Consider the following 246,769-nt stretch of genomic DNA (forward strand, 5'->3'; position numbering starts at 1 on the left):
TATGTACATATATAAAGTGTGATATTTAAAAATTGATTTTACTCAGCATTTACCGTTTTATAGCCTACACTTTCACATAAAATTATATTTAAGTATTTCCCCACATAATTTAATATTGGAAACATTTTTAGAGGTGCATATTTATTTGAATGTCTTTTTTTTTTCTTTCAAATTAGATACAGAAATGGCATTTAACACCCATTTGTGCAAATAATTATAAAGACCGATGTAAGGAATACCCAGGTCAAGAAAAAGAATACAGCCATCTCTAAAGCAGCCTCTGATGTACCCCTCCACGATCACAAACAATTATACTCTTCTGGTGATAACCACTGTGATCATTTCTTTGTCTTTCATTTGAGCTTTGATATGAATTCCAAAACCACATAGATTTAGTTTTTGTCTGTTTTCTATCTTTGTATGAATAGACATTCTTTTGTGTCTTTTCATGAAAAATGTTTGTGAGCTTCATTCATATTTCCTATAACTACAGTTCATTTTTTTCCATTGCCCTCTATATACTATCTTGTATAATAGTATCAGTTTACTCCTTATCTATTCTACTCTTCATGGACATTTGACTTGCTTCTAGTTTTTGGCTGCTATAAGCAATGTGACTACAAATGTTTTGTGCACATATTTTGGTACACATGTGCTTGTATTTCTTTAATATATATACTAAAATTGTAATTAAATTGTTGAGGGATTGGGTTTGCGCATCTTCAATTTTACTAGACAGTGCCGGGACTGTTCTCTAAATATACTATGCAAGTTTTTTACTTGAATCAGCAGTTTAAAAAGGCTCCTTTTGTTTCACAGTCATGCCAGCTCTTGGCATTGTCACACTTTAAAATTTTTGCCAATTTGGTAGATACCTAGTGTTATCACATTTAATTGATATGCCTGTATTATCAATGAAATTGAACACTAATTCTTGCCCGCCTGGATATCCTCTTTTGTGAAATGCTTGTTCAAATACTTTGCCAATTTTTAACTGGGTTGTTTTTCTCTAACTGATTTATAGCAGTTGAATATATATATAAAATATATATACATAATATGTATCTTCTATATTTTAGTTTACTGTCAGTTGCACATGTGACAAATATTATCTTCTACTCTGACTTGGTTTTTCACTCTGGTGTCTTCGGGTGAATAGAGGTTTTGGATTTCAATGTGATGAAATCTTTTTCAATAGTGCTTGTTTAAGAAATTTTCTGCTACCTCAAGGTAGTGAAGATTTTCTTGTGTTCTCTTCTAAAAGCTTCCTCGTTTTTAGCTTTAACATGTATGTTTTTACACTACCTGGAATTGATTTGTGTAGGGTAGGGATTCAATTTCATTTTATCCCCCATGTGAGTATCCAGTTGCTCCAGTATCATTTATTGAAAAGTTCATCTTTTCTACACTGAGCTGCAGTGCCATTGTAGCCAAAAATCAAGTGACCATTATGGCCACATCTGTTTCTGGACTTTATGTTTTGTTCCATTGCTCTGTTTGTCTCCCCTTGCAGCAATACTCTGCTATCTTATTCACTGTGACTTTATAATATTTGGAACAAGTCCTCTTACCTTCTTGAGTAAGAATGTCTTGGCTGTTTGTGTTTCTTTGCATATTCCATATACATTTTTGAAATAGTTTGGTTCCACTCAAACATCTTTTGGGATTTTGATCGAATTGCATTGTGTCTATAATTATGTGAGTAGAAATTTGGGGAATCTTCTAATAACATGAATCTCTCAATTGATATTACATTTTCTGCATGTTTCTCATCAAAGTCTTGATTATCTCCTGTAAATAGTCTTTGGCAGGGACTTCCCTGGCGGTCCAGTGGTTAAGACTCCGAGCTCCTGATGCAGGGGGCACAGGTTCGATCCCTGGTCAGGGAAGTAAGATCCCACATACCGCAAGGCGCTGCCAGAAAAAAAAAAATAGTCCTGGCAAATAGGAATAATTTAATCCATCGTATATAGTATTTCCCTTTTGTGTTGACTGCCAGGAATTTGAGCACTTCAGAAATGATCAGTTGTAGTAATAATCTTAGCCTGGGTTTTTGACATTGAATACCTATGATGTATGACCTTTGTGTATGATTAAAATTTTTTCTTTATTCTTAGCCTCCTCAAATACATTTTTGGAAGCGGGGGATATAAAAATGAGATATAGACTTAGATACAGATGTAGATATTTATTGTCTAACATTTTTATTTTAATAACATTTTTGTCTAATCAAGTCAGATTTGTGTGGTACCTTTTGCTGTTCTCCCTATATTATATTTCTTTTTTAACTACTCTTTCCATTTCTCTTCCCCAGTCCCCTCAACCCCCTCCCCCACACCCCTCCCCCACACTATCCTCCATCAGGCAGTGTCTGCCTCTGCCTCTTTGCCATCTATTCTCACTAACACTTTAGTTTAAATATTGGCTCCCTCAGAAAAAAAAGAAACAAATCATCCCTCAGGTTATTTTACCTACACTACTAGTCTCTGTAACATGGTATAAAAATTAGGGATTCTAGTATGAAATGTGACATCTGATCTCAGCTACACCACCTACAAGCTGTTTAACCTGTAAACAAGAGGTTCTTATTCTCAATGTTGTTGAGAATGAAATAAGATATGTAGAACACTTGGTACACATCAGAAATTCAATAAATGTTAGCTCCCCTCTCCTTTATTTCCCATTCTTGGGACCTCTAAATCAATTATGGTATAAAGTGGTTGCCTAAAAGTTTTTTGGTGGGTCCCAAAGTCTTTTGGTGGGTCCCAAAAGATCTTTTTTTTTAAAAATTGCTGAGGTATAATCGACATATAACATTATATTTGTTTCAGATGTACAACGTAATGATTCAATATTTGTACATACAGTTGACCGTTAATGTGGAGGTTAGGAGCACTGACTCTGCACAATCAAAAATCTTCATATCACTTACAGTCAGTCCTCCATATCCATAGTTCCTCTGTATCTGCATTCTTGGATTTAACCAACCACAGATCCTGTAGTACTATAGTATTTACTACGGAAATAAATCTGCTTATAAGTAAAACTACTCAGTTCAAACCCATGTTGTTCAAGGGTCAACTGTATTGCAAAATGATCACCACAGTAAGTCTAGTTAACATCCATCACCATACATAGTTACAATTTTTTTTCTTATGAATTTTAAGATTTACTCTCTTCATAACTTTCAAATGCAATACAGTACTATTAAGTCTACACCATGCTGTACATTATATCCCCAAGCTTTATTTATTTTATAACCGGAAGTTTGTATCTTTTGACCCCCTTTACCCATTTCACCCAACCCCACCCCCTCACCCCCTGTCTCTGGCAACCAACAATCTGTTCTCTGTATCTATGAGCTTGGTTTTTGTTTGCTTATTTGTTTAAATTCCACATATAAGTGAGATCATAGGGTATTTTTCTTTGTCTGTCTTACTTCACTTAGCATAATACCCTCATGGTCCATCCACATGGTTGCAAATGGCAAGATTTCATTATTTTTCATGGCTGACTAGTATTCCATTGTGCATTGCCTATCTATTGTTATATTATTTGAATAGTTTGTATTATGTATTTGAATTTTTAAATTTTATGTCTCTGTGCTTGTACCTGTGCCATGTTTAGATCATTTCTTTTTTAAAATCTTTGAATACTGGGTCAAATATGTCACTTTTCTGAAGATAGCTGTATACTTTATTTCTTTCATTACAAAAAAATTATTTATTACAACAAATTTGTAAAACACAGAGGAGCACAAATAAGTAACAAAAGTTATCTATAATCCTGTCAGTTAAAGACAACTGCTGTCAATACTGAGAATTCATTTCTAAATGTGATCATACTATGGCTATTGACCTGTAACCTGCCTTTATCATGCCAAAATATCAATACATTGTGAACAACTGTCCATGTCTTTACACATTTATCTTTACCATGAGTTGTAATGGCCTTATCATGTTACCATTTTACCAAGCCCCCTTTTTTGAACATGGTTTGCTTACAAATCATTGCCATTATAAACAATGAGCATCTCCTTAGACCAAATGCTAGTGCTTTCCTTTTTAAATTTTATTTTTAGTTAAATTATATTTAGTTAATAATCATAATTTTGTTATAAAAATAATTTGTATGTTATGAAGGGGTTCAGGTCTGATGTAACTACAATCCCCAATCCAAGGTATCTACTCAAAGTACCCAAAGGTAGCCACTGTTATCAGTTAATTATTTATCCTTTTAAAATATCCTTTTACATGCATACACATGTAAATGTGTATGTGGTACTGTTTTGTCACTAAAAATATTTCTATATAAAAAGGATTATAAGAGTATCCTGCAAAATGTGGAAAGTAAATGAATTATAGAGTGGATCCAAGGATTGAGTTGGTTCACATAAAACACTTAAAAGAGGACCTGCCCATTTACTTAGTGTCAGTTAGTTATTGTTACTGTTTGTGCTTTTTATTCTGTGTGGAGAATTGTTCACTTAAGTATAGAGCTCATTTTAATTGCTTCATGTAAGGCCATATTTTATAATATGAAATCATGGAGATAATAGAGTACACATATTCTAAACTTCAGTAAACACTTCCAGTACACCCAGCTCTCTCTGCTAGAACCTGTGTTTCCACTGCCATTAGGTTACTTTTGGCTGCATAAGGCAGAAAAACACAACTGCAACAAATAGAACAGAGAGTTAATTATTTCATTTAATTTAAGCTGGTTATTCTTAACCTTGGTTACTGATGTCTGGGTCCCACTCCCAGCGATTCTGATTTAATTGGTCTGGGATATAACCTGGACATCATCATTTTTAAAAGATCACCAGGTAATTCTGGTGTGCTGCCACAGTTGAGAATTAATGACTTAAAGTCATACAAGATGACAAGAAAAACATTAAGAGTTAATTGGTCTGGAGTGGGGTTCAAGCTTTAGAATTTTTTAAAAAGCTACCTAATTGATTCTAATAGCAATCAATTCAGAACCACTGGCCTAGGCAAATCATGATTCATTTTCTGGAGCTGATGAAAAAAAGCTATGGAAAAAAATTCTTGTAGCAAGAAAGTAGAGGAGGGATGGTTTTGAGGGGGGCAGTCAGTAGTATCTGTCATACCTGTGCCCTTACCAGCAATTAACAATAGGAAAATATCACCGTTTGGTCATTTTAGTGGTGTTTTGGGATAAAACCTAAAGGAGATGGTATACATACATGTTTAATCAGCAGTCTTCATTTTTTTTCAATAGCAAGGTTTGACTTTTGTGAATCTTACATATTTTAAATCTTCATTCATTTTTTCTGCTTTTTTTTTGAGATTCTTTTGTTGCAGTATTGAATTCAAATCAGTTTTATTTTTTAAAAGCAGTTTAATGTTATTAAATTTTCTTTTTGGGGGGGTAATTTTCTTTCCTATGTCCAGGTTTTTTACATGTATTGATCTCCTTTTCACTTCATTTCTAGGTATTTTATATTTCTATTTAGTTTCATATTTAACATGAGAATTATTTAGGAATATGTCTTGTTTTGGGTAACTTTTAAATTTTGATTAAGTTTCAAACTTGCAGGAAAGTTACAAGAATAGTACCAAGTATTCTTGGGTACTCTTTGCTCAGATTCACCAATTGCTTACATTTTGCCCCATTTGTATTATCATTCCTGTGTGCACTTGCAATTGTTCTGCGTATCTATATATGCATGTGAGGACACACACACATACACAATACACACATTTTATCTGAACCATTTAAGAATAAGTTGCATACATTTGCCTCTTTACCCTTAAACACTTCAGTGTGTTATTTCCTAAGAACAAGAGTATTCTCTTACATAACCACAGTACAGTCACTAAAATAAGAAATTTAAACAACAGTGCAATACTGTTATGTAACAGTCCATATACAAAATTTTTTGCTAGTCTCAATAATATTCTTTGTAGCAATTCATCCTACTTACACCACACCCTCTCTCCCTGACTTGCTATCCAGGATACAGTCTAGGATCACACACTGAATTTAGTTATCATGTCTCTTTTTAGTCTTTTTTTTTTTTAAGATTTAATTTTATTTATTTTTGGCTACCTTTGGTCTTCGTTGCTGCAGGCTCAGTAGTTGTGGCATGTGGGCTTAATTGCACCACAGCATGTGGGATCTTCCCGGACGAGGGCTCAAACCCGTATCCCCTGCATTGACAGGTGGATTCTTAACGACTGCACCACCAGGGAAGCCCCTTGGATTCATTTTTTAATCTGCTCCTTATTGTGGTTACGTTATTCATTTCAAATACTTTTAGGTTCATTTATTCCCTTTGTATTGTTTGATTTTTTAATTAATATTAATCCATTCTTGTTTATTTGATTGTATGAACATGGTTCCAAACATTAAAACTATACAAAAAGATACAGTTAGTGTCACTGTGCTCCCATAACCTTCGTTTTAGTGAATATTGTGCACTGAATTGTGTCCCCCCCCACCAAATTCATATGTTGAAGCTCTAACCCCCCAGTACTTTACAATATGACTATATTTGGAGACAGGGTTTTAAAAGAGATGATTAAAACGAGGCTGTTAGGGTGGATCCTAAACCAATCTGACTGGTATCCTTATATGAGAGGAAATTTAGACACACAAAGAGACACCAGGGATGCTCACACAGAGGAAAGACCATGTGAGAACACAGTGAGAAAGTAACCATCTGCAAGCCAAGGAGAGAGGCCTCAAAAGAAAACAAACCTGCTGAAACCTTGATATTGGACTTCTAATCTCCAGAACTGTAAGCAAATAAGTTTCTGTTGTTTATATCATCCAGTCTGTGGTATTTTGGTTTGGCAGCCCTTGCAAACTAATAGTAAGTTATTTCCTCCTGGCTCATAGTATCTACTTGTTCCTCTGGAACATGCTGAGGTTGGACCCTTGTTACAGGTCTAGTGGCAACAGAATGGTTCTGGTGGGTCATGAGGAGAATTAGCATGCCTTTTCAGGTACTGCTCCAGGTGATGTTATTATAGGGTTTTCAGTCAGAGGAAAGCTAGTCTCCCGGACACTGGATTGCAAGCTTCCTCCACTGGTAAGAGAGGCCCAAAGCAAGTTGGAGGTTCAAGATTGTCAGTTTCATCTGGGTCCCAACCAGATGTCCCAGTTCCATATTTAAGGATATCATTCTTTCCCAATCAAGTCTCTACTTTTCACATGGAAATCATGGCAAGACTATGAATTCCTATTTATTTCCTTCCTGTTTCTTGGTTTACTCCAAGAAAACTCCAGATATCAAAATGGGTTTTCGATGTAGATGGCATGTAAGAAGAGATAAATGTGTTAAATTTGTTGTGAGTTCTAGCATATCTGAAAGGGCTGTTTCAACCAGTGCATTGGTTCTTTGGCAGGGCATGGGATTCTAATTATTATTTTCTCTCAGAAATTTGAACTTAGGACTTCTGGCTTAGAATATTTTTGGGAACTCCAAAGCTAATTTCATTCCTGGTCTTTTATTTATGCACTGTATTTTTACTGTTTGAATTCTTTTAGGATATTTTCTTTGTTCCTACTGTCCTGGAACCTAATGAAATTATATCTTAGTGTGAATAATTTTTATTCTTTATACTAGATACCAAGCGAGCCCATTTAATGTGGAGATTTGTGTCCTTCAGTTCTGGAAAATCTTCTTAAATGCTACTTTTAAAAACAATCTGTTTCTGTTCTCTTTGAAAGTTTTCCAACATACAGAAAATTAGAAATAATATTCAGTTCTTTGCCCCATATAGCCATCAGCTAAAATCACCAATTGTTAACATCTTACCACATCTGCTTTATTTTTCTAAATACACACACACGCGTGCATGTGCATGCGTGTCCATTTTTTTCCCCTGAATCATTTGAAAATAAGTTGGGGACATCCTGACATTTTACCCTTAATACTTTTAGTGTACATCTCCTAAGTATAAGGACATTTTCCAAACAATAACAATGACATATCAAATCTTTGAAAATTAATATAAACTCACTAGTACCACCTCAAACATTTCATGTTCAAATCTCTCCAGTGGTTCCCCCGAATGTCTTTTTTTAGCTGATGTTATGTTTTTGTTTATTTACTTGGTTGTTTGTTTGCTTGATCTCAGATCCAATCAGGATTCATGTATTATTTTGGTTGTTGGGCTTCATTGGTCTCTTTTAATCTAGAACAGCCTCTCATTTTTGTTTGTTTTATATGACACTGAATTCAAGACAGTTGCCTTATAGAATGTCTCACAACCTCCATTTGTCTGATGGTTTTCTTATGGAAATAGGAGGCTTAGATTCAGCTTACCTATTTTGACAAAGGTGGTACGGTGTATTCTATTGCATTACATCAGAAGGCAGAGTGTCAGGTTGTTCCACTGTTGATGATACCAAGTTTCATCATTTAAGGTTAAATGATGGTACTGAGTACCAAACCTTTCCAGTATAAAGGTACATGTTTCCCTCTTTAATTAGTAAATCATATGTGGATTGATGCTAAGAGACTAAGTGAATATCCGTTATCTTGACCATTCACTTTCTGATTTTAGAATCCATTGAGAATCCTTGCCTGAATCAATTATTAGATTGGTGATTTCAAAATGGCAATTTTCAGATTCCTTCATTCCTTCTAACATCCTGCCTGATACTTGGCAGATGCTTAGCACACTTTCAAGAATGATCTCCCATTAGATGTTGACCTGGCTTGCATGACCTTCCAATGTCTTTCCTATTTTCTGTTCTTTTTTTAATTGAAGTATAGTTGATTTACAATATTGTGATAGTTTCAGGTGTACAGCAAAGTGATTCAGTTATATATATATATATGTATATACACATATGTATATATTCCAGATTATTTTCCATTATAGGTTATATAGGAATATAGTTCCCTGTGTTATACATTTCCTATTTTCTACTTCCATATTTTTGTACTTTTTAAAGAGATTTTTCATTTATCCTTTAACTCTTCTAATGATATGTTTTTATTCCCACTTTATATTTTCATTTTCTAAGTATTCTTTTTTGCCTCTTATTCCTTTTATGTTATCCTATGCTTCTATCATGTGAAATGGCTTCTCATATCCCTCTGAAGATATTAGTGGTGGCTTCTGGAATTTTGTTTTCCTATGTGGTTTCTCTTCTAAGTTCCTTTGGGCTTTGTTTAATCTCTTTTATGTTACAGGATTTCCTCAAATGATGATATTTGTATCAGTATTATAGAGTACCAGTATTATAGAGTGGACACTAAGAAGCTGATTTAACTTTTTGTATGCCAGTTAGTAGACCTTCTTAAGTACATAATGCTCCCATTTCTTAAGCCTTTCTGGGGTTTGCAGCATAAATCATCCCCTTCTGGGTTTTCCTTACTTTTGGGTTAGGTTTCATCTTTCTTTGTTAAGTTGTTCGTCATTTCTCTTCATGCTTTCCAGCTTCAAAAGTTTTGTTGCTATTTCCTCTTCAATTTTCTTTGACTTTGTGGGTTCCTTTTGTTAAAAAACCAGTTCATTCCTTTTAGTGAGATTTTTTTAAAGGACAGGAATAACCACATGTGATTCACTTTCACTGTTTGAGAGAAAGTATATCCTTTTCTAGAGAAATATTGTTTTTAGAAGTTTATTTTTAAGAATAATGAATTTTGAGACTAATTTATTATATTAGCCATTCAGTAAATGTATTTTGATCTTTTTGTGTGTGCCAGGGTTCAAGCTGACTAAAGTAACAGACATTACCCTTGCCTTCCTCAATCTTGGCTCTGTGGTAGCAGACAGACATTAAGCAAACATTCAAAAAAATATGAAATTTGCTGGGGACTTCCTGGCAGTCCAGTGGTTAAGACTTCACCTTCCCATACAGGGGTTGCGGTTTGATCCCTGGTCGGGGAGTTAAGATCCCACGTGCCTTGGGGACAAAAAACCAAAACTAAAACAGAAGCAATATTATAACAAATTCAATAAAGGCTTTAAAAAATAGAGGAAATTTTCAATTGTAGGGGATAAATGTGTAATCATTCATTACCAAACACTAAACACAAAGACAGGAAGAAAAAAAGAAAAGTTAAAAAAGTGCTTTGAGAAAAAATGGCAAGATGTGCAAAATTAAGACTGAGTATTCAGAAAAGATATTTATTAGGGTATGCTAGTTAGCAGAGGTCTGAACAATGACCAGGAACTTGCAGGTGAAGAGTGGGGGCAGTGGGAAGGGAGGTATGGAAGAATATTTCAAGCAGATTAAATTGTTGGGAGAGGGGCATGTTACAGTTTAGTGCATTTGAAGAACGAAGTAAGGCCAGTGTAACTATGGCTTATTGCTGATAGGAGAGAGGTATCATCTTGAAGAGGCAGGCAGTAGGCAGGTCTCTGAGGAATTTTAAAGACCAAGTTAAGGAGTGTGGATCTTATCCGAGGGACAGTGGGAAACCACTGAAGCATTCTGAGCAGAACAGTGCCAGACTGAATATCACTCTGGCTGTTAAGGGTGCAAAACTGGAAATGCAAGCAGCTAGATAAAATACTGCTTTCATATCCAAGTAAAAGATAATTTTGACTGGAATTATCTACTGACAGTGGGAATGGAAAGAACAATTTCAAGACATTTTTAGGCCGAGCCTAAACAAGCTTGCTGTTTGAGTATTGTAGGAAGAGAATGGAGCTGAAATGTTTTCACCTTTTGTGGCTTGAGTTATTTATTCAGGGTCTTAATTGATGTCTCTGAATCCTTTTATTTTCCTGGTCACTTTTATGGCATATAAGTCTTCCAAAATAATAGCTACCAAACACTGTGGCGTTACTTTATACAACGGTGTAAATATCAATACATTAATGTGATTTCAGAATTATTTCAATAATCATCAGAGCTGGGGTTCAGAGTACTCATCTATCTGCATCCTCCTTGTAATTTTCCAGAAGTATCACATTACCTCCTATCTTCTTGTCCCTTTTCTCTGATTTTAAAACTACATTCTCAATTACTCTGCTTTTGGCCTTTGCTAAGTCCCCTTTTTTGTTCTCCCAAGGTTAGCCTCAAGACTTTGGATTTTACCAAATGGCATAAACAAACTATATTCTAACTACAACAGAATCTTCACTCTCTATTGCTCATTCCAGACTTACTCAGTTCATTAATATATATAGATAGATAGATATAGATATCTATCTATCTATATTTTTTGTGTGTGTGTGGTACGTGGGCCTCTCACGCTTGTGGCCTCTCCCGTTGTGGAGCACAGGCTCCAGACGCGCAGGCTCAGCGGCCATGGCTTATGGGCCTAGCCGCTCTGCGGCATGTGGGATCTTCCCAGACTGGGGCATGAACCTGTGTCCCCTGCATCGGCAGGTGGACTCTCAACCACTGTGCCACCAGGGAAGCCCCTCATTAATCTTTCATCAAGATACTGCTACATCTGAAGTAACTTTCTCTTCTATCTCCATCAGATTATATGCAATTTATGACCATCTAGCCTAGATTTTTCCTTCCTGGTGTAGTTACTTAAAGCTCCAAACAACCCTAAGAAATGGGTTAAATGATAATTATACTCATTTTTAAATGTATATGACACTAGTTAACAAAATTGAGTTGGGGCCTGGACATCTTTATATTTATTGAGCTTCCCATGTCTTTAGGGTATTTTTATCTAAATCACTATTTAGGAACAATTGACTTAATCTATTTTCCTAAATAACTCCTTCACCTTCTAGTGTTTCTTCTCATTCTGTTTCCTTATCTGTTTGTCAAAATGCCCAATCATATATGAGAACTGTATAAGCCACTCTATATGAAAATGAGTTTCAGTTAAGTCTTTTCCTATCTATTATAAAAGTTTCATTTCTCCCAGAACACAAAAAAAGTGAATGTTTTTATATTTTCTTTCAGACTGTGAATCAATGTTGAGACCAAGAATTATTTCTGAAAAAGGATATTTATGGAATAGAATCATCCTGATGGGAGATAATGGAAAGACTTATAAAAAACAGCATTGAGTGTTCAAGTTTCAGAGGTGATTGGGAATGTAAAAGCCAGTTTGAGAGAAAACAGGAATCTCAGGAAGGACATTTCAGTCAAATGATATTTACTCCTGAAGACATACCCACTTTCAATATCCAGCATCAGAGAATTCATACTGATGAGAAACTCCTTGAATGTAAGGAATGTGGGAAGGATTTTAGTTTTGTATCAGTCCTTATTCGACATCAGCGAATTCATACTGGTGAGAAACCTTATGAATGTAAAGAATGTGGCAAGGCCTTTGGTAGTGGTGCAAACCTTGCTTACCATCAAAGAATTCATACGGGTGAAAAACCTTATGAATGTAATGAATGTGGGAAGGCCTTTGGTAGTGGCTCAAACCTTACTCACCATCAGCGAATTCACACTGGTGAGAAACCATATGAATGTAAGGAATGCGGGAAAGCCTTTAGTTTTGGATCAGGCCTTATTCGACATCAGATAATTCACAGTGGTGAAAAGCCTTATGAGTGTAAGGAATGTGGGAAGTCCTTTAGTTTTGAATCAGCCCTTACTCGGCATCACAGAATTCACACAGGTGAGAAACCTTATGAATGTAAGGATTGTGGGAAAGCCTTTGGCAGTGGTTCAAACCTTACTCAGCATCGAAGAATTCATACTGGTGAGAAACCTTATGAATGTAAAGCATGTGGAATGGCCTTTAGTAGTGGTTCAGCTCTTACGCGGCATCAAAGAATTCATACTGGTGAGAAACCATATATATGTAACAAATGTGGGAAAGCTTTTAGTTTTGGATCAGCCCTTACTCGACATCAAAGAATTCATACCGGTGAGAAACCTTATGTGTGTAAGGAATGTGGGAAGGCTTTCAATAGTGGCTCGGATCTCACTCAACATCAGAGAATTCACACTGGTGAGAAACCCTATGAATGTAAGGAATGTGAGAAAGCCTTTAGAAGTGGTTCAAAACTTATTCAACATCAAAGAATGCACACTGGTGAGAAACCCTATGAGTGTAAGGAATGTGGGAAGGCCTTTAGTAGTGGTTCAGACCTCACTCAACATCAGAGAATTCATACTGGTGAGAAACCCTATGAATGTAAGGAATGTGGGAAGGCTTTTGCTAGTGGCTCAAAACTTATTCAACACCAGCTAATTCACACAGGTGAAAAACCCTATGAATGTAAAGAATGTAGAAAGTCCTTTAGTAGTGGTTCAGCCCTTAATCGGCACCAGAGGATACACACTGGTCAGAAACCCTATGAATGTAAGGAATGTGGGAAGACTTTTGGTACTGGCTTGAGCCGTACTCAACATCAGAGAATACATACTGGTGAGAAACTTCATGAATGTAAGGGCTGTGGGAAGGCTTTGGAGAGGGGTTCAGAAATTCAGCAACATAAGAAAAGTCATGCTGGTAAGAAGCTCTGTGAATGAGAAACTCTATAAATTGGAACTACATAATTAAGGAACCATACAATAAAGAGAATTCATACTAGTGAGAGTCCCTACAAATGTAATTAAGATACATATACTTATACTTTACCAGTTAGTCAGTCTGAGAAAATTCATACAGAAAATAAACACTCTGAATAAAATATTTGAATATTTTTATCTAAATTCATTACTTTCAGAAAATTCATACTTGTGAATATTATAAGTTGAAAAACCTTTTTATTGTATATTGCATTTATTTTAAGCATCAAAATTTATTTGGGGGCTAACCCTGCTACTTTCTTTTTAATGTTCTTAATTTTTTGTGAAGTATACAGAATTACTGATGCATTTTAAAATTATTTTAAATTATTGAGGGTCTAATTTACCCTTTTTCTCCTCCCCCATTTCTCATACTAACACCATTTATTTAATAACCATATCTATTTTTATATATTTTTATTGCATGTTTGATGGTTAAGTTTATTTTTATACATATAAAGCTTCGCTATCAGGTCAGTCTTTGTTTTCAAAATTTGCATATCTGTCTATGTATCTGTGTGTCACCCTGTTTGTGTTAAGTTACTGTTACTTTTACATATCCTTTAGTATCTTATGGATATGTACCTTTTGGAAGATTGTTTTATTTTCCTTTTAGAAACTTATACTATTCTTTTTGCAGAACAATTTTCCTCCATAAAAATGTAGATATGAGTAAAAAAAAAATAGCTACAGTTATCTGTAATCTTACCAGTCATAGACAATCACTGTCAAATTTTTGGAGCAAATCCTGTAAGATTACATTTGGCATTGCTTTTGAGAGAAAGTGTGATTATGCTATAACCAGCCTTTAATATTCTTTGTCTGTGAATATATTGTTACTATTCCATTGGCTTAAAAGTATTTACCTGTTTTTATCAAACCCCCATTTTGTCAAATACTGAAATTTTTGCCATTATAAAGAGTTACCTTGTTGGCCCCTTTTGAATGTGTCTGCTTTATTTATTTGTTGTCCATTTTAGAGATAATATGTGGCTCTCTTCTGCTTTTACTGATTTATACATTATAGGTAAAATTGTACTTCCCTTTGACTAACATCCCGACCTTAGTTACTTCCCCAACATAACCAACTTACTTATTCTTCCAGATCCTTTTGTATGCATATATGATGTGTTTATGGTAATGTGGGCCTAATTAGTGTACTTCAGAGGTTGGTTATGGGGATTCTACAGTTGTGCCCATCACATAATAAATACTTGGTTAGTTTAGCCATCATCATTGTTATCTTCTCAGTCTTTGTTATTTATGGAAAAACTTTTAACTGTGATCTATACCTTATTCAACATCAAAGACATTATCATGGAAAAAAGACATCTATGTAAGTGAATATAGGAAAGGTTTGATTAACATTTATTCCTTATTGAACAAGGAATAATTCATCTTAAAGAAAAATAAAGACTGTAAACTGTAAGAAGGAAAAATACCTCATGAAACTTAATGCTTCTAAAACTGAAAAAATAGAATAGATCCTTCATAAAAATCTGAACACTGAAGAATAACATCAGCCTCATGGTGGCATAAGATGCCCATCAATTTTGCACACACATCCCCTTGTGTGTGCAACAACTAAAACAACTAAAACTTGGCATACATCCACAACTTGCCTCTGTGGGTGTTGTGGGATCCAACACTGTATACCAATGGACCTGGGAGGAGTCTCAACAACCTGTGTATCAAGTAATAGGGGACAGTCCTTGGTATGGGCTGTTGAACAAGCAGGAGTCTGTGAACCAGCCCTAGTCCCTCTTGGCTGCAATTAAGGTAAACCTGGAGACTGCTGATTTGAGAAGACACCCACAGATGAGAGAGCCTTTTAGAAGTCCAGGTTTCCTAAGGAGAGATTCCAGCACTCTGTTGAAGCAGTAAAAAGAAAGTTTGAATGCATTGGAAAGAGCAAGATGAACTTTGCCAGCACTCAGGGCTGCATCTGAACAGAGCAAGGGAAGCAACTGCTGGTGTCTGCCTGGGCAGCACATTGGAGACAGCTCAGACCTTTGTCTATAGCTGACATGGGCTGAGCGCCCATGCAGGCCCCCCCCCGCCTTGCTTCAGCGCCCCCGACCTGGGGCAAGGGGCCTGGTGCTGGGAGAGGGGAAAGCACACACCTAAAGAAAACAGAGCCAGCTTGGGCCTGACCCTCAGGACTTCTGCTCCAACAACTTGGAATCAGACCCTGCCCCCAATAGGGCAGTGACAGCTACTGAGCAGAGAAGTCCCACCTCACTCCTAGCTCCAGCTCTAGCCCCTCCATCTCCAGCCCCACCTCCCACCAAAGTGATAGCTGCCAGCACACCCTGAGGAAAGATGTGATTGTGTCCACAACAAATCCAGCTCTCCCACCAAAGGCACTGGGCACCTGCAGTCTGTATAGGGACACTCCCACATAAGAACATCCCTTTAGGACTGCAATAGGTAACTTTCATCTAAGTTTACAGTGGCAGAGAAAGTTAAGCAAAATGAAAAGTCAGAGGGACTTCCCTGGCAGTCCAGTGGTTAAGACTCCATGCTTCCACCGCAGGGGTCATGGGTTAGATCCCTGGTCAGGGAACTAAGATCCCACGTGCCATGTGGCGCAGCCAAAAAAAAGAAAGAAAGAAAGAAAAAGTCAGAGGGATTGGTCTCAACTGAAAGAGCAAAAGAAAGCTCCTGAAAAAATAATGAAACAGAAATAATTAACCAGATAAAGAATTCAAAGCACTGGAAATAAGAATGTTAACTGAATTAGGGAAAAGAATAGATGAACACAGTGAGAATTTTAACAACGAACTGAAAATATTTTAAAAAAACAGAATTGAAGAATTAAGTAGCTGAAATAAACACACTAGAAGGAAGAAATAGTGACTAAATGACAAAGAAGAATGCATAAAGGATCTGGAAGATAGACTAATGAAAATCACGCAATTGGAACAGCAAAAGTGTCTACAGCCATACCACCCTGAATGTGCCTGATCTCAGAAGCTAAGCAGGGTCAGACCTGGTTAGTACTTGGATGAGAGACTGCCTGGAAATACTGGGTGCTGTAGGCTTAAAAAAACACACACACAGCAAAAGAAAAAGAAAAATTAAAAAAATGATAACCTTTATGTGATCTTTTTTAAAAAAATATTTATTTATTTATTTATGGCTGCGCTGTGTCTTTGTTGCTGCACACAGGCCTTCTCTAGTTGCAGAAAGAGGGGGCTACTCTTCACTATGGTGTGCAGGCTTCTCATCACACTGGCTTCTCTTGTGGAGCACAGGCTCTAGGCACGCAGGCTTCAGTAGTTGTGGTGTGCAGGCTTCAGTAGTTGTGGCACATGGGCTCAGTAGTTGTGGCACGCAGGCTCTAGAGTGCAGGCTCAGTAGTTGTGGTACACGGGCTTAGTTGCTCCGTGGCATGTGGGATCTTCCCGGACCAGGGCTCAAACCCGTGTCCCCTGCATTGGCAGGCGAATTCTTAACCACCGTGCCACCAGGGAAGTCCCCATTTATGTGATTTTTGGGATAACATTAAGCATACCAACATTTGAATTATACAGGTCCCAGAAGAAGGGAGAGAGATGGGGATTGAACATGTATTTGAGGGGCTTCCCTGGTCACGCAGTTGTTAAGAATCCGCCTGCCAATGCAGGGGACATGGGTTTGAGCCCTTGTCCAGGATGAGGCCACATGCCACGGAGCAGCTAGGCCCATGCATCACAACTACTGAGCCTGCGCTCTAGAGCCCGCGAGCCACAACTACTGAGCCCACGTGCCACAAGTACTGAAGCCCGCATGTCTAGAGCCTGTGCTCTGCAGCAAGAGAAGCCACCGCAATGAGAAGCCCGTGCACCACAATGAAGAGTAGCCCCTGCTCGCCGCAACTAGAGAAAGCCCACATGTGGCAACGAAGACCCAACACAGCTGAAAATAAATAAATAAAATAAATAAACTTAAAAAATAAATAAATAAAAATTTTAAAAAAAGAAAGAAAATATATTTGAGGAAATTATGGCTGAAAATTTCCCAAACTTGAAGAAACATATCCAAGTAAAGGAAACACAGAGGGTCTCAAGATGAACCCAAACAGGCCCACATAAAGGCATAAAATTAAAATGATAAAAGTTAAAGACAGAGGGACTTCCCTGGCAATACAGTGGTTAAGACCCTGTGCTTCCACTGCAGGGGGCATGGGTTCGATCACTGATCAGGGAACTAAGATCCCACATGCCTTGGGTCATGGCCAAAAACAAACAAACAAACAAAGGCTAAAGACAGGATTCTGAAGGGAGCAAGAGAAAAACAAGGGTCATGTATAAGGAAATCCACATAAGGCTAGCAGCCAATTTTTCTGCAGAAGCTTTGCAGATCTAAAGGGAGTGGCATAACATATTCAAAGTGCTGAAAGGGAAAAACCTGCAACCTAGTATACTCTACCCAGCAAGATTATCATTTAGAATCGAAGGAGAGATAAAGAACTTCTCAGAAAAGCAAAAAGTAAGAGTTCATCAATACTAAATCTACCATAAAAGAAATGTTAGAAGGTCTTCTCTAAGTGGAAAAGAAGTAAGAATCTATAGGAAAGGGGAAATGCCACTAGGAAAAGCAAATATATAGTAAGGACTGAGGATCAACTACTTAACTAAGCCAAAATGGAGATTAAAAGACATAAAGTTGTTAAAGCAAATATAACTACAATAAACAGTTAAGAGATAAACCTGGAGATGTTAAATATGACATTAAAAATACAAAATGGGGGGCTTTCCTGGTGGCGCAGTGGTTGAGAGTTCACCTGCTGATGCAGGGGACATGGGTTCGTGCCCCGGTCCGGGAAGATCCCACATGCCGTGGAGCGGCTGGGCCTGTGAGCCATGGCCGCTGAGCCTGCGTGTCTGGAGCCTATGCTCTGCAACGGGAGAGGCCACAGCAGTGAGAGGTCCACGTATCTCAAAAAAAAAAAAAAAAAGAATACAAAATGGGGACTTCTCTGGTGGCTCAGTGGATAAGGCTCTGCACTCCCAATGCAGGGGGCCCAGGTTCAATCCCTGGTCGGGGAACAAGGTCCCACATGCATGCTGCAACTAAGAGCTCGCATGCCACAACTAAGGAACTCATGTGCCACAACTAAGGAGCTGGCAAGCTGCCAGTAAGGACCCCCACTTGCCGCAACTAAGGAGCCCACCTGCTTCAACTGAGGAGCTGGTGAGCCACAACTAAGGAACCCGCAAGCCACAACTAAGACCCAATGCAACCAAATATATATATATATATATATATATATATATATATATATATATATAAAAATACAAAATGTGGGTAGGGGAGTAAAAAGTGTAGATCTTTTAGAATGTGTTTGAATTTAAATGACTCAGTTTAAAACAAGCAGATATAGTTATAGGTCAACATATATGAACCCTATGGTAAGCACAAATCAAAAACCTACAACAGATACACAAAAACTAAAAAGAAAGTAACACAAGCATACTACTAAATAAAATCATCAAATCACAAGAGAAGAAACAAAATGAAGAAATGAACAAAGAACTACAAAAACAACCAGAAAACAAGTAATAAAATGGCAGTAAGTACATACCTATCAATAATTACCTTAAATGTCAATGAACTAAATGTTCCAATCAAAAGACAGGGTGGCTGATTGGATAAAAAACAAGACCCATCTATATGCTGCCTACAAGAGACTCATTTCAGAGCTGAACACACACACACAGACTGAAAGTGAGGGGTTGGGAAAAGATATTTCATGCAAACGGAAATGACAAGAAAGTGGGAGCAGCAATTCTCATAACACAAAAAACACTTTAAAACAAAGTCTATACCAAAAGACAAAAAAGAGCATTATATAATGATAAAGGGCTCAATCAGAAGAGCATATTACACTCGTTAACATATATGTCCCCAATACAGGAGCACCAAAATATATAAAGCGAACACTAACAGAAAGGGAGAAACTGGTAATAATATAATAATAGTAGCAGACTTTAACACCCCACTTACATCAATGGGCAGATCATCCAGACAGAAAATCAATAGGGAAGCAGTGGTCTTAAGTGACACAATAGACCAGTTGGACTTAATAGATATCTATAGGACATTACATCCAAAATCCACAGAATACACATTCTTTTCAAGTGCACATGTAACATTCTCCAAGATAGATCTCATGATGAGCCACAAAACAAGTCTCAATAAATTTAAGAGGATAGAAATTATATCAAGCATTTTCTTTGACCACAACAGTATAAAACTAGAAATCAACAGAAAAATGGGAAAAGAACAAATATGTAGAGACTAAACAACATGCTACAATAAAACCAATGGATCAATGAAGAAATCAAAGAGGAAATCAGATAATACCTCAAGACAAATGAAAATGGAAACACAAGTCTCCAAAATCTATGGGATGCAGCAAAAGCAGTTCTAAGAGGGATGTTTATAGTGATACAGGTCTTCCTCAAGAAACAAGAAAAATCTCAAATAATCAACCTAACCAACTATCTAAAGGAATTAGAAAAGGAACAAACAAACCCCAAAGTGAGCAGAAAGAAGGAAATAATAAAGACCAGAGGGGAAATAGATAAAATAGAAACAACACAACAACAACAAAATAATAGAAAAGATCAATGAAACCAAGAGGTGGCTTTTTAACAAGCTAAACAAAATTGATAAACCTTTAGCAAGGCTCACCAAGAAGAGAGAGGACCTAAATAAATAAGACATGAAAGAGGAAAAATAGCAACTGATACCTCACAAAGAAACAAAAAATCATAAGAGAATACTACAAAGAATTATATGCCAACAAATTGGACAACATAGAAGCAACAAATTTCTAGAAACACAAACCTGCCAAGGCTGAATCAAGAAGAAACAGACAATTTGATCAAGTTGATCACTTGTAGTGAAATTGAATTTGTAATAATAAAACTCCCAGTAAATAGAAGTCTAGGACCAGACAATTTCACAGGGGAATTCTACAAAACATGTAAAGAAGAGCTAATATACCTATCCTCCTCAAACTATTCAAAAAAATTGAAGAGGATGGAACACTCAAATTCATTCTATGAGGCCATCATTACCCTGACACTGAAATCAAACAAAGACACTACAGAAAAAGAAAATTACAGGCCAATATCTTTGATGAATATAGATGCAAAAATCCTCAATAAAGTATTAGCAAACTGAATCCAACAGTATATAAAAAGGATCATAACACCATGATCAAGTGGGATTTATTCCAGAAATGCAAGGCTGGTTCAGTATTCACAAATCAGTCAATATGATACACCACATTAACAAAAGGATTGTGTCAGTAGATGCAGAGAAACTGTTAGACAAAATTCACATTCACTCATGATAAAAACACTCATCAAAGTTGGTATAGAGGGAACCTATCTCAATAAAGGCCATTTAGCACAAGCCCACAGCTAACATCATACTCAACAGTGAAAGGCTGGAAGATTTCCCTCTAAATTCAGGAACAAGACAAGGATGCATATTCTCATCACTTCTATTTAACATAGTATTGGATGTCCTAGTCATAGCAGTCAGACAAGGAAAAGAAATAAAAGGCATTCACATTGGAAGGGAAGAGGTAAAACTGTCACTATGCAGATGACATACTTTGGGTATGTAGAAAACTCTAAAGTCTCCACCAAACTTTAAACTTCAAGTATTGTCATGTAGTTTCAGCCCTATTCCCAAAAGGCACTTACCCTCAACTAATGGCATTTGCTCCCATATTTCCAATTATTTTCACATTGTAACTTATGAAGCAATTGAATATATATTTGAATATATATTTTTCTTTCTGCACCATTTTCATCACCAATTTTTCAACCTTATTGGGGCTCCTTGTTATCTTATAAGCTTTAAAATAAATAGCACACATACAAACTGCCTTAAGGCAAAATACAGGGTAAGCATGACAGTGTGTTGAAACAGTACATATGCATAACATTCCAAAGAGTGCTGGACAACACTCTCTCTTCACTCTTCTCACCTGCCAAAGTATGCAACAGAATAGTTGAAGTTCATCCAAATGTCACAACATTGTAAATGTGTTCCATATGATGTTCTCTAACTGAAAATGGTTGTATAGAATAAATTGATGTTTGACTTTGCCTAAAACCATACAATGTTCTCATATCAGTTCTTATAATGTATTTATTTAGTGTGTTTTGGAGTAAAAGTCACTATTTTGAAAGAAGAAAAGCATCATTGTAGAAAAAGTGCTTTAACTTTTGGAAGCTTTTGAAGCAAAAAGTCATTACTAAATAGTCATCTTGTGAGATGTTTGTATAAATTTTCATTTTTTTCTGAAGTTAATTTTCTGGGTGTATTTTTTAATTTTTATTTTTTGCCTAGCTTTCTAGTAATTATTGTTCAAAATGTAACAATGTTCCTAATATAATATATTATTAATATTTATATAGAATATATTAATAGCATTTTATATTTATGTTAATTTATATTATGTGTTATATATTATTATTTTTAAAAAATTTTTAATTGAAGCATAGTTGATTTACAATGTTGTGTTAGTTTCTTTTTCTTTTTTTTTTTTGGTTGCGTTGGGTCTTTGTTGCTGCACACGGGCTTTCTCTAGTTGCAGTGAGCAGGGGCTACTCTTTGTTGCAGTGTGTGGGCTTCTCATTGCAGTGGCTTCTCTTGTCACAGAGCATGGGCTCTAGGCACATGGGCTTCAGTAGTTGTGGCACGCGGGTCAGTAGTTGTGGCTTGCAGGCTCTAGAGTGCAGGCTCAGTAGTTGTGGTGCCCAGGCTTAGTTGCTCCACAGCATGTGAGATCTTCCTGGACCAGGGCTTGAACCCGTGTCCCCTGCATTGGCAGGCAGATTCTTAACCATTGCACCACTAGGGAAGTCCCTATGTTATATATTATTAATATGTAATGTATATTAATAGCAATTTTCACATAGTCAAACATTATTTCCTGGAGAGTCTCTCATGGTCTTCCATGTGCCCACTGCTTCCATCTGGACAGATTTTTCTTTACCTCTGTTTCCTAGCTGTTGTCCTAGTTTTCCTGGTTTATATTTACACTGAGACCTTCTCTTGCCCCTCTGCCGTGTTGCTTTTTTCCCCCTGATTCCTTGTGTAACTCTTTGCTCTTTTAGTACTTGATCTTAATATAACACAACCTCTACTACTGTCTTAGAAAAAAGAAGTCCACAGAAAAGGCTGAAAGAAAGTATTTCCCTCCCAAAGCCATTCAGTAAAGACTGGAGGAAGAGACTACATCAGATGTGAACATGATGTAAGACTTCAAGGAACACACAAAAAAATCAAGGAAACATAATACCACCAAAGGAATACAATAATCTTCCAGTAACCATCCCCAAAGAAATGGAGATCTGCAATTTGCCTGATAAAGAATTCAAAATATTTAGGAAGTTTGGTGAGAAAAAAGAAAACACGGAAACACAATTCAATGAAATAAAAAAACAATGTACAAAAAGTTTAACAAAGAGATAGAAATCATAAAAAAGAACCAAACAAATTTTCGAGCTGAAGCAAGCAATGAATGAAATGAAAAATGCAATAGGGAGCATCAACAGCAGACTTAATCCAGCAGAAGAATGAATCTGTGAGGTCATAGATAGGTCATTTGAAATAACTCAGAGGGGAACAAAGAAAAAAGAATGAAAAAAAGTGAAGAAAATATAAGGTATGAAACCATAAAACTATTAGAAGAAACTATTAGAAAAAATCATAGGGAATAGCTTCTTGACACTGGTCTGGGCAATGATTTTTTTGGATATGACACCAAAAGCACAGACAACAAAAACAAAAATAAACAAGTGGGACTACATTTAACTAAAAAGCTTTTGCACAGCAATGGAAACAGTCATCAAAATGAAAAGGCAACATACAGAATGAGAGAAGATATTTGCAAACCACATGTCTGATAAAGCTATTAATATCCATGATATATAAAGATTTATACAACTCAACAGCAAAAACAAACAAAAAGTGAATAACCTCATTAAAAAATGGGGAAAGGACCTGATTAGACGTTTTTCCAAAGAAGATATATTAATGGCCATCTGGTACATAAAAGGGCTCAACATCACCAATCATTAGGGAAAAGCAAATCAAAACCACATTGAGAAAAAAAAAAATTAAAAAAAAAAACCACATTGAGATATCACCTCATACCTGTTAGGATGGCTTCTATCAAAAAGACAACATAGCACAGGGTACTCTACTCAATACTCTGTAATGACCTATATGGGAAAAGAATCTAAAAAATTGTGGATATATGTATAACTGATTCACGTAGCTGTACAGCAAGAACTAACACAACATTGTAAATCAACTCTACTGCAATAAAAGTTAGTTTAAAAAAATGCAACAGGGACTTACCTTGTGGTCCAGTGGGTAAGACTCTGCACTCCCAATGCAGGGGGCCAGGGTTCGATCCTTGGTTGGGGAGCTAGATCCCGCATGTGTATCACAACTAAGAGTCCACATGCCGCAAATTAAGAAGCCCATGTGCCACAACTAAGACCTAGGGCAGCCTAAAAAAAATAATAAATAAATATTTTTTAAAAAGACAAAAGTTAAGTGTTGGTGAGAATGTGGAGAAAAGGAAATCTTTGTACACTGTTATTTGGAATGAAAATTGGTAAAGCCTTTATGGAATACAGTATGGAGATTCCTCAAAAAATTAAAAATAGAACTATTATATAATCCAACAGTCCCATTTCTGGGTATATATACAAAGGAAACAAAATCAGTATCTTGAAAAGTTATCTGCACTCCCATGTTCATTTTTACTGCAGCATTATTCACAGTAAGATATGGAAACAACCTAAGTGTACATTGATGGATGAACAGATAAAATGGATATGAGATATTCGTCACTCACTGGGACCTTCTCTTGCCACTCTGCTGTGTTGATTTTTTTTCTTTTTCTTTTTCTATTGATAGATAGTTAGATATACATACATATAATGGAATATTATTCAGCTATGAGAAGGAAGGAAATTCTGCCATTTGCAACAACATGGATATATCTAGAGTACATTATGCCAAGTGAAATTGGCCAAAGACAAATACTATATGGTTTAATTTATGTGTATATCTAAAAAAAAAAGAAAAGGTCCAACTCATAGAAGCCGAATAGAATGGTGTGGTTATTAGGGGCTGGAGGGTGGAGGAGATAGGGATATGCTGGTCAAAGGGTACAAGCCTTCATTTATAAGATGCTCTGGGAATCTAATGTACATTGTGGTGACTATACTGTACTTGAAATTTTCTAAGAGAGTAGACCTTAAGTATTCTCACCCCCCCACCCCCAAAAAAAGAGAGGTAAGTATTTGAGGCAATGGATATGTTAAATAACCTTGTTGTGGTAATCATTTCACAAAGTATACGTATGTCAAATCATCACTTTGTATATTTTAAATATGTACAATTTATTTGTCAATTATATCTCATTAAAGCTGAAAAATCTGTTTTAAATAAAAGGAAAAACAATAAAAGAGGAAAAAGAAAGAAAAAGGGTTCATAGGAGATACATATTTGAGTCATTGCTTATCTAGAAATGTCCTATACAACCCTCGCATTAGTGTGAATTTTGGCTGGATAAATAACTCTAGTCAAGAACTCATTTCTCTCTTATTATTGAAAAATTCATCACATTTTTTTGGTCTTTTGTTCACTTGTTTTTTCATTTCAGGGTACTATTGAGCAGGCCATTGTGTTTCTGTTTCCTGGTGCCTTCATGTGACCTGTTTTCTGATTGTTGAAAATGTTTGGGTCTTCTTTATATTCCTATTATTGTAAAATTTTATCCTTTGATACCCTGCCAAAGGGCTACCAGTTATTTATAACTTGAGTTTTCAGGGGAGAGGAGGAAGCAGGAGGGTACTCCTCTTTATTGAGAATATACTATATGCCTGTTGGCTTTTTAATTGCGATATTTGTCTTAAATGAATTTAGTATACTTTTAAATTAGAAAGGATCTTGGAATCCTCACTGTGCACAGGAGCTTTTGTCTGAAAGAACTGGGTTGTGTGAGACCTGCTCACTGATTAACACTAACTCTCTATTCTTCACTCACATCACAGGCATTGACCCCAACCTGTTTGCTCTCCATTTCTCTTTTCCTGTAAAATTCTCCTGTACTTCATCTACTTTTATCTTTTTTTTGTCTTTCCTTCCATCTTGAAATCATTTATTTTCATTACACAAGTTTTCATTTCAGGAATTTGTGATATTCAAGGATGTGTCCATAGACTTCTCTCAGGAGGAGTGAGAATGCCTGGACTCAACTCAAAGGAATTTGTACAGATATGTAATGTTGGAGAATTATAGCAACCTGGTCTCAGTCGGTAAGCACAACTATCTCCAAAAAGTCTTAGTTTGCCCTCTGGATTATGTGCTTCCCCCAAGAGGAATTTTTCAATGCTTTTCATATATCCTATGCATTTCTTCTCCCTATTCCTAAAGAAATGGCTTGAGCTTTGCAGAGTCTGGGAAGCATCGTTGGGCCTAAGGCCAAAGTTCCATCTTCTGTGCTTTTTGTGGCCCTTGCAATAGTGACATCCTCCTTTATTTGCTGATCACAGGACAGGATTTGAGTGCTGGAACATCTACAACATAAAAATCTTTCTTCTCTCATGAGTAGGACTTTCCATTCCCAAGCCAGAAGTGATCTCTTTATTGGAGCAAGGGAAGGAGCCTTGGGGTGTTTTTGACAGTGAGCTGACAAGGGGCCTGTATCTAGGTAAGCGACTGATGGTCATGCAAGAGGAGAGGAGTGCAGGATGTAACTTAGTTGTTCAATGAGGAGACCATGTCTTTGAGATATTTTGGGAAATATCCCCTCAGAGGTCCACAACTATATAGAAAAGTAAACCTCACTATGAGCTTCCATATGCCCACACCTCCACCTCCAAGATAACCCTATCTCTGCTTCTTTTCTCTCATTTTTCCCTCCTATTCATAGCAGGTGATTCTGATGACAAGCTTCTACCTTTATTTGGGATCTTATTCCTTCTTATTGGTTCACTCTCTTTTATCTTTTGGGTTATATATGTGTCACTCCCTTGGAACGTTTTGGTATTTAGTATATTTAGTTTTTGGATTAATTATTTATGTATTCATTCTTTCAGCCAACACTCCCTTATATTCTATGTGTGGAGGATATTTTTCTAGGAGACATAGAGGTTATAAAATAATATGAACTATTAAGAAATGCATAGCCTGAGGATTGGGAAAGTATCTTTTCAAATCATTCAAAAAGTACAATTAATTGTAAGAGGAGTTCACGTATTGCAACCAGAAGAAATGGCTAAGATTGAAATATGGAAAAGCCTCACAGAGCTATAATAGTTGGAGCCTTGGGAGTGATTGCAGTCACCTTGGTAGACAGTTTTGGGTGTAAAGGTTATGTGCTTGTAATGGGAAGGCAAAGACTGCAGACGAGAAAAGACTGAGGTAAAGGTCAATGATCAAGCAATCGCATTAATGCATGCAATCAACATAATAGGGTGGGAGTGAAGGATGACTTAAGGCAGAGGGCACAGTAACTACAGAAGTCCTGAGGCAGGCAGGCTCATTGTGTATGAGAAGCACCAAGGGCTAATCTGTCTAAGACAGAGTAAACAAGGAAAGGAGTATGAAATGTGATCAGAGAGGTGTATGTTGGAAAGAGTCAGTTTATGGTGACCTTGTAAATTGTGGTTGAACTTTTTCTGAGTAAAATGGGACATAAATAGAATATTTTAAGTGGAGGCTGTTCCTTTCTGAAGTCAGCAGCTCTTGGAAGGTTTCTGATTAGGACTATTTGTTGGTCAACAGTTATGTTGACGTGATGGTGACAGTTTGGGATAAACTGGCCAGGTGTTGGACAGGGATAAGAGTTGAGAGAGATTAATGGTCCCTCCCTCTACCCTCACCTCAAAAGGTCTAAGTGTTCTATACCCAATGATCAGGGTTGTTCCTCTTCTACAGCCATATGATTAGTCTCCAACCAGTCCCTGCAGCAATCACTTCATTCTTTTTCCAATATCGCCCATGTCTTATTCATACCATATGGCATAACTCATCCCTAGATGCCTCAGCAGTTTCTTACTATACCTGTGCTATCCTAGAACCTCCTCCACTCCTGTTGTGTGGACCATGCCAGCACCACCTTAAGAGTCATCAGCTCGTGGTGATCATTTTGTAATGTATAGTATATTGAATCACTATGTTGTGCACCAGTAACTAACATAGTGTTGTAGGTCTATTATACTTCAATGACAACAAAAAACAAATAAACAAACTCATAGAAAAAGAGATCAGATTTGTGGTCACCCCAGGCAGTGGGTAGGAGGAGGGGGAATTGGATGAAGGTTGTCAAGAGGTACAATCTTCCAGTTATAAGATAAATAAGTACTAGAGATGTAATATACAACATGATTAATATAATTAATACTGCTGTATGTTACATACAAAAGTTGTTAAGGGAATAGATACTAAGAGTTTTCATCACAAGGAAAAATTCGTTTTTTCTTTTTCTTTTGTATCTATATGAGATGATGGATGTTCACTGAACTTATTGTGGTAATCATTTCATGATGTATGTAAGTCAAATATTATGCTGTATACCTTAAACTTATACAGTACTGTATGTCAATTATAGCTCAATGAAACTGGAAGAAAGAAAAGTTAGATGAGGGAAGGGATGGGACAAGGGGAACCCTGAAGGAGTCTAGCTTGCCCCTGCCCCGATGTGAGGAGCAGAGTTACAACTGGTCTCAGCACACAATTTTGCCCCAGCCAAGGGCCCAAGTCCAAAAAACAGGAAGGGCTGAGAAGCTGTGGGAGACAGTTAGTACTGACTGCTGGACATTTACTTCATGTCAGATTTCACGTTATCCTCACAAGCACTCTTGGAGAAAGGTGCTATTAGTCTATTTAAAAATAAAAACTTAGGGAGGGAGAAATGGGGAGGTAATAGTAAAATGGTTCAAGTTTCAGATATACAAGATGAGTAAGTCCTAGAGTTTACTGTACAGCCTAGGGCCTATAGTTAATAATATTGTATTGTATACTTGAGCATTTGCCAGGAGGGAAGATCTGACAGTCTGTGTTCTTATCACACAAAAAATAATAATAAATAAAGAGGGTGGGAGGAGACTTTTGGAGGTGATGGATATGTTTATGGCATTGATTCTAGTGATCATGATCATGATCATGATATGTACTTATCTCCAAACCCATCAAATTAATGCATTATCAGTTTTTTTGTATTATATCAATCGTACTTAATAAAGTGGGTTTTTTTGGGGGGGTTAAATATTTATTTATTTATTTGGCTGCACTGGGTCTTAGTTGCGGCATGCAGGATCTTCGTTGTGGCACACAGGAACTTCATTGCGGCATGCGGGCTCTTTTAGTTGTAGCATGCAGGCTCTTAGTTGCGGTGTGCAGGATCTAGTTCCCTGACCAGGGATTGAACCTGGGTCCCCTGCATTGGGAGTGTGGAGTCTTAACCACTGGACCACCAGGGAAGTCCCAATAAAGTGGGTTTTTTTGTTTTTTAAAGATATTAATGTAGTAGGCAGAGCACAGGCTCTGAACTCAAGAGAGAACTGGTTTTGAATCTCAGTCCTTGCCTTAGCTAACATGAATAAAATTTAAAATTCCTCCACTTTGAGGATTTTGGGGGGTTACAAAACATAGAATTTGGGCAAGCATATAGGTGATAAAAGGTGATAAACATTATTTTTCCCCTCAAAAATAAAACAAAAATTTAAAACATCACCTCATATTCATGATCATTATCATCAATATCCATAATTGCTAAATTCAGCAAGTACAGCCAGGAGACAAAAGAAGTACTAGGTTAGAGTTTCCCAGCCCCCTTTTCTCCAAGGGTATGTGTGGAAGGCAAAAAGGTAGAGTGAGAAGTTAATTATGTGGATTGGGTTTCTGACAGCAGTCTGGGCCTCTTCTATCCTCTCCAACCTCATAATTAAACATTCTATTTAAATGGAAGGTAACATTTTGGGAGAATTGCCACATTTAGTGCCCAAACTGCGTGTCTTAATTAGGTGCTCCACTGGGAGCTGTCTCAGTTGTCCAATTATCTTTTCAGTTTCTCCATCTTTCCATTTTCCATCTTTCAATAGCACCTGCTGCCTGCATATGATACAGGGCATGAAAGGTCCAGTGAATATCCCACGTAGCCGCCTGTTGCAGCATATGTTTTGGTTATAAGGCGGCACTATTGTCTGATTGGATATGTTCAGGGAATCCAAGTAGATAACAATGTAACACATCTATGGCTTAGATGACCATACTATTCCATCTAAGAGTCTTTGCAAAGTATGGCCCCCATCTGCTGTGTGGACAGGTTGGCAGTGCTATACACTGAAAGGGTGTCTATTGCAGTCAATTCCCACCAGTACCTTTGGGTGGAACAGAGAGAGCCTATATGGTCTATTTTCCAGGACTGGCCAGGTCTGGTACCCCTGGCTGTGTGTCCAAGAGTTCTCTTTGCTACTCAACTGCATAGTTGACAGTCTAGGCATGTTTGCTGGGCTTTCCTGACCTCTTGTGTTGGAATCACTATGTCTCATTTTGGGGCTCAGTCCTGAATTATAGATGGATTATCTATACACATGTGATTGTGAATCCAGGTGGCCATGGCCCTTACCTGGGTCCTTATCTGATGATCTCATAGATTCCATTCCAATAAATTTCTGTTGTTTTAATCCACCTAGTTTGTGGCACTTTGTTGTAGTAGCCCTAGGAAACTAATATACTGGTTGACAGTGTCAGAAATGTGCTGTGTCCAAAACCCAAGGGGATGTCATTGCCTAGTGGACACATTTTTTGCCATAGGCTCCAGGCTGCGTATTGTCAGTTGCTGACACTTGGTCCTCATAAAACCCTTTTCAGTGGGCATCCACATGGTTACAACCAAGGGATGTGGGTCTTGTGCAATCTCTTGCCATAATGCTTCATCCTCACAGAGGCTGAAACTTAATTATCCAGTTGTCCCACCGCCAGGTACAACACCACATCGTCAGTGCATTGGCTCCTGCCCATGAGTCAGTGAAAATGTAACAAGGTACATTTTGAGGGGTATTTTCCAGGGGAAGCATCACAGCCTGCAGTTCCTCCCATTAAGCAGAGTTCTCTTTTCCATGCACAACTTTAAGCATTTTTCTTTGAGGCTGCACAGCAGCAGTGGTCTAGTACATCCCATCTGTTTTTAACTTAGCTGATATGTCCATGAACCAGCCCCAGGAATACTCAGGAATCTTAGTGTATTGAAGCTCCCTAGAAGCTCAAGGTGCTGGAACAGACACTGCATCTGACATAACTGCATCTGGAGAATGACTAGTCACTTATTCATGTAGATGTGAAATGCCATGAATGACCAGTTTGCTTCTTTTCTGGATATTCCACTTCCACTTAATAATGAATGCTGTTGTACAATATTCACTTTGTTGGTATTCACATTTCTAACCCAGGATAGGGATGTTTGTGTAACACAACCTGCTATTGGTTTGTTAGTCTTCAGTATCCAGTGACTAATAATGAGCCAGTAATTGTCTCCGAAACGGGGTATTTTGTTGTACTGGCTTGAATAGTGTCCCCTCCAAATTCATGGCTACCTGGAACCCATAAATGTGACTTAGTTATTTGGGAATACAGTCTTTGCAGATATAATCAAGTTAAGATGAGGTTACACTGGATTAGGGTGGGCCCTAAATGCAATATGACTGGTGTCCTTATTTTTATAAAAGGCAAATTTGGACACAGTGACACGGCCATACAAAGAGAACGCCATGTGATAACAGAGCCAGAGATTGGAGTGATATGTCTACAGGCTAAGGAATGCCAAGAATTGCCAGAAACCACCAGAAATAAGGAAAAAACAAGGAAAGATTCTCCCCTAGAGCCTTCAGAGAGGCCAACACCTTGATTTCAGACTTCTGGCCTTCAGAACTGTGAGACAATAAATTTCTGTTGTTTTAAACCAGCTAGTTTGAGGTACTTTGTTGTGGCAGTCCTAGGAAATTAATAATACTCGTTGATGGTGTCAGACACGTGCATGTCCAAAACCCAAGGGAATGCCATTGCCTAGTGACCACATCTTTTTGCCACAGGCTCCAGTCTGCATAAATGTCAGTTGCTGACACTTGCAGCTCAAAAGGCTTGTTAGGGCTGACTGGCCAGAATGGAAGGGCAGCCTGTACAGCTTGTTGGATAGTTTCTAAGGCCTGTTATTGGACAGTGCCCCTTTTGAGTGATCTTATATAGTGAGTTAGGAGGATCCTCACGTGAGGTATGAAGTGCCTCCAACACCCAAACGTGCCTATCACATGTTGTGCCTCATTTTGTTTGCTGAAGCTTTTAAGGCCAAAAATTTTTCTTTAAAAAGCTCAGGGCTTTTTCTCTGGGCAGCCCAGCTGGTTTCCAAGAATCTTCCTTCAGTGTTTAGTCCCTGTATCTTATTGGGATCTTAATCTTCCAGCCCTGGTTCAGATAATTGACTCATCTTATGAAAGGCAGTCTATATGCTGTGCTTAGCCCTTCCAATCGGAATAATGCCATCAATGTAATGGTAACAGGACATCTCTGGTAATATTTCAGCCTTTCTAGATCTTGGCCTATTCACTAATGATGAATTGTGAAGAGTTTAGGTAGCTGTGGCAACATGATAAAATAAAGGTAATTAGAAACTTGTGAAGGCAAATTGGCACTGATTTGCAGAATGCAACAGGATGCTGAGAAGGTATTAGCAATGTCCACCAACCATGGCAAGACAGACTCCTTCAGTCTGCATTACAGACTCTGTGATTGTTAATACTGGAACTGCACGTGTGAGAGAGACTACTGCCACACTGAGCTTCTGGTAGTTCGCAGTCCAGAGCCAGATAACATTGTATTTTTCACTGGCCACTGAGGGCCATTATGTGACATAGTTTCTTTAAGCACCTCTTCCTCTTCTAGCTCCTTGATCAGTATAGTGACCTCTGACGTCTTCTACTCCCTCTGTCCTCCTTCCCCAGCACCCTATGCTACTTCACAGTAACTACATGACTATACTGAAGAAGTCTAGTAGGCTCCAGGTTGGGTACTTGCGTCACTACCACTGTTCTAATTGTGGCATTTCCCCATTGGGAACATCCCTAATGGTCAAGAGAATTATTACCTATAATTAACACATCTATTACCACAACACATTCAGCAGTATCAGTTACAACCACTTGAATGTGTATTGCTCCAAAAGAGTCCACCTGTAAAGTTATACCAGTCTATTGATCAATCTGGAAATTACTTTCCAAATTATTTCTGGAAGTTATTATTAACTACTTCAAGTAATTTTTTGGACCACCCCCAAGGGTGCTTTCTAGCACCGCAGTAACTTATGTCCCAATGTCCAAAAGGGCTTAAAATGTTTGGCAACCTTGGTCACTGTCAAGTCCCCAACATACCTTGACCAGTGCAGGTGGCCTTGGGTCCCTCTTAGGGAAGGATGGACCTTTGCCTTTACTCCAGTCCTATTTGTTCTTAAAGGCAGTAAGGAAAGAGAGGCACTATTGAAGGCACTGGATCAACACCAATCTAAACAGTACAGAACTCTACAAGAGGATCCAGATTCTCTTGGTCCTCTTCCTGTTTGCCCAAATTAATACTAAAGCTGGCAGGTATCTTCCCCTGTTACAGAAGATATACAAATGGACACATCAGGTAAATTCAAATGAAAACCACCATGCACCCACCAGAAAGGTTAAAAAGGAAACACATAAAGTGTGTGTTAGGTATACAGAGCAACTGGAACTATAATACATACCTGCAATCGGAAAACCACTTTGGAAAACCGTTTGGCAATGTATTACTATAGTTAAACATATGCATAACCTATGACCCAGCAATTCCCCTCCAAGATGCACACATATACACAGCAAAATACACAAATGAGACTGTTCAAAAGCACTATTCCTAGTAGCCCCAAGCTAAAAACAAGCCAAATACCATCAACAATGAGAGTAAGCGAACTTTATCAATTAATCTCACAAAATGAATATTTGGCAAAAGAAGTCAGACCAAAGGGGTTAGAAAGTGTGCATACAATATGATTGCATTTATGTTCAGTTCAAAATCAGGCAAAACTTATCTGTAATATTGTAAGTCATGTGATGGATATCTTTACAGGAGACCAGTAGGGGACTTCTGGGGTGCTAGTTATGAAACTGATCAGAACCCAGTGGGGGCCTCCTGGGCACAAAAACCTTTCTGTGTCCCCAGTTTCTTATTTGCAGGATAAAGGCTTCAGCCTCCTAGACCTTCCTGAATACCAAAGAGCAGATTCAAACAGTTACTAATCAAGGAAGTAAGGGAATGCAGAAACCAAGAATGAGCAGTCAAGAAACTATAGTGCATGGGACTTCCCTGGTGGTCCAGTGGTTAAGGCTCCATGCTCCCAATGCAGGGGGCATGGGTTCAATCCCTGGTCCGGGAACTAAGATCCCACATGCTGAGTGGCATGGCCAAAAAAAAAAAAAAAGAAACCGTAATGTAACCATTAAAGCAGGATCCTGGTTCCTCCTCAAGGGATATACATAATCATATCTTTGCGTTCTTCTGCAGGAACTAAGGCTCCCACCTAGGTGGAGGAAGGTAACTTCAGGCTGAGCACAAGAGTCCTGGAACACTGCCCTATTACCTCACCACCAGTCAGAAGAAAGTCACACACCCTGAAGCCCTCACCCCAAATTTTGCCTGTTAAAACCAGCAGGGAGTTTGGGGTTTTTGAGCACAAGCCACCTGTTCTCCTTACTTGGACCTGCAATAAACCTTTCTCTGCTCCAAACTCCAACACCTCAGTTTGGCCTCACTGTGCTTCAGGCACACGAACTTGTATTCAGTAACAGTTACTCTAAGTTCGAGCAATTTATGAAAAATCACCCATCTTTAACGATTTGGGCACTTTTTGGCATGTTACATTCAGAAAGTGGACTTTAAACTATTTATTTATTTTTAATCATAAAAACTGTATCAGGAACAGCTGCACAACCACACCCCCAAGGTCACAAACTTAAGCAAATGCGCTCACCAGCAGTAAAGGGTCACTCTCCTTACGTCCTCCTCCACAGGCCAGGCTGCAGTAACGGCCTGGAGATTCATCTCCTTTAGCCTCCTCGGAATCCGCTCTATCTTCCCTTCCACCTGCCAGAGCCTTCAGACTCTGTGGCGGTATCCAGCGCCAACCCGTGGTAAGCTGAGGCTGAGAGAACAGGACGACCCCTTTTGGCCCTCTGGGACTCCTAGTCCACACTACATGTCCCCGAAGTCCCCGCGGCCGGAAATAAGCTTCCCGTCAGAGCGCGACCGTTGGTGCCAGAGCGCGACCGGAGGTGCCAGAGCGCGACCGGAGGTGCCAGAGCGCGACCGGAGGTGCCACATCACAGCTGGGACGGCAGACGCGCGGAGTGATTTGCGGAGTCGGCGGAAGACCCGCCGCTCGCGGCTTGTGCTTTTGGGACGAGTACGGTTCTGAGAGGGGCTCGGAAGGTTTGGGTTGCTGGTTCTCTCGGATCTTTTGGGTACTGGACTACATTTTCCAGAAGCCTGCGGGTGTAACGTTACTTCCTACTAGGTTGTCAGCGCTGTTAATGCTGGAACGAGCTGAGCTGCGCAGCGGCTGTGGGAGCGCGGACTGTTGATGTGGACCGGTCCGCTGGGACCCGGCAGGACGCCGGAGAAGCAGAAGGTGAGGCGTTTTCTGAGCCCCGGGACAAAGACCGGCCGTGTCTAGAGCCTCAGGCCTTAGCACGCCACTGTGTGTGTGTGTGTGTGTGTGTGTGTGTGTGTGTGTGTAACGTGATGTGCCTGTGGGACTGCATGATTTTGTGTGACCACTTGAGAGAGTGGTAATTGTGTCTTCAGACGTGAGAGCGGTTGTGTTAAGCTGCGAGAATGACCAGATAAAGAAGCTTGTCTCCAAGTCACAGACCTGATGTCAGAATGAGAATTTTAGAGCCAGAAACAGCCTCACGTTCGGGGGGCTGAGAAGAGAGGAGGCAAAAATCGAGGTGGTAAGATTCCAGTTTCCCCTCAGGAATCCACCTGGGGAGTCCTATGCGGATTCTCGACTTCCACTCTGGTTCCCAAAGAGGGAGGGCATCATTGCTCAGGTCAGTCGCTGAGCTTCGGCTGAGTGTCTACTTTAACTCGTGGGGTGGGGGCCGTGGGGTGGGGCAGGGAGAGTAGAAGATGTTTGGTTCTAACAAATAAGTCTGCGCTCAAAGAAAGGCTTGGTGTCTCAAGATTATTTAACTCTTACCAACTTCTCTGACACAGGTGACCAGAGAACAAGGGAAGAGTAGCTGTTGGACAACTAAGATTTTTATCCAAGGTAAGTTGTTTTTCTCTTTTTTGTCTCTGAATTGCTTTCTGGATTTTCAGGATATATCTTTCTGTCCTCGAAAATCTATAGCAAGAACCCTTTTAGTGATCTGGTTCTTGGGCGTTGCTATTCCAAAGAATAATGGGGATGGGGGGAAGTTAGAGGAATGGACCCAAAGAAGATGTTCCACTCCATTTCTCTCTTTTTAACCTGAGGTACACATATTCGTGTGCCAAATATTTTAATGCTGCCTGTATACTTAGTCCTTTTCTAAGATTTTTGAAGGAATAGAATAAATCCTACAGAGTGAAATTTGAAGCCTTTCTTTTAGTATTTTCTTCTCAATTTTATTGTTTAAGAGATGATATTGTAAGTATTTAAAAGGTTCAAAAGAGCATTCAGCAAATTCTCCCTCCCAGCTCTGCCGTTAGTCACGGAGTTTTCCCACTTCAGAGGGCGACCAGTGTGACTAGTTTCTTGAGTACTTCCAGGGGGATTCTATGCATATATTAGTACATGATGGGCTTATTCATTTTTAATAGCTGAACTGTATTCCATACTTCTTCCATGTTTAAAAACTGACCCTTACTAACTTTCAGATGGCTATCAGTCTTTTACTATTGTAAACGGTGGTGGGATAAATATAGATGCTCATTTGATGAGTTTATTAGTAGGATGAATGCTACTTTCTGGGCCAACTTATGTGTGGACTTTAAATTTTAATACTTCTTGCTATATTTTCCCTCAGAGAGGCTGTATCGTTACTTTACTAATCACTATTTTTTGATTTTATGTTTTATCCAAGATACTTTGCTAGTTGTTGGAAAGCTTAAGAAAATTATTAATATGCTATTGTAGAGTTTTCAAACTATGGTGTTGTTACCTTATTTTTTTTGTGTGTGTGGTAAAATCAATTCACTGAGCCATGATCAGCATTTTTTTTAACTTTTTATTATGAAAAATTCAAACTGTACAAAAATAGACAAAATAGTAATGAGCTTCTATGTACCATCCTTTGTTCAGCTTCAGTAATGATTGACTCATAGCTAGTCTTGTTTGATCTATACCTCTGCCCACCCCAGAATTATTTTGTAGCAAATGCCAGATGTTGTTGTATTACTTCATCCATAAACATTTCAGTGTGTATGTGAATGATGAATCTTTTAAAAAACTTAATCACAATACCATTATTTTCTCTCAAACAATATTTCTTTAATATCAGATATCCAGTTAGAGTTTAGACTGCCTCTCCGGGCATATCTTTTTAAAATTTTAAAATTTCTTTGAATCTGGATCCAAATAAGACCTATGTGTTGCGATTGGTTTATAATGTATTTGTTGAAGAAACTGGGTGATTTGTTCTGTATAGTTTCCCACAGTCTGGTATCATTAACATGTTTTTCTGTATTTCCTATAGATTAAGAGCCTTAGCCTACATGCACCAATTTGAATTTCCTGGATGGGATCAGAAGGAGATCCCAGATTAATTTTCAACACTTTATAATCCAAATATTGGGGAAGGTTTCCTGGGTAGGGAAAGTTCAGGCTCAAATGGACCACATACCAGGTGGACAGTTGCTTCTCCCATTGGACAATCTATGGTTAATGGGTCTGAGGAGAGTATGTGCCTTCAATCTGACCTACAGCCCTTATGAAATGGCAGCAGGATTGAAAATCCATAAAGTTAGAGGGAGACATTATTATTAAAAGACCTCATATGTGATGAGTCTTCATGTGCATGGAGGGTGAGACATGCTCCCTCTAAATATAGGAAATAGTGATAAGGAGGTTTCCTAAAGTTTCTTTGAGATGTGAGTCAGACAGGAGGCCTTAAATTAAGAGAGATTAAGGCTTGAGGCAAGAGAGAGACACATGTAGGTGTCCTTTTGCCACACTGCCATTTATTTTTCACATCTTTATTGGTGTATAAATGCTTTATAATATTGTGTTAGTTTATGGTGTACAACAAAGTGAATCAGCTATATGTATACATATATCCCCATACACACTGCCACTTAAAAAAGGGAGCTGTTTAGGGGCTTCCCTGTTGGCACAGTGGTTGAGAGTCCACCTGCTGATGCAGGGGACACGGGTTCATGCCCCGGTCCGGGAAGATCCCACATGCCATGGAGCGGCTGGGCCCGTGAGCCATGGCCGCTGAGCGTGCGCGTCCGGAGCCTGTGCTCTGCAACGGGAGAGGCCACAACAGTGAGATGCCTGCATACCGCAAAAAAAAAGGGAGCTGTTTAAAGAGGCCATTGTGTCTCTTAATTAAGCCAGCTGCCTGGGACCTATTGGGAGATGAAAGTTCCATTGAATGCCTTTCGCAAGAGCCCAACATTGTGTGTTTTGAGAAGTGAAATGTATGCGTTGGTCACTACTAGTAATGTCTTAAACTCTGAAGGGAATAAGGATTGTCCTGGTGAGTCCTTGTGTATGTAGAGACGAGTGACTTTGATTTATATTTGAGTATCTGTAAGGCAAGAGATTCCCAGATTTCTTTACCCTTAAAGGGACAACTCTTAGGCAATGGCCCAAGAGTTTGTAAAAATGTGCAGATGGGACCATTTGTTTGTCAGGACATTTGTGCAGAGATGACTTCCTAAAGTTTGACCACTTGTTCTGATCCTTGGATCCTGTCCTTTATGGGGGACATCCTAGTTAAGGAATGGAAAGCAGCAACATTCCACTTAGCTTCATCACCTATGATGGTGGCAGTGCTATTCATAAAGTCTGTGGGCTCACATTGCTGTTTACTTAGTTAAATCCCAGGAGGATTCCTAGTCAAGGGCTCTGAGGGAGGGGTGACCTCCTCTAGCACCATGGCATCTGGCAAGGGACTAAGGACAGGGAAGACCACTCCCTCCTGTAGGTGGAACATTCCAGAGGGCTCAGGCTTGGCTGAGCCTATGGGATGTACCTGTGCTGAGTTTGTGGGGGTGCTGCCTCCATGATCCAAGGCATAGTAGGCATCTGGGTTCAGAGAGTCCCAGGCTTAGGGTCTTTGAAAGCCTTTATCTCCAAGAGATCTTAGTATATAGCCAGCAGTTGTCACTCTAGTGGTGTATAGCATAGGGCCAAAAGGGGCACTTTCTTGCATCTTAAGCCTGTAGGCACCTGGTGGCCATCAGAGGGGGTTCAGAGGCATGAGAGGAGGTTGCTGCAGCCTCTGCAGAGGAGTCTCTGAGGGCACTAACAGGAGTGACTGCTGATTTTAATTTGAACAGATTCTGGAGCCTTTTATTGGCAGGGTTCCTTTCCAAGGTGGGATGATTTGTAAGTAACAGCATCAGTGAGATTAACTAAAATTTGTAAGTAAGGAATATGTTGCTTCCAGACCCAAATACGACTGAAAGACATTATGGGTGCTGAGAGATTTTACTGTAGTTTCTTGACAGTGTCAGGCATAGAGTTGCCCTGTTTTACCAATACTTTTCAGGAATTTAATGAAGGTGTCAGGGCTTTGCATTATGTGTGAGGCAGTGGCCTATGTCTTTTTTTGTGAGCTCTTTTGTGAATATTTTTATGTCCTTAATGAGCATGTTAAATGAATCTCCTCAGAGGAGGACGTCGTCCATATAATGTCATACCTGTGCTCCTGGAAAAAGGTGGATGCAGTTAAGACTATGTATAATGGCAAGGCTACTGAGGTATCCGTGGGTAGCCTGGCAAAGGTACATTGTGTTAGACCTTGATAAGAGAGGTATTTAGGGTGTGGGTTTAGCAAACTTCCTGTGAAGAGGAATTGAGAGTTTTTAGCCATGACATCAACATTGGGTCAAGACAGTACTTGTGAAATATTTTATCACAGGCTCGTACCTCATGCCACACACAAAAATTTACTCAAAATGCACCATCGACCTAAATGTAAGAGTATAAGCAGCCAAAGGGGAAAAAAATACATAAATTGGATTTCCTCAAAATTAAAAACTTTCAAGCTTCAAGGGACACCACCAAGAAAGTGAAGATACAGCCCACAAAGTGGGACCCGAAATTTGAAAATCACAAGTTCAGGAAGGGAATTGTATTTTGGAATATATGAGGAATTATTACAACTGAAATAAACAGACAAATAACCAAAATTTTTTTATTCCTTTTTCCTTTTGGCCACGCCACGACACATTCCCCAACCAGGGATCGAACCCATGTCCCCTGCAGTGGAAGCACGGAGTCTGAACCACTTGGACCTCCAGGGAAGTACCACCAAATTTTTTAAATGAACAAAGAATTGGAATATACATTTCTCCAAAGAAAATACACAAATGACAAATAAGCACATAAAGATGTTCAACATCATTGTGGAAATGCAAATCAAAATCATGACATACCACTTCAGACCCACTAGAATGAATTTAATGCAAAAGATGGCGAAGATGTGGAAAAAATGGAACTTTGATATATTGGTGGAACTGTAAGATGATGCAGCTGCTTTGAAAAAGAGTTGGCAGTTCCTCAAAAAGGTAAACATGGAGTTACCATATGATCCAGCAATTCTATTCCTAGGTGTTTATATCTAAGAGAAATGAAACATATGTCCGCACAAAAACATGTACATGAATGTTCTTAGTAGCATTATTCTTAGTAACAATAAGTGAAAACAATGCAAATGTCCATCAACTGATGAATGGGAAAAATGTGGTGTATCCATACAATGGAACATTATTTAGCAATATGTATAAAGGCAAAGGTACTAATCTATGCTGCAGCATATGCTAACCTTGAAACATTATGCTATGTGAGAGAAGCCCATCACAAAGACCACATATTGTATGATTACATTTATATGAAATGACTAGAATAAGCATATGTGTAGATATAAAGAGTGGATTAGCAGTTGCCAGGGTCTGAGGGAACAAGAGTGGGAAGTGACTGCTAAGGGGTATGGGGTTTTGGATAATGAGAATATTCTAAAATTAGATGGTTGTGCATCTCTGTGAGTATACTAAAAACCACTCAGTTGCATTTTTAAAAGGATGAATTTATGGAATGTTGAGTTATATGTCAGTGAAGCTGTTACGAAAAGAAAGAAGTATAAGGAAGATTCTATAGCCAGTGGGGGCAGAGAGTGGTTAAATTCACAGACCTGTTTGCTGATCACGTAAGTGTTAATTGTATAAAGAATCTAGCGCATAGTATGTGCTCTATGGAAATTATTTGTTGTACAGTCACTTTCTCAAGTCATCCCCAGCCTTACATTTAGAGGCAGAATGATGTTCAGCAGGATAACAAGGGAGTGCTGCCTCCAGAATTCCTGAGTTCAGCTGAGGCCATGATTGGATGCAACAGGCAGCCGCCTTCTTATTTTGTTCTTAATTTTTTGGCAATGCCACGTGGCATGCGGGATCTTAGTTCCCCAACCAGGGATTGAACCTGCGCCCCCTGCAGTGGAAGCGAGGAGTCTTAACCACTGGACCGCCAGGGAAGTCCCCAGGCAGTTTTCTGTTAAAGGATGTTTTGGGGAATTCCCTGGCGGTCCAGTGGTTAGGACTCTGTGCTTTCACTGCCGAGGGCCCAGGTTCAGTCCCTGGTTGGGGAACTAAGATACCACAAGCCATGCAGCCAAAAAATAAATTAATTAAATAAAACTTTAAAAAATTAATTAAAAACAAAAAGAATGCTTTGGATTTGTTCCTTGGTTACTTGATGAGTCTAGTGTGACTTCGTGTGGCCTGGATGAAGCCTACAATTTGTTCTCAAAATGCTTCTTGCACCTTGGAATGTGAGAACAAGCCAGGGAGGCACCCTGAGCTATTTATATTTAGTGTGTTGAGTCTGGGGGAAAAAGGCAGATCTTAGTTGTGGGAAGTGTTTGTTCCAAGATTTGGCCTACATGGATACAGAGCACTTCTAGGCCTGAGGGCCCCATCAATGTCCTTGAAGCAGGTATGACTTGGATACATTTTGGATCAGAGGCCCCTAGTCTGAAAATATTAACCACTCAGGACAGGTAAGAGAACCCTACGAACATCATAGGAATTGGGTACTGCTTTAGCATAAATTAATTCTTCTGTATCTATGTTTTTTGGGATTGGGGAAGGGATTTGATTGTTTATATTTCTGCAAATCTCAGTATATATATTGGGGCATGGAAGGGACCAGGTGCCATGAAAAGGGAAGGAAATATTTATCTTAACTTAGTCATTTAGAAGGAAGCCTATTCTCATAGTTTCCTTTTTCTTTCCTGACTCTGTATTCTCAGGACTCAGCACTTCTCCAGAGGAGGACTAATAATTTTCCCTTCTAAGCCATGCCCCATGTGAGTTGGTGTTTTTTCTTCTCCTCATCAAATAGTCATTGTTTTCTAGGATATGAATGCTCAATATTCTTATCTCCAGATTTTCTGCCTCACTAAGCCCCACCCCTCTCTTCTCTAGCCATATTTAGGGATCCATTCTGCAAATCAGGAAATGTATTAAGGAAAGAGTAGAACCTCTTGTGTCAGAATGTGGTTTAATGAGATGGGACTACACATGCAAAATTCATTCTTTCTCATTGACCTCCATTTTCTGGTTGATGAGGATAGAAAATTGCTGTTTATCTCAGAATGTGGTGAAATCTTTGGTCTGTGAGGCTTTTAAGATTGGAAATGTGATCAAATGTAGGATTGAGAACAGAGAGAGAGCATGTCATGTCAGTGAGTACCTCAGAGGCAAATACCAGTGACAAGGTCCATTTCAAATTTGAATAGAATGTGTAAGTCAGGGACCACATCTGTGTGAGTTTAGCTCATCTTTCATTGGTTTTCTGTTGCTCAGAATAAGCAAAGTGTACAGTGAGCAATGATGAGTGGTAAAATGATCATCCAGAGGGTTAGATATTTGCGAATTTTAGAAACAGAGCTGATGTTAGAGAAGTAAAACAGACTAAATACTGTAAAATAAGAAAATGATTACAGGGAATTCCCTGGTGGTCCAGTGGTTAGGACTCTGTGCTTTCACTGCCAAGGGCTGGGGTTCAATCCCTGGTGGGGGCACTAAGATCCCACAAGCTGCACTGTGCAGCAAAAAAAAAAAAAAAGAAAAAAAGAAAAAGATTATAATTATAATATGGAATATTATATACCTTATAAAAATGATGTCTATGAAAGGATTTGCCAGGACAAGGAAGAATATTATTGCTAAGTTATTCTGAGACTTGAGTTGGAAATAAATTCTTAAATTATATAGAAATCTTATTTTCTAAAATAAACTTTTTTTTTTTTTTGTGATACGCGGGCCTCTCACTGCTGTGGCCTCTCCCATTGTGGAGCACAGGCTCTGGACGCGCAGGGTCAGCGGCCATGGCTTACGGGCCCAGCTGCTCCGCGGCATGTGAGATCTTCCCGGACCAGGGCACGAACCCGCGTCCCCTGCATCGGCAGGCAGACTCCCAACCACTGTGCCACCAGGGAAGCCCTAAGATAAACATTTTAAAAGATATTTGGAATGGGCCCATCAGTTTTGTTTTTTTCTCTTTTTTCTCCCTCCCTTCCTCCTCCCATCCTCTCCTTCTTCTCTCCCTTCCTTCCTTCCTTTTTCTTATTTTCAATTCTTTAAAGGGAAGAGGGGAGGAAGGAATTTGCAACTTATTTGAGAATTTGCATATGTTATGTGCTTGCACACAGTATTTCATTTAATCAGAGAACTCCACTTACCTGGGTTTTGTTCATTCTTGTAACTGTTCACAAGAAGCTATGACAGAGTAATAGGAATGTTTAGAAACTATTTAGGTGCTCTGCATTTATCACACTCTCTTCCTTTCTGTTACTTAGCCATATTGCAAGCTTCCAGCTTCAACATATTTCTGTTTTGGCCACTTTATGTAACACTTTTCTTCTCTCATTACTTCTAAAAAATATTTCTTTATTTACCATTAACCGTGGGTTGTCATTTCAGAGTTTGGTGTCATTCAAGGATGTGGCCATAGACTTCTCACAGGAAGAGTGGGAGTGCCTGGACTTGCAACAGAAGGATTTGTACAGAAACGTGATGTTGGAGAACTACAGCAACCTGGTCTCACTGGGTAATTTTGTCAGTTCCTAATAATTCAGCTTCAGTCTTTGTGAAATTTAGAAAAGTTTCCAAGTGCCTAGCTGAATTTCAGACCCCTAGTCCCAAATAAATTTTTTGTGCTTTATAAACTTTGAAATGGACAGCTCCATTGGGCACTTTTATCTGCTCTTTTCTTCAGATATCCTTTCTCTGAATCGTTCTGTAATTGACCTTCTTACTTGATGAACAGTGGACTCAATTTTAATTCTGGACAAACAGAGTGTAACCGTATCTATTTCCATTCTTATAAGCAGGATTTTCCATTTCTAAGCCAGATGTGCTCTCCTTATTGGAGCAAGGGAAGGACCCTTGGAAGGTTGTACGGGATGTGACAAGAGGTCTGAGCCCAGGTGAGTAAGAGATGATCAGGCAAAGGGAGGCTGTTGTTAAATTCCTTCATAAGTTGGCCACACCTTTGAGTTATTAGCTCCAAAGTTCTCCTCACAGACCCAACCAAGGCCTTTTACTCCTAGGCCTGTAGAGTAAAATCCTGAGCCCTGGAGGACAAAACTGTTTTAGCATCAGTTACCTAAGGAATCCCCTTCTTTGCTCCATTTACCACTTCCCTTGTTTTCTTTCATGTTCCCCTGTATTTTCAAACAGGGAATAGCCCTCCTTTTTCGGTGATAACCATTTTAACATTTTATATTTTTGACCCAGTGAAACCTGTATGAGTCTTTATCCAACAAATATTTTTAAATACCCTCTATATTATAAGTATTGAGACTATAACAGTAAACAAGAAAAATTCCGTATCCCCATTGATCTTTCCTAGCAGAAGAAATAGTAACAAATAAAAATATACAAAGAGTTATGAGTGTTATGAAGCAAAACAAAAAGCATAGAGAATCACAAAGTAATGGGGGGAGGTGTTCTTATAGAAAGAGTGGTTAAGGATGGCTCTCTGAGGTGCTCGCATTTGAGGGGAGACATGAATAGAGTAAGCCATGCAAATTCTGGGAGAAGAGCAGGTTTTTGTTTTTTAGGGTTTTTTGTTTGTTTTTTGGCCACCCTGCATGGCTTGTGGGATCTTAGTTCCCCAACCAGAGATCAAACCCAGGCCCTCGGTAGTGAAAGCTCAGAGTCCTAACCACTGGACTGCCAGGGAATTCCCAAGAAGAGCAGTTAAGGCGGAGGGACTAGCAGTTGCAGAGGAACTGAGGTAGCAGTGAGTTTGATCCTTTTGAGGATCAACAGATAAGTGTGGCTAGGGTGAGTCAGGGAGAACAGAAATAGAAGAAAATAATGTATCAATATAGATTCATCAGTTTTAACAAATGTACTGCACCAATGCAAGATATTAAGTTATTACTACTGATCAGGGAACCTGGAGGGGAAGGAAAAGGGAGCATGTGGGAACTCTCTGGACTTAATTCAGTTTTTCTGTAAACCTAAAACTACTCTTAAGAAATAAAGTCTTAATTAAAAAACATAAGATAAACTATAGCATGGGTTCATAGCAATTCAATTCAGATTCTGAATTATAGGCTTTTTATTTAACCCTTTTTAAGATCTTACAGCTGCATCTATTTTCTCCCATGCCAGGAGTCCCAGTTATCAAGGACAATAAGAATGATGCAATTAGAATATCACATAATTACATATTTTATCCCACATTATACAAGAAGCCTCTAAAATAAGAAGATCAACACTACAACTAACAATATGATTACTCAAAACAGTTTGAGATAATTGTTTTCGCAGTTTTTTGTTCCCTTCATAGGGTATATCACAGTCAAATTATTTGAAAGTTATTTGAAGTAGTTTCCTTGTATGGTTATGCCACCAATTGTAAATATTGGTTCTTTTTTTTTTTCCTTTCAATTTTTAAGCTGTGCTTTCTTGTAATTTAATTTTGTTTTATAATTATTTAATATATTTATATACCACCAAAGTCAAATCTACAAAACAAGTTATATTCAAAGAAATCTGACCTCTATTCCTGGCTCCTCCACCTGTTCCTTCCCTACCCTGTAACTATGGGGTTTATTCCTCTCCCTTTTTAAAATAAAAGCAAATGTGTATTATACATTTATACTTCCTCTACCTCCTCTCCTTCCTAAGATAAAAAAGAGCATAACTATACATACTTTTGTTGACATTTCTTTTTTTTTTCTTAATTAATTAATTTATTTTTGGCTGCATTGGGTCTTCGCTGCTGTGTGTGGGCTTTCTCTAGTTGCGGTGAGTGGGGGCTACTCTTCATTGCGGTGTGCGGGCCTCTTATTGCGGTGGCCTCTCTTACTGCTGAGCATGGGCTCTAGGCACACGGGCTTAGTTGCTCCATGGCATGTGGGATCCTCCTGGACCAGGGCTTGAACCCATGTCCCCTGCATTGGCAGGTGGATTCTTAACCACTGCGCCACCAGGGAAGCTCGACATTTCTTTTACAATTAATAGTGTATTTCAATCAGCACTTCATATTAATATAAAGAGATATTCCTTTTTAACTGCTTCATAGTACTCCATGATGTGGATATACCATGATTATTTCAACCAGCCACCTACTGATGGACAATTGGGTTATTAATCTTTTTCTGTAACAAATTATGCTTTATTGAAAACTTTCTGCATCAAAAATTTTGAAATTTGCTGGTACAATTAAAAAATTTTTTTTTATTGCTTTATTTTTTTGTTTGTTTTTTGGCCATGCCACACAGCATGTGGGATCTTGGTTCCCTGACGAGGGATCGAACCTGTGCCCCCTGCAGTGGAAGCGCAGAGTCTTAACCACTGGACCACCAGGGAAGTCCCGCTAGTGCAATTTTGAGATAGAGTTCACATAAGTATAGATATTTATACATATCTATTTTTTCCCAGCTTGTCCTTTTACTTTCCTTAATGTGTTTTTGACATGCTAACCTTTTCTTTTGTTTTTTACTGTAACATGGTCATTTTTTAAAATTTTACTTCTTCTACATAGATAATTAATCCAACATCATTTTTTTTTTGGCCCCACCACACGGCATGTGGGATCTTAGTTCCCCGACCAGGGATTGAACCCTGCAGTGGAAGCATGGAGTCTTAACTACTGGATGTGGGAAGTCCCAATGTCGTCATTTTTATCAAGTTGTGATTTGGAAAAATTTCCCCATTCCTAAGTTATAGAAGAAGTCACCCAAGTTTTATTCTAGTTATTTCTGTGTTTTCATTTCTCTGAGTAAGGGTATCTGATCCATTTGGAATTTATCCTACTGTAAGCTCTAAGGTACTAATGCAATTTCATCTTTTTTTCTCTATGTTTATCCTTATGTCGTGTTTTTTTTTGTTTTTGTTTTTTTAAGGGAGAAGGAAGGTTTCATTATTTGCAGCAAGTAAGGAGAGCACTGGGGATCTTTCCCAAAGCAGTGTCTCCTATGTTTATCCTTATGTTTATCACTTTCATTTATTAAAAAAGAGTCCATCTTTTCCCTACTTGTTTTAGCTGCTACTGTTACTGTATGCTAAATTTGCACTTATAATTGTGTCTATTTATGGATTTTTCTTTTCTGTTCCATTGGTTGCACTGATATCTTATGAGTATGATATTCAGTTTGAGTCCACCATTTCTATCTTAGAAGTTTCATTTTTCCAGGAATATGAAAATAGCATTTGTTTACTTGTTATCTTACAGACTGGGAATCCAGGTGTGAAACCAAGAAGCTATCATCAAAAAGAGAAATTTATGAACTAGAAGCATCTCAATGGGAGATAGTAGAACAACTTACAAGCCGTAAGTGTGAGTGCAAAAGCTTTCAAGATGATAAGGAATGCAGAGACCAGTTTGAAAGCCATTTAGGAAATAAAGAGGGACTTTTTAGGCAACTAGTAGTCTATGAAGAAATGCCTAATTTTAGTCAAACCACATCCCTTACGTTACAACAGAGAATTCATTCTACTGAGAAATTCTATGAATGTAAAGCATGCAGAAAATATTTTATCCTTGGCTTTCAACAGACTGAACATCAGAAAAATCATTCTGATGAAAAATTCTATGAATGTAAAGAATGTGGAAAGGCCTTTATTTGGGACTCACAACTTACTTACCATCAGAGAGTTCATGTTGCTAAGAAACCCTATGAATGTAAGGAATGTAGAAAAGCTTTTATCTGTGCCTCGCAACTTATTTGTCATCAAAGAATTCATACTGGAGAGAAACCTTATGAATGTAAAGAGTGTGGGAAGGCCTTTATTCGTAGCTCTCATCTTACTCAGCATCAAATAATTCATACTGGTGAAAGACCCTATGAATGTAATGCATGTGGGAAGGCCTTTTTTCGTGGCTCACAACTTACTTACCATCAGAGAGTTCATACTGCAGAGAAACCCTATCAATGTAAGGAATGTGGAAAGGCCTTTATTCGTGGCTCTCAACTTACTGAACATCAGAGAATTCATACTGGTGAGAAACCCTATGAATGTAAGAAATGTGGGAAAGCCTTTAGTTATGGTTCACAGCTTACTCTACATTATAGACTCCATACTGGTGAAAAGCCTTATAAATGTAAAGATTGTGAGATGTCCTTTATTCGTGGCTCACAACTTACTGAACATCAGAGGATCCATACAGGTAAGAAACCACACGAATGTAAACAGTGTGGAAAGGCCTTTAACTATGGCTCACAGCTTATTCGACATCAGAGGATTCATACTGGCGAGAAACCATATGAATGTCAAGAATGTGGGAAATCATTTATTCGTGGCTCACAACTTACTGAACATCAAAAAATTCACACTGGTGAAAAACCCTTTGAATGTAAGGAATGTAGGAAAGCCTTTATTCGTGGCTCACATCTTACTCAGCATCAGAGAATTCATACTGGTGAAAAGCCCTATGAATGTAAAGAATGTGGAAAGGCCTTTATTTATGGCTCACAACTGTCTCAACATCAGAAAATTCATACAGGTGAGAATCCCTATGAATGTAAGCAGTGTGGGAAGATCTTCATTTGTGCCTCACAACTTAATCTACATCAGATTTTTCATACTGGTAGGAAACCATATGAATGTAAGGAATGTGGTAAGACTTTTATTCGTAGCTCACAGCTAACTTACCATCAGAGAGTTCATACTGGTGAGAAGCCCTATGAATGTAATGAATGTGGGAAGGCCTTTATTCGCGGTTCACATCTGACTCAGCATCAGAGAATTCATACTGGTGAGAAACCATACAAATGTAACGAATGTGGAAAGGCCTTTAATCGTGGATCACAACTTACTCAACATCAGAGAATTCATTCTGGCGAGAAGCCTTATAAATGTAATGCATGTGGTAAGGACTTTAGACGTCATTCACACCTTACTCAACATCAGAAACTTCATAATGGAGAAAAACTGTATGAAAAAATTAATTTAGTAAATCCTTTACCTGTTTGTCCATGACATTCACCTTTGGGATATCAGAAAATTCAGATTATGAATGTGAGAATCCTTTTTTACTTAAACTCATAAGTAACTCACCTTCAGAGAATTCACATTTAAGAAAGGCTAGATTAATATAAGTGCAGAATTACTTTCCATCATATTTCAATCCTAGTTAGACATTAGTGAATTCATATGAGAGCTCAACCCTAAAACGTAGGGTTCTCTTGTACAGTATCACCTGAGCTCCACCATTTAGTATGTGGGTGTTCCTTTGCAAAAGTTACTTAACCCCTGTTTGTTTTAGTTTCCATTAATATCACATATTTCATCATAGTGTTCTGCGATTTAAAGAAGTAAATACATATACCGTAAAGCCTTAAAGCAATGTGTGCTACATAGTTAATGCTTAATAAATGTTAACTATTATTGTAAACGTTACTTTTATTTAGTGTTTTAATCATTACTTTTAATCTTACTTTACAGAATTCAAATGAGAAGGAAACTTTACAAATACAGTACATACGGTAAATCTTTCATCACTCTTACTAAGCCTCAGGTAAATCATTTTGGAACAAAACATTCTAATATTATTAATGTGAGGTTATACCTGATTCTGAATCAAAATTCTTACTAAAAGGAAACCCTAAGGGGAAAAAAGTGTTTTGCCCTTACAAATAAAGCTGCTTGTGAACATTTTTGTATAAATTTGTGCGTGAACATAAACTTCCATTTCTCTGGTCTAAAGTTTAAGAGAGTAGTTTCTGGGTTATATAGTAAATGAACGTTTCTCTTATAAGAAATGGACAAATCATTTTCCAAAGTGGCTTTTCCATTTTTTATTCACACCAGGAACATGAGTGACAGTTTCTCTGTATCTCTACCAGCATTTGGTTTTTTCACCATTTTTTAATCTTAGCCATTCTGATAGGTATGTAATGATATCTCTTTGTGGTTATAATTTCCATTTCCCTAGGGGCTAATGATGGTGTGCTTATTTGCCATCCCTGTATCCATTGTGGTGAAATGACTGCTTCATTTTTGAATTGTATCTTTTTTTTTAACTGTTGGATTGTGAGAGAGTGCTTTCTTTATTCTAGACAATACTAGTCCTTTGTTTGATATGTAGTTTGCAAAAATTTTCCCCAGTGCGTAGCTTTTCATCCTTTTAGCAGGGTTTTTTGAAAAGCAAAACTTTTTAATTTTGATAAGGTCTAGCTTATTACTTTTTCCTTTTACGGATTTAGCTTTTGGTGTTAAATCTAAGGACTTGGGCTTCCCTGGTGGCGCAGTGGTTGAGAGTCCGCCTGCTGATGCAGGGGACATGGGTTCGTGCCCTGGTCCAGGAAGATCCCACATGCCGCGGAGTGGCTGGGCCCGTGAGCCATGGCCGCTGAGCCTGCACGTCCGGAGCCTGTGCTCCACAGTGGGAGAGGCCACAACAGTGAGAGGCCCGCGTACGGTAGAAAACAGAAAACAAAACAAAACAAAACAAAACAAACAAAATATATATATATATATATATATATATATATATATATATATATATATATATGGACTCCTTTTCTAGCTCCAGATCCCAAAGATATTCTCCTACATTTTTGCCTGAAGTTTTCATGGTTTTATGTTTTGCATTTAAGTCTGTGATCCATTTTGAGTTAATATTTGCATACATTATAAACTTTAGCTTCATGTTATTTCTTTGTTTTTGTTGCCTTATGGGTGTCCAGTTGTTCTAGTACCATTTGTTGAAAAGACTACCTTCAATAAATTGATTTTGTGCCTTTATATTTGTGTATGTCTATTTCTGTATTTTCTCTGCACACGTCTGAGTGTGCCTATCCCTCTGCCAGTACCACCCTGTCTTGGTTACTGTCACTCTATAGGATTTCTTAATATTGGGTAGAGTGATTCCTCCCACTTTACCTTTTTAAAATTGACTTAACTATTCTAGATCTTTTGCCATTTCATATAAATTCTAGAATAAAGTAACCTATATCTACAAAAAAAAGAGTTTGCTGAGTTGTAATAGAATTTCAATTTGGGGATAATTGACATCTTTACTCTCTGAGTCTTCCAATCCATGAACATGATATGTATCTTCATTTTTAGGTCTTTATTATGGGTTTAATTGTGTTCCCCAAAATATTCAAGTCCTAACTCTCAGTACCTGTGAATGTGACCTTATTTGGAAATACAGACTTTGCAGATGTAATCATATTAAGGTGAGGTCATATTGGATTAGAGTAAGCACTACTCTAATGACTAGTATCCTTAAAAGAAGAGGGAAATATGGACACAGACACATAAGGAAAGCCATGTGAAATCAGAGGCAAAGTTGGAATTATGCATCTACAAGCCAAGGAACACTAAGGCTTACTAATAACTACCAGAAACCGGAAAGGGCAAGAAAGAATCATCCCCTAGCACCTTTAGAGAAAGCATGGCCCTGCCAGTACCTTGATTTTGGACTTCTAGCCCCCAGAACTGTAAGAAAATTAAGTTGTTGTTTTAAACTAAGTTTGTGGTAATTTGTTATGGCAGCCCTAGAAAACTAATATAGTCTTTGATTTCTCTTATTAGGATTTGTAATTTTTGGCATACAGATCACATACATGATTTATAAGTGTATATCTAAGTGTTTCATTTTCTTTGGAAAAGTTGTAAATGGTGTGTTTTTCCTTTTAGCTATTAATCACTAGTATACACAAATTATGTACATATACATATATACAAATCAATATACAAATTATATAATTGGTGAGTTCTACAGCAAAGCCATAGACTAATATCAATATAATTTGTATATGGGTTACAAATAACTTGTATATTGATCTTGTAATCTATTATCTTGCTGCAGAACTCACTAATTAGTTCTGGAAGTTTTTGTTTTGTACATTCCTTGGGATTTTCTACATAGATAATCATGTCAGCTATAAACAGGGACAGTTTTTTTCTTCTAGTCTGTCTTTTGTTTTTCTTCCCTTATGGTGACTATTACTTCCAGTGTTATGTTGAGTAAGAGTGGTACAAGCATATATCCTTGCCTTGTTTCTGATCTTAGGGGGAAACTCTCAGTCTTTCACTATTAAGTATTATGTTAGCTATAGGTTTTGTGTAGGTGCTCTTTTTTATTTTTTTATCTTTTTTATTTAACATCTTTATTGGAGTGTAATTGCTTTACAATATTGTGTTAGTTTCTGCTGTATAACATAGTGAATCAGCTATATGCATATGTGTATCCCCACATCCCCTCCCACTTGCGTCTCCCTCCCACCCTCCTTGTCCCACCCCTCTAGGTGGTCACAAAGCACCGAGCAGATTTCCCTGTGCCATGCAGCTACTTCCCACTACCTATTTTATGTTTGGTAGTGTATATATGTCAATGCTATTCTCTCACCTCGTCCCAGCTTACCCTTCCCCCTCCCTGTGTCCTCAAGTCCATTATCTACATCTGTGCCTTTATTCCTGTCCTGCCCCTAGGTTCATGAGAACCTTTTTTTCTTGTTTTTAGATTCCATATATATGTGTCAGCATATAGTATTTTTTTTTCTCTTTCTGACTTACTTCACTCTGTATGACAGTCTCTAGGTCCATCCACCTCACTACAAATAACTCAATTTCGTTTCTTTTTATGGATGACTAATATTCCATTGTATGTATGTGCCACATCTTCTTTATCCATTCATCTGTCGATGGACGCTTAGGTTCCTTCCATGTCCTGGCTATTGTAAATAGTGCTGCAATGAACATTGTGGTACATTGTCTCTTTTTGAATTATGGTTTTCTCAGGGTATATGCCCAGTAGTGGGATTGCTGCGTCATATGGTCATTCTATTTTTAGTTTTTTTTTTTTTTTTTTTGCGGTATGAGGGCCTCTCACCGTTGTGGCCTCTCCCGTTGCAGAGCACAGGCTCCGGACGCGCAGGCTCAGCGGCCATGGCTCACGGGCCCAGCCACTCCGCGGCATGTGGGATCCTCCTGGACCGGGGCACGAACCCACGTTCCCTGCATCGGCAGGTGGACTCTCAACCACTGCGCCACCAGGGAAGCCCTATTTTTAGTTTTTTAAGGAACCTCCATACTGTTCTCCATAGTGGCTGTATCAATTTACTTTCCCACCAACAGTGCAAGAGGGTTCCTTTTCTCCACACTCTCTCCAGCATTTATTATTTGTAGATTTTGTGATGATGGCCATTCTGACCAGTGTGAGGTGACATCTCATGGCAGTTTTGACTTGCTCTTCTCTAATAATGATGTGCATTTTTTCATGTGTTTGTCAGCAATCTATATCTTCTTTGGAGAAATGTCTATTTAGGTCTTCTGCCCATTTTTGGACTGCTTTGGATTGTTTGTTTTTTTATACAAACAAGTAATCCATTTTTGGATTGTTTGTTTTTTTCATACTGAGCTGCATGACCTGCTTCTATAATTTGGAGGTTAATCGTTTGACAGTTGCTTCATTTGCAAATAGTTTTTCCCTTTCTGAGGGTTGTCTTTTCATCTTGTTTATGGTTTCCTTTGCTGTGCAAAATCTTTTGAATTTAATTAGGTCACATTTGTTTATTTTTTGTTTTTATTTTCATTACTCTAGGAGGTGGGTCAAAAAAGATCTTGCTGCGATTTATGTCATAGAGTGTTCTGCCTATATTTTCCTCTAAGAGTTTAATAGTGTCTGGCCTTACATTTAGACCTTTAATCCATTTTGAGTTTATTTTTGTTTATGGTGTTAGAGAGTGTTCTAATTTCATTCTTTTACATGTAGCTGTCCAGTTTTACCAGCACCACTTATTGAAGAGTATGTCTTTGCTCCATTGTATATTCTGGCCTCCTTTGTCATAGATTAGGTGACCGTAGATGCGTGGGTTTATCTCTGGGCTTTCTATCCTGTTCCATTGATCTATATTTCTGTTTTTGTGCCAGTAACATACTGACTTGACTACTGTAGCTATGTAGTATAGTCTGAAGTCTGGGAGCCTGATTCCTCCAGCTCCATTATTTTTCTCAAGATTGTTCTGGCTATTCGGAGTCTCTTGTGTTTTCATACAAATAGAGCAATTTTTTGTTCTAGTTCTTTGAAAAATGCCATTAGTAGTTTGAAAGGGATTACATTGAATCTGTAGATTGCTTTGGGTAGTATAGTCACTTTCACACTGTTGATTCTTCCAATCCAAGAACATAGTATATCTCTCCATATGTTTGTATCATCTTTAATTTCTTTCATCAGTGTCTTATAGTTTTCTGCATATAGGTCTTTTGTCTCCTTAGGTAGGTTTATTCCTAGGTATTTTATTCTTTTTGTTGCAATGGTAAGTGGGACTGTTTCCTTAATTTCTCTTTAAGATATTTCATCATTAGTGTATAGGAATGCAAGACATTTCTGTGCATTAGTTTTTTATCCTGCTACTCTACCAAATTCATTGATTAGCTCTAGTAGTTTTCTAATAGCATCTTTAGGATTCTCTATGTATAGTATCATGTCATCTGCAAACAGTGACAGTTTTACTTCCTTTCCGATTTGCATTCCTTTTATTTCTTTTTCTTCTCTGATTGCTGTGGCTAAAACTTCCAGAGCTATGTTGAATGATAGTGGTGAGAGTGGGCAACCTTGTCTTGTTTCTGATCTTAAAGGAAATGGTTTCAGTTTTTCACCATTGAGAATGATGTTGGCTGTGGGTTTGTCATCTATGGCCTTTATTATGTTGAGGTAGGTTCCTTCTATGCCTACTTTCTGGAGAGTTTTTATCATAAATGGGTGTTGAATTTTGTCGAAAGCTTTTTCTGCATCTATTGAGATGATCATATGGTTTTTCTCCTTCAATTTGTTAATATGTTTTATCACATTGATTGATTTGTGTATATTGAAGAATCCGTGCATTCCTGGAATAAACCCGACTTGATCATGGTGTATGATCCTTTTAATGTGCTGTTGGATTCTGTTTGCTAGTATTTTGTCAAGGATATTTGCATCTATGTTCATCAGAGATATTGGCCTGTAGTTTTCTTTTTTTGTGACATCTTTGTCTGGTTTTGGTATCAGGGTGATGGTGGCCTCGTAGAAGGAGTTTGGGAGTGTTCCTCTCTCTGCTATATTTTGGAAGAGTTTGAGAAGGGAAGGTGTTAGCTCTTCTCTAAATGTTTGATAGAATTCGCCTGTGAAGCCATCTGGTCCTGGGCTTTTGTTTGTTGGAAGATTTTTAACCACAGTTTCAGTTTCAGTGCTTGTGATTGGTCTGTTTATATTTTCTCTTCCTGGTTCAGTCTCAGAAGGTTGTGCTCTTCTAAGATTTTGTCCATTTTTCCAGGTTATCCATTTCATTGTCATATAGTTGCTTGTAGTAATCTCTCATGATCCTTCGTATTTCTGCAGTGTCAGTTGTTACTTCTCCTTTTTCATTTCTAATTCTGTTGATATGAGTCTTCTCCCTTTTTTTCTTGATGAGTCTGGCTAATGGTCTATCAATTTTGTTTATCTTCTCAAAGAACCAGCTTTTAGGTTTATTGACCTTTGCTATTGTTTCCTTCATTTCTTTTTCATTTATTTCTGATCTGATCTTTATGATTTCTTTCCTTCTGCTAACTTTGGGGTTTATTTTTTTTTGTTCTTTCTCTAATTGCTTTAGGTGTAAGGTTAGGTTGTTTATTTGAGATTTTTCTTGTTTCTTTAGGTAGGGTTGTATTGCTATAAACTTCCCTCTTAGAACTGCTTTTGCTGCATCCTATAGGTTTTGGGTCGTTGTGTTTTCATTGTCATTTGTTTCTAGGTATATTTTATTTCCTCTTTGATTTCTTCAGTGATCTCTTGTTTATTTAGTAGCATATTGTTTAGCCTCCATGTGTTTGTATTTTTTACAGTTTTTTCCTATAATTGATACCTAGTCTCATAGCGTTGTGGTCAGAAAAGATACTTGATACGATTTCAGTTTTTTAAAATTTACCAAGGCTTGATTTGTGACCCAGGATATGGTCTATCCTGGAGAACGTTCCATGAGCACTTGAGAAGAAAGTGTATTCTGTTGTTTTTGAATGGAATGTCCTATAAATATCACTTAAGTACATCTTGTTTAATGTGTCATTTAAAGCTTGTGTTTCCTTATTTATTTTCATTTTGGATGATCTGTCCATTGGTGAAAGTGGGGTGTTAAAGTCCCCTACTGTCATTGTGTTACTGTTGATTTCTCCTTTTATGGCTGTTAGCATTTGCCTTATGTATTGAGGTGTTCCTATGTTGGGTGCATAAATATTTACAATTGTTATACCTTCTTCTTGGTTGATCCCTTGATCATTATATAGTGTCCTTCTTTATCTCTTATAATAGTCTTTATTTTGAAGTCTATTTTGTCTGACATGAGAATTGCTACTCCAGCTTTCTTTGATTTCCATTTGTGTGGAATATCCTTTTTCCGTCCCCTCTCTTTCAGTCTGTATGTGTCCCTAGGTCCAAAGTGGGTCTCTTGTAGACAGCATATATACGGGTCTTGTTTTTGTACCCATTCAGCCAGTCTATGTCTTTTGGTTGGCGCATTTAATCCATTTACATTTAAGGTAGTTATCAATATGTATGTTTCTCTTACCATTTTCTTAATTGTTTTGGGTTTGTTATTGTAGGTCTTTTCCTTCTCATGTGTTTCCTGCCTAGAGGAGTTCCTTTAGCATTTGTTGTAAAGCTGGTTGGTGGTGTTGAATTCTCTTAACTTTTGCTTATCTTTAAAGCAAATCCTTGCTGGGTAGAGTAATCTTGGTTATAGGTTTTTCCCTTTCATCACTTTAAATATGTCCTGCCTCTCCCTTCTGGCTTGTAGAGTTTTTGCTGAAAAATCAGCTGTTAACCTTATGGGGATTCCCTTGTATGTTATTTCCCTTGCTGCTTTTAATATTTTTTCTTTGTATTTAATGTTTGATAGTTTGATTAATATGTGTCTTGATGTGTTTCTCTTTGGGTTTATCCTGTATGGTACTCTCTGTGCTTCCTGGACTTCATTGACTATTTCCTGTGTTAGGGAGATTTTATACTATAATCTCTTCAAATATTTTCTCAGACCATTTCTTTTTCTCTTCTTCTTCTGGGACCCCTATACTTTGAAGGTTGGTGCGTTTAATGGGCAGAGTTTAGGAAGGGGTGGAACTTAGGCAAGGGAGGGGTTTAGGGTGGGTGGGGCCTAGGCGGGGGGGGGGAGGGGTGACGTTTGAGTGTGGAGTGGGAAGTGGTGGGGCAAAGTTCAAGTGTGGGGTGGGGCCTCTGCTTAAGACCTGCAAAAAGGGGGAGAGGCAGCATGTCTAATGCAGGGTCTCTGCAGTGTGGGGTTTTGGAGTTTGGAGGTAGAGCCCTGAGTGATGGAGTGTGGGTGGGGTTTAGGCCCAGCTTGTTGCAGGGGGTCTCTGAGTGTAGAGGTAGGGTGCTGGGTGGGGGTGTAAGGGCAGGGCTTTGGTTCTGCATGGCAGGAGAGGCTCCAAGGGCAGAGGATTAGGCCTGGGAGCCCAACAGTCTCCTTGGTGCCTAAGTGGACAGGGAAAGCACTGGCTCTGTTCCCTTCTGTTCCTTTGTGCCCCTCCCCACTGTCTCCCACAGAGTCTCCCTTGTTGCCACTGGACCCCTAACCGTGAGTGGGCCCCACTGGGTGTAGGAACCCCTTGCCTCCCCTAGCCAACCCTCAAGTGTGCTGATCCCAGAGGTCTGGCCTTTACTTTTGCTCCCCCATCCCTCCCTCCCACTCCCTCAGGACGCACGTGGCTGGAGGGGGCCTAGGTGGGCAGAGGATCAGGCCCGGGATCTCAGCAGGTTTCTGGGGGCCCAAGTGGGCAGGGGAAAGCTGGCCATGCTCCCTTTTGATCCTCTGCCTTCCCAGTGGTTCCCCAATTTCCCCCTTCGGGCATGGGTTCCCTTCCCCTCCCCCAGCCGTCCCTCAGGGTCGCCAGTCCCATCCCACCTCCACTTCTCCTTCTGCTTCTCTCCCCTCATGCCCCACGTCCTACCCAGTTGCTGGGGGTTTCTCCCATACCCTTTGGTACCATGGTCCCCCACTGGTGCCTGGTAGGTGCCCTAGTTGTGAAGAGGTGTAAATTCCGTGTACTAGTAGCCATTTTGACTCCACCCTCCCGGTGCTCTTTTTAAAATTGAAGTTGTTCCCCTCTGTTCCTAACCTCTTAAGGTTTTTTTTTTTTTTTTAATCATGAATGGATGTTGGATATTATAGAATGCTCTTTCTGCAGCAATTAAAATTTTTCTGAAACAGTTGATCATAGGATTTTTCTTCTTCAACATGTTGATATGGTGGATTACATTGATTTTTTTTAAATGTCAAATCTGTCTTATATACCTGTAATAAATCCCACTCAGTATGTTGTATAATTTCCTTGTTGGATTTGATTTGCTAACATTTTGTTGAGGATTTTTGTGTCTAAAATTATGATGGTTTTTTTTTCCCCCCAAGTCTTTGTCTCACTTGGGGATCAGTGTAGTACTGGTCTCATAAAATGAGTTGGGAAGTGTTTCTTCTATTTTCTGGAAGAAGTTGTGTAAAATCTGTGTTCATTCTTCAAATGTTTGTAATAAACTGCCAGTGGAGACAGCTGGGCCCCAGGATTTCTTTTTGGGGAGCTTTACAGTATAAATTCAGTTTCTTTATGGTTATCTGGTTATTTGGGATATCTGCTTTATCTCAGTTGAGATTTAGTAGTTTGTAGGGTTTTGTTTTTATTTTTATTTTTAGCCATGCTGCACAGCTTGCGGGATCTCAGTTCCCCAACCAGGAACTGAACCCGGGCCATGGCAGTGAAAGTGCTGAATCCTAACCACTAGACCACCTCCCTAGTAGTTTGTGTTTTATGAGAAATCTAGAACAATTAGTTCTACACTTGAAATTTTTCAAAACCCCTCCCCTAATAAAATTTTTGAAGCTCATTCTGTGAGGCTAGTACCATAGCCCTAGTTTCAAAATCAAACAAGAGCAGATAATAATAGATAAATGCTGTAAATGATAATAGATATAAATACTCTACATAAAACATAAATAACATCTAACATACAATTAAAAGAATGCAAAGGAATACCACTTATCCAGAATGTCTGATTTACCTTTTCTAGGTTAATTATAATTCCAGAGATTAGAAATTATATTTCTAAGACTTGTTTATGATGGAAAGATAACTTGACACAGCCTCAAGTCATTTTCGTTCCCTTAGTATATGGTTTTAGAATATGATGTGTTTCTCAAGCTTCTTTGAGCGTGACCCAAATGAAGAAATACATTTGAAATGTATTTCCAGTATGTAAAGAAATTTAAATTAAAATTTCATATAATACTGTTCCTTGGAGAAGTTCATTGAAACCACATTTTGACTGAATGCTTAATAGCTAAGTTTTTTTTTTTTTTTTTTTTTTAATAGCTAAGTTTTAAAATTAATATTTGGCTTAAGACAAATGCACCAAAATAAAAACAATTCTGGTATACAAAAACTAATCTGAAATTTTTTTTCTTGTTTGATAGATTGTGTTAAATGGTTTCAAGTTTTTATTCCATCATGAAATTTTGAGAGTTTTTTCCTCGAGGTAGGAAATCTTTTTTTTTTTTTCTTTTTAGGTATAGATGACATAAACATTATTTTAGTTTCAGGTGTACATGATTTTTCCATATTTGCATACATTGCAAAATGATCACCACAGTAAGGCTAGTTAACATCTGCCACCAGATGGAGAGGGTGTGGAAAAAAGGGAACTCTCCTACATATAACATAATTTATGACCGTCAGTAATAGGGGAAAAGATAGCCTTTTCATATTTTGGGACATTTGCTGCGCATGCACATATAAATTACACTCCTTTATTTTACAGAAAGAGATTGATTCCAAAAGATTTTTTTTAAGTATTATTTATTTATTTATTTATTTATTTATTTTTGGCTGCATTGGTCTTCATCGCTGCGCATGGGCTTTCTCTAGTTGCGGCCAGCGGGGGCTACTCTTCATTGCAGTGAGTGGGCTTCTCATAGCGGTGGCTTGTCTTTGTTGCGGAGCACAGGCTCTAGGCATGCGGGCTTCAATAGTTGTGGCACGCAGGGCTCAGTAGTTGTGACTCACGAGCTCTAGAGCACAGGGCTTAGTTGCTCCATGGCATGTGGGATCTTCCCGGACCAGGACTTGAACCTGTGTCACCTGCATTGGCAGCCGGATTCTTAACCACTGTGCCATGAGGGAAATCCCCCAAAAGATTTTATAACAACCAAAAATGTGGAAGACAAAACTATAAAACCTTAAGAAGATAATGTAGGAGGCTAAATTTATGACCTTAGTGTAAGATAATGATTTCTTAAAACACAAAAAAAGAACACTCTTTAAAAAATTTTAATAAATCTGACATTGAACTTCTATTTATTAAAAGATTCCCTAGAGAATGAAAAGACAAGCTATAAACTGGGAGAAGATATTTTCAACACATATGACTAACACAAAAACATCCAAAATATTTTTTATAAAGTTCTATAATTAACAATGACAACCCAAGAAAAAAATGAGCACAGAACTTTAAGAGGCATTTCATGTTAGACAATGGCCAATAAACATATGTTTCAAAACAAAAAAACTTAACCTTAATCAGGGAAATGCAAATTAAAACCAAAATGAGATTTCATTTCATATCCATATACCAGATTGGCCTAAACTTAAAATTTTCAGAATTTCAAATGTTAGTAAAGAATAAAAATTGAAAAATCTCCTTTGGAAAATATTGCACATTGTCTAGTAAAGCTGAAGATATTTGCATGCCCCAAATACCCTATGTTTAGTGATACCACATTCATAATATATATCCTAGAATAGAGGCTGGCAAACTATGGCCCACTGGCTAAATCCTGCCACTGCCTGTTTTTGTAAATAAAGTTTTATTGGAACACAGCCACACTCATTCTTTTACATATTGTCCATTGCTGCTGTCATGCTACAATGGCAGAACTGATGAGTTGTAATAGAGGCTATTGGACCTGCAAAGTCTAAAGTATTTCCTGTATGTCTTTATATGGAAAAAGTTTGCACACCTCTGCGCTAGAGCACCCTCTGTATATCCATCACTAAACATGTACAAGAATGTTTATAGCAGCACTGTAATATCAAATTTTGAAACAATCTACATTGCTATTTATAGAAAATGGATTTAAAAACATGATATACTCACGCAATAGAATACCATACAGCAGTGAAAATGAATTATAGCTATATGGCTAAATCTCACACTAATATGTTGACAAAGAAAGCAAGTCATAGGGACTTCCCTGGTGGTCCAGTGGTTAAGACTCCATGCTCCCAAAGCAGGGGGCCCAGTTTCGATCCCTGGTCGGGGAACTAGATCCCACATGCCACAACTAAGAGTTCACATGCTGCAACTAAGAGCCTGCATGCCACAACTAAGAAGTCCCCCTGCAGCAAATAAGAAGCCCGCATGCTGCAACTAAGAGCCTGCATGCCCCAACTAAAGATCCTGCGTGCCGCAATGAAGATCCAGTGTGCTGCAACTAAGACACTTAGCAGCCAAAATAAATAAATATTTTTAAAAAGCAAATCATAGAATGTATATTTATATAAAACTAAAATATATGCATAAATAAACAACATAGTTTTAGAGTACATGGTTCAAACTATAAAGAAAAGCAACAGAATTATGAACACAAAATTCAGGATAACTATTATGGTTGTGGGGAGAGGAAAGGGAGTAGATATGTAGGGGTCTTCAAAGTTAGTAGTAATATCCTCTTTCTTAAAATAGGTAGTTGGTACACAGGTTTTGCTGTATTGTGAGTCATTACACCTTAAATATATTTAATAAATATTCTTTTATATATACCCAAATTTAATAGAAACTATCTTTGAAAGCTACCAGTTAACAGAGGGGATGAAAATTAAATTCTTTTGCTAGGTCATACTGAAGTGGACTTAATTTTAATTTCCCCCATTGTACTGTAGCTTCTAAGGCAACTTTTCAAATAACATTGTAATAATTCCTGTTAACTGAAAAACTGAACTTTATTAGGTAATGGTTTCACCTTGTGTGATTTCTCCTCACTCACCTAGACTCTTGTCGCTTGTCCTTTAACTACGTTTATCTCATGATTCAATAAGGACATTATAATGAGATTAGAACCTAACCATCTTACATATAGCAAAAGATAAGGAACAGGCCAGGCTCTAGCTGTTCAATAACTGAACCCCAATTCCATGGTTATCAGGAAAGCAAGGCCATCCTAGGAAGACCTAGAAAAAAGTGTGAACAATGGGAAAATATAGCTATGGGCAGAGTTGTCTTTGCACAACTCTGCAAAGCTCTATTTTCTGAGAACATGAACCAAAAATTCAGGCAAGCACTTGGAAAAAACACAAAGGGACAAACAAGCTCCAGATGATAGATTTAAAATTTTGGTAAGAAGATGTCCTTCTCTAGCCAGATGAGATCCCTCTAGTTTTCCAGCATAGAGTTCAATGATCTCTACTCCTCTTAGGAGAAGTCTTGAAAGTCACTAGCCCTGCAATGACAAATTCCTAATCACCCAAAGCCAAGATCAAGATCTAGGAGATGGCCATCATGAATGAGGAACTATTCAGATATGTTCCAGCATTCTGACAAGTGTAGAATGATTAAAAGAAATTATGATGCTCAACAGATTCCATGTAATCTTTAATATACATGTCACAATAAAACATATACCATATTAACAACTTTTAATAACTCAGTCATAAATACTCAAAATGTATTCCATCATTACTTCAAAACACTAATGGTCTGTTTTTAAATATTATGAACATTTGAAAGTTATATGAATTTCAATGCAATATTTTATGTTTCAAAACACGGAAAAGGCAGATTATTAAACAGTATATAGTATATGACATCATTTTCTGTGACTATATAAATATATAAATGGCACTTGGTAAGATAAACCTAGAATGTGGTTATCTCTTGGCTATGAGATTATCAGGGATTAAGTTTTTTTTCTTTTTAAGTTTATTTCTAAAGTTTTCAATAATGACCATTTATTATGCTCAAGAACATGTATATTTTTCTAACATTTTTATACTTGGTTAAATAGAAGCTGTTTTCAAATAATAAAAAAAAATAGAGACTCTGGATAATTTTTAAACTATTGCTATGTTTTTCCTAATTGGAGTTTATTGTGAGTTCTTGAAATTTGAATGAGTGTTTTGTTTCTGAAATATACAGTTGTGTGTTCAATTCCTGCCTAAAACATAATTACTGGAAGTTATTTAAACCTTTTGCTAAAGGTTTAAATACCTTTAATAGTGCTAGTACCTAAAATAGTGCTAGTCTATTTAACTTTACTTCTGAACCAGCCCAATTGGGCCAAACTATCCCAAACAGCTATCAAGTTGCCTTATTCAACTATCTTCAGTTTTGATTTAATAAGGTCATCAAAAGAAAAACTGCAAGTAAAGCTGACCTCACAAAATCCATTACTATCAAGAGATTCTGGGCTTCTCTGGTGGCGCAGTGGTTGGGAGTCCGCCTGCCGATGCGGGGGGCGCGGGTTCGTTCCCCGGTCTGGGAGGATCCCACGTGCCGCAGAGCGGCTGGGCCCGTGGGCCATGGCCGCTGGGCCTGCACGTCCGGGGGCTGTGCTCCGCGGCGGGAGAGGCCACAGCAGTGAGAGGCCGGCGTGCCGCAAAAAAAAAAAAAAAAAAAAAAAAAAGTCCTTTATATTTTGTACATGAGATAACAGTAGTCCCTGTGGGAAGAATATATCCCTCACTGAACTTCCAGAACATGTATTTGTAACTTGGAAATGACTTTTATATACTCTTAGAATTACTTCAGTACAGCTTTTATCTTCTTTGCTAGGCTAAAATAACTTTTCATCTTTGTATCTTTCTTAAGTACCTAATACCTTTTATATTATAATGCTTGATAAATATCCTCATCTTTAACCTAACTCTTCATTTTTATTGATTTCTCAGAAGTAACAATCTGACAGGTGCCCATAAGTGAATGCAAAAGAGTGCTGATGGGAGTATCATTTATTATGTTGAAAAAAATGGCAACATAATGTTCATCATAGGGATTTAAATAAATTGTAGTAAATCTAAACAATAGAATAGGACTATCTATCCAGCCATTCACATATATTATATAGCACATTAATAATGAACATGGGTAGATATCACCAATATAATACTGAATTAAATATTTAAGATTCATTCTTGTTAATTTAAAATTTATTCTTTATAAATCCAAGTTTATTGGATGCATAACATTCCATTGCATGTGTACCACAAATAACTATATCTTTGTTAAGGATATATATTTGAAAAGATCATCTCAAAAAATCTCCTCAGAAAGTGGCTAACTCCAGGCCTGGGACAGAGAATGTACAATATAAGTCTTGAATACCTGTGTCAAAAAGTAAGGAATTGCTCAATGACAAATGGGGATTATAGGAGCCAGCTTGAGAGGCCAAATTTGTACAATTTGAGCAAAACAAAGAATGATGGTAATAAATGGACTAAAATACTTTGTTCCTTGTGCTAAAATACTTCAAATGACAAAAAAAATCCATCAGTCAGAGATACTCAAAATAGAAAACCCAGATATAGAGAAGAAAAGGGGGGAAAGGCAAAGCTTTTATATAAGAGAATGATAAAATTAAAAATCACCACTGCAAGCCCTAATTTTATAACTTATTTAGGCAAGAATCATCAATGGATGCTAAAAACATTAGGCAAAATGTTATATGTGAAATGGTCTCAAAATATTCCTGTCAGATTACTTCTTGACTTACAAAGAAAAAAAGCAACGTTTATTATGGAGAAATCAGGTACACACACTACTCAAATCAAAGTGATCAACTTTAGTATTACCAATAATGGATCAAACATAAATTATGTGCTTCTTGATGTGATACAATAGGAAGTATACAGCACCACCCCTAGTATTCTTGTAAAATATATTTAAACTTAACCTAATCATGACAAAACAAACAAATCCAGAATGTTAGGCACTGTACAAGACAAACGTTCTAGATTCTTCGACTCTTTAAAATGTCATTGTGAAACACAAAACAGGTAAGGAGAATACTGCTCTACATTAAAAAGATATGACCTCTCTCCACCATGTGAGAAAATAGTGAGATGGTTACCCAGGAAGGGCTCTCACCAGGAGCCAAATCTGCCTGTAACTTGATCTTGGAGTTCCCAGCCTCCAGAACTGTGAAATATAAATATTGTTTTTTTTAAAAAGGGCCCATCCAATGCAATATGTGACCTTGATTTGGATTGTGTATTAATTTTTAAAATAAATTTATTTATTTTATTTTTGACTGTGCTGGGTCTTTGTTGCCGCACGCGGGCTTTCTCTAGTTGTGGTGAGCGAGGGCTACTCTTTGTTGCGGTGCGCAGGCTTCTCACTGTGGTCGGTTCTTTTGTTGCAGAGCACGGGCTCTAGGCGCACGGGCTTCAGTAGTTGCAGCGAGTGGGCTCGGTAGTTGTGGCTCACGGGATCTAGAGCGCAGGCTCAGTAGTTGTGGCACAGGGGCTTAGTTGCTCCGTGGTATGTGGGATCTTCCTGGACCAGGGCTCGAACCCGCATCCGCTGCATTGGCAAGCAGATTCTTAACTACTGCGCCACCAGGGAAGTCCCTGTATCAATTTTTTTTAAATGCACATATAGGATATCAGGGAAACAACAAAGGCAATTTAAATACAGATTATATATTAGATATTATGAATCAATGTTAAATTTCTTACGTGTTTTCTTGATAATGAATACTCATAATGTTGCACTTACTCATAAATAGAGCAAAAAACAAACAAAAATATGTAAATAGGTGTAGACAGAGATTAAGAAAATGGTGAAAAATGTTAAAAACTGGTGAATGTGTGTAAAGGATATAGAGTGTACATCATTATAATATTCTCTTGCTTTTCCTATAGCTTAAATTTTTTTTAATAAAACCTTAGTGAAAAATAATTATAAAAACACTAGAGTACCTTAAATACTTTCCTGAGATCACTGATTAAATGTCTGACTCATATGTGCTGGTATAAACCCCAATCTATTGGCAGAAGGTCAAAATCATTGGCCAGCATTGATAAAGATTCTCAAAGAAAATGATCCAATGCCAGGAAAAAGAATATACTCACCAGTGCTGTTCATGGGTAACCACTACCACAGGGCTCTAGTTGCTGGGTTGAAGCAGTAACTAATCCTTAAGGGTCTACAAGGTCAAAATAGGCCATAACATAAATCTGAAACTGCCAGCTGATAAACAATAAGGCACCTGGGGCCTATGAAAAATTATTGCCTGAGTTTCCTTCCTCTCTGCAGTCTTTTGCATGTTTTTCTGGATTTTTTCTGCTTCCACAGAGTTTAGGATTCTTGACTCACTTTCTTGTTCCAAAATCTTCAACGTCTCCATTTTTTTTGAATTTTAAAATTAAAATTTAAATACATGAGTAATATGTTTTCCTTGTAAGGAAAAAATAGATTATCAGTAATGCTTAAAGTCCTCTTTGTCACTTCTTCCCCTTTACTGTAAGTCCTTTCTTCTAGCCTCAAAGGTTACCATTGACAGGAGCCATATCCTTCCAAAAAATATATACTATTTTTTATATTAAGTATATTGCATGGTATGCTAAAAAAAAAAGTCCTCCTCAGCTCCTGCAGTCTGTATTTCTAAAGGTCTTCACTTTTTTGGGTCAAAGTACCTCTGTCAATCTGATAAAGCTGCCTATACTTTCTCTGAAAAGAAAAATCACATTTATCTATACATACAAAATGTCACAAGTTTAACATACAATAAGAAGCCCACCCACATGGAACCTATTCATCTCAGGTTAATAATTCCTGTTTTTTACTTTAAACAATAGCCTCCTTTCTCTTGCAAGAAATCATCACAACTACTCAAAAGCCAAATGAGATAACCCAGAATCAAACAGAGATAGCTTGAGATCAATGCATGCTGTCCAATTTGAAACCAGAATGTGTATCTCTTAAAAAAAAAACAAAAAACAAAAAACCAATCTACGTCTCCCATGTATACAATGACAAAATTTTTGCTCCACTTTAACACTTCGACTCCCTCTAAGTCAGTGCAATTTGACCATCTTTATTTCACATAGCTATACTGGATCAAGCACACAGGTTCATTCATTCAACAATCTTGGTCACCAAACTTGCTACTCCATTCACATTATTTGGAAGAGATCAAAGTATTTGGTAAATGGTCCTGAAAATCAGACAAGCTTTATTAGCTTTCCCCTCCGAAGGAGTGGTGAAATGACAGCTCCATCTCCTTTGTGTTGGAAATTCACAAGTTTGTGATTATTTTTTTTTTAAAAGGCCATGAGGTCTTGACGCAAGCGAAGGCAAGTCCAGGCTTGCCAACAGACCTACAGCCCTAAGTTCTTTGCTCTCTGTGAGCCAAGGTATGTTCAAAAGAAAATGAGGACAAGGGCTTGATCTAGAATTCAGGAAATCTGACTAATGCTGGACTCTAATGAAATTCACTCTTCTTATGCATAAAGTTATTTTATTGTTTTATTAGTTGGATGGCCTCTCAAACTTACCCAATAATATCCCCTTAATAGTAGAAAAGAAAGAATGTCTACTTTGAAAGGCTGTGGCAGAGGAAAAAGCGGTTACCCTAGGGCTACCTTTGAAATTATCTTTCTTAAAAAGTAAAACAAAACCCAACTATGTTGATTTTATGCTCTTCCCCATAATATATTTATTTGATCCAATAGAAAAATCATGTCTAAATTATCTGCCAAGTGAATAACCTTTTCCAGATCATCAAGTTAGTGTTCAAGGAAGAAATAATTTGACCATCCATCGTTTTCTCACAGTCACATATATGCTCTTTTGCTAGTCAAACTCCTAACATTCTGAAGATATAGGCACAAGAAAAGTACCTTTATATTGACACAAATCATCACCAGTCACACAACCACACTCAATTACGGCACAAAACAAACTACAAAAGTAAAAGTCCCTTAATATGTCAGACAATCCCACACAGTTATAAAATGCTATTACCGCGCAGCTTCAAGTACGAATAACCTCACACCCGACAGCATGTAGAATCACGCACAGGCAGCAATAACCATACACTCGGCCACTGAGGGACTCCCAGTCCACCCGAAAATATCTCGCGTTGTCTCACAAATATTCACAAGCACCAAAGGGCCTAACAAGGCACACAGAGGGTCTCATGCCAGTCTGACGCTCAGGCTGGTCCCCTGCACCTGCCCCACCGGGGGGTCCCACTTTCTCCTGACGTGTATAAGACCCCGAGCCCACTCAACACTCGCCGCTGTCTCAGGGGCCAACTGCCCGAGGCGAGCGCGCCCCACGCCTGCGCACTGAGCGCAGGCGGGCTCTCCCAGAAATCCCCGGGGCGCGGCAGTTGGGGCGAGTTAGTTCTAGCAGCGGGGGTCCTCGAAACCAGCGGAGAGTTTGTGGGCTGGGTCTCTTAACGTTCTCGCTGGCCAGCCACAGCCTGCCCGGAGTTGGACTACATTTCCCAGAGCCACCGCGTCCCAAACGCGGCTTCATTTCCGTTTGTTCGCGCGACTTGAGGACCTCGCGTGGGGAGAGGGCTGCGTCTGAGGGAGAGTTTGGCCTGGCTCCTGCAGGGCGGGCGAACCCGAAACCGGGCTGGGATCCCGGGCACCAGGTCCTGGACCCTGAACTGCACCGTCTGTCGAGGTGAGTATGTCCGGAATGCCAGGGTGGAAACGCTCGGAGGAAGCGTCACTGGAATTACGTGGGTGGCCGTGTCTCCTGGTGTTTTGTGTGTGTGTGTGTGTGTGTGTGTGTGTGTGTGTGTGTGCGCACGCGCGCTCGCGACAGCCAGCCTGGTATTGGTGACTGTATGGGCGAATGGTCGTGTGCTACTGTGGTTTTGTGTGTAAGCGTTTGTGTGAGTGTGAGTTGTTTTGACTCTGAGGCTGTGATAGTACTGCTATGACTTTGTTTGTGACCGCGTGCTTCCTTGACTGGAAATATGCTTATGTGACAGTGTAATTGCCTGTGGACTGCGTGCTTATGACTCTGAGGTGTGCGACAGTGTTGTTGTGACAGGGTGTTTGGAAGTGCTTGTGTTACTTTGAGGTTTTGTATGTGTGTTACTAGGGTTTGCCTGTGAGTTCGAAGTGCTACGACACTGTTTCTGTGACACGAGGTTTGTGATTGCTTGTTTCCTTGACCTGGTACTTGGTTGTGTTTTTCAGACTATCTGATTGGATGACTGTGTGCCGTTTTCATGACTGTATGAAGAGAGTAAAAGTGCTGTTGTGAAAGGTTATTTTGGGCTGTGTGTGTCCCCAACAGGGTGCTTGTGTATGCTTGAGTGATTGTGTGTATGCCCTGTGTATGATTGGGTTTTAAGACTAGGTGGTCAGACAGTGTAGCATTAACTTGGTGATTGTGACTCTGGCTGTGTAACTGTGGAAATGTGATTGTGTGTCACTTTGTGAGTCATTTGTATATTTTATAGTCTGTGATCTTATGGGAGTTTAGTGGGGTACAGAGGTAAAATTGCATTTTGGTAATTTCTGGGGTTCATTCTGTGGCTGAGCCAGACTATGGATTAAGAATCCCTTGTGGCTTTGTCCTTCTCTGAGGACTTGACTTATTTCTCTTTTGATCACAGTGATTACCACCCCCTACCCCCCACCCCCCATTTCACACATTGCCCGTAGTGCTTCATTTTTCATATCCATCCTTAGTTTGCCCTGGGATTGTAGATGTAGCTTCCCTGCTGCTTGCTGGTGCTCTCTCACCTTATAGCATTAAGGGTTTTGGATGCAGAGAAGTGACAGGGAGGAAGAAGTCAGAAATTTGAACCCCTGAATGAAGAGTATTAGTTATTTCTAAGGCACAGATCTGGACTTGAGATGAGAATTTTAGAGCTGATAGCACCTTCAAGACAGGTCACTTGGAAATGTAATGGGATTCCAGGAGTGGGAATACTTCCAGAGAGTGTGCTAGAGGAGTCAGCCATACACTTGAGAACCTGTAGCACTCCCCTTCAGGACTCCATCTCCAGCAGACAGCCTTGAATTGAGAAGCAAATTCTAGCCCAAGATGACTGTGAACTTGGCCCTTCTTTCTAATACAGAAAGTGCAGAACTGTTCTAGTCTCCTTTTGACTTTCCTCTATGTTAAATGAGGGGTAGATTGGTGGCGTTCTAATTTAGAGTATACCCTAAGAAAGGCCCAGTATCTCATGATTCTTTTTTCTTTCCCTGAGAATAGCGCCCAGAGGAAGAAAGAATGGCTGTTATACAATCAGAAGCAAGCTCCAAGGTGCGTAGATGTTTTCTCTTTGTTTCGTGAAATGCCTTTGTTTTTTCAGGACATAGGAATCTTTGGGTTTTTGGGGGTTTTTTTTGTTTGTTTCTTTCTTTATTTTTGGCAGCGTTGGGTCCTCGTTGCTGTGCGCGGGCTTTCTCTAGTTGCCGTGAATGGGGGCTACTCTTCGTTGCGGTGTACGGGCTTCTCATTGCAGTGGCTTCTCTCATTGCGGAGCAGGGCTCTAGGCGTGCAGGTTTCAGTAGTTGTGGCATGTGGGCTCAGTAGTTGTGGCTCGGCTCTAGAGTACAGGCTCAGTAGCTGTGGCTCACAGGCTTAGTTGCTCTGCGGCATGTGGGATCTTCCCCGACCAGGGCTCGAACCCGTGTCCCCTGCATTGGCAGGCAGATTCTTAACCACTCTGCCGCCAGGGAAGTCCCGAATCATTGCTTCTTTTTGCAATTTCCTAGGTAAGCCTTCTCAAATGATGGAGGGGCAAGGCAATTTTCTGTAGATTGAGAGCAAGGAATATGTGCAGTTAATTGTGATAGATGCTTCCAAATAGCGGTTAAATTAAGGAAGAATGGATTTGAGTTCCATAAATTTAAAAATGAAGAGCTCTTTTGTGTTATTTCTGACATAGCAGCATTCTGTTTTTTTAACTTTTTTAAATGTTTGTTAATTTTCAGAGGTACACAGAAGTGTACCTCTGTACTATCATATGCCCAACTTAAAAGTTATCACTTGCCAATCTTATTTCAGTTATTCTGCCTTCAGTTCAAAATACCTCCTAATTTGCCTTTTTATTTCTTGTTTGTCTTATGAGTTATTTAGTAACATGTTATTTAGTTTTCAAACATTTTAAGGATCTTCCAGAGGTCTTTCTGCTACTGATTTCTATTTTCATTCCATTTTATTCAGAGAATATACTTTGTATGACTTGAATTCTTTTAAATTTATTAAGATTTATTTTATGACCCAGAATGTGTGGTATATCCTAGTACATGTTTGGTGTGCACTTGAAAAGACTGTGTTCTGCCACTGTTGGGTGGAATGTTCTATACATATCTGCTAGGTCAGATGGATTGGTAGTGTTTAAATCTTCTGTACCTGTATTGAATTTGTTGGATTTACCTCTTTCTCTTTGTACAGTAGTTTCTATCAGTTTCTGCTTCATTTATTTTGAAGCTCTGTTATTAGGTACATAAATGTTTCAGATTATATGTCCTAATGTTGAATTGACTCCTTTATCATTATGAAATGGTCTTGTAATATTCTTTGCTCTGAACATTTACTTTATCTGATATTTAATATAGCCACTTCAGCTTTCTTTTCATTAGTGTTAGCATGGTATATCTTTTTCTATACTTTTACTTTTAACCTATTTGTGTTCTGATAAAGTACATTTCTTGTAGGCAGCATTTAGTTGGATCTTGTGTTTTTATCCAGTTTAACAATACCTGTCTTTTAATTGGAGTGTCTTTACCATTTATATTTAGTGTGATTATTGGTATACTTTGGGTCAAATCTGTCATCTTTCCATTTATATTTGTTCCATCTCTTCTTTGTTTCTTTTTCCATATTTTCTGCTTCCTTTTGGATTGAGAGAAAGAGTTTCAAAATAACAATACCAAAGTTTTTACTAATCTTATGAATATAGAAAACAACCAAGACTTCTTGGAGTTCAATGGGATATAACCCACTAAGGATCTATAATCAAATTACTGTGTTTTTAAAGTCACCTATAGTAACATCTTTCATATAGTTAAGTCATCAACTTGAGAGACACAGGCTCATTTGTTTAACCTTGCTTTCTACTTTTAGGGATTGTTTTCCCACCACTTTGATTTAATTTTGTTTTAAAATTAAATAAGATATTTACATATTTCTAAAATAGAAATTGTAGATCAAGGTGAATTTAGAGAAGTCTAGCATCCATTCCTGTCTCTTCCACCTTGTTTTTCTTCCCTCTGTAGATAACTACCTGTGCTTCTCTTTGGTTTATTCTTCTATTTTTCTTTCAAATGAGATATATATATATATATATATATGTGTGTGTGTGTGTGTGTGTGTGTGTGTGTTTGTATATGTATTTTTTATCATCTTCATTCTTAGTCAAAAAGGAGCATTCCTTGTATGCTGTTCTGCACTTTCCTTTTTTTTCCTCACATATTTAATGTATCCCAGAGATCACTGCATAAGCAGCCTATAGAGATCCTCCTCATTCTTTTTAATAGCTTCATTTTATGTTGTGTGGGTATACTGCTTTATTCAGCCAGTCTCCTACAGGTGGGCATTGGTGGTTTTTTCCCCAGTGTTTTGTTGATAATTGTGTATATTGTTTCTATGGTTTATCTTTGGAGCAAATTTCTAGAAGTAGCCTACTTTTAGTTTATTTTAATGCTTTTGACATAAATTCTACCCAAATCACAACCTTGAGTAATAATAAAATTGGCCCATTTCCTCATTTTTCCCCTTTCTTACTTTTTTCTCCATTACCCAAATTTTCAAAAAAAAGTCTTAGAGTCTGTCTTTATACTGTTAAATATTCTTTTTTCTCTGAATTTATTGAGAATTTCTCTTTTTCACCATAACATGCCCTTGTTTTAAATTTCAGGAAGCTATTATTTCCTAGTTTTATGACATCAAAATAGTACATGTTTGTTGGAATGATTTAGAAAATACAAAAGGAAACAAATAAGGAAGAAAATAAAAATTACTCAGAAACCCTCCTTTGGAATGAATCATAGTTCATATTTGGAATCTATCCTTCAAGTCTTTCTTTTTTACTTCTTATTATGGAAAAATTCAAACATATACAAAGCTAAAAGTACAGTGTAAGGCACCCCTGTGTACTCTACCCATCACTCAGCTTCAACAAATATCAGTTTAAGGCTAAACATGTTTCATCTATGGTTCTACTACTCTCTCCCCCAACCCAAAAAAGCATGGATTATTTTGAAGTAAATTCCAGATATATAATTTCATTCACAAGTATTTTAGTGGGTGTTTCTAAAATATAAGGACTTTTTATTTTAAAAACAAAACCACAATGTCATTACTATTAAAAAGAACTCAGTACTCTCTTAATGTCATAAAATAGCCAGTTAGTGTTGTTTTCCCCATTGCCCATAAATATTTTTTTATGGTTTGTTAGAATCAAGATCCAAACAATGAGCTCGGTGCTTGTGATGACCTAGATGGGTGGAATGGGGGGTGGGGGTGGGGGGTGGGAGGGAGGTCCAAGAGGGAGGGAATGTAGGTATACATACAGCTAATTCACTTCATTGTACAGCAGAAACTAACACATTGTACAGCAGAAACTAACACAACACTGTAAAGCAATTATACTTCAATAAAAAAAAACCTGTCCAAAAACAAGATCCAAAGAATGTCCATTTAATGTAATAAGAAGATATATTTCTTAAATCTTTCTTTTTCTCTTTTCTTTCAGTTTTATTTGTTCCAGAAACAGAGTTTCTTACAGAGTTACCCATATTTTGGATTTTGTTGATTGCATATATGTGGTGTTATTTAACATGTTCCTTTAACCCTGTATTTCTTGTAAACTGGCATTTGTAGAGGCTTGATCAGGTTCAGATTTTTTATGTTTTTGCTTGTTTGTTTTACGCTAATCCTTCATACATAATCATATATACATCTATGAAGTAGTGAATATTTGTTTGTTTTCCTTTATGTGATGTTAGCAGTGATTGATAATCTTTATTTGGAATCCATTATTTTATCAGAAGTCACAAAATATTATTTAATTCTATCATTTCTTCTGCATTTATTAGCTGGGATACTTCTGTAAAGGGAGAGCCATCCTCTCATCAATGTCTTGGTTACTCTGAAGTATAGCTTATGCAAAAAAAGTAGAATAAAAGCTTGATTTTACTCTCATTTTTCAGCATCTTCCAAAGTTTATCGTGTGTTTTCCTTTTAAATTATCATTATGAACTTGTAGATTCAAATATATTTGGTATGTTTCAGTCTATAGCAGTTATTCTTATTAATACTCAAACTGTCCATCTGTTGCCAGTGGGATCCTCTTTACTACCTCTGATTTGGCTCCTTTTGAATTCCTTTTGATTACTGTTGGAATTTGTGGTAGATTCCAAACTTTCTGGTGTGACAAGATGTTCTAGGCCCATCTTGTCCATTTTCCTATGTTAAACATGAAATCAACCACTTCTCTGTGGAGCCCTGGTTCCTTTTAGTGAGAAGTGGTTTTAAGAAGCCACAATTAGGATAGTTGGAGTTCTCATTGCTTCTGGTTGTTATTGCTTGTAGGTCTTTACAGAGTTGGTTAAATATGTATTTTTTAGAAGGAGAAAAATACATCCTGAGTTTATAATGATATTTCCAATTGAATTTAAAGGTTATAGAGTTTTTCTTGATTTTTACATTTGTATTTCTTTTTGTACTCTGAAAATCTTTATTCTTAATAACGTTAAGATAATTACATACTTGCTTTATTCTCATTGATGTATGTGTGTGTAATCATTTCAGAATTGTCTGTTTTAGAATAACAATGCCAATATTATTAATAATTTATTTTATAAAACTTTTAACATTTAATAAATTTATTATTAATATTAATAATAGTATAGTTACTGAAAAACAGCTATTTGGTTATCTGTTATTAGTTATTTGGTCTGTAGGTTATATTGCACTAGGAATCTAATGTCAAATGTACGTATTTGAAAATTCCTTGAAATAACCACTTCCTTTCTGTGTTTACCCTGCTAGTATTTTGAACAGGTAAGTTTGTTTCACTTTGCTTTCGGTTCTTAGGGATTTTTTTCCAGTTTGATTTAATTTTGTCTTACAGTTATACAAAACATACTCACAGTTCCAAAGTCAAATGGATTCTATTTGATACCACCTTATAATATTTTGTGTGTGTTCACGAGAGATATTGAGCTAAAATTTTTTTCTTGCAATATTTTTGTCAGGTTCTGATATTATGGGTTTTTTGCCTCAAAATGTAAAAGAGATTGTCTACTCCTTTTCTTATTTTCTGAAAAAGTTTGTGAAGGAATAGTGTTATATCTGCCTGGTAGAACTTACTGGTGAAGCCATCTGGGTCTTCTCTGTAGACAGGGTGTTTTATTTTGTTTTACTAAAAATTCGATTTCTGTAATATCTATGGGGCAGTTTATATTTTCTATTTCTTCTTGTGTGACTTTTGATAATTTGTGTTTTAAGGAATTTGTCCATATCGTTCATATTGTCAAATTTATTGGCATAGGGTTGCATTATCCTTTTAATGCCTGTAAGATCAGTATTCTCTTCTCCATATTGGTAATTTTTTTTCTTCATAGACTTGCTAGGAGCTTATCAACTCTATTAGTCTTTTGAAAGAACAAGTTTTTTGCTTTGTTGATTCTCTGTTAAAATCCATTTTGGATCAATTGTGGATTTTGTGTTTATTTCTATTATTTCTTTTCCTCTTACTTTGGGCTTCATTTGTTCTTTAGCCAACTCCTTAAGGTGGGAACTGATGGTACACATTCCTTTTTTCCTACATTTAAAGCTATAAATTTTCCTTTAAATACTGTTTTTGCTGCAGCCCACAAAATTTGGTAAGTTGTGTTTTTATTGTCATTCAGTTCAGCATATTTTTTAATGTCTTTTGTGATTTCTTCTTATGAGTTATTTAGAAGTGTGTTTAATTTGCAAATATTTGGAGGTACTACTAGACCTCTTACTGTTATTTCTAATTTAATAGTGTGTGGAAAAAGACCAGAAAATATACTCTGAATGATTCAAATTTAAAATATTTTTGGTACTTTGTTTCTTTCCCACACCTGACTTAGTGCCTAGCCATGCATTGCAGTATCCTAAGGAGTTGCAGTCCAAGGACTCAGGCCTCCCAGCCAGCCATGCTCTTATGCACATCTGCCTTCCTACCCCAAGTGCCTCCATTACGATACCTCTTTATCAGGCACCGACTTCCTTATCATGTATATGGAGGCAAACCTTGAAGATACTTTTTCTCCACTGTGACTCAGTACTCAATACTTTTCTACTAGCCCTTCCCCCATCTCTCTCTCCATGAAGTGGGAGGGGTCTTTTGTTTGGTACTCCCTTGGCAGTGAGATGGTTCCATAAACCTGTGTTTATCCAGTAGACCTTCTCTAGGTGCTGTTCCATGGGGGAAAATGGAACAGTGGGGGAGTCAGCACTGTCTCTGGGTTAGCCTCTTGCTTATACTAGCTGATTAGTAAGTAATTAAACATTAAAGGCTTGACTGGTACTGTCATTTGGCTGTTGTCTTGTCTTCGTCAGCTTTTCTGACAACCAGCAGCTCAGCTCTATCTAGCACAGCTCAGCTCTTGACAGTTGAGTGTGGTATTCTTGAGAGTTGGATATGGTATCAGTTATATCATGGTACTTGATAGTGTTGTATAAATCCTCTATATTGTTACTGATTTTTAAGAATCTACTTGTTGTATCAATTACTGAGAGAAAGATGTTAAAACTTCCAAATCTGATTGTGGATTTGTCTCTTTTTTCCTTTAGTTCTTTCAAGTTTTACTTTATATATGTTGATACTCTTTTGTTATATCTTTACACATTTAGGATTGCTGTGTTTTCTTGATGAATTTATCATTTATTGCCAGTGTTACTCTTTGTCTATTTTGCCTTATATTAATACAGGTACACAAGCTTTCTTATGCTTAGTGTTTGTATGGTGTATATTTCTGCATTTAACTTTTTTCTAATCTTTATTGGAGTATAGTTGCTTTACAATGTTGTATTAGTTTCTTGCTTTCTCCATTTAACTTTTAACCCATCTGTTTATGTTTAAAGTGCATTTCTTGTAAAGAGCATACAATTGGAATTTGCTTTTTTATCTTGCCTTGACATTGTCTTTTTATTGGAATAGTTGGACTGTTTACCTTTAAGTTAAGTAAAATTTAGTTTAAGCCCTGCCAGGGATGGGAGCATCCATATACATGTCTTTTATGAAGAACTTGGCACTTTTTGGAGTTTAATTCATTTAAATGTATTTGTGTCTTCAGCTCTGTGATGATTTTTTTTTTAATTCTGAATTTACATCTTATCTGAATTCTTTGTTTATCGTTACGATGGGCACAGTTATCGTAGCTGGAAGAAGTGGAATTTCTAATTAAATATTTATTGATCACCTATATCAGTGATTCTCTGTAGGGGCAGTGACTTTCCCTAGGGATGTTTTCGAAATATAACTGGGTTCTTTTGAATGTTTAAATAACTGGGTTGAGGGTGAAGGCTTCTGGCTTTTGAAGGACTGAAGCAAACCATGGATCTAGATCACAGCTTAGAAAGCTTTTCTGTAAAGGGCTAGACAGTACATATTTTAGGCTTTATGGGCCATATGGTCTCTCTTGCAGCTGTTCAACTCTGCCATTATAGTGTGAAAGTAGCCAAAGACAGTATATAAGTGAATGAATATAGATGTGTTCCAGTAAAGCTTTATTTTTAAAAATAATTGGTGGGCAGTAGTTTGCCAACTTCTAGATGTCCTGAAGTGCACAACAAAGAAATTGTCTGTGACCTGCAAAATGAGGACCATAGCTGGGGGTAAAATGTGTTTATAATTATCTGGGTCTGGCATCTCTCACGTAAAGCATTTTTTGCCTGATTTTTTTTTGAATTGCTGCACTTATCTATTTTACTATTCATGGTTTTACTGTCAGCTAAATCTTCCAGGAATGCTACCATAGTTTGATTGAGAAAAGATTGTACTTTGTTTTATTCAGAAATTTACTGAGTTTTTTTAAACCATTTAAAAAAGTTACAGCACTGATGGCAACACTGCTTGTGATAAGACTTGCTAGTATCACATACTTGTAGAAGTCTTCATTTGTAGTAATGCATTTCATTGATTCTACACACACATACACACACATACATACATATATGGCCTTTTTTTAAAATGTCAACTATAAATAAAAGATGTCAACCATATTAAGTTAAATATTGTAATCTTAAAAATCTAAATGTGTTCATTTTAAGTAGTTGTAAGCCTAAGTATTTAACTATTTGAGCCTTCTATGTAGTTGTATATGGTTATTAACATATTAAAGTTTAACAGTTGGTCATTATCTCTGTTTTTGATATAATGTATATGTGTGTTTTATTACCTATAAGTTTCATTTCAGAAACAGTAAAGACGTTGTAAATGTTTCCTCTTTGTATATAGAGAGAGCATTGAGTTTGACCAGGGTAAGAATCACCACCTGTATCTCCCCTGCTTAGTGTATATTTTGGGGATGGGAGAAAGAGACAGGAAGAGGAGAACAACAAAGATAACTCTAACTTACCCATTTGGAGGTTTGCAAAAAGCATGGTCTCATGGTTCTGTTTCTCCTCCCCAGTACTGCCTTTTCCAGACTCTGTGCTTCTCTAAGATAGGAACCCAGAAGATGATTGATCATTTCTTGCAGCTGTAAAAACCATGGCTCAGGTAAATCAGTGTTTCCTTGTGCCCTCTTTAAATAATCACTTTTTTACAGAATACGTGCATGTTTGCATTCCTTATTCCTAAAAGTTCCTTCCTGACTCACCCCATTCATGAGTGTGCTTTCCAGTTTTTTCCAGTCTTATAAGTGATAGTGTCTTCCCTAAGTATGTCTTTCTAATCTAACCTATATTCACATACTTATGCAAAAGTCCAATGAGCATCTTTGACTGGGAACACTGATATAACAAAAGCAGAGTCCCTGATTTTTTAAGATTTGTACATACCACCCATGAGAAAACTTTGACTTTCTCTTTAGACCTACATTTCCTGGTTAGACAAGATAGGATTTGGTCTTGACTGGGCTTAGTGTCCATACATGGCAAACCTCGTGCTTTGTGAGCTTTTAAGATAAGGAACATATTAGGGATTGAATACAGAGAGATCAGGGATCTTCCCTGGGAATCCGTGATTGACGAATACCAGTAACATGGATCATTTTGAGATTCAACATTTTGTGCTAATCTTGAATGTGTAAGTTTAGATTATCTTTTCTACCTTTATGTTGCTTAGAATAAAGAAAAGGTAAGTTTTTAAGTGATTAATAGTAACAAGAAAGATCATTATTCACGTGATGATGCCGTTGAGAATTATAAACTCCCAAAATTAAAAAATGCTTACAAGGTTTTTATGTAACCTAAAGTGTTCAATGATGCACACTTATTAAGTCAGATATATTCATTATATGGAGCTATTCTACAGTCTGTTAAAAATATTTACTAAATTATTGGTAACCAGGAAAATGCTTATGTAATATTCTGATATAATGGTGAACCTGAGGTTTCAATAAATTCTTTAATTTTATGCAAATCTTATAAGATAGAGATTTTATAAGGTTTTACAGAAAACGATACCAAATTTTTTCTTTCTTAAATAGAGAAGAAGAGAAACTTGCATTTGTTGAGAATGCATGAAATGTAAGACACCTATTGTACAGGGTGCTTGTGTATGCTATTTCTTTCAATTGGGACATTGCATTTACTTTATTAATTCTCAGATTTATGTGTAAAATGAGATATTCTATATGCAGGAAATATCTACAGCAACAGGCATAAAAAGGAACTTCAGAAGCACCAATTTCTTTAGTGTCTTATCCATGTAAGAGGCTTCCCAGCCTATTTGCTCTGTTGCCTTCTTCGTGGAGAGCTCTCTATCATCTCCCCTTCCATTGAAAAAATATTTTCTTTATTTCCACAACTAGTATTATGTTTGTGTTTCAGAGATCAGTGATGTTCAGGGATGTTGCCATTGACTTCTCTCAGGAAGAGTGGGAATGCCTGGACTCTGCTCAAAGGGATTTATATAGAGATGTGATGTTGGAGAACTATAGTAACTTGGTGTCACTAGGTAAGGATATCTACCCCTAGTATTTCAGGATCTACCTTTGGAATGGCTGTTTTCTTTTCTGTTATTTCAATGTTGTTTTTAAGTGATTAACTGAATTTCTTATTATTCTCCAAGGAATAGTTTCAAATTACTGGAAGTAGACATGGATGGTTTCATTGGGCACATTTATCTTCTCCAGCCTTCAAATATAATTGCCTGTCTTCCTTCTGTCTTGATTTTCCCATCTAAATGATGACTTTAGTCTTTGGACTCTTCAAGTCGCTGGAATATAATTGTCTCTTGCCCCTTCACTTCTCTTTCCCCCTGTAACAACCCTTTTATGTAAACTTGGGAGTCATTTCCTTTCCAGATTTTTTTTTATATTTAGATTTATATCATTTGTCTCCATTCTTTAAAATGTACTCATTTATTCAAAATATATTCATTTATTGAGGGGCCTATTCTATGCCAATGACTGTAGTAGGCATTGGAGAAATAATGATCTAAACAAGGTTCCTATTTTGGTGAAATTTACATTCTTGTGGGAGAAATACAAAATAAATAAGGAAACAAAAATATATGTGTATGTGTGTGCATATTTATGTGCATATATTTATTTATTTAATAAATATAAAAATTGCAGGTAGCAATAAACAGTATGAATAAAGGTGAAGTAGAATAGGCAGAGAAAGAACTAAATGGGGAATGGGGGGGTAGGTTATTTTAGATAGGTAGATTTTGTAGAAACCTCTCTAAGAAAGTAATATTTGAACAAAGACTTTACCAAAGTAGGGGCATGAATCAGGCCAGTATTTGGAGGAACAGTATTCCAGGCAGTTGGAATAGTAGGTGTAAAGGACTTGGGCTGGGCATTAACTTTGTAGGAGGAACAGAAAAACATTATATCTAAAGAAAAGTGAATGATAGAGTAATAAGAAATAAGGATAGTTAAAGAATAGAAAAAAAGGAGTTGAAATTTTATTCTCTAAGGTGGTGCCCTCTGAATCCTGGCCGAAGCAAATGCAAATTCTCTCTGGAGGAAAGTAAGAGGGCTTTTAGAATTCTCACAAATTAATCAACAAAAGATGAGCTCACAAAGATCATCAAACCCACGAGGAAACAGGTCACAGGTGAGTTGATAAGTAATCTAAGGAAACAACAGATCGCATGGTAAAAGATTTAACATATTGGAATTTTTAAATGTAAATATAAACTATTGGTGAAATACTTAAAGAAATAAACTAAATTACAAAAATGAAAAGCAATAAAAGATTTTTATAAAGGAACAGATGTGAAAGAGAACTAAATTGAACATTTCTAAAGGTTCTGTTCTTTTTAAAAATAATTATTCTAAGGTTGATAAATTTGCATGAAAATTATTCTCTCTATAAAAAGACGTCATAAAGAAAGTAAATGACAAGCCGTGAATTGGGTGAAGATAATTGCAATGCATATTGACAAGAATTAAGTTAGTATCTAGAATATAAAAAGCTCCTATAGAGGTAAATAACCTTTTTGGAAAATTGGGTAAAAGACATTTATAGGCAGTTCAAGGAAAAGGAAATGCAAATAGCCAATAATCATGAAAAACTGTTCAACCTCACTAGCAATCAGGAAATGCAAATTAAAACCACAGTGAGATAATTATTTCACACGCCCTAGATTGGCAAAAATTGAGAAGTATGACAGTACCAAGTGTTTACAACTTTTAAATGCAGAAGTGCTATATACCTCATTATTCATAAAAGCCAAAAAGTGGAATGACCCAAATGTCTATCAGCTGATGAATAGGTGAGTAAAATTGGTATATCCTTACAATGGAATATTAGTCAGCAATAAAAAAGAATGAAGTTCTGATACATACTACAATACGGATGAACCTTGAAAACATGCTAAATGAACGAAGCCAGACACAAAGACTACATATTGTATAATTCCATTTATATGAAATGTCCACAATAGACAAATCCATAGAGACAGGAAGTAGATTAGTGGTTGCCTAGCACTGAGGTGGGAGCTGGGAGGTGAGGGTGGATTGGAAAATGAAAATGGGGAAATTGAAAATGACTGCCAATAGGTATGGGGTTTCTTTTTGAGGTGATAAAAATGTTATAAAATTTGATTGTGGTGATTATTGTACAATTCTATGAATATACTAAAAACTGTTGAATTGTATGTACTCTAAATGAATGAACTGTAGGTATATGAATTGTATGTGAGTAGATCTGTTTTTTTAAGTGTACTGTACCTTACTGATGTCAGTATCAATTGGCATAATCACTTTGGAAAAATATATAGAAATTATTTCTAAACTTTTAGAAAAGTATTTATATTTATTTGGTTGCACTGGGTCTTAATTGCAGCACACGGGATCTTCATTGTGGCATACAGGATCTTTAGTTGCAGCATGTGGAATCTTCTAGTTGTGGCATGCAGGCTCTTAGTTGCAGCATGCAGGATCTAGTTCCCTGACCAGGGATGGAACCCAGGCCCCTTGCATTGGGAGCATGGAGTCTTAACCACAGGACCACCAGAGAAGTCCCTATTTCTAAATTTATATGCACTTTGGAAACAGCAGGAGTCCTTTTAAAAATTCCAGATCCCAGGCCACATCCCAGACCAATTAAATCACAATCTATGGACACGGGACAGAGATATTATTTTTTGAATTTCCCTAGGTTGTTCAAATAAATGTTCAGCCATGTTTGGTAACTACTGTAATATGATATTATCTGAGAATTTATTTTTAAAATTTAATTGTTATTGCCAGTATGCTTGGATTTATTTCTCTCCTATTTTATGCTTTTGGATTACTCTGTTGATCTTCTTTGCTTCCTTTTAAAATCTTTCCTTAATCAGGATGGGTACAGTTTTTTTGTTTTTTGTTTTTTTTAAACTCCACTTCCTCCCTTGTTTAGTTTGGAAGGTAAACACTATTTGTATGCTTTTACTGGTTATCTTTAATTTTTTATCACATGCATTTTATTCATCTTAATGCAAATGCAGTTTTGTAGTTTCTTAAATTATAATGATGTTAGGAAAAATATACATTTTTAATGGAAATTAAATATTTTACTAGATATTGTTTTTATTAATAATAAAACATAGTTATTCAAGCCACATATAATATTTGGTCTGCATACTACTTTGTAGAGGTCTTGTAATAAACTATATGCCTCACTCTCATCCCTAGGATTTCAAGGCCAACAAGTTAAAAAACACAGATATCAAGGACTGTATCTACCTTGAAATAAATTGGTGGCTGCTGTGGCAGTGAATTGAGGTTTATAGAGAGAGGTGACATTTTCATCTCTATGTCAAATACATGTTTTATTTTCACAAAATTCTTGTCAGGCGTGTACCAGCAGTGTATGACTTACTCTTTTTCTACACTTTGACCAACACTAGATATCATCACTTAAAAATATCTGTAAATTTGTAGATAAAAAATTGAATAACATATTGCTGTGATTACTGGTGAGTTTAAATATTTTGAGAGTATTTCTGCCTGTTTTGGTCATTTAATCATTATCATTATTGTTTGTGTCACTTAACAAGTACATACTTAAGAAAGGCTATAGTTAATGTCTCCCTTCTCCCAGGACAATATAAAGAATCTTAGAATGTTTTAACTTTGGTTAATCTTTCCTATTTAATATGTTATTGTTGACTAATATTTTAATTCTGTTTTCTTTTAACCTCCCAAAATGGGCATTATTTTTGTTTTAAAAAATGGCAATATTCGGTTGTAGATTTATTCACATGAATATCGTTTTATTTGCACACTATTCATCTTCCATCATACCTTCATACTGCGATCATTTTATTTATCATGAAATACATTAAGCAAGACCTATTGTTAGTAAATACTCTTCATTTATATTTCTGTTGTTGCAATATAACCTTGTTTCATCTTCATTCTTGCCTGATGATTTAACTGGGTATGGAATTCTATACTGACAATTATTTTTTTCTCAGCATTCTGTAGATATTATTCCACTGTCTTCTGGCTTCTGTTGTTGCTCTTGAGAAGTCTACCATCTGTCTCATTGTTGTTCCTTTTGTAAGTAATCTGTATTTTCTCTCTGGCTGTTTTAAGATTTTTTTTTAAGATCTTAATATAATTGATTATATTGTTTTATTTCTAGAACTTGTTATTTTCCCTCTCCTCTAGATCTTACTTTTCTTCTATATATTCTCTTCCTCATGGTTTTGATTTTATATTTTCATATATTTTAAGCATTTATATTACATGTGTCATTCAACAATTACAATTTCTGGGGAACCAGTCTAATTCTGCAGTTTCTTGCAAGCATAGGGGCTCTTGTGTAATGATGAATTATCCATAGCATTTTTTCTTCTTTTCATTGAGAGTCTAGGGCAAGACAAAAATGTACCTTGTCATTTTCCTTTGAGATCAGATGGATTTTTCTTTTCCTTTCTCTGAACTGTAGGCCTTGGACAGTTCTGATTTTGTGAAGAGGTTCAGTGCTAGTCCTTGACGTTTAGTGGGCCCAAGGCTTTTTGTCTCTTGGGTTTTTTTCATTCCAGTAAGGTATAAACTTTTGGGCAATTGAAGTCAACAAATGTCCTGAGGGTAGCTGTGACTTCAGAGCATGCTGACCTCTAGTATCTGATGATCTCTTCATTTTGCCCCCTTTGGATCTGCTTTATTTTCCTTTAAGCATGGCATACTTGTAAAAGGGTATTTGATATATATTATCTAGCATTTCATGGTGTTTTGGGGAAATCTGATGCACCATTCTCATACTTTCAATATTGAATCCTTCTTTCTTTGAACATGCTATATCTACTTTTCTTTTTATGTCTTTCTGTAAAGTTTCATTGCCTTTTTAAAAGGTCTTGCACATTTCTTGTTAAGTAATTTCCTCAGTACTTTATAAATTTTGTTGATATTATAAATAGAAATATTTTGTTCTCAGACAAAAATCATATATATACATACATATATAGGTAGAGCAAAATATTGCTTTCTGTAAATTGATAATAACCTTATAGAAATATCTAATAGTTTTGTGATGGATCATGTTGGATTTCTAGGTAGATAATTTTGCTCTCTACATATAATGTGTGATCGCTTTCTTTTCTATTTGTACCATTTTGTGAAAACTAATCAGTAGGAGCTGAATATTTGACTGTATCACAATTTGAAAACAATTATTGTCTTTTTTCAGACTTTATTGGGAGTGCTTCTAATGTTTAAAGTTTTTTTATTAAGTATGTTTCTGTCGGTTTCTGGTAAATACCCTTAATTAGGTTAAGGAAGAGCCATTAGAGTTTTTAATAGACGGTTTTAAAATACATTTTCTGATGTTGAACTATTTCTGCATTTGTGGGGTAAACCTTATTTGATAATGATGTATTAGTCCTTAAATACACAGCTCGATTCTATGTTGCTAATATTTTCTTTTAAAAATTTACCTATGTTTGTGAGATTGGATTAGTTTTCCACAGACTGGACTGTTTGTGAGCTTTCTTTGTCCAGTTTTGTTACCCGAGTTCATTTAACTTTGTAAAATGACTTGGGTGGATTTCCATGTTTTTTTATGTTCAACAACAGTTATATATGATCTTGCCAATAATACCATCAGTCATCAGTATCTGTTGCTTTTTAGGAGAACAGACATTGAACTCAAATTTTAAATTCTTAAACAAGTGGCCCAAATGGTCAATTATTGAAATCAATCAAGATCTCTAAAACAAAGGAGCCTTAGTGTGGGGAGACAGCCTGATTCAGCCTGCCTCTTTATCTAATCATGTGCCTGGCAATGTGTTTATTTGATCCAAACATGGTTGAAGTGAATGCCTTGACAGTCAAAGCTTAAGTCATACTCTTGCATTACAAAAAAGAAAAAAAAGCCAACTGTAAGGCTTAACACTATAGGAAGGCATGGAGAAGAGTTGCAGAACTTCTGTGCCCTCTCCAGGTGCACCACCCTTCTAGCACTTCAAAGTGTTCACTGACCCAGAAGCTCTCTGAACCCCTCCTGTTAGGATTTTTCATGGAGGCTTCATTATGTAGGCATGATTGATTAACTCAGTGGCCATTAGCAATTAATTCAAATTCCAACCTCTCTCCCTTTTTCAGAGGTGGGAAGTGGCTGAAAGTTCCAATGCTTTAATTACATGGTTGGTTCCCCTGGCAACCAGCTCCTGTCCTTGGGGGCTTTCCAAAACTCACCTCATTAACATAAACTCATGTGGTTGAAAGGGACATGTTATGAATAACTAAAAACATTCTTTTTACCTTTATCACTCAGGAAATTCTGAGAGTTTAAGGAGCTTTCTCCCAGAAAACAGGGACAAAGTCCAAATATACTGCTTCTTATTATATCACAATATTATAGTCCTCTACTTTGTGGATTTATCAGTTTCTCTTTGTAAGGCTATCAATTTTTGTTTATTTACTTCAGAGCTAAGTTGTTAGTTGCCTAAGGCCATGACTGTTCTGATTCCTCTTGCCTGACTCTAAGATGATTGCCCTGAGCTGATTTCACTGGAAACTGAAAAAGAACTCCTACAAACTTAAGCTTCATCAATCTACCTCCCTGCACCCATAGTCATTCTGCCTCTTTTCCTATTATCATAGATGAATTTCTGTGCTTTTATCTAAGTCCAGTACCTCCACTTATATACTAAATGCCAGTCCTACTCATCTGTTTGAGGACATTGTTGAAGTGATTGCTCTCTTAGTCTCCTGAAACATCAGCTTGTCTATATCTGTTATAATCGTTTTTATCAGCATGTTACCAAACTCAGGTTCGGCTATTCACCACTTGAAAGCTAATACTTGAAAGACAAGTGTTGGTTAGAAAAGAAAAGGTTGCTTTATTCAGGAGACTTGCAACCTGGAGAGAAGGAGGACTTGTGTCCCAGAACCAACTCCGAAGATTCTGCTTGGCCATGAAAGTTTTTAAAGGGATAAAAGGGGAAACGATCTCAGTTAATCATTAAGGTAGCGGGTCAGATTCCTAGTCATTTTCCATTACGTGCAGACTTACTGACTCTTGTGATCTTCCTTTAGATGCTATCTTGTTCATGTAGTTTGCTCGTGGGATTACTGAAAGGAAGGCTGGGGAAAGGATCTTGTCATCCGTTAATTACTTATTCTTCATTTCTGCTTCTTTAAGGAAAGAATCAACAGATTAGGCAGGGCATTGTGTGATCAGTAGATTTCAAAGGTGTGATTGGGCTGGAGGTTAGTTAAGCATGGGGGCATCTGGTGTAAAAGTTAGTTAAAATATAGCTTCACTGAAGTGACAAGGCAAAAGGCCTTCTGCAAAGTGCTGGTTCCTGCAAAGAGTTGTTTCTTGCAGAGAGCTACTTAAAAGCACACAAACATGTAACTTCGCTCATCTTAAAAGGAAAAACAAAACAGACACAAATCTCTAAACACATATTTTCCTCTTGCTACAGCCCTATTTCTCTGCTACTTTCTGCAACAGAACTTCTCAAAAGAATTATCCATGCTCCCTACCTCCAGCTCTTCTCCCATGCTCTCTTAAATCTGCTTCAATCAAAATTTATCCCCATTTCTCCACCAAAACTATCTAGTGAAGATCACTAGTATCCTCCATATCACTAAAGACTTTGTTAAATGAGAAGTCACCATTTACCTCATCTTTCAGCATGTGACATAATTGATCATTCTTCCTTAAAACACTTGCTTCACTTGGCTTCTGGGATTCCACACTCTCCTAATTTTTCTCCATCTTCCTTGTCATTGGCTGCTCCTTCATTTTTTTTTCTTTTTTTTGGCTGCTCCTTCTTAATCTCCTTTGCTAGTTTCTTCTCATCGACCTGACCTCTAAATGTTGAAGTGCTCGAGGGCTCAATCCTCAAACTTCCCTTATCTTTTCTTCCCTTCTCTTCCCATCTTTTCTGTGTCCAAAGGCTCCCTGGATGATTTCATCAAATCCCATAGTTTTAAATGTCATCTATTTGTCGACGATTCCCAAATTTATAAATCTAATCCATGTATGTCCCCAGAACCCCATATACGCCTGTCTACTCAACATCTTTACCATGTAAAGTCCAAAACCAAATAGTTCAAAACCAAACTCTTGATATTCTCTCCCAAACCTTCTACTATAATGAGAAGTTCACAGTAAACAGCACATTTATTGTTCTGGATGCTCAGGCAAAATACTTAGAGTTTTCTTTGACTTTTCTCTTTCATATTGCATGTCCAATCCATCATCAAATCCTCTTCATTCAGAATATATCCAGAATGCAATGACATCTCACTTTCTCCACCCCTTCCTCCACACTGTAGCCTGAGCCATGTGGATTATTGCTATAGCCTCCTAACTTCTATCCACCTAGCTTCTGTATTTTCCCACTGACTATCTTTTTTTTTTAATTTAAACAAAATAACCAGAAGGATCATTTTTAAGCAAAGTCAGAGTTTGTCATGCTGCTTCTCACAACCTTCCAATGACTCCCCATCTCAGAGTAAAAGATTTCTTAAAATTGCTAAGACTAAGATTTCCTTGTCTTTTTCCTTTGACTCCAGAGGATTTTTTTTCCTCCCTCTGAACTGTAGGCTTTGGATGGTTCCAATTTTGTGAAGAGGTTTATTTCTAATCCCTGACCTATTATTGGTCCAAGGCCTTGTCTCTTGGATTTTTTTTTTTTTAATCATTAAGATTCAAATGTAGGCCATTGAAGACAGCAAATGTCCTGAAGATAGCTGTGGCTTCAAAACATGTTTACCTCTCTAGTTTCTGTTTTTTATTTCATTGTGTCCCCTGTGGATCTTCTTTACTTTCTTTTATGCTTGGCTTACTTTTAGAAAGTGGTTTGTCATGTTTTATCCAACATTTTTTTGTGTGTTCTTCAGGAAATCTGATGCACCATTACATATCAGGTGTATCCACTGTCACAGTCATAATATACAACAGTTGCATTACACCCTTAAAATCCCTCATGCTGTCTCTTTGTTGTCAAATCCTTCCTCCTTCCAACCTATGTAAACTGACCTATTTTCAGTCCTACAGTTTTGCCTTTTCCAGAATATTATACAAATGAGAATCAAAATTTATAGCCTTTGGGGTCTGGCTTTTTTCACTTAGTAAAATATATTTAGGATTTATCTATATTATTGCATAAATCAATAGTTTGTTTCTGTTTATTGCTGAGTATTGTTCCATTGTGTGGAAATACCAGAGTTTGTTGATTCACTCACCTTTTGAGGGACATTTGTGTTTCCATTTTTTTGGCGATTATGTATAAAGCTACTGTGATTTTTGGTGTACAGATGTTTATCTGGATATAAGTGTAAATACCTATGATTGCTGGATCATATGCTGCGTATATGTTTATCTTTATAAGAAACAACCAAATTGTTTTTCATCATGGTTGTACTGTTTTGCATTCCCATTATGTAATGTATGAGAATTTTGTGTGTGTTCTTTTTCTTGATCTATATGTCCATCCAACCTACTCTTTTTAAAATAGAATACCAGGAACTTTATCACTCCAGACTCTTTCCCTTATATTGAATAATTGCTTTTTTTTCTCTCCAACATCCCCAGCATTCCGTAAGATTACAGAAGCCTTTTGTTATGTCTTTGACCTGTAGCAGTGCCTGAGAAATGATAAAAGATATTCTTCTGGGATGAACAAATAGACTTGCCTTGGATAGAAGAGTAAATAAGAAAAAACATGAGAGGGCATAAAGAAACAAAACAGGGTGAACTAAAAATAAGTAAACAAAAGCAACTTGGTATTTTCATTGGTTAGGATAGGGAGAACTAAAGAAGATAACCATGGTTAGTACCTAGGAAGTAGTATGCAAGAGGCTAGGCAATTGGAGAGGTATATGATCACTTTTTGCATTTTTATCTTAAATTTAGTATGGATGTACTTTTGTTTGCATCTGTAGGGAGGTATTGGGGAAGACACAGATCAGTGGTTTCCAGGCATCTTCCCCTAGGGTGAAGAGAGATCTACTGCAAAGGGATGGCACAAGAGTGTCTAGGAATAGTAGAACTGTTGTTTATCATTATTGTGGTGATGGATACATAACTACAGCCCTCATAGGTCCGTTTCTTTTGTCTTTTTTCTCCTGATTTTTAGTTAAGTTGTCTTTTATCCTCATTCACCTGGTCAATTTTTATTGAGAGCTAGACACTGTAAAGAGAAATTATAAAAGCAATTTTAAGCCTTCATCTTCAGTGAAGATTTAGGTTTGCTTATGACAAGTGATCTTGAATTACCTCAGTCCAGATATCTGAGTTTGAGATGATTCAAATATGATTCATACTTCAGACCCTGCCCAGACTGGTCTACTGTTTCTCCCTATTCCTCATTGTAGCCCTCTGGGCTCCCAACCCAAAGTATGGAGAATTTATGTTGAGTCTTGTTCTCCAATTATTGTCACCCAAGACCCATGAAATGGTCCAAAACACTGTTTAGTTTCTCCACATCTCACTTGCCTTTTCTAGAATTGTAAGACCTCCCCAAATGGAAAAGTAGCCCCAAATGTTGGACTTATTTCTCTGAGTTTTCATATCTTTCAACTTTTAGCCCACCAACTCTTTATTCTTATATGAATTCTCTAATGCCTTCAGTCAGGTGCCATTTATATTTTGTCCAATTTGTATCATTGCTCTCGTCATTAGAAAGGTTCATTTAAATTACCTAGTCTTCTGTTACCAGAAATAGATGTTTAAGATTCAGGAACTGGCATTTAAATTGAGACCTTAGGTTGAGAATTGGCTTATATAGAGTATCTCATTCAGAACAGTCCAGAGACCTAGGACAGGCTCTAGGTAGTTGTAAGTTGAAATAGGCTTTGTGATTTTCAGAGCTAAAAGGAAGCTAATATGTTTGGCAAATAGTGAGCAAAGCTGAGAAGGCTCATGGGGAATCAGATACTTAGGCAGGAACCATGGAGAGCTTCCTCAAAGTCATGGAAGGCATTTGGATTTTATTTTAGAAGTTTAATTTGGAAGCTATTTTAAAATTTTAGGCAAAGATAGCTAATCATAATCTGAAGTTGAATCAGAATCTGTTAGTGGAAAGCATTAAAACTAGAGATTTCCAAGCTCTTTTTTCTGATTCACTAGATTCAGATTCAGTTAGTCTTGTGTGGTTATTTGGGAATCTTTAAGGTCCCTAGGTGATTTTGATCCCCACCAAAATTTGAGAACTACGGACCTATAAGGTTTTCTTAATCTCTTCCCTTATCTTCTTTTTTTAAAATTAATTTATTTGTTTATTTGTTTTTGGCTGTGTTGGGTCTTTGTTGCTGCACAAGGGCTTTCTCTAGTTGCAGCGAGTGGGGGCTACTCTTCGTTGTGGTGTGTAGGCTTCTCATTACAGTGGCTTCTCATTGTGGAGCATGGGCTCTAGGCACATGGGCTTTAGTAGTTGTGGCTCGCTGGCTCTAGAGCGCAGGCTGAGTAGTTGTGCATGGGCTTAGTTGCTCCACAGCATGTGGGATCTTCCCAGACCAGGGATCGAACCTGTGTCCCCTGCATTGGCAGGTGGATTCTTAACCACCGTGCCACCAGGGAAGTCCCTTTCCTTATCTTCTAAGTGTAGTTTTCATTATTCTCTGATCACTCATGTGCCCTTTATACATATTAATATATGAAATCATTCTAAACTAATGTTTTTTCAGACTCTGGGTAGCAACACATTACTGCAGCATGAAATCAGTTTAGTGGTTTTTGACTTTTTGTGTGAGATAGAGAAGGTGGGATGGAGAGAAAAAGATGACTAGAATAGTGTAGTGTAGAATAGAATAGAAAACAATAGGTATTGTTTTATGAAACTTTGCATGTATCAGGTTGTGATGTGAAAGGCAAGTAGTACACAATATTTGAAAAACTCTGAGGTAAGCCAGTTATTTTCTATGGATATTATTTCCATATATATTTTTTCACATATAGTTTTTTCTACTGTGGAAGGTCTTTTGAAAGACAAAAGAAATTTTTGATGTTCTCTTATTTTTCAGACTTGCCTTCAAGGGGTGCAAACAAGGATTTAACTCCAAAAGAGGATACTTATGAAACAGAATTATCCCAATGGGAAATGAGTGCCAGGCTTGAAAACTGTGATCTTGAGGAGTCCAATTCCAGAGATTATTTGGAAGTCAAAGGCACATTGGAAAAGCAACAAGAAAATCAGGAGGAATATTTCAGTCAAGGGATGATCATATATGAAAAAATGTCTATTTTCAATCAGCATACTTACTTATCTCAACTTCCCAGGTGTCATTCTACTGAGAAACCCTATAAATGTAAGGAATGTGGGAAGGCTTTTAGACGAGCTTCACACCTAACTCAACATCAGAGTATTCATACTGGTGAAAAACCCTATGAATGTAAGCAATGTGGGAAGGCCTTTAGTCGTGATTCACAACTCAGTCTTCATCAGAGACTTCATACTGGTGAGAAACCCTATGCATGCAAGGAATGTGGGAAAGCCTTTACTCAGAGCTCACAACTTATTTTACATCATAGGATTCATACTGGTGAAAAACCATATAAATGTGAAGAATGTGGGAAAGCCTTTATTCGAAGCTCACAACTCACCCGACATCAAAAAGTCCATACTGGGGAGAAACCTTATGAATGTAAAGAATGTGGGAAGGCCTTTACTCAGAACTCACAACTTACTCTGCACCAGAGACTTCATACTGGTGAGAAACTCTATGAATGTAAAGAATGTAGAAAGGTCTTTACGCAGCTCTCACAACTTATTCTTCATAAGAGAATTCATACCGGTGAAAAACCCTATGAATGTAAGGAATGTGGCAAAGCTTTTATTTGTGGCTCACAGCTTTCTCAACATCAGAAAATTCATAATGGGGAAAAGCCATACGAATGTCAGGAATGTGGAAAAGCTTTTATTCGCGGCTCATTACTTATGCAACATCAGAGGATTCATACTGGTGAAAAACCCTATAAATGTGAAGAATGTGGGAAGGCCTTTATCCGTGGCTCACAACTTACTCAACACCAGAGAATTCATACCAATGAGAAGCCCTATGAATGTAAGGAATGTGGAAAGACCTTTAGTCATGGCTCACAACTTACTCAACATCAGAGGATTCATACTGGTGAGAAACCCTATCAGTGTAAGGAATGTGGAAAGGCCTTTAATCGTGGCTCCCTCCTTACTCGACATCAAAGGATTCATACTGGTGAAAAACCCTATGAGTGTAAAGAATGTGGAAAGACCTTTAGTCGTGGCTCAGAACTTACTCAACATGAGAGAATTCACACTGGTGAGAAACCCTATGAGTGTAAGGAATGTGGGAAGTCTTTTATTCGTGGCTCACAGCTTACTCAACATCAGAGAATTCATACTGGTGAGAAACCCTATGAATGTAAAGAATGTAGAATGGCCTTTACGCAGAGTTCACATCTTTCTCAACATCAGAGACTTCATACTGGTGAGAAACCCTACATATGTAATGAATGTGGGAAGGCCTTTGCTCGTGGCTTACTACTTATACAGCATCAGAGAATTCATACAGGTGAGAAACCATATCAGTGTAAGGAATGTGGGAAGGCCTTTATTCGTGGTTCACAACTTACTCAACATCAGCGAATTCACACTGGAGAAAAACCCTATGAATGCAAGGAATGTGGGAAGGCCTTTAGTCACGGTTCTCAACTTACGCTACATCAGAGAATCCATACTGGTGAGAAACCCTATGAATGCAAAGAGTGTAGAAAAGCCTTTACTCAGAGCTCACATCTTTCTCGACATCAGAGAGTTCATACTGGTGAGAAACCATATCAGTGTAAGGAATGTGGGAAGGCCTTTACTCGTGGTTCACAGCTAACTCAACATCAAAGGGTTCATATCAGTGAGAAATCTTTTGAATATAAGGAATGTGAAATAGACTTCAGTCATGGCTCACAAGTTTATATATGAATTATCTGATGCTTGTGACTAATATAGAGAGCCTTCTCTGGTCATTAATTCATTATCATCAAAGAATTCTTAAAATGTGAATTTGCAAACACATTTGCTTCATAAAGTTCAGCATCAGTGAATTTGTATGGGGGAAAGATAATGATAATGTAATCCATGTAGAAAAACCTACTAAACTTTAGCAAATTATAATAGGGAATAATTCTGTTAATGTAAATATAGGAAGACTTTTAGCTATAGCATGTCTTTTTCAACATTATCTTGACTCAGTTGATTTCCTTTGTGACATTTAACATGATAATTAACCACTGCTTTGGTTTAATCAGTTATCAGATAGACCTAAGACTAATTCCTTATAAGATTCTTGGAAGTATTATGTAAGTAGTTACATAATAAAGTTCTTAGGACAGTGCCTTCAACATAGCATATCACAGATATAAGCTACCATTATGACTCATGTCATTTTAGAGAATTTGCATGAGAGGAGGACATTTATTAGTATAATGAATGTTGAGAATCTTTCATTAACATTTAACCCTGATTTTTTGAGTGGGAGGCACTGTATGCTATAATGAATATGAGAAAGCTTTCATTCACATCTCATCCCATATGCTGTACGAGGAAATTCATAGAGTAAAAAAAAAACCACCTGTACATTTAATCAGTGGATTGCTGAAGAGGTGTGAAGTGAATTGTAACAAAGTCCAAAAGCTCATATTTTCTACCATCTCTGACCACAGTTCAAGAATGTTACTTAGAAATGAAAAAAATTGGATAGCCAAAATAAATATACTAGGAAATTTTTAAAAACTTGAATGCACAGCTTTTGAATTAAACCAAAAAACTGACATTTATAGACTATTTTGCTATGAAAACTGATAAGAATTTGTGTCAGAGACTGCTATTTCCCTACCCAATATTCATTTTCCCTTCTTCAGTAATAGAATTCTTGGCTGAAAAGCTATCTCAGCCTCCCTTGCAGATCCACAAGATGTAAGTGGTATTTGTATGAATAGGACATTTAAGAAATCCTTATTTCCTCCCTGCACTTTTTTTGTTTCCCTGCCTACAATGTGGATATTTAATCTGCACCTCTGGCAATTTTATGGGGACCTTGAGAATGGTATCTGGGTATTAAGGATGTTGGAGCAGAAATACAGAACACGTCTACACCTATGCTGATTTTATGAAACAGTCATACCAATTTGGGTCTGCCTGCCTTCTGTATTTCTTTATATAAAATTAAACTTCTTATTTGTTGATGCTGTTGTCATTTTGTTATTGACATTAATAATAATTATGGATATAAAAGTTTGTACCTGGAAGTGGAGTGCTGTGGGTAAAAGAAATCTCAAATATGGCGTTAACTTAGGGCGATGGAGAATGAGGATCTGCTCATTTCAGGCTAGGAAACTGAAATGAGCAGACTCCTTACCATCTTACAAGGAAGATCTTGTACCAATTAAGGCTGTAATGTTAGGGGAAATGGAAGGAGTGATTCAGAATGTGTGTGTTGGTTGTTTCTTTCTGCTTTCAGTAATGTCCTGTGAAAGAGATGAATTTAGTGTACAGTTAGCTACAGAGAGGCTGCTAGCAGAGATTGAAAGTGACATTGCTTTGTTAAGAGATGCTGTGTCAGGCCTGCAGGTGCTCAATCCAGGTTGATGGTAAATTCACAGTTTTGAAACTTATGGGATTCAAAACACCAAACTGATTCTCTACCCCCAACTGAAGCCATTTATAGTGATTTAAAGTAGCAGTCTGAACAAAAAAGTGAGACCATTGCCCCAACCATGCAAAGGCAGTGAGCCTCCTAGCAAAGATGACTTTAAAATGCTTTCCCCACCCAAGCCTGTCATTCTAAAATTAGTTATATTAAGTATTTACTGTATTCCAGCTACTATCATAGGTGTTTAGGATATACTGTATTAATGAGCAATTCTAGCAGGAGGAGATGGAATAATAATAAATTGTAGAATATGTTAGAACATAAATGATATGGGGGGAGGTCATTCAGAAGGAGTTGAGAGGAATATGATAATATTTTTTGCTGTATGAAATAAAATGATCAGAGTCGACCATGGAGAAGGAAAGATTTGAGTCAAGATTTGAAGGTATGAAGGAGTAAGTCTGCGGTTATCTAAGGGAAGAGCATACCAAACAGAGGAAAAAGCTAGAGCAAAGGCTTCACAATGGGACTATGCTGGTGTATTTGAGGAATATCAGGGAAGCTACTGTAGACGTCTGAGCAAGGAGATGATTGATAGAGGAGGTCAGATAACAGGGCCTTGTAAGTCATTGTGAGCATTTTGGATTTTATTCGGAGGGAAATGGGCAGCCCTTGGAGAGTTTTGAGCAGAGGACATGATCTGACATGTTGCTATTAAAACAAACAAAAAAACTAAGGGGGTAGGAGGCTATGGCATTAATTCAGATGAAAGATGATGGTGGCTTAGACCAGGATGGTAACAGTGGTAAGAAGTGGTTGGATTATAGATATATGGTAAATGTGATGGAGCAGGCAAGATTTGTTTAGGGACTATATGTCAGTTGTGAGAGGAAGATAAAAGTCCAGGGTGACATTAACTCAAAGGTTTTGGTTCCTAGCAACTGGAAAGATGTGTTTCCATCAGCTGAGATATGGAAAGCTACAGTTCCATCAGTTTTGTGGGAGAAGACTGGGAGTTCAGTTTTGAATGTTTGAAATGTCTTTTAGACACAAAATGACAATGTTGAGTGGGCACTTGGTTGTTCTAGCTTGTACTATGGTAGAGATTATATTAATTTGGTAGTTATTGCCTATACTTACTTAAAATAAGGAGGCAGGCTAAGATTTTTAAGGACCTACATGTAAATGAGAGAAGAAGAATAGCAAAGACCGATCCACAGTGTGTTCCAGCATTAAGAGTTCAAGGATAAAAGGACAGACCAGCAAAAGACGCTAAGGAAGACCATGAGATGGAAGGAAAACCAAGAGTCTGACATTACAGAAGCCAAATGAAAGTGAGTCAAAGGAAGGATAATCAATGGTATCCGTTGGCAGGTTACATAATTAATTGTGCAAGGCTTGAGAATTGGCTACTGGATGTAGCAATATTGATGTTACTGTTGACCTTGAAAAGAGCAGAGTTATTTTTGTTGTCTTTGTTTTAGAGTGATTGAAGTGAAAGCCTGATAAGAGAAATTGGATACACTGTTTGGAGATGTTTTGCTGCAAAAAAAGCAAAGAAATATGTTAATAATTAGTGTAGCAGTAGGAATAGGAGTATTTTTGTTTGTTTTCAGGATGGGAGAATTAATAGCAATTCTGTATGCTGGTTGGAATAATCCAGTAAGCCGGGGGCGGGGGCGGCAGCGGCAGCGAGTGGATGATTCAGGACAAAGAAGTGAAAATTACTGGAGCAATGACCTTATATAGGTAGAGGGGATAAGATTAGTGGATGGAAGGATTAGGTTTTTAGGTGATACCATGGGAGGCTTATTCCTGGCAATAAAATGGCAGGATATGGGGTGCAGATGATGGGAAGTGAGTAAATGACATAGAAGAAGTCTTGGGAAGTGTTCCGATTCCTTCAGTGCTTTCATGAAGTGGTAAGCAAGGTTAGCTGAAAGTATGGGAGATGAGAAGTTTGGGGTTTAAAAGAAAAGAGAGAGAAAATAGTCACTAAAATGAGATAGTTAACGTACAGTATAATTAATTGTTGCCTGGGAACTTTAAAAGGCTAGAAAACTGAAAGAGCAAGGGGGCCAGTAAGCAAAAGAAATCATCAGGCTTAAAACTGTATTTACCCGACGATCTTTGGCATTGTAATTAAACAATAGCAAGTAGTTTGAAAGCTTCCTGAGGGAAAGCTTTGAGGTAAGTGTTCTGTTAATGAAACCCTAAACTAGCCTGCAAAAGCCTATGACTCAAATCCCCCAAACAGTCTCCAGGCTATGGTACAAATCCATCAGGAAATGACCTATTTATGTAAATTGTCCATATGACACTACATATGTTATGAAAATATATATACATATATAACTCGAATGTAATCTTTTTCTATTTGTTTTTTTAAATATATAAACTATATATATGTATATTTTTAATGTGCCTTGCTTTTTCACTTAACACGTTTTGGCAATCGTTCAAGTTTCTATTGCTGCGTAATGACTGCCCCAAACTTGGCTTAAAATACAACAATCATTTAGCTCACACATCTACAAAAATTTGCACAGGGCTTGGCAGCAACAGCTCATCTCAAATGGGGTGGCTTGAAAGCTACGAGTCACTTGATGGCTGAAGGCTAGAATCATCAAAAGACTCACTTGCTCATATGCCTGGCAGTTGATTCTGACTGTCAACTGGACTGCAGGATGGTCAGCCACAATACCTACATGTGATATCTCTATGTGGCTGCTTAACATGATGACGGGTTCCAAGAGTGTGTCCCAAAGAAGAAGAAGTGCATGTAACTTTTATGATCTAACCTCAGAAATCACATAACATCATTGTGTCATACTTCTTTGGATGAGGCAGTTACAACTCAATGAAAGAAGTGTCACAAAATAATAAGAGCTAGTAGAATGGGATATGTTGTGGCCATTATTTGGAAAATACAATATGCCATAAAGATGTTTCCAGGGGACTTCCCTGGTGGTGCAGTGATTAAGACTCCGAGCTCCCAATGCAGGGGGCCTGGATTCGATCCCTGGTCAGGGAGCTAGTTGCAACATGCATGCGGCAACCAGTAGTTTGCATGCCACAACAAAGGAGCTGGCAAGCTGCAACTAAGAGCCCACCTGCTGCAACTAAGGAGCCTGCCGGCCGCAGCTAAGGAGCAGGCGAGCTACAACTAAGGAGCCGACCTGCCGCAACTAAGACCCAGTGCAACCAAATAAATAAAAAGATGCTTCCATACCTAGTCTTGGAAGTCACATAATTTCACTTCTGCCATTCTCTATTGCTTTAAGCAGCTACACCTTTTTTAAAATTTCTGAAGCACTTATTTTTTATTATTGAAATATAGTTGACATACAATAAATATGTTGTTTCAGGTGTACTACATAGTGATTTGGAATTTGCATACATTATGAAATGATCACCATGATAAATATAGTAACATCCATCCCCATACAAAGTTATTATTATTGACCATATTCTTTATGTTGTGTATTGCATCTCCATGGCTTATTTATTTTGTAACTGGAGACTTGTACCTCTTTATCCCCTTCACCTATCCCCCTGCCCCAAACACCCGTTCTCCCCTCTGGCAACCACCCATTTGTTCTCTGTATCTATGAGTGTTTTCATTTTGTTTGTTTTTTAGACTCTACATATAAGTAAGATCATATGGTATTTGTCTTCGTCTTATTTCACTGAGCATAATACCCTTTAGATCCATTCATGTTATCAAAAATGGCAAGATTTCATTTTTTATGACTAATATTCCATAGAATATATATACCACATATTCTTTATCCATTCATCTATCGATGGACACTTAGGTTGCTTCCATATCTTAGCTTGTAAGTAATGCTGAGGTGAACAACTGGGAGCATATACCTTTTTGAATTAGCGGTTTTGTTTTCTTTGGGTAAATACCCAGAAGAGAAATTGTTGGATCATATGGCAGTTCTATTTTTAACTTTTGGAGGACTTTCCATACTGTTTTCCATAGTAGCTGCATCAATTTACAGTCCCACCAACAATGCACAAGGGTCCCCTTTTCTCCACATTCTTGCCGACATTTGCTATTTGTTGTCTTTTTGATGATAGCTATTCTGACAGGTGTGGGGTGGTATCTCATTGCAGTTTTGATTTGCATTTCCCTGATGATTCGTGATGTTGAGCGTCTTGTCATATGTCTATTGGCCATCTGTATGTCTTCTTTGGAAAAATGTCTGTTCAGGTCCTCTGCCCATTTTTTAATTAGGTCATTTGTTTTTTTGATGTTGAGTTGTATGTGTTCTTTGTATATTTGGGGTATTTACCCCTTATTGGATATATTATTTGCAAATATTTTCTCACATTCAGTAGGCTTCCCTTTTGTTTTGTTGATAGTTTCCTTCACTGTGCAAAACTTTTTAATTTGATGTAGTCCCATTTGTTTTATTTTGGCTTTTGTTCCCTTGCATGAAGAGACAGATCAGAAAAAATATTACTAAGATCAATGCCAAGGATCATACTAGGCAGGCATATCTTGATGGGAGAGTGTCATGTTTTAAGAAAGCATATAAGATGGGATATATTTCAGTGGGCATTCTCGGAAAATATATTTTGTCCCTGAGAGCTTCTCAGATATGAAGAGTTCTTTGTTCTTATGGTGGCATATAATTCTTATAGCTATATATTATTCTTTTGTTGATGTACCATAATTCTGACAGAATTCCAAAACTCTCATTTTCCTCCTGGGCACCTGGCTACCCAGCTCGATAACAAATTTCCCATTCTCCCCTAACAGTTATGGTCCTGTGACTCGGTGAAACATTTTCAGAAGTGATATGCAATTTCCCTCTCATTTGCTCAAAGATTAATTTCTATAAGAGTGTAGAAATAAATCCTAATGCATCATTAATTCCAGTTAAGGTAAATATTTAATGTGGCTATTAAAGGATATATTTTACTTCCAGTTCTAGATCAAGATGGAGTATAAAGAAATATCAAACTGTGGTAGAAGAGTAACTGCAAGATGTAAAAGAACTCTGAAGAGTACCCAAAGGCTGAGCAAGAATATCAAAGAAAAGATAAATTTTGAAGGTGGGCCCCATCTCTAACTCTGGGGTTCAGTTCAAGTTTCACAGAAGGTGTGGTTTCAGCCCACTGGATGGTGGAGAATTTGGGTGGGTTTCCAGGGCCAGAGCTGATCTATAGTCATCGAACAAACAGGAAACAATCCTTTGGGACACAACTGAATTGCAAATGGTATCGTTGAGGTACTGGTACAAGGTTTGGAGAACACGGTGTCTGCATTGAAAGGGCGATGGGAAACTGCCGAGGCATAAGTGACCCACAGCTTGTGTGTGGGCACCTAGGGAGAGTCAGAAGCTGCTGTGGCCCAAGGACTACAGTTCACATTATCTGCATCAGGAAGTTAGTCTGTTGGCCTTGGCTGGGCTGCAGAGTTCCAAGAGACTATATGCTCTCTAGGTACATGGCTGGGGCAAAACAGCACTGAATGTTCTCACATACCTGCACTACTAAACAGTCATACAGGAGGAGCAAGAAAAAGCAAAACACTGCACACCAGGTCCAGTAAGAGAAGCCTATTGAAAAGCTCAACATCATGCTCACTCTAAAGGAGAAAATGCTTAGAAGCCAGTCCATTATAGTACAGCAGGTACTGAAAGTTAAATTTGGAGCTGTGAGGCAATAAATTGATAACTGGCACAAGGGTGGATGAATATCTTCAAAATGCAAACTCCTTTCAGTCAGAAAAACAAATAAGTGAGTTGAAAATTGTAGAAATCCATACGCATTTTACAGAAAAGAAAACCTAAATTATCAATAAACATAAGAAAAATTGTTCCTCCTCATTAGTAATCAGGGATGTGAACCAGAACTACACAGACACCTGCTCACAAATGTCTATTGGCAAAAATAAAGTTGGCAAGTATCAAGAGTTGGTGAGGATTTGGAGAAATGGTAATTTCATCTGCTGGTGAGAGTGAAAATCATAACTACTTTGGAAACATAGGCAATACCTATTAGCTTTAAAGATGCATATGCCCAATGACTTAGTATATAGACATATTAAGCATATAGATATAGAATAGATATATCCCCTATAGAAAACTTACACAGATATACCAGAATATAAATACAAATATGGTCCTAGTGACATTGTTCGTTTTACTTTTATTCAGTCTTAGAACTATATAATTAAATGTTTATAGAACATTCCACCCACTAACAGCAGAATATACATTCTTTTAAGGACTCATAGAGCATTCACCAAGATAGATTGTATGCTGGGTCATAAAACAAACATCAACAGATTTAAAAGAATTGAAATCATATAGATATGTTCTCTGACCATAATGGAATCAAACTAGAATTAATAAAAAACAATAAGAAAATATCAAACACTTGGAAATTAATCCACACACTTAAATAATTCATGGGTCAAAGAGGAAGTTTCAAGGGAAATAAAAAATGTATTGAACCGTAAAATTGAAAGTCCACAAATATTCGTAACAGCCTTGTTTGAAATAGCCAAAAACTGAAAATAATTCAGATGTCCTTTAGCAAGTGACTGGTTAAAAAAAACATGGTACATCCACACCATGGAATAATAATCAGCAGTTAAAACTTTAAAACAAAAAATGAACTATTGACACACACAGCAACTTGGAAGAATCTCCAGGGAATTATGCTGATTGGAAAGAAAAATACAATCTCAATAGGTAGCATAATATATGATTCCATTTATATAACATACTTGAAATGCTAAAATTATATGATGTAGAAAATATTAGTGGGTGCCAGGGATTAAGGATGGGGGAATGAAAGAATAGGAGGGATGTGGTGGTTATAAAAGGACAATTCAATGGATTCTTGTGATGAACTGTTCTATATTTTGACAAAGTTGGTGGATACACAAACCTACATGTGATAAAATTGTATAGAACTAAACACACAGAGACATGTGGATACACATACAAATGAGTACAAGTAAAACTGGGAAAATCTAAATAAGATAATCAGAGTATATCAATGTCAATATCCTGGTTGTGATATTGCCTTATAATTTTGCAAGATGTTATTTTGAGGAAAACTGGGTAAACCATTGGATATGTATAATATGTAATAATATATAATAAGTATATTAAATGCTGACTTTCAGTCATTTTACTGGTTTTCCCAGTAAACTTTTTTTTAATATAAATTGATTTATTTATTTTTGGCTGCATTGGGTCTTTGCCGCTGTGCGCAGGCTTTCTCTAGTTGTGGCGAGTGGGAGCTACTCTTTGTTGCAGTGCTCAGGCATCTCACTGCAGTGGCTTCTCTTGTTGCAGAGCTCAGGCTCTAGGCGCAGGGGCTTCAGTAGTTGTGGCTCGTGCGCTCTAGAGCACAGGCTCAGTAGTTGTGGCGCACTGGCTTAGTTGCTCCACGGCATGTGGTATCTTCCCTGACCAGGGCTTCAACCCATGTCCTCTGCATTGGCAGGTGGATGCTTAACCACTGTTCCACCAGGGAAGCCCTCCCAGTAAACTCCTGATTGGATGAAGCTTGCCCTCTCATAGATTCCTCCAGAAGGACTATGGGAATGCACACATATTGAAAACTATTTTTCTATGGCCTTGTACTGGAAGGAAAACTTGGCTGGATACAAAATGCTTGGTCCACGCTACCTCTTGAGTTTTTAAAAAATGCTGTCCCTTCTTTGCATTTCTTTTTAGTTTTCGAGAAGTGTAATGTCACTACCCTCTCCTCCCAAATGGCGAAATTAATAAAAACCTATGATTATGCTAGAATTTTGAGAATATTTGCTTTACATTTCTAACTAGTTTCACTATTTTATTTTATGTATCTATTTATTTTTGGCCTCACTGCGAGGCATGCAGGATCTTAGTTCCCTGACCAGGGATCGAACCCAGGCCACCTGCAGTGGAAGCATGGAGTCCTAACCACTGGACCGCCAGGGAATTCCCTAGTTTCACTATTTTATATTTTTACATTTTACACTCTTCTGGCCTCACCAATTAAACTATGATATGTTTTAGAACTAATTCATATCTTTTATCTCTCTTTCCATACTGCTGGTCATAATATCTGGTACCAAAAAAAAAGAATGTAGCCAATATTGTTTTATTCAATCCAAGTAAATACGTTTTTAAAAAAGATACAAGTTGGGACTTCCTCGGTGGTCCAGTGGGTAAGACTCTGTGCTCCCAGTTCAGGGGGCCTGGGTTTGATCCCTGGTCAGGGAACTAGATCCCACATGCCAACCTGCATGCTGCAACTAAGACCCGGCGCAGCCAAAATAAATAAATAAATATATTTTTAAAAAGATCTCCCATTAAAAAAAAAGTGATACATGTTAACGGTGTGTGGAGAGATATTTCTTAAAACTTTGCTAATTCTTTGAAATTTTAAAATATATGTATCTCTAGAATTAAAGATATAAAAAGGCAATTTCCATTGGTAAATAAGAATTTATAATAAAAACATATTTAAGAATGTATTTGATGGGAACTCCCTGGCAGTTCAGTGGTTAGGACTCAGTGCTTTCACTGATGTGAGTCTGGGTTTGATCCCTGGTCGGGGAACTAAAATCCCACCAGCCACGCAGCACAGCCAAAAGAAAAAGAAAAAGAAAAAAAAGAATGTATTTGATGAAATAAAATTTATATTTTAAGGCAGGAGAAGAAATCTTAAACAAAAAATTCTCTCTCTCTCTGTCCATTTGGGCCGCCTTCCCCCCTCTGTAACGTGCAGTGTGCATCTGCTTTGTATTTAGTTAAATTTTTAGTAGTATATGACTGATTCTCTTTTTTCCTTTTCTGTATATTTTTAGTTACTTTCTTAGTGTTGGCCTTGGGGATTACAATTAACATCTTAAATTTTATAACATAGTTTGAATAATACCAACTTAGCCTCACTAGTATATAGTCTGCTCCTATACAGCTCTTTCCCCCCTCTTTATATTATTGTCACAGGTTATACCTTTGTACACTGTGTATCCATTAACATAAATTTATTCTTTTTTATGCTTTGCTTTTAAGTCATAGAGAAAAAAGAGGAGTTCCAACCAAGTACAATAATACTGGTTTTTATATTTTCCTATGTATTTATGGCTTCAAGTTACTATCTACTGTCCTTTCATTTTAGACTAAAGCATTTCTTATAAGGAAGGTCTCGAGAGTTTAGCTAAACTATTTCATAACATTGCTGCCTTGGCATCCTTTTGTGTAGTCAAGTGACCTGCAAGGGCCTTGAATTAACAGTAGCTCCCCCACCAAGCACATGCCATAAGTAGCTACCCAGAGAGTCACAAGTAAATGTAAGTTCCTGATAGGACCCCCCCCCACAATGGTCTTTGTAATAATCAGACTCCCCTGCCTCCTAGGGCCTTACCCTTGTGTTCTCCTTTGATAAGACCTCCACAAAGCTTACTGAAACCCCATTCTTTTTGGTTTGAATCAACCAATCTGGACTTAGCATGGGAACCCCAAAACACTCTACCCACAGACCCTAATAAAGACATGTGCCCTACAGCCTGCTGTGCTCTCTGCCTGCACCCTTGACTTCCCTGCATGCCCCCTTGAGGTGTGCTGTGTACCTCCTCCAGGACCTGTGAGTAATAAACTTCTCTATTTCAATTCCTTTGTGACCCTTTTGTCAACTGCAGTTCACCATCCAACACCCTGGGGCTCTTAAGTAGCCCCAAATGTTAATTTAACGAAGTCACAACAGAAGGTCTACTAGTAAACTCCTTCAGTTTTTATCTGGGAATATCTTAATTTCTTCATTCTTTTTAAAAATATTTATTTATTTCAATGCTCTGGGTCTTAGCTGTGGCACACAGGATCATCATTGCAGCATGTAGCTCTTAGTTGCAGCATGCGGTATGTAGTTCCTTGACCAGAGATCGAACCCAGGCCCCCTGCATTGGGAGCACAGAGTCTTAGCCACTGGACTACCAGGGAAGTCCCCTCTTCTTCATTCTAGAAAGAAATTTTGCTAGCTATAGAACAACTGTCAACATTTTGTTTTTGTTTTTCTCTTTCAGGATGTTAACTATACCATCTCACTGTCTTTCATGGTTTCTGATAAGAAATGAGCTGTTAATCTTATTGAAGCTCCCTGGTATGTGACAAATTGATTACCTCTTGCTGCTTTCAATGTTCTGTCTTTTCTTTGCTTGTCAATAATTTAAATATTACATGTCTCAGTGTGTACCCCTTTGAGCTTATCCTACTTGCAGCTTATTGAGAGTCTTGGATGTATATATTTCATTTCTTCATCATGTTTGGGGAGATTTTGGCAGTCATTTCTTCAAATATTTTTCCTGTTCTTTTCTCTCTCCTCCTTCTGGGCTCCTATTATACATATATTGGTATGCTTGATGTCGTCACACAGGTCTCACAGGTTTTCTTCATTTTTCTTCACTCTTTTTTCTTTGTGCTCTTCACACTAGATCATTTTAATTGCCTTATCTTCAAGTTCACTAAGTTTCCTACCTCCCTCAGATCTGCCATTGAACTCCTCTAGTGAATTTTTCATTTCAGTTATTGTACTTTTCAGTTCCAGAATTTCTTTTTAGTTCCTTTTTATAATTTCTATCTTTTGACTGACATTCATATTTGTTCATATATTTAAAAAATTTCCTTTAGTTTTTTTTGTCCATGGTTTTCTTTAGCTCACTGAGTATATTTGAGATAGTTGGCTTAATGTATTTGACTAGTAAATCCAATGTCTGGGTTTCCTCAGTGATAGTTCCTGTCAAATTCTTTTTTAACATATGAATGGGACATACTTTTCCTTTGTCTTTATATGCCTTGTAATTTTTTGTTGAGATGTGGACGTTTTGACTTTTTTTTCTTTTTTTGTGGTATGCGGGCCTCTCACTGTTGTGGCCTCTCCCGTTGCGGAGCACAGGCTCCGGCCGTGCAGGCTCAGTGGCCATGGCTCACGGGCCCAGCCGCTTTGCGGCATGTGGGATCTTCCTGGACCGGGGCACGAACCCACATCCCCTGCAACGACAGGCAGACTCTCAACAACTGTGCCACCAGGGAAGCCCTGAGATGTGGACATTTTGACTAAAATAACGTTGTAACTGTGGAAATCAGATTCTTCTCCTCCTCAGGGATTGCTGATTTTTTTGTTGAGGACTGCAGCCATCAATTTGTTTAGTGACTTCTCGAAACTCTTTTTGGAAAGTGTGTATTCCATGTTGTGTATGGTCGCTAAAGTTTCTGTACTATTATCTCTGAGGTCAGGCAGAGATATTGATTAAAGATTCAATCTATCAAGTAAATATAACAATTATAAACATATATGCACTGTCTTAGTCAGCCTAGGGTGCCATAACAAAATTCCATAAATTGGGTGACTTAAGAAACAGAAATTAATTTTCTTATAGTTCTGGGGGCAGAAATTTGGAGATCAGGGTGTCAGTATGGTCACTTCTTTGTCCAAGCACAGAGAAATAGAGTGACCAACCTCTCTGATGTCTCTTCTTATAAAAGCACTAATTCCATCATGAGGTATCCAGCATCATGACCTCATCTGACCCTAATTACTTCCCAAAGGCCCCATCTCCAAACACTATCACATTAGAGGTTAGAACTTCAACATATGAATTTAGGGGTCACACAAACATTCTGTTCATAGTATACTCCTACAAACAGAGCTGAAAATTATATGAAGCAAAAAATGACATGATTGAAGGTAGAAATTTTTACACAATAGTAGTTGGAGACTTCAATACTCCACTTTCAGTAATGAACAAAACAGTGAGACAGAAGATCAGTTAGGAAATAGAGAACTTGAACAACACTTTAAACCAACAGACATATACAGTACATACCCAATAACAGCAGAAAACTCATTTTTTCTCAAGTGCACATGGAACATTCTCCAGGATAGATATATAGTAAGCCACAAAACAAGTCTTAGTAAAATTTAAAAGACTGAAAATATACTAGGTATATTTACCAATCACAATAGAATGAAACTAGAAATAACAGTAGCAGTAGGCAAGTGGGAAATCCACAAAAAATGTGGAAATTAAACACACTCTTAACCAACGTATCAGAGAAGAAATCACAAGGGAAATTAGAAAATATCTTGAGACGAATTGAAATAAAAACACAAGATACAAAGACTTACAGGATGCATCCAAATCAGAGGGGAAGTTACAGCTATAAATATTTACATTAAAAAAAGAAGAAAAACTCAAATCAATAACCTAACTTTAGGGACTTCTCTGGCGACACAGTAGTTAGGAATCCACTGGCCAATGCAGGGGACATGGGTTCGAGCCCTGTTCTGGGAAGATCCCACACGCTGCAGAGCAACTAAGCCGATGCGCCACAACTACTGAGCCTGCACTCTAGAGCCTGTGAGCCACAACTAGTGAGTCCATGTGCCACAACTACTGAAGCCCGCATACTGAGAGCCTGTGCTCCACAACAAGAGAATCCACTGCAATGAGAGGCCACCACAATGAGAAGCCCGTGCACTGCAACAGAGTAGCCCCCGCTTGCCGCAGAGAGCCCACGCGCAGCAACAAAGACCCAACTGCAGCCAAAAATAAATAAATTAATTAATTAAATTAAATAATAAGAAACTAACTTTACACCATGTGGAAATAGAAAAAGAACAAGCTAAACCCAAAGCTATCAGAAGAATAGAAATACTAAATATTAGAGCAGAGATAAACTAAATAGAGAATTCTATGTAAAAATAATCAACAAACCCAGAAGTTGGTTCTTTGAAAATAACAGCAAAATTGATAAACCTTTGTCTATGAGTATAAAGAGAGAGACAGAAGAATTAGATCACTAAATCACTTTCTGAAGTGAAAATAGGGATGTTACTATCGATTTTACATAAATGAAATGGATTATAGGGCTTCCCTGGTGGCACAGTGGTTGAGAATCTGCCTGCTGATGCAGGGGACACGGGTTCGTGTCCCAGTCTGGGAAGATCCCACATGCCGTGGAGCGGCTAGGCCCATGAGCCATGGCCGCTGAGCCTGTGCATCTGGAGCCTGTGCTCTGCAATGGGAGAGGCCACAACAGTGAGAGGCCCACATACCGTAAAAAAAAAAAAAAAAAAAAAAAAATTATAAGAGAATAATACAAACAGTTGTTGGCCAAGCAAAGGGATAACCTTGATGAAATGGGCAAACTCCTAGAAATACACAAATACAAAAACCAGCTCAAGAAGAAATAGATCTTAACAGACTTATAACAAAAAAGGCAATTAAATCAATAATCACAAACCTCCCAACAAAGATAAGCTCAGGGTGGCTTCACTAGCGAATTCTAGAATAATGAACACCAACACTTCTTAAAGTCTTCCCAAAAATTGAAAATTGAATTTAAGGGAAATCTTCCAAACTCATCCTATAGGTGGTCAACAATAGCTTGATATCAAAGCCAAAACCAAAACCAAAAAAAAAGTCCTAAAAGCCAGTATCCCTTATGAATATAGATGCAGATATCCTCAACACAATACTAGCGATAATATGCTAGTTATACACAGTGGCCAAGTGGAATTTATCCCAGTCCTGTGAGGGTGTTTCAACATATGAAAACCAATGTAATGTCCTACATTAATAGAATGAAGAGGAAAATCTGAATAATCATATCAATTGATGCAGAAATATGTCTGAGTTAAAACTATAAATCTCTTAGAACAAAACATAGGTGTAAATCTTTGTGACCTTAGATTAATGGTTTCTTTGATATGATACCAAAAGTATAGCAATAGTAGAAAAAATAGACAAATTGGAATTCTTCAAAATTAAAAACTTTTGCTTCAAAGGGCACCATCAAGAAAGTAAAAGGACACCTAGAAAATGGGAGAATATGTTTATAAATAACATATCTGATAAGTAACTTGTCTGAGTCCTTTTGCTATAAGGAATTCCATAGCTGAGTGGCTTTTACACAACAGAAATGTATTTCTCACAGTTCTTGAGGCTGGAAAGTACAAGATCAAGGTGCTGGCAGATTCCATGCCTGGTGAGGGTCCACTTTCTGGTTCTTAGATGGATGTCTTTTCACTGTGTCCTCACATAGCAGAAGGGGCAAGTGAGCTCTCTGGGCTCTTTTATAAGGGCACTAATTCCATCTGTGAGGACTCTGCCCTCATGACATAATCATCTTCCAAAGGCCCCACCTCCAAATACCATTACATTTGTCATTAGTGTTTGACATGTGAATTTTTGTTGGGTGGGGGACACACCAACATTCAGACCATAGCAGAATTTGTATTTAGAATATATGAAGCACTCTTACAGTTCAACAATAAAAAGAACCCCACTGTTATGGACTGAGTGTTTCCCCCACCCCACCAGATGCATATGTTGAAATCCTAACCCACAACTGGAAGGTGCAGCCTTTGGGAGGTAATTAGGTCATGAGGGTGTAGTTCTCATGAATGGCATTAGTGCTGTCAAAAAAACCCAAAGAGATGAGTTTTCTCTTGGCTATGTGAAGGTATAATGAGAGGGTGGCCATCTGCAAACCAGGAAGACTGTCCATCCCAGACATCAGATCTGCCAGTGCCTTAATCTTTGACTTCTAGCTTCCAGAGCTATGAGAAATAAATGTTTGTTGTTTAAGTCACCCAATTTATGGTATTCTGTTATAGCATCCTGAACTAAGACACCAATTTAAAAATTTGAAAAGGATTTGAATAGACATTTCTCCAAAGATATACAAATGGAAAATAAACATGAAAGGATTCTCAACATCATTAAGGAAAGGCAAATCAAAACCATAGGTAATAAGTACCACTCCACACCCACCAGGATGGTTATAATCTAAATGATGAACAATAATAAGCGCTGGTTTAGATGTGGGGAAATTGGAACCCTCATACATTGACACTGAGAATGATGTGGTAACTAGAAAACATTTTGGTAGTTCCTCAAAAAGTCAGATGTAGAATTACCATATGATCTATGGGACTTCCCTGGTGGTCCAGTGGTTAAGACTCCACGCTTCCACTGCAGGGGGCACTGGTTTGATCCCTGGTCGAGGAACTAAGATCCTGCATGCCACTCGGCATGGCCGAAAATGAATGAATGAATTAATTTTAAAAAAAGAATTACCATGTGATCTAGGAATTCCACTCCTAGTTATATATCCAAAAGAAATAAAAATATATTTTTATTTTTTTGTCCACACAAAACTTGTACACAATGTTCAGAGCAGCAATATTCATAATAGTCAAAATGTGGAAACAATCCAAATGTCCACCCACAGATGAATGGATAAATAAAATGTGGCAAAACCATGAAGTGGAATATTTGGGGCAATAAAAGGGAATGAAGTTCTTACCATATGATTCAGTAATTGGGTTCCTTGGTATTTACCCAAAGAATCTGAAAACTTATGTACACACAAAAACCTGCACATAGATGTTTAGAGCAGCTTTATTCATAATTGCCAAAACTTGGAAGCAACAAAGATGTCTTTTGGCGGGTGAATGAATAAACAAACTGTGGTACATCCTGCCAGTGGAATATTATTCAATGCTAAGAAGAAATTAGTTATCAAGTTATGCAAAGACATGAAAGAAATTTAAATTCATATTACTAAGTGAAAGCAGTCAGTCTGAAAAGGCTACATACAGTATGATATCAACTATACAACATTCTGGAAAAGGCAAAACGAAGGACACAACAAAAAACTTATTGTTGCCAGTGGTTAGTGGGCAGGGATAAATAAATGGAACACAGGGAATATCGGGGCAGTGAAACTACTCTGTATATTATAATGGTGGATTTGTGTCATCATAACGTTATCCAAACACATACAATAAAAAATACCAAGAGTAAACTCTAATGTAAACTCTGGACTTTGGGTCATAATATGCCAATGTAGGTTCATCACCTATAACAAATGTACCACTCTAGTGGGGAATGTTGATAATGGGGGAAGCTAAGCGTGTGTGGGGGTGGGGGGTCATATGAAAAAAATCTCTGTACCTTTCACTCAATTTTGATGTGAACCTAAAACTTCTCTAAAACATAAAGTCTATTTTTTTAAAAGGAGAATGAAGTACTGATACATGCTACAACATGGATTTTGAAAACATTATGCTAATGGAAAGAAGTCAGTCATAAAACACAACATATTGTATAATTCCATTTATGTCCAGGATAGTCAAATTCATAGAAGCAAAAAGTAGATTAGCAGTTGCCAGGGCCTGGAGTGGTTGGGGGGAAATAGCGAGTGATTGTTAATCATACTGATGGTAAGATGTAGTACACACAAATGGTAACTATGTGAGGTGATGGATGTGTTAATTAGCTTGATTGTGGTTATCATTTCAGTGTATAAATATATGAAAACATGTTGTACACCTTAAATATATATAATTTTAATTTGTCAATCCTACCTCAATAAAGCTGGGGGAAAAAAGGAATGATGGGGGAAGAAAATGCAGTAAGTAGGATATAAAACTCTCAGCATAAAAATATAGTCATTCTCAAAACTCTGATGCCTGGAAGGATAGTCACCAAATTGTTAACAGTGATTGCATCTGGAAGGCAATTGTATACGAGCTTCTTTCTGAAGAAAATGGTGACTATGGATTGGATGAATGGTGAATATGGCATGCCTGAGGTATAGTGAAGGAATAACTGACAAAAGCAAACATTACTTAAATTTTTTTAATTATGAAATAGTTTAAACATATAGAAAGATACAGAGAATAAAAACCCACAACCATCAATTTAGAACTGGCCAGTTATTTTTTAAAGAAATTAATGATTAAAAGATACCTCCCTTTGCATCCTTTCCTCAATCTCATTTTTCTCCCTCCCCAGAGGTCATCACAATTTGATGATTATTTCCATAAATGTTATTACACTATTTCCATATGGTATTTAGCCATGAAAAATATACATAGTGTTGATTTGCATGTTTTCAAACTTTATATAAATAAGTGGAACCATATCACACAAAATACCCTCTAGTTCGATTTTAATAGTTTCTGAGATGTATCCATATTGATAAAAGTATCTCTAGTTCATTAATTTCAATTCTTATTTAAACCCTAATGATTGTTTTGCTTACCCTAAACTTTTCATTTTCACAAACAACACTGAAGTGGGTCTTCATGTACATCTCCCTGAACACATAAGGAGAGGCTCTGTAGAGGTTTAAGTGTGGAATTGCTGGGTCAAAGAGTATCCACATGTTCAACTTTACTAGATATCGATACATTATTCTTTTTAAAAAACTATTTTCAACTGCACTGTATGAATATTCCTATTGCTCCACATCTTCCCAGTAATAGGTACTGTGATGCTTTTTTTAATGTGATGATTTTGAAATAGTTCATTTTATTTTTTTCCCTTACTGCCATGATATACATTGTCAATTATTTTACTACTCCCAAATCCATCCTTTCTCTACTGGTATAAACCAACTTTATCATATGCAAAATTTCTACAAATAGATTAGATTCGATAATTTTCTTGTTCTTTAGAATTCACACTTCATAGTTGAATTTCAAAACAAAGCTGTGAAATTAAAGGGCAAAAAGGCCCATTGAGGAATTTTGCTTGGAACTGCAGTGAAGTTGTAAATTAGGAGTAACTGATAACTTTGTTATTTTGAGTCTCTTCAGCCTAGGCTATATAATACCCTTCAATTTATTTTATTGTTCTTCAGTTTTCTGGGCCTAGAAAATCTATTGTTTTAACTCCATGAGGACATGGTCTTTGTATTGATCATGTTATCTCCTCATGTCTAAATCAGTGTGTGACAAACAGTACTCAAAATTCACTGAATGAAAGTATATATATGCATGTGTGTATATATATAAATGTAGTCAAACTACATTTGACTGTAGTTTTCTTTCCTCAGTCCCCTTTTGGTTTCAATTTTATAATCACTTGATAAAAATTTATATACTTTTTCTATGGGATGAAACACTTTAAATGCTTTTGAAATCACCTAGATTCACCCATTCAATTACCTGGGATTGATGTCTTTTTATGCTACAGTATAAATTTCTGTTTATTGGGTTTTTGGAGTTAATTGCAATACTCTCTGTTCTTTTCTTGATCTAAATATAAGTACTGCATTTTTCTCAGTGAATCTTCATTTTATTTAATTAGTATATCCAATTGTTTCTTTAGAAATCTCCTAAAACTGGTTGTGTTATAGTTCTACTACTTTTGTCTATATCAATTACTCACCTAGCGTACAAACACTCCCACATATATTCTAGAGTTTTTAGGTTTCCCCAGTTCTGACCTGCTGCTTCCCATGATGTTCTGCTTTATCCACTAAGGAATCTTGTTTTAGCTGTAAGGATTAAATGAGTTAATATATGTTGAGTATGTAGAACAGTGCCTGGTGCAAAGTAGGCACTCAATGCATGTTAGCTATTATTATTAAATTGAATATCTGCTATATTTGATGCACTATGTTAAGTACTCTGCATGCAAATTTTTTACTTAATATGCACCAATCTACAATAGACACTATTTCATTTAATACTCACATTTCTACAATACAGTATCCTTTATTATCCCTATTTTAAGAATTAAAGAAAACCCTGAGGTTTACATAAGTCAAGCAAGTTACTCAAAATCACACAATGCTACAGTAGTGGTAGAGCTATGATTTTCCAGAATCTAAGCTCTTAGACCTGGGAAGTGCCTAGTGCCCAGAGAGACTGGAATAAAATAAGGCTGAAAGGTATCTAAGAACCAGATAATGAAGCTCCTCATAGACAGTTTTAAAGACTGTGGATGCTAGCTTAAGAACAACAGCAAGCCAAAAAAACTTTTAACTGGAGGCAGTGATGTGTGTATTCTTACACTTGAAAAAGATCAGTTTGGGTGCATGGTGGAAAATGAATTTAAGGGGACCAAATGTTGATACAGGAAGACCTGTTAGAAAGCTATAGAGTGATCCAGGTGAGATGAATCTTAGACAAGGATGACAATATTAGAGATGGAGAAAAGAGTATAAATTCCAGAAGTATTTTTGAGATAGTCTACAGGACTTGGTGATTGACTGGATTGGGTGGTGACAGTGACTCCCCAAAATGGATTCTCTGATGATGAGCAAGGTGTGCATGCTGTCTGAAGGTTTTCTTGCATTCCTTACATTCATAGGGTCTCTCTCCAGTATGGATTCTCTGATGTTGGGCAAGGGACCCACAGTAACTAAAAGCCTTTCCACAAACATTACATTCGTAAGGCTTCTCTCCAGTATGAACTCTCTGATGTTGAGTAAGGGATGAATCATTGCTAAAAGCCTTCCCACATTTAATACATTCATAGGGTTTCTCTCCAGTATGAACTCTCTGATGTTGAGCAAGGTAGGCAATCTGGCTGAATGCTTTCCTACATTGCTGACACTTATAAGGTTTTTCTCCAGTATGAATTCTCTGATGTTGAGCAAGGTGTGAATTCTGGCTGAAAGCCTTCCCACATTCCTTACATTCATAGGGTCTCTCTCCAGTATGTATTCTCTGATGTACAGTAAGGTATGCACGAAGGCTAAACGCTTTCCCACAGACATTACATTCATAAGGTTTCTCACCAGTATGAACTCTCTGGTGTTGGGCAATAGATGATCTATTGCTAAATGCTTTCCCACATTCAATACATTCATAGGGTTTCTCTCCAGTATGAACTCTCTGATGTTGAGCAAGGTAAGCAAACTGGCTGAAGGCTTTCCTACACACTTTGCATTCATAAGGTTTTTCTCCAGTATGAACTCTCAGATGTTGAACTAGGTGTGCATTCTGACTGAAGGCTTTCCTACATTCCTTACATTCATAGGGTTTCTCTCCAGTATGAATCCTCTGATGTTGAACAAGATTTGATCTCTGGCTGAAGGCTTTCCCACATTCTATACATTGATAGGGTTTCTCTCCAGTATGAATTCTTTGATGAAGAGTAAGGGATGAACTCTGACTGAAGACTTTTCCACAGTCATTACATTTCAAAAGTTTCTTCTCTGTATAGATACTCTTGGGCTTAATAGCCATTAATCTTTTTTTAAAGCTTTTATGTGTGTTATGTTTATGTACTTTCTCCTCTTTGGGGATTATCTGTTGTGTATGAAGTAGTGTGCTGGGATGGAAACTTCCCCAAGTTTTGTTATATTCTTGTCCTCTTTCATCAACAGGGGCTTCTTCGTGAGTGATTGTCTTTTCCTTGAAACATGCCTTCTGATTCACTGGTTGCCTCTCAAAGTGGCCCTCACATTTCCATTCTTCTTTCAATCTGGAGTACTCAAGGCCACAGCTTGTAAGTGTTTCTATTACTTTCTGAGATGATCGCACTTGATAAATGTCCTGCTTTGGGGTTAACTCTTCAGTCTCACACACAGATTCCCAGTCTGAAAAATAATAAGAAAAAAAATGTCTACTCTATTATGTACCAGAAAGTACATTTATGAAAGTAGTTCTGAAGTGTGTAAGAACAGAAACTGAAAATAGATCATAGAGAAACTTGAGGAGGAATGATTAGAATTATAAGAAAATCAGGTAAATCTCAGGTCAAGAAGGACTTATGTGGGTGACTGGACTCAGTTATAATTTTATGCATGTATGAATAATACAGGAACTGAAATAATCTCCATTTTTATAGTTACTTCTTTCAAGAACATTTATTGAACCTTGTACCAGGTACAAGGTTCTATATGCTTTCATATTGGAGTAAATGAAGATTCTTACCTTCATGGATCTTATGTTCTTGGGGGAGACAGAAAATAAATGCTAAATAAGTAAATTTTATTGTATGTTAGAAGGTACTAAGTGCTATTGAAAAAGAAAAGCAGGGTAAGAGAGATCAGGAGTGTTGGTGAAGTCAAAGTAGGAATCATTAATAAGTTAACCTTAAAGCAGGACTTCCCTGGTGGCACAGTGGTTAAGAATCTGCCTGCCAATGCAGGGGACATGGGTTCGACCCCTGGTCCAGGAAAATCCCACATGCCGCAGAGCAACTAAGCCCATGCATCACAACTACTGAACCCACATGCCACAACTACTGAAGCCTGCATGCCTAGAGCCCGTGCTCCACAACAAGAGAAGCCACTGCAATGAGTAGCCCATGCACTGCAACAAAGAGTAGCCCCAACTTGCCACAACTAGAGAAAGCCCATATGCAGCAACGAAGACCCAACTCAGCCAAAAACAAACAAACAAAAAATTAAAGCAAAGATTTGAAGGAAGTGAAAAAGTTAGTTACTTAGATATTTAAAGAAAGAACATCCTGGGCAGAAGAAACAGCCTAAAAGTAGAAGCATGTTTGGATTGTTTGAGGAATAGCAAGAAGGCCACTGTGGCTGGAGAGGACTGAGTAGTAGGAGATGAAGTCAGGGGGTAAAGGATAATCAGATTATTAAAGCTTTATAGGGCACCTAAGAAATTTGGTTTTACTCTGAGTGAGATAGAGAGCCACTGAAGTGGTGTGAGTACAGAAGTGATATCTAGTTATGATTTAATGAAAATACTGGAAGGTGGAAAGCAAGGGGAGAAGGAAGGGGACCTACTATTGTAGCAATCAGTGTGAGAAATGATAATGATTCAGACCAGAGAGGTATCAGTGGAGGTATACAGAGGTGGTCAGATTCTAGGTATATTTTATAGGAAAAGCCAGGAGGATATACCAACAGATTGGATATAGAATGTAATAGAAAGAGATGAGACAAGCATGTCTTCAAAGTTTATGGTCTGAACAATGGAAGGATGGAATAGCCATCAACATTGATGGGAAAAGCTATGGGTACAGCAAGCTTAGGTAGTGAGGTATAGAAGATCCAGAGTTCAGATTTAAACATCATAAACTTAATATGTCTTTTAGACTTTGAAATGGAAATGTTGAGAAGGCAGATGGACACATGATACTAAGTTTAAGGTAGAGGTCTAGGATAAGGGGTTGTTATCCAAAATATATAAAGAGCTCATACAACTCAATATCAAAATAACAAACAACTTGATTAAAAAACGTGCAGAAGAACTTCTTTTCCAAAGAAGACATACAGATGGCCAACAGGCACATGAAAAGAAGTTCAACATCACTAACCATTAGAGAAATGCAAATCAAAACCACAGTGAGATATCACCTCACACCTGTCAGAATGGCTATCATCAAAAAGACCACAAATAACAAATGTTGGTGAGGATGTGGAAAAAAGTGAACCCTCCTACACTGTTGGTGGGAATGTAAATTGGTGCAGCCACTGTGGAAAACAGTACAGAGGTTCCTCAGAAAACTAAAAACAGAGCTACCATACGATCCAGGAATACCACTCCTGGTTATGCATCCGAAGAAAATGAAAACACTAATAAAAAAGATATATGCACTCCAATGTTCAGAGCAGCATTATTTACAATAGCCAAGATATGGAAGCAACCCAAGTATCCATCAACAGATGAATAGATAAAGATGTGGTATATATATACTGATACAATAGAATATTACTCAGTCATAAAAAATGAAATTTTGCCATTTGCAACAACATGGATGGACCTGGAGGGTATTAGGCTTAGTGATAAGTCAGACAGAGAAAGACAGATACTGTATGTTATCACTTATACGAGGAATCTAAAAAATAAAACAAACAAATGAATATAACAAAACAGACTCACAGATACAGAGAACAAACTAGTAGTTACCAGTGAGGAGAGGGAAGCAGGGAGAGGAAAGATAGGGGTAGAGGATTTAGAGGTACAAACTACTATGTATAAAATAAATAAGCTACAAGGATATATTGTACAGCACAGGGAATAGAGCCAATATTTTATAATTATATAAATGGAGTATAATCTATAAATTTTTTAAAAAGTTTATGTATTTATTTGTTTATTTTTGGCTGTGTTGGGTCTTTGTTGCTGCATGCGGTCTTTCTCTAGTTGTGGTGAGTGGGGGCTACTCTTCATTGCAGCATGTGGGCTTCTCATTGCAGTGGCTTCTCTTGTTGTGGAACACAGGCTCTAGGCATGTGGGCTTCAGTAGTTGTGGCACGCGGCTCAGGAGTTGTGGCTCGCGGGCTCTAGAGTGCAGGCTCAGTAGTAGTGGTGCACAGGTTTAGTTGCTCTGTAGCATGTGGCATCTTCCCGGACCAGGGCTCAAACCCATGTTCCCTGCATTGGCAGGCAGATTCATAACCACTGCGCCATCAGGGAAGCTCCTCTATATAATTTTTAATCACTATGCTGTACATCTGAAACTAATATAATATCGTAAATCAACTATAATTCAGAAAAAAAAAAAGAGAAGTCTGGACTAGAGGTTTTTAAATTGGGAGTTGCCAGCATATAGATGGTATTTAAAGAGACTAAATTACTAAGAGAATGAGTGTAGATAGCAGAGAAAGGAGCAAGGAGTGAATCCTGGAGCACTCCAACATTAAGATATTAAGGAAAAGAGAAGAAACCCAAAGAGATTAAGAAGGACAAATGTAAGCAAGAAAAAAATCAGGGCTGAGAACCACAGCCACATGATATTAAAGATTATAATAAAAATCAACTTGTTCAATGATTTATACTGAAGAAGTATAAAATACACTTTCACAGTAACATACACAGTTTGGAATATATTACTAAGAAATGTCACAAAGGGGATTCCCTGGCAGTCCAGTGGTTAAAGGCTCTACGCTTTAACTGCTGAGGGCACAGGTTCAATCCCTGGTCAGGGAACTAAGATCCCCCAAGCCGCGTGGTGTGCCCCCCCCCCCGCAAAAAAAGACAGCTAGTAATAGTAACCATTAATAAGAATTATCTTTCTTTATATACAAAGTATACATTGGGACTTGCAAAATACCACATATGAATAATTAGATAAATAAAAGAATAGAATATAGAATAGAATATAAAAGCTATGGGGGAAATTACTGTACTATTTATACTTCTTTTTTTCAAATAAGAATATTATTTTGCAATTTTAGAATCAATTTTAAAAAACAATAGAAGAAAGCATAAAGAAAATAATTAGTCTCAGAGGATATCTTTAACATTGACAACAACAACAACAATGAAGAGGGAAAAAACCCTAGAAATAAACTTTATAAGAAAAGAACAAAAGCTTTACAATTCTGATGGACCACCCCAAAAAATTTGAATAAAGGGAGAAGATACACACTTTGCTTTTGTATATGAGGAACCAACAATGTAAAGCCACAAAGTCTGACTAAATTTACCTATCATGTCCGTTCAATTACAGTCAGAGCCTATTGTGATTTCTTAAAAGAACTGTGCAATAAAGAATTTGGCAGACCTTTGTCCCTATTTCCCAGGAGGTAACCTCTAAGCCATCTAAACTCCTGGAAGGAGTGTCTTTGTTATTCATGGTGAGCCCTTTGGACTACACCTGATGGTTAATACTAGTAAGGTGACTCATGATGAGCCCCTAGATAGTTTTTGCTAATGAGATAGATGACTCAGGCTGGAGGCTAACCATGCTGGAAAGACGAACCATATGATTAAAGGGTTGGAGCTTTGAGCCACCATGATATCAGTCTGACTTTTGGGAAAGGAAGGAAGGCTGGAGATTGAGTCATGTTGGGTAATGATTCACTCAATCATGCCTACATAATGAAACAAAACAAACAAACTCTGGACACTGAAGCTTGCGAGAGCTTCCCTGGTTGGTAATATCCTTTTGAATATTGAGATGCCTGGTGGGCCCTCAGGACAACAGAAACTTCACATTTGCAACTCTCCCAGCCCTCACCCTTGGTGTTTCTCCTTTCGGCTAGTTCTGATTTGTAGTCTTTGTTACAGTAAAGCTGTAATGATAATATATAGCTCTTGCTCTGAGTACTGTGAGTCATTCTAGTAAATTATTAAACCTGAGGGTGACTGTAGGCACTCCCAAACATGTAGCCAGTGGGTCACAAATGAGGGTGGCCCTGAGGATCCCCTAACTTGCAGCTGGTGTTTGAAATAAGCACAATCTTGTGGAATGTTGTCCTCTCAGATTTTGCAGTTTGGCAAACTCACTGCAAGAAAAAAAAAAATTTTTGTTTTTAAGGAATTCCCTGGCAGTCCAGTGGTTAGGACTCGGCACTTTCACTGCGTTGGGCCCGGGTTCAATCCCTGGTTGGGGAACTAAGGTCCCACAAGCTGTGTGACATGGCCAAAAAAAACAAAACACCATGAATAAAAAATTTTTTTTTAAATCCTAACATTCATCAAGAAAATAAACATGAATCCAGGATAAACTATATGTTAGCCATAAAACAAGTCTTAATAAATTTCAAAAGATTGAAATCAAATTAACTATCTTTTTTAATCGTAATGGAATGAAACTAGAAATCAATAGCAAAAGAAAAATTGGAAAATCCACACATGTGTGGAAATTAAACAACACACACTTAAACAACCAATGGGTCAAACAAGAAATCACAGAAGAGTTTAAAAATATCTTAAGACAAATGAAAATAAAAATATGACATACCAAAATTTATGGGATGCATCAGAAGCAGTGCTAAGAGGGAAATTTATAGCTGTGAAGGTTTACATCACAAAAGAAGAAAGATCTCAAATCAACAATATTAACAAACTAGAAAAAGAGCAAACTAAGCCAAATCTAGAAGAAAGAAGAAGATAATAAAGATTTAAGCAGAGATAAACCAGATAGAGAATTAAAAAAGCAACAGAATCAACTAAACCAAGAGTTGTTTTTTCAATAAGATCGACAAAACTGCTGAACATTTAATAAGACTAAGAAAAAAGAGCAGTTCAACTAAAGTCAGAAATGATTCTAGCCAGAGCAATCAGGCAAGAAAAACAAATAAAAAACATCCAAATTAGAAAGGAAGAAATAAAATTGTTTCTGTTTGTAGACAACATGATCTTACATGTAGAAGTCCTAAACACTCCACAAAAGAAAAACAAACACCTGTTATAACTAACAAATTCAGCACAGTAGAAGAATACAAAGTCAACACACACAAATCAGTTGCATTTCTATACACTAACAATGAACAATCTGAAAAGAAAATTAAGAAAACAACTCCATTTACAATAGCATCAATAAAGAATAAAGTATTTAGGAATTAATCAAGAATGTGAAAGACTTCTACAATGAACATTACAAAACATTACTGAAAGAAATTAAAGATATAAATAAATGAAGAGGGGCTTCCCTGGTGGCGCAGTGGTTGAGATTCCGCCTGCCGATGCAGGGGATGTGGGTTCGTGGCCCAGTCTGGGAGGATCCCACGTGCTGCGGAGCGGCTGGGCCCATGGGCCATGGCTGCTGGGCCTGCACATCCAGAGCCTGTGCTCCGCAATGGAAGAGGCCACAGCAGTGAGAGGCCCATGTACCGGAAATAAAAAATAATTTAAAAAATAAAATAAATGAAGACATTCTGTGTTCATGGATTAGAAGTTAATTAGAATTTAATTAGAAGGGGTTAAAATCCAGAAGTTAATTAGAAGTTAAGATGTCCAAACTACGCAAAACTATCTAGAGATTCAATGTAATACCTATCAAAATCCCAATGCTTTTTCCAGAAACAGAAAAATTGATCCAAAAATTCATATGTAATCTCAATGGACCCTGAATAGTCAAAAGAATCTTGAAAAGGAAGAAGAAAGTTGGAGGTCTCACACTTCCTGGTTTCAAAACTTATTACAAAGCTACAGTACTCAAAACAGTGTGGTGTGACATAAAGATAGATATATATACTGATGGAATAGAAAACAGAGAGCTCAGAAATAAACCCTCATATATATGGTCAAATGACTTTTCACAAGCATGCCAAGACCATTCCATGGAGAAAGGACAGGTTTTTCAATAAATGGCGCTGGAAAAATTAAATATCCACATGCAAAACAAAGAAGTTGTCACACCATATACAAAAATTAACCCCAAATGGATCAAAGACTTAAACCTAAAACTTAACACTAAAATAATCTTAGAAGGAAACATAGGGAAAAATCTTCATGACATTATAATCGGCAATGATTTCTTGGTTATGATACCAAAAGCACAGGCAAGAAAAAAGTAGACAAATTGGAGTTCATGAAAATTAAAGACTTCTGTGCATCAAAGGACATAATCAACAGAGTGAAAAGGCAACCCACGGATAGAATGGGAGAAAATATTTACAAATCATGTATCTGAAAAGGGGTTAATATCCAGAGTACATAAAGAACTCCTAAAACTCAACAAGAACACAATTAGATTATCAGACTGGACAAAAAAATGTTTAGCTATATACTGTTCACAAAAAGAACACATAGAAAGTAAGAGAGTAAAGGGGTGGGAAAAACTAAACTAAGGAAATATTAACAAAAGAAGGCTAATATAGTTATATTAATATTAAGCTAAATAGTTAAGGGAAGAATCATCACTAGATTTAAAGAGTAACAATAATATAAGAATTCACCAGAAAGATAATCCCCCAAACGTATCACCTCATAAAACACTTTCAAAATACTGCTCAAAGATTTTTTTTTTTAAATCCATAAAGACACAGAAGAGTTGACCAGCACAATTAATGAGCTTAATCCAATGAACATATATAAAGTGCTGTACTCCACAAGCAGCACACAGATATTCTCCAGAACACACAGTATATTTACCAAAATTAACCCCTAAGATGTAAAAGAGGTTTCAAAGTATTTCAAAGAATGCATGTTAACTAGACCGTATCCTCCAATCACAATGTAGTTAAACCAAACAAAAACCTTCAATTTGCAACTTAAAGCTTCCAAATAATTCACAGTCAAGAAAAAAAAATCAATGGAAATTAGAAAATGTTAAGATATACAATGATAACAAAAATGTTACATACCAAAATATGTGAACTATATTCCTAATATAGTCTTAAATGCTTATAATAGAAAAGAGAAAGCCTCAAAAACACTGAATTATCTAAGTTTAAAAGCCAGCAAAAAAGAGAGAGAGAGAAAATAGCATAAAAAATATAGGAGGAATAAAATAGTAGAGGAGAAATACATGAAAAAATTTTAAAGAGAAATTAGAGAGAATCAGTGAAGTAAAAAATGTCTGAAAACATTAATAAGTTGAAAGATTTGTTTCTCCCTTTTTAGAAGGAAAAAGAGGTCATATTTACATATACTACCAACTTCAGATAAGAGAAAATAATGAATAATTTTATCTAATAAATTTTAAAACTTATATGAGAATTATAAATTTTTAGGAAAAAACCGTAACTCCATGACTATAAGAAGAATAAAAAACACAAAATCTTATAACAGAAATTGAATTAATAGTTTAAATTCTTTTCACACACAAAAAATCCCAGGCCAAGATGAACAAAGTTCTACCAAACATTCAAAAGACAAATTTGTAAAATTTTACCCAAATTCTTCTAAGGAAGAAAAAGAGGAATACTCACCAACAGATTTTATGAAACTAGGACAATCCTGATTCCAAAATCTGACAAGAAGAGTACATGAAGGGAAAAACTGAAGGCCAACCTCACTGACAAACATAGATGCAAAATAACTAAACAAAATATTGGCAAATAGCAGCTAGCTATGAATGGAAAAGATGAAGATGGGTTTGTCTCAGGAATACAAGATTGGTTCAACATTAAATATGTAATTCACTACATAAACAGATGAAAAAGTAAAAATCATCTAATCATCTACAGTTACAAAAAAACATTAAAACTCAAAAGCTTTACACAAACAAAACTCTAGCAAACAGTAATGAAAGGGTATCTACCAGAAACATTTAAACATCAGAATTATTAATTACAAAATATTAAAGCACTTTCATTGAGACCAGAAGTTGATAAAAATGCCTGCTATCACTACTTTGGTTCATACCATATTGGTGATCTAAGACAGGGTAACAGAAAAAAGAAATTAAGGGTGTAAGAAATTAAAATAAAGGAACTGCCATTATTCACAGACATGCCTGCCCACAGAAAAATCCAAGGAAATCTAAAAATTACTAGTATTAATGGGAGAGCTTGGCAACGTTGCTGGATATAAGGTCAAAGTACAAAAGTTAACTTTATTTCTATGTATGAGCAACAAATTGAAAACACAGACAACATTTAACACAGGAACAAAACTAAAATGCCTAGGAATTAATCTAACAGAAGATGTGCATGTCCTTTATGGAGAAAATTATAAAACACATTTGAAGGAAATTTAAAGACCTAAGTAAATGGAGAGATAAACTACGTTCACAAATAAAAACAAATTCCAAAATTGATATATAGAATAAAATTTGGACCAAAAGCCAATAGCTTTTTGTTGTTTTCTAGTGGAAATTGACCTAAATTTAGTTAGATGGCCAAAGGGCAAACAAGAAATTCTGAAGAACATAAACAAGGTATAGGGACTTACCCTAACAGATATTGAAGTATTACATGAAAATATTTAAGATAGTGTGGTACTGGCGTAAGAAAACAGAGATCAATGGAATGGAACAGAGCTCAAAATCAGACCCATAAATATACTATAACCTGATATATTAAGAGGTAACATTCAGAACAATAAGCAAAGAGAGCTCATTTCTTCAGTAAATGTCTGAGACATTTGATTTTAGAAATTAAATACTTCAATCTCAAAAATCAATTTCAATTGGATTATGGCCCTAAATGTAAAAGGAAAATCTTTAGAAGACAATTTGAGAACACCCATATGACTTCAGAATATAGAAAGGTTTCTTAAAACAAAATATCAAAATCAAAAACATAAGCTACACAAATCAAAACCACGAGATATCATCTCATACATTTCACAATGGCTATCATTAAAAAGACCACAAATAACAATGTGAAGAAAGGGGAACCCTCTTGCACTGTTGGTGGGAATGTAAATTGGTACAGCCACTATGGAAAACAGTACAGAGGTTCCTCAGAAAACTAAAAATAGAACTACCATATGATCCAGCAATTCCACTCCTGGGTACATATCTGAAGAAAACAAAAACACTAATTCAAAAAGATACATGCACCCCAATGTTCATAGCAGCATTATTTACAACAGCCAAGATATGGAAGCAATCTAAGTGTCCATTAACAGACGAATGGATAAAGATGTGACATATATACCTATATATATATATGTATGTGAATATATATAATGGAATACTACTCAGTCATAAAAAGAGAATGAAATTTTGCCATTTGCGGGTATTAGGCTTAGTGATAAGTCATACAGAGAAAGACAAATACTGTATATTATCACTTATATGTGGAATCTAAAAAATAAAACAAACAAATGAACATAACAAAACAGAAACAGACTCACAGATACAGAGAATGAGCTAGTGGTTACCAGTACAAAGAAGGTATGGGGGAGGGGCAGGATAGTGGTAGGGGGTTAAGAGGTACAAACTACTATGTATAAAATAAATAAGTGGGAATTCCCTGGTGGCCCAGTGGCTAAGACTTGGCGCTTTCACTGCAGTGGGCCTGGGTTCGATCCCTGGTCAGGGAACTAAGATCCCACAAGCCACATGGCACAGCAAAAAATAAATAAATAAATAAGCAACAAGGATATCTTGTATAGCACAGGGAATATAGCCAATATTTTATAACTTTAAATAGAGTATAGTCTATAAAAATATCAAATCACTATGTCGTACACCTGAAACTAATATGATATTGTGAATCAACTATACTTCATAAAAAATATATATATTCCCCAAACTGAACAAAAGACTTGAGCAGGCACTTCACAGAAGAGGAAATCAAAATGGCCATTTATATATATAAAAAGATGCCAAATTTTTTTAGTAATCAAGGAAATTCAGATGACAAGTATAAGGAGATAATATTTCATACCCGTCAAAATTGCAAAAAATTTGTCAATTCTGAATGTGGAGCAATGAGTACTCTTACACACAGCTGTTAGCTGTTAGAAATGTAAATTAGTACAAGTAATCTGGAAAGTAAAATAGCATTATGCAGTAAATTCCTGGCTATATTCTCTACGTGAACTCCAGCATATGTACACCATCAGTCATGTACAATAAGGTTCATAGCAGTAACATTTATAATAACATAAAACTGAAACAACTCAAATGCCCTTCAATGCATAAATTGTGATTTTTCACAGTGGAATACATTATATTTCAACAGGAAAAAAAAATTCAATAAAAAATAGTCACTAAAATCAATATGGATGAATCTCAGGAATATAATTTTGAGTTGAAAAAAGTCAGAATTATCTGTATACTATATTTCTAATATATTTCCATATATAAAAAATTGAAAACATGCAAATGTAAGTATTTTGTTTAGGGCTATATGGCACCAACAATAAAGAAAAGTCAAGAAATGATAAGCAAAATTGCAGGATAATGGTTACCCTAGTGAGTGGTAGAGATGGTCCAAGAGTAGGGAGTGATATATCGCTAGGCAGGGGCCCATGAGGGCCTAAAATGGCACTGACAACCTTCTATATCCTAAGTTAAGAAGCAGGTAAATTTTTTGTTATATTATTACCTAAAGTACATATTTAGTCTAATATATTTGTGTGTGTATGATTTATTTAATAATAATAATTAATAAATAAAATTTAGCCATGTATTCTTTGATACTACAGTTCCATATCAAAATTTTTCCTTAGAAAACTGAACATGAACATAAAAGACTGGGGAGAGGTAGTGGAAGGGGTGGGGATGGGTTGGGGAGTAGTGTTGACAGAGATGTTTACAATGACCCTAATTTTCTTCTGAACTTTAAGTCCTTCATTTCACCTTAATGCTTCCTATGCCTATCTGAAAATCCTTCCTACACCACAAAGCTAACCTCTTAATCTCTTCTCCCTCAAATGTTTTCTAGCTTTTGACCTTTTTTTTTTTTGGCCACACCACACCACATGCAGGATCTTAGTTCCCTGACCAGGGATCAAACCCATGCCCCCTGCAGTGGAAGTGAGGAGTCTTAACTACTGGACCATCAGGGAAGTCCCTGACCTGTGTTTTTGTTAAAGACCATCTTCCCAACTAAGCAGACTCCTCTCTCACCTCTCTCTGAGCTTCCTTCATGTCAGCTTTCTTTTCATGTGTGCCATTTTCAGCCATATTTTATCACTGCTACAAGCCTATCAACTATTTGATTATTTACATAAACGTATAATACCCTAGCATCTTGCAAGTACTCTGTTTAAAATACAAATTCAATAAATGTTGATTAAAGGAATGAATGAACTGACCATTAAGAGAAAAATGAGGCATTTAGAGATAAACTACTACTATTATAATACTAGCAGCTAACAGCTTTTGAGCTCATAATATGAGATAGGAACTGTTGAAAGCACCTTAAAAATATTATCCCATTTTATAGATGACAAAACAAAGGCACAGAGAGGTTAAGTAACTTGCCCAAAGTTCCACTGCATGTAAGTGTCAGGATTTGAACTTGTTACTTCAGTTACAGCTGTTTGTGGTTCATCAAAAGTTCAAAAGTTCATCAGATTAGGAAAAGATTTTTTAAAGACTGGAAGAGGTTTATGAGACTGGGAAGGAAGGGGACTCAGAATAGATAAGAGGGGGCAAAATGTGAAAGGAGAGACAGTTTAGAATATCAACTCTGGGAGAACACACTAAAAGGACTCAAGCTTCTACTAAGACCTAGGACATTTGAGAGGAACATGCCAACAACAAAGAAGAGTGAAGAGGTGTGATACCTTTGAGTCAAGCTGGGCTGTTACCTGCAAAGGTTTTTGCCTGCCTATTCCTCTTCACTCACCTGAGCACAAGTCTTTTGTCAGCTCTCTCTTTACCATCCAGGGCTCCTTCCCTTGTTCCAACAATAATATCACACTTGGTTTAGAAAAGCAAAGTCCTGCATATAAGAAACAGAATTTGGTCATGCTGTAGATATCCCAGAACTCACATCCAATTCTTTGATCATCAGGGAAGAGGGAGCTTGCAGTAAGCCAGAGAAAACTGTGATAAGGACATGTATTCAAAGGACAGGGAAGTTGAAGCTTCCAATACAGATTAATAATAGACCTGTTCACTGCCAACTCCACAAATATTAACCCGTTACTTTGGCACAGGCAGCAGACTTTCAGCCAAGCACTACAGATGCTATCCAAAAATTCACAACAATGGTGGTAGCAAAGTGCCCCTTATGAGTACAAGCTCAATTTTACAAGAAGATATTATTACCCAGTGATACCAAGATCCTGTAGTTCTCCAACATCACATTACTGTACAGATGCCTCTGAGAAGAATTCAGACAATCCCACTCCTCTTGGGAGAAGTCTACAGCCACATCTCTGAAGGTCACCAACTCCTGAAATGAAATAAATAAATGAAGTGAAACAACCTCATCTCTTCCCATACTCACCTCATTCATTCTGCCCCAGGCACACAGGGCTCTCCCATATATTACATTCTCAAATATGTCAAGAATGTTCCCCCTCAGGGCTTTTGTGCTTCTCAGATCATTCTGTATATAACAAAAGCAATGCTCTTACCCAAGTTGCCTATTCCCCTAACCCTCCTTATTTTTCTATATGGTACTTATTTTGTTATTTATTGTCTGCTCCCCACCTCCATTAAGATGTAAAGTCCATGAGGGCAGAGTATGTTTTTGTTTTGGTCACTGCTATATACCAGTTATAGAACAGTATCTGGCACACATGAGGCATTCAAATACTTGCTGAATAAACAAAATTAATGAATGAATGCTTTGCAAAGTTCAAGAAGCTATAAGAGGATCAAAAATGAGACCATAAAGTGCTTGCTGTATCTCTGAAAACTGTTCTAGATCAAGCAAAACAAATGATCAATTCCATTAAAATTCAAATACTTTTATAGAGAGTACTTAAAATTTTGTGTAAAGAAATGAGTGTTCCACTCATAATACTGTTTTTTTTTTTTTTTTTGTGGCACGCGGGCCTCTCACTATTGTGGCCTCTCCCGTGGCGGAGCACAGGCTCCGGATGCGCAGGCTCAGCGGCCATGGCTCATGGGCCTAGCCGCTCCGCGGTATGTGGGATCTTCCCTGACCGGGGCACGAACCCGCGTCCCCTGCATCGGCAGGCAGACTCACAACAACTGCGCCACCAGGGAAGCCCCATAATACTGTTTTTGCTTATAGGGGCTGAGTAAAGTTCTTAAAAACTTGGAGCTATGTTATGATTCAGCTGGATTCCAGGTTTGTATAATGTGACCACCTGATGAAAACTAACATACATTATGTGTTTGTGTGTGGGGATGGATACACACACACACACACACACACACTCGTAAATTGTTTTCTTTTCTTACAAAATTAGAAGAGGTGAATCTGTCAAAGCAAGATTTTTAATTGGGCATTTGATACAATTTTGTCATAGTTTAAAAAACTGTCTCTACAAAATAAAAATTCTTAAAGCGTTTTTTCAACACACAGTAACTTTTCTTCTTATTTAATTATATGAAGTCGTTTGTGAATTTCTCTCTCTGCCCTAGCAATAACATCCTTCATATACTGCAGAAACGCTCCTGTTAAGAGTTAGTTTCATGTGGTATACATGCTTCCAAAAATGTTTTCCTTAGCTTACATAAATATGTATAATAAATGTATAAATTTTTTATATACAACATACACATTTTTTCACTGAGTCTTTAATTTATACAGTCAATGAAAATAATTACAATGTCAACATAAGGAGCTTAAACTCTAACCTTAAAATATTTGACCTCTAACAAAGAACCTCTTAAAATATTTGAACTCTAACCAAATACTTGGTTTCAAAATCCATTCATAATTATAATCAAACCAATCTAAAGAAAGTCAACAGTTCCCTTAGCGTTTTTGCCTTACAGAAACATGATTCCCAACGGAGAAATCAACTTTCCCTGAAGCCCTGTCATGTGGTGACTGTCTTATTTCTCACATCCCTTGTACACAGCACACGGAGGTGAGGTAGGTGACCTCTTTGCTCCTTACACTTGTTTCCATACCATTGCCCCACCTTCTTTCCTAAAATATACCTAGTTTTCAACCTCATGAAATCAGGCTATGTCACTATCACTTCTTGTTTCCATTATCTACCAATTCCTCGTAGATGCAAATTCTCTGTCATTACTTGAACACTTCAGCATCTAACTCACTGTTACTCTCTCCAATGGTACTCCCATTAAACGTACGGGAGTACCCATATGTTTCAATATCCATATAAATAACCCTCCCAACAGCATGGCCTCTCAGTTCTCTGACCCCATCTTCTCCAATAAGCCTGTCTTCCACACTTCTACAGTTGCTCACTTCATGATCATGCCCTAGACCTTGTCGTTACCAATAAGTACAAAACCCTCCATAATCTCAACTCTCCCACTCTCACTTCTACCTCCTATATTCCAGTTTTTTCCCTCTGGTACCCCAATTAGGATAATTCTTCCACCACACTAGAACCTACAAATCATTGATCTCACCACGTTTTCACTGTTCTTCACTCCCACATACCCTCACTTCCTAGAACAACCATTTGTTATAATCACCCCCACGCATATACCCTCAACTGCCCGGCTCCCTCTCACTTAACTATACTCACCTGGTTAAACCACAGCCATCACTCAGCATACTCTGTTTCTGGAAGCTGCACAGCTGAACTTTGCTAGAGAAATCATGCTAATTGGTCTCACTTTAAATTCATGATCACTAACTTCCAGGGGGCCAAAATGATACATTTCTACCTACATACATGATACATCTCTCTAGTCCATTCATTTCCCCCACCCTCCTAAATGACCATTTGATACTTTCTTCTCTCTCCTCAATCTTCAATACCTCACCCCCCATCCTTTCTCTCAGCTAAGGATCTTGCTTTGTCTCACTGAAAAAACAAAAGTCATTTTAAGAGAATTTCCACAAATTCCCACAACATCTACACATCTACTTGCATCTGGCCCATAAACTCTAACTTGATCCTTTTACTATAAATGAACAGCCCACTTTCCTAGCAAAGGCCAAACCCCTCCACTTGTATCCTAGACCTCAGCTGCTCTCAGCTTCGCAAGCAGTGTTCCAGCAATTCCCTCCTCTCTCCTCTTCATCTTCAATTTCCCTTTCTATTGAATCTTTAACATCAGCCCACAGACATATACCCATCTTTAAAAAACCTTGTTGACTACAGTTTCTCCTTCAGTTACCACTCATTTCTCTTCTTCCCTTACAGCTAAACTGTTTTAAAGAGTTGTCTATACTTTCCATTGTTTCTCTCCCTGAAATGAAGAGGAATGACATAATATGACATACGTAACAGGATCACTTTGGCTGCTCTGTTGGGGATAGCAATAATCCAGGTGAGAGATATTGGTTTATACCAGAATAGAAACTGGTGGTAGTAATAAGTGGTCAGATTTTGGATATATTTTGAAGGCAGGACAAACAGAATTTCCTAATGGAAGACTTTTAGCTTGAACATCTTAGATGGGGAAGTATGTAAGAGTTTTCTAATTGATTTTCCTGTTTCTATCCTTGTCCCATTCAGTTTATTTTCAATAGCAGCCAGAGTGATCCTATTAAATGGGAATCAGATCATGCCACTCCTATGCTCCCAAACTTCCAATGGCTCATTTCACTCCGTTTGAGACATCTAAATTTGAGGTATCCATTCCACAACCAAATGAAGATGCTGAGTAGGCAGTTAGATATATGAGTCTGGATTTCTGGGCTGTATACAATTTGGTAGTTGTTGACATATAAATGGTATTTAAAGCCGTGAAACAGAGTGAGATCAACAAAGGAGTGTAGACAGAGCAGAAAAGAAGACTAGGATTAAGCCCTCTTAGTTAATAGGTGCTTAGCAAAAATCTGTTGAATGAATGAACATTTGGACAGAGACCAGAATGAAGAAGTTGGTCTGCATCTGGGGGAACAGCATTCTAGGCAGAGAGAACAGTAAGTGCAAGGCCATGAGTTAAGAATGCACTCAGATCACGACAAGGAAGCTAGTGTGGCTGGAGCCAAGTGAGTGATATACAGAGTGGGAAAAATTAGATGAGGTCAGAGGGTTAGCCAGGGACGAGTTTATGTAGGGCCTTGCAAGCCAAGGCAAGGACTTCAACATTTATCCAGAATCAGGTGGGAATCCATTGGAGGGTTTTAAGAAGTGACATGACTGGTCACCCAGAAAAGTTTCAGCAGAAGGAAAATTAATGTCTGCTTCTTTTGAAAAGCAGGAAAATATTTCAGGAAAGAGAAAACACCAGCTCACCTGGTACATGGCTTTAAGAAGTCCAACAGCCATTCTTTCCTCCCCTTGACTCTTCTCTTGGGAAATGGCAGTGTCCTTAGATGAGTGAGATGGGTAAGAGAACATGAGAAACTAGGCTTTCCTTGCAGCATCCAGAATCACTAGCTTAGAATTTTTCTGCTTCTCTTTCCTCTGTTGCACCCTTCCCTCCAATAGAGAGAAGGCAGAATGGAGACCTAGGAATCTTCTTGTATACAATTTAACCTGTGCCTAAATCACTTCCTAATTTATTATTTTAACAAGAGATTTTCTAGATTTTACAAATAAAAACTCCAAGTAATGTAATCATTTGCATAAAGACACACAGCTAATAAATAACAGCACCGAGATCAGATAAAGGTCTTCCTGATTCCACTTTCCTTCTCCTCTCCAGTAGGTCAGTGGTTCTGAAACTTGGTGGCACACTGGCATCACCTGGTTAGCTTTAATAGATACTGGTGGCACAGAGTCTCACTCAGCGCCCTCCCCCCCCCCCCGCAAAAAAAAAACAACACAACATACACTCACAGATTCTTAAAAACTACAGCGCCAACCACCATCTTACACAGATCACAGCGGCCACGGGTACGGGCAGTTTCACACCGTCACCCTCTCCCATGGCCCCCAGCCTCAAATACTAGGGTATCACAACCGGTGATCTCACACTCCAGTCACAAAGAAGCCGAGGATACAGGAACAACGGGAGACAGAGAGTACCCTCCCGCCCCCGCTCACAGTCTCGCCCTCTGTGGCACCAACCATCGACTCACTCGCACCCACAGTCACACAGATACGACGTGTACAGGCACATCGGGTGGCAGGCTCACGCACCGTAAGGTCTCAACCCCGTCTCACACGAAGAGTCACACAGAAGGCCCGGGGACCGACGTCAGGGTGACCCACAGGCCGCTCCTCAACCCACTTCCTACCTGCAGAACTGAAGTGCCGGAAGACCAGGTTCAAGTCCGGAAAACTCGGGTAACCTCCTCTCGGGCCCACCTCCTGCCCTGAGTCTGAGGGAACCCAGCCTCCGCGGGCCCGGAAAGAAACGACCGGGCCTCCGGAGGACACAAAGGCGCAGCGGGCCCAGTGCTCGCGGGGGCCACTGGGAAATGTAGTCCTGACCAGAAAAAGGCTCGGCACCCGGGAGTTCAACTCCCACAGCTCAGCTCCTCTGGGGGTTCGTAACACCGCCCCCTGTGCCCCGGCTCTTGCCACGCTGACCTCTCACTGGCCTTGCAGAAGGAGCCTGGAAGTCCCGATGATTCCTCTCAGCTCCGAGCCTGGGTCTGCCACAGAGACTGGCCGAGCGTCACACTAGACGGTCTGGGATTGAAGTGCGCAGGCACAGGGTTTCGGTTCACCTCCCTAAGCAACGCAGCAGAGAATTACAAGCCTTGGGCTAGTCGCAGGGGGCCGGGTGGTGTGTGGGCGCGCGCTAGTGCGCTCGCGTCTACACAAAGTGCGTGAAGAGTGAGTCCCTCTCTTTGAGCTGGGGAACCTGAAAAAAGTGTGTGGTGTGTGGTGGGCAGTTGGGAGTGGAGTGCGCAGGTGCATTATGCTTCCACCCAGTCCCGCCTTCCCTAGGGCGTTCTTTCTCAGGGAATGGTTTACCTTGAAGGCAGGAGGGGAGGGGTCAGGGTAGAGTGTCATCCTGTGCATATGGTTCCTGTGTTTGTGATTTAGTGACGGTGGATGTGACTGTGTCCCCTCTTCCTAAAATGGCTCGTATGTCGGGTATCTTCAAAGTTCCCTACGTTCGGATACAAATGTCACATTTCCAAGAGGGCTTCCCTGATTACACTTCTCCCCCGACACTTCACGGCTCCTTAACCTGACTCTATGCCCCCTTAGAACAACAGTGATTATATTTTAAGTTTTTATTTAAGTTTCTGTCACCTGACTGATTTTGTGAGTTAGTGCACCACCCTGTGATTCTGTCATTTTGTGTTTCTGTGAGAGTAACTATGCAAAACTCTGTGTGTTGGAGTGAGCATGGTGCATTTCTGTGACCATGTGTGTGATTGTGTGTGACATTTGTGATGTTAACTGTGAGAATGTGCTATGATAGAAAGTGACTGACTGGTGGAGAATGGAGTAGGACTGTGGTATGATAGTGTGTACGGCAGACCGTGAGGATTATACTAATGGATGTAGGTTTGTGTGAAGAATTCTGCCCTGTGGTATCTGATTAGAAAGCACCAGATGCTATGTGAGGTGCTGGGATAGACACAGAGAAAATAAGCTTTAAAAAATGATGAATAAAATATTAGTGAGTGGAAGGGGAGATTCAAGAGACCTATTATATGTGTATTTGGATAACAAATAGATATCTGGATCTACACAAAGGAGTGAAGAGCACCACAGATGGTAACTACAGGGTTAACACATAATACTATTTTCTTATTATTTAATTATTGCCAAAATACAAATTACTGTTTAAGCAAGAATAAAAACAATGTAGTTAAGGGTATCTATATTATTAATATATATGTTAACAAACATAGAAGCAAATTGTATGACAACAATAGCACAAATGCCAGGAGAAGAGAAATTCATGGAAATGAACTAATGTAAAGGTTCCAATATTCTATGGGAAGTAATATAATATCACTTGAATGGACACTGTGTTAAGTGAAAGATGTACATGCTAAGCCCTAAAGCAACCACTTAATTAACAAAACGAAGAGTTATTGCTAATTATCCAACAAGGGAGATACAATGGAGTCATAAAAATTACTCAGTTAATCCAAAAGAAGTCAGAAAGAGGAGAAGGGAACAAATTACAGGTGGGAAACAAATAGATAGAAGGTTTATATCAATAATCAGATTAAATATAAATGATCTGAACATCCCAATTAAGAGGGACTGAGTATCAGATCGGATAAAAAAAAGCACAACTCAACCATATGGTGCCTATGAGAAATTCACTTTAAATATATACCAATAGGTTAAAAGTACAAGGATGGAAAAAGATATACCATGCTAATGCTGTGTAAAGAAAGCTGGAATGACCTTGGATTTGGCAGTGGGTTCTTAGATATGACACCTAGAGCACAAGAAGCTGAAGAAAAAATAGATAAATTGGACTTCATCAAAATTAAAAACTTTTGTGCATCAAATGACATCATCAAGAAGGTGAAAAGACATCCCACAGAACGGTGAAAATACTTGTAAATCATATATCTGATAAGAGTTTAATACCCAGAATATATAAAGAACTCCTAAAGCTCAACAACAAAAGGACAACCCAATTCAAAAAGTGAGCAAAGACGTGAATATATATTTCTGCAAAGAAGATATATAAATGGCCAATAAACACATAAAAAGACTAAACATCATTAGTAATTAGGGAAATGCAAATAAAGCTATGAGATACCACTTTCTACCTACTAGAATGGGTATTTTCAAAATAACTGAAAATAATACATGTTAGTGAGGATGTGCATAATTTGTAACCCTTGTACAATGATGGTGAAAATATAAAATGGTATAGTTTGGCAATTCCTCAAAAAGTTTAGCATAGAATTACCATGTGACCCAGCAATTATGCTCCTAGGTATATATCCAAAGGAACTGAAAGCAGGGACTTGAACAGATACTTGTATTCCAATGTTTATTGAAGCGTTATTCAAAATAGACAAAAGGTGGAAAAAACATGAATGGATAAACAAAGTGTACTATACACATACAATGGAATATTTTTCAGCCACAAAAAGGAATAAAGTTCTGACACATACAACATGGATGAAGCTTGAAAAATTTATGCAAAGTGAAATAACTCATATGCAAAAGGACAAATATTGTATAATTCTGCTTATATGAAATATTTGGATTAGGCAAATTCATAGAGAAAGAAAATAGATTAGAGGTTACTGCAGGGAGGGAGGAATTAGGAATTATTGCTTAGTGGTTACAAAGTTTCTGTTTGGGTTGATGAAAAGTTTTGGAAATAGATAGTGGCAATGATTGCACAACATTTTGAATCTACTTAATGCCACTGAATTGTACGCTTAAAAATTGTTAAAATGGCAAATTTTATGTTATGTATTTTACAATAATATAAAAATGTAATAATGTAGTATACCAAAAATCATTGAATTACATACACTTTAAATGGGTGAATTATATGGTATGTAAATTACAGCTCAATAAAGCTGTTAAAAAAAGAAAGCTGGATGGGGCTTCCCTGGTGGCGCAGTGGTTGAGAGTCCGCCTGCCGATGCAGGGGACACGGGTTCGTGCCCCGGTCCGGGAAGATCCCACATGCCGCGGAGCAGCTGGGCCCGTGAGCCATGGCCGCTGAGCCTGCACGTCTGGAGCCTGTGCTCCGCAAAGGGAGAGGCCACAACAGTGAGAGGCCCGCGTACCGCAAAAAACAACAACAAAAAAAGAAAGCTGGAGTGGATATAAATATCTACAAAGCAGGTTTCAGAGCAAAAAATATTACAGAGATAAAGAAGATCATTTCATAATAATAAAGTTGTCAGTTCATCATAGAGAATAACAATTGTAAATGTTCATGCACCTAATAATAGCATCAAAATACATGAAACAAAAACTGATAAAACTGGAAGGAGAAAGAGATAAATCCACTATTACAAGTCAGAGTCCAGTAATACTCTCAGTAATTGCTAAAACAAGTAGACAGAAAATCAGTTAAAACATAGAAGATTTGAAAAACACTATCATTTGAACTAATTGATATTTGCAGAGCACTACAACCAACAACAGCAAAAAATACTAATATTTTTCAAGTGCACATGGAACATTTACAAAAATAAAACATATTCTGGGCCACAAAACAAGCCTCTTTCCACAATGGAATTAAATTAGAAATCAGTAACTAAAAGATATCTGGATAATTATTGAATATCGTATTTGGAAATGTACACATGTCTAAATAACACATGGATTAAAAAAGAAATCAAAAAGGAAGTTAGAAAGTATGTTGAACTGAAAGAAAATGAAAACCTATTACATAGCAATTATGAGATGCCACTGAAACTGTGTTCAAGGGGAAATTTCTAGAAACTAGATGTCTATATTAACAAAAAACAAAGGTCTCAAATCAATGACTTCATCTTCCACTTTAAGAAACCAGAAAAAGAAGAGCAAATTAAACACAATGTAAGCAAAACAAAGGAAATAATAAATATCAGAGCAGAAATCAATGAAATAGAAAACAGAAAAATAAAGAAAAATCAATGGAACCAAAAGTTAGTTATTTGAGATTAATAAAAATGATAAAACTGTAGCAAGACTGGTCAGGAAAGAAATGGAGATATATCAGGAATTAGAGAAGTGACATCACTACAGATTCTACAAATGTTAAAAGGACTACAAAGTACAGCATAGAAACTTTAATCCAATATATTAAACAACTTAGGTGAAATAGAAAGATTTCTTGACAGACACAAACTATCAAACCTTACTAAAGAATAAATAATTAACCTGAATAGCCCTATATCTATAATATAAATTGAATTTGGAATTAAAAACCTTCCTACAGGGACTTCCCTGGTGGTCCAGTGGTAAAGAAACTGCCTTACAATGCAGGGGATGCAGGTTCGATCCCTGGTCAGGGAACTAAGATCCCACATGCCACAGGGCAACTAAGCCCGTGTGCCAAAACTACCGAACTCGCGCTTCTCAACTGGAGCCCACAGGCCGCAAACTACAGAGCCCACGTACCCTGGAACCTGCGCACCACAACTAAAGAGAAAACCCCTACGCCACAGCTAGAGAGAAGCCCGTGCACCACAACGAAGAGCCCGCATGCTGCAACTGAGACCCAGCCCAGCCATAAATAAATAAAATAAACAAATAAATAATAAATAAATCTTAAAAAAAAACCCTTCCTACAAAAAAAGCCAAGTCCAGATGGCTTCACTGGTAAATTCTATGAAACATTTCTATTTAATTTTAATTTTTATTAAACATTTAAAATTCTCTTAAGCATTTAAAGAATAAATAATAAAAATTTTATACAAACACTTCCAGAATATTGAAAAGAAGGAAATTCTTCCCAATTCATTCTATGAGTTAACTAGACAAAATCACCCCACCTCCCCTGCCCCCATAAAACCTACAGATTAATATCCCTCATGAACCTATTTGCAAAAAGTTCTTAATAAAATTTTAGCAAATTGAATCCAACAATATAAAAAAATGATAATGCAACAATGGCCAAGTGGTGTTTATCCCAAGAATATAAGATTGGTTTAAGATTTGAAGTCCAGTGTAATTCAACATATTAACAAACTAAAAGAGAAAGAAAATACAGTATTGCCATCTCAGATGCAGAAAGAGCATTTGACAAAATTCAACATCCATTTTTGATAAATACACCTAGCAGAAAAAGAAAAAAAGCTTCAACTCAGTGAAGGCCATCTACGAAAAATCTCCAGCTACCATTTCACTTAATAGTACAAAACTGAATGCTTTCCTTTGAAGTAAGATCTTGGCAAAGATATTTACTGTCTCCACTTCTGTTCAATCTTTTATAGAAAGTTTTAGCCAGAGAAACCAGGAAAGAAAAAGAAATGAACAGCATACAGATTTGATAGTGTGATGAAGAGCCTAATTTCATTTTTTGATGTTTGCCTGCTTATAGCTTTAAAAAAGAAAACCAAACCAAGAAGTTTATTTAAACAACAAGTGCTTGTCTTGAAGGGACAACTATCTAGGATTTCTTTATTTTTTAAAAATTAATTTTTAATTGGAGTATAGTTGAATTATGATGTCGTATTAGTTTCTGCTGTACAGCAAAGTGAATCAGTTATACATATATCCACTCTTTTTTAGACTCTTTCCCCATATAGGTCATTACAGAGTATTGAGTAGAGTTCCTTGTGCTATACAGTAGCTCCTCATTAGTTATCTATTTTATATATAGTAGGTGTTCATGCCAATCCCAATCTCCCAATTTATCCTACCTCCCCCTTCCCCCTCGGTGGTCATAAGTTTGTTTTCTACATCTGTGACTCTATTTCTGTTTTGGAAATAAATGTATTTATACTATTTTAGGATTTAGTTCTTTTAGAGTAATTTATCCCTACTTAAAGACACTACCTTACTTGTGACATCTACATAGAAAAAAGTCATAAAATTGTCCTTGGTCTAACAATGATAAATGAAAAACATTAAAATTCTCCAGCTGAACAAGGTATGCAAGGATTTTTTTTTTTTTTTTTTTTTTTTTTGCGGTACGCGGGCCTCTCACTGTTGTGGCCTCTCCCGTTGCGGAGCACAGGCTCCGGACGTGCAGGCTCAGTGGCCATGGCTCACGGGCCTAGCCGCTCCGTGGCATGTGGGATCTTCCCGGACCGGGGCATGAACCCGCGTCCCCTGCATCAGCAGGCGGACTCTCAACCACTGCGCCACCAGGCAAGCCCTGCAAGGATTTTTTATATTGCTTTTTTTTGTTAAATAGCGAGAGCAAAATAACTTACTGGCATATAAAGATAAGAGGTGACCAAGCATACCACTAATGGAAAGGCAACATTTTCACAGAACTAGTATTTTCCCCCAACCCATTTTCATTTGATGTCAATCAAAACATACCATTGGCCATAATTTATTTTTTAGGAAAGCAATATGCTTCTGTATACACCAGTTACTTTACGTACAATAAAGGAATGGGGAAGAGGAAAATGAAAGACTAGAGAAAACCGTACTGTAGTAGTTAGGATGTGGTGGAACCAAATTGCATTTTTCTAATCCAGAATGTCCTTTTGGTCTGTAGAACAGAGTTCTGGAGTAAAGTAGCAGGTTCCTTTTTTAGTAGACACCTCCTGTCTGTTGCTGGAACACATCATTTGTATCTTCATCTTCCATTTCCAGCTGTGTAGGTGAGTCTGTTTCATTGATTGGCTGCCAGTCAAATCGGAATCTGATCTGCCTCATTGACAAACCTTGTCATTCACAATAGACTTTCATTAGTTTACTAAGTGGTGTATGCCTCTTAATCTTAAAGTGCACCACAGAACCATCCTGCCCTGCCACCTTCAAATTAATATGATCATTGTACTCAGTACTTCCTTGGTCTTTTTGTCAGCCATGGTGATCTCCGGAGTCTCCTCAGCTGCTGTTTCACCAGATCCACACCAAACACGCACACAAGCAGCACCAGGAACAGCAGAAGAAGCTGCTTACAGCTTTGCGCTTCACTCCTTATTTCTCTTGTGCCCCCAATCTGGGCAAGCTCAGCTCCTCTCTTTTTTGACACTAGCGGGAGATTTAAACCACACAAGCCTCTGCCATAAATGCTCCACGCCAATTTCCTTTCCTTGCTTTTGCAAACAACTTGCAGACTTTCTTGGGACACCTGCCTTGCTTTTCCTAGAAAACTTCATTGTGTGAGTAATAAAACTTTTCATACCCTCTTGGTGTGTGTGTGGTGTCATCAGTCTCAACATCCCAACCATATTTTCGGTGGGTGGGCGGGTCCATACTATATCTGCCGATTGCAATAGGAATAGATATCACTGTCTTTTTTCACAGATGACATGATCATCTATGTAGAAAATCCAGTGGAACCTCCAAACTCTAGTAGAAATACTAAGTGACTTAAGCAAGGTATCAGGCTACAAGATACAGAAATCAATTGTATTTCTTATATACCAGCAATGAACAATTGGAAATTGGATTTTTTAAAATACCATTTACAATGCATCAAAAACTCTTTAATACTTAGGGGTAAATCTGACAAAATATTTCATTATCTGTACATTAAAAAATATAAAATATTGCTTAGAGGAATTAAAGAAGATATATATTGTGCTCATATTGTGTCTTATGGTTATGAGAGTCACCATTTTAAAGATGTCAGTTCTCCCCAATTGATCTATATACTCAATACAGTCTCAGTGAAAATTCCAGATAGATTAAAAAAATGGACAAATTCCTTCTAAAACTCTCCTTGGTGTTTGAAATGAAAATTTGTTTTCACACACACGAAAAAATTGTACATGAATGTATATAGCAGCTTTAGTTATAACAGCCAAAAGTTGGAAACAACCCATATGTCCTTCAATGAATGAATGGCTAAACAAACTGTGGCATATCCACATGGACTTCTACTCAGCAATAAAAAGGAATGAATTACTTACACATGTAAAAACACTTATGAATCTCCAGGGAATTATGCTGAGTGAAAAAGTCAATAGTCCAATTACATACTTTATAATTCCATTTACATAACATTCTTGAAGGGATAAAATTATAGAAATGGAGAACAGATTAGGGTTGCCAGGTCTTAAGGAGGGGGTTAAGAGAAGGAGGGAAGTGGGTATGGCTGTAAAAGGACGACATGAAGTATTCTTGTGATGATGGAAATAACTTGAAAGTATCAATGTGAAGGTTGTGATACAGTGTATAGTATTGCAAGATGTTACCACTGGGGGAAAGTGGATACTGGGTATATGGGATTTCCCTGAATTATTTCTTACAACTGCATGAGAATCAAGAATTACTTCAAGATAAAAAGTTAAAATTTTTTAAAAAGCTAGGCTGAAAAGAAAACAAATTCTAAGGTAGTAGACCAAACCCCAACAACATTAAATGTAAATTCACTAAATATGTCAGAGTAAGATTGTCATTATTTTTAAAATAATATTGTTTAATGAGACATACTTTAAAACAGAACGGTTAAAAGCAAAAGGGTAGAAAAAGATAATGCACTAGCCAAAAGAAGGATGGTGAAGCTACAGTAATATCAAAACTAAGACAAAAAGTGATATTATAAAGGGTAGATTCCATAATTTCCTATTGGATCAATCCAACAGGAAGCTATTACAACTCTAAGTATGTATCATCCAACAAGAGAACTTTAAAATATATAAAGCAAAGCTTAACAGAAATAAAAGGAGAAATAGACAAATCTACAAGTATAAAAAATGAAATTAGGAAGCTGAATGGACATAGAACCAACTCTGTTCTCATCTTTTAACAAAATAATTAGCAAAAAATAATTCTTACAGTTGACAGAAAAATATACTGTTGGTAAAGACACATGAGACAAATAAGCAAAACTTATTTAGAGGACATGTTCTCTCTCTGCAGTGTTTGGGAGCCTCTTTTCCCTTCCCAGAAAGAAATTCACACTTTTCGGAAACAGTGTCCATTATCATCTGGTGAAAGGAAGGCTGTGAAAGGAAGACTATCTTATTCTGCTTCCTAGAGATAACATAGTTCCTTAGGCTTTGTGTAGCTTCATGACTACAAGTTCCTGATATTTAGCATGCTGTAGTCTACTGTATTCTGTTCTCTTTGCCAACATACTATTGCACAAAATCATACAATAGTGTTTTCTTGGATATTTTCTCCATTTTGGTCTCTACTGCAAAATTATTGCAGTGAGTCTTGTTTTTGCGGTACGCGGGCCTTTCACTGTTATGGCCTCTCCCGTTGCAGAGCACAGGCTCCGGAAGCGCAGGCTCAGCAGCCATGGCTCACGGGCCCAGCCACTCCACGGCATGTGGGATCTTCCCGGACCGGGGCACGAACCCGTGTCCCCTGCATCGGCAGGCGGACTCTCAACCACTGCGCCACCAGGGAAGCCCTGTCAATTGTTTTTAAGTTCTTAAATCAGAGTGGAACTCATATGAAATGTTGAAAAAAGAAATCGGGTCTTTAGGGCAAGAGTGACATATAGTCCGGGTTGCTGGATTCTTAGGTTTTTGCACCTGGTTACTTGTCTACTTTTCAACTTACACTTTTCACTCTTGATGGCGAGGCTACTTTGAATTATTGACATGACCTTTCATTTGATGGCTCAGTGTCTTTGCCTTCTTCAACAACATCTTTCTAGATTACCTGTATCACTTCTGTCCATATAACACACATGGAATATGGAGTAACACAGTGTAAAAAAAAAAAAAAAAAAAAAAAAGCGTGGGTGTTTCCAGTAATACACAATCACGAATCTCTATAATTTTTTTCCATTTAATATTTTGGTGATTCATGTATTGACTTAACCATGTAAATTTCAATATTGTAACAGGTGCCCGTCAGAAAAGCAGAAACACAAAGAACGGACAGAGCACATTGTCCCTGAAAAACTGCAGAGTCAGAATCAAGAGGTCACTAGAACAGACGACGCGACCATGGTCACACGAATGGTCGCAAACTAGAACGACCCTAAAGTCACTGGACCTCAGAGTCCCTCGACCCCGTAGACTCCCTACCACAAATTCCACCGCTGAAAGCTCCCACACCCGATCACGCAACGGTGCTCCTCCCTTTTCTTTTCTTTTTTTTTACTCCTCCCTTTTCTGACTGCCTCCAGGAGCTTGAGGCTCAGGCTGGCCCATCTCGTCTCTTCAAGGTGCCCAGACCTTGTCCCACTTTCACCCCACTGAAGTCCAGTCCCAGGTGGAGCCGTGACCAGACGGAACGAAACCGACTCAGCGGTGCTTCCCTCACGGACCAGATACCGTAACGCCTAGAACCCAAAGATCCAGACAACTGTAAGGAGGAGGCGACTTTTCGCAGAAAATAGATTTAGGCCGAGACGGCCTCTGGGAAATGTAGTCCGGGGCAGGAAAACTGCGGATCTCTTCACATTCTTCTCAGCACCAAGTGGCACTCCCAGGCTCCGAGGGCCGGACTCACTGGAGGCAGCTGCCGCAAAACTCTCAGTTGAGGCCCCTCGGCAGATCTGAGAGCCCCTCAACGCAGCGGTTGCTTATTCCCGCTACTCGTCAACTGGAGGGCCAGTCCCGCCCCGGCGAGCCGCGAGGGGCTCTGGGAAGAGTTATCCTGCGTCTAACGGACCGAGGCTTGTGCTGCCTTCGGACACAGCCGGCACTGACCTTAATGGATTACCTAACTCGGGCTGCACCGGCTGTGCCACTTGGGCAGCGCTGAGGTGCGGAATTGGGGCCTGTGTCTGCGGGCTCGGTGGTGAGTCCTCGGGAAGTCGCGAGCTCAGAGTCCGGGACTCTTTGTGCTGGGTGGAATAGGGGCCTGCGGACCACCCGGTGCCTGTGTTGTTGGAGGAGGACGCCGGGCAGGGCTTTGCCTGTGCGGGTGGTTCCCTGAGGCCGTGGGAGCGACGTGTGAAGGACTGTGAGCGTGTGGCTTGATAGGACTTTATTTGCCAGGCATTTGTCTGTGACTGATATGGCCGTGGAGTCGTGTGTGCAGGCGGATTTTGTGGATGTGCTTTTCCTTTTCTGTTTCACTATGAACGTGGCTGCAAACCACGATAAAAGGCAGAGTTCGGTTGTGTGTGTAGATTTGTGAGACTGTTTGTACCAGTGCTTCATTTCTTTGAAGATGGTAATCGTAAATATGTTTTTCTATGAGATATCAATAGCCCCAACACGTTGTTTCAGTATTTATTTAAAATTTTATTTCTGTGTAATGGCCACGTTGTTTTGTGTGCTTAGTAACAATACTCCTTGCCCCTCACTCCCCGCCCCAAATCACAAAATAAAGAAAAGCTCCAAGAAAACAAAAATCATTTATACTTCTACCAACCACTATCAAAATTTATTTCCCATCTTTTCACCCCTCCCTCTGTGAATACATACATATGCATTCGTATATTATAAAATTGGAATCACGCTATACATACAGTTCTGTAATCTACCTATGCCATTTAACAATGTGCAGTTAATATTTTTCCATTTAAACAATTACACATCTATGTCATCATTTAAAAGTTTTTTGTATGGTATACATTTTAATGCATTTACACCTGTTGATGGGTAATTTGGTTTTTTTAACTTCTTGCCATTATATAGAATGTGTTTATCAGCAACTATTTGGCATGTTATCATGCACTTTCTTAATTTTTTTTGGTGGGAGGCAGGCTCTTAGAAGTGGAACTGATAGGTTGAGATATATATGCTTATTAAAGACTCCCTAATTCTATCCAGTTATTCTCTTGTAAGGTTCCAATAATCTACAGTATTATTGGCATGGTATAAGATTGCCTATATTCATACACCCTTGATAACAATGGTTATCGTTAGTATTAATAATCTTTGTTAACCTCATAGATGTAAAATAATTTCTTTAATTTGCAGTTATTTAATTACTACTGAAGTCAACCATTTAAAAATCTTTTTTTGTGTGAATTATGTGTTTTCTAAGGTGTTTTTCTAAAGCAGTGTTCTATTTTCAAATTTCTTTTCCAGGTTCTTCAGGTACTGAGGATTCATTCATTCATCCACTCACCATTTATTGAATGCTGCGTGTGACAGGAATAATTATAGATGCTTGGGATATAACATTGAACAAAGGAGACAAATTCTCTGCTATCATGGTACTTACATTGTTGTGGGCCAGATAATAAATGAGGTAAGTAAGTTAAATATAACATACATTAAATAGTGAAACATTCTAAGAGAAAAGTAAAGCAGGAGGATATATAGAATCAGGGATGAGACTTGGAGTTTTAGATGGGGTAGTTAAGAATGCATCCTGAAAATGTAATAATAAAGATATGAAGGAAATACAGGTGCTAGTTATGCACATAATTAAGGGAAGAGGGAACAACAGTTAGAAAAGCCCTGAGATGGGAATATGCCTGTTACGAAGAGGCTGGTGTGGCTGAAATAGAGCAAATGAGAGGGAGAGTAGTGAGAGTTGAGAGAAGAAAGGTAATTGGAGGGAAGGAGGGCAGATCAGATTGGGCCTTATGGGCCCTGTTAAGGATCTTGGCTTTTTACTGTGAATGAGATGGGAAGCTATTGGAGAGTTTTGAACATACAAGTGATAGTATCTGCTTACGATTTAAGAGGATTGCCTTGGTTGCTCTGATGAGAGAATTATGAGAAGAAGAATAGGGGAAGAGGTCAGGGACAAGGGCAGAAGCAGAGAGACCAACTAGGAAGCTATTGCATTAATCTAGGGAAAAGATGTTGGTGACCTGGACCAGAGTAGTAAAAATGATGAGAAGTAGTCGTGTACTGGATATAATTTAAAGGTAAAGCTGACATAATTTGCTGATAGAACTGATGTGGAGTGTAAGTGTGACAAGATGACACAATATTTTTTAATCTGAGCAACTTGAAGAATGGAGTTGTCATTAACTGAGAAGGGAAAGAAGGTAGGAAGAACCTGGGGCATAGAGAGATAGTGAGATTTCAGTTTGGAATATTGTATCTGAAGTATGAGATGCCCATTGGACATTCAGGTGGAAATATTAAGTTGGCAGTGGGATATACAAGTCTGAAGTTCAAAAGAAAGTTCTGAGACCTAGGTTGGAGACATACGTTTGGGGATTATCAGCATATAGGTGATATTTAAGGAGATCACTTAGAGGGCAGATGGAAAATGATAGACGTAAAGGACTTATCTCTGGGTCACTTCAACATGAGAAAGTCAAAGAAAATGAGGAGGAACCAGCAAAAAAGACTGAAAGGGACTACCTAGAATGGTTGGGAGAAAACCCCAGTTATGGTGCTTAGTGCTACTGACATGGTCATTGTTTCTAGGCTTTTTGTTTTGGTGGGCAGAGCAAGGAAATATATTCTTTTAGTTTTTTTTAGTAGCTTGATTCACATACCATACATTTTACCCTTTAAAGTGTACAACGGAATGTTTTTCTAAAAAATCCACAGGGTTGTGCACCCATCACCATCGTGTAATTTTAGATCATTTTTGTCCCCCCTGAATTATTGTACCCATTAGCAGTCAATCTCATATTCTCCTCCTTCCTCCCAGTCTAATGAACCACTAATCTGATTGATGCCTTGATGAATTTGTCTATTCAGCCATTTCATATCAATGAAATCGTACAATATGTGGTCTTTTGTGACTGGCTTCTTTCACGTGATATGTTTTCAATGTTTATTAACGTTGTAGCTGGAAATATACTCTTAACAGAGTAGACCCCATGAGTTCATACTGCTATTTGCAATAAAAAAAATTTAGAATTATAGAGTTTCTACTTTAGTTTCATTTTTGTGTCTTTTATTTATTAATCCATCCATCTGTAGATGTGTATATGTATGTATAAATAAGATAGTTCAGAGCAATATTACTAGTACTTAAAATATTCCTACTGCAAATAATTTAATATTTCTTTATAGATCTATTTGCTTTGGGGTTGTCTCTCTAGGGACATATAACCCAATTATTGTGCTTTAAAGTAACTAGAACTAATTTCTCTGTGTGTGGTTAAGCCACAAATGTAACATACGAGTAGGTTCATTTGTTTCATTCTGCTTTTGATTTTTAGGTATAGCTTATGGGTTTTTTTGGTTGTTGTTGTTTTAATTTAATTTATGTAATTAATTATTTTAGTTTTTGTTTTAACATTTGTTTTAATTTTGTTTTAGAATCATGTAAGACATTTACATGGTTGGAAAGTCAAATATGCAAAACAAACACACAAAACAAAGAGAAGTCTTGTACTGTTTGCAAACAGGGAGCATGATGCCTCCAGCTTTGTTATTCCTTCTCAAGATTGCTTTGGCAATTTGGGGTCTTTTGTGGGTCCATACAAATTTTAGGATTGTTTGTTCTATTTCTATGAAAAATTCCATTGGAATTTTGATAGAAATTGCATTGAATCTATACATTGCTTTGGGTAGTATGAACATTTTAGCAATATCAATTCTTCCAATCCATGAACACGGAATTTCTTTCCATTTATTTGTGTCTTTTTCAATTTCTTTCATCAGTGTCCTATAGTTTTCATTGTATAGTCTTTCACCTGCTTGGTTGAACTTATTCCTAGGTGTTTTATTCTTTTTGATGCAATTGTGAATGGAATTGTTTTCTTAACTTTTCTTTCTGATAGTTCATTATTAGTGCATAGAAATGCAGCAATTTCTGTATATTAATTTTGTATCCTGCAACATTACTGAATTCATTTATAAGTTCTAACAGTTATTTGGCAGTCTTTAGGGTTTTGTATGTATAATATCATGTCATCTGCAAATAATGAAAGTTTCACTTCTTCCTTTCCATTTGGATGCCTTTTATTTCTTTTTCTTGCCTAATTGCTCTGGCTAGGATTTCCAGTACTATGTTGAACAAAAATAGTGAGAATGGGCATCCTGTCTTGTTCCTGGTCTTAGAGGAAAAGCTCTTAGCTTCACACCATTAACTATGGTGTTAGTTCTGAGCTTGTCATATATATCATTAATTATGTGAGATACGTTTCCTCTATACCCACTTTGTTGAGAGTTTTTTTTTTTTTTTTTTGGCTGTATGCGGGCCTCTCACTGTTGTGGCCTCTGCTGTTGTGGAGCACAGGCTCCGGACACACAGGCCCAGCGGCCATGGCTCACGGGCCCAGCTGCTCCGCAGCATGTGGGATCCTTCCGGACCGGGGCACGAACCCGTGTCCCCTGCATCAGCAGGCAGACTCCCGACCACTGCGCCACCTGGGAAGCCCTGTTGAGAGTTTTTATCAAAAATGGATGTTGAATCTTGTCAAATACTTTTCCTTCATCTATTGAGATGATCATATGGATTTTTATCATTCATTTTGGTAATGTGGTGTATCACATTTGTTGATTTGTGGTTATTGAACCATCCTTGCATCCCTAGAATATATCCCACTTTATTGAGGTGTTTGATTCTTTTTTTAAAATTTTTTAAAATAAATTTATTTGTTTGTTTTATTTTTGGCTGCATTGGGTCTTCATTGTTGCACATGGGCTTTCTCTAGTTGTGGCGAGTGGAGGCTACTCTTCATTGTGGTGCACAGGCTTCTCATTGCAGTGGCTTCTCCTGTTGCAGAGTGTGGGCTCTAGGCATGCGGGCTTCAGTAGTTGTGGCTTGTGGGCTCTAGAGTGCAGGTTCAGTAGTTCTGGTGCATGGGCTTAGTTGCTCCGCAGCATGTGGGATCTTCCCAGACCAGGGATTGAACCTGTGTCCCCTGCACTGGCAGGCGGATTCTTAACCACTGTGCCACCAGGGAAGCCCTGAGGTGTTTGATTCTTAATGTATGTTGAGTTCATGTTTGCTAATATTTTGTTGAGGATTTTTCATCTGTGTTCATCTGGAATATTGGCCTGTGATTGTCTTTTCTTGTAGTATACTTGTCTGGTTTTGGTATCAGGGTAATGCTGGCCTTGTGAAGTGAGTTTGGAAGCATTTTCTCCTCTTCTATTTTTGGGAGATTTTTAGAAGAATTCGTATTAATTTTTCTTTGAATGTTTGGTAGAATTCACCAGTACAGCCATCTGGTTCTGGATTTTTGTTTGCTGGGAGGTTTTAAATTACTGATTCAACCTCCTTACTAGTAATCGGTCTGTTCAGATTCTTTGTTTCTTCATAATTCAGTCTTGGATGGTTGTATGTTTCTAGGAATGTATCCATTCCTTCTAGGTTGTCCAATTTTTTGGCATATAATTGTTTGTAATAGTCTCTTATCTTTTGTATTGTATTTCTGTGGTATCAGTTGTAACATATCCTCTTTTGTTTCTGATTTTGTTCGAGTCCTCTCTCTTTTTACTTGGTGAGTCTAGCTAAAGGTTTGTCCATTTTGTTTATCTTGTCACAGCATCAGTTCTTGGTTTCATTGATCTTTTCTCTTGTCTTTTTAGTCTCTATTTCATTTTTTTCTGCCCTGATTCTTGTTATTTCCTTCCTTCTACTAAGTTTGGGCTTCTTTTATTCTTCTTTTCTAGTTCCTCAAGGTTTAAAGTTAGGTTGTTTATTTGACATTTTTCTTGGTTTTTGAAATAGGCATTTGTTGTTATGAACTTCCTTCTTAGAGCAGTTTTTGTTGCATCCCTTAAGTTCTGGTGTATTGTACTTCCATTTTCATTTGTCTCAAGATATTTTTGATTTTGCTTTTGATTTCTTTGTTCCCATTGGTTATTCAGTAGCATGTTGTTTAGTTGCTACATATTTCTGAATTTTCCAGTTTTCTTCTGGTAATTGATTTCGTTTCATACCATGTGGTTGGGAAAGATGCTGGATATTATTTAAGTCTTCTTAAATTTGTCAAGACTTGTTTTGCGGCCTATCATATCCTAGAGACTGTTCCATGTGCACCTGAGAAGAAGGTGTATTCAGGTGCTTTTGGATGGAATTTCTGTATATATCTATTTAGTCTGTCTGGTCTAATGTGTTGTTTAAGGCCAATGTTTCCTTATTGATTTTCTGTCAGAACGATTTATCCATTGTCTTATTGTATTGCTGCCTATTTCTCCCTTTAGACCTGTTAATATTTGCTTCATATATTTAGGTGCTCTTATGTTGTGTGCATATATATTTACAAATGTTTATCCTCTTGTTGGATTGACCCCTTTATCATTATGTAATGCCCTTCATTGTCTCTTATGGCAGTCTTTGTTTTAAAGTCTGTTTTGTCTGATATAAGTATAGCTATCCCAACTTTCTTTTGGTTTCCATTTGCATGGAATATCATCATGCAAAAAGATGGACCCTTCAGTCTGTGTGTGTTCTTACAACTGAAGTAAATCTCTCATAGGTAGCATATTGATGGGGTTTGTTTTTTTTATCCATTCATCCATTCTGTGTCTTTTTGAAAGCTTTTCTTTTTTTGTGTGTGTGGTATGCAGGCCTCTCACTGTTGTGGCCTCTCCCATTGCAGAGCACAGGCTCCGGACGCGCAGGCTCAGCGGCCATGGCTCATGGGCCCAGCCGCTCCGCGGCACGTGGGATCCTCCTGGACCAGGGCACAAACCCATTCTGTGTCTTTTGATCAGAGAATTTAATCCATTTACATTTAAAGTAATTATTGATAGGTATGTATTTATTGCTATTTTGTTAATTGGTTTTTGGCTGTTTCGTAGTTCCTCTGTTCCTTTCTTTGCTATTTCTTTGTGGTTTGATGGCTTTCTTTATTGGTATGCTTAGATTCATTTCTCACTATCTTTTGTTATCTACTGCAAATTTTTGGTTAATGGTTACAATGAGACTGACATAAACCCACTTATATTTATAATGGTCTAATTTAAGTTGATAATAATCAAAGTTTGAATGCATTCTAAAGCTTTACATTTCTATCCCTGCCCCCCCATCATTTTAAAAAATATCAAACGCTTCACAAATTTGCATGTCATCCTTGTGCAGAGGCCATGCTATTCATCTCTATATCATTCCAATTTTAGTATATATGCTGCTGGAGTGAGCACTGGGAGGTTTCTGTTGACCTGTCTTCAAGTTCATTGATTTTTTCTTCAGTCATGTTGAGTCTACTGATGAGTCCATTGAAGGCATTCTTTTTTTTTTTTAGAGTTCCATCAGCACTAAGCAATTTTAATTTTAAAAAAATGATGTCAGAGTAATTTCAAACTCACAGAAAATTTGCAAGTACACTACAAAAAAACTCCCTTATTGCCTTCACCCAGATTCACCAACTTTTAATATCTCTCTCTTTCTTTCTCTCTCTCTCTCTCTCTCTCTCTCACACACACACACACACACACACACACACACACACAATGAGTCTTTTTCTGAACCATTTGACTACAAGCTTCAGACCTGATCCTTCATCCCCTAAATACTCCAGTGTGTATTTCCCTAAACAGAGACCTCCCAATAAGTCAGGAAGTCAACAATTGATACAACATTGCCATTTAGAGAACCTGTTCAAATTTCAGTTTTGTCAATTGTCCCCAAAATGTCTTTTTCTTCATACTTTAAAAAACATATATATTTATTTATTTTTATTTGGTTGTGCCGGGTCTTGTGGCTGGTGGGCTTTTTAGTTGCAGCTGGCAGGCTCCATAGTTGTGGCTTGCCATCTCCTTAGTTGCAGCATGCGGGCTCCTTAGTTGTGGCATGCGAACTCTTAGTTGCGGCATGCCTGTGGGATCTAGTTCCCTGACCAGGGATTGAACCTGGGCCCCCTGCATTGGGAGCATGGGGTCTTAACCACTGCGCCACCAGGGAAGTCCCCCCAAAATGTCTTTTTTAGTTTTCAGGTACAGGATTCCTTCATACCTTGCATTTGGTTGTCATGTCTCTTTGGCCTCCTGTAACCTGGAACAGTTCCTCAGTCATTCTGTCTATCATGTCCTTGAGAGTTTAAAAGAATACAGGCCTTATATTCTGTAGGCTGGCACTCAACTTGAGTCCATTGGATGTTTCTTCATGCCTAGACTCAGGCATGTATTCCTGACAAACTTTGATTTTCTCATTATGTCATTCTGTCCCATCACTGGTGATGTTAACCTTGATCATCTAGTCATGTTGATGTCTTCACTGTAAAGTTCTATTTTTCCTTGTAACTGTTGGAAAATGTTCCAGTATGGTGCTAAAATCCTGTTCCTCATCAAAACTTTACCCATTCTTAGCCTCCATTGACAACTTCAGTCTGAACCACTCTCCAGTTGATAAGTGGTTTTATGTTTGATATTATTCCTTTTACATTTATTGGTTGATAAATGGTTGATGTTTTGATAAATGGTTTGATGTGATAAATGGTTTGATGTTTGATGTTTGATGTTGAAGTGGTTTTATGTTTGTATTATTCCTTTTACATTTATTGGTTGGCATTATAGTGGAAAGGAAGAGCTTTCCTTTCTCCCTATTGATTTATATCATGTTGAGCTCATGGATTCTATTTTATTCAGTAGGTTATAATTTATTACTGTAAATATTTATTTTCATGCTCAAATTGCCCCTAATTTGGCCAATGGGAGCTTCTTTGAGCCAGTTTCACATCTTTTTAACATGGTCCTATCAGTTTTTGAGCACTTCCTTAATTTCTGGCACAAGATGTTCTAGGCTCATCTTGTAGTTTTCCTGCTCCAGCCCTAAAATCAGATATTTCTTCAGACAGTCTTGGTTCCTCTTCTTTTTTCCCATATAAATATTTTTTGGAAAATTTTGGACTTTTATTTATTTATTGTTGTTGAAGTATAGTTGATTTACCATATTATGTTAGTTTCAAGTGTACAGCAGAGTGATTTGGTTATATATATATTCTTTTTTTGACACTTTACATTATAGTTTATTACAAGATATTGAATATAGTCCCCTGTGCTATGCAGTAAATCCTTGTTGTTTATTTTATATGCATCTGTTAATCCCATACTCTCAATTTATTCCTCCCTTGCTTCCTCTCCCCTTTAGTAACCATAAGTTTGTTTTCTATGTCTGTGAGTCTGTTTTCTGTTTTGTATATAGATTCATTTGTACTATTTTTTAGATTCCACATGTGATATATAATATTTGTCTTTGTCTGACTTCACTTAGTATGATAGTCTCTAGGTCCATCCATGTTTTTGCAAATGACATTATTTCATTCTTTTTTTATGACTAAATAATATTCCATTGTGTATATATATATATTATATATATGTACACCACATCTTCTTTATCCATTCGTCTGCCAATGGACATTTAGGTTGCTTCCATGTCTTGGATATTGTAAATAGTGTGCCACTATGAACAATGGGATGCCTGTACCTTTTTGAATTAGAGTTTTTGTCTTTTCTGGATATATGCCCATAAATGGGATTGCTGGGTAATATGGCAACTCTACTTTTAGTTTTTTTTTTTTAACATGGTTCTTTTTTTTAACATCTCTATTGGAGTATAATTGCTTTACAATGGTGTGTTAGTTTCTGCTTTATAACAAAGTGAATCAGCTATACATATACATATATCCCCATATCCCCTCCCTCTTGCATCTCCCTCCCACCCTCCCTATCCCACCCCTCTAGGTGGTCACAAAGCACTGAGCTGATCTCCCTGTGCTATGTGGCTGCTTCCCACTAGCTAGCTATTTTACATTTGGTAGTGTATGTATGTCCATGCCACTCTCTCACTTCATCCCAGCTTACCCTTCCCCCTCCCCACATCCTCAAGTCCATTCTCTACATTTGCATCTTTATTCCTGTCCTGCCCCTAGGTTCTTCAGAACCATTTTTTTTTAGATTCCATATATATGTGTTAGCATACAGTATTTGTTTTTCTCTTTCTGACTTACTTCATTCTGTATGACAGACTCTAGGCCCATCCACCTCACTACAAAAAACTCAATTTCCTTTCTTTTTATGGCTGAATAATATTCCATTGTATATATGTGCCACATCTTCTTTATCCACTCATCTGTCGATGGGCACTTAAGTTGCTTCCATGTCCTGGCGATTGTAAATAGTGCTGCAGTGAACATTGTGGTACATGTCTGTTTTTGAATTATGGTTTTTCTCAGGGTATATGCCCAGTAGTGGGATTGCTGGGTCGTATGGTAGTTCTATTTTTAGTTTTTTAAGGAACCTCCGTACTGTTCTCCATAGTGGCTGTATCAATTTACATTCCCACCAACAGTGCAAGAGGGTTCCCTTTTCTCCACACCCTCTCCAGCATTTATTGTTTGTAGATTTTTTGATGATGGCCATTCTGACCAGTGTGAGGTGATACCTCATTGTAGTTTTGATTTCCATATCTCTAATAATTAGTGATGTTGAGCATCTTTTCATGTGCTTTTTGGCCATCTGTATGTCTTCTTTGGAGAAATGTCTATTTAGATCTTCTGCCCATTTTTTGATTAGGTTGTTTGTGTTTTTGACAAAGAGTTGCATGAGATGTTTGTATATTTTGGGGATTAACCCCTTGTCAGTTGCTTCATTTGCAAATATTTTCTCCCAGTCTGTGGGCTTTTTATTTTGTTGATAGTTTCCTTTGCTGTGCAAAAGCTTATAAGTTTGATTAGGTCCCACTTGTTTATTTTTGCTTTTATTTCTATTGCCTTGGGAGATTGACCTAAGAAAACATTGCTGTGATTTATGTCAGAGAATGTTTTGCCTATGTTCTCTTCTAGGAGTTTTATGGTGTCATGTCATATTTAAGTCTTTAAGCCATTTTGAGTTTATTTTTGTACATGGTGTAAGGGAGTGTTCTAGCTTCATTGATTACATGTGGCTGTCCACCTTTCCCAGCACCACTTGCTGAAGAGACCGTCTTGTCTTCATTGTATATTCTTGTCTCCTTTGTCAAAGATTAATTGACTGTAGGTGTGTGCGTTTATTTCTGGGCTCTTTATTCTGTTCCATTGATTTATATGTCTGTTTTTGTGCCAGTACCATGCTGTTTTGATTACTGTAGCTTTGTAATATTGTCTGAAGTCTGGGAGGGTTATGCCTCCTGCTTTGTTCTTTTACCTCAGGATTGCTGTGGCAATTCTGGGTTTTTTGTGGTTCCATGTAAATTTTATGATTATTTGTTCTAATTCTGTGAAAAATGTCATGGGTAATTTGATAGGGAACACATTAAATCTGTAGATTGCTTTGGGTACTATGGCCATTTAAACTATGTTAATTCTTCCAATCCAAGAACATGGGCTATCTTTCCATTTCCTTGAATCCTCTTCAGTTTCCTTTATCAATGTTTTATAGTTCTCAGCATATAAATCTTTTACCTCCTTGGTTAGGTTCATTACTAGGTGGTTTGTTTTTTGGATGTGATTTTAAATGGGATTTTTTTTTTTTACCTTCCCTTTCTGATATTTCTTTGTTAGTGTAAAGAAATGCAACACATTTCTGTATATTACTCTTGTATCCTGCTACCTTGCTGAATTCATTTATGAGTTCTAATAGTTTTTTGTGTGGAGTCTTTAGGGTTTTCTATATAGAGTATCATGTCATTTACATACAATGACAATTTTACCTCTTCCTGAATGCCTTCATTTCTGTTAGTGTATTTTTTAAATTAATTTAAATTAATTTTTATTGGAGTATAGTTGCTTTACAATGTTGTGTTAGTTTCTGCTGTACAGCAGAGTGAATCAGCTATATGTATACATATAATCCCTCTTTTTTTGGATTTCCTTCCCATTTAGGTCACCTCTGTTGATATATTTTTGATTGCTAGCATTCCTTTTGTTTATTTCTCCCCTTACATTATCTGTTTTCCTAATTTGTTCATTAGAGCCCTGAACATATTAGTCATAGTTATTTTAAATGCACTGCACAAACTTTTACTGTGCCCTTTGAAATGTAAATTATTGTGCTAGGCCATGAAGAAGCCATATAAGTAGTCCCTGCCATAAGTGATTCACAGTCCTAGGGAGAGAGACAAATCAGCAAATGCTGTGGCAGAATGATAAATGCCAATGTTGGGCAAGCTCATGGGATGTAGGAGTAAGATATATCCAATAGAGGGATATCCTGATCAAGGAATAAAGTAGTTTTTTGTTTGTTTGTTTGTTTTTTGCCATGTTGCATGGCTTGCAGGATCTTAATTCCCGAACCAGGGATCGAACCTGGGCCCACAGCAGTGAGGGTGTCAAGTCCTAACCACTGGACTGCCAGGGAATTCCCTGGATAAAGTAGTTCTTAATTTGACTTAAGGATGAGAAGACATTGGTCAAGTGAAAGATGCAGTTGATCAGCAATCAGGGAATGGTTTCTATGTAGGGGGAAATGATATGCAGTAGCTTTTAAGGGAGTGAGTGCACTGTGTTTCTTTTAAAAGGCACATAACCATAACTTGTGCCCCCCCCCATGTGATTTAAACATATGTTGCCAAGTGGATGTTAGGACATGGAATCCAGGGACACATGGGAAGACTAGGGAAAGAGAAGACTAGGGAAATTTTGGGGTGGTGGTGGAAAGAAAATACTCATCCACGATGGAGCTATTTCCCCAGTATGTAAGTTAGCTCAAACTATCTAGAGAATTGCTTTGGGAAATGCAGCCAGGGGTGGGGCTCTCAATGATTCTAGAGTTTTTGGCAAAATTTGGATTCAAGCAGGCAGAGATGATGATAATGACGATGATGATGATACGGATGCCCAAGTTGTTAATGTTTTTTAACTGTATCCGAGCTCATTTCAGGAGGGAAGTATGCATAGTAGTTCAGAAACTGAACAAATGGATATACCTCAAGTAAGTTCTTCACAAAGGGACAAGAAAAATAACATTTGGTATGAATAGAACATCTGAGAATTTGTTTTGAAAGTATTTCTCCAGTCAGTCCACTTTGAATTCCTCCAAATTTATTCTTTTTTCCCTGACACCTTGCCAATTGCTACTGCTTTGCCTGTAACAGTTTGCCGCAGCAACTCCAACATAGCGAATTTACTTAACATTAAGATACCATCTTAATCCTAACTTCATGTGGGAGGTATTTTGGGGCCCCATGCCAGAATAAGCTGAGGGACTTTTGCTGTGTACCTTCCAAGTGGGGCAATTCTTAAAAGTTTATTGTAGTGGAGGGACTTTGGGTTTCTGCTCAGGGACATAGATGGAAAGAGCTCTGCCTCCACCCTTAAAACAAGGAAAAAACTGGACGAACTGCAGATTAACAACTTTTTTTGAACTCATCAAAGAACTGAGGTCACAGGGCAACCAAGTAACCTGAAATCTGAGGAAAAACAGATGCCTTCTGGGAGAAACAGGACTTGAGCCTTCACTCACATGGGGTGGATACTGCCAGACACCATATAAGCCAGTAAGAAGATACAGTTAAATTTTTTAAACAAATTATCAAAGGTTGAATGTGGGCCAGCAAGAGTATAAAGCCACTGAGGGAGTTGCAAATTTGGGAGTTTTCAATCTCTGTTAGGCTTTTCCTCCAGAAATCCCACCAGACACTCACTGTGAAAATGGAGGAGAGTCCTGTGATATCTTTCCTTGTGGTGCTGCTTTGGGAAAGGGAACAACAGCACAGACCCATCTTTGCTGCAGAATAAAAACTTTAGTTTGTATAATAAAAAGCAACAAAAACTGTTACCTTAGGGCACAGGTGGAAACTTACAGCAGTTTAAGAAAGTGAACTGAAAAAAAAGCACTACCTCTGGGAGTGGGGAAGGAATATGTGGTAGACCTAGCACACAGCTGGAGGAGAGGCAAGAGCATTCATGAAAGCCACATACATAACCAAGACCCAGGGACATGGGGCCTGCCTAAGATTTAGGCTTAGTGAGAATATAAGAGACTGCTTTTCTCTACCAACCTCTACTGCCCAACCCCCCATGAGGGTAACAAGCATCAAATAAAAATAATACTGGAACATAGCTGGGGGACCTGCAAGAGAGATTCTCTGTGGGGAACAGCACAGATGGAATACTCATTGCCAAGGGAGAAGCATATATTGAGAAAACATGCCTGGCAAACCAACCCATACCTTAAACACAGGTATCTTTAGAGGAATTTGAAGCCTGTGGTACAATGAAGGTAACCACAGCAATGAAAAACCTAAACCCCACCCATCTGCTGACTCAAACCCCCGTGTTAAAAACATAGCAGAGGGCTTCCCTGGTGGTGCAGTGGTTGAGAGTCCGCCTGCTGATGCAGGGGACACGGGTTCGTGCCCCGGTCCGGGAAGATCCCACATGCCGTGGAGCAGCTAGGCCCATGAGCCATGGCCGCTGAGCCTGTGCGTCCGGAGCCTGTGCTCCACAACAGGAGAGGCCACAACAGTGAGAGGCCTGCATACTGGAAAAAAAAAAAAAAAAAAAGCAAAAAACAAAAAAACCTAGCAGAAGGAAAGGCATGCTAATCTGTAAGCATAAGAAATACTTAACTTTATATTTGCTGTACTACCCAAGGTGTCCAGCTTTCCAAAAAATTATAAGGTATGTGAAAAGGCAAGAAATAACACTTCAAAGAGCCAAAGCAATCATCAGAACCAGACTCAGATATGACGTAGATATTGGAACAACCCAATAGGAATTTAGAATAATTATGACTAATATGTAATGAATCACATGGGTAATTACAGCAGAGAGATGGAAACTATAAGAAAAAGTTGAATAGAAATGCTAGAAATCAGAATCACAGCAGAGGTGAATAATGTTTATGATAGACTCATTAGTAGATTGGACACAGCTGAAGAAAGAATCTGTGAACTTCAATTTAGAGTAATAGAAATTACCTATACTGAAACACAGTGAGAAAAAGAGTGGGTGAAAAAAGCCAGAATAGAGCATCCAAGAGGTATAGGACAGTATAAAATGTCTCATATATGCTTAATTGGAATCCCAGTTAAGAGAGAGAATGAAGAAAAAATATTTGAAGAAATAATGGCTGAGACTTTTTCAAAGTTAATGACACCAAACCAGTAAACTCAGAGACCACCAAGCAGGATAAACACAAATAAAAATGAAAAACACTTTTGGACATCATATTTTAAAAAAATATACTTATTTATTTATTTATTTGGCTGCTCTGGGTCTTAGTTGTGGTATGAGGGATCTTCATTGCCACATGCGGGATCTTCATCGCAGCATGCAGGATCTTTAGTTGCAGCATGCAGGATCTTTTAGTTGCAGCATGCAGGCTGTTAGTTGTGGCAGGTGGGATCTAGTTCCCTGACCAGGGATCGAACCTGGGCCCCCTACATTGGGAGCACAAAGTCTTAACCACTGGACCACCAAGAATGCCCCTGGGTATTATCATATTTAAACTTCTGAAAAAGAAAGATAAGGAAGAAAATCTTGAAGGCAACTTCAAGAAAATAGAAACTTTATGTACTGAGGGACAAGGATAAGAATCACATACAGCAGACTTCTCATCAGATATCATGCAAGCAAGAAGACAATGGAGACAAATTTTTAAAGTACTGAAAGAAAAAAGCTATCAATACAGGATTCTATACCATGTAAAAATATGCTTCAAAAATGAAAAATAAATACTTTTTCAGGGACTTCCCTGGTGGCGCAGTGGTTAAGGATCCACCTGCCAATGCAGGGGACATGGGTTCAATCCCTGGTCTGGGAAGATCCCACATGCCATGGAGCAACTAAGCCCATGCAGGGTAACTAAGCCCATGCACCAAAACTACTGAGCTTGCGCTCTAGAGCCTGTGAGCCACAACTACTGAAGCCCACTAGCCACAACTACTGAGCCCCATGAGCCACAACTACTGAAGCCAGTGCACCTAGAGGCTGTGCTCCTCAATAAGAGAAGCCACCACAATGAGAAGCCTGCACACCACAACGAGAGAAAGCCCACACGCAGCAGTGAAGACCCAATGCAGCCAAAAATAAATAAATAAAATACTTTAGACAATCAAAAACTCATTGCAGGCTTCCCTGGTGATGCAGTGGTTAAGAATCCCCCTGTCAATGCAGGGGACACGGGTTCGAGCCTTGGTCCGGGAAGATCCCACATGCTGCGGAGCAACTAAACCTGTGCACCACAACTACTGAACCTGCACTCTAGAGCCCACAAGCCACAACTACTGAGCTCACGTGCCACAACTACTGAAGGCTGCATGCCTAGAACCTGTGCTCCACAACAAGGGAAGCCACTGCAATGAGAAGTCCGAGCACCGCAATGAAGACTAGCCCCTGCTCGCTGCAAGTAGAGAAAGCCCGTGTGCAGCAATGAGACCCAACACAGCCATAAATAAATAAATAAATAAATTTTTATTTATTTAGAAAAACTGCCAATAGACCTTCTCTACAGGAGATGCAGAAGGAATATGATATCAATCAAACTTGGATTTGCACAAAGAAATGAAGAGCATTGGAACTGGAATCAGTGAAATTCAAATAAAATTCATTTCCTTTCTTATATGTAATTGCTCTAAAAGATACGTGATCATCTAAAGTAAATATTGTATGTTTATGGCATAGGTAAAAGTGAAATATATGACGAATGTAGCACAAAGGATGGGAGGAATTTGGAATATGTTGTTGTGGTCTTTATACTACAAGTGAAGCAGTGTCATATTATTTGAAGGTAGATGCAGATTTTTTTTTTGGGGGGGGGTTGTTCCAAAGAGCAAATTTAATCAGAGAAGTGAGAAAATTCAGAAACAAAGGAAAGCAGTCAAGCAATTTGAAACAATAATAGCTTAGCCATTAAACAAAGTTAAAGATCATTAGTTCCTCCATAAGGTCTGTAGTTAGTATTCTGAGCCATCCTTGAGTTGTTTGGCAGATGGTGAAACCCCCATCAGGTGGAAAAAGTTAACTGCTGCTTGACCATGAACGAGTTGACCCCAGGTGGGTTGGAATCAGATTGATGATATTGACTCCTGATTACCTCACCACCAACGAATCAGAAGAAGGTGCACAAGCTGATCACACAACTCCACCCCCTTACCCTGTCTTTATTTATTTATTTTTGTGGTACGCGGGCCTCTCACTGTGGTGGCCTCTCCCATTGCGGAGCACAGGCTCCGGACGCGCAGGCTCAGCAGCCATGGCTCATGGGCCTAGCCGCTCCGCGGCATGTGGGATCCTCCCGGACCGGGGCACGAACCTGTATCCCCTGCATCGGCAGGCGGACTCTCAACCACTGCGCCACCAGGGAGGCCCATATGTACATTTTCAATATTCTTTTCCACTATGGTTTATCATAGGCTATTGAATATAGTTCCCTGTATTATATATATAGTAGGACGTTGTTGTTTATCCTTTCTGTATATAATAGATTACATCTGCTAACCCCAACCTCCCACTCCATCTCTCCCCCTGCCCCTCCTGCTTGGCTACCACAAGTCTGTTATCTATGTCTGTGAGACTGTTTCTGTTTCATAGATAGGTTCACTTGTATCATATTTTAGATTCCACATATAAGTGATACCATATGGTATTTGTCTTTCTTTTTCTGACTTCACTTAGTATGATAATCTCTAGTTGCATCCATGTTGCTGCTGAAGTAAAATTTTAAATGCCATTTTATTAGCACCCCCAAAATACAATACTTAATAAATCTCACAAAGTATGTACAGGCACTGTATGCTGAAAATGAAAAAAAAACATGATGAAAGAAAATAAATTAAAAATAAATGGAAATGCAGCTACATGGGTGGACTTAGAGATTAGCATGTGAAGTGAACTAAGTCAGAAACAGAAAGACAAATACCATAATGAAGGGGTGTTCTGCGGGTTGTCCTCCACTTCATGTTAGTGTTAATAGGTCTGCTAGTAGTACTCAAAATAGGCACTGGCTGAGAGGTGGAGATGTTATGCTTCGTTGTTTGGATGTGTGAAGAATTGGGATAAATGCTAGAATTAAGATCGAAAAGATTAGGGCTAATACTCCATCTAGTTTATTAGGAATTTATTGTAGAATTACATGTGCAAATAGAAAATATCACCCTGGCTTGATATGAGGTGGTGTGTTGAGAGGGTTTGCTGGAGTGTAGTTGTCTGGGTCTCCTAGTAGGTTGGGTGAAAATAGCACTAATATTATTAGTATTAAAATTAGTAACAAGGCACCTAGGATGTCTTTGATTGTACAGTAGGGGTGAAATGTAATTTTGTCTATATCAGATGAGATTCCTGTAGGATTACTGGAGCCTGTCTTGTAGAGGAATAGTAAGTAGACAGCTGCTAGTGCTGCAATTATAAATGGGAGAATAAAATGGAAGGCGAAGAATCGTGTAAGAGTTGCTTTATCTACTGAAAAGCCACCTCAGATTCATTTGGCGAGGCTTGTGCGGATACATGGGATTGCTGAGAGGAGAACAGTATTAACTGTTGCTCCTCAGAATATTTGTCCTCAAGGTAAGACATAGCCCATGAATGCTGTAGCTATGACTGTAAATAATAAGATGATTCCAGTGTTCCATGTTTCTGAAAAGGTATAGGATCTGGGACTCCCCTGGTGGTCCAGTGGTAAAGAATCCACCTTCCAATGCAGGGGACGTGGGTTCTATCCCTGGTCGGGGAACTAAGATCCCACATGCCATGGGGTAACTAAGCTCTTTTGCCACAACTACTGAGCTCACATGCCTCAATGAGAGAGCCCACGTGCTCACCCGAGGGCCACAACTACAGAGCCCGTGCGCCCTGGAGCCCACACGCCCCAACTAGAGAGAGAAAACCCACACACCACAACTAGAGAGAAGCCTAAGCACTACAATGAAGAGCCCACACGCCATAACAAAAGATCCTGCATGCCTCAACGAAGATCCCGTGTGCCGCAACTAAGACCCGATGCAGCCAAAAAAATTAAAAAGGAAGAAAATAAATAAAATAGATAAATATTTTAAAAAGGTGTAGGATCCATAGTATAATCCTTGTCCTACATGAATAAATAGGCAAATAAAAAAGATGGAGGCTCCATTTGCGTGTAGATATCGGATAATTCATCCATAGTTTACATCTCGGATATGTGTTACTGATTAAAAAGTGGTTATTGTATCTGATGTATAATGTATTGCTAGAATAAGCCTGTCAAGATTTGTAGAACTAGGGAGTTCCCTGGTGGTCCAGTGGTTAGGACTCTGTGCTCTCACTGCTGAGGGCCCAGGTTCAATCCCTGGTTAGGGAACTAAGATCCCTGCAAGCCAGGGCGGGGATCTTTTTGTGGCGGGGCCAAAAAAACCCCAGAAAAAAACAAAAATAAATGCCCAGTAGGGAACCAAAATTTCATCATGATGAAATGTTTGATGGAGCTGGGAGATCGATAAATGCATTGTTAATTTTTGTTAATGGATGATTTTCAGATGTTGGTTATTAAGTATTCTTATGGTTGAAATACAGTGATTTTTCATGTCATTGGTTATGGTTAGATTCCATGTAAGAATAATGATAACATACATTGTATTTATTTTAAGTACTATTTTTGTAATTAGTCTTGTGGGTTTTTCTTCAAAACCTTCACCTAGGGCTTCCCTGGTGGCGCAGTGGTTAAGAATCCGCCTGCCAATTCAGGGGACGTGGGTTTGAGCCCTGGTCTGGGAAGATCCCACATGCCGTGGATCAACTAAGCCTGTGCACCACAACTACTGAGCCTGCACTCTAGAGCCTGTGAGCCACAACTACTGAAGCCTGCGTGCCTAGAGCCCATGCTCCGCAACAAGAGAAGCCACCGCAATGGGAAGCCTGCACACTGCAACGAAGAGTAGCCCCCGCTCGCCACAACTAGAGAAAGCCCGTGCACAGCAACAAAGACCCCAAACAGCCAAAAATAAATAAAATAAATAAATTTAAAAATAAACCTATTTATGGTGGACTTGGGTTGATTGTAGGTGGTGGTTTTGGTTGTGGGATTGTGTTGAATTTTGGTGGTTCGTTTTGGGGTCTAATAGCATTTTTGATTTATTTAGGGGGAATGTTGGTAGTGTTTGGTTATATGACAGCTATGGCTACTGAGCAGTATCCTGAAGTTTGAGTTTCTAGTAAGACCGTTCTAGGTATATTTCTTTCAGGGTTGATAGAATTTTCAATAGTATTCTATGTTTTAAAGCAGTGGTCCCCAACCTTTTTGGCACCAGGTACCAGTTTCATAGAAGACATTTTTTTCTTCTATGAAAAAATGGTCGGGGGGTAGGGGGGTGGGGGATGGTTCAGGTTGTAATGCGAGCGATGGGGAGGAGCAGATGAAGTTTCCCTCGCTTGCTTACTACTCACCGCCTGCCGTGCTGCCCTGTCCCTAACAGGCCGTGGACCAGTACCAGTCTGTGGCCCGGGGGTTGCGGACCCCTGTTTTAAAGGATGAAGAAGTGGAGATTGTATTTAAGTTTAATGGACTAGGGGATTGGGTAATTTATGATACGGGTGATTCTGGGGTTTTTTTTTAGTGAAGAGGCTATAGGAATTGCGACATTGTATAGCTCTGGTATTTGATTAGTAATGGTTACCCGTTGATCATTGCTTATTGGTGTTGTGGTTATTATAGAGGTTACTCGTGGTAATTGAACGGAATTATGCTTAGGGTGAGGGTAATGAGGAATGAAAGAAAATATAGTTTGATTAGGCCTTTTTGGTCTGATACTAGCATAGAAATTTTTATTTGAATAAGGGAAGTAGTTTTGGGTAGATACTTTCTAGTCAGATTAAATCTAGGAAGGCTGATGTGATTTTTGGCTTGCTGATAAATTTAAGTATGGTGGGAAGTTGTGTATAATAATGGAGAAATACCCTAGGGGGTTGGAAAATTTGAAGAAATTTGAAGGGTACTTAAATTTTAAGTTTTGTGTGGTGAGGTTGATTTCAGTGCCAGATGGTTACAGCAAGGGCAGTTAGTTTCAAATAATAAGGTATAGTTATTTGTGGAATTGTTGTTGGAATATTGTTGGAGATAAGAAATCCAGCAAAAATACTTCCAGTTAGTAAACATTTAATAGAATTGATTAGGAGTGGGTTGTTTTCATTAATTAGAATTAAAGTGGAAAAGTTTGTCCTAATAGTGCAAGAGAATAATGTGAGTGATATAGACAATTGTAAGGGATGTGGCGACGAGAGTTATTAGTAGGGCTCAGGTATTGGTATATGACATGTTAGCGATTTTGATGATTAGGTCGAGTAGAATCCTGTGAGGAAGTGTATTCCTGTTAGTGCGAGACTTCAATAATGAGGGCTGTTGTGGTAAAAGGTATTGCTTTAAATAAACCTGTCTACTGAATGTCTTGCTCATCATTTAGGCTATGAATAATGGATCTAGAGCATGTAAATAGTATGGCCTTGAAAAAGGCATGTATGCAAATATGGAGAAATGCTAGGTAAGGCTGGTTAATACTGGTTGTTACTATTATAAGGCCTAATTGGCATGAAGTAGAGATGGCAACAATTTTTAAATGTCATTTTGGGTAAGAGTGCATACTGCTGTAAATGATGTGGTAATTGCTCCGATACATAATATTATTGTTTGGGTAAATTTATTATTCTCTGTTAAAGGGTAAAAGCAGATAAGTAGAAAAGTACCTGGTGGCGCAGTGGTTGAGAATCTGCCTGCTAATGCAGGGGACACGGGTTCGAGCCCTGGTCTGGGAAGATCCCACATGCCGTGGAGCAACTAGGCCCGTGGGCCATAACTACTGAGCCTGCGCGTCTGGAGCCTGTGCTCCGCAACAAGAGAGGCCGCGATAGTGAGAGGCCCGTGCACCGCGATGAAGAGTGGCCACCGCCTGCCACCACTAGAGAAAGCCCTCGCACAGAAACGAAGACCCAACACAGCCAAAAAAAAAAAAGAAAACAACTATAAAAAAAATACTTGCTACAACTATTCTTGAGTGGAGTAGGGCTGAGATGGGGGTAGGGCCTTCTATTGCTGGGGGAAGTCATTTGTGATGCCAAATTGGGCGGATTTTTCAGTTGTGGCCAATACAAGTCCTGTTAGAGGCAGGTTTGGGTGACTTAGATTAAGTATAAATATTTATTGTAGGTCTCATGCATTTAAGTTAAATGGGAATCATGCTACTGTTAATAATAAATCCAATATCTCCAATGCGATTATATAAAACTGGTTGGAGAGCGGCTGTATTTGCCTCTGCTCATCCATGTTGTCACCCGATAAGTAGAAAAGATATAATTCCAACTCCTTCTGATCCAATGAAAAGCTGGAAAAGATTGTTAGCAGTGATAAGAATTAGTATTGTGGTAAGAAAAAGGAGTATTTAAAGAATCGATTGATGTTAGGATCTGAGTGCATATATCAGATTGAAAATTCTATAATAGATCACGTGACAGATAATGCTACTGGCACAGATATTATTGAGAAGGAGTCTGTTTGAAGCTAAGTGATAATTTAAGGGTTTGGATAGTAATTCAATGTAAGCTTGAGATAATTCTTTCTTGTCCTGTGTGAATGAATATTATTGTTGGAATTAAGCTGGTGATAAAAGCATATGAAATAGTGGTTTTTACATAGGATCTATATATGTTACTTTTGTAGATGTTGGTATTTGTTATTATGATTGGTATTGTTAGTATAACTAGTGTAACTAGTGTGAAAGAGGTAAATAAGTTTATTACTTCTGTTTTGAGTTGCACCAACTTTTTGGTTCCTAAGACCAATGGATCAATACTATCCTTTAAAAGCTTGAAAAAGCCATACTGTTAGATATGGAGGCATGAATTAGCAGTTCTTGCATACTTTTTTGGTAAACAAGAAGGTTTAGTCTTCCGTTACTAGATTCACAATCTAGTGTTTTTTAAAACTATATTTACAGTACAAGGGCCATAAAATGGTTTTGGGACTTAACGATAGGAGTAAGAGAGGTAAAATGTGAAGAGTTATGAGAGCATTTTCTCGTATGGATGATGGCTTAATATTATTGATAGAGTTTGTATATTTGCCTTTTGCTATGATTAACATATATAGAGAGTATAAGGCAGTAATTACTATAGTAATTCCTATTAGGATAATGGTGACATTTGATCATGAGAAGGATGATACTACTACAAATAGTTCTCCAATTAGCTTAATAGTTGGAGGTAGAGCTAGGTTTGTTAGGCTTGCTAGTAGTCATCACCGTTGCTATTAATGGGAGGAATGTTTGTAGACCTCTGGCTAGAATTATCATTCGGCTGTAAATTTGTTAGTAATTTGAATTTGTGAGGCAGAATGATATGAATGATGTGAGGCCATGGGCAATTATTAGAGCAGTGGCTCCTATATAACTTCAAGGTGTTTGGATAAGAATGGCTACGAAAACAAGTGCTATGTGACGGATAGAATAATATGTGATAAGTGACTTCAAGTCTGTTTGGTGTAAACAAATTGAACTCGTTATGATTATTCCTCATAAGGAGAATATGAGAAAAGGGTGTGCTATGAAATCTGTTAATGGGTTTAGTATTGTTGTAATTCATAGTATACCATAGCCTCCGAGTTTTAGTAGTATGGCTGCAAGGACTATGGATCCTGCAATGGGGGCTTCTACATATGCTTTAGGTAATCAAAGGTGAAGGCTGTAAGGGGTATTTTACTATAAAGCCTATTATACAGGCTAGTCATATGAAAATGTTGGATAAGGAGATGGATATTGCTTGTGTTCAATATTGAAGTATTAGAAAATTTAGTGAGCCTGTGATATTTTGAATATGTACTAGTGCTACTAAGAGTGGAAGCGATCCTACTAGTGTATAAAATAAGAAATAAACTCCTGCATTAAGTCGTTCAGTTTGATTACCCCACCGGGTAATGGTAAGTGTCGGGACTAGTGTTGCTTCAAATAAAATATAAAATAAGATTAATTCTATGGCAGTGAGTGTTATAATTAGGAATATTTGTAATATAATTAGCATGGTAATATATAACTTTTTGAGTTAATGATTGTTTGAATAGGTGAACTTGGCTGGCTATTAGTATTAATGGGAAGAATCATGTTAAAATTAATAATGGTGCTGATAAGGAGTTGGAAAAAAATTAGTGAAAAGTTGAGGCTATTGTCATTAAATTGATTAAGAAGAAAAGACTCATGAGACTAATTAATAAGCTGTGGACTGGTATTAATTCAGATTATGCTGTTCTTTGATAGTCATGTTAGTGGTGTTAGTATAATTGTAGGAATAATAATTTTTAACATTGGAGGAGATTAAGATTTTGTACATAATCAGTGCCGTATATGTTTGATACTCTTACTAGTAAGGACAGTCCAAGTGCGGCTTTGAAAGCTGTGAATACTAGCAGAACAATTGGCATTATGCTGGCTAGGGTAGAATGTGTATTTAGAATGATCAGGGTTGCTATAATGAATAGTGATAGTATTATGCCTTATAGGCATAATAGTGAAGATATTAGGTGAGATCGATATATTAATAATCCTACAAGAGATACTGTGAATGCTATAATAATATTTATATAAACTAAAGGCACTTGGTAATGAACTTAATCATAATCTAACAAGTAAAAATAATTTAGTTTAAACTGACTACCATATTCAGTTCATTCTAGTCCTTTTTGGTTAGGCTAGGCTGTTGCTTGTAATAAAATTAGGAATAAAGCTATAATGAGTGTTGTTTTCAGATTATTTGTCTGAGATGCTCAGGGTAAGGGTAAAAGGAGAGCAATTTCTAAGTTGAAAAGAAGGAATGTAATGGCTACTAAGAAAAATTTTATGGAAAATGGTACATGTGTTGGTCCTATAGGGTCAAACCCACATTCATAAGAACTTGTTTTTTTCTGTGTAAATATTTAATTGGGGAAGTCAGAATGCAATTAATACAATTAATTAGGCTAGTGCTATGTTTGTAATTAATGTCAGTATTAGATTTATTATTCTTTTTGGGATTATACTGAAACTAATTGATTGGAAGTCAACTGTACTGTTTAATACTAAAAGAATAAGATCCTCATCAATAAATGAATATGTAAAGGAATAGTCATACTACATCTACAAAATGTCAATATCAGGCAGCAGCTTCGAAGCCAAAATGATGGTTAGATGAGAAGTGATATTTTAATTGATGTAAGAAGAAAATGATAAGGAAAGTAGAGCCATAATTACATGTAGTCTGTGGAATACTGTAGCTATGAAGAAAGTTGATCCATTTGAAATTGTAAAGGATGTTTCGTAGTATTCTAAGGCCTGTAGACTTGTAAAATGAAAGCCTAGGGCAATTGTAATAAGAGCGTAGAGTATGTGTTTGCAGTTTCCTTCTATGAGGCTGTGGTGGGCTCAGGTAATGGATACCCTTAATACAGAGGTATTAAGAAGTGTTACTTCTAATGGATTTAGGGAATGGATGCCTGTTGGTGGTAAGCATCCACCTAGTTCAGGTGTAGGGGTAAGGCTTGAGTGACAGAAGGCTCAAAAAAAGCCAGTAAAAAAGACGACTTCTGAAATAATAAGATTATTCCATATCGAAGTCCTTTTTGAACAACTGATGTATAATGGCCTTGGGAAATGATTTCCCGATGATGTCTCATCATCATTAATACGTTGTTAAGGCCTAGTGATAATAATGTTGAATTGAAGTGAAATCATGTAATTAGGCCTGATATTATTAGAAGGGCTGAGAGAGCTCCTATAAGGGGTCAGGGACTGGGATTTACTATGTGATATGCATAGGTTTGGTGGGTCGTTGTGTATTGTCATGTAGATAAAGACTTACTAGTAAGGTAAATGCATAAGTTTGAATTATGGCAATGGTGATTTCGAGGATAGTAAGTAATACAAGGATAATAAATGTAATGAGGGCTGTGGTGGTGCTAATATTCAGCAATGCTAGAGTCACTCCTCCAATTAAATGAATAATAGATGTGCTGCTGTGATGTTAGCTGTTGATTGTACCGCTAAAGCTATTGGTTGAGAATGAATAAGTTAATAGTTTCGATGATTACTAGTATAGGAATAAGAGGAACTGGTGCTCCTTGTGGTAGAAAATGAGCTAAGGATGCTTTTGTTTTATGACAAAAGCCTGTAATTACAGTTCCTGCCCTTAGGGGAATTGCTATTCCTAGATTTATTGAGTTGTGTAGTAGGTGTAAATGAATGTGGTAATAGTCCTAATAGATTTGTTTTGTTTGTTTGTTTGTTTGTTTTCTTTTGCGGTACGGGCCTCTCACTGTTGTGGCCTCTCCAGTTGCGGAGCACAGGCTCCGGACGCGCAGGCTCAGCGGCCATGTCTCACGGGCCCAGCCGCTCCGCGGCATGTGGGACCTTCCCTGACCGGGGCACGAACCCTTGTCCCCTGCATCGGCAGGCGGACTCTCAACCACTGCGCCACCAGGGAAGCCCCCTAATAGATTTGTTGATCCAATAAATAAGATGAGTGATATTAGTATTAGTGCTCAGGTTTGTCCTTTGTGGTTGTGAATAACTATTATTTGTTTCAGTGTTAGCTGAACTAGTCATTGTTGAATAGAAATTATACGATTATTGATTAGGTGTTGGGAGTAAAATGCTCGGGAATATGATAATTAAGATAATGATAGGAAGTCCTATTATTGTTGGGATAATGAAAGAGGCAAATAGATTTCGTTCATTTTGTTTCTCAAGGGGTAGGTTGTTTTTGTATTTTGGTAGACCTCAACTCTGGGTTTGAATAATATATTTTGAAATTTTTAGTTGGAATATAATAAATAGGAGTAGAATTATTGATAGAATAATAATAAATCATGTTGCTATATCCAGTTGTAGCATATCATTAAGGGGAGTTTTAACTCCCAGTCTTTTTTTTTTTTCTTAAGGTATTTTTATTTATTTATTTATTGGCTGCATTGGGTCTTTGTTGTTGCTCGAGGCTTTCTCTGGTTGAGGCAAGTGGGGGCTACTTTTTGTTGTGGTGCACAGCCTTCTCATTGTGGTGGCTTCTCTTGTTGAGGAGCACGGGCTCTAGGTGTGCGGGCTTCCGTACTTGTGGCGCAGGGGCTTAGTTGCTCCACAGCATGTGGGATCTTCCCAGACCAGGGATCGAACCCATGTCCCCTTCATTGGCAGGCGGATAAATAACCACTGTGCCACCAGGGAAGTCCCCCTAACTCCCAGTCTTTAACTTAAAAGGTTAATGCTGTTTAGCTTCTTAATGAATTTATAATACTGATGCGGATCATTTTTCAAAGTATTTTAGTGGTACTAAAATGGGTATAAAACTATGATTTGATCCACAAATTTCTGAGCATTGTCCATAATATAGACCTCATTGTGTTGATATGAGAGTTGTTTGATTTCGGTGTCCTGGAATTGCATATATATCATATCATAAATCAGGGATCCCCAACCCCCGGGCTACGGACCGGTACTGGTCTGTGGCCTGTTAGGAACCAGGCCGCACAGCAGGAGGTGAGCGATGGGCAAGCAAGCAAAGCTTCATCTACCACTCCCCACTGCTCGCATTACCGCCTGAACCATCCCCCCCGCCACCATCCGTGGAAAAATTTTCTTCCACAGAACCGGTCCTTGGTGCCAGAAAGGTTGGGAACCGCTGCCACACATAATACATTATATGTATAACCGTGCATTAATTAATTACCCCATGCTTATAAGAGTGTATGTTAACCCAGAGGTCCCCAAACTTTTTGGCACCAGGGACCAGTTTCCTGGAAGACAGGTTTTCCACTGTGGCGGGGGGGGGGCATGATTCAGGCCGTAATGCCAGCGAGCGATGGTTCAGGCGATGCTGCTAGCGATGGGGAGTGCCTTGCTCTGGCGCTACTCACCTCCTGCTGTGTGGCCCGGTTCCTAACAGGCCGCAGACCGCCGGGGATGTGGGGACCCCTGCATTAACCTGTTGATAGTACATACTATATTATACTTATAATCATGCATTATTTACCCCATGCTTATAAGCATGTACATTATATTATGAATATTACATAATACATAATATTATTAATCGTACATAGTACATTGTTTTATGATTCAGTTTGTATTTGGGCAAAATAATATGTTAATTGTTTTTTAAAAAATCAAATAGTGCTACTAGACTTGTAATAAGAATAAGAAAAACTATACCCTGATCCTTTTTTCTCCCCATCTCTAATTCCTGTCCCCAGAAAGAATCACTTTCAACCCTTAACTGTGCCTTCTTTCGTTTACTCCGTTTTTCCAAATCATATGTTTATCCTGCTATTATTTGACACTTTTCAGATTTAGATTTTTTTATACTATGGAAAATAAGAATTAAACGTTCCTACCACCACCAGTACCTCTGATACACATCACTCACACACACAAACTTCTCCTGACTCTTTTCTCAAAATATAAAATCGTCACCATTTTAGTTAAATTCCCATTTAGTTTGTAGTTAAAATATTTCTTTTAAAAGCCTCAATACATTAAAATACCTTAGGTGTGTTGTCAGTTTCATAATTTTCTTGGTGATGTGCTTTCGTGAAGCTGTATATCTTTCTGCTCCACGTGAACTGTTTATTCTCTGATACAGAGCTATTGATAAATTCATGGGGCATCTCCTACACGTGTACTCCTATTCCTGTTCACCATATGCATAAGCTCCACATGATGTAGTAGTCATCTTTATACCTGGGGAATGTATATTCTTGGCCTTTCTGATGGCTCTAAGTTTCATTTTGCTATAGAGTGACCTTTAATCTACCTTGTGGGTGCAGATTTCTGAAACTGCAAAACAAACCTTGTTTAATGGCTTTTATTCTCTTCTCCAGCTCTGCCTTCTCAGGCGCAGTCCACTCCCAGAAAGAAAAGGAAATGACTGAGTTGCAGGTAAATTTTAAGTAGTATATTTGTTCCCTGCCTTATTTTACAGTGCAGTTTAAGGGAATTGCAGTAATCCATACACTAAATTGGAAAATCCTAAAGAGATAAAATATATTTTCAGAGGAAACAGAGTTGGAAGATTAAGACCAGGAAATATGATTATGCAGAAATGCTTTCATTCAGAGAGATTAAAGTTGGGCTTCAATTTTGAATTTCATTATAATAGGTAAACAAGGGCAGAAATTCATTACATAATTTGCATTGTCCATAAGGATAAAAATGAACATTTATTAGCAGAAGTAAGTTTTTCATTGGCACCTAGGTCAATGAATACATTGTAGTGAGACTTCCCATAAAACCCAGATTTTCTAGTGGTTTTGTTTTTTTGTTTTTTTTTAATAATTTTAAAGTCTTGGCCATGCCACATGGCTTGCAGAATCTCAGTTCCCCAACCAGGGGTTAAATCCGGGCCATGGCAGTGAAAGTGCCGAATCCTAACCACTAGACTACCAGGGAACTCCCCACTGATGGTCTGTTTTGATCGAGGATAAGGCAAAGAATATATGTCAAAATAGCCCAGCATTGGAAAGAACGCAAATCAACATCAACAGAAAATGGAATAAGTTATAGTATTTCATGCAATTGGACACTATACACATAAACACACACACACACACACACACACACACACACACACACACTCCCCAAAGCAGATTACTGCTACTTATAACAACATAGATAATCTCACAAACATGTGTCATAAGAGAAGTCAGAAATGAGAATACATTCTATGTGATTCCATGTATATGAAGTTAGAAAACTAATCTCAGTCATAGAAAATAGTGGTTACCCCTGAAGGGGTATTTACTGGGAAGGGACATGAGGGAACCTTCTAGTATGCTGAAAATGCTCTGTATTTTGACCTGAGTGGTAGGTACACAAATACATAAATGTATAAAAATGTCTCAGTTTGTACACTTAAGATTAATGCATTTTACATTATTCTATGCTTTCATACCTTATTTTTAAAAAAACTAGAATATCTGAAGAAATAGATGGGATGTGTCTTTCAAATGACCCTGTATAATTATCTTTTTCCATGTGTGTTTGCTGAGATTCAGCCACAGTCTGAAGTAATCATTTATGGTAAATTCTTATAATTTTAGTCCACTAGAATGTGAACAAAGAGTATGCTTTATCTGGTTTACTGCTGTATCTCCAGCCCCTAGAACAATGCCTGGTATATGTGGTTTTTGTAAATGTTTGTGGTTTTAATGAATTGAATCCATGGTTCCTTATTTCTTCTTCATTTTACTCTTAGAATAAGTAATGCCTGTCTCCTCTTCAAGGACATTTCCTTTTCCTCAGAACTTGATCCTTTTTCTTCAGACTTCTTTTGGAATCTTTCTCTTTCAGATTTATCCTGCACTCTTAGCTACTGAACAAATCTCACTTTACTGCCTTTTCAGCCTTAGCTCAAAGCTTTGCCATACTGAGATATGCCTTTCTTTGACCAGGTGCCCCTATCTAGCAGCTTCTCTGATCTCTAGTTTTTTCCTCAGTTAATTTTCAAAGTGAATACGTGTTTAACCAGCATAAGCACTGGATCAAGAAATGGAATATTACACTAACACCCATTAGACTCCTGCACCTTTCCCAGTTATTACCCTCACCCCAGGGGTAACCACTGTTCAGATTATATCACTATAGATTATTTATGCCTATTTTTAAACTTTATGTAACCTATATACTTTGTGTCTGACTTCTTTTGCTCAATATTTTGTTTGTCAGATTCATGTTGAATCATTGCATGTAAGTAGTTTACTTAACCTTACTACTGTATATTATTTAATTAATGTGAATAAACCGTAATTTTATGTATCCATTCTATTACTGATAGGCATTTAGGTAGTTTTTATTTGGGAACAATTAAAATATTGTTCCTATGAATTTTCTTGTAGGTTTTTGTTGCACATATGTACATATTTCTTTCTACCAAAGTAGAATTTCTGAGTCATAAGTTATGTTTAAGATTACCTTTTATTGATACTGCCAAACAGTTTTCCAAAGTGATTGTCCAAAATTGTACTCTTAACAGTGTATGAGAGTTCTGATTACTGCAAGACAACCATCTTGAGTGCATTTTCTGCAGTCACTAGCTGGTTTTTTGGCATAATATCAAACTCATAGGCAGTAAAAAAAAAGAAGCTCAACTAAATTTGAATACATAAAAATTATATTCTCCTATTGATACAATCACCATAAAGTAAATTGGCAAAACTTGATAATAATCTTAGTAATACATATGGCAGACCCAATCTGGTGTTTAAATACCTATTTACAAACCAAATTAAAATCCAATAGAAAACTGCATATAGGGTATGAAAAAGAAATCCACAGTTGAAAAAGTAAGAACAAATGCCTGATAAAAATTGTAAATAATAATAAAAACTAATCTCTATTGTTAAAGTTTTACATCGATTACCTCATATAGACTTCATAAAGAATCTTCATTTTTTTCCAGGAGTTAAGAAACAAGCATAGAAAGATTAAGAAATATGCTCAAGGTCATAGGTAAAGGATGTAGTAGAATCAGGATTTAGTCCCAGGTGGTGTAACTGTGAAGCCTGTAAACTTAACCACAGTCCTGTATGACCTCAGCCTCACTCATGATTAATGAAATGCAAATAAAATGATTTTCTAAAATAATCATCAGATTAGTCCCGTTTTTCATCATATCTCAAATCTGATCACTTGTCAACATTTCCATGGCTCTTGTAACCCAGGCCGTATCATCTCTTACCTGGAAGTACTTCAGTAACTGCCTGTTAATCTCCCTGCATACATTCTTAACCATCTGTAGTCCATTCTCCAGAGAACAACAGAAGTGATAATTTAAAAACCTGAGGTGTTAACTTCTCTGATTAAAATCATCTAATGGCTTCCCATTACACTTGGAATAAAATCCAGGTTTCTTATTGTCCTTTACAAAACCCTTCATGGTATGCCTTCTTCCTATGTCTTTACCATTATCTTTTGCTACACCCTCCCTCATTCACTGTCTTTCAGTGATACTAGCTTTTTCCACACTTGGAACAGACAAAGTTTATCCCTGGGGAACTTTGAACATGCTAGTAAAGCTACCAGAAAAGACTAAAGTCCCAACTCAAACAGCTCCCTCTTACTAAGTTCTATTCAGGTCTTCGATTGATTGGATAAGGCCTACCCATATTAGGGAGGATGATTTGCTTTACTCACTTTACTGACCCAAATGTTAATCTCAAGTAGAAATACCCTCACAGACACACCCAGAGTAATGTTCAGCCAAATGTCTGGGCAACCTGCGACCCAGTCAGGTTGACACATAAGATCAACCAATTACACTATCTTATTCTATCTTACCTATTTACATGTTTATGTTTTCATTTGTTTCCCTCAACTAGTATGTAAGTTCCAGGAGGACCAGAACTTATGTCTGTCTTACAGCTATATCCTTAGGCTCTAAACCAGTGCTGGGCACATCTAGTAAGTTGGTAACTTACTGAATAAAAAACCATAACTCCAGGGCTCAAATAAGAATTATTTTCTCATTCTCTTCAGTGGCAGTTAATATTCATAATGAAAACCTCAACTACTATGAGACCCTCAAATAGTCTCTGAGCTATCAGAAAAAAAAGTTTCAATTGTTTCATTCTCCTGTTCCACTACTTTAACATATAGGGGAAATAGAAGAGTTGAGATTTAGGAGGTATTGGTGAGACTGAGGTAAATGAACTTGTTGACACATTGTACCTAGGTGTTGAAGAAGAGGTAGGAATCAAAACTTAATGCTACAGGGCTTCCCTGGTGGTGCAGTGGTTGAGAGTCCGCCTGCCGATGCAGGGGACACGGGTTTGTGCCCTGGTCCGGGAAGATCCCACATGCCGCGGAGCGGCTGGGCCCGTGAGCCATGGCTGCTGAGCCTGCGCGTCCGGAGCCTGTGCTCCGCAACGGGAGAGGCCACAACAGTGAGAGGCCCACGTACCGCAAAAAAAACAAAACAAACTTATGCTACAGTTCCATTTTTCAGAAAAGGTGTTAGTGTTGCCATTAATCAAGATAAGAAAGTTAATAGCAAAAATTGCTGAATATTATATCTCCTCAAAAACCTGATATGGAATAGGTAACGTTACCTGAAATAGTGAACTACCAATGGCAAACTACTAACTGGATTCTAGGTAGTAAATAAACATATGATAATTAGAAAAGCAAAATTTCCTATTAGAAAAGACTATATTTTTACAGTCTGTCAAAAAATCCAGGATTCATGAAAGAATCTCATCATTTTCCTAGTTGTGCCCTTTTCTATAGAGAATGATTAACTCTTAAAAGAGAATTTAAGAGAATATTTATTCCAACATTTTCATTTTATAGATGGGAAGCTTTTGACCCAGAGAAATTTTAAACATTGTTTAAGTAAAGCCATATCAATGCAGTTTAAAAGAAAGAAAAAAGGCAATTTGTTAATATCAGGTACTATAAAATTCAAGACAGTGAGCTTTATTTTTTTATTGAAGTATAGTTGATTTACAGTGTTGTGATAATCTCTGCTATATAGCAAAGTGATTCTGTTATACACATATATACATTCTTTTTTTTTTGCTGTTTTTATTTTTATTTTTTTTAACTATACATTCTTTTTTTAATATTCTTTTCCATTATGGTTTATCCCAGGAGATTGGATATAGTTCCCTGTGCTATGTAGTAGGCCTTGTTGTTTATCTATTCTAAGCGTAATAGTTTGCATCTGCTAACCCCAAACTCCCAGCCCACCCCTCTCCCCCCCCTCCCACTTGGCAACCACAAGCCTCTTCTCTGTCTGTGAGTCTGTTTCTATTTGGTAAATAAGTTCATTTGTGCCATAGTTTAGATTCCACATATAAGTGATATCATATGGTATTTGTCTTTCTCTTTCTGACTTCACTTAGTATGATAATCTCTAGTTGCATCCATGTTGCTGCAAATGGCATTATTTCATTCTTTTTTACGGCTGAGTAGTAGTCCATTGTATATATGTACCACATCTTTATCTATTCATCCAAGACTGTAAGCTTTAAAAAAACAAAAAGAATGATGCTTTAAAATGCTGATAAGTGCGTTAGGTAATAAAGATAAATGGTTAGGACTACTTCTGTACCAAATAAACTGCAGAAAATTTACTATAAGGAATACTGTGAAAAATAAGAAGGAACATATCAATAGGAAACTTTTATTGGTCTGTCTTAGCTCATGATAGACACATAAAGCAGACAACAAAATGAACATAACTACCAATAATAATTTGATAGAGCTAATTGATTATCATAGCTTATAGCCTGGAAACAATTAATATCCTTTTTTTAGATATGGAAAAACTAAAAAACTGACCATATATTAGGCCTGAATAAAACTCAATAAATTTCAAAAGTACAAACTGTACATGTTCCAGAATGCAGTTACATAGGAAGTTAATAATAAAAATTCAAAAAGAAAACATTTCCACATGGAAATTTTAAAACTAGCATAAGCAACCTAGATCAAGAAAGACATAAAAATTTATGTTACAGAACATCTAAAAAATAATGTACAGAAGAAAACCTGCAGGCTGAATAATAATGATATGTTAATAAATATAAACAAAATGAACAAAATATAGTTCTAGAAATTAGAAACAATGTGAGAAAATAGAAGAAGGAATTGATGAGAATAAACTTGAAATCAGTGAGACCACAGAAAATTGAACTAATACAGAGCTGCTTTTGCTTCCATCTCTCTCATCTTTTTAAAAAATTATTATTTTAAAATCTAGGAAGAGAGAGGGAGAAATAGAATAAACAGCCATATACCCAATACCTGGAATTAGCATATTTAATATTTTGTCATTTTTGCTTTGAGATTTTTTTCAATAAAATAACTAGAATATTACAGATACTCTGTCCCCAGAGTCAGTCACTTTCATGAATGTTATGTATATCAAGCGTCCATGGTTTTATGTTTTTACCACACTGATTTGTATATATGAATATTATATAATGCTCTCTGTTTTAGATTTTTAAATAATAGGGAACATAATGGACTGACAGTTCTGCAACTCATTTTTTCACTCCATATTGTTTTCAAGACATATTCATGTTAATATATGTATTTCTGACTTTACATCCTCTTCCACTGTTTTATTTTTCTTATGTCAATAGCATTCTATCTTAATTACCATGTCTTTATTATTATAAATATTGGTATCTGATAATGAAAACAACTCTCCATCTTTGTTTTTCTTTAACACTGCTGTAGCTATTTGTAGTGATTTATATATTTCCTTAGAAATTTTAGAATTAGTCCATTTCCACAATTAAAACTGCTTAGGTTTTTATTTCAAATTGAACTGAATTATGTTTACAAATATATCATCTGCAAATAGACACTTTTCATCATTCTGAATTCTCATGCCCCCCCCTTTTTTCTTGCTTTACTTCAATTGCTAAATGTTCAGTATAATGCTGAATAGATGTGGTGGCAGTCATCTTTGTTTCATTCTCAGTCTTGAGTATACTTTCAATGATCCACCAGTAAGTACGATATACCATGAAAGTTTTTTCGTAAATACTCTTACAGATGAAGGAAATTTCCTTTTATTCCTAGCCTGCTAAGGGGGTCTATCATGAATTGGTATTGACTTTTGTCATACAATTTTCTTGTATATGTGATTTTTTAAAAAATAAATTTATCTATTTATTTTGGCTGGTTTTGCTCTTTGTTGTGGTGCGTGGGCTTCTCATTGCAGTGGCTTCTCTTGTTACAGAGCACGGGCTGTAGGTGCGCGGGCTTCAGTAGTTGTGGCTCGCGGGCTCCAGAGCACAGGCTCAGCAGCTGTGACCCACGGGGTTGGTTGCCCCGCGGCATGTGGGATATTCCTGGACCAGGGCTTGAACCCGTGTCCCCTGCATTGGCAGGCAGATTCCTAACCACTGCGCCACCAGGGAAGCCCGTATATGTGATCTTGATCAAATAATGTTTCTCCTTTTTTCTGTTAATTTGGTCAATTAAAGTAATCAATTTTTAAAATCGAAGTATAGTTGATTTACAGTATTGTGTTAGTTTCAGGTGTACAGCCAGAGAGATTCAGTTATAAATATATATGTTCAGATTATTTTCAATTATAGATGTTGAAATATAAATACAAGATATTGAGTATAATATCCTGTGCCATAGAGTAAATCCTTGTTGCCTGTCTGTTTTTTGTATAGTACTTTGTATCAGTTAATCTCATACTCCGAATTTGTCCCTCCCCCTCCCCTTTGGTAACCATAAGTTTGTTTTCTATGTCTGTGAATCTGTTTCTGTTTTGTATATAGATTCATTTATATTGTTCTTTACAGTCCATATATAAGTGATATCATAATATTTGTCTTTGACTTACTTCACTAAGTATAATATTCTCTAGGTCCATCCATGTTGCTGCAAATGGCAATATTTCATTCATTTTATGGCTACTAACATTCCATTGTGTATATATACCACATCTTCTTAAGGCACTCGTCTCTTGATGGGCACTTGGGTTATTTCCATGTCTTGGCTATTATAAATAGTGCTGCCATGAATATTGGGGTGCATGTATCTTTTCAAATTAGAGTTTTCATTTTTCCTGGATATATACCCAGGAGTGGGATTGCTGGATCATATGGTAGCTCTTTCTTTTTTATCCAATCTGCCACCCTGTGTCTTTTGATTGGAGCATTTAGTCTATTGATATTAAAAGTAATTACTGATAGGTATATACTTATTGCCATTTTAAACCTTGTTTTCCAGTTGTTTTTCCAGTTCTTCGTTCATTTCTTCTTTTTGTTTTTTCTTCCTTTGTGGTTTGATGGTTTTCTTTTGTTTTATGCTTGAGTTCCTATCTTTGTTTTTTGTGAATCTGTTATATGTTTTTGATTTGTGGTGACTGTGGAGTTCAAGTTTGTTGGCCCATGACTATCTCTACTTGTGTTAAACTTATAGTCATACAAGTTCACACCTCCCCCACATTTTGTGATTTTGATGTCCTATTTTACATATTTATGTTTTACCCTTTTGCTATTAATTGTAGTTATGTTGCTTTAAATTTTTTTGATTGTTTTTAATCTATGTACTGGCTTAAGTGGTCTTCAATCTTGTTATATATTTACCTTTCTTATTGTGATTTTCCCTTTCCTATAGATTCTTGTTTCTTGTCTGTTTGGAGAAGAGCCTTCAATATTTCTTTTAGGGTAGGTTTACTATTGCTGAATTCTATCATTTTTGCTTGTCTGAGAAATTCTTTTTTTTTAATTTATTTTATTTTTGGCTGTGTTGGGTCTTCATTGCTGTGCGTGGGCATTCTCTAGTTGCAGCGAGCAGGGACTACTCTTCGTGTGGTGTGCAGGCTTCTCATTGTGGTGGCTTCTCTTTTTGCGGAGCACAGGCTCTAGGCGCACGGGCTTCAGTAGTTGCAGCACATGGGCTCGGTAGTTGTGGCTCACATGCTCTAGAGCACAGGCTCAGTAGTTGTGGCGCATAGCCTTAGTTGCTCTGTGGCATGTGGGATCTTCCCGGACTAGGACTTGAACCCGTGTTCCCTGCATTGGCAGATGGATTCTTAACTACTGTGCCACTAGGGAAGCCCTGCTTGTCTGAGAAATTCTTTATCTCTCCTCCTATTCTAAATGATAATCTTGCTGTAGAGTATCCTAGGTTTCTGGTTTTTTCCTTTCAGGACTTTGAATATGTCATGTCACTCCCTTCTGATCTGAAATGTTTCTATAGAGAAATCAGCTGATAGCCTATGGGGGTTCCCTCTAACTGACTGTTTTTCTCTTGCTGCGTTTAGAATCCTCTCTTTAACTTTTCTCATTTTAGTTATGATATATTTTGGCATGAGTTTGATTGGGTTCATCTTGTTTGGGACTCTCTGTGCTTCCTGTACCTGGATATCTGTTTCCATCTTTAGGTTTGAGAATTTTTCAGCCATGATTTCTTCAAATACATTTTCGATCCCCTTTTCTCTCTCCTGTCCTTCTGGAACCCCTATTATGCATAGCTTGGCACATTTTATATTATCCCATAGATCTTGCATATTTCTTTCTTTTTTAAAAAAATTTGTCTTTCTGTCTGCTTTTCTGATTGGGTGATTTCCATTATTCTATCTTCCAGATCACTTATTCACTCTTCTGTGTCATTTAGTCTGCTATTCATTGCCTCTAGATTGGTTTTTATCCTGGCAATTGAATCGTCTAATTTTGATTGGTTCACCTTCATAGTTTCTAGCTCCTTGTTACAGTGGTCTTCATTTTTATTGATAATCTTTCTTAATTCCTGTAGCATTTTTATTACCCGTTTTTTGGGGATTTGGCGTCCAGTAGACTGGTGAGGTCTGCTTCATTATTTGTTCTTTCAGGGGATTTCTCTTGTTCTTTTTTTAGGAGTAATTCCTCTGCTCTTTCATTTTACTTAACTTTCTCTGCTTCTGTGAATTTAGGAGAAACAATTATCTACTGTGTTCTTGAAGGGGTGTTTTTACGTGGGAGTGTCCCTATGTAGACTGTGTGTGTCCAACATTTTTGGTGCGAGGGCTGGTTTTGGTGTGGATGTTAGCCACGTTTTTCTTCAGAGTGTGTTGGCTGTTATTCCCTTGATAGTTGGTCTTTTGGTATCCAGAGCCTGTGCTAGATGGGAGGTGGGGTCTCTTCTTTGTTCCATGGCTGTCACCACCCTGTTGGGGGCAGGGTCTGCTTCCCAAATGTTGGAGTAGAAGTCCTAAGGTCAGGTTTCTCAGGCTCTGTTGCCCTTCAGTGCGTGCCCTACCCCAAAGAAGGTGGATGCTGAAGCAAGTGAGGCCCATGCGCTCATAGCAAACCTATGTGCCACGTGTGTAGGTGTCCAGGGTTCTGCTCAGAAGCAGCACAAGGCGCATTCTTTTCTCTGTTTTGTTCCTCCCAGATCTAGTGCAGGGCTGTGGTGTGGAGTAGACGAGCTGGGTGTCAGGGTGTTGTCGCTGCAGGAATTGAGGTGGGCAGGAATTGAGATCTGGGCTGCCTCTGTGGCAGACTTCTCCCAGGATCTGTCTGCCCCAGGTCTGGTGCTAAGTCGCTGTGTTGAATGGGTGGGGCTGGAGCACTCTCGCTGGGAAACAAACTGCTGTGCACTCCTGCCCAGGGCCTGTCTGCCCAGTATTCAGCACTTAGCCATTATGCATTCTTGTGGCACTGCCCAGTGCACACACTGATATTGTCTGTGGTAGCTGGTTCTGCTGCCCCTGTGCACACATTGACAAAAGTCTCCACTGCTAGAGCTGCCACCACCACTGTGCGCAAGCTGACAGTGAAGCTCTGTGGCTCCCTCCAGATCACACCCCAGGCCATCTGGGCTGTTTCTGCATAGCTAGATCAAGCCCTCTCCCAGGACCTACCTGCCCGAGATTCAGCGCTTAGCCACTATGTATTCTTGTGGCACTACACGATGTGCTGACAATGTCTGCCCAGCTAGACCTGCTGCCTGATGTGCGTGCTGACAGTGTCTCCCCTGGCTAGACCCACCCTCCCGTGTGCACACTGACAGTGGCTCCATGGCTCCATCCAGATTACACCCCTGGCGCCCCCTGTCTGCCTCTGTGGAGCTAAACAAATCTTTCCCCTGATCTCGCACCAGGCTATGGTGTGGAGGGAGCAGGGCTGGGGCATTTACTGTTTAGGATTAGGAAGTGCGGTGAGGTGGCTGCTGCCGGTGCAACCTTTTCTCCATGCTGATTGTTAGCAAGCCAGCATATGCACACACCTCATGAGTAGGGTCTAGGCTTCTCTAGCATACCTCATTAGTAGGATGTAGGTTTCTCTAGCCCTTCTTTCTGTCTCAGCAGATCCCATTAGGCAAGGGGGCTTGTCTCCATGTAAGACCCCAGAACTGGGATGCCCAGATTGTGAGTCAACCTGATCATTCCCCAGGGCGAGGGTCTGCCTGTGTGGACCTTGTCTTCCTTACAGATCCCTCCCAGGAGTGCAGGTCCCAACCTGATGCCTTTTTTCCCCCATCCTACCCAGTTTTGTGGAGATCTTTCTTGCAGCTTTGGTTAGGTATAGGAGTCCTTCTGTCAGCTTCCTGTTGGTTTTCTGTGAGAATTGTTCCGTGTGTAGATATATTTTTGATGTGTTTATGGCGGGAGGTGAGCTCCATGTCCTCCTACTCCACCATCTTGATCCTCCTCCTTTAAAGTCATCAATTTTTGAATGTTAAACTAATCCTGTTAACTGGTTGGGGGAAACACTTGAATATTTTTTTCCTGGATATTTAATACATTAATTTAATTTATACTAAGGTATACACAACAGATACCATAACTTTATTGAAAGCAGATTTTCTTGAGTCTGGTGTTAGAAGGTAAGGTGAAGCCAAGGTATAAGTTCCTTGAAAGCCTGTTTTATTTAGCAGGAGTTCTGTACCTATCACACATCCTCAGTGAATGCTGTTTTGGACAAGATGTCTTAAACTATGAAGATGAATTTTGCCCAAGGCCAATACTGTTCTATTAAAGTAAATTGTGTGATTGTAAATTCTTTAGAGATTTGAACCTTGTCTGAAAGCCATTTACCTCCTCACATCATACATATAGTCCATATTCCTTTGTCCCTTAACTTTATTCAATGACTTCATATGTATGAGTCACAGAATTACTCATACTACACTGATATGTATGTTAAAAATATAGTTTCTTTATTTTAAAAATTTGTTCGCATATTTCTTATGAGTTCTGATCAGTAGCATGAAAAGAAAAGCTAGTTTTGATGCAGTCTGATTCAAAACTTAGTCCTATCAGTAAACTGTTTCTTTGAATAATTATTCAGTTATTCAGATTCCCCTCTAAACCCCTGTCCTCTCTTAAGGTGGTGTCTGAGATATAGAAGAAAATCTTCATAGCTTTGGGAGGAAGAGGGTCCTCTGTGATTCTCCATGAATGTGTGCTGACTGGTATCCACTGAATCTAGTTTAGCTGGCTTCTTTTTCTGGGCATTCTGTAGCTGATGAATTTGTGGTACGTTTTTCAGCTCAGTCATGATCCAAGGGCCCCCTCCTTTCATCTTTCCTCCCTTGGATCTTGTCTCCATAGACTCTGAGTCTCTGTCATAACCTCCAAAGAATCCCTGGCTTCCATGTGCAATAGTCTGTGGGGTCATCTTGCCTTCTGCAAGGGTCCTATCACTCCCTACTCAGGATATATGCTACATGGGACACAAAGGCTACTTAAAGTTCCCCCAATTTGACCATGTCACTTTGCCCTCTTAATTCACTACCTTTCTTACTTCACCTTAATGCCCTGGAGTGTGGGAAGTTCTGAGCAGACATTTAACTGCCTATGTCCCCACCTCCATGGCCTTTCTTCTCTATCCCAGGCCTCCAAGGGGGAGGAAAGGGTTTCCCCCAGTCATCTTCCCCTCTGTCTTTCTTTTTTCAGTAAAACTAAAATGGAGAAAGGTTATGAAGAATAAGGAAACATACATTAAAAAGCGTTTCAAAACTAGTATACTGGTTACATGTTTGGAATCTATGAGTGCCAGTGAGAGGCCCAAGGCAGTATAAATAAGGCCATGGAAGGTCTGAAGATATTACTGATGACAAAGCACATCCATCCAGAAGCAAAAAAATTAACCCATAGCACAAGAATATCACATCATTTTGTTCATTGTTGCCATATTAAGTTTCATCTGCAAATGTTCACATCTCCAGAAACATAGAACAGAGTGCCTAGGACAATAAAATTAAATTGACAAGCCTGCTGTGTGTTCTGTATTCTGCTTAGTGCTTTACTTGAACTCTTCATTTTTTCATGAGGATTTAATGATTGGTGTCACTTCCCTTCAGCCTCAGGAACTTCCTTTATTATTTCTTTTTTTTTCCTTTATTATTTCTTGTTAGGCCAGTCTGCTAGCAATGAATTCTCTGGGAATATATTTCATCTTTTTTTTTAGGTGAAATTTACATAAAATTAATAATTTTGAAGCAAACAATTCAGTGACATTTAGTACCTTCACAATGTTGTACAGCCACCCCTCTATCTAGTTACAAAACATTTTCATGACCCCCAAATAAAACCTCATACCCATTAAGCATATACTCCCCCCTTCCCCTCTCCCCCAGCTCCTGGCAACCACCAGTCTGCCTTCAGTCTCTGTATTTATCTATTCCAGATATTTTATATGAATAGAATGCTAAAATATGTGACTTTTGTGTCTGGCTTCTTTCACTGAGTATAATCATTTTTGAAGGTAACTTTGCTAGTTATAGGATTATTCGTTGATAGTGTTTTTTCTTTCAGCACTTGAAATATTGCTGTCCCATTGCCTTGACCTTCATTGTTTCTAATGAGAGGTCAGGTGTCAATTTTATTGTGGCTGCCTTGTAGATAAAGGATTGTTTTCCTCTTGCAGCTTTTAAGGTTTTCTCTGTATTGTTACTTTCAGCATTTTGAGTATCATGTGTTTGTATCTCTTTGTGTTTATTCTGCTAAGGGTTCATTGAGTGTCTTGGATATGTATACTAGTGTTTTTAAAAAATCAAATTTAAGAAGCTTTCAGCCAGTATTTCTTTGAGTAGTCTTCTGTCTTTCCTCTCCTTCTGGTACTCATATTATGTGTATGTGCATGTACTTATTTCTGTCTCACATTTCTCCTAGTCTGTGTTCATTTTTCTTCACTCTCTTTTTTTCCCCTCATCTTCAGATTGTATAGTTTCTATTGATCTCTTGATCGTTAAGCTTGCTGATTCTTTATTCTGCCATCTCAGACCTTCATGCAGCTGTGAGAAATTCTCATCCAGGCCAGTGGGGAGTTGCTGACCAAAATTTTCCCATTAGAGGAGTCCCATGTCAGGTAGAATGGTCCAGTCCCTAATACCCTCACTGTGCTTAGCCTTTGGCTGGAAAAATAGCCAGTGGTGGCTTGAGAATAGCATGGTCTCATCATGAACACAGTAGTAGAACTAAAGATAGAGCGGCTGGAGTTTGTTCACCAATTATGTGTCTCACAGCTTGTTCTCTTGAAGGGGATCTGGGAGCATATTTCTATGGCTGCCACAAAGATAACATTTTGAAATGTTCTCTTCCTACCATAAGCATTTATCTGTCTTAATAGATTTACCTAGTATTATTGACTGTGACAGAAATCTTCCAGAACAGTTGCTTAAACAGGACGGAATTTTATTAGTCTCTGTAGGAATTCAGGTACCAACAAATCAGGGCTGGTCCTGTATCTCTAAGGCAGAGAGAACCAGGATTCCTCTATTTCATTTGTCTACCTCATTATCCTCTAATACTTGGCTCTACCTCATTATCCCAAATGACTATATTTGCCCTAGCCATCATAGTTACTTAACAGTCTATAGGAAGGAGGAAGCTGGGAAGAAAATGTATACCTCCTCCCTTTAAGCTCACTTACCAGTAGTTACATATAATACTCCTTTCATCTTATTGTCCAGAACCTTATATAAAAATACCTAGCTTCAAAGGAGATGAAGAATGATAATAAGAATGATAATGGCACAGGAGGCCATATGCTCAGCCAAAAATTTGGAAATGGGGAGAAATATTGGGATAGAAGAGTAAAAGTCTTTGCTACAGTATCAACTGTTCTGGATTTCTTTTCTTTTCTTTTTCTTTTTTTTTCATTTTGAGATCAGTCTTGGTTTCATATTTCTTTTTAAATTATTAATTTCATTGAAGTTCAGTTTGTTTCAGTATTCCTAATTTTGTATGTTTGTTTTTTAAATTTATTTTTCTTCATTAAACTTATTTGTCTAACTCAGTATTTATACTTAAAATATCAGTTTTTAATTATGGGGATTTATGTATATAAGTTTTAGATTTCTCATATTAAGATTATGCTTCATATTTACTAAATTTTTTAAAAAGTATTTTCATCAAGTTTATTTTAATGATTTTTTTGGATTCTGTCACTCTTGAGCGATTACAATTTTCTTGCAAAATCTGTGGTGTTGGTTTTGTAATTTATTAATTATTTTATTGATTCAACTTAGGAAAATACAACTCCCTGAGGAGAAATCTGAGGCTGAGGCACTGTCAGCAAGAATTCATCTTATGTGCTCTTCTCCTTTCATGTGATTAATGAAACCATTATAGTAGGACTAGCTTTCTGCATTATGTTTTCTCCTCAGCCGTAATTCCTCACCAGGTACTTTTTCTGAGCTTATTTTGGTCTTTATCCCACTTAAGGGGAAGTCCCAACTATCCCGTGCATTTCAGTGTTTTTTTTTTAAAATAAATTTATTTATATATTTATTTTTGGCTGCATTGGGTCTTCGTTGCTGTGCTTTCTCTAGTTGTGGCGAGCGGGGGCTACCCTTCATTGCGGTGTGCAGGCTTCTCATTGCTGTGGCCTCTCTTGTTGCAGAGCACGGGCTCTAGGTGTGCGGGCTTCAGTAGTTGTGGCTCGTGGGCTCTAGATTGCAGGCTCAGTAGTTGTGGCACACGGGCTTAGTTGCTCCGTGGCATGTGGAATCTTCCCAGACAAGGGCTCAAACCCATGTCCCCTGCATTGGCAAGCAGATTCTTAACGACTGTCCCACCAGGGAAGTCCTTTCAGTGTTTTTTTACCCTGACACTTTGCCTTTGGTTTCTTTTTTTTTCTTTTTACATTTCTTTAAAAATTTTCTTTTCTAGCTTTATTGAAATATAACTGACATGTAACATTGTGTTTAAGGTGTACAACGTGTTGAATTGATACACTTACATACTGCAAAATTATTATCACAGTAGTTGCTTAAAACCTCCATCACCTTACATAATTATTTCCTTTTTAGGGCGAGAACATTTAAGATCTACTCTCTAGCAAGTTTCCAGCATATAATACTGTATTGTTAACCATAGTCACCATGCTGTACATTAGATCCCCAGAAATTATTCATCTTATAAATGGAAGTTTATACCTGTTGACCAGCATCTTTCCATCACCCCCACCTCCTAGACCTGGGCAAGCACCATTCTGTTCTCTATTTCTATAATTTTGACTTTTCAGGATTCTACATATAAGGGATATCATAGAGTAATTGTCTTTCTTCGTCTTACTTCACTTAGCATAATGCCCTAAAGATCTATCCATGGAGTTGCAAATTGCAAGATTCCATCTTTCTCATGGCAGAATAATATTCCATTGTATACATATATATCACATCTTCTGTATACATTCATCTGCAGACAGACACTTGATTGTTTCCATATTTTGGTTACTGTTAATAATGTTGCAGTGAACATGGGAGTGCATATATGTCTTCAAACTCCTGTTCTCATTTCCTTTGGACATATACCTGGAAATGGGATTGTTGGATTATATGGTAATTCTATTTTTAAGTTTTTTAAGGAACTTCTGTACTGTACTGTTTTCCATAGTGGCTGTATCAATTTACATTCCCATCAACAGTGAACAAGGGTTCACTTTTCTCCACATCCTTTCCAACACATTTTATCTCTTGTCTTTTTGATGATAGCCATTATAACAGGTGTAAGGTGACACCTCATTGTGGTGTTGATTTGAATTTCCGTGGTGATTAGTGATGTCAAGCATTTTTTCATGTACCTGTTGGCCAATTGTATGTCTTCTTTGGAAAAATGTCTATTCAGTTTCTCTGCCCAATTTTACTCAAGTTGGGTTTTTTTGCTATTGAGTTGTATGAGTTCTTTATTTTGGATGTTAACCCCTTATCAAATATATGATTTGCAAATATTTTCTCTTGTTCCATAAATCACCTTTTTATTTTGTTGACTGTTCCTTTTGCTGTGCAGAAGCTTTTTAGTTTGATGTAGCATCACTTATTGATTTTTGCTTATATTGCTCATGCTTTTCATGTCATATTTAAAAAATTATTGCCAAGACCAATGTCAAGAGCTTTATCCTTATGATTTCTTCTAGGAGTTTTACTGTTTCAGGTCTAATTTTAAATCTTTAACCATTTTGAGTTAATTTTAGTGGTGTAAGATGTGTCCAGTTTTATTATTCTGCATGTGATTTTCCAGTTTTCCCAATACCATTTATTGAAGAGACTATCCTTTCCCCATATTGAATATTCTTGACTCCCTTGTCAAGTATTAGTTGACTGATACAAGGGGGTTATTTCTAGACTCTCATTTCTTATACATGGGTCCATGTGTCTATTTTTATGCAGATACCACACTGTTTTGATTACTATGGCTTTGTCATATAGTTTGAAATCAGGAAATGTGATGCTTCCAGCTTTGTTCTTTCACAAGATTGCTTTGGGCATTTGGGGTCTTTTGTGGCTCCATACAAATTGTATTGGGTTGGCCAAAAAGTTCATTCGGGTTTTTCCATAAAAAGATCACTTTTTCCTGTTTCTGTGAAAAAAGTCTTTGGGAATTTTGATAGTGATTGCATTGAGTCTGTTGATGGCTTTGGGTAGTATGGACATTTTAACAATATTAATTCTTGCGATCCATGAACATGGGATATCTTTCCATTTATTTGTGTCCTCTTCAGTTTCCTTCATCAAAATCTTATATTTTTCAGTGTCTAGAGCTTTCTCCTCCTTGGTTAAATTTATTGCTAAGTATTTTTGTTGTTTTTGATGCTATTGTGAATGGGATTGTTTTATTTCTTTTTCAGATATTTTGTTGTTAGTGTATACAAATACAGCTGATTTCTGTCTGTTGATTTTGTGTCCTGCAACTTTACTGAATTCATTGATTAGTTCTTACAGTTTTTTTGGTAGTGATTTTAGGATTTTCTATATATAAGATCATATCATCTGCAAAGAAAAAGAAGACAGTTTTCTTCTTTCTTTCCAATTTGGATGTATTTTTTTTCCTTGCCTGATTGCTCTGGTTAGGATTACCCATACTATATTGAATAGGTCTGGTGAGAGTGGGTACCTTTGTCTTGTTCTGATCTTAAAGAAAAAGTTTCAACCTTTTACCATTGGATATGATATTGTTGTTGGCTTATCATATATGTCCTTGTTTATGCTGAGGTATGTTCCTTCTATACTCAGTTTGTTGAGAGTTTTTATCACAAAATGATGTTGTATTTTGTCAAGTGCTTTTTTTGCATCTATTGAAATGATCATATAATTTTTGTCTTTCATTCTATTGAAGTGATGTATCACATGTATTGATTTGCATATGTTGAACTATCCTTGCATCCCAGGAATGAATCCTTCTTGATTTTGGTGTATGATCCTTTTAACATGCTGTTGAATTTAGTATGCCTATATTTTGTTGAAAAATTCTGCATCTATATTCATTAGAGATATTTGCCTATAGTTTTTCTTGTAGTGTCCTTATCTGCCTTTGGTATCAGGGTAATGTTGGCCTTGTAAAATGAGTTTGGGAGTGTTCCCTCCAGTTCTGTTTTTTGGAAAGTATGAGAAAGACTGGCATCTGTTCATCTTTAAATGATTTGTAGAATTCACCAGGGAAGCCATCTAGTCCTCAGCTTTTCTTTTTTTGGTGGGAGGGGAGGGTTTTCTCTATTGAAAGATTTTGATTACTGATTCAACTCCTTATTCATTATTGGTCTGTTCTGATTTTTTATTTCTTCATGATTCAGTCTTGGTAGGTTGTATGTTTCTATGTTTCTTCTAGGTTATCCACTTTGTTACCATATAATTGTTCATAGCAGTCTCTCATGGTCATTGTATCTGTGATATCAGTCATAATGTCTCCTCTTTCATTTTTTATTTTATTTGACTCCTCTTTTTTACTTCTTGATGGTGTCCTTAGCACAGTTAGTAAGATCCGCGTCTCTGTAACGTCCTCTGAGAATGTTATCTGCTGCTCGCTCAGACTTTTCAGTGACACAGCTCACAATTCAGTACTTTGGATGTGATGAGAGAAAAATGACACTCTTTGGCACCATCCCACATAGCTGGGAAATAGGGTACTCACACATCCTTATTTTCCTTCATGAACGAAATCATGGGCCAAGATTTCTCTTGGCCCTAAGCTGTGTTGCCTTGGTGGAGGGGTGAAGTAGGTAAAGTCAAACTGTGCCTCTTACCCTCTCTGATGAGTCCAAACTTGTATTTTTTGCTCCACTGATTTACTGGAACTTCTTGGCTGGAGACGTGTACTTTCACAAAAGCTCTGTCTTCTGTTGGGTGCTTGTCTAAGACAGTCATTTTCTGGGGGCTCCTGGACCATGGCCAAGAGAGGCTAGAGTCAGTTCACATGCCTCTCAGGGTCTATAGCCAGGACTGAGGTCTGTACGCTTATAACTTAACATGTGGGTAGGCAAGACTCCTTCTCAGTCCCTTAGCATACGGTGCTGGACCCCACAGTTCCCACAAAGGCACTTTTGTCCATAGATGGATGCCAAATTACTGTTTTTGCAGTGGGGCCACTGCAGAGGGATGTCTTATTTTGCCATGATTGCTTTTGTTTTCTTAAGCCTGATTGTTTATAAGTCCTTGATCTTCAGCAGAAAAGGGCTCCAAAAGAGGAGTTTCCATTATTCCCACAGCATACTCTCAACTTTAGTGGATGTTCATGGTCATAGGGTCCTTTTAGGACCTAGAAATAAATTATCAGAAACATTTTTTATGAGCTAGCTCCTGGTGATTTCCTTTTATCTTACCCCATCTCTCATAGAAATTCCTCAAAGTTTAGGAAATGTGGAAAGCTACCTTTGTTCCAGTGCTGTTGAAGATTTTTTTCTTATGTTTATATTTTTGGGGCATTTTGGTTTTTAACTAGAAAAAGTGCATTTGATTTCTATGTTCAAATCACACTTCTTTGAAGAAATTTGTTACCAGTCCCTCATTTCTGACACTTTAATCTTTCTTGGTACTGTTTTCTCACAGTTCTGGTTGTAATTCAAGTTCAGACCATTTTATAAAAACTTCATTATCTTTTTTCTATATCTGTTGGTATTTGTAGCATTCTATTTGTGGCACTCTTTTTTCAGTATATGTGAACTCTGAACAAAAATATATCCAGTTTTTGTGGCTGCAGACACCTGTTATAGGCTTATGAACAATAAATCCTCATTTTCAATTTAGATTTCTTCTGATCTAATGAACAATATGTGCAACTGCTAAATCAATGAATATCTCTGTTTGGATGTTCCTACTATACTTCAAAGTCATTCTCTCCCCATTTCTGCTTCCATCCAAATCCTATTTTCATTTTTTCATGTACCAATGAATCACAGGGATCTAGTGAGTTCCCAGACCAATTAACTTGAGTAAAGTTTTGTATTCCGCCAGTTTTTGCACTCAGTATAAATTAGTACCCAAGATCTCTTTAACTCACAGTAGTTATTAAAGATGTGTGCTTGCTAAATCAATGAATGAACATAAACTGACAGGATGTTGCTAAAATGATATTTTTCTTTCAGACAATAACAAAAACAGGTAAAATTTATTTTATAGTCTCTTACCTTTGTGTACTATCAGAAAAAGTTTCAATATGTTTTGTCCACTACATCTAAGATGGATGACTCCAGATTGAGTGGGAATATGTTGTTACAGGAAACAGTGACATTCAAAGATGTGGCTATTGACTTCACTGAGGAAGAGTGGCAGCAGTTGGATCCTGCTCAAAGGAACCTGTACTGGAATGTGATGCTAGAAAACTATAACAACTTAATCACTGTGGGTAAGGGTAGTTTCCTATATAACTCAAACTCTGGGAGTAAATTACCTTTTTTCCCCCCAGTGTTTCTGAAATGTGTGGAACCTTTAAATGTTAGCCTGAGTTTGGCCTTTAGGTGCCTTTGCTCACATTCATGTGCATGCTGCAGCTTTCAAAGCAAAATGTCATCCTTGGTTATGTTTCAAGGGGCAGTATTCCTAGAAAACATAGTTTTCTTGTCCTTCAGAAAGCCTGGTTTCCCTGGGCCAGCCTCAGTTCTTGAATGATTGTTCCTAGTATTTATACCCAAATCTTATGTCACTTCCCTTTGACAGGATGTCCATTCACCAAACCTGATGTGATTTTCAAGTTGGAGCAAGAAGAACCATGGGTGGTGGAGGAAGAAGTGTCAAAGAGACATTGTCCAGGTTAGTGGGAAGGAACCATACAGGTGAGGAGGGGCCAGGGCCCTTTAATTGTTAATCTGTAAGTTTTTGATCCCTCTGAAATGTTCTTCAAAGTTATTTTTTTTAAGGCCATAGAACTTTGTAATGACAATTGGTGTGAATTTTTTATATACGTAAGATGTCATTTCTAGATAATATTCTTAACTTCTTTCCTCAGAACCTAAAAGACCAGTTAGCTTTCTTACCTGTGTGCTAGATATCAACATTTCCTAATTCATTCCCAGCTTTGCTTTGGTAATCATTCTAGTCTTTCTGCCCACCTTTTTACATAGGCTCCTTTCGTTTTACGTTCAGATATTTACAGAATTGAAGTTGTTTAAATAAACTTGTTGACATTTAGAGTCCTTTACTATTTTCTCTTTTTCCTTCCATTGTAAATGCTTTAGCATCATATTTTGTACCCATAGTCACAGTTCCCACTGTAATTTAGCTTTTGCTCTCATACTTCAGTAATGACTACAATCCTTTTATTTCAATAAAGATTTAAAGTCAGTGCTACTTTTCTGTTATCTTCCATTTTCTGCTACATTTGTCACGTATATATGCATGTGCTTGTGTGTTTGTGATACATGTGTATACATATGTATAATGCGTACACATATATACATGCATACATATACATACATATATTTTTAATTTGAAAGATATTGTGATGTCTTTTTTTGCTCTTCAAGGAGATAAAATTTATACTTCTACTGACAATTTCTGCAACTTAGTCTATTAGCATTCCTTAAATCATTGCCAGTTTGATAAATGAAAAATAACTTACAATAGTTTGAATTTGCATTTCGTTTATTATAAATGAAGGCAAGCATCTTTTCATATGTTTAAAATCTATCTATATTTCTTTTTTATGAACAGTTTGTGTTTTATGCCCCTTTTTTTCTCTTGAGTTCTTAATTTATATGAATTCTTAACATATTAAGGTGATTAGCCATTTCTCTTGTTTTTCTAGTATTTTTTTCCGGTAACTCATTGCTCTTTAAAGTACTTTTTACCACCGTTAAAGTTCATGTAGTTAAAATAACAACCGTTTCTTACAGGAGATTTATCATATGATTCTTTTTCCTTTTGTGTATATGGGTGAATATTATTTACATATTTCTTAATAATGAATCATACTTACATTTTTGCTATGAATTTAAATATCTTAACTCTGTCAGGCTTTGAAGTCAATGTTACACTGGTTTTGTAAATAAAATTTAGAAGCTTTTCTTCACGTTCTAGAACATTTATATAGCATTGGCATAAAACTCCCGTAAAATTTTTATTTATCTTACCTGTTGAACTATTTGGACCTTGCAGATTTTTGAGGGAAGTTTCTTTGACAGCTTTTCTCCATTGTTCCTTTTTTTTTTTTTTTGCGGTACGCGGGCCTCTCACTGTTGTGGCCTCTCCCGTTGCGGAGCACAGGCTCCGGATGCGCAGGCTCAGTGGCCATGGCTCACGGGCCCAGCCGCTCCGCGGCATGTGGGATCTTCCCAGACCAGGGCACGAACCTGTGTCCCCTGCATCGGCAGGTGGACTCTCAACCACTGCACCACCAGGGAAGCCCTTCTCCATTGTTCCTTTTATAACTGTTCTATGTAGATGCTTTTGTCTCTCTTGGCAATAGTTTTTGATAATAGACTGTAATTTTCCAGAAAGATACCATTTTAATCCTGGTTTTCGAATTAATTTTCACAGAGTTGAACAAAGAAATTGCCATAAATATTTAAATTTCCTCTGTATTTTAAGAAGGTTACCATATATTGATGTTCCAGGGCCATCTGTTATATTTAACAATTTGTTTCATCTGTGTTTTCAAATCTGTTTGTATAAAATTATTCATAGTGTTGTCTTCTTATTTATGTCTTCCATAAATACTGCAACATTCTCAGCTAACATCATCAAATGTTGGCTCTCATTCATTGCCTTCACACTCTACCACTGAGAGTCATATTAGATAGATGCTAGACCTTTTTTTCTCCATATTTTTAAATATCTTTTGCTATTTTCTTCCTCTGTATCTCTGTGTTGCCTTCTCAGTAATTACTTCAGATATATCTTCCAGTTTGCTAATTCTCTCTTCAACCATGTTTATTCATCTTTTTAACTCATCCACCTTTGAAAAAATTTTTAGTAGTATTTTGTATTTTTGTAAGTTCCTCTTCTTTTTGTTTTTGCTATGCTTTTTTCTTCTCACATCTTTCTGATTCTTCCTAGTAATTTCTGTGGCTTCTTCAGCTTTGTGTTTTTATCTTTTGCTTCTTTAAAAATACTGTACATAGCTCTTTTGTGTTCAGTATCTGACAGTTCCAGTATTTTAAGTTCTCAGGTTTAAATATCTTGTTTTTGAGGACTCAGTGTATTTTGGTTCTTCACATAGTTGATGATTGCTGATCCTAAACTTAAATTTTTAAAATCTTAATTTGTGCTAATTCTGTTGTCCTAAATTGGGGTTACTTTCCTCTGAAGATGATTTGCATGTGCTTCTGGTGGGTGCCAAGAGGCGTTACCAAGTGAGGATCAGTTGAACATTCTTTGAAGGTCTTGGCTTTTTGTAGGAATCTTAGTTGAGCTTCTCTTCTTTATTGATGGCCCAAGAGCCTTATACTTTAGTTAACAAGGCTTTGCATAGGTACTCAAGACAGATCTGTCTTGCAGGTTGCTTTCAGGTCTGCTGTCTCTCAGACCTGGTTTTGGCTAATACTTCTTTTTATTTTGTTCATTTTTTCTGTGTATGGAGCTCAGGCATGGTTGTTGGAGAGGATTGCAGTGTTCTTGGAGATTTATGCTACTTCCTGTCAGCCCAGTGATGCTTCAGAATTTATGCTTTATCCACTATCTTGTTTTGCAATACGAGGTTACCTTACTGTAATTTCAATACTTAAAGTCTTTAAATTTTTTTTAAGGTTTTTTTTTTTGATGACCATTTTTAAACTCTTTATTGAATTTGTTACAGTATTGCTTCTGTTTTATGTTTTTTGGTTTTTTGGCCCCAAGGCATGAGGGAATCTTAGCTCCCTGACCAGGGATCAAACCCACACCCCCTGCACTGGAAGGCGAAGTCTTAACCACTAGACCACCAGGGGAGTCCCTAAAAGTCTTTATGTAGCATTTCTCTCTTTTTCCCCCCACTTGCATGGTGTTCATTATTTTGGATGGTTTTATTTTTCTCTTTTCTTTCTTTCTTGGTTCTGCTAGTTAATTTTTTTTAGCCCTTTTTGTTTTCTCATTGTTTCTTCCTCGTGCATTTATATTTCTATTTTGAGCTCATTTATAGTTGATATTTTCATTAAGTTTTTTCATTCATGGCAATACATTTAATCAAGATTTTCATTTACTATGTGTCAATTGTCTTAGCTTGAAGTTTTTGTCTGCTTTCTTTATCTCATGCTTCTTTTCTTTTTTCTCTTATACTTTTTTAGAGATCTGATTCCAGTACCTTCTCATTTATGAGTGAGGATAGTTCCTCCTTGACCTGACTTTTAAAGAAGGATATTGTTAGGGAAGGAAAGAAAGTTCTCCGATCTAGAGCAGGAATGTGCAAACTATGACCTGTAGGCCAGCCACTTGTTTCTAGAGTAAATGAAGTTTTACTGAAATATAGCCACAAGGAATCATTTACATCTTAACTATTAATACTTTCACATTGCAGAGGCAAAGTTGAATAGTTGTGTCAAAGACTATATGACCCACGAAGCCTAAAATATTTACTATCTGACCTTTAAGAAAATGTTTGCTGACTCTTGATGTATAGGAATGCATCTGTTCTTCATACTAAAGCCTTTTATTCTACATGGTTGTGTGAATATGTTTAGGTTTTACTTCTCATCCAAAAAGGAACTGCAGCTGCAAGTCTTCTCATAACTCTGAATCTTACACTCTCACCCCAACAGACTTCTTCCTAAAAAGACAGTATTTCACAGTGTTTCCTCATTCAGTCCTGGCTTCCTTGACATACCTTGGGATGTCAAGTCTCCTGTAATCAGTCTCTACTCCCAAATTTCCATGTTGTAATCATGGGTTAATTAATTCTGCCCTTCAAGGTGTGATATCCATTTTGACAATGTCAGCTGCTTGCTGTGCCCAAGATCAGCATGAACAGCTGTCTTCTCTTAGAATCCTCTTTTCCCTATTCCACCCTTCACTGTATTTGTCAACACTAACTCATTTATTATAATTGGGGTTACGGCCACCACCTAGGATCATTGAAGAATCAATGACTTTTCATTCCTGTTTGTATAGAGGAAAAGAGATCAGATACTTTTTCATTTCACCATCTTAAAACATGGAGTCTTTTCTGTCACATTTGATATTTTGATCTTGCCCTTGGAACTCTTGTACACTTCTACTTGGATAGTACCTTAAAGACCTGATCTTACCTTTTCTCTCAACACCTTTTGCTTAATTGAGCTTTTCTCTTTCCCTGAACTGAGAGGACTCAATAGCTTAAGCTTAGTATTCTGCCTTCTTTTCTATATTTATAATCTGCAACCACGTCTCTAACTTTACCTGCATTATAGCTTCACAAGAATTTTTCCTTTACTTTATTCTCAGTCTGGCAGAGAGGGAGAAAAATCTCCATTTTCCTCTCCTAGAGCTAAGCAGCCACTGGGGACTGAATGTCTCACCTTTGGGTATGTAGACGTTCATTTATTCTACGTTTGAGCCAGTTCCTTATCTCTGAATTTCTCTGCCTGGTGTCCTTGTCTCTAGAGCCTTTCTGCTTATATTTCTCAAGAGAGTAATCTCCCATCTTCTCTAGGGTGGAAGAGTGGTCTTTGTCTTTGTTAGTTTATATCTTTTTCTTTCCTTATCTAATTTTAGTGTGGTTTTGTGTAGGATCAGAGATAAATTCATGTATTTATGAGGCCATATTTAAGCATAATTTCCCACTCTTTGTTTTCCCTTTCAATCATGCTACGCAGGCTCTTCCAGTTTTATATTCCGATTCTTCTTTTTTTTTTTAATATTTATTTATTTACTTTGGCTGTGCTGGGTCTTAGTTGCGGCATGCAGGATCTTTGTTGCAGCACGTGGACTCTTTGTTGCAGCATACGGACTTCTTAGTTGTGACATGCAGACTCTTAGTTGCAACATGCATGCAGGATCTAGTTCCCCAACCAGGGATCGAACTCAGGCCCCCAGCATTGGGAGTGCGGAGTCTTACCCATTGGACCACCAGGGAAGTCCCTATTCTGATTCTTTTATCCAATTTTTACCTTCCTATTGTTTGTTCTCATTTTATTAATTACTGTATTGTTCAGAACAATTTTATTTATTCACTTTTTAAAATATATAATACATACTTGTAGTACAAATTTTTTAAAGTACAATAGGATATATATTGAAAAGTAATTTTTCTTCTCTGCTGGCAACCCCTAGTATCATTTTCCCTTGAGCTATTATTTACTTGCATTTTCAAACATTTTTATTGAAGCCACTTTAAGTTGATAGGTTAACTTGCAAATAATTACCATTTTTGCTATCGAATATTCTTTTCCAGGAATGTGATACACCTTTTGTCTTAGTTTCCTAGAGCTGCCATAATGAAGTAGAGGCTAGAAATACACAATCAAGGTGTAAGTAGAGCAATGTTCCTTCTGAAACCTACAGGAGAAGATTCCGTGTATCTTTCAGCTTCTGGTATCCCCAGACATTCTTTGGTTTGTGGTAACATAACTCCAATTTGTGTCTTTATCTTCACATAGTATTCTCCCTGTGTTCTGTCTCTTCATGTGGCATTCTTTTTATAAGAACACCAGTCATATTAGATTAGGGGCTTACCTTATTCCAGTACGACCTCATCTTAACTAACTACATCTGCAATGACCTTATTTTCAAATAACTTCATGTTCTGAGGTACTGGGGGTTAGGGCTTAAACATATATTTTAAAGGGGGAACACACAATTCAACCTATAACACTTTCATTTGTTCAAATCTGTGTGTGCATTTTAAAGTTTTCTTATAATTTTTAGACATTTCTTATTAAATTTATTCCCAGATTTTTCATATTTTTGTTGTCATTGTAAGTGTAGTCTTTTGCTATATTTTCTAAATAGTTGTTTGTATATATGAAGGTTACTGAAAGTGAATATTAATTTACTATATATAGTGAATTTAATTTTTTACTTTTTATAATTTTTCAGGTGGATCAATTTTGCAAGTTAACAGTTTTAGTATTGACAAATAATGTTAACTTTACCTTTCCTTTCCAAGTTTTTATACCTCATTTCTTTCTCTTATTTAATACACTACCCTGTACTGTAATAATAGTTGTGATAGTACTTATCTTTTTCTTATTCCTGACTTTAATGTGAATGCTTTGGGATTTTTCCCATTAAGAACAGTGCCAGGGTTTAAGTTATACTGTGCTTTTTCTCAAGTTAAATAAGTGTCTGTTCCCATTTTATAAAGTGATTTTTATGGAAAATAGGTGCTGAATTTTATTATCTTTTTAATATCTTTGGAATGATTACTTGATTTTTCACTTTTGACCTATTAATGTATTTACTTATAGTAATAGATTTCCTAATATTGAAACATACTTATATTCCTGGAAAAAACAACATATATATGTCTTATATTTAATGTGCTTTTGGGTCACTTTTTTTTTCTTCTGGGTCATTTTGATATGTAGAGTTTTTGCATTGATATTCAAAAATGAAATTGGTGTATAGTTTGCTTTTTTGGTTGTCATCTTTATCAGGTGTTGATGTTAATATTATGTTTGTCTCACACATAAAAAAATGGGAATTCTTTTTTCTTTCATAATATTTTGTACAGCATGACAGCTGTCCCTTAGGTGTTTGTTTAAATTCCCATGATAATATCTCTGGGTCTTTTCTATTTGTTTTGTTTTGGGGTATTTCTTTTCATATTTTTCTGTTTATTTTGTGGAAATTGGTATTTGTTTTCTCCATCTTATAGAGTCAGTTTTGGTAATTTATATTTTCCAGAAAATTATGTCAAAAAGTTTATAAAAGTTTATTTAAATGGAGTCCTGTGAAGTACTTTTATGATTTTTTAGCTTCCTGTTTTTGTCTTTTTCTCTATCGCTATTTCTTCTTACTTTATTTGTACATTCTGAATTCTCCCTCTTATTTATCCAACAGTTTACCTTTTTTCTTTCAGATCCCATTTAAAAGCAGTCAAAGCTATTTATATTCATAAATATCTGTCTCTACTCATATTTCCTTTCCTGGAATTTCCTAAAGCTTAGGAAATAGGAGATATATGTACCTGGAATTTGCTTAATAAGACACTAGGCCATAAGCTAAGAACCAATCCCATACTAGTATATTAAAAAAATTTTTTTTGATATAATATTGGAAAAATTTACAAGTGATATTTATTTGCAATTTGTTTTAGGAGAAATATGGGGGATGGATGAGCATCAGAAAATCCAGGACAGACTTTTGACACAACTTGAAGATAAATTCACAAAAACACTGACTGAAGAAAAAGTGAATGAATGTCATAAGAAATTTGCAAATGCATTTTCTCCAAACTCAGACTTTTTTCCTTCCAGTCACAATCTCTACAAATATGACTTATTTGGAAAGTGTTTAGAACATAATAATTTCAACTATTATAATAATGAGAGAATCCTTGTAAGAAAAGAACATTGTGAATATAATGGACCTATGAAATCATTTGGCAATAGCTTATCCCATCTTGTAGTAACCCCCTTTAAGTGTAATCATTGTGGAAAAGGTTTTGATCAAACTTTGGACCTCATAAGACACCTGAGAATTCATACTGGAGAGAAACCCTATGAATGTAAAAAATGTAGGAAAGCCTTCAGCCAAAAGGAAAAACTCATTAAACATCATAAAATCCACAGTAGGGAGCAGTCTTATGAATGTAATGAATGTGGAAAAGCTTTCATTAAAATGTCAAATCTCATTAGACATCAAAGAATCCATACTGGAGAGAAACCCTATGCATGTAAGGAGTGTGGTAAATCCTTCAGCCAGAAATCAAATCTCATTGATCATGAAAAAATTCATACTGGAGAGAAACCTTATGAATGTAATGAGTGTGGAAGAGCATTCAGCCAGAAGCAAAGCCTCATTGCACATCAGAAAGTTCATACTGGGGAGAAACCTTATGCATGTAATGAATGTGGTAAAGCCTTCCCTCGAATAGCATCTCTTGCTCTTCATATGAGAAGTCATACAGGAGAGAAACCTTATAAATGTGATAAATGTGGAAAAGCCTTCTCTCAGTTTTCCATGCTTATTATACATGTGAGAATTCATACAGGTGAGAAACCTTATGAATGTAATGAATGTGGAAAATCCTTCTCTCAAAGCTCAGCCCTTACTGTACATATGAGAAGTCATACTGGTGAGAAACCTTATGAATGTAAGGAATGTAGAAAAGCCTTCAGCCACAAAAAGAACTTCATTACACACCAGAAGATTCATACTAGAGAGAAACCTTATGAATGTAATGAATGTGGGAAAGCTTTCATTCAGATGTCAAATCTTGTTAGACACCAGAGAATTCATACTGGAGAAAAACCCTATATATGTAAGGAATGTGGCAAAGCCTTTAGCCAGAAATCAAATCTCATTGCTCATGAAAAAATTCATTCTGGAGAGAAACCCTATGAATGTAATGAATGTGGTAAAGCCTTCAGCCAAAAGCAAAACTTTATTACACATCAGAAAGTTCACACTGGAGAGAAACCTTATGATTGTAATGAATGTGGTAAAGCCTTCTCTCAAATTGCTTCCCTTACTCTTCATCTGAGAAGTCACACAGGGGAAAAGCCTTATGAATGTGATAAATGTGGGAAAGCTTTCTCTCAGTGCTCATTGCTTAATTTACATATGAGAAGTCATACAGGTGAGAAACCATATGTATGTAATGAATGTGGAAAAGCTTTCTCTCAAAGAACTTCCCTTATTGTACATATGAGAGGTCATACAGGTGAGAAACCTTATGAATGTAATAAATGTGGAAAAGCTTTCTCCCAAAGTTCCTCCCTTACTATACATATACGAGGTCATACAGGTGAGAAACCCTTTGACTGTAGTAAATGTGGAAAAGCCTTTTCTCAAATCTCATCTCTTACACTTCATATGAGAAAACATACAGGTGAGAAGCCTTATCATTGTAATGAGTGTGGTAAGGCTTTCAGCCAAAAGTCACACCTTGTTAGACACCAGAGAATTCATACTCATTAGGAATCGAAACTATGAATCTTGTGAATATGGAAAAGCCTTTGGAAGGAATTAGCACCTCCTTGCACAGTACATTATCGGATCTAGAGCAGAAAACTGTGAATGTGGGAAAGCCGTTTGAAGAAGTCACATTTGTGACACAGTTCTTACCAAGGTGACAAATTGTATAATGAGAAAGCTGATTGTCAAAAATCTTCAGCAGATATCTTATCTAATGATAATATTTATCCAGCATTATCTTTAAAACCTGAAATAAGATATTTTCATCAGCATGCCAGCATGATACTTGAGCTCCTAGCCAATCTCTTAACCAAGAAAAAGAAGATTGGAGAAAAAAAAAAAAAACCTCTTAAAATAACCTCTCATAGTAGAATAGTTAATTAGAACGTAGCTTGATATAAAATACCTGAGAATAAACAATAATGAATTACAAGACATATATAAAGTTATAAAACATTTTGAAGGTCACAAAAGCTCACATTTGAAATTCTGAGAAAAATAACATGTTCTGAAAAGACTTGACATGGTAAAAAAAATATAAATTGTCTCACAAATCACTAAGTTTAAAGTACTTCCACTAAAAGTTTTTACCAGTTAGTTATATTTTAAGAATTTCATGAACTGATTCAATATTTTATATGGGAATGTAAAGGGCCACAAATAGCTGAAACAAACATGAAAAACAAAAGAGAAGATAGACTACTAGATATCATTGCATATTTATTCAAAGCTCATAGCATTTAAACAGTGTGTTCTTTATGAGGAAATAAATCAGTGGAAACAAATTGAAGACTGGAGGAAAGACATGGGAATTTTGTGTATTATAGTGCTGTTGAAATCATTGGAAAAAGGATGGCCTATTCAATAAATGGAAGATTCATATGAACAAAAAATGTTAGTTCTTTATACCATATACAAAAATAAAACCCAGATTGAAGACTAGAATATAAAAAGCAAAATTCTATATAATGAAAAAATAGACTATATTTATTACTTTAGAGTAACAGGATTTCTTTAAAAACACATAAATATGGAACATTCAATTCTATTTTGGTGTATTGGCTTCAGAGGCACCCACATATATGCACAGAGATGCATGTGTTCATGCATCTCTTTATGTTCACTGCATCATGGTTTGTATTACTCTAAATTGAAAAGAACATAATTTCCATTAGTAGAGGAATAGATTGATACAATGTGATTATTTGTATGATAGAACACTATTTAAAGATACAAATTTGATATATCATTACATGGATAGATTACATAATATTGACAGAAAAAAGCAAAATGTACAATGAAACATAACATTTCTATAAATTTAATAAAACAATGCAAAGAACAGTACTGTGTATTGATCATGGATACATATATGACATTGATTGCCTTTTAGGAAGTGAAGGCACTTGTTATATTTATCTGTAATATTTCTTTAATAAAAGAATGAAAGCAAATATGACAGTAGTAACAAATCTGGTTGTCAAAATTATGTTGTAGGTTTTGCTTTTTTATTCTTTCTTGCCTGTCTTTATTTTCTTGTTTCTCTAAAATAAGAATCAAATGGATAGGGACTTCCCTGGTGGTGCAGTGGCTAAGAATCTGCCTGCCAATGCAGGGGACACGTGGTCGATCCCTGATCTGGGATGATCCCACATGCCATGGAGCAACTAAGCCTGTGCGCCACAACTACTGAAGCCCATGTACCTAGAGCCTGTGCTCCGCAACAAGAGAAGCCACCTCAACGAGAAGCCCACGCACCGCAACAAAAAGTAGCCCCTGCTCACCACAACTAGAGAAAGCCCACATGCAGCAACGAAGACCCAACACAGCCAAAAAAATTATTTTTTTAAAAATCAAATGGATAGAGAAAACCTGGACCTATAGAAACAATTTTAAAATGGATTCTTATCTTTGATCAGATACTAACATTTATAGAAAATATCTTTAATAATACATAAACCAAACTGAATTAAGATAATATTTTGCTTACCCTCTCATAATGTTAATTAGGATACACACATCAGAAGTATAAAATAGCCTTTGTTTGAGACCAATTTTTAAATTTTTCATTTTTAAACACAAGTTCTTCCCTATTTGAAAGCAGTGAAGAAACAAAAGAAATACTCAGTTGTTGGGGTAACTGACTCTCCATTTGGAACAAAAAGTCATCTGCATTTGGGTTGGTTCAAATTGAGGGATAAAGACCATTCATGCATACTGTAAAATGTTAATGTAAAATATCAAGCCAAGAATAGTTACCTGTATCAGAGCAGAAGAAGTTTCAATGTATTTCAACGACTCTTTCTTTGGTTTCTAGATCCTTACATGGGAATTCAAATGCTGGTGATTTTTATGTGTCAGGTAAGAGCTCAGTGGATGTGAAAGTTCACTTCTTCCTATACCACAGCTGTTTTATATTCAGGCCTTTCAAATATTTATAGAACTCAAATTTCCTTTTCTGTGAATAGCCCATTCATGTATTTTGTCTATTTTTTCTACTGGGACTTTCGAAAAATGTTTTTATTTAGAAATAATTATAGATTTATAGAAGTTGAAGAAATAATAACCTAGACTACTCTGTGTACTCTATATCCACTTTCCCCTAATGGTAATGTTTTATGTAATTATAGTTATATATCATATTTGACACTAGTGTGATTCACAGGCCTTATCAGATTTCACTGATTTTACATGCACTTCTGTATGTGTATCTCTAGTTCTATACCATTTTATCTAGTGTAAATTTTTGTAACTACCACCACAATCAAGATATAGAACTTGAAACACCACAAAGATCCCTTGTTCTATCCCTTTGTAGTCACAACCATCCTTCTTTCCTCCCCCTGTTCCCCACTCCTAATCCCTGCCAACCACTAATCTATTCTCCATAATTTCTTCATATAGGAGTGCTCTATAAATGTAATCACTATATAACCTTCTAAGATTGGCTTTTTTCACTCAACATAATTCTCCTGAGATCAATTCCACTTGTTGCAGGTACAATAATTTGTTCTTTTTTGGGCAATTTCTGAGTAGTTTTTTATGGTATCGATATACTATGGTTTCTCTAAACATTCAGCCATTGAAAGACATTTGAATTGTTTCCAATTTGGGGTTATTACAAATCTGCTGTGAACATTCTCTGCCACTTTGTTCTGTTGTTTTGTTCCTCTGTTTCACTTTTCATGTCTTACTGTGGGTTATTTGAGCATTTTTTTAGAATTCTACTTTGACTTATCTATAGAGTTCTTAAGTACATTTCTTTGTATAGTTTTTTAGTAGCTGCCCTAGGTATTACATTATACATATGTAACTCACCACAGTCTACTTTTGTTAACATTGAGCCAGTTCAAAACCTTATCTCAACTGAGCTCCTTTAATTTACCCCCACTTTATTGCATAGTTATCTTAAATATTTCCTCTATATACCTTAAGAACTACATGAGATAATGTAGCCATTTTTGATTCAACCATCTAACATAATTTCGGAAACTCAACGGGAGAAAGATAATCTATTAAATGTACCCATATTTTTACTTTATGTTCTTTCCTCACTCCTGATGTTCCACATTTCCTTCATTTCTCTTCTGCTTGAAGAACTTCCTTAGAATAGATCTCCTGACAGATTCTTAGTTTTCCTTCATCTGAGCATGTCTTCATTTCACCTTCATTCATGAAGAATATTTTTTGCTGGTATAGAGTTCTGGATTGACAGTTCTTTCAGCACTTGAAAAATGTGCTACTTCCTTCTGGCCGTCATGTTTTCTGATCAGAAATCTGTCATTTAAATCATTGTTCCTCTGCAAGTAATGTATCATTACTCATGCTACTTTCATTTTTTTTCTCGTTTTTAGTTTTCTGAATTTTTATTATAATGTGTCTTGGCATGGATTTCTTTGGATTTATCCTATTTGGGGTTTGCTTAGTTTCTTGAATCTGTAGGCTTATGTTTATTGCCAAAATTGAGGAATTTTCTGCCGTTTCTTTGAATGCCTTTTCAGCCTGACTTTCCCCTTTCCTTCTAGGATTCAGCATATTTTCCCTCTCTGTTGTTCATATTGGGTAATTTCTCTTGTTCTATAAGTTCATTGATAATTTCCTCTCTCCCCTCCATTCTGTTCTTGAGCACATCCATTGAGTCTTTTACTTTGGCTACTGTATTTTTTAGTTAAAAATATTCCATTTTGGGGACTTCCCTGGTGGTGCAGTGGTTAAGAATCCACCTGCCAATGCAGGGGACACAAGTTCAATCCCTGGTCCAGGAAGATCCCACATGCCACAGAACAACTAAGCCTGTGCGCCACAACTACTGAGCCTGCACTCTAGAGCCCACGAGCCACAACTACTGAGCCCATGTGCACCACAACTACTGAAGCCCGTGTGCCCTACAGCCCATGCACCACAAAAAGCCACCACAATGAGAAGCTTACGCACCACAATGAAGAGTAGCCCCTGCTTGCCGCAACTAGAGAAAGCCCGAGCACAGCAACAAAGACCCAACAGAGCCCCCCCCCAAAAAAAATCCATTTTGTTTTTTATATTCTCCCTTTCTTTGCTAAGATTTTCTATTTTTTTATTTGTTTCAAGTGTGTACATAATTTGTTCATTGAAGCATTTCTATGATTGCTGTTTTAAATTTCTAGTCAGATTAAATTATCTTGGTGTTGATGTCTCTTGATTGTCTTATCATTCAGTTTGAGATTTTCCTGTTTTTTGATACAATTAATGATCTTCAGTTCTATTCTGGACATTTTGGGTGTTGTGTTGTTAGACTCTAGATCCTTCCTTTATGCAGGCAGTTACTCTATTTAGGTGTAGCTTAGAAGTCCAGGTTGGGGTAGGTGTTCAGCACCCTACTAGGCCCCACAGTCTCCACCCCAGCAAAAGTGGAACATGGCCATCTGCCTCCTTTTCAGTGGATGGGGGTGGAAGTTAAGCTCTCCATTCAGCCCAGCTAGAACAGATGGGGAAGATGAAAGTGGGGAAAGGGTGTTGGCTAGCACCACCTTTTTTGCTAGAGTTTAAGTGGGGATGAAAGTTCAGCTCCCTATTGGGCCCTGATAACACTGAGGAGGGTGAGAAGCTGATTATTGAGCAGCACTGCTTGGAACCACCTAGTTCAACCTCAGTGCTTTTGGGCCACCATGGAAGTTCATCCTGCTTGATGCTACCCTGTTGGTGAAGCAGAGGCAAACTTACCTCACTGGGCTTCCCTGGTGGCACAGTGGTTGAGAGTCCGCCTGCCGATGCAGGGGACGCGGGTTTGTGCCGCAGTCCAGGGAGATCCCACATGCCGCGGAGCGGCTAGGCCCGTGAGCCATGGCCGCTGAGCCTGCGCGTCCGGAGGCTGTGCTCCACAGCGGGAGAGGCCACAACAGTGAGAGGCCCATGTATCGCCAAAAAAACAAACAAACAAAAACTTACCTCACTGCCACTGGGTGTGGCCCTAATGGGTAATTAATTTTTTATTTTTAGTGTTATATTCTGTATACAAACCATTTGTCAAATATTTGCATTATTAAAATATTGGTTTTTTGGATGCACAAAAATTTTAAAGTTTTAATGTGGATATTACCTAATCTATGATATATTTTAAGTTAATTTGTATAAGGTATAGGATTTAGGTCAAGGTTCATTTTTTTTGCTTATGATGTCTAATTGTTCCAACACTATTTGTTGGAAAAAATTATCCTTTGTCTATTCAATTGTTTTGCACTTTTGTAAAAGATCAGGTGGCCTACTCATGTGAGTCTATTTCTGAACTCTTTTCTGTTCCATTGATTTATGTATCTGTCACCCTACCAACACCACACTGTCTTGATTACTGTAGCAAAATAGTGATTCTTCTCCCTTTATCCTTCTTTTTCAAAACTGCTTTATCCTAATTCATGTGCTTTTCCTTATAACTTTAGATTCACTGGTTTTTTTTTCCAAAAATGCTTAGATTTTGATAAGAATTGTAGTACACCTTTATATTACATGGGAGAAAATTGAAATTTTTACTGTGTTGAGACTTCCAATCCATAAGCACAATATGTCTCTTCACTTATTTAGATCTTTGATTTTTTTCATCGGTGTCTTCTGGTTTTCAACTCCTGTACATATATTGTTAGATATAAACTTAACTGTTTCATTGGCAGGAGAGGGATATTTTTGTTTTGTAGATTCCTTTCCATTCTTTATATAGAAAACAAGGTCATCTGCAAATAGAGAATTTTGTTGTTGCTGCTGTTCTTTCCAATCTGTATGCCTTCTATTTACTTTTCTGGTCTTATTTCACTGGCTGGGCCTTCCAGATACACTGGTGAGAGAAGACATCCTTGCCTTTTTCCTAATCTTTGGATGTTTTCCATTTTTCTTTGGGATAAATGGCCAGTTAACTTCTGGAATGGGATTTTAAAACTGAATACTGGAAAAAGTTAAGTGATCAACAAAGCCCAAAATACAAAAGGCAACAAAAAAAGATGCAGAGCTAATATTTAAGAGACGAGACTAGCCTATTACTAGAGTAATTGTCACCTTTACAGAGAAAACTCCACTATTCTTTTCCTTGAAGTGACTTGAGTTTCAAATAACCTAATTGAGAAGGTAATTTAGATGAAGCTTTGCTCCTACCAGCAGGAAGAATCTTGATAAATACTGTGGGATCTAACTAGAGCTTCCTTCCTGGAACCACAGTTGAAAAACTATTGAGCAGGATGAGACCAAGTAATGAAGATCCCTATCAGTTCTAGCTATTTTCTCATTAACCATGTGCACCATCGAAGGTGTCCCTTGCTCATGAAGGTCTCACCATTATTAGGGATACTAAGACACATATCCAAACTGACCACTGAAGTCAGCCTTGTGATTTTTGATGGTCTAACCCATCGAGTATGCAGAGAAACAGGAATTGAGGCAGTCGGGGATAAGGTAGGAATCAGTTTTAGGCCTAATCTACAGTATGAAAAGAACATATGGAATTCCAAGAAAAATCTGACAGTATAATAGAGTGGTAGTGTGTGTGCATACACACACACATTTAATTGTAATAGACCACAAGCAAGCAGAGTTGTGTTAGGATTTCTGTCTCTTCAAGAGAAGATACAAATGGCCAACAGGTACATGATTTACAAACATTATCTTCTATATGTTATGTTTTCACTTTCTTGATAAGGTCTTTTTGTAGAAAAAGTTTATAGTTTTGTGAATTTCAATTTATCTTTTCTTTTGATTCCTGTGTTTTTTATGTCAAATCTAAAAATTAATTGTCAAATTCAAGATCAGGAAGATCTACCCCTATGTTTCTTCTAAGAATCTGATAATTGAACTCTTAAATTTAGGTCATTGTTCAATTTCAAGTTAATTTTTGTAAATGGAGTGAGGCAGGAGTTCACCTTGATTCTTGTGCATGTAGTTAACCAGTAGTCCCAGCAGATTTCTTAAAGAAACTATTTGTACCCCATTGAATTTTCTTGGCACCCTTGCCAAAAATCAATTGGCTATGGATATTTGGGTTTATTTCTAGACTCAACTCTATCCCATTGATCTATATGTCTGCCCTTATGTAAGTACCACATTGTTTTGATTACTCTAGCTTTGAAGTAGTTTTTGAAATTGGAAAGTGTGAGTCTTCCAATTTTGTTTTTCTTTTTCAGTGTTGTTTTGACTATTTGGGGACCCTTGAAATTTCATATAAATTGGAGGATCAGCTTTCCCAATCTGAAAAAAAGTATTAGAATTTTGATAGGGATTACACTGAATCTGTAAATTGCTTCGAGGATTACTGCCATCTTACTAGTTGTTATGGACTGAATTGTGTCCCCAAATTCCTGTGTTGAAGCCCTAACCCACAATGGGACTATATTGGAGATAGGGCCTTTAAGGAGCCAGTTAAGGTTAAATGATGCCATAAGAGTGGGACCCTAATCCAATACGAATTTTGTTCTTTAAGAAGAGGAAGAAATACCAGGAATGTGCATGTACAGAGAAAAGGCCATCTGCAGGTCAAGGAGAGAGGCCTCAGGAGACGTCAAATCTGCAAACAGCTTGATCTTGAATATCCAGCCTCCAGAACTGTGAGAAATAAATTTCTGTTGTTTAAGCCATCCAGTCTGTGGTACTAGGCAGACCTAGTAGAGTAATACAACACTATTACATTTTCCAATTGATGAAAATGGAATGTCCTTCCATTTAATAATGTCTTTAATTTTGCTCAGCAATGTTTTGTAGTTTTCAGTGTACAGGTCTTTCACTCCCATGGTTAAATTTATTCCCACATATTTTATTCTTTTTGACGCTATTATAAATAGAATTTTCTTACTTCCTTTTGTATTGTTGATTGCTAGTGTATAGAAAAACAGTTTTTTTTTGTGCTGATCCTGTACCCTATAATTTTACTAAATTTATTAGCTCCAGTTTTTTCCTGTGGACATTTTGGGATTTTCTATGTATAGAATCATGTCATCTGCAAATAGAGATAGTTTAGTTCTTCCTTTAGAATTTGGATGCCTTTTATTTTTCTTGACTAATTTCTCTGGCTAGGACTTCCAGTACAATGTTGAATACCAATGGTGAAATCAGGTATTCTTGTCTTGTTCCTGGTGTTAAGGAAAAAGATTTCAGATGTTCACCATTGGGGATGATGTTAGCTGTGTGTTTTTCATAAATGCCCTTTATCATGTTAAGGAAATTCCCTTCTATTCCTAGTTTGCTGAGCATTTTTAACCTGAAAGTCTGTTTAATTTTTTCAAGTGCCTTTTCTGCATCAATTGAGATGATCATATTGGGTTTTTTTGGCCTTTGCTTTATTAATGAAGTGTATTAACTTCATTTATTTTCTTATGTTGAAGCACCTTTGTATTCCTGGATAAATCCCACTTAGTCAAGCTGTGCAATCCTTTTAATGTATGGTTAGATTTGGTTTGATAATATTTTGTTGAAGATTTTTGTACCTATATCCATGAGAGGTATTTATATGTGGTTTTCATTTCTAGTGGTATTTTTGTCTGGCTTTATATTAGGGTAATGCTGGCTTCATAGAATGTGTTAGGGATAATTCTCTCCTATTTTTCAGAAGAGTTTGAATAGGATTGGTGTTAATCCTTCTTTAAAAGTTTAAATTCACTGGTGAAGCCACCTGGACCTGGACTTTTCTTTCTTGAAGGTCTTGAACTACTGATTCAACCTCCTTACCTGTTACAGGTCTGTTGCAATTCTCAATTTCTTATTGAGTCAATTTCAGTAATTTGTGTCTATAGATTTTGCATTTTATCTACATTATTTAATTTGTTGGTGTACAATTATTTGTAGTATTCTTTTATAATTCTTTAAATTTCTGTAAGGTTTGTAATGTCCCCACTTTTAGACAAATCTAAAGGTTTGTCAATTTTGGTCTATTCAAATAACCAACTTCTGGTTTCACTGATTCTATTTTTAAATTTCATTTATTCTTTGTATCTGCTTTTGTCCATATTTTCTTCCTTCTGCTGGTTTTGGGTTTAGTGTGCTCCTCTTTTCTAGTTCCTTAAGATGTAAAGTTAGGTTAAGATTTTCTTCCTTTTTAATGTAGGTATTTATAGCTGTACACTTCCCTCTGGGAACTGCTTTCATTGAATCTCATAAGTTTTGGTATGTTGTGTTTTTATTTTCCTTCAACTCATAGTATTTGCTAATTTCACCAGTGATTTCTTCTTTGACCAATCGGTCATTTAAAGAGTATGTTGTTTAATTCCCACATATTTGCAAATTTTTCAATTTTCTTTCTAACATTGACTTCTAACCTTGTTTCATATTAGTTAGATACTTGGTATGCTTTCAGTTGTTTAAAATGAGAATTACTTTATGATCCTGGAGAATGTTCCATGTGCACTTCAGAAAAATGTGTATCTGCTGTTGTTGGGTGGAATGTTCCAAATATGTCTGTTAGGGCTAGTTGGTTTTTGTGTTGTCCAAGTCCACTTACTTATTGATCTTCTATCTAGATATACTTTTCATTATTGAAAATAAGGTACTTAAGTCCCCAAGTATTGTAGAACTATTTCTCCCAACAATTCTGTCCATGTTTGCTACATATATTTTGAGGCTCTGATGTTGAGTGCAAGTACGTTTATCTTCTAAATGCATTGACACCTTTATCAATAGATAATTTCCTCTTTGTTTTGTAACAATTTAGACCTAAAACCCATTTTGTGTTTTAATCTATCTACACAAGATCACTTTTTTAGTTCCTCTAGTGGATACTTTTATATCTTTAAAGATTACAACTAACTTTTAAACCTTTAAAAATTGAAATATAGTTGATTTACAATATTGTGTTCATCTCAGGTGTACAGAAAAGTGAGTTACATATATATGTATTTTTTCATATTATTTTCAATTATGTTGTTATAAGATATTGAACACAATCTCCTGTGCTATACAGTAAATCCTTATTGCTTATCTATTTTATGTATAGTAGTTTGTTACTCCCATATGCCTAATTTATCCCTTCCCCCCTCTCCTTTTTATTTGGTAACCATAAGTTTGTTTTCTGTACCTGTGAATCCATTTCTCTTTTGTATATTCATTTGTATTATTTTTTAGATTTCACATATAAGTGATATATATTTGTCTGTCTGACTTGCTTCACTAAGTATAATATTCCTTAGGTCCATCCATGTTGCTGCAAATGGCAATATTTCATTCTTTTTTATGACTAATATTCCATTACACACACACACACACACACACACACACACACACACACATATATATCATGTCTTCTTAAGCCAGTCAGGCATTTGGGTTGTTTCTGTCTTGGCTATTGTAAATAGCGCTGCTACATGAACACTGAGGCACATGTATCTTTTGGAATTAGAGTTTTCATCTTTTCCAAATATTTACCAAGAAGTGGGGTTGCCAGATTACATGGTAGCTCTATTTTTTGTTTTTTAAGGAACCTCCATACTGTTTTACATAGTGGCTGCACCAATTTACATTCCCACCAACAGTGTAGGAGGGTTCCCTTTTCTCCACACACTCTCTGGCATTTATTATTTATAGTTTTGGTGATGGCCATTCTGAATAATGTGAGGTGATATCTCATTGTGGTTTTGATTTGCATTTCTCTAATAATTAGCAATGTTAAGCATATTTTCATGTGCCTGTTGACCATCTGTATGTCTTCTTTAGAGTAATGTCTATTTAGGTCTTCTGCTCATTTTTAAATTATGTTGTTTTTTAATATTGAGTTGTATCAGCTGTTTGTATATTTTGAATATTAACCCCTTGCTGGTTTGCATTGTTTGCAAATACTTTCTCCCATTCAGTAGGTTGTCTTTATGTCTTGTTGATAGTTTCCTCTGCTGTGCAAGAGTTTTAAAGTTTGATTAGGTCCCGTTTGTTTATTTTTGCTTTTATTTGTTTTGCCTTGGGAAACTGATCTAAGAAAATATTGCTGTGATTTATGCCCAAGAATGCTCTTTGACTGTGTTCTCTTCTGGGAGTTTTATGGTGTCATGTCTTAAATTTAGGTCTTTAAACAATTTTTAGTTAACTTTTGTATATGGTATGTTTTAATTTCATTGATTTGCATGTAGCTGTCCAACTATCCCAACACCACTTATTGAAGAAATTGTCTTCTCATTGTGTATTCTTGCCTCCTTTCTTGTAGATTCATTGACTGTAGGTGTCTGGGTTTACTCCGGGTTCTCTATTCTTTTACATTGATCTATATGTCTGTTTTTATGTCAATAACATGTTGTTGTGATTACTGTAGCTTTGTAGTTCTGTTTGAGGTCTGGATGGGTTATGCCACCACCTTTGATCTTTTTCCTCAGGATGGCTTTGGCAATGCTGGGTCTTTTGTGACTCCATATAAATTTTAGGATTATGTTTTCTAGTCTGTGAAAAACATCATGGGTGTTTTGATAGGAATCACACTAAATCTGTAGATTGCTTTGGGTAGTATGGCTATTTCTTTTTATATATATATAAATTCCTTCCTCCCTCCCTCCCTTCATTTCTTTATTTTTTGTCAGTCGCTGTAAGACTGAGGGACAAGTCCTGAGAGCAGGTGAGGGGATTAAGAAGAGACAGGGTCAGGAGGGTGGTGTATAAACACACACACTTTATTTCTCATCAAACCTCTTTATATATTGCCGTAGACAATACATGTTTTTTGTTAAAATCACCAAACTGAATCATCAGACAGCATTTCCTTAGTGTTGAAGTTATAGTACAAAACATTCTGCGAACCAGGATATAAACATGCATGAGAACAGACTGTGACTAACAAAGCATGCCAAGGACAAACTATAGTTAGAAAAACTGCAAGCAACTTCACGGGCCAAGACTCATATCTTCTCTAATAACTCTTTTGGGTCCTGTCAGTGATTAAGCAGGACTTTGCCATGCTTTAAGCTGCAAGAACTGTGTCAGCTTGCAGCTGGTTCCCGACATGTCCCCCTTCTTTATTTTTTAATGTGAGGTAGTAGAGTCCGACTTGGAGTTCTGCAATTGCTCATAAGCCAATTCGCAGGAGGACTGGAAAACAACAAATACACAATAATATTAAAATACCAATAACAATTATAGGATAAAGGAGGTTAATAAGAGAACTTGGGGCAAAAGTACGTGTAATCTGGGTAAATATGTCTCAAGCAATTTCCACTGGATTTACATCTAGGCGAGCTGCATGCTGGATATTTGTGATATCCCCATGTAGGCGAGCAATATCAAGGGATAGATTGGAATGAGACCAAATTCCCAATAAATGATTCTTAATCTGAGGCCAAGGCCACTGTGAATCGTTATATGGCTTAACAGATTGCAGAAAATTCTGCATGACAACGCATAGAACAGGCAGTTTTTGAAGCAGCTAATTGGTCTCCAAGAATAAGAACAATTTCTTCCAATGCATTAACATGACTTTCTAATTTTCTATCAATAATTTCTTGAGTTCCCAAAGCATTAGAGACATTAGCAGCTAAATTATTCACAAATGTGGCAGTATGAATACTTTGAGTCAGTGCAGTATCAGAAGCAGCTACAGAAGCAATGACTGCAATGAGCACTGTAATTCCAGCTATAAGTAACCCCCAAAATCGCTTGGGCCGTTGTAAAAGAGGGGAAAGTTCATGCATGACCTGCAAACCTGAATTAGAATACCAAGGACCTGTAACATTTACAGAGAGCATAACAAAGGGAGGCTGATGAACAAGAAGAAATCCCCGGTTTGGTTCCCCCATGGTTATACAATTTGTCAAATTACAATTATCACAATGTATGTCATAAAACCCTTCTTTTTGAAAAACGTAGACAGAACCAGTAAGAATAGCATAGGGTGATGGAACACAAGCCATAACAAAAGCGGTTAAGTTCCTAACAGGATGTTGTTGATGTGAAAGGACAACAGGCCCCACAGCAGCCATCAACTTTCAGATATTATTTTGTACATTTCCTAAATTGGTGGAGAGGACACCCTCCACCCATCCCCCTGGAGATTCAATCTTATTAATAAGAAGTTCAACAAAAGGTTGAGGAAAAGACCAGTCCAAAACAGCTTCAGTAGTATGAGGAATTCGATGCCACACTGGTGTAGAATATTGGCATCGATGCCACGGAGGATATGACCATAAAGGTTCTGAGGGGTTAGAAAAGGGGGACAATATTTGTTGAATGCAGGGAGGCAAGTCCTTAGGAGGATCCTCTATAGCCTTAAAATAAGGAGTGGAGAGCCTCATAATATTCAAAATCCACTCCCTGTGAGACCATGTTTCATTCCAATACTGGAACTGATATGTATAAGAAGGCCTGGGTCCTACCGAAAGACATCCATGCCGGTATTGTTCGTGTTGGTGATACCAAAATGCAGGAATGGAAAAACAGATAGGGGCACGCAAAGAAAAGGCAGTATATGAAAAACAAGTTACAGTGAGAGGGGTAATAAAATCACTGCTTGGATAGCCAAGAAGGGAAGTATCATTAACATAAACAGGAATTGAGGGATCATTTCATTCTACAGGGCGAAGTAATGGAGGATCAGGGACATATGCCCAATAATTATCAGTATTACCCAAAACTACCTGACAAGAGATAATAGCCAACATAGCCACAAACAGCGTTTGTGGGGACTTAGTCACTTGCTGCTGCATCAACATCTCCTCTGCCTTCTGGGTCAGTCGTTTCAATTGACCCCATGTTGGAAGGTTGGCCATCCACGTGGCACAGGATAGACAACACTGATGAGCCTGGAGAGCTGGTTTCTCAGGAGGATTGAAAGTGTCGTCGAGCCGCATTCTCTTCATATGGTGGGGGAGAGAGTTCACCATCCGGTCCGGATCCATATTACAGAGGAGGGAATTCACCATCCATCTGGTCCGGATCCACAGAATCTCATGAGGCGCTCAGGTATCCAACGAGGATCCTTAGTGTCCCTAGGAAACATACAAACATGCCCTCATCCCCATATTAGTATAGGATCCTGGACCATTCCATTGATTAGTAAGAGGATCCTGCCAACGGACTTCAGCAAAAGGCAAGGCATGAGGATGCCAAAATCCTTCTGCAGCTGTCTGTCCTTGCTTATCTACGTTCAAAAAATTTAAAGTATAAAAAGAATGTCGCAATAAATTGTGCGGGGTTGTGGTATATTCCCCCTTCTTTATTTTAAACCCCAAAGAAGATATATCTTCCCCCTGCTTAGAAGCTTGAAATAAAGCAGTTTGGAGTGGAGAAGAAAGACTCACAGGCAGAGAGGAAGTAGAAGAAACAGAAATAGACCCCTGATTTACTGAAGGAGACTCATCAGGAGCTTTTGCTGGCAAGGAAGAGCCAGAAGAATGTGCAATAGGGGCTAGGGAAGCATCTTGAGTAACATCATGTAAATGTTTTACCCAAGTTAAAGCTTGGGCTAAAGCAGTAAATGAAGTTTTATCTAATATAGGAAAGTTTTCAGATTCCACAGGCACATTCTTAAGAGCTGCAAAAATGCCATCATCAAAATCAGGATTGTGATATCGTGCAGCCTCTTCCTGCAATTCAGTCTCATCCTCTGGGGATAGTTCATCCTCCTCCTCCAGGGACTCTGAAGATGGCATGGTCGCCAACAAGGGAGGTGCAGTAGGAGAAACAGGTTCCTCAGGCAAATTTTGTAACTGAGGAGCAGAAGGGAAGCAGCATAAAGACGCTGCTTTGAATAATTTCTGAAGCTCATAAGTTGGGTCAAGAGTCATGAGTTGGGTCAATCTCTTATCAAATTCCAAAGTGAAAAAGTATCTACAGGAACCTTAGAAGGTCCATAAAGGGAATTGAAAGTTTTCAATTGTTGACCTATTTTTTCCCATGTTTGAATATTAACAGTTCCTCCCTCCAGGAACCATGGACAAAGTTCCTGCACAAAATGAAGAAAACCATCAAGCTGTTTATGCGTAACCTTAACGCCCTGAGCAGATAACATAGAGTACAGTAGCTGAACGAAAAGTTGTCGTTCCTTAGATTCAGTCTGCCCCATTTTTACTCCTGATGAGAACAAAACAGAAAGAAAGGCTACATCTAAAATATCCCCCGGTACAATCCAATTTACCCTGTATATGTCTGCGTGTGAAATATTTCCAGGGTCCCTCTCAACAGCCCACGTACTCAGGTCCCTATTCGGGCATCACTTGTCAGTCACTGTAAGACTGAGGAACAAGTCCTGAGAGCAGGTGAGGGGATTAAGAAGAGACAGGGTCAGGAGGGTGGTGTATAAACACACACACTTTATTTCTCATCAAACCTCTTTATATATTGCAGTAGACAATACATGTTTTTTGTGAAAATCACCAAACTGAATCATCAGACAGTATTTCCTTACTGTTGAAGTTATAGTACAAAACATTCTGCGAACCAGGATATAAACATGCATGAGAACAGACTGTGACTACCAAAGCATGCCAAGGAAAAACTATAGTTAGAGAAACCGCAAGCAACCTCATGGGCCAAGACTCACATCTTCTCTAATAACTCTTTCGGGTCCTGTCAGTGATTAAGCAGGACTTTGCCATGCTTTAAGCTGCAAGAACTGTGTCAGCTTGCAGCTGGTTCCCGACAATTTTTGGCTGAGTTGGGTCTTTGTTTCTGGGCACGGGCTTTCTCTAGTTGTGGTGAGTGAGGGCTACTCTTTGTTGTGGTGCACAGGCTTCTCAACGTGGTGGCTTCTCTTGTTGCAGAGCACACGATCTAGGTGTGCAGGCTTCGGTAGTTGTGGCTCATGGGCTCTAGAGCGCAGGCTCAGTAGTTGTGGCACACAGGCTTAGTTGCTCCGTGGCATGTGGGATCTTCCTGAACCAGGGCTCGAACCCATGTCCCCTGCATTGGCAGGTGGATTCTTAACGACTGTGCCACCAGAGAAGCCCCAGTATGACCATTTTAACAATATTAATTCTTCCAATCCAAGAGCATGGGGTATCTTTCCATTTCTTTGAATCATTTTCAGTTTTCCTTCAGTTTTATAGTTTTCAGCATATAGGTCTCTAACCTCCTTGGTTGTTTATTCCTAGGTATTTCTTTTTGATGTGATTTTAAAAGGGATTTTTTTTACATACTCTGATGTTTCACTGTTAGTGTAAAGAAATGCAACAAATTTCTGCATATTAATCTTGTATCCTGCTACCTTGCTAAATTGATTTATTAGTTATAATAGTTTTGGTGTGGAGTCTTTAGGGTTCTGTATACAGAGTATCATATCATCTGCAAATAGTGACCATTTTACCTCTTCTCTTCCAATCTGGATATCTTTTACTTCTTTTTCTTGTCTGATTGCTGTGGCTATGAGTTCGAATACTATGTTGAATAGAAGTGGGGAGAGTGGGCATCTTTGTCTTTTTCCTGAATTTAGCAGGAAGGCTTTCACTTTTTACTGTTGAGTATTTTGTTGCTTGTGGGTTTGTCATAAATGGTTTTCATCATGTTGAAGTATTTTCACTCTATACCCACGTTGATGAGAGATAATTTTTTTTATCATGAATGGATGTTGAATTTTGTCAAATGCACTTTCTGCATCTATTAAGATGATCATGTGGTTTATGTCTTTCCTTTTGTTAATGTGGTGTATAACACTGATTGATTTGCATATGTTGAACCATCCTAGAATGATCCAACTTGATCATGGTGTATGATCCTTCTTACGTATTGTTAGATTTGGTTTGCTAATGTTTTGTTGAGTATTTCTGCATCTATATCAAAGATATTGGCCTGAAATTTTCTTTTTTGTAGTGTCTTTGTCTGGTTTTAGTATCAGGGTGATGGTGGCTTCATAAAATGAATTTGGGAGTGTTCCCTCCTCTTCAGTCTTTTGGACAAGTTTGAGAAGGATAGGTGTAAGTTCTTCTTTGTATGTTTGGTAGAATTCCTCAGTGAAGCCATCTGGCCCTGGACCTTTGTTTAGAGGGAGGTTGGTTCTTTTATTTTAATTCTAGATATGATTTCACTTCTAGTCATCAGTCTTGTTCAAATTATCTGTTTCTTCTTGACTCTGTTTTGGCAGGCTCTGTGTTTCTAGAAACTTGTCCATTTCTTCTATCGTGCCCAATTTGTTGGCATATGACTGTTCATAGTATTCTCTTATGATTTTTTGTATTCCTATGACATCATTTATTTCTCCTCTTTCATTTCCTATTTTGTTTATTGATGTCCTCTCTATTTTGTTTTTGGTGAGCCTGCCTAGAAGTTTGTTCATTTTATCTTTAAAAAAAAAACAGCTCCCGGTTTTATTGATCTTTTCTATTTTTGCTGATCTCCATTTTATTTATTTCCTCTCTAATTTTTATTATTTCCTTCCTTCTACTGACTTTGGGTTTCGTTGACTTTTCTAATTCTTTTCGTGGTAGGGAGGTTGTTTGAGACTTTTTTGTTTCTTGAGGAAGGCCTGTATCTCTTTGAACTTTCTTCTTATAACTACTTTTGCTATATCCCATACATTTTGTAAAGTTGTGTTTTCATTTTCATTTCTCTGAAGGTATTTTGATTTCATTGTTGACCCATTAGTTTTTTTAGTAGCATGTTGTTTAGTCTCCATCAGTTCATTATTTTCCTGTTTTTCTTTCTGTGGTTGATTTCTAGTTTCATACTGTTGTGGTCAGAAAAGGTGCTTGAAATAATTTCTATCCTCTTTAAATTTGTTGAGGCTTATTTTGTGACCTCGTATGTGGTCTATCCTAGAGAATGTTCCAAGTGCACTTGAAAAGAACATGTATTCTGCTGTTTTTGGATGGAATGTCCTACAGATATCTGTTAAGTCCAACTGGTCTATTATGTCATTTAGGACCTCTGTTGCCTCTGATTTTTTTTTAAGGGAGGGAGGAAGAGAGGGAGGATGGATGGATACATGGATGGATAGAGGGATGGTGAGTGAGTGAATAGAGGGATGGATGGATGGATGATAGATAATAATAGTGAACTTTTAAAATTAATTAGTATATGGCTGCATTGGGTCTTCATTGCTGCACACGGCTTTCTCTAGTTGTGGCGAGCAGGGGCTACTCTTCATTGTGGTACACAGGCTGCTCATTGCAGTGGATTCTCTTGTTGTGGAGCACAGGCTCTAGGCACGTGGGCTCAGTAGTTGTGGTTCGTGGGCTCTAGAGCGCAGGCTCAGTAGTTGTGGCGCATGGGCTTAGTTGCTCCACGGCATGTGGGATACTCCTGGATCAGGGATTGACCTGTGTCCCCTTCATTGGCAGGCAGATTCTTAACCACTGTGCTGCCAAGGAAGTCCCTACTATATGTTTTTGATTTGTGGTAACTGTGGAGCTCAAGTATGTTGGCCCATAACTATATCTACTTGTGTTAAATTGATAGTCATACAAGTTCATGTTCTAAAATATCTACATTTTAAACTCCCCTCCCCCATATTTTGTGATTTTAATGTCCTATTTTACATATTTATGTTTATCCTTTTGCTGTTACTTGTAGTTATCGCTTTCACAAAATTTTCTGACTTTTAAAATCTATCTACTGGCTCATTTAAGTGGTCTTCAATCCTTTTATATATTTGCCTTTCTTATTGTGGTTTTCCCTTTCCTATATATTCTTGCTTCTTGTCTATTTAGAGAAGACCCTTCAATATGTCTTACAGGGTAGGTTTAGTATTGTTGAATTCTTTTAGTTTTTGCTTGTCTAAGAAATTCTTTCTCTCTCCTTCTATTCTAAATGATAATCTTGCTGGGTAGAGTATCCTAGATTGCAGGTTTTTTTCTCTCAGAACTTTGAATATATCATGCCCTTCCTTTCTGACCTGCAAAATTTCTACAGAGAAATCAGCTAATTGCCTATGGGGGTTCCCTTGTAACTGTTTTTCTCTTGCTGCCTTTAGAATCCTCTCTTTAACTTTTGGAATTTTAATTATGATATGTCTTGGTATTGGTCTGTTTCGGTTGTTTGGGACCCTCTGTGCTTCCTGTACCTGGATATCTGTTTCCTTCTTTAGGTTTGGGAAGTTTTCAGCCATAATTTCTTCAAATACATTTTCAACTCCCTTTTCTCTCCCTTCTCTTTCTGGAAACCCTATTATGCATAGGTTGGCAGGTTTTATATTATCCCATAAGTCCTGTATGTTACTTTATTTTTTTTAAATGTATCTTTCTGTCTGCTGTTCTGGATTGGGTGACTTCCATTATTCTATCTTCCAGATCACTTATTCGTTCTTCTGTGTCATTTAGTCTGCTATTCATTGCTTCTAGACTGTTTTTTATCTCAGCAATTAAATTGTCTATTTTTGATTGATTCATCTTTATAGTTTTTAGTTCCTTATTACAGTGATTTGACTTTATATTGGTAATCTTTCTTAATTCCTTTAGCATTTTTATTACCTCCATTTTGAACTCAGGGTCTAGTAGACTGGTGAGGTCTGTTTCATTATTTGTTTTTTCAGGGGATTTCTCTTATTCTTTTAACTAAGATTAATCCCTATGCTCTTTCACTTTACTTAACTTTCTCTGTTCTATGAATTTAGAAGAAAAAGTTATCCACTGTGCTCTTGAAGGGCTGTTTTTATGTGGGAGCATCCCTGTGTAGGCTGTGTGTCCAATATTTTTGGTGTGAGGGCTGTTTTTGGCATGGATGCCAGCCATGTGTTTCCTCAGAGTGTGGTGGCCATTATCCCCTTGATAGGGGGTGTGATTTGCATTGTGGTGCCTTGAGCCTGTTCTGGATGTGAGGTGGGACTTCCTCTTTACCCTGTGGCTGTCATCACCCTCTCCAGGGCTGGGTCTGCTCTCCAGTTGTTAGGGTAGAAGCCCTGAGGTCAAGTTTAATCAGGCTCCATTGCCCTTGAGTTCATGTCCTGCCCCAAAGGAAGTGATTGCTAAATCAGGTGAGGCCTGTGTGGTCACAGAGAACCTATGCATGCACTGCCTGAGTAGGCATCTGCTCACAAGCAGCCCATGGTCGTGTCTTTCTGTTTTGTTCATCCCAGATGTAGTGCAAGGCTGTGGTGTGCAGTAGACTGGGGCTGGGTGTCAGGGTGTTGTGGCTGCAGGAATTGAGGTGGCTGTATTGCTACCTGGCATCTGGTCTGACTCTGTGGCAGACTTCTCCCAGGATCTGTCTGCCCCAGACCTGGCACTAGGTGCAGTGTGCAGTCGGCGGAGCCGGGGCACCCTCACTGGGAAATGAATTGCTGGGTGCTCTTGCCCAGGGCCAGTTTGCCTCAGTTTCAGCACTTAGCTGCTGTGCGTTCTTGTGGCAATGCCCAGTGAGTGTGCTGACAGTGTCTGATGCAGTTGGACCTGCTGCCGCCATTTGCATGCTTACAATAGGCTCTGCCACTAGAGCTGCCACTTCCTTCTACACACCGATAATGGGTTCCGTAGCTCCCCCTGGATCACACCCCAGGCCCTTCTGGCTGCTTCATTATAGCTAGATTGAGTCCTCACCCAGGGCCTCTCTTCCCAGGATTCAATGCTTAGCCACTCCTGTGGCCACCTGGTCTGCACATTGCAATGTCTGCCCAGCTAGCCCTGCTGCTCCCCTGTGCATGCAGTAACAATGGTCTCCATGGTTCTGCCTGGATCATGTCCTAGGCATCCTGATCTATCTCTGCATAGTTAGACTGAATCTTTGCCCTGACCTCATGCCAGGCTGTAGTAAGGAGTGAGCAGGTCCAAGGTATTCGCCCCTTCAGATTGGGAAGTGTGGCAAGGCAGCACACACTACTGCAAGTCTCTCTCTGCATGGATTGTTAGTGAGCCAGAACACACACACCACTCCTTGAGAGTAGAGTCTAGGCTTCTTCAATCCTTCTGTCTGTCTCAGTGGATTTCCCAGTAGGCAAGGTGACTTGTCTCCTCTGTTCAGGACCCTAGGACTGGGATGCCCAGATTGTGAGTCAATGTAATATGCTCCCTTTCCAGGGCAAGGGTCTACCTGTGTGGACCTTCTCTTCCTTACAAATCCCTCCCAGGGTGCCAGTCCTGACCTGATGCCTTTTTTCCCCCATTCTACCCAGTTACATGTTGATCTTTCTTGCCACTTTGGTTGTATAGGAGATCTTTTGCCTGTTTCCAGTTAGTTTTCTGTGACAGCTGTTCCACATGTAGATATATTCTTGATGTGTTTGTGGGAGGAGGTGAGCTCCACATCCTACTACTCTGCCATCTTGACCCTCCTTCCAGATCTCTTTTGGTTGCTCTTCATTTGCTTAGAATATCTTTTCCCATCATTTATCTTTGAGCCTATTTGTGACTTGGGTATAAAATGAATCACTTGTGAGCAGCATACAGTTGCATCAAGTTATCAAAAAATCCATACTGCTTCGTTTTTTAATTTGTAAGTTTATCTATATTTAAAGTGATTACTGATAACATAGTTCTTCTGTTTTGCTATGTTTTCTATATGTCTTATATGATTTTTATTCAGTTCTTCTAATAATGCCTTTTCCAATGTAATTCTTATTCCCCCTTTTTCAGTATGTTTTTAAGGTAATTTATTGGTTGCAATTTGGGAATTAATAGTTAATGCCCTAAATTTATACCAATCTGTGAATTGATACCAAGTGTGAATTGATACCAACTTAGTTTAACGACACATTAACTCTGCTGTTATCCAACTCCATCCCAAACTTTTATGTTGTAATTTCACGAATTACATCTTTATACATCATGTGCCCACTGACATAGATTTATAATTATTGTTGTATGCATTTGTCTTTTTAGTCATATAGAAAACAAAAAGAGAGTTACAAACCTGAAAAACAATGGTGATAGCTTTAACGTATACATCTATGTATTACCTTTGTCAATGATCATTATTTCTTTGTATTGCTTTGAGTTACTGTCTCATGTCCTTTTGTTTCAGCCTTAACAACTCCCTTTAGCATTTCTTGCAGTGCAGGTGTAGTAGACATGAGCTCTCTTAGCATTTGTTTATCTGGAAATATATTAATTTTTCCTTCTTTTTTTTTTTTTTGCGGTACACGGGCCTCTCACTATTGTGGCCTCTCCCATTGTGGAGCACAGGCTCTGGACGTGCAGGCTCAGTGGCCATGGCTCACGGGCCTAGCCGCTCCGCAGCATGTGGGATCTTCCAGGACCGGAACCCATGTCCCCTGCATCAGCAGGCGGACTCTCAACCACTGCACCACGAGGGAAGCCCTTTCCTTCATTTTTGAAGGAGTGGTTTGCCAATATAGAATTCCTGGTTGACAGTTTTGGTTGTTGTTTTTTGTTCCACACCCCCGCCCCAGCATTTTAAATATTTCCTCCCACTGCCTTCTGACCCCCATGGTTTCTGATGAGAAATCAGCGGTTAATCTTACTAAGGATCCCTTGTTTGTGACAAGTCTCTATCTTGGCTGCTTTCAAGATTTTTCTATTTTTCGAGAATTTTAGTATACTGCATCTCAGTGGGGATCTGAGTTTACCTTGCTTGGAGTTCATTAAGCTTCTTGGAGCTGTAGTTTCATGTCTTTCATCTAATTTGGGACATCCACTTTGGCTCACTGGTTGTTGACTAGGAGCTCACCTGAGGCAGTTGCCAGGAACATCTATATACAGCCTCTGTGTGGCTTCAATTTCTCACAGTATGGTGGCTGGGTTCCAATATGAAGCATCCCAAGAGTGAGTATTCCAAGATAACTAGGCAGAAGCACCGGCTTCTTATGACCTAGCCTTAGAAGCCACAGAACATTACTTCTGCCATATTCAATTGGTCAAGCTAACCACTAAGATCATCCTAGATTCAAGAAGTGAGGAATCAGATATCTCCCCACAATGGGAAAACAATGAACGATTTATGGCCCATTTTTAATCCACCATAAATATCCTGTTGATTACAAAAGAAAGAGTCAAGTTTCCAGAGCAAGCAAATGACAGAGAAGAGCTGTCAAGGATAGGTCTCCCATTTCCTGCATGGGAAGGGCAGGGATTTGGGAGTGTCCCACTTGTATCAGTAGAAGGAAAAGCCCTACATTAAAGACAGAGATACAAGGAACTCAGAAGTGAAAAGGAATAAAGGCCCTGCCTCCTCAGGATAAGAGAAAAAGGTGCTCCCTCAATGATGTTCCTTGGAATGTGAATGGTACATAAACGTAATTTGATTGAATTCAAGGACTAGTCATTGGGGCGAAAGAAACCTCCAATAAAGTAGGACTAAATGGGACCTTTCTTAATTATATGTAACATACACAGCAAAACCCCATGGCAAAATGTAGTTCATAATGAAGAAACTAGTCAATCCTTTTAAACATAGGTTACAGGAAAAGAATGACTGGTACCACTTCCATTGTTTAACATATTACTGGAATTCCTAAACAATGATTAACATATTACTGGAATTCCTAAACAATGATCTAAGATGACAAAAATAAGATGTGTGGGGACTGAAAAGGAAGGACTAAAACTCAATATTTGAGGACATTAAGATTCATTTACTGAGAAAATCCACCCAAGTGAACATGTAAACTATTGGACAACTATGAGAGTTTGGCTAGTCTGCTAGATTCAAGATCATTTTATTAGAAACAATAAAATTTCTCCACACTAGCAATGACTATTTAAGAATTAACACAGAACACACAAGACCACTATGGAAAAACCTTTAAACTCTTAAAGGGGAAGTTTTGAATAAATGTAAAGATATTCCATGTTCTTCGATCAGATGACTTAGCAAAATCAAAATATCAAATTTCTCCAAATTTATATATAAATTCAATGAGATTCCAAATAAAATCCCAGTGGGATTTTTTGAGCTACCTCATAATCTTATTCTAAAATCTACTTAAGGACTTCCCTGGTGGCACAGTGGTTAAGAATCTGCCTGCCAATGCAGGGGACAGGTTTTTGATCCCTGGTGTGGGAAGATCACACATGCCACAGAGCAACTAAGCCCATGCGCCACAACTACTGAGCCTGCGCTCTAGAGCCCGTGAGTCACAACTACTGAGCCCATGCACCTAGAGCCCATGCTCCGCAACAAGAGAAGCCACCACAATGAGAAGCATGTGCACTGCAATGAAGAGTAGCCCTCACTCGCTGCAACTAGAGAAAGCCTGTATGCAGCAACAAAGACCCAATGCAGCCAAAAATAAAGAAATAAAAAATAAAATGAATTTTAAAAAAACAACAACTTAAGGTAGTTTTGGGAGCCCCTCAGACTTGGAATTGGTGTCAGAAGTGAGAGCAATTTTGTGTGGACTCTTCCCTCTAGTTGTTAACTTTCCCATAGACCAATGGAAGTAAGTAGAGAAATACACACACACACACATACACACACACACATATATATATACACACTCTTTAGTAGTGAGGAAATGATAAACTATTAGAAAATTATATTAGGAAAGTAGCTCATTACATGAGAAAAATGTAAGTGGGTTCTGACCATAAGTCCTATACAAATAAGGATTCTAGGTGGAATAAAAACCTAATTGTGAAATATAAATGGGAGAAAAATCCTGTAGAATATATTTGTGACTTCAGTTGGGGAGACCTTAAAACAAAATCCAAGAAAGCACAAATTATAGGTAAAAAAAGAATTTCAAAGATGCCTTACACTATACCAAAATTAATGCTTATTAAGCAAAGGACTCCAAAGTTACCAGAAAAAAATGATAGGCTGAAAGAAGATATTTGCAACATCTAGCACTAACATGCAACTATCATCTAGACTATCAACTAGAATATGCTACTAAACTATACAAATCAAAAAGAAAAAAGTATATACCTCCAAGAAAAAGATATGAAGTCATTTTACCGACTGGGAAAACCAAATATTTAACAAGTCAAAGAAACAATGTTCAAACTTTTCAATAGTCAGATAAACAAAATTTAGACAAGATACCAATTTATACATAGCTGACTGTGAAAATCAGAAAGCTGGATAATGCCAAGTGTTGGTAGTGGTGTGGTGAAAGAGGAACTCTTACACACTACTAGCAGGAATATACAGTTGTAGTGGAGAGTGACCTGGCAGTTCTTAGTCAAATTAAGTATGAGTGAACCCTATGATACACCAATCTCATTCTCTGGGGTATATATCTCAGAGAAAATTTCACATTTCTGTAAGATATGTATAAGAATTTTAATCATAGTCTTTTTTGTTATGCTGTTGGAGGGGTGGATTTTGTTGGAGGAATTAGAGGCAATCTAGTATCGCTCACTCAGGGAATGGCCAAATAAAATCAGGTGGAATATTATGGAGCAAACAAACAAAAGAACTAGCCATGGTTTTGCTGAGTGAAAAAAGTTTTAAAAAGTCTATTGCGCCACATTGCTTATGTAAATTAAAAATAAAAGCAACAAAAAATGGGGCTTCCCTGGTGGCACAGCAGTTAAGAATCTGCCTGCCAATGCAGGGGACACATGCTTGATCCCTGGTCTGGGAAGATCCCACATGCCGCGGAGCAACTAAGCCCCTGCACAACTACTGAGCCTGCGCTCTAGAGCCCGTGAGCCACAACTACTGAAGCCCATGCACCCTACAGCCCATGCTGTGCAACAAGAGAAGCCACCACAATGAGAGGCCCGTGCACCACAACGAAGAGTAGCCCCCACTCGCTGCAATTAGACCCAACACAGCCAAAAATAAATAAAAATTAAAAAGCAACAAAAACCAATAACATTTGTCTTTTATTTTTTCACAAGGAGACAAACTTAAGGACGTGGTGAGTTTGAACGGATTAGAGATAGGGATAAAAGGGAGTTATGTAAAAATTACATTAAAATAATTGTAGTAAAAGTTACACCTGTGTATTTTTTTAATATGTTACAAACAGCATGTATAATTTCAAAGAAGTTATTTTAAATGGAAAAAGTCACTCTGATAAATGTTTTAAAGACAACAGAAGGCTTTGGGAGAGCAGAAGAAAGTACGTGACATAGCCCTGGGGTGGGCATGAAGCCTTCCCTGAATAAATATAGAGAGATTGAATAAACCCCATAAAAACTGGGAATACAGTAACAGATATTTTGATTTTAGGTAAAGGGAACCTCATGTGTAGTATCATAGAAGTGGCAGAATGAGTGGGGATTATGCAGACTGCAAGAAAATCATATGGAGTCCAGAGAGATTAGTTTAGGTAATCAGAGGCCAGATGATGAAGCATTTCATGCAGAAAAGATCAGGCATTTTCCACTGGATAAAGGGAAACAATAATAGGTTTAAGCTGGAAAGTGACTGTTGTGGATAGATTTTGGCACCATGAGGTAGGAATGCTGCTGTAACAAATGCCAAAAAAAAAAAAAAAAAGTGGTTATGGCTTTGGAACTGGGTGATGGGTAGAGGCTGGAGGAGTTTTGAGGTGTATGTATGAAAAAGCCTACGGACTTCCCTGATGGCGCAGAGGTTAAGAATCCGCCTGCCAATGCAGGGGACATGGGTTTGAGCCCTGGTCTCTGAAAATCCCACATGCTGAGGAGCAACTAAGCCCGTGCACCACAACTACTGAGCCTGCGCTCTAGAGCCCACAAGCCACAACTGAGCCCATGTGCCACAGCCACTGAAGCCCGCGGGCCTAGGGCCCATGCTCCGCAACAAAGAGAAGCCACGGCAATGAGAAGCCCGCGCACGGCAACGAAGAGTAGCCCCTGCTCGCCACAACTAGAGAAAGCCCATGCGCAGCAATGAAGACCCAATGCAGCCAAAAATAAATAAATAAATAAATTTAGAAAAGAAAAAAGCCTACATTGCATTAATGGGACTGTTTGTAGAAATACAGATGTTAAAGGTGATTCTGGTGAGCTCACAGATGGAAATTATGAACATGCTCTTGGAAACTGGAAGAAAAGTGATCCTTGTTAGAAAGTGACAAAGAACTTGGCAGAACTGTGTTCTAGTGTTTTGTGGAAATTAGTGACAACTTTGGATTAAGCTAGGGAGATTTCTAAGCAAAGTGTTGAAGGTGTAGCCTGGTTTCTTAATGTTTATTATAAAATGAGGGAGGAGAGGAAGATAAATTGAAGGAACTTTTTTTTTTTTTTTTTTTGCGGTACGCGGGCCTCTCACAGCTGTGGCTGCTCCCGTTGCAGAGCACAGGCTCAGGACGCGCAGGCTCAGCGGCCATGGCTCACGGGCCCAGCCGCTCTGCAGCATGTGGGATCTTCCCGGACCAGGGCACGAACCCGCGTCCCCTGCATCGGCAGGCGGACTCTCAACCACTGCGCCACCAGGGAAGCCCCTTGAAGGAACTTTTAAGCAAAAACGAACCAGATCTTGAAGATTTGGAAAATTCTCAGCCTATTCACGTTGCAAAAAATGAGAAAATGTGCTCTGGAGAGAACACCAAGAGTGTGGCTGGACAGTCACTCCATAAAGAGATTACCAATGAGTTTAATCAGCCATCTCAGCTGGAGCCAGGAAGAGAGATGAGATTATAGCAGCAGAAAAAGTGCCAGCTGGGACTAAAGGGGGACAGAAAATAGGATAGAATGAAGTCTGTTTTACTTCTAAGATTTCACAGGACAGACGGGTCAACAGAGCTATCTGAATTTGGACATGCATTATCCCTCAAGAAAAGAGCAGAGTGAGGATCCAGTTTGAGATGGCAACATAGAAGAATCCTGAACTCATCACCTTCTCCCGCAGACACAATGAATCTACAGCTACATACAGAACAATTCCCTCTGAAAGAAATCCAAAAATTAGTTGAGGAACTCCCATGTATGGGGTAAACAAGGAAAAAATCCCCATCAAAACAGGTAGGAGATAGAGGGGTGGGATAGGGAGGGTGGGTGGGAGGGAGACACAAGAGGGAAGAGATATGGGGATATATGTATATGTATAGCTGATTCACTTTGTTATAAAGCAGAAACTAACACACCATTGTAAAGCAATTATACTCCAATAAAGATGTTAAATAAATAAATAAAATTTTAAAAACCAAACCGGTAGGGAGAGGCTGAGAGGCAGTCTCACCATAAACCCCACCCTTGGCACGGCAATCTACAATTGGGAGGAAACTCACAACTCTGAGCTTCTCCCTGAGGAGCAAAGGATTTGAACCCCACATCTGGAACCGCAACTTTTAAGACCTGTACCTGAGATGAGCCACCAAAACCCCTGGCTTTGAAAGCCAATAGTATTTGCATCCACAAGACCCACAGGATAGGACAAACTGAGAAACAGTTCTTAAAGGGCTCCAGCAGACTCACCTGGCTATCCTCCCAGGGCCCAGCACAGAGGCAGCCTAATTGAGACAGGAGGGAAAGGGGTAGGACACAAATGCTAGATAATGAAGAAGGGGCACTGCTGTTGGGATGCGATAAAGACTATCTGGAACCAGCTGAAACCAAGATGGCTTTGAGAATAGTCCGGTCATTGACCTTTAGCTCATTATACCTTCATTGTAAAACTAAAAATCACTCCCTCTTACGCCAGCTCTGAGGAGGACCGTAAAAGACCAAAACGTGAACAGTGGCCCAATTCCTGGGATATCCCCACCCTACACCAAAATAGCAAAAATATTCCTCCCACTCATTAGCCTACGAAATTACTTAACCCATAAAAACCTACGACCCCACGCCCAAGGGCCACTCTCACTTTCTGAGACAGTCTACATTCTGCCTGTGGAATGTGTATCTCTCTAAATAAACCTGCTTTCCCTTTACTCTGACTTGCTCTTGAATTCTTTCCTGTGTGAAGCCAAGGACTCTCTGGTCTGTCCTAAGGACTCCTGAAGGTCCCAGGTCATGACATTTCCCTCTCCTGCAACAAAATGAGCACCCAACTATCTATGAAAGAAGTGAATTTGCAAAGTTTTAGCCTGAGGAGCAGGTACCTAATTTAACACACATCTAGGTGCCTACTGAAATACTCTCCAAAAACCACAGAGGCCAGCAGGTGCCATCTTTGCATTCTTCCTCCATCTTGCTCCAGGTCACCAGTATCTCCTGGAAAGCAGTTTATGCTCATGCCTGGGAGCCCAGTTTTTGTGGGTGCCACCCAGGGCACATCCCTTGGTTGCCTGGCTCTGGTGACCAGCAGGGCTTATGTTCCCAGGTCCCAAAGGACTGTAATAAATGGAGAAAGAGGGTTTTTTTGTTTTGTTTTGTTTTTTTACTAGCTACCCATCCCAGGGCTCAGCAGAGAGGTAGCAGACTGAAATGCCCAGTCTTCGTGTGAAAGAGGCCTATTAGCTTATCTTCACAGCTGTGGGCTGAGGGCCCAGCTTCTAATTAAACACATATCTAAGGGCTGAGTGTAATCCTCTCCAGAGATCTGGGAAGGCAGGCACGATCTTCATGCTCTCCCTCAGTCTCCCTCCAGGTTGCCTGTATCTCCCAGAATGGAGCTTGTGCACACACCTGGTGCTCTGATTTTTGATGGCTGCAGCACAGGGTACACCCCTTGATTGCCTGGCTCTCGTGGCCAGCACGGCTTAAGTTTGCCAATCGGACTGGACTGTAACAAACAGAGAAATGTAACCGGGCAGGACCCTGTGAGGCCTTCCCAGAATAGACCCCCGCCCATGTCATCCTCCTGCCTTTTGTCTACAGAAAAACTTCAAAGAATAAGTTTAATCAAAGAAGTGAGAAAATGCAGAAAGGAAAACAAGCAAGACAAAAATAATACTTTAGCCATTGAAGTCAAGGACATTTAGTTCTTCCTCAAGGGCTATAAATGATATTCTGAGCCATGTCCTTTGAGCTGTTTTGCAGACACTGAAACCCCCATCACGTGGAAGAAGTTAACTGTATGCTTCCCACAAGCATGTAGACCCCAGACTGGTTGGAACCAGAAGGTTGATGATGCTGACTCCCAATTACCTCACCACCAACCAAGCAGAAGAATGTCCATGAGTTGATCACACACACCACAAACCCCCTCCCTCACCCTGTCTTTATAAACCTTTCCCTGAAAGCCCTCAGGGAGTTCAGGTCTTTTAAGTACTAGCTGCCCTGGACTCCTTGCTTGGCGCCCTGCAATAAATGCTGCACTTTCCTTCAGCACAACCCAGTGTCAGCAGATTGGCTTCACCACACACAAGCAAGCAGACCCAAGTTTGGTTCCGTAACAGAAACAGTTCTTACCTGGCTGCTCTTAAAAGAAACAGCACAGACGTAGCAGCATGAAACACATCCCCAGGCTTTCTGTGAAAGAGGCCTATTTGCTTATCTTAAAGCTTCAGCCTGAGGGGCAGGCTTCTAACTTAACACATATCTAGAGGTCTACTGAAATACTCTCCAAAGATCAGAAAGGCTGGCAGGTACCAACTTTGCACTATCCCTCTGCCTCACTCCATGTCGCCTGTGCACACGTCTGGAGTCCCAGATTTTGTGGCTGCTGCCCAGGGGATGCCCCTTGATTACCTGGCTCTGGTGGCCAGCAGGGCTTATATTCACAGGTTGTATAGGATTGTAGCAAAAGAAGAAAATGTTCATAACAAGCTACACCCTGCTCCTCCCAACAATGGAGAGGTAACTGACTGAAAAAGCCCAGTCTTTCTGTGAAAGAGAAACCATAAATTACTCAGCAATGCATTCACTGTAGGGCACTGATTTAGGGCAAGATTATTGCAAACACCTTTGCCAGTTCTTATAGTCTTGGGATTCTAGTCCAGGGGTTCTTGAGACTTTGGGAGTTGTTATGGACTGAATGTTTGTCTTCCCAAAATTCTTATGTTGAAATCTAACCCTCAATATGATGGTATTTGGAGGTGGGACCTTTGGGAGATTATTAGGTCATCAGGATAGAGACCTCATAAATGGGATGAAGATGACGAAGGGACCAGAGCGCCCTCTTTGGGCCACATGAGAATACAAAGAGAAGCTAACAGTCTGTAACCTGGAAGATGGTTCTCACCAGAACTCAACCATGCTAGCTAGCACCCTGATGTGACTTCCAACCTCCAGAACTAAGAAATGTTTTTGTAAGCCACCTAGTTTATGGTATTTTATTATACCAGCCTGAGCTAGGACATGGGTTATTTCTCTGGGAATTAAGTCAAATTTTTAAAATCTGATCCCTAGAAAAATACACTTAGGCCCCAATATGCAACTCCATACATACAACTTCTGAGAGTTCAAGGACCTCTGGGAACCTGTCCAAGGAATCCCCAAATTTCAGGTAAGGAGATCAGCTCCTTACTTGTAACAGTCCATTGGGCCACACTACACCCTGATGACAGAGAGCTGGTAAAGCTGACTCAGAGTTCCACATACACGGTCATTACTCAAACTGCATCAACTTTAAACTGGACACTTTAGGAATAACAATGACCCTGTGCTTCATCTCTTATCATTTCCCTGCCCAAACCCCTACCCCGTTGACCCACATCTCTGTGTTAAAGTCCTCCATCACAAACCTTCTTTTAAAGTCCTCCTAAAGAAGGTGGTCCCCATCAGGTCTCTCAGGACTATCTCCTCTTTGGCCTTAAAAACTACTATTTATGAGGTAGGTAATGTTACTGTATTTCACCAAACTGAAGACGCCATTGGTTGAAAAAAAGGCATCCCCAATTCAGAAATGTTAAAATGCAAAGAGAATGTATCAGTCTTAAGAGTTTTACAGATTCATCTGTTGGTAAACAGCTGCTGCACAAACTACCTTCCAAAATGACCTATTCAAAACCTGGGACACCCGCCCTTCCCCAGTTTCCTCCAATCTTGAAATGAAAGGGTTCATTTCAGATTTAAAAGGGTCCTTCTAATGCCTTGCTCCATCCCTGGCCTATGTCTTTCTGGCAGTGCCTGTGCCTCATGTGCTGGTAAATATTCCACATGACAACGTAAGTTACAAAGGTTTTCAGTTCTCTCCAAGATGTGTATTTCTGCATCATCAGGGTTGTGGGGAGCACAAAGTTCCCTGGATGGGTGGAATTAGTTTCCTGAATAAATACATGAAGAGAGGGTGGGGGGAGCAGGGATGATAAGAGTAAGAATTGGGTAAATTGAGAACATATCTTCAGCCCTCTCATCCCTAGGGATGCAAGGAACTGAGGACCAATTGCTCATAGAAACCTGTTAGGATAGCAAACTTTAGACAAAATGTCATGCATAAGTCATGATAAACAAGATGGTGTTAGAAGAAAGAGGGAAGATACCAACTCATCTGGGCCATGGCTTTAAGGCTTAAATGGTACAAACTTCTCCGTTCAGGCTCTTCTGGTGGGGAGTACAGAGTCCTGTAGGTCTGGAGGAGGAAAAAGGAGATAGAAGGCTGCAGGCCTGTCTTGCAGCTTCCAAGCACACAATTTGAAACTCACCCCACTTCCTTCTCTGGCCCCTGATAACACATGAAGATTCTTCAACCCCCCAAAACCCTCAAAAGCTGGAGTTGAGTCCCTTAGACACCAAGGTGCAGCCTGCATCCTTGACAAAATGGCTGCATTTTGCCACAGAACCTCCCTTAGGTTCAATGGGATGGAGTTCACAACTTTCTCTCCTGAACAGGGCAAGTACACACCAGAGATGTTCAAACGATGTGTTTAAATCACCTTAATAATTCTAATAGCAATAATGATATCAACAATACTAGCAACTAGGTAAGAACTTGTATATATTATCTCATTTGATTCTCAAAAAAGGAAAGAATAAAAAACAAAAGTGCAATGTTAAGTATTTCCCCCCATTTTACAGATGATGGAAACCAGGTTAACATAACTCATCCAAAATGACATGGTTTGGAGGTGATGGAGCCCAGAGTAGAATATAGGTTTCTCTGACTCCCAAACTAGCCCTCTTTAGGTAAGAGACAGTGCGGCCTTGAGGAGCATAAACTCCAGCCGTCTTCTCTTGGCTATATGGGGCCACATCTGTGAATTCACATTACAAGACCGAGTCTGCAACTCAGGAGAATCTCTGTGCTTGGAAGCTTCAAACTGAAACTCAAATTCCTGCCTTCTCTCCTAGAGGTCATTTTCTCAGGGATTCTCTAAGGCTATTGCGGAAAAGGAGGAAGAAGCAGGAGGGATTCACAGCTGTAGGCATCAGAGACCCTAGAAAAGACCCATGGCCCGGGAGAGCCATGATCGTGCTTCATGAATTGGTACTCATATCTCCGCTTGAGCCCACTTTTAGGCGAGGCACTACAGGGAAGAGGAATGCAGAAAGGCAAGGCTCAGGCCTTTCCTCCAAGGAAGCCAGATTCTCAGTCACTCACCCTATCTGTTTTGGTAGAGGCAGCCATATCTGAGGCAGAGAGAAAGGAAACGCTTCACGAACTTCACGAACACCAAGGAATCACTGGGTTACTAAGGGTTACCCTCGGCGGCAACCACACAAAAGCTGTCGCACGCTCACACTGGCACTGCCACTGCCACACAGGGTCACAGAGTCTCACCAACGTGGTGACACAGCGCCAGAGTCACACAGGCTGCAACAATCTCCCCTTAATCACAGACCCATGGTAACGCCCTACACCAGATCATGCGTAGGCCCCACAAACACGCTATTATGGCATCACACACGCAACCCTAGTAGCAACACAAGACAAAAAGACACACATTGACACACACACTCGAAGGAGCAGCCTGGTAGACACACCGACGAACGCACGCCAACAAACCGGACGTACACGTCTCGCCCGGACAAAGACCGAGAGACAGCACCTCCTCGGCCCGCACAGGCTGGCCCCTCTGGAGCTTCAGGTCGCACCGCTTAGCGCCCCAGAGCCGGACGGAAATACACTTACCTGCCTCACGCTGAGAAACGCTAGCCACCGAAGCCGCTACGTCACCAGACTGAATCGGGCCGCAGTGGCCCCTGGGAAATGTAGTTGGAGCGGGGTGGGGGGGGGAAAGAAGGCTGGAAACGCTCAGGTGCGAAGGGCTCTGGGGCTTGTAGTTTAGGAGGGAGACGCCGGTGCTCGGAGAGCTGTAACGCGCGCGAGGGGCGGCCCCGGATACGCCCCAGAGCCAAAGAAAGCCCCGACCCGTCCTCTGATCCGCTGGAAGAACTAGGGCTGGGGTCCCAAGTGGTGCCCTTGCACAGACAAGGGGCATTGCAGGGAGGGGTGGGACGGAAGGGACCGAAATCAGAAGTGGAAAGGAATAAGCTCCGTTCGGGGGAGTGGAGGAGGTGAGGGGAGGGTGAGTAGGGGTGAGACCGGAAGGAAGGGGTCAAGCCCCAGAGGTGGGAGGATTTTCCTAGGGGAGGAGCGCTCAGGTGCTGCTTGTCCAGGGGGACTAACAGGCCAAGGAGCTAGCAGCTCACGTTAATTTTGGTAGCTCACTGCATTATAACCGGGCTCAGAGTTGAAAGATACACTTTGAGAGGCTCGTTTTTCCTGGTATCGTTGTTTGTCTCAGGCCAAGCAGAGCAGGAGAAACAGACTTGTGAGGGCTGCGGAAACAACGAGAATGTCTTCTTGGGTGAGGCGGCTCTTGTCTCCCAAATAGGAAGGAAACACTTGAGGAAACACTATGCCAGGGCAACCCATAATGTAGGTACAGTCTTTCATGGGTGCTGGACTCCTGGGGGGTTGGTGGAGGGGGGCTTCCAGCACCAGGGCCTGGGGGCTTCCAGCACCAGGGCCCACCAACCTTTATTTACCCCACGTGCCTCCCAAGGCAAGGCAATATCTTCCTTTGGCCAACACCCATTATATGCTCAACTTTTCTACAAGAATTAAAGGTATTCAGTGTATATCTTGGGGCCAGAATAAGCTAAATACCTGGATGGATAGGAGAGAAAGGATTTTCCCCTTTATGACACTGAAGAGGAGGGGCTAGCAAAAGGGACCAAGAAGAAATGGTGCAGATCATTGTGCTTCCCAACCTTTATCATGGCACAAACAGAAGATGGTAATATTTGTATGGCACACTGGAGTTGTATAAGTTAGGGTGTAGATTATGCTGATATAATAAAGACCCCAAAATACTGTGACCTAAATATCATACATTTCTCCCTCATGTAAGAGTCTAAGGGTGAGCAGTCCAGGACTGGTGGGATAGCTCTGCCTTCCTGAACAAGTAGTTTCCATCTTTGGGGCAAAGGTGAGTATTAAAATTCTCAGTATCTCCCAGCAAATAGGGTAGAGGAAGGGCAGATAAAGCAGGCACAGAAATGATAATCATCCCTTTTGCTCACATCTCATTGGTTGGGTAAGATGGACTTCTTAAAAATAAAAATTAACTTTTGTGCATCAAAAGACATTATCAAGAAAGTGAAAAGATAACCGACAGAAAGGGAGAATATTTGCAAATTATGTATAGGATAAGGGTCTAGTATCCAATATATATAAATAACTTTTTATGACTCAACAACAAAAAGACAACCCAATTAAAATTTGGGCAAAAGACTTGAATAGACATTTCTCCAAAGAAGATATACAAATGGCCAACAAGCACACAAAACGATGCTTAACATCATTAGTCATTAGGGAAATGCAAATCAAAACCACACGAAGTGCCACTTCACATCCACTACGATGGCTATAATTCTTAAAAAAGGAAAATAAGTGTTAGTGAGGATGTGTAAAAACTGGAAACCTTTTATACTGCTGGTGGGAATGTAAAATGCTTCAGCTACTGTAGACAGCAATTTGGCAGTTCCTCCAAAAGTTAAGCACAGAATTACCATATGATTCAACAGTTCCACTTCTAGGTATATACCCAAAGAACTGAAAACAAGTACAAGTACACACATGTTCACAGCAGCACTATTCACAATAGCCAAAAGGTGTAAATATACCAAACATCCAACAATGCACAGATAAACAAAATGTGGTACATACATACAGTGGAATATTAGTCAACCATAAAAAACTGAAGTACAAATAATGCTTACACGGATGAACCTGCAAAACATTATGCTAAGGAAGCCATATACAAAATGTCACATATTGCATGATTCCATTTATGTGAAATATCCAAAACAAATAAATCCATAGAGATAGAATGCAGATTAGTGGTTGCCTTAGTGGGGCTGAGGGGAGAATGAGGAGAAACTGCTTAATGGGTAAGGGGTTTACTTTGGAATGATGAAAATGTTTTGGAACTAGACAGGTGGTGGATGAATAGCATTGTGAATGTACTAACTACTACTAAATTGTTCACTTAAAAATGGCTATTTTCATATTATGTAAATTTCACTTCAACAATTTTTTAAATGTGAATGGTGTAAACACTGCAATTAAACAGCAGAGACTTGCAGACTGAGTTTTAAAAACAATACCCAATTGTATGCTCTTCACGAGAAACGCATTTTAAATAGAAAGACACAAATAGATTAAAAGTAAAAGGATGGGAAAAGATATGCTATGCTAAGACTAATTAAAAGAAAGCTAGAGTGGGCATATTAATACCAGATAAAGTAGGTTTGGGAGCAAAGAATATTGCCAGGGACTAAGAAGTTAATTTTGTAATGATACGGGGATATATTAGTTAAGAGTACATAATCCCAAAAGTTTAGGCATTTAACACAAGAACTTCAAAACACATAAAGCAAAAGCTTATAGAACCAAAAAAGAAAAACAGACAAATTCACAATTATAGCCAGAGATGGCAAAACCCCCTTTCTGAAAACAATTGACAAGAGATAGTAGACTTAATATAACAGGTATTAAAAGAATAGAAAATACATAAATGTACCAAACTACATCTGTTTATTTAGTATATGCTTGAGTTGACATTTACAATAAGTGGGAAAGGTGGATTATTTGTAAATGATGCTGAGAAATGGGGTAGCCATATGGGGGTAAAATGAGATTCTTACAAAAAACTTAAAATGTAAAAAAAATGAAAGCACAGAAGTAAAGGAGAAATCATGTGAAACATTTTAAATTGTCTCAAGATGTAGGCCTTTTAAATATGAATCTAAACTTAAGAGCCTTAAAAGAAAATATTGGCAAATTAAAAATCAATTTTGCATGGCAAAGGAGGACTGTAAGCAAATTCAAAATACAAATACTACACTGGAAAAAAATTGCAAATCACATCATAAGGAGCTAACTTCCCTACTATATAAGTAAAAGGTCACTTTCCAATTGAATATTGGGCAAGAAATATAGACAACTCACAGAAAAGAAGCTCAAACCCATTCATAATAAGAAAAAAGCAAATAAAAACTACACTGGGATATGATTTCCCACTTATCAGATTGATAAAGATCTAGTAGTTTAATGGTTTGCCCTAACAGATGAGAAATTTATACTCAAAAGCTCAAAATACATATACTTTCTGAATATACATGTAACAGTTATAAAAATTGATTACATATGAGGCTATAAAGGAAGACTCATTCAATTCCAAACAATTAATATAAACCTCTAATGTAATAGCATTAGAAACAAATAACAAAAATATAGCCAATAATTGTGAGTTAAAGAGGAACCCCTAAAATAAATTACAAAACGTGGAAATGCATATGCAACAGGGTAGGACAGAATACAACAATGAAAACGCTAAATGCCAAAACTATAGGACACAACTTATGTAGTAGAGGGAAACATACAACTTAAGTACATTTTCAGGGAAAACAAAAAACTAAATTTTCAATTCAAAAATGTAGATTTGGAATATACAATGGAATATTACTCAGCCATAAAAAGAAATTAAATTATTTGTAGTGAGGTGGGTGGACCTAGAGTCTGTCATACAGAGTGAAGTGAGAGAGAGAAAAACAAATATCGTATGCTAACACATATATATATATATGGAATCTAAAAAAAAAATGCTTCTGAAGAAGCTAGGGGCAGGACAGGAATAAAGATGCAAACGTAGAGAATGGACTTGAGGACATAGGGAGTGGGAAGGGTAAGCTGGGACGAAGTGAGAAAGTGGCATGGACATATATACACTACCAAATGTAAAACAGATAGCTAGTGGGAAGCAGCCGCATAGCACAGGGAGATCAGCTTGGTGCTTTGTGACCACGTAGAGGGGTGGGATAGGGAGGGTGGCAGGGAGACATAAGAGGGAGGAGATATGGGGATATATATATATATATATATATATATATATATAGCTGATTCACTTTGTTATAAAGCAGAAACTAACACACCATTGTAAAGCAATTATACTCCAATAAAGATTTTTTTTAAAACCACAAAAATGTAGATTAAGAGGACAGAGCACACTCAAAAAAGAATTAAATGACAAACATAAAGGGCAGAAGAAATCAATAAAGAATTAGGAAAAATAAGAGAAAAGGATAATAAAACCAAGAGATAGGTTTTTTGAAAATCAATGATCAATAAGTTAGGTAAACCTCTGTCAAAGCTGATAAAAGTAAAAGAGCAAAGATGTAAATGAAAAAATGAGTAAGAATCCAAATGAAGTTAGAATAATTATAAAAGAATCTTATGAATGACTACTTGCAAACAAGTTTGACAACCTAAACAAAATTAATACATTTCTAGAAAATACAAAATACCAAAGTTGGCACAAGAAACAAAATTTGAATAAATCTGACACACTGAAATAGTATAGAAACATCCCCTCAAAAGAAGAAAAAGCCTAAAGCCCAGATGGACTTACAAGTACATTTTAACTAAACTTTTGTAAATAGATTTGATGGCCTATTTGATAAGAGATAAACATGGCTAAAAAAATAAAGACCCACTTGATAGAAGGTCCAAATGATGAGGAAGTATAGAGATATAAGGTTCAACACACCAGTAGTCAATAACAATAATGCAAACTAAAACATTCAAGGAAGATAAAACTTATCAAGTGTTTACAAGGACACAGAGGTGCTCTTGGGGAGAATGTAAATAGTTGCAGCCATTTTAGAAAGTAATCTGGTTGTACCTTATAACATTGTGCAAAAAAATCCTTTGCACAATATTCTACAGCAATTAGTCTAACCTAGTTCAGGTCCACAAGGGGACACATACCAGGATGTTCTTTGTGCCAGCCAGGAGTTGTATGCAGAAATGAATAAATTAAAAGTAGTAAACATTTACTATGAATTACTATGCAAATGTTAGAAGCACTGAATAGCATAACAGCACTGTGCACAGAACACGATCAATCCAAAATATGGTACTGAGTAGAAAAAAGTGACACTTTTATAGCATAACACCAATAATATAAATTTCAAACACACAACATGACTTATTTGATAGGGGATATATACACATTTAAGGATGCATACCAAACACAGCTGTGTATGTGCCCATGGGGGAGATTAGGAATTGGGAACGACAGGGGGAAGAACCAAGAAATGAGTGTTAGACTAAACAATTTTGGTAATATACTAGGAATTGAGGTCCAAAAATATAAATGCAAAATTTAAAAACCAAGAGCCATACACTTCCTGGCCTCTATTTTAATAGAAGGCAGAGTCCTAACAGCCCCATATATCCCAACAGGGAGCTCCGAAGAGACTCTGGAACTGCAGTTCCCTCTCCAGGATCAGAAAGAAGGGCTAGGAGCACGGCTGTCTGAGACTCCATACACTGGGAAACAGGACACAGGGGCAGAATTTGCAATTCTGTCTCATATAAGCAGCTGGCTCTCAGGCATGCAATTCAACTTCCTACTTAATTTCATCATTAATAATTGCCATGTTAACTGTTTACATATATTACAGTCAAGTAATCCTCACAAAAACATGGAAGGCTGTAATTATTTTAACTTTACAGATAACCAAACTGAGTCTGAAAGAAGTATAATCACCTTTTCAGGTTCTCCCAACTAAAAGACCTGACATCCATGTGAAGGTCTAATGCCAACAACTATACATGTGCCAATAATCAAGAGTGGATACTTCCACTACTCTTTCTGGAAGAACATGTGAGAAATTCCCCCACAAAAATGCCTTAAGAAAGCTGACCAGGAAAGTGACTCATTCTTCTGTCACTAAAGTAGCCTCAACTCATGGCTTCAAGCAATCTGCTTTTCTCTATTATTGTCTCCCTGTCCTGAGCTCTGTGAATAAAGTAGGGTACGGCAAATATTCTAAGAACTAGAATCAATATGAAATGATGCTCTAAAAAGGAAATATTTTTTCCAGCTGTCTCTAAAAGGGACCCAGTCACAATAGCAGCAAATTTGCCCCCAATTCATGTGCAGTCCTAGCATCCAAATACAGTAACTGCTAAAAGGGTACAGGACTCCATGGAAAATTTACTTCTATCAATATATCACAAAAACTTTTGCATTTGCTCAGGAAGAGATGTCTGAAATACTTTTAAAAAGAAAGAAAACCTTGTATTAGGAGGAAGAGAGCAAGTGGAATTTTAACACACCTGAAGAAGCTTAGCCACATTTCCTTTCGACTCATTTACATCAATCGAGGCAATTTTAAATTATCAAGTTTCAAATGGTTGTTTTTTAACAATGTTATTGAAACAATATTCACAAATCCTAAAACAACTTCAAGTTTTATAGAGTAATTAATATATATTTCTTATTAAAATGAGCTCTACTGTGGGTCATCTTTTTCTTCTTGGGCAAGAGGAACAATAGAAAATATAGTATATAAGGAAAATGCAATCTTACTTTACACTCTTTCTCAGGCCCCCAAATCCATCTAGCAAGACCTTTTGCTGAGGAAAATTATTTGAAAACTTCTATTTCTGATTTCATAACCTCTTTCTGTTCCTGACCAAGGTTCTTGGACTCCTTAATCAATAGAAATTGCTATGAGGCCAGATGAGAAATTCAGGCAGGTCTTTATTGGGACTCATGCTGCAGCACAAGGGAGCGAAAACAAGTAACAGATGCCCTTGCTCACTCTTGGTGTGTGCGTGGGGGTGTGAGCTGATCCCTAAATGGGGTGAGGGTCAGGCTGGAAGGGTGGCTTAGGTGGTCGGCCCACCTCCTTGGCGGTGCTGTGTGCAGGGATTATATGCAGTACCCTGATTTTGCCCTCGACACCTCAAAAGTGGCACTTGGGTTTTTGGTCTTTTTGTATCTTGTTCATAATTTGCCCCAACTGCGCATGCATGCAGTTATTTTTAGTCCTATATAGTTTTTTTGTACTCTGTTTCTCCAAGAGACATTTGTCCAGGTGCACGCACTGTAGCAAAGGGTGCCAGGTTCCAGGTCCCAGCCTGTCTCATTTCAAAAGTATATGCCTGTTTTCTCCCTCCCTAAATTCCTTGGAAGGTGGCTAACTTCATGACTTCGGACAGAAAACATTTAGGATGGGTCTGGAATATCCTTTTATTGCCAGAAAGTAAAGTTGCTTGCAGAGATGTCAGGGCAGCAGTGCTGAAGGGAGCAAGGAGTTAGCTTAAAGTGGCCCCAATGGCTAAATTCTGATAATTTGCGCATCAAAATATATATATACATTATAATTAAAATGTGTTAAGACTGTAGAAGGCCATGAGTTCATGACTAAAAGGAAAAATGTTAAAATGCAATACACAAATACAAAGGCATAATAAAATGAGAAAGAATTTAGTAAGAACAAAGTATAAAACATATATATACACACACATACATATACATATATGCATTTCCTTTCCGTTAGGTAGATAAGGGCTATACATGTGTATATGTGTGTACGTGTATGTGTGTATATATGTAGCATGAATAGACAGATCTCTTATCTCTCCCAGGTCTTTAATCAAAAGTTAACTTCAAAAGAGGCCTTCACTGGCCACACAATCTAAAATATCAACCTGGTCACCCAGCTCTTCCTTCATCTTTTTCTCCTTAGAAGTTACTCTTACATAGTATATGTTTTACTTATATATATTTTTTATTGTCTATCTTCTTCACTAGAAATTAGCTCTATGAAGGCAAGGATTTTTGTCTGTTTAACTCACAACTGTTACCTCCAAAGCCTGGATTAGAACAAAGCCTGCAACAGAGTAGGTGCTCAATACAAAAATTTTAAACAAAACACATACACATAAACACACAAATACAAACCTTCTACTTAAGCAAGAGTAAATAAAGAAAACTCTTCTGTATGACAAGCAAAAAACTGCATAAACTGTAACAAGGCAGAAAGATACGTTCAGCACAATAACCAGATTAAAAAAGAAATCCAAAAATTCATTGCCATTGATCACACTCAACCAAGTGGAAAAGGTTTAACCAGTGAGTCCTAAATGGATTAGTTCATGTCCTAAAGATAATTAACTAAACAGACTCAAACTCTTATCTCTTAGGATAGGAAATCTCTAGCTGGTCCTAATATCTATAACATACTAATAAAGCATGAGTTATAATGCTAAAAGATCAAGTCAATATATCACAATAAGACAATGGATTGTATAGTTGCAGATAAACAAAATTTAGGTACCTCATTATGAGGAGAAACATCAGATTGTAAAGTACAAACACCTGTGCTAAAGGCATGGGTGTAACAGGTTTTATCAACATTAGAAGTGAAGTTTAACTGTAAAAACAGAATCAGTGGCTTGGGTTTATATCACCTTGGAGGAAGAAATCAGGTGCCATACTTAGATCAAGAATCAATTAGTGAACAACTCAGACTCATCA

General features: G+C 37.8%; 3 protein-coding genes, 1 long non-coding RNA gene, 2 other non-coding genes and 2 pseudogenes across 16 annotated transcripts; 4 read left to right on the top strand and 4 right to left on the bottom strand.

The window, feature by feature from the left end:
* Positions 1-16,366: 16,366 nt before the first annotated feature.
* On the top strand, positions 16,367-16,475 carry LOC137215793 (5S ribosomal RNA; annotated as a pseudogene).
* Positions 16,476-34,705: 18,230 nt separating this feature from the next.
* Positions 34,706-133,526, top strand: LOC137215232 (zinc finger protein 420). 11 transcript variants are annotated; one of them, XR_010939218.1, is made up of 10 exons: positions 68,559-68,878; positions 70,430-70,480; positions 78,835-78,923; positions 80,198-80,324; positions 92,290-93,816; positions 100,833-100,959; positions 105,935-106,011; positions 116,043-116,164; positions 130,625-130,724; positions 131,977-133,526. XR_010939218.1 is itself a non-coding variant. In XM_067720132.1 (9 exons), exons 6-9 carry the CDS (start codon positions 42,054-42,056, stop codon positions 49,195-49,197), a joined length of 1,983 nt encoding a protein of 660 aa, XP_067576233.1. In that variant the 5' UTR covers positions 34,706-34,945; positions 35,057-35,170; positions 35,519-35,594; positions 35,761-35,815; positions 39,941-40,266; positions 42,006-42,053; the 3' UTR covers positions 49,198-50,964. The 11 variants fall into 11 exon arrangements, 9 of the variants coding, with proteins under 9 accessions (XP_067576233.1, XP_067576239.1, XP_067576238.1 ...); XM_067720132.1 differs by lacking the exons at positions 68,559-68,878; positions 70,430-70,480; positions 78,835-78,923; ... (5 more) ...; positions 130,625-130,724; positions 131,977-133,526 and adding exons at positions 34,706-34,945; positions 35,057-35,170; positions 35,519-35,594; ... (4 more) ...; positions 44,088-44,186; positions 47,450-50,964; XR_010939219.1 differs by lacking the exon at positions 100,833-100,959.
* Positions 112,545-134,577, bottom strand: ZNF570 (zinc finger protein 570). The gene is made up of 5 exons (XM_067720234.1): positions 133,965-134,577; positions 133,018-133,092; positions 128,978-129,104; positions 128,553-128,648; positions 112,545-116,255 (listed from the first exon to the last, which is right to left on the bottom strand). Exons 2-5 carry the CDS (start codon positions 133,048-133,050, stop codon positions 114,901-114,903), a joined length of 1,611 nt encoding a protein of 536 aa, XP_067576335.1. The 5' UTR covers positions 133,051-133,092; positions 133,965-134,577; the 3' UTR covers positions 112,545-114,900.
* A 5,863-nt stretch (positions 134,578-140,440) lies between these two features.
* Positions 140,441-141,342, bottom strand: LOC137215293 (small ubiquitin-related modifier 2 pseudogene; annotated as a pseudogene).
* Positions 141,343-144,135: 2,793 nt separating this feature from the next.
* On the top strand, positions 144,136-206,307 carry LOC137215228 (zinc finger protein 569-like). The gene is given in 7 exon segments (XM_067720107.1): positions 144,136-144,942; positions 146,184-146,346; positions 173,679-173,736; positions 194,248-194,374; positions 194,686-194,778; positions 202,175-203,994; positions 203,996-206,307. Coding segments are annotated over 6 exon segments (2,160 nt in total). The 5' UTR covers positions 144,136-144,942; positions 146,184-146,341; the 3' UTR covers positions 204,053-206,307.
* Positions 152,005-152,111, bottom strand: LOC137215814 (U6 spliceosomal RNA). The gene has a single exon (XR_010939447.1). It is a non-coding gene; the product is annotated as a U6 spliceosomal RNA (small nuclear RNA).
* TRNAE-CUC (transfer RNA glutamic acid (anticodon CUC)) lies at positions 164,087-164,159 on the top strand. Its single transcript has one exon. It is a non-coding gene; the product is annotated as a tRNA-Glu (tRNA).
* An 11,803-nt stretch (positions 206,308-218,110) lies between the features above and the next one.
* Positions 218,111-238,601, bottom strand: LOC137215302 (uncharacterized). The gene is made up of 3 exons (XR_010939231.1): positions 238,060-238,601; positions 219,542-219,652; positions 218,111-218,393 (listed from the first exon to the last, which is right to left on the bottom strand). It is a non-coding gene; the product is annotated as an uncharacterized lncRNA (long non-coding RNA).
* Between the last annotated feature and the right edge of the window lie 8,168 nt (positions 238,602-246,769).

The sequence above is a fragment of the Pseudorca crassidens genome, chromosome 20, assembly GCF_039906515.1.
Source record: "Pseudorca crassidens isolate mPseCra1 chromosome 20, mPseCra1.hap1, whole genome shotgun sequence".
Taxonomy (NCBI): domain Eukaryota; kingdom Metazoa; phylum Chordata; class Mammalia; order Artiodactyla; family Delphinidae; genus Pseudorca; species Pseudorca crassidens.

What these genes read in the sequence shown, in the direction of transcription:
- LOC137215232 (XM_067720138.1), top strand. An exon ending in CAGCAACCTGGTCTCACTGG is followed by an intron (nt 43,808 to 44,087) that starts GTAATTTTGTCA and finishes CATTCTTATAAG; the next exon opens with CAGGATTTTCCATTTCTAAG. An exon ending in GACAAGAGGTCTGAGCCCAG is followed by an intron (nt 44,187 to 47,449) that starts GTGAGTAAGAGA and finishes GTTATCTTACAG; the next exon opens with ACTGGGAATCCAGGTGTGAA.
- ZNF570 (XM_067720234.1), bottom strand. Translation starts at nt 133,050, where the DNA reads ATGGCTGTTGGACTTCTTAAAGCCATGTACCAG. An exon ending in TTCTTAAAGCCATGTACCAG is followed by an intron (nt 129,105 to 133,017) that starts GTGAGCTGGTGT and finishes ATTTCATTTCAG; the next exon opens with GAGTTGGTGACCTTCAGAGA. An exon ending in CAGGATCTTGGTATCACTGG is followed by an intron (nt 128,649 to 128,977) that starts GTAATAATATCT and finishes TCTTATATGCAG; the next exon opens with GACTTTGCTTTTCTAAACCA.